The following is a 257,277-nucleotide window of genomic DNA, read 5'->3' as shown; positions in this document are numbered from 1 at the left end:
TCCTTTCTCAGACTCGGTGATCTAAATTACAGTTTTCAGTTCCGTGGCACATTGGCTTCTAGCAAAGGATGACTAACACGTAGTGGCAGGTACCCGAAAGAGCTGCTGTGAACGTAGCGCACTGAGCCCTGCAAGACAGGAGCTGGTGGTCGTCATGGGGCTCGTTGCGTGTCTGCCCGTGATGCATGTCAGGATCTGAAGAAAGATGAGCTCTGGAAATTAAAAGGTGCCAAGGAATTCAAAATTGTGACATATCGATTTCTTTGTACAGACACCATATTATCTGTAAAGCTGCAACACGGCACTATAGCTCAATGTTTTTTCGCTTTAATGATTGCTTAGCAGCCCAGTTATAAATACCATTTTCCTATTTACTGACATTTTACATTTATTGAGCATATATTTTACCTAGACTCGTAAAGCTAGTGCAGGATTTTTTTAATAAAGGTAAAGCTTGGGGCTGATGTGAAAAGGGTGGTGGTGCTTAAAGGTGTCCACTCCTTTTGCCCTACAGAAGGCATCATCTGACCACGTCCTGCAGCACATGTTGGAGGGGACAGCAGGGGTGGGAGCCCTCTTTTGCCCAGCCACTGGGTGAAGAAACCCTGGGAAGGCAAAATGCTCTGTGGGGACACTGCAATCAAATCACTCTTGGTCTTCTCCAGCTGTAGCAAGTAGGAATTATTTTTTTCCAACTATGGCATCTGCACTCACGGGTCAAGGCAGTGTAACGAAAAGGTGACAGAACTCCTACTTTGACTGTACCGATCTATTCTAGAATCATAAGGTTAAGACTGTATTATTTGGAAGTCTATGTTAGATTCCTGATTCCACATTTAGTCACCTCTCTGATATTTACACACACAGTGTTTTGGGGAATTAAGTAAGTTATTAAATATAGGCTTAGAAAACTAACCTCCCATCCACATTTTATTTCTAAACAGCCTACAGATACTGTTTTCTCCTAGGGAGGATAAAATGTAAGATGAATTAACGATGTACAAACAAGCTGGTTTTGCCAATTATAGGTACAAAAACTTGTAAGGACCACTGCTTTTAAAGGAAAGCTCAAATAACGCATTTTTCAGGCAAGTATCAACCTCATTAGATCTAGTTATTTAAAAGATCTTGAAAACAAGAGATATGAATGTCAACCTTTATGGGCACAACTGAGATACATGGCTGGGTTTCATATGATCAGATAACAGTCATTTAAACTGTTATCTGATCATATGTGGTTTAAATTTAAACATTTAAACCACATCCACATCTGAATCCTTCTCCCTGGCTCCACTTATATTTAAAGGAAAGACATTCACTTCTGGGGAGAAATTTACCTCATCCAAATGTGAACATATTCAAGCTCAGGTTTCTTACCATGAAAACAAACAAACAAACAAACAACAAAAAAACAACAACAACAACAAAAAAAAAAAAACAGAGAGAGAGAGAGAGAGAGAGAGAGAGAGAGAACTTTTTGGCTATTAGTCTTTAAGTGAGATAAAGGATAAAGCCCTCCTGCCTGACCTCCTGCCTGACAGTGAGAGCGATTTATGGGAATTAAAAGCATTCCTGTCCTCATCTGAAAATGCAGATTGTTTCTTTTATTCAAATGTTTTGTGCCATGAGACAGGTACAGACTTTTAAGCATTTCTTACATAGCTTGGTACATAACTTCTACTGAAGACGTGATTGAGTCAATTCCCATCTTGAAGTCCTTTTCCAGCCTCAGTGATTCTCTGATTTAGCATGGACTAGGCTCATCAATTCTGGGTTTTAATAGCACTTGCATATTTAATTACTTGGGAAAAATTATTCACAGAGACTTGGTACAGTACATGAACTTCATGGATATATTTCTACAAGTTAATTTTCCAAACCAAGCACTGTGCATCCCTGCAAAACCCAAACCCAGAGATCCATTCTTCATCCCATTTCAACTTCTAATTTAAGGCCATTTAATCTACACAGTTTGGCCTGATACAGTTTGAAATAGTGTTATTCATAACGAAGGGTCTACTGCTGCACTTCAGGGCCACTGCTGCACTAATGTCCCAGAAAGGAGTTACGGCTCCCCGTGTTTTCTCAGTAACTGTGGGTCAGATTTGGTCAGGCTATGGAGTTTGGGCTTTCAATTTACATGATATTTCATGTAAGACTAAAGGATGCAACATGAGAGCACAAAGTATTGAGTTTTATTAGAAGCAGGATTTCAGGCATTGCCATCTGTTTGCTAATAGCAGCATGCTCCCTGTTTTTATATTATTTACTCTCATAAATATTCTTATTGACATGAGTTATCCTGTCAGTAAGTGCATGTGGTGCATTTGCTTGGCCTACTTCAGTTTCCTCTGAAATTAGCACAGAAATTTGCCTTTATCTTCCCTTCCCTCTTCCTGTAGAAAATGGCCACCGTCACCCTCTGGGCTACAGCAGGGCGGGAGTTTATCACCACTTGCCACGGAAATCAAAGGGGATTTGGCTGCTAAATTTCATGGAGAGCAGAATTAGTTGGCAGGGAGCACTCAGGAAAATCCTCCCCCCACCAGAGGAACTCATCCCTTGCCTGGGAAGGGCTCTGGTCCTCTGAATCTGGGAGGTGTTGGGGTGCATGCGGAGCTCTACCAGGCTGGCTGGTGGCAGTGCTTGTGTTAAGGTCACACAATACGCACTTGCTGTGCTGCTGGGGTTACAGAGAGCCCATTCTCCTCTAAGTTATTTTTTTCCCTGGTTATCAGAGGCTTGGAAAGAATACTGGGCTTAAATTTTCTTTTACACGAGAAAGAAAATATTTAATGAGCGGCTACGTGCTGTAATGTGCCAGAAAGCTGAGAGCAAAGCAGTGAAATCCTCTATTCTGTCAAGCCGAGCATGCTCCTTCAAGAAAATAAGCTGCCAGCGGTTTCATTGTGCTGAGCCACAAATGTGCAAGGTGATTACAGCTGATAAAGCCCCCGAACGGAGCTTGCGGAGCCAGGCACGCAGCGCGCAGAAACCTCGGTGGTGTGAGCAGCAGGCCCGCGGCCTGGCCGCACGCGAGGCCTCTGGAAGGGCTCCGCAGCCAAACAAATTGGAGCTGAACTCCTTAAAACAAAGGTTGGCAGCACTGTAACAACAACCCTTACGCTGCAAGAAAAAAAAAAAAAAAAAAGAGAGACTTCTGGAAACTGGCAGTCGAATTGAAGCCCTGCATGAAAGCTGTGCCTAAAACCTTCCTGTCAATTTGCTTCAAGAACTTCGCTATGCTGCATTTGAGTCATTGTATTCAGCTAAAGAAGCAGAAGTGTTTAAAGAATTTCCACCATGGAAAACATTCAAAGCTGTTTTAATTTATTAAGTTCCTCTTTACTAAGCAACTTTTCTATGGAAGGGGAGCTGTTAATTAGTGTAGATGGTTCTGTCTCAGAAAACAGGGAGCTTGGCTCCGAGAAGAGTTCACGCTTCTTCAGCCACTCCAGCCACGCTTCTTCACCTTTTCTCAAAAAATATCTACTGGGGAGCCATGATAGTTTGAAATAATAGTTATCGTAGGATTTCTTCAACACGTGCTATTTTTAGTTTGGACAAAATAGACAATCTTTGATAAGCTGTCTGATACTTTTTAGTGTGCTTTTTATGTGAATACACCTTTATTTTTATACCTGAGCTGGAATCAGTAATTAGCCCATGATATAGCAATAGATTATAGTGCCACAGAATTAGAGATGCAAATGGTTTGGTCATGAGTTGGCTTCACTGCATGCCCTAAACTAAATTGGATTAGGGGTGATTGCCTTTCCCTGCCCAGGATTAAAACGATAGCTGGTTTTGAGATCAGAAAAATACTCCCAGGACAAAATCTCAAGAAACTGAAGGATGCCTAGGATTTAATTATTCATCTTGTGATATTTAGTGTTTTTCCCACTGCTCAGTCACTGGAGTCACGAGATCCTGAGAAGCTGAGCTTTTTCTTTCAAAACTAAATTCTCAGCCCTTAAAATTGAAAAAAAAAAAAAAAAAAAAAAAAAAAAAAAAAGGAAAGAAAGAAAAGAAAGAAAGGAAAGAACCTCTGGAGTGTTAAAGAAATCCAAGAGAAAAAAGATCAAATGTTTTGGAAGAATTGCTGTGTTCCTATGCAGTTTTTGAAAATTTGTGCTTGACAATATCAGTCATTTCTTCTGTCTTCAGCAGTGGCAAGCAGCTAATATTCTCAAGAGATTTGGGTAGTTCATGGGGATAGTTTTTAACCCATTTTTTGCCATCTGATCCTTAGACCCAAACCCATCAGGATGAGGCAGAGCAGAGGATAAAGCAGAGCAGAGGATAAGGCACATTCTCCTCTGCAGCAAGCCACACACGGGCCAGGTGGGAGCTCTCTGACACGTCTGGAGCTGGTGCCTCCTGACAGTGGCTGATATTTACAGTGCTGACAACCCGGTGGCAACTACCCTCAGTCAACAGCAGTATTAATTCTGTATTCAGGGAGCAGATTTTTAAGCCAGGCTGTTATGAAAGCGAGCAGATCAGTGTTAACACACACTGTCCTGACAGCTGGGTCTTTGCCTCCAGAATGACAGCTGGACAACAGCTGTCACACATTTAAGGCCATAACAGCAGCCACCGTGACTTAGGGTAGCCTAATGCCTTTGTCCGACCATGTCCAAGAGGAGAAATACAAGGAACAGGGGATACAGAGAGCAGGCTTTCTCTTTGTGCAACTCCTCAGCTTGCAGCAGTCAGAGCACTGTGGAATCTCTGAGTTACTGGTGATCTCCAGGCTGTCGTGTTAAAAAAACTACGGGATTTGTCTTCCATGAATTTGTCTAAACTCCTTTTGCCACGTGGAATTGAATCCCACACTTTGGTTGGGCATTGTGTGAAAAAACAAACAAACAAACAAACAACAACAAAAAAAACAACAGTCTGCTACTTTGTTTGGATTAAATCTGTGGTAGTTTCACCACATGATCTTCACAGTGTGAAAACGGTGACTAACATTTTCTCATTTATCATCCTCATACCAGCCATTGATTTAAATATCTTTGTCTTAATGCTTCTAAGCTGATGAGCTATTTTCTATTCTATTCCTTTGCATCTGGAAGCAATCCTCAAAAAGGCTGAAAAAAAAAAAGTAGGAACACAATTTACAAAGATATCAAAGGTTTCCAATATCTGTCTTTAGGACATTCTTTCATTGTCTTTGGTAATTAATTTGCCAATACTACAGGCCACATTTCTAACAAGGTCTTTTTGCACAAATTCAGGATACGATACCAAGGTGCTGACTATCTTTCACCTGTGGCTGAATGAAAACACTGAAAAATAGCCAAAGAAAATGTCAGGATAAATAGATCAGAACGCCAAAAACACTGTTGTAGGAAAAAAATGTAAGAAATATCACTTCAAGGTTTTGTGGAAGAATCTAATTTGAAGGAACTATTTATAGGTGCTGCATATTATGTTAATTTAGCATCTCCTGACATACAAAGGCTTCCTTTGAGAGCCTTTGTAGAAAAAGAAGGAAGACAAGGAAGACTGCAAGAAAGAGAAAGCCTTACAAACAGAGTTATGATAAAAGCTGCTGCCACTGTAACAGATCATCAGAAAGAGAATGAAATGGTGAGATGCCATTCATCACTTTGAGAAATGCTGATGAACAGCTTGTGGTTAGGTGGGACTACCTACAATATTTATGAAGAGGGCTATGTTATCAGAAGAATGCAATTTTTCCTCTTTGTGGGCTGTTTACAAACCCGTCCTGATTTCCACCAGTCTATTTGTTATTTGCAAGAATTCATTCATATACCTCACTCAAAACAGGAAGAAAAAACTCATTTCGATTTGAGAATGAATTTCATTTCACTGAAATGTTTTTTGCATAAATGGGATGAGAAATTTTCAGCTTGTGGATTGTATGCAAAAAGGTCATTTTAAGTGGGTTATATTCATTGTACTGAGGTCATTGATCACGCTGTTTTTTCTATTGTACGGCTGTATGCATGAAAAACAGGCTCTTTGAAGTGGAAAAACAGACCAGAGCTGATGAACTATTGACAATGAATATCAATAATGGATAGCAAACAGAAAGGATCTGAGCATCACAGAATTTCGGGTTGCGTTTTGTTTCTGAAGGTTTGAAGGGGATAGTGGCACACCGACCATCTTCACAGATGTTTTACTTGTAAAACTCCATTTTTTTCATGGAGACAAAAAGAAAATCTTTACAATTTAACTTCTACAAGCAGCAAATATGATATGGATAGAAAATAAATGTCATCTCAGAAATTACATGTTCATAAACACTGCTTTATGGTCAAGCTTTTTTTTCACTGCTGCTACAGGTGACAACAAAACACTAGAAATAATTACCTTGATATTATGATGACTTCTTATCTGTAGCAAGATGTTTTCCCTCTCATCCATACTGTCAACATTACCCTGACATTCAAAAAATCCCTCATATCACTCTCAGTGATGTGGTTTAGTGGAGGACTTGTTAGTGTTAGGCCAGAGGTTGGACTCGGTGATCTTGGAGGTCTCTTCCAACCTAGATGATTCTGTGATTCTGAAAACTGAAGTCATTCTGGAAGTGTTAGGGGAGAACCTCCTGCCTTGGATGTCCGACACTGCAGCGCTGGCCAGGGCGCTGCTGCTTCGGCTGCTGTTGGTGGGGCAGGGAAAGAGGCAGGAGGGGACAGGTCTGAAGTCCATCCAGCACGTGTTGTCTTAACATCATCCCGGATTTATTAGTTGAGTGAACTCACACCGTCAGCTCACATCTTGGGCCAGGAAGTCTCCTACGTTTAGACCAGACGTAGGGATGTATATGAAGCAGTCTCACCATCCCTTTTCATTCTTTTTTCCTAGTCATAATCTGCACTTGGGAAGGAGATGCATAAAATTTGGGTCTGTGTCATTTTTCAGATCCGGGATAGAAAGTAGTCATTAATCAGTAGCTATCAATTCAATAATATGCACTGAAACATCCATCACCATCACACTTCTCCTTTGAGCTGACAGCAGATATCAAGAATACAGAGCCAAAATTAATTGTTCTGGACATAGGCTTAATTCAGCAGATTTTCTTGTCTTATCACCCCATCCCTCATGGCTAGGGCCACAGAGCATCCAGATCGCCTGAATCCAGTTATTTCCATAACTCCCAAGAGCTGAAGCAATCTTCAACTCCCTAAATTGTTATAAGGTGTCCAACCAGTGCCACCTGCAGTTGGACAGCAGGAGAAGGAGACACCAAAAGCACCCCAGCTCCTGTGATAAAACATCCCTGTATGCACAGGTGCTGCTCCTCGGGCTTGTTCCATGCATTCAGGTTCATAAGGGGCTCTGCCAGGTTCTTCCTATGACAGCCTCTCCCTCTTACACTAATACGGGAGGAAAGATGGATTATCTGTTTCAGTAAGTTTGGGAGTGTTTGCCCCCATCAATCTCCATCGCGTGCCTTAGAAGCTGGCTCTTAATGCCTTATAAAACCTATGTCTAGGTATGATGGCAGCTTTCACATTATACCTACTTTTTCCTCATTAAGACTTTAATTCTCATCCCAGATTTATCTACTTAGTAATCGAATACTATCTAAATGATATCAGAACAATTTGAAATGTATGTAAGAAGGATGCAGGCTTTAATCCTGAGAGCCCAAGGAAGTGGCTCAGTTGCCTGCTTGAGTATTTTGCAGCTGGAGGTCACAACTCTTAATACATTCCCTCCCATTATAACAACTTCTCAAGGTTTAAAAAGTTGCCCAGACCCGCGTTACTTGCTGAAGCATAATCCAGATTTAGAGAAACACTTTCTTCCTGCAGTAGGACCTACTTTAATATTTATTCTAGCATTGTTCAGGGTGGAGGGTGGTGCTATTTAAACTAGGCTAATTCTGCTAGGGTAATGAATTCATTTATATTCTTCTGCGCAAGTGTCTTTACCAGACTTTGGCACTGAGCAACTCTGAATTTTCAGTGATGCAACCAGATAGAATTGAATTGGAAAAAGCTGACATTTCTAAACATATCCAAGTAGGAAATGATTCAGCGGTTCCAAGGAAAGGAGCCAACTGTGAAAGACCATTTGCAATATGATATATCTGGAACTCTAAGCCAACCTTTTGTTTTATGAGCTTCTAATCTTTCTATTTTAATGTGCTTTCCTTTTCCATCAGAAGATTTTGATCACATGCCTGTCTCTTTCGCATCTGGGGGGATGAACTTGCATTGTGACTTTCTAGGGAACGCAGCACAAGGGAAGCTGGAGGTCCCTGCCCTCTACTTGCATGCCCCCTCCAAGATCCCTGTCAGCCCAGGCCAAGCTAGCACTGCACAGCAGGGCACACCTTGAACGAAACAGGTCACCAGCAGAGCTGCCGTCATTTGAATGATAAGATTTGACCTTGGAATCAAACTATCAATTTGAATTTGATGCAGAAGTGGCCGTTGAAGTATGCGAGTCACGTGGGCTTGTTTTATAACAGCCTATTTTACAGCATGTGGAGGTATTGTATGCCCTAGGAGAACAATCAAAAGCTTGTTTTACCTAATAAGGAAACTGCTGAGGCAAATGAAAACCTTACTGTTTTCCAATACATTTCACTCTGATTAATTTTGCAGTTTTATGAAACACGCTGTGGTTATCTTTGAGACATGTTCAGTGTACCAGTGCTTGGACTTTAAACAGCAAACTACTGATGTCTCTGGGCAGATGAGCACAGGCACTCAAAAGCCCAGGGCTCTCATTCATGCTGAACGACACCATCCACTTACATCTCCCTCTTGGCCTCCTTGCTTGCTTCTGGCTACAGAAATACCCACTTCTTCTGGAACTAAATGATTACTTTCATCTGATAATTTTGACACTTTCATTTAAGAACTTCTGTATCTGCCCTGCAGAAGCTCAAGTTTCAGAAAAGAAAAAATGAGGTCCAATTTCATTTTTCTAATTTCTTCCTTATGCAGTTTTCAGGCTTCTCCAAATCAGACAGTTTGTAATGCAGAAGCCAAGGACGTGTTTGCCATGCTGGTACAAGGAACAGCTGAGGTGTCTGCTCTTCAGGTGGTTTTGCATCGTGACTCTGTCCATGAAGAGCATTCTGTAAACTACCAATTTTAATATTAAATACTTCCTAGTCTTCTCTCTGAGATCTGCAGATCACTCTTGGCTTCCTTATTAGCATTAAATAATTCCAGTCTTCAGTCTGACATCTAAAAATTCCTATTGGCTTTTTCTTCTTGAATTTGCTGCTGAGTTGCCAAAACTAATGTGTCATTCTACTTTTGTAACATGGCAGTAATTTAGAGTAGCACCAAGATATTAATTAATGGCCCATGACTGAAGTATAGATTTCAATTGTATAGAAGCACTTTGGCTTTTGTGCTGTGCTTTACCTGTCAATATTCAAGTCTCCCTCCTTGGATTGCAGCTTGCCTTGCCAGCAGCCATGGCATCAGTCCTAGCTGTTTGCACAAAAAGGTAGGAAGAGTGACATTTACGCTTAGTAAGAGGCACGTTTCCATTTGCTGTAGTGCAACAATCTGTAAGCTTATAGACCCTGTTCTCCTTGAACACCCTTTTCCTAATTACAGTATTAGGGATACTCAGTCAGTACTAAAAAAATTATGAAGGACATTCACATTTTATCTTATTTCTGATTTATCTAAAAAGTTATCTTCATTTTTCAGGAACTTTGCCATGCTACAGAAGCAATTTTCTATAGTGTTATCATATCACATCTTACCGAGCTGGAATTTGTTAGTAGCTGGGTGAGAAAATCACTAATAATGGTGACAGGAGATAATGCTGAAAATTGAGCTGGGAATATTTTTCCACCTAGTTCCTGAGAACAATTAGGACACACATTAATGAGGAATTTAAATGAGAAATAAAGCAAGGGTCCTCTTGGACAACACAGATAAGTAAATATCCCAGAGGTGTTATTAGAAAATAATGGAGTTAGTCTCAATTCCATCATAGACTGTGATCAGGCGACGTCTCTTTCCTTTGCCTGATTATTTATAGTGTTGCTGTGCTCGGTTAGGCACACGTAAGTGCTAGGCACCACTTTCCAGAGAAAGTAATTCATTCTCATAATACACAGCCAAGTCATGCTTATGTTAACCCGGCAGGAACAGAGTAAAGGCACCGCTGGTGCCACTCACCTTTCCTTACTCAACTGCCTGGATCTCTGCAACACCCCTGAGAGCTGGGGTGCGCTACAGAATGGAGCTCTTGGCACACAGCCGTGTTGGAGCCTGACCCAACAACACGCAAGGTCCCTTCCATTTCTGCTTCCCAGGGCATGGTTAGCCTCTTTATGAGCCCACAAACCCTCTCTCTAATGCATATGCGTGTCAGGCAGATCAGGTAGCCAAGGGCATGGACACTTTTCAGAGCAGCAACAAAGGGCATTGAACCCTCACACCGCTCCCCCCACTCGGTGCTGGTGGGAAGGCCCTTGCATCACTCTGACAGCCCTGCCAGCAGCCAGGGCAGGATTCCAGGCATAGGTTTAAACATTCCTGGGATGAAAGGTGCCGTATAAGTGTCAGTCATCGTGTTGCCTGTTGGCAAAGAGTTAGGTGACTCATTTTATCACCGAGGCTATTCCTAGAAAAAGAAAATGTAAGTGCCTTAGAAAGGGAGAAGGGCTCCAAGCACAAGAAATCGTATAGTCTTTATAAGGGTGTCTTAGGTATCTCAATTAAGTACTGATGAAATCCTGAGTGATTAATGATCAGAGGAAATAGCAACTGGTTTATGTTACTCGTTGTGCCGTATCACCCAAGGACCCAGCAGGGGGATCAAAGATCTGCTGTGCAAGTGCCCACAGATGCGTGCGCAGGCAATCAAAGGAAGTTTTCCAGACAGAACTGTGGGTCTGCAGTATTTTACAAGTTGTTGAGCTACATGAGAAAATCTTTGGCATCCTAAATAGATAACTCTAGAACAAACACGGCTTTTTTTTTTTTTTTTTTTTTTTTCATGCGTACTCATTTACCTATTACCAAACTTTCCTGCAGAGAAGATTTGCACGCAGATGGCATGTATCCTTTATATCATTAGAGAAGTTGAAAAAGGCTGCACATATACCAGCGATTTATACAGCTGCTAGGAAGAAAACTAACTCTGTTCCAGCAGAAAGCAGGACATCAGAGCATATGTTTTTGAAGCAAGTCACCCTATCAACCCTGTTTTTGTTTGCTTTGTGGTACGGTCTCAGGGTGCTCAAGCTGGATTGCTTTCGGATTAAATTAAACATGAAGACATGCTTCAAGACTGTACCTAATGTGCTCCATTCGGTACAGTCCAGCACATTAGGTACAGTCCTGGAGCATGTCCTCGTGTTTAATTTAATCTGAACCTCCTCCTCCTCCCCTCCCCGCCCTGAATAGCGTGGACATTGGATCCCCAGTGCCAACTGTTTCACTCTACGGACCTACTCCTGTTGCCTGGCACTACTTGCCAGTGTGGGTGTCCATTCAGACCCGCCAGCCAGACTCACGCTGATTTATGCGTCTGATGATCTGCTCAGCAGTATGGGCTCTCTGCTGCTTCCGATTCTGTTGGAGCACGTCAGCTGACACATCTCCAGGCCTGCGGGCTGTACGCTTCCAAATCTGAACCCCCAGACTATATGTCAGGCTGTTCATGCATTCCTCCTCATACAGACTCACACAACATCCAGCTCCTTTCTTCTTGATTCCCCACAACATTTTCTTATCACTTGTTTACACCTGTGGATGTCCTCAGCCCTATTTCTTCCCGAGATATAATCTGAAATCATTCAGTGTAGCAAAGCAAAGATAAGTTAAAATCTATTTAGTAAGCAGGCTTGAGGGAGAGCGTTATTGCACCAGAAGGCATTCGGGATATTGCCAAACAATTATTTCACCTATTTCAGTTACCCGTGTGCTGCAGATGTGCTCCTATCTTCTTCTCTGCTTTTCTATTTCTTCCCAGAATGAACAAATTCTGGAGAGACTGCTTCCTGAGATTCGGGGCCTGGCTAAATGCCTGTATTCAAAAATTGCTCCGTTTTAGACAGAAAAAAAAAAGCCATCAAGGTAATATATGGACTTGAAAACTCAGCTATAAGCACCTGTTCATCTCTTCATAGACGAAGTTCAGTTGAGTGCATTTTGCTTCTAAAATTGTCCTGACGCTACTGGGAATGTTGGCTCACAGCAAAGGAAACGAGCGAATGAAGCAGCTCTGCCAGCCACCGCTGTGAACATTGGACGTGTCGGGAGCGGGGGGAAGACTTACTATTCTCCTTGTGGTTACCGACAGATTTGACTGTCATACTTTATTTTCCATGACATTATGTTCAGACGAGAGGGATATATCCGAAAGGGTTTTCGTATCTAACCTGGGGCTGCACAGAGCTGGGCTGCCCGTGATAGGGCAGCTTAGTTAAGGGTTTTTACGTTTTTCATGAGCGAGGACAAGGTTTTGAGAAGGGAGTTTTGTTGTCAGAGGTCAGAGCTCCACACTACTGCCTATGTCTTTGCTGCTGCTGTTGCCTCCCCAAAATAATATACAGTAAAAGAGATGCTAAAAACACAGTATGAAGACAAAGATAAGTACTTGACTAAACAGGAAATGTTTTTAAACATATGTTGATGGAGTCTGAACACAAATCCTTGATTCACAGTCTTTGACAGTGAGTACTTTGACCCAAACTCCTTCCGAGATTGCCAGTGGCAGAAAACAAGGCAAGAACCCATCCTTGATTCAGGGAGCTATTTGTTAGGCACTCTGCAGGGCACCTACCAAATTCTTTCTCTTGACAAACTCCAGTTTTAAAAACCAGGCAACCAAGTAGGAAAACGCAATTGTGTGAAGCTGTTTATCCAAGGGAAGAGTGGGCTATTTACCTGAGTGTGATGATCAAAATTCAGGTCTGTTGGCAAACCCCATAAATTCAGACCACCAAAAGTTGTTGGTGCCTGCCTTTCACTGAACTCTTGACGTGACGAAACCAAATTTTGTTCCCCATACCCAAAACCTAAAGATTTTTTTTTTCCATGACAAAATTTGCTTCCAAAGTGAGAAGCTAGAGACTCACCACTGCATGCTGGTGCAGCTTCACCAATGCCAAGGGAAGATCTAGCCCTCTGCTGCTCTAGGGTGGAGATAGAGACACGAGAAGGGACACATTTGAAAGATGTGACTTCTCAGGAAGGCTGGTAAACAGAAACTGTTTGTTCAAGTTTTATTATAGAACAGCATAGACACATGAAAGATGCAACAGATCTTTGCTTTGTGCATTGATCTATCAGATGAGAAAGGGTTCAGACACGGCCAGGTGGAAGAGTACATTTATATTTTCTTTCAAAGTACACTCTTGCTTTTGTTGTCCTAATTCACTATTCTAAGAGCCACCCAGGACCCAGAGCCTTTTCAAGTCACTTATCTACTGTTATTTGCTGATAATCCCAGCTCCCCCAGTCTATTCACCCTCTGGTACCTCCTCCTGCTGCTATTGTCAGCTATTGGGAAAAGAAAAAAAAATAATAATAATAAAAAAGCAAACCACCCCTCCTAGCCATGTTGTCCTCCATATTATTTCACTCCAGAGGCTGGTACTCACATCATTAAATTGCTTTGTTTCTTGCTGTCAGTTATGCCTACAGAGCTTCTGGTAGGTCTCCTTCCCTCCTGCTCATCACGACGCACCTTTCCATATAGCTGTGATTCTTAACTAGGAAAATAATCGTTCGTCTCTTTCATCTCTGTTGTCTCAGGGCTTTCAATAAGCACCTTCCCAGTAGTTATTTATTGCTGCCAACAACACACCAGTCACTCATCAGGTTCATTCTGCAAAGGTAGAAGAGCACATTTGGGGAGCGGCTACTAGGGGAGCAGTGCCATGTTTCTTGGGCTGATGGGAGCCCTGGGGCTCTTGCATGCACGTATCTATTCCCCCACTGGAATTAGGAAGCATCAATTGCCAGAAGCACAGATCCTCTTCACAATCAGCTTATAACTCAACTTTACTGCTTTTTTTTCCTGCTTCCAACTAACATCTTTACAAACAGCTGAATATCACTTTCTGAGAAAGTCTTTATACTTTATAATTATTGTATTACTTATGTCAACAGCTGAAACAATGACCAACACTTTTTCTTGTACGGAGAGCTGTATTATGATTCTTCAGTGTCCAGAATGTTTCTTAACTACATTTCTGACTTACTAGATCAAGGGAAACATTTGTCCTAGAGTGCACTTGATTATAGATTGGTGTCACACGAATTAGGACAATGGGCCATGAAAGAGACTGAAACGTGCCAACTTGGAGCCATATTGTTAGTTAGGTGATGTGCAGGCAGGCTGAGAGGGGGCTACTTGGATTCTTTTCCCTCCCTCATGTGCTATTTCTTCACGGTGTCTTAATTTTTACCTTTTGTTGTAATAATGACTCACTGCACTCAGAAGCCGTAACTCACAATTCTCCAAAAGCTCCCAGACCAAGGAATACTCCTTGATGCAAGGCATGGGAGCATAAACAAAATTCGATTCAAAATTAGAATGTTTTAGGAAAAGAAAGGAGTAGCGAATAAAATGTTTCATGAAGACAGTTAAAAACTGCAAGAAAGGTGAAATTCTCCAGGAATGTTTCAAACAAGTGGAAGAAACTCAAGGGACCATTACAGTCCCTTGAAAGATGGCCCTTAGGGGTGGGTATTTTAAAAAATATTGTCAGGGGAGAGGCACTAGGTTTTCATCTGTTCAGGTTTACCCAGGTAAGTGTTCAAGTGTTGACGTCTGAGCCAACGATCAGTCAGCAGTAAGATACTGAATGAGTACAACACATCTAGGAGAAAAAAAGAGTTCTTATCAAAGATATCAGCTGCAACAGGAACCAAACTGAGGGAAAAAAAACTTCCGGGCCAAGTATGGCAGATCTGGTACTTGTCTTCACTCAAAATATATTTTATACTGTTATTATAATCGCTAGGTCAGAACAAATTGTAAAAGGGGGTCAGATATCAATATCGGGGGAAAAAATAATCAACAGTCCTGATGTAACCTGAGAAAAAGCTGGGATTATTCAGTGTTAGCAAAACAGATCCAGATCGAATTGCAAGAGTTAGAAGGAAGAGCAGATGGTATTACAGCATGGAGGGATAAACCCAAAGTCACTGAGACAAAGAAAAAATAAGGAATTTTAGGATTTTTGCAGGCCAGCATCCGAACATTGAGAAGAATAGTTACATTTATAGGGAAATACATTTTGTAAGAGCTTTTAGATCAGGTACCTATAACAACCTGTAAAGAAACAGTGAATCATTCAGTCTACATAGTGAAAAAGAGTGTTTTGAAAGGGAATCATTCCATCAGAATATTACCCAGAGTACTCGGGCCCCTATTAAGTAGAAGTTTGTATCAACTTGACGTTGCCTTTTGAGCTAACCTGGGATCTCAAAGAGAAAACCTGGTACTGCTGGTTGCTCTGTGGGCTGCTGTGGTGGGCGTTCAAGGGCTTCATGCACAAGGGCAATAACGTCTCAAAACCTCCTTTCTATGCAATGGACTACTGCATCTGTTGTAAAGGGGAAAAGAGGTCAAATACCCATTCTCATTAAAAAGTAAAAGAGTCTGATAAGACAGAAAGCAAACACACAGATAAAAAGAACAATGGACAAAACAGCGGTCTAGAAATGGCAAACGAAGTATAATCCAGAGCAAGCAGACAAAAGGGCAGAAATAAGATAACAAAAGGTACTGTTACCATTAACAACATAAAGAAGAGTCTCGTGTTTTATTCACAGCACTCAATATAGCGTGAAATGAACTTATTTGTGCTAAATAAATACATACTGCATCTGGATTATTATTTGCACTGCTTAGAAGTAGCACTGTGACAATGCAAGACACCAAATTGCATCTTATCTACTGGCCTCCACATATGGTGATGGTAAGTAGTACGCTCACACGTGATTTTGATAATTTCAGGTGCTTTTAAGAAGCGTGTAAGGCACAGTCCAAAGCCTTGCTGGAAAGCAGTGTTGAAACTGCCAGGAGGCTTGGGGAGAGGAGTGAGACCAGCACTGCCAGGGGCACTGGGACTGCTGTCTGCTGTTTGACACAGACACCACCTCAGCATGGAACAACTGCTGTTAAAAGCAGTTAAAAGCACTAAAATTTCTTTAAAACACAATAAAAAAATAATAAAACAGATCAAAAAGAAAATGTATAATCAAAAAGCTCATGTGACCCAAAGCCCTTGTGGTCAAGGGAAGATTAACACAGGTAAAACAGAGATGTGGCTCAGGTATGTGCTCCAGCCCCGAGTTCTCCTTGATCAATCCTCACAACACACTGCAGCACATACAATTAAAACTTAGATTTTCTTCAGTTTAAGACACAAACTGAAAAGCAACACGAGGGGCTGCTTTCCAGAATGAATCTCCCTGTTCCAAACACCACTTGATGACTGCTTTTGGATGCTCCAGGCCTTGAGCAGAAAGCTTTGTGCAGGCTACGAATTGTGCTTAGGGCAGAAAACTGTTTCCTCAACAGAAAAGGCTTTTCCATTTCCTACAGGCATTGCACATTTCACAGCCTTTCCACCGCTGACCTTTTAAGAGCTCCTGTGATAAACTGCTTGGAGGAATAGCCTCGCTACACCTTTTTCTCTCATTAAGTTGTTTAAGCAGACTAAGGAAGTATAGCATTTGGACAATAGCAGGCAGCAGAGGTGACCTCTTTCCTGCTACCTAAACAGAGCCGGAGACAGAGTGCAGTTTTCTTTAGACTTGTAAGTGTTTCGGGGGGATGCTAAGAGGATTTCACAGCAGGAGACTGGGGACTGCAGAAAAGGATGCTGCAGGTGAAGGCAAGACAATTGTTTGCTCTAGTTTTGGAACACGGCGCCCTTCTTACCCTCTCAAATCCTCCTGGTCCTCCTTTGACTTTTAGAAGTTCACAGCATTTACATTATGATTACCAGTCACCCTCAGCCTGGACTCCTATGGATTGTAACCCACCCATTTCACCACAGCCCCAGGTATTCCCTACAGATCCTGCCTCAGCGGCCCCAGTTCCTGCTCTCACGTCCCTGAAATCCTGGCTTTCTTTAGCATCCCCTAAGTACCAGCCAGAGAGGCCGGTGGGGCAGTGCCTGTTGGTGCTGGCAGGGCAGCCAAGGGTGCACCCCTCAGCGAGTCAAACACAGCAGGTAACTGCTCGGCTGCTGCCACTGCCTTTCTTTTATGGTAAAACTCAGTTGGTCCTTCCTTATCTATCCAAAAAACAATTTAAATATATTCATATATATGTCTTTTAGATGTTACCACCTCTTTTTAATGTGGATGAAATTTGCAACTGTGTGGAAAAGCCATTGGAGAGGGGGCAGGATCAGGCACAAACAGAAAGTAGTCCCGTATGCACCATCCCTCGGGAAGCTGCTAAGAGACGCAGCACTTTGAACCTTCTGGTAGGCAAAAACTTCAAAAATATGAGATCGATTTCTGACTTTGAGAGATCATCTACAATGCTTTCCTCCATTGGTTCCACACGGGGTTCAGAAGTCGTAGAGAGTGACCTGTTTTGGAGAGTTTCTCAAGGTAAAGGAGTTAGGCAGCAGTGACACGACCTGCCTGCTCCTGGTGGGGCAGCCTACGGGCCGTGTGGTGCAGGAGGCCTCTGCCAGTGTACCTGTGGCAATGCTGTTCGCAGAGCAGCTACAGCACAGTGGCTGGAGTGTGATTCACCTCAACTCAGCGTTTAACCCAATGTCTGCCATAGGTTAAATGAATGAGCCCTCTGAGCGCCCGCTTTTCTCTCCTGATTTGAAAGGAGCCTTGGGTACCCGCTGCAGCTGCAAACATCTGCACCATGGACACCCAGCTACGTGGAAGGAATCTCACCTAGGCAGTAACTTCCCTTTCACTGTACTTCCACATAAAACGTTCTCAGACTGAAAAATGCAAGTACACATAAAGCAACACGACAAGTCATTTTTACAGGATAATCTTGCTATAAAATGCACGGGTCTCGAGTAAATCTTTCCTCGTGGTGACAATGTTGTCTGCATTAGCCTGACAGGATGCTATCATTCAGCTTGCGATTGCTGAAGCTCCAGTGGACTAAGAGAACTGCACTTCATTAAAATCCACTTCTCGGTACAACCACTGCCAACACCATGAGCTGTCTCTGCAATTAAGAAAATGTAAAATGATCTCCCGCAGAGAAGAGTACAGTAGCAATGAAGGGTACAGAGACAAGTCCAACCCTAAGCCAGCAAATAATTTTCTTTTTACAGCTTCCCAGAAAGGACTTGGCAGGGGACAACGAAGCACAATCTATTGGTGAAGGCAATCAACCTACTTCCCTGCCATACTGAAATGCATTTCACTAAACTGTACTCCGAAAAAATAGATTCTATATTTATATATGTGTGAGTATGCCTGCATATATGAATATGGCTACACATGAAAGGATGTATTTCCTTCCAGAAAGGAGTATTCTGTAACTAGATTGAAAGCTTAGAGCAGTCACTGTTACCCAGAGTGACCACTTCTGTCTCTGTACCTTGTAGAAGGAGCATTGCTATCCAGCCACTGACACCGCTTACCCTGGCAAACTCTGCAGCTCCGCTCCGTGATGTTTTTCTGCTGGATTCTCATTATCACACTTTCTGATCTGCCTGAGGCAGCTATTAAACCCCTTGTCAAGTCACAGCTTACATCTTGACTGTGAATCATATCTTCTTTTAGCTCAAATTAACTCTGCGTTTCAATATTCTGAAATAGATACTGTGCAATTAAAGCATTTTAAAGCATTAATTGATACTTATGGCAATAGCTCATTTTGTTGTTTTGTGTCTGAAAACCTGTTTGTCTGCAGATACTATATTATTATCATTGGTTTTAGTGCACCCTTTAGTTTTACGTCCAATAAAGAGCATCAATTCTTTGTGGAGACAGTGCAATGTGGAGATAGTGTCAGAAGGGACTCACACAGAAAAAAATTGTCTTTGCCTTAAACCAAGTAAGGCCTAATACAACGAAGTGAGGGAACTGCTGAACTTCTTTCAGTTTTCAAAAAAGAAAAACGATCTAGAGAAATGTGATTTGGAAATCCTAATTCAATATAGAGCAGGAAAATACATATGCTCTGCTTTATCCTCATATGGGGGCACGTAGCAGTTGATGTAAACCAGCAACTTTCACGGCACTAAGCCAGTTCCCACTGAATTACCAGCTGGTCCACTTTCAGTGTCAGAAAAAAACTAGGAAGCATGGAAACCTTCTCAGTTTACCTCAAATATATAAGATCAGCATTTAGACTTTGGAACTAGTTGTTTTTTACTGCATGCTGCTGTCAAATCCCACGTTCCTACCATCTAAACTTTTTGTTCATCCTTTCCTTTCTCAACCAATTTCTTGTCTGTCACAACATTAAACCTCAAAATACAGCTCCTTCAGCTCATTACACTTCCCAAAGGACACAGTGGTGAAAAATGAGATGGGTGAACTGTTAGAACAGGGATTATTTTAACCTCATCTATGCTGCCAGACTGAAAGCGATGAACCAGTGCAAGACTCTTGACTCATGGCCGTGGCTGGGTTTCCTCCGAGGGTTTCCCACAGCAGAGGGGAGCTGGAGGCTTGCTGAGCCTGAAGCCAAACCCTCCTGTCTCCTCCCTCCTGCAGATCAGCAGAGGTGGATCTCAAATTGCGGGATTGGTAGCAAAACTCTGACACCCAAAGGCTTCATGGAAGCGGCTGTTAGGTGTTTCAGACTGAAAATTTGAGAATTTTCACACTATGGAGCTGAGGTATATCAGGGTTCACCTCCTAATACACGGAATGAACCAAATGCTCCTTTGGACTCAGGCAGCACAAATGCAGGCATGATTGCCTTCAGGAGGAGTGGGCTGGTTCCTGGATCCAGCTCCTGCCACTGTTCTCTGAATTCCAAGTCAAAAGCACCAGCAGAGAAAACAGACGGACTCTCATTCTTCACTGCCATCATACGTCAGAAGATGTTTCCACTCCGTTGCTAATTTTGGGATGAAACAAATTAATCTGCGCTAAAAGACGGCGTGGTCTAAGTGTCAGAGGAGGGCAAAATTAATACAGTTGGAATCTCATAAAAAGAGACCGTATTTTTGAGACCTCAAGTCTGGGATTAATTAATCCTTTCCCCTTTCTCCTCCTCCAGCAATATTATATTACCTCTTTCCACCCCCTCTCTCCCCTCAGGGCAGAAGACCCAGGAAATCTTTCATCTGGTTTTAATGACCGCGTGCTAAGCAACCCGGAGCTGTACCTTTCTGTCCCTCGCTCCCTGTGGCCACTTCCCACTTCCCCGACTTGGCAGGCTTTGCTCCGTGTTGCTCCTTCCACAGCTTCTTGCAGCTGGCCTCGCTAAAGCCTCCCCCTGGCAGCCAGCAGCCTCTCCACCTACTGACCCCGTTCTGCCGGGGCTGCGGTCCCGTCCAGCAGCTCTCCACGTGGGAGCCTTCCTGCTGGCCTGCTCACAGCTGGGGAGGTAGCACCGCTTTTCCTTCACCCTCGTCCGCTCTGCTCTCTGTCTGTTCCTCCATCCTCAGTCGCAGGACCTGGAGGCCAAGCTGGTCAGGATTTTCCCATATACAGAATGCGTTTTGGACAGCAAATTTTACATTTTCACAAAAACGGAGGGTTCAGAAAAAGTTTTAATCTAGAACTGGTTCAGAACAAAACCACACCTTCCCAGCTTTATTTTTCTCAAACTCTCGTTCTGAAGGAAATGGTGGTGTTTCCACTGTTTCCATAAATTCAGGAAGGAAAAACATCAGCATTTCCCATGGACTACACATTCTAACTTCAAACTAAATGTCCTTAAAAAAAGCTTTTTAAAGGAGCCAAGTCCTCAAGCTTGTGTAAGTCGTTGTAATGCCACTGAAGGCGAGGAAGCAGTGGATCTGCTCCTATTATCTGTAGCTCCAAACCCACTGTGAACTGCAAGCTCACCCAGCTATGAAATTTTAAAAATTGATCTCTTAAAGGTTTTTCTAAACTGTCCCATCCTCCCCATGTACCAGCTCAAAACGTATTACTTGCAGATGAAACCCCCTGGTAAAGACTGCACCACGGCACACCTGCTGTTTGGAGCTCAGTGTACTCGCGCAGTAATTATTTCTCACTTTCCCGTGGAAGAGGAGTTGCAAAGGGAAACAACACTGGTTAGCCTGAGTAGAGCTCTGAGGGCATTTACTATCATCATGAGACCAATAATTCTCTTCCTGTGGTTTCTGAGAGAGAAATGCTGAAATAATAGCTTGGTTGGAGCTGACTTTAAAGCATGCCTAATTATCTCATTCAATGTGCACCTGTTACAAGTCTTAGAGTTTCTGGTAAATAATAAAGTAATTTAACCCCTCCTGCAATTTGAGGTTTCCTGCTTTTGTTGTGGATGCTACAACTCTGAAACTAAGCATTCCTTGGTCAAAATGAATAAAGAAATAAACGTTCAACATTATCAAAACAAGGGTAATACCCTACCTCAACCAGAGGAAATGCTCAGAAACGCTACTCTGAACACTTGAGTACAACAGTCACAGCGACACAGAGAAATATGAAATACACTGAGGAAAGATTATCACTGGATAGATGCAATGTACCTGCAGAGTATAAATGAATAACAATAAGGTTAAAGCCACCTTAAAGGTAGAAATCTTAGTATTAGTAGAAGGCACCCCGAAGGTTTAAGCATCACCTCCAAAGCGAAGAAGAAGCAGTCATCTTAAGGCAGGAAGATCACCCCAACAAGCCCTGGAAAAGAGACTTTGCAACTGGCTTCTCAGCAAGCACTTAGCAAATAAGTAAATAAATCCTGAGCAGATTCTTCTCAAACTGAGTCAGGAAACTTTAAGGCCACTGTTAGAGACCAACCTTTTTGCTAGTCCTCAGAACTGTCAGGTTGACATTTCTCCCAGGAATGTCACAGAAGACCATAGTGAGGAAGGATAGCTTCCATATTTTAAGCATGCTTTCTGCCTGCATACCCAGTATTTCTCCTTCCTACATAGTTCATGTAGTGATATTACATAGCACAGAAAAAGAAAAAGAAAAAAAAAAAAAAAAAGAAGAAGATACAGGCTATGCTGAAGAAGATGTCACAAGAAAGATAGGAGACAGAACTATTTACACATAGCACCCGAAACCCTGAGTAGCTTTACTTCTGCTGCTTGAAATGTTCATGCTCTCAAGATGGAATCAGGTCAGTCTAAGGAGCTACTTCTTCCAAGAAGTCCCTGGCACCTCGGAAGTAAACTTTGTTAAAACACTAGAGGAAGGTGTTAATTTTTTTAACATGTAAAAAGCAGCACCTGCAAACACGTAATGTGCCCAGAGATGAAACACAGAACAGATATACAGTGAAGCACGTCTCATGTATCTTCTCAATACCATGTGCTAAACAGCAAGCTTGTTCCAGTCACAAGCACAGCAGCCATCTAGGAGTGACTCTGACTCAGAAACACGCTGTCTCTTCTTCAGTTCCCTAAACATACACCCTACATACCGTCCTCAGCACACGGCTAAAGCTGGCCACTCTTCGCCTCACGCAGAATTTAATGTTAGCTCCACTGTTCTCTGCTGGCTTTGTCCTCTGCAGGCTGGAAGCAGGACACTCTGCCCCCTGCTGCTTCTGGTCACCCAAGCTCCTTGCTGAGGAGCAAGATGCACTGCCAGATATCGCAGCACGAAAATGAAATGCGCCACAGTCTTGCTCTAAGGTGAGAAGGAAACTTTACAAACAATATGAAGGCGATTGAGCTATCTCCAACTTAGAGCTGTTTAACAGCTGAAGGATTGGAGCTGGGGGAGTGAAACAACAGAACTGACAAGAAATTGTTGCCTTTTACAAGAGATCTTGTGATTGTTCAATTTCTGTCAGCAGCCTGCACAGATCCGAAGGATGCAAGACAAAAAGAGAAGCATGTTTAAATATAGCACGCATTGAGAAAGAAACCCTGAAGTATAATTCACACTTCAGACAGGAGGTGAAATCACTGTTATCTTTCCCATAAATATTTGCAGCTAAGTGTTAAAACTAATGTTCAAGAAAGTGGACAATAAAACCGCCATAAACTCAAGGAACTCAAACCACATGCCAACCACACAAGTGTAGTGACTTCATAGTCTGTAGATAATATCGTGATAATATCTAAGTAACTGTACAGGTGGAAAAAGCAGACAAACAAAAACCTCAAAACTCTTCACACAAAACAGACATTATTCAGAAGGTAATCACACTCATTAAAGAATTAGTCTTGAATATTTTATCTTCAACCTGCCATCATTGGGAGAATGAAGATCCCTCTACAGAACCTAGCAGCTGCATCCATTGAGCCATACCATAATGCAGCATTCTTCCAGCTGTGCACTGTGGACCACTGCTGACTCATAACAAAGCAGGGCACTAAGAGAACCAAAAATCTTCTAAATCATACATTCATTCCTCCTCCCACACAAACACACGCAAGAAGTGGGAAAATAAAAAATAATCATTCAAAACTTCATTTTCATGGCAAAAGAAAAATATCCTGTCAACACTGTCTAATGTGGCTTTTACAATGAGCAAACCTTTCCATTTAAAAGGGTTGAGAAATGAAGAAACCATTCCCATTTTTTTTTTCTGAGCTGAGTTGCACACTGTAGTAACACATTTCTCTCAGTCACTAATTATGTCTATTAATTTTTTCAAAAAAAAACCCTTTCAATACTATGTATGAACGTAGTGAAAATTATAACATTAGACAAAGCAAACACTGCCTAGGGATTAAACAGAGCTGTACAGGCAGACCCAAGATCCGAGCCACTCTTTCTGTCTTGAAAAAAGTTGGTTTGTGTCTCTGCTTTCTTGCTGTTAGCCCTAAGATATTATCAACTTTTTGAAGATTCAATACCATCATATTTAGTAACTGGGCATCTTTCTTCAGATTCCCAAATCTACAAATATCCTTGATATTATAGTAGTAAGGACAGAGAACAAATAAATAAGTTAATTAATCCACATCTGATTAAATGATTATTTTTGCTTAGAGTTGATAGACTGAGAATGTCCCAAGGTGTTCACAGCTCATGGTTAGGTGAAGGTTCTGTATAGGAAGTTTCTGCATAGTTTCTGTATAGGAATTCTAGAGGATTTTTTTTCAGGATCATTTTGTTCTGAGAGACAGGCCATTTCACTAGGTTACTTGCTACGATGAAGAGATTGGACAGTAAAATCAACTGAGGTCATCACAGATGATCACTATAAAAGACTGCTTCTGAAAAAAAAAAAACAACTGGATGTTTACTTTCAGCAATATCACCTCTTTGAATGCAAACGGGAGCCATGTTCCAGTTCCGGCTTCCACTTGGCTGTGAGATCCACCAGTTGAAATTCAGTCTCTGTTTTCTCACAGAGTGAATTCAGTCTTAATGGTCTTCCCAGAACTAATTTAGACTATATTGTAATTTACTGCCTTTAGTACTCAATTTTCCTTCTTTCCCTCATGATATGAAGGTCTCATTCCATTATACAATGCAATTTCAGACAAGATAGATTAAGAGACAAATACATTTGACTACACACCCCGGACTACAGACCACTTCAGAGGGCTTGGAGTGTGAAGTAGTATACCCATGTGAATCTTTTTTTGCTCGTCATTTGCAATTTGTTCTAGTGAACCTGGAACAGCCACTTAAGGGCAGGCAAAGTGCCATTTTATGAGAGTGGTATGAACAGAGACCGCCAAGAGACTACATACGAAAATCAAAGTTACTCAGTGACAGCAGCATTCCAGGCCAGGAATGTCAAAGCAGCTGTGAGGGCTGATCTACCCTGCCTATTTTTAATGAGATGTGTCATTGGGCCTAGATTAATTTCAGAAATAAAAGATACTTCTGCAGATAAGTGAAGAGAGATTGTATGACTCTGCTGAATTCAGATTTGTATAATGCAACGGCAGTGTACTGCTGAGATTTTCTGGTCTTTTGGTGCATTCCTCAAGGAGCAGTGATGGGTGCAGCTACTGCAAAGCTGTGAGGCAGGTAAGCCACCATGCAACAGCCCAGGCTTTCTATGAGATAGTGCTAACAAGGAGGCCACAGTTTACTTTTTTCCTGCTAAATCCAGATTTACACAGAATATATGAATGGTTATGTCCCATCAGACTCCTGTTGAGATCAGTGGACATTCTTCAATTAACTTCTATAGAAATCACGCTGGTTTAACCTTGGTAGTGGGCCAGGACAAATAAATCCTCTCTTATAAATTTAGATCAGAAGTCCACCTCTGCAACTTTCAGATTAGGAGATCTTAGTCTGCATTATAATACCTCTGACTAACAGGATTTAGCCTCTATATGCAGTTAAGCTCCTTGGGGTTACAACCACTTGATTCCTAATTCAAAAGAAGTAGGTGTGAATGCTCACATACTGCTTTATCTTACTGTCATGGCAACAAAATCCTCATAGCTGCAATGTCGTTGTTAGTTATACAGCAAAGGACAGCCAGAGGATGTTCGCTGCCTGCACCCCTGAAAGGTTAATACCACTAAAAGCCCTGTTCCAAAACATTGAAATATCCACTATTGTAATACCTATTTCAGGATCACTGTAATGTAATTGTCTTCATATTGTCATGAATCTGTCGTGTTGACAGATGCTATACGTCTTTTTTTTTATGCCCTGTATTGTTCTGTCTTGTTAAAGAGAAGTTAAACCAATATTACTATTCCCACTTACCTCTTTTTATGTGGAATATAAAAAGGAAGTCTGACTACTAGCAAATACGTTAAAGTTGGAACCTCAAGATTTGTGAAATAATTCCAGATTAAAAATATATATATATACACACAGTACTTATAAACAGATACCAGTCTGGTGTAATACTCTGAACAGTATGAGCAGTACTGAATGATAATGTCTGTATGAACTGACTTCTACATGCTACCACAGAAAAATAATAATAAAAAAATCAAATCAAATCAAACAGAACACAGTTTAAAACATAGCTTTTAATTGATGATGAATTTCTACAGTGCTACAGCAATTTAGCAATCTCTAAAACAAATATCTGAATCTCTAGCTCATCAAATCTTATGATCTTTACAAATAAATAAGTTATTAAAAGTATCATAGCGAGCGTTTTCCTGTCTGTGTAAACTGCTAATGATAATAACGCATTCCAGGAAAAGTAACAATAATGAACAGCTGCAGTGCATTTACATTTTTAAGAATCTTTAAGTACAATCTATACATGATATGCTTACATAAATATTTCCGTACTTACACTTTTACAAAGCCATCTGAAAGGACATAAAATACAGTCAAGACTGAACAGAGAAGCAAGAGAACTGCAAACAAAAAGACAACATGTTCCAGTTGATACAACATGACATGGAAAGTAGTACACATTTACATTTTAGAACTCTAAAACCATTAGCAGTTGCAGGCCTGATCTTGATAACCAGCTCCTGTAAGAGAGCTAGAGTTACCCAACATTCAGGTTCTCCATAGTTTGTCTTGGTGCAGGCTTAAGTTCACTTTTTCAACTTATTCCTACTGTGGCCTAAGAATTCACTGGATAGGTCCCCTGATCTGCTAATAAGGATGAACAACTTTGTTAACATCTGTAAAGCTTCCTGTCCTACTAAAGGCACTCAAGACCCCTTGAAAGGCATCAGTGGTTTACAATGTCAGACACTGAAACAAAAGTACCATACCCTGTTAAGGTGTGCCACCACGAAAGCAAGATTAAGGGACTACCCTTGGCAAATGTGAACCTGCCCTTTTAACGGCCTTGCAAAACTTAGCAAAACTTCACATTATTGAACTCACTTGAGCAAGGGAGCACAGACAGAAGAGCGTTGCAGAAACAAAAGGTGTCTGTTTCTTAAACAGTCATTAAAACAAACATATATTAAAACATTTCAATGGGCTACGGTTAATCATCTATAAAAGTCTGTGATAAGCATGAATTTAAATTGTAAACTGATCATAAACAATACAGTCTCTCTGAGCACATTTTAAAATATACATTGTGAAATAAAATTTAGTTTTCAGAAAAAGCTTTCCATCTTTTTGTTCAAAAATACATTTAACCAATGTTTTGTAAAGAACTGCATGCCTGCCTGGAAATTTTGATTTATGAAGCCCTTCTGCCTAGTGCAGAATATTTACTTGTATTATTTTTCCTTTTTTTTTTTTTTTTTTAATAAAACAGATTAAGCAAAAGCTCAGTTCACAGAAATTGTTAACATAGCGGTTATTCTAAATTATAGTTTATTGCAATGTTACTAATTTATTTGCCTTCTAATCACATAAATATACAAATAAGGTAAACCATTATGAAGAGAGCAAGTACCACAGTCAGAGCAGTAGCTAGACCTAGATTTAAACTGCACATATTTCTGGATAAATAAAGGTCACAGGAAAGGTCTCCATTCAATTCCTCGTTAACGAGTCATTGCAATCTGCCCATTAACGCGGACTTGGCCGGGTGTTGTGTTCAATGGGAATTAGGAGAAGCAGCACACCGCATGATTTCTCCAGGGCTGTTCATTTTGAGCTGTACTATTGACAGCAGCTGACAGGGCATACCAGTATTTCAAGAAATACACGCTTATAGATCAAGATACAGATACAGAGAGCTGAGTGAAGCACAAAGCCTCTTTCTGTAACACACCCTTTGTGCACAGAGATCCTCTCAGCTGATCTCATTAGTTCCTTATGCAGAGGGTATGAGAGCATGTTCAGCTGCCTCTCTTCTCAAATCCCAAGCAAAGAGAAGTGAGGGAAATGATGCATAACAGCTACTGTTCACAATGGCCTCCGCGATCCTCCTGGCAGCTAATGTGGAGGATGCAATTTCTCAGCACTATATTCCATTGTACTGGCCTCACCCCGATGTCAGGATTTGGCCTCCAGACATTGTGGGCAGAGCTGTGAAAGGAGGTGATTCACCCAACCTGTCCTCGAACAGCCTTTCCCAGCGTGTCTGTTGGGGGGAACCTCAACAAATCCAACTGCTTTCAACTGGAGTTTACAAAAAGGACCTCGTGTTTACATTACTAGCAATAGTAAGAAATGTCACTTCGTGATTAGAAATCTCATTCCAAATGCCTGTTCCTATGTATTAGCATAAAAAAAAAATCAAACAAACAAACAAAAAACCTTCATAAGGTCATACTTTGTATTAATCCATGTCAGAAAGCAAATACAGCACAAGTAAGAAAACATATTCATACAAACAATTTGTTAAAGACTACATCAAAGCATTACAGACACTGATGCCTGACTACATTCTAATCTCTCATAAACTGGAGGATTTCAATGCAAACCAGGAATATTGCAGAGAGGAATACAAAAAAGAGAGGTGTCAAAAATAAGTTGGAAAGAGAGCACCATAAGAAAATCATACTTAACTTTTTATGTCCATTTAACAAATTAATTAAATGTTTCACGGTGTTATACTGAAGTTTAGTTAAGCTACAAAGGATAAAGTCCTGGCCCATTTTACCCAAAATTTTCACTACTCTAGAGAAGATATTAAAACAAAAGGTATACATTGAGGCTTCAGTGAAAGACTTTAAACAAAAAAGAAGAGGAAGAAAAGAAGAGGAAGAGAATAAACTTACTTTTACAATTGTATCAATATCTTGTATGATGTTTTATGAAAAACAAGATTTTAACAAGCTGTGCTGTATTTTTTTATGTCACATTTACAAAAGGATATAAAAATAGCTCCTGGATTGTCATATGATAAGAGCCTTAAGCCACAATGAAAACAAATGTAATACAGTATTAGAGCTCGGGTATTTCTTTTATTACAAGAATAGTATCTGTGGGATACACTCCAATAAAGGATTTCAAAATCACATACTGCAAGTATTCAATGCATTTTCAATAAATTGATAGCTATGATCTTTGGTGAGCTGCCCTGACAGTAAAAAAAAAGAAAAAAAGAAAGAAAGAAAAAAAGACACAGAACTTAATCTAATCTTATTTACTCATGTTTCATCATACTCTTCTGCTTACTGAGAAATATTTCTAAAAACTGCCATGATGCTTGCTCCTCATGCATCAAAATGCAAGCAAAGTTTATAAAAGTGTATTCTAAGAACTTTGGACAAATACAACTGCTAGTCTGAACGTGTAACACAAGTATTTTGTGAATCAGAATTGTAAATGTGGTTTATATTTTAAACTTTAAATACTTTTAGCTGCATATAAAACAGAAAAGTAATAAGTTAACTTATAGCACCTTGCATACATTTGTTCTAAAAAATACAAAGATTATACCTTTTAAAATTTCAAGGAATACAGCTATTCTATCTCAAGTCCACTATGCACCTACCATTTAAAAGGAATCTCATTTACATGTAATAAAGACAATGTAAATATCAAAACCGTAAGGCACAAAATGGAATTTAAAAGTTAGGGGTACAGTAAATCCTTGCTTTTTCATCAAAGTACCTGATACACCCGAAAAAGATGCATCTACAATTTCCAAAAGAAGTTGTACTATCATCAAATCATTGAAGCTAAAAGTGGAAACTGCCTATTTGAGTATGAAGTTCAAACTCCTTCCAAAGAAAGATTGTTTTCCAGTACTGTATTACATCCAACTTAAAACCTTTCAAGAAATTATATGCATTGATAAGCTTTACTGTATCATTCTGGATGGTTGGACTAGATGATCCTGTAGGTCCTTTCCCACCTTGTGTTTCTATTGTTCTATGATTCTGATCTCACTGGTAGGATCTTTCTCCTGACATTCACTAGATATATAACCAGTTCTAGTTACACCTTCATGTTAATAAAGCCTCTTCCTCTACATGTATTTGTCACATAACCAAAATTTGTACATACTTAATGACTCAACCTATCCAACTTCCTTCTTACTTTAACTATTTTTTAATGTTTTCTGACCTTTCTGAAGAACGACTCAACTCTGCGCTCCTGAGGTACCCAAAATATAAGACAGTACTCTAGAAATTACCTCAGTGATCACAGGGAGTATTCTGATTTCCAGCTGCCTGATGCAGCTCTTCCGCATATATTCTCTTATTTTTATATTAGTGATTCTGGAAGCAACTTTGTTGCCTATATTATCAAGACTTCCTGCTACATTATTACTTTTCAATCTTCTCTCCCTCTCACTAACTATCAAAGTATCCTCAAATGCATTACCTTGTCTTTGGATCTCTGTGCCCAACTCTTGCCCATATTTAATCCATCTATTGGACTTCTTTCCCTCAGGTATCATATAGTGCAGTACCAGCTGTAACTTTTATTAATACACTGTAGATCCCCCTTGCATATTATTGAAGATGTTAATTAGAATTACATAATCACATTACAAACAATTAATGGGGAGGGAGCAATTAAAATTGCACAATGGGATGATTCAAAGCACAATCTATATTTTAAGACATTATTTCAAGTATATTTTATCCCTCTTACCTAATTATGGGAATAAAAATATCTCACTGTAGCTACAGTTTCTAAATGCAACACCATAATTTTTCTGCATACATAATTAAATGTAGAATAAGAAACATGCTGACGATTAGTCTTCCTCCACAAGAGTCCTGTTCCAGCCACTGACCAGAGAAAGGTAAGAACATCAAGACTACTCCTCAGCACAAACTTCTAACCAGTTAATATTATATCTATTAATCAACATTTCTTTTAAATTAAATGCAAAAATATAGAGAAATCTAAACTCGCACTGACAATCAAGAATTCTGCTCCTTTCAAAAATCCTTCTAGAATTCTACAGTGTGATCCTGTAATTCAAAGAATGTTCAACAACACACCAACAGTACTTATAACTGTAAAGGTATAATTTAACATACAACTTAAATAACATTTAACCCACCTACTCTATGAAAAACATCATTACCTAGTTCATGCTCTGTTTTCCAGAAGACTCATTTTCAACACAACTCATCAACTCTCCTTCTGTTCTTCGGCATGACTACAGATCATCAAGGCCTTTCACAATAGAAAGCACATTAGCCAACCACTCAGTTTGTTAAAGCTATTTGTCAGCCTATTGAAAATATGAAAACGTTTGAAGAAATGAACAATTAAAAATCAAAGTGAAACCAAAGATGAAAAGGTAATTCTGATGATATATTATCTGTATAAATAATACAGTCCATGTTACTTTATACACATTTATTCTTGTTCCATGTTTTAAAACTTGGACTCAGAAAAATCACAGGAAGTTTTGTTTTTTTACCCTTGTTTTTCCGTTAAAAGCACCATAATTACACGGCTCAATTCAATCGTCCTTTTCTACAATCACTTCTCCATGAAGCACCTTTCTTCTCTGCCGCAGCATGTGGAAGTAGAGTTGTGGAAATACTTGATCAAAGCATAGAAGAAAGCAAATTAGATTAAAAAAAAAATCAACAGATCACATTACGGAAAAGTACACTTTTGCAGAATGATGAACTGAGGAAAAATTATGGCACACAGTGCCACAGCTGGTTAAGGCAAATAACAGTGAGTCATGAACTTCGCAGCGAGTTACAAAACAATAATTACTCAAAAGTCAGACAAAGCCCTCTGAATGTATACTCTGCTTTTATGGATCTTCCCTTCAACAGTTTATTTGTACGGAAAAGACTTAACCACTTAACAGGACTTAGCAGTACCTAAGTCTTTAAACCTATGCTAAGGTAAGCATGTATGAATTGAGACCTTGAGGATCCAAATTTACCCTACTTGTCCAAGTCTGAAATGAAGAGCTCTCTCTTTCTTTTGGTCCTATTATATTATGGTTCTGATGCATTTGATCATTATTTTTAATGTAAAGAAAATTGGATTTATTCCTGAAACATAAAGTTATGCAAACAATTCTTAAACTGTTAGTAAGTTGTGATAACTTCAAACATCAGTTTACTCATATAAATCTCTCTCATTGGTCTCCATGATTTCTTACAACAAGAAAATTCAAAGTGTGTATACATACAAAGTCCACACTTTAAGTCAGTTTCTTGAAGGAATACATTTTATGGGTGTACATCACAGCTCCTTTCAACTTCAGTTTTCCTGCTTCTCAGTTCCTCTCCCTCGTCTCTTGCTTTTTTTCTAACCTCACTGTCCAGAGTATCTAACATAAACTACTTGCCCAGTTTGCTCTAGCTCCATTTCAGTTGTCAATGTGCTGTATCTAAATCAGATTGCTTTCCCCTTGGCTGCACTGTTTAGACTACAGTGGAAATAACAATGGAAGTTCAAGACAGATAGTCTCTTTAGTCTTAGTTCTGGTTAGCCAACTGATCTGTGGCTCCTGGTATCCAGAAGCACAAGGAAAATCTGGTTAAACCCAGGACTGAAGTACACTCAGAGAGGTTTTGGAGGCAGGGGGTGGATTTCTGTGAAGCTGAAATTTTGCTTCAAGTTTTCCTAAGCATGCTTGCTCAAATGGTTTCAGGTAAGAGGATACTAACAGCAATTAAAAAAAATAAAAAATAAAAAAAGAGAGAAGGCATATCTTTGGATATTGCAGGAGAATTTTAAAGTCATTGCTTCAAAGCAGCAGAGGCACTAGAAATTTACAGAGCTACAACTACAGACAGACATTTCTGTATGTAAATATTTTTACTTATTGCTGGTCTTCTTAGCATTTTCACAGAAATTAAGATAGCTTATGTTCTGATGCAAATAACAGAACAGAACATTTCAGTTTAAATAATTAAAGCACAGCAAAGCTTGAAACAACAGAAATCAGATGTTAAGAGTGGAAAGTGTCAGGAAATGTAACTACAAACACTGTTGCCAGCATTGCTGATAATTGGTTATTATATTGCTAATGTTACTGAAGTTAAATAATACTTACATGGTATATAGGAGAACATGACAATAATAAGGAAGTAATAGTAGTCGAAGGAGACATTGTATTTGTTGGGAAGTCTCAATGAAAACATTCCTGTTTTCTTCACATAGGGTAAAGCAGCATATATAGTCAGCAGTTCACCAGCAACTCCAGCAGGATACAAAATTATAAAAAAGTTGTATCTGCATTAAAAAATAAATTAAAAAATGTGAGAAATGCCCGATTAACTTAAAATTTCCTTTTGCTATTATTAGTGGCACAGCAATATATTGGAGTAGTTCCTGCACCAAAGTCAAGGACCACCTCCTCAGTTGGCACAGAATATCAATTTCAATTACTTTAGATTGGGTCATTTTTGTTTACAGAGAATGAATTCCTCAATCACGTTATTTAAAAACAGAGAAATATTGGAATGCATGTATGCCTTTCTAATACTAAAGAGTCAAAAATTATTCTGTAAATTTGTAGTCTCCAGTAATGTCTTTTTAATTAATTTATTTATTACTGATCTTACTTCTGTTGTCACTGATAGGACTAAAACCAGAACTGGGTCCCAAATTCAGATGATCCTGCACATCCCTGTCACAGTGCATGCACGCTAGGTCAATTCTATGTACTATAATTTCTTTGAAGACAATGAAAAAGTTGAGAAATATCAGAAACTTGTTTTACCCACTGCCACAAGGGAAATCTAAGTAATACTACGTTTACAACTAATACAAATTAAAAATTAAAGAAAACAACTCCAGAAAATCATCAGATCCATTTAAAAATAGGCAGAACACATTCAAATAAAGGGCAAAGACACTGAGTTTAAAGAAATTATGGTTTGAGTGCCACAGGCTACAGACATGTAGACAAAATGAAAAATGTAATCAATGGGGTTTGTGCAGTCCTTATGCACAGTGCATCATGTAGCTGCAGTCTCTCCTAAGGAACAGCTCTCTTGAGCTGACGCAGGGGAAGAGCAATGAGAGCTGTCACACAGGGTCTGAGAGAAGTGTACAGCGTGCATTCCATGACCAAAAGAGATGAGATCCAAAATGGTAGCAACTGAACATGAAACCCTCTCAGGAGCCAATGGGCTTAGAGGACTCATAGGTCAGAGAACAGATTACGTGAGGTATAAGAAGGAACTGATGCCATGACCTATACACAGATTGTCTCTATGCAGCGTAAAAGAAATAACGTAAAAACTCTGAGCTAAAATTTAGATCACACCTATACCATTAACTATGGACAGGCAGATATCTTAAAGACCAGAAAGGTCCAGCTCCTTAGGAATCCTGGATTTATGCTCAGTTGTGCTATTTGATTCTTTAAAAATCTTGATAGGATATTTTGAACTCCTGGAAAGATAACATATTTTTGAATGTTTTGTTTATATCATATTTCACCATACATCTCTGCTGTGAGAATGGCAGCTTGCCTATTATGAAGAAACAAAAATTCTATCATTCAACATACACTGATTTGATGGCAAAAAGCCTGTCAGTGTACTACTTTCTTAATGCATTTCTCTTTCTGAAGACTACATAAAAATCATTACGAAAACTGGACCTGATTATTTGCAAGTTTAGTGCTTAAACATGACCAAACCTACAACCTCAGGTATTAGCAAAAAAATAACGTTTAATAATGGACATAATTATCAGACACCTCAAAGAAGTGCATTAGAAGCATCAGAACTGCATTATCTACAGCACACAAATAAAGCAGAATAAACAAACACACAAACTTGTTTCAATAGTCACCTGTGCTGAATGTAGGTATTTCCTTTCTAACAGGGGAAGTCTGTCTGTCTTGGCATATATTTGTCAAACGATAACTAGAGAGAATGTTACTCTTCCAGTTAAATCTCCTGATAAACACGCAGTCTCTGTAATATATCTGATATAGTGACAGACCTTAAAGTGTGTTTCAAAATCAAAGCAGTTTTGATACAGAACACACTTTTTATGTTGGCTAAACTATGCCAATATTTAGCTTCACTACATTAATGTAACTACAAAAGCTCTGATAAAGCAGAACTTCTCACAAAGCAGTACTACACATACAGAAAAAGACAACAGCTCTAATAATTTCAAAGACCTTAAATCTACAAACACTAGTACGGGTGCTTAATTTTAGGCACTGTATTCAAAAGCATTTTAAGGAATCATACTGTAAGTTAAAAGATGACTCCAAAGATAAGGAAAAAATATTAAAGTGAATTAAAACACAGTTCAAGCCATGAGACACAGAAAGCATGGAACAAATCACACCCCAAAATCTCAGCTAAAATATTTTTCATATTTTAAACCACGTAATGATAATCACAAGTAGAGAAAGCAACCAACTTGCACTCTGCTGGCACATAACCAAAGCTCTCCCGTGTGTTAGCTCTGCATGCATGAAACTAACATGCACAGAACCATGAGAAACTGAAATGCAAGACATCTCCACCTGGCCCATTTAATGAAGTATGGCAAATGGTTGAGCAGGTTGAATGTGTAGAAGGAATATCGAGTAATCTCTGTCACAGTCCATACAACCAGAAAAAGAATAACGCTCTCCTCATTCTGGATCTGCAGAAGTATAAAGAACCAACACTTTCTTCATCCTTAAGCTTCTTTTCTGTGCAAACTGCAACAGTCTTCTGTTTAAGATATATGGAACAGAACTAACATCTTGTAAAGAAAAAAAATTTCTTTGAAACCATGCTGAAACCATTACTATCATATATATATTTACTAACATAGAAACATTTTGCAAACTCAGCAATCTTTATCCATTATGCAAATACAAACCCATAAAACTATATTTGAGCTTATTCCTCCTCTTTATCTGCACTTTCACTATGCTGTTTCCCTCTTTATTTGTGGTTGATTTGCTTGTTTATTTTTTTGCTCCTCAAAACAGAAAAAAGAAAACACTAAATACACTCCTTTCATAACCAGCTTTTACCTATTCCATATTTCAGTACTCCCTCTATCTAGACTTTCCTTTACTTTTTATATTGCTTCTTCCCCACCATACAATGCATGTCTCCATGAAACTTTAGATGAGATGAATTGTTCAGTAGCGTATACTGACTGGAACTTAGCTGCAGATCAAATCTGGGTGCAAGATGGTTAAGGAGTTGGAACATGGATGAACACTAAATTAAGAGTAGTTGGCAGATCAGGAGGTTTGTGTAAACTTACTCGACTGTCGTGTCTAAGATTTAAGTTCTGAGTCATTAAACTGCCTCATCAGTAGGTAGCACATCTATCTGCTATTTCAAAACATCAGTTCTTTTTCTCCTTAAGTGAACGAATAAACAGAAGACCCCAAATACAAAGAAGGCATGTGGGGATCTATTGCAAACACTACCTTCTGAAGAAGAATTACACGCAAGTAATTTTCTGTTCTTTAAAAGGGAGGGAATTTTGTAATACAATTCCATGCCTGAAGGCTGAAAAGCTCCAGGGATGTCTGTGAAATAAAATAAAGCAACATAAATTTTGTTAAAATGACAAAAAAAAAGGGAAGTGACTTTTTTTAATAGAATGCAACATGATGACAAAGCTTAATACATCACAAAGATGCTGAAAATGCACAACTCTGTCAAAAGTCAAGAAGAATTTTAATTGATCATCTTCTCATAAAATCGCGCCCTCAGTGTGTCAAAGAAGGTGCAATTTTAGTGAAAGGATCTCACAAACAAAATAAGATATAAAAATCCCACCAAACTCAGAAAGAAACAGCAACAATGGCAGTGCTAAGACATCCAAACAGATAAGCAAAGGAAAAGACAGAATTAGGCTGTTCTTAGCCTCATGCGATTAGAGACAAACATCGATAACCCAAACTTGGATTCCTGTCACAGTGCTAAAGCCAAGCAGAAGTGCTCTAAGTAAGTATGCAGAGAATTCCTATTTGTTGCCTTGCAAATCTCCAGTCAAGTACAGAGATCTGGGTCTGGCTGTTATCACTAACATGCCTCTCACCACCTACGTGACCCTGAACATTCATGCCTGCTAAGCAGTAACAGCGTGAAATACAATCAGACATACATTTAGATGTATTTTGCTTGGACACAGCTGTACTGAAGATAGAGGAAACAAGAGAAATGACTGGTTATGCTAAAGATTTAATCCACTGCAGATAATAATAATAATAAAAAAAAAAAGGCAAAAAGTGCTAAGTTCCAGCATTCATGTAAATATTCAATATTTAAAAAACGTGTGACTCTTTGAGACTTTTTCACATAAGGGAAAAAGAAAACACTGAATACACTTAACTTGCAAAAAAAAAACAACTATGAAAGGCTTATTTCATGTTTAAAAAAAGGCACAGTAAAGGAAAAGATGAAGAGTTGAGAAAAAGTTCTCTGTGAACTGAAATTAAAGGATTTGTCAACTGAGGCAGGAGCTATGATATCCCATCGGCAGAAGGGCATATGCCATCTGCTGGTGAGACAGTTTAATGGCTCAGCTTTTTAAAGAAATTCAGGAGCACAGGCTCAAAATCTATCACTGAATTCTTACGTACCCTTTACAGAAAGCAGAATAAATATCCTATCTACTAGCTGTAAGCAGTCTGCTTGTTTCATTCTGCTAAAAAATCACTAGACTTACAATAACCACCTACAGCCAGGCAAAGAAGTTATTATCATTTATTCAGGAACCTAAGTGTTCCTGTGACATGCTGGAAAACTTGATATACTTTTAATGAAAACAATGCAGTATGCATGCCATCAAATGCTGATATTCCTATAACAATAACATTTTGAGAAGGTTCCTAAAAGGAATTGCAAAATCACAACCATTTAAACCAGGTAAGTTCAATTTAAGACACATTTTCATTTAGATTCATTCAGTAAATGCTAACTTAAGTTCTTCAAAAGGAATAGGTAGCATTATGGTACATATGCAGGTAAATGAAAGCACTAGTTGTTGATTTCACTTAGGCAGACCATAGCTGACATGATGCTGAAGACAGTGCTGATTCACACCTGAGACCCAGACCCAGCCACTTGGGCAGAAGTACATAAATTCAGTCCTGTAACCCCTATTTCAGAAACTGCACTTGAGTATGTCAGTCTTCTCTGTACGAATCTTACTAATTTTTAAATTTGTCTTCCTGATGAAATGAGAACTGTATTAATAATTCCTTCTTATTAACAATTGAAACACAATTTGCTCACGCACATACCTGTTTTATACTATGTGCAATGAACCACACCATGAAGATTCTTGAGCTCACTTGGACCCCCGTCACAAGCACAGATGTGCGAACTATTCCTTGAAAAGAGAAACATGTTATCTCTGCTCCACTACTCATATTTTAATTAGTTACAGCAGAAACTAAAGAAAGAACTCACCAACTGCACAGTGGACTACCTGTAAATAAAAATAAGTTAAAGGTTACTAATTTACAGCATGTTACTATCTGCCATAGTAACTAACATGGGCTTTTTGATATTAATATAAACCTAGGTTTATTTCTGCTGTTTTTTTCTGCAACTAATATTTCAGCATCTTTAAAATAAGTACATGTTGGAGCTCTAGCAACCAGTGATGGGCTCATTATCTGATCTGTGTAAACACTAAATGAAAGAGATTTATTTTCCTAATTGGATATATTGAACATTTAAATACTTACAAAGTACTTCTTTTTTGAACTGGTAAACTTCCCTTCCATTATCTTACCCAAAGAATAATTTCACAGGACAATGTGGAAGGAGTCATACAGTGTATGCTAAATTAATAGAAATTTTAAAATGTTCTGTATTTACTATGGACTAATATCACCATTATCATTTTGCCAATGTTAGCTATGAATCTTCAGATTTATTTTCTGGTCAGTAATGGTTAGCAAATGGAGTGTTTTTCATTGTTTTGATAGATCCAAGTGGAATTACCTGTTGTGAAAGGTTAATAGCAAAAAAGCCAATAGAGAGCTGGCTACATAATTTTAAACAGCTGCTTGAACCACAGATGTTAGGGGCAGACCGAGAGAAAGAGTAAAAATGCAGACAGACACTCTTTGCTGAGCTTGGGAAAGAACCGTAACTGCTCAGTATACCCAACAGTTTTATTTCATGGGTGTACCATAAATTGAGACCATGAGCGCATGCTTGGCAAAGTCATATTATTTCAAGAATGCTTTGCACAACTTGCACAGACCTTGTTGTAAGGATTTATATGGGGTGTGTGAATCCAGTCTGGAAATAACTAGAAGCACAGCAGTTCCCAGAGAATATTTGATTTACGGCAATATTAAGAGTTAACTTTTAAAAAATATGCTCATTTGTTTCAACTAATCTCTTTTCCCCCACACAAAAAAAAATAATCATCAAATAAGGAAGGTAAAACAACTTTCAGCACTAACATAACATTTTGATATTAAATTCAGGCTAATAATGTGGTTTGCCTATGATACGCAGCATCCAGTAAAGCAAACTATGTTTGAAATTTACCTCAAGCAAAGCAAATGTCTGGAAAAATTTAAGCGTCTTTTGCACGCTTCTGAATAAGCCTCTGTGTGTTCCTTTCTGTATATAAAATCGCACCATGGCAATACCCAACACCAGCCACCTACAAAAGAAAGAGAATGGATACATTTCAAATAAGAATTCTAAAAATATCCATCCGCTGTAAATAATTTAGTAGAATATTTTCCTCACAGAATATCTTTGCTTCTTTACTTGTCGGTGCTCTTAGGAGATTGTTAAAAAAGTCTTTAGACAGAAATATTATGTAGTGCTACATCAGCACTACACTCTTTTATCTCTTTACCTGGAAAGGGATAGAGAATGACTTGTTTACCTTCAGAGGACTGATCTGAATTACCTAAATTAAGAGCCCATCAGACCAGAAGTCACTCTATATTTTTACTGTTAAATCCTCATGTGTCTTTACTGTGAATTACCATTATTGGAAAACATCTGATGAACTCAGCACTGATGCTACCATTTTGGTCTCAGGTTGGAACCGATGCACATCATTTTTACATTTTTTACGGCACCTTAACTTGTTATTTTCAGAAATGACTAGGGATCAGAGCTTCTGTTCTACAATTCAGAAGTGCTGAGAAGTCATCTTGGAAATCAAAGTCTGATGTGCTGTCAGGTTGGTGCTCTAAGTTCCTGGCTTCCAGAGGCAAGAACATTTAACTTGCAGATTTGATGGCTAATTTTTTAAAAATTTAATGAAATTGAGTGATGCTCTTAACTGATCATCCTTTCAATGTAAATGAAAGAAAATAATGATATCTTTGAACCAAACTGAAATTTGTGATCTCAAATGGAAACTGAGATGAAAACAAAGCAAACACCAAAAAAACCCACTTCATAACCATGGTGGATTGAACCCCACCATCCCAGCCAAGATCAAGTACAATAACCGAAGAAGGTATGAGCAATTGCTTCCACATAATTAATCCATGTTTATGAAATTAAATTTTTCAAAATAATATACCACATGTTCCATTGTTAATGCATTCCTGCACTCTTACAAACATCACACTAGCAAGATTCCTCGAAACTTCAGGCTTAAAACCACAAGGGCTACGTACAAAATTTCTTTAGTATAAATTCATAGGCACAGCCAGAGCTGCAAGCGGCTATTTTGAGAGTTAAAAATGAAAATATACGAATTGCAATAACATTAGTTTAACTTCTTGTCTGACTATATTTGAGAACAATCATTCAATCCTTTCATCCTGCACAAAGCCGTCACAAGCGCATTGTGCAGCAACACGAACTCTGGCTGAGGCAGGCCCAAAACAAAAAGTGGTGAGGTCTGAGAAATATTCAGAGGCATACCAGGAGAGTATAGAAATATTCAGGGAAATAAATGAAATGTTACAAGGCTAAGTGGCGGGTCCTGCACTTGGGGCACAACCCCACACAACGCTACAGGCAGGCAGCAGAGTGGCTGGAAAGCTGCTCAGCAGAAAGGGATCTGGGGGTGTTGGTCAATGCTTGCCTGAACATGAGCCAGCAGAGTGCTCAGGTGGCCAAGAAGGCCAGCAGCATCCTGGCTTGTACCAGGAATAGCGTGGCCAGCAGGAGCAGGGAGGTGATCGTCCCCCTGTATTCGGCTCTGGTGAGGCCGCATCTCGAGTGTTGTGTTCAGCTTTGGGCCCCACACTACAAGGACATTGAGGTGCTCGAGCATGTCCAGAGAAGGGCTATGAAGCTGGTGAAGGGCCTGGAGAAGAAGTCTCATGAGGAGCCACTGAGGGAGCTGGGGTTGTTTAGCTTGGAGAAAACGAGGCTCAGGGGAGACCTTACTGTGCACTGCGGTTACCTTAAAGGAGGTTGTAGTGGGGTGGGGATCAAGTTCTTCTCCTAAGCACCAAGTGATAAGAGGAGGGAAAGTGGCCTCAAGCTGCACCAGGGGAAGTTTAGGTTGGATATCAGGAGACATTTCATTACTGAAAAGGTTGTGCCCGGGGAAGTGGTAGAGTCACCATCCCTGGAGGTCTTCAGGAAACGCGTAGATGTAGAACTTGGTACCATGGTTTAGTGGGACTTGTCAGCACAAGGTTTAAGGTTGGACTATATGACCTTAGAGATCTTTTGCCAACCTGAATGATTCTATGATTCTCTATTTATATAAACATGTGGGTAAATATTTAACTCTTCCCCAGCTTTTACACTGTCCCCTACACATAATGTACTGACTAAAACTGGAAACAAGACACCAGGAAAGATGGATATTTGATCGGACATGTTATCCTGTAACAGCATGAGATTTGCATGGATCATAACAGCTCTGTACTCCCCATGCATGACATGCACTTCAGTATCAGTCCCTCAACAACTCTCACGTGTAGCATCTACCATGACACAGTCGTTTCGCTTTGTCCATGCCAACAACAGTTCATGACGGCATTTCGAGCTCTACATGAAGTTAGTCAGGCTTCCCCACACTGTTGGAATTATTCCCCTCCATCCTTTTACCTTAAGCCCATGAATCTGATCTGCCAGAGCTCCAAAATCTGCCCCCCTTCCCAAATATTATTTAGATTTTATAACAGATGTTAAACATGAATGCGTTAATTTGAGGTTGTCTCCTACGACAGTGGAAATGAGGAATTGCTGGAATCTCACTAGTAGTCCTTCACAGCAAGGCTGCCCCGTTTTACAGCGACGTGTTGGACAAGAGGAAGGTGACAGCGCGTGTGCATCCAGCTGGCAGCACGAATGGTGACAGCCACAGCTTTGTGCTAACCCTAGCCTGAGAAGTCACGTTACATTTAATCTCACAAGGCATTTTCTGCATCTCATTCTTAACAAAAGCATTGCAGAGAGAAGTAGTCTTGGACTCCATTCAGAACCAAAGACTGTAAATATGTTTTTTCTTAAGTAAATTATTGTTTGGACGTTTGAAATTTCTGCCGATCACTTTATTTAGCTTTCAGTGGCTTCGACTCTCGAAGTAGTGAACACTGAAAATCAGCAGGAAATGGAAAACAATTTGTGTAATAAAGGTAGGATTTCCAGCTGGGACTTTTGGTAAGATTGGGTACTGACCTGCCATTTTAGTCACAGAATGTGTGCCTTAAATCTTTATTAGAACAAAAGATAAAATGCAATTTGGTATTGGGCTGGTTGTTCACATGCGCTTATGTATCAGAGAGGTTGTTAAAATTCTAGAAATGTTTTGCCCTATTGCACCATCTGGACAAACACACTGTTCTTCGTGTTCACCTGTCCTCTGTAGCACCCCTGTGAAATATTTCTCTACTTCAAACCTTTATTTTTCTCTTAAATTGTATCTGTTTGAAAAGATGACAATAATTTGTTCCTATCTCTTCTTTCTCTGTTTCCACATAAAATACGCAGTTCAGCAAGTCTGAATCCCTCTGGATGACAACCAAAGATGGGGAGGAGGAAGTGGGAGAGCCTGAATCAGCACCTAGGGTCAGAACTAAAATGGTTCAATAATTTTCTACACAGACTAAGATGACAGGCAATGGCATTGACAGATGAAAGTCAATGGCAAGAGTCAGCGCTCACTGCCAAATTCACACCTGGAGGAGGAGGCAGGGAACTCCATGAGGTGAAATTAACCTGCAAGCTACAAAAATCGCCAGTAAAGGCACTTCCCAAAGGCTTGTGATATACGAATAGTGTGCGCATGGATGCTAGTGGGAAGAAAACCATTTAAATCCCATTCCTGCCCTTCTGTGTGGCCACCCTGACAGAACTAAAGCATCACCAGTCCTCTGCAGTATTGCAATGAGTGGGAATTCGCCCTTCGGGACCCGAGGTGAAGCCGTTTGAACGATTCATTCTCCCCCACAGCTCGCCCCGCCGGCGGCTGAGGGGACAGTGGGCGCCCACACGGCCTCGTCCCCAGAGCCCGGGGGGGCTCCAGAGCAGCTCGGGGCCCCGGCCGGGCCCTCACCCGCGGGCAGAGCGGGCTGCGAAGGCAGCGGGCAGCCCGGCATTCCTGGCCCGGCTATACTTAACCTCGCCGCGCCCGCTCGCGGGTAGCGCTGCACCGTATTAGGCAATGCCGGGCACGCCGGGGCTGCAGCCCCGCTGCCGGCAGCCCCCCGTCGCCCCCCTGCTCTCCCCCTGCCCCACGGCGGCTCCCGCCCCGGCTCCGGTCCCGGTCCCGGTCCCGATTCCCCCCTCCCGGTCCCCGCCGCGCCGCCGACCCCGCTCCCCGCTGCCGGCCCGCGCTCACCCCGCGGTCATGGCGACGTTGTAGAAGATGAGCCAGGCCGTGGCCAGGGCGCCCAGGCTCCTCTTTTTGCCGTTCTCCTTCTCCTCCACCGAGCCGTTGCCACCTCCGTCCTCCTCGCTGGACGCCATGGTTCCCCCCCCCGCGGCAGGGCAGCGAGCGAAGCCGCCCGCCCGCGGGGAGGAGGGGCTCCCGCCGCGGCGGGGCTGAGGCCGCGCTGACAGCTGGAGCTCGCCCTGTCCCTCAGCCCATCTGGCCGCTGCCCCGGGGGCCGCCACCCGCTCCCATGGCGCTGCCCACTCCTCCCTCCGCCACTCCGGGCTTCCCCGGGCACGGCGGCGGGCAGGGGGCGGGCGGGAGGAAGGGGCCGCGGCCGCCCCTCGCCTCCCCTCACCGCCCCTCAGCGCCCCCCGACACCGGGAAGCTGGCGCCGTGTCCCCGGCTCCAAACGCCACTGACAGATAATATCGGTCTTAAAAAATGTATATATAAACCAAACACGTCCACAAATCAAAGCACAAAGAGGTTTGAGGTTGGTTGGTGAGAGGTAGAGTTGTTGGACCAAGTCCATGGGGCCCCAGCTCAGAGGTCCCCCTAAGGGAGAGGATCCCTTCCAGTGTGGTGTGTCTCGGTGTCACCCTACATACACGAGGCAGAGTGAGGCAGGCCCCCTGACAAGGGGGAAAAGTCCTTCCTATGGCCTGAAGAGAGAGAGACCAGCTGACGGACTGAAGGATGAGATATGAACATAAAAGTTGTCCTAAACTGTAAGCCTGCAGCCAGTGCACATGAAAACAGAGCCTGGACAGAGCTTTTGTTAGCTACAGACCCAAAGCAGCATCACTGTGTTGGTGTGACATGGTCCTACAGAGGTGCAGGCATTGCCATTTGGGACAAATCCCTTGAACACAGCCATACAGACAGCAGAACTCCAAAAGCAAGTCAGGACCTATCTTTGAAATCCTACTTTGTCAGTCCCAAAAGATTTCAGGAATCCGAGTCTACCTTCTTTAGCATGCGGTAAGTCATCTCACTGTTTAAACACTTAGGTGGTCTCAGTTCGTGGGCCTTTGGTTAAAGGATTAGTAGATATGCCACACAGAAACTTTCTCTCGCACTTCTTACCAAAGCACACAAACAGATATTCAGCTTTCAGCTTCATACCACTGGCAACAGCGAATATGTAACATATGCAGTAATGCAAAACTTTGGCAAATGGCACCAGGTATGTGCTACTAAAACTATAGGAAAAACTATAGTACCAGTGTTTATATATATATATACATACACACACACACACATATATATATGCACACATACACAAGCACTTTTCATGTACAAGTAGTCATAAATATAACACCATTTGGGAATCCTGTAGTTTAAAAAAAATAAAATAAAAAAAAAAATAGAGGAATTTGCACACAGGATTAAATGACCTAATTCAAAAACTTTTGACAATTTATCTGAAGCATAAAGAACTGCATAGTAGGCAAATACATGGTTTATCTGAGCCTAAATTTCATCTTAATGTAATGCTTATAAGTTGATTTAAAATCCAAAGCTTTCAAAAACTTTTTCTGTATTTCTATATTCCCATCTTATTGGCTTTGAGAATGTGGAGTTGAAATGGGTATCACAAATTAACCATGTATGTGAAAAGTTCTCTCATTTGAATTTGCCTACTTGTGACTTCACTAATGTCTTTCTGATCTTAAATTTTGATACAAGTCATTGCCTGACCCAAATTCTTAATATTGTAATTTTTAAAATACCACTAGCACTATAGCTTGCCATTTCTCTTTCAAGATTTTTCCACAGCAGATTTGAGAGAACAAGTCATATGTGCTTTCTGAAATAGGGAATTTCAGTTTTTAAATCCTTCCTTTGATGCTTTCCATACTTGTGCACAGAAGCTTTTGAAATTTGATAAGCAACGATATATAAATATTTTCATTAAAATTCTGTATTATTTTCCTTCTTGTTATTTGTTTGCTCAAAATCATTGATTTTGGATACACAATTTATTTTTACTATAACTAGTTCTGTCTTTAATTGATTTAGTTAATTAAGAACTTATTAGCAAGGATAAGTATCTCACTGTTTTTGCTCTAGTAATATATTTTTTATTTGTGAAAGTACAATTTCTTTTGCTACCACATTACCCATTCACCCAAATGATGAGAAATTTCTGAAGATCTGTATAATCCTTTCTGGATTTGAATTAACTAAACATTTTGTGTCATTTACAAGTTTTGCCATTCAATGTTTTGCCCATGTTTCCCAATCACTTATTATAAATATATTAAGCATGACTTATTGCAGAGTGTTCATAAACACCCCACTGATTTCTTTTTCCCATGACAAAGAACTCTTGCTCTTTGTTTTTCTCTCCCATGTTTTGATCCATGGAGCTATTTGTTCTTTAGCCTCTAACTATTTCATACGTTTGGTCGTTCTGTGAAAATTTTTTCAGTAGCCTTTTTCAAATGTGTTTGCTATGTTAATGTGTATATATATATATATATATATTAACCATTCTTGTGATGACGTGTTCCAGGAATTAAAATAAATTAGTTAAAATATAATTTCCTTTTCATAAGCTTTCTATTGTTCTCTTTTTAATTATATTTTCTGTCAGTGTTCCAATATATATTTTGGGTTTACTAGTTTGCAGTTTCTGAATCACTACAAGATACTTTGTTAAAATGTCAGCTATTTTCAAAGCATTAAGTACAATCTCTGTGTTTAATTAGAAATACAGTGCTTTCAAAATTGTTTCATCATCAATTTCTTTCAGAGTGCAATGTTTCATCATCAATTTCTTTCAGAGTGCAATGTCTTCCTCTAATATTTAAACTTTGTCTATCACCTTTTGGCTCCAAAAATCTCTAAATGATTCTTAACACAAATTTTGTCTACACACAGAAACTTAATCAATGGAACTGAATCAATTAATATATTAATTGCATTATTTAAACCAGCAGCGTTTTTAAACTCCTATAATGACTGACACACCCATCTATCTCAACTAGGCTCTTTTTCAAGTATGGTCTGAAATCAAATTTCTGAAAAAATTTTAAGATAGTTGGTCTTATGTATGGTAGGTGAGCACACCATTACATTTGATATTCATTCATAACTTTCACAGGCTGTTCTCCTTTACTTGCTCTAGTTTCCAACCATAAACAGCTACACTGTTATTACAAAAATTAACATTTTCCCCAGCTTACTTCATTATTGATATTATCAATGTACATTTCTTTTATACCTTCCCTTTTTCACAAATAGATTCTCAACACCTTATAAAATTGAATGGCTTTCATTTCCAAATTATTTTCAGGAACATAAGGTAACGCTTTTATGAGAACTATTTTCTCCTGTCGTGTTCTACAACATTTTTTGTTGTTGTTGTTACAAAATTTACCTATCCAATATGGGAATATTCCTATAAAGTGAAAAGTAGCAGTACTCTGAAAATAATGTAATGACTTATCAGCTCCACTATCACAGGGGAAGGTCACCTACCATGAAATGCTGCAGAAATTACTTAGAATGAGCCCCGATCTCATCATGAGATCACCTTTTACACTTCAGAGTAGCTGAATGCCAGATGATAACTATATCCCAAGGAAGGAGAAATTGTTAAAAAGAGAACAGCTTAAATTCTGTTTGTCCCCCTGCCCTCTCTTCTCTTAACGTTCCTAATATACCTTGCTAGAACAAGCTGTTGAGACAACAGACTTATGTATAGGACTTGCATATTGCTTTTGGCTTTCTGGGATTTTCTGAGTTATCAGTGAGGTGTTCAAGGGTGAGTAAACAGAATTTAGTTATGTTTAGATTTAGTTATGTTTAGATTGAACAACACAGTGTTTATGCACTTTTAGTGTGTTGAGTTCATCCAGGCACATAGGATAGAAAATGCTTTCAAAATACATAGTGTAGAATGGATTGCATGTCGTCTGGAAAGAACTAGAAGATATCTCTGTTTGGTACGTCTGAAACAGCTGGGGGGTTGTGCTGTTATCACAAGATAAATGACTCATATTAAGCCTCTGACTATATAGTTTAGCAGTCAGAGAAGAAAAATGTGTCATGAACACAGGCTGAAACTATATATGAAAATATAAAAATTTTGGTGTGAACATTTAGAAATCTGTACATGAAAACTGTTGATTCTATATATCTGAAAATAGACCGGTTTGAGATGACATTGTGTATTGTCCTATTTAATCCTCTTCAGAAACAAAAGTATAATTCAAACTGCAGTGTTGAAGGATGCACACATGTTAGGAGATGAATATCCCCCTTATGTGAGATTGGTTTAGCACTCAGTGTGCTTTTTGTTATAACAGACTAATTGGACTCTGTAAAATAATTATTTTCCTTATGGGATATTTCGGACTGTACTGCTGTTTAAGTAGCCTGACATTTTGTTGCACTGCTAGGCTTGGATAGATTGATGGATAGACCTGTCCCACAGCCTGTAGCCTGTGCAATTGGCTTCTCTGCACAGCATGCAGACTGGCTGTATCAAGAAGCTAACTCTGCTATAATGTTCTAATTATACAGAAGCACATACAAAATGCTTAAAGCTTAAAGTTATTACCATTAAATTCAATGGTACTGTTCATGTGAGTTAGAGTACATGTTTAAAATCAACTGTTAGTTTAAGTTCCCTTCCCTGTAGCATGTAATAGTTTTCTAAAATAAAGAAGCTTTGCTACCTTGTCAACATGTGTCATGCAGCCTTACAAAATGCACACTTAAGTAATATTAAAAAACCTTTTGATTTTCAGTATATTTCTACAGTAACTTGCTTACGTGAGTACTACAATCTCTATAGAGGAGACTGCTTCCATTACTAGTTGTGTAGCACACACAGTCTTTGCTTGACATTTAGTTTTATTTCAAGGACTTGAGTTCAAAAGGGCTCTTTATCAAAGGAATAGTGTTCCAATCTAAATTCCATTAGGGTTGGTGGAAATATCTCTATCTTCTTTGTTAGAAGAGTGGTAGAGAACATAAAGATTAATTTTAACCTCATCATTGGTGGAAATCTGGTCCAAGTTATCAGCAAGGAAAAGATATTGGGTGTAGTCAGTTTGGCCACACTGAGAACAGGTGCTGGTGCCAAAAAAAGCATTAGGACAAGCGGTTCCCTGTGGCTGTGTCAGGAACCTGGCACAGAGTGATGCTCCTGCCAGCACCCCAGGAAGCCCAGGCACCCAGAAGTTCCAGCAGCTCACCGATTATCTGCTTCTTACAGCTATATCACAAAGCATCACTGTAAGATTACTAAAGCAAATAGTATAAGCACATCTGTATGTTTATCTTTGGTGAACTTGTTATCCAAAATCATTTAACAAAACTGCAATGTAAACATATTAAGTATTACTTAATGTGAGCTGCAAGTACTGCTTTGAGTGAGGAAAAAAATAGGAAGACAAATTCTAGTTTCTGGCACAAATACTTGCAAATATTAACTAGAAATTTGCACAGTGATTTCTAACATGGTCAGGGCAAATGGGATTGTTCTATTAAGTTTATTATTTGATTACTTGCCTAGTCCTAATGTTTGAAGAAACTCCAGGTATATGCATTTCCGTTTGCATACTTCAAAATCTTGAGGCCAAAAAGGACAATTAAACAATTGTGGCCTGACTTGTTGTCTAACACAGGACACCAGACTTACAGTTTTGATATGTTTCATGAATACTCTTTATATAAGGCAATGTGTAAGAATACCATAAGCAAGCCATGCAATTTGGGAACTTGCAAAATATTAGGGTGCACAATAAACTTATGGATGGGAACTGAATCATTGCAGTCCAGTGTTTGGAATGCCTACATGTGGCTTGTGACCAGGATAAATTTTGTCTTAGTCATATCATTGCATTGTTATGCATTACAGCATCTTGTGTGCCATCCAAAACATCTTGTACTTGCCCTGTCAAAAACAAAAGCTGTGATTAAATGGACTCCTGGCACTTTCTCCATCCTGAACTTTCCTCTCCTCCTTTGATTTTCTTTTCTGCCCAGCTTCCAGTTCAGAAAGCAATGTACGCAATAGACTGCAGTGAAAATGCAGTTAAAACCAAGGTCAGTGAGACTGATCCCAGAGACAACCACTGGTCTTCATATCTGTCTCCTTGTTAACAGTGTACTGAACTGACATTTTCCTGGAGTTATACACCTTATCTTGACAGTGCAGCAGCGAGCAAAGTAATATGTGCTAAAATAAATGGGGATGCCAAGTAAAATTCTCCTCCAGTGAACAGGAACTGCAGTGAACCTTCCCTCCAATGGACACAATGTTTTTGTTTTCCTCTAAAAAATACACTTCTTGTGCAACTGTGTATCAACTGAGGGACTGCTAAAAGTATCAGAAATTTCCTAGCAGGTAAGTTACTGTTTCCAAGTATCCTTTACAAGCAAAAGACTATAGGGAAATGATTCACTGCGTATTGTCAGAATCTGGCACTGAGCTTGGTACAGAAAAAAACCTTATCGACGTTTTAAGAATAAGCAATATTTTATATAACCAACCAACCAACAACAACAGGAAACAAAACACACAGCTACTTAGACATCAACATTCTACATGGTTTAACATGTAACAATAAAGAGGTATGTCTGCACTTGTACCTGTGTGTAGTTTCTTCATCAGGATTAGATGAATATGGAGTGGTCAAGCAGTAAAACATGATTGGATTTGGTAAGTTTCTTAGTGGGCAGGTGTTCATCTTCAAAAAATAGTCTGTTAGCGCATGCTGTCAGTTTTGTTATAGAATGCGAAGAAACTGGACTACACTGGCTGCTTCAGATTTTACAATGTTGTCAGTGACAACAAGTAGCAGGTTTTAACACTTTACTTTTCTTAAATTACAAAATTAATGTGTTTACAGTGGTCTTTTATAGAATCACTCTCTGTGTTAGCTAGTAGATAAATAACTACCGTGCATTTCCTAAGTACATTCTATAGTAAGTTCAGAAAATATTTAAGTGGCATTACTTTGCAGCTTTTTTTTAATTTTAAATAGAAAATGTAACTCTAGTGAACGTCCTACATATCATAACATTTTTCTATAGCAACATCTTTGCATATACTCATCAGTTCTTACGCAGTGTTTTCTAATACTGCTGGTACTCTCACTGTTTAGATATAGATAGTGGTATGACTTGAATATATATCAGGGCAAGTTATTTGATAGTGACTCATAACTAAATTTAGAAGTATTTTACATCTTTAAAACTCAGGAAGTGAGTTGCAGTGGCAATTAACTGAATGCAAACCTTGATCACACAGCAGTACATGAACAACCGTGCGATATATAAAAGTTGAAATGTGCCCAAACAGCAGATGCCTGTACCAATGTCTGGAGATTGTTCTATTTGGACAAAAGTAGCATATATTTAAAAAGAAAAAAAAAAAAAAAAAAGAACTTGCTATAAGGCTGTCAGAAGACATGTTCTGCATCAGAGAAGTGTTGGGCAGATAGGCTCCTCTATGAAATTAATAGTCAGACCTTTGCAGAAGGCATCTTTGGAAGGAGGTCTGAAATAGAAATAGATGAATAATCCCCTGGACGTGCCTGTTTTTCTTGATCCAGTTTGGTGAAGCTGGTGTACAGTCCCCAGCAACTCCTTCCCAGCTCTTCCCTTGCACGGGATCTAATTACAAGGTGAGGAAGATGAGTGACATGATCCAACAGGGAACTTTTCTGCAGTGAGGTAGTTTTCAGTTGGATCAGCTGATTGTGCAGCCACAAATGAATTGGATCAAATTCCAAATCTAAAGCAAGAAATGTGATGGCAGCACATAGCTGTGGGCATGGGGAGTGCGGTGTTGCTGCAGTCTGTATCAGTTGTAGTTACCCTGAAATTAGATGCAATTTGACACTGTACCCTTGGACAAGATTCCTTACTTTTAGATAGCTAGCTTGGGCAGCACGAGTCCCATTTCAAACACAGTAAGAAATAATTCACACATTTTGAACTACATAAAATAAGGGAAGCTTAACACACCCTTTTAATAGCATGTTCCTTACAGTACTCACACATAAAGTGGTAAAGCTGGTTTCCATAACCATCTCTGTCTGAGAGGGCAAAACCCACGCTTCATGGGAGAGTGCTCTAACCATCGTCCAGTGTTGTGCAATAGGAGTGCTAGAGCCATGGGATGGGGAGAAGAGGGAGATTCAGTGTAGCATTGAGCATTCAGAGGAGTCTTGTACTTTACACTGTGTCCAACAGAAAAAAATAATAATTACAGAAACAAAATACTAGCCATGGTTATAAAGCCTTAAGATGCTCCCTGAGTATGGGCTACCTTTTTCATAATGTTGAATGGGATGTTGCCTGGGAAGTAACGCTGGGCTGGAATCCATTCAGGCTGAAGAGGGTCTAAAAGCCAAATTCCCCACATCTTGTGTTTGCTCTTACTAAAGAAAAGAAAAAAAAGGTATAAAGGCTCTGCCTATTTTAAAAGGATTCTTACAATTCATTTTGAAACCCATCAGAAGGAAGGGATGAAAAAGGAGGGGATAAAGCAGGCTCCGAGAACATCTGCCATATGTCTTTTGTGAACATAGTGGGGGATGATGAATAGCGAGGAGGTAAAGCGTCCTCTGGGAATACCTAGCAGATGTCATTAAATTGAGGCAGAATCTAAAAAGAGAATACTAGATTCCTTAAAAGGAGTCTGTCCTGAGCAGTAGATCAATGCTGACCTGCATCAGGCTTTGTGGATAGCGAAAGGAACTGAACTTGAGGTCCTGGAAAAATGAAAACAAGTAGCGCCTGATGAATGTAAAACCCTATGGGAAAATGCTTGGTGTGGATTTTTCATCTAATGTGGCAAAAGCCTGCCTAATGCATGCAATTACATTCATTATTGAGCATAGTTAGGGCTATTGATTTCGTCTAGTGTTTCTGCACTGTGAACATTAGCCGTACCTTTGCCATTTTTTGTCACGTGCCAATATTAGAATCATCGAATGGTTTGGGTTGGAAGGGAAATTAAAGATCACCCAGCCCCAACCCCCTGCCATGTGCAGGGACACCTCCCACCAGACCAGGTTGCCCAAAGCCCCATCCAGCCTGGCCTTGAACACCTCCAGGGATAGGGCATCCACAGCTTCTCTGGGCAGCCTGTGCCAGGGCCTCACCACCCCCTGAGTGAAGAATTTCCTCATAACATCGAGTCTAAATCTAACCCCTTTTAGTTTAAGATTATTCCTCCTTTTCCTATCATTATCTACCCGAGTAAAGAGTCCTCCTCCATCCTTTTTATAAGACCCCATTAAGCACTGGAAGGCCGCTATAAGGTCTCCCAGAGCCTTCTTTTCTCCAACACCCCCACCTCCCTCAGCCTGTCTTTAGGGAGAGCTGCTCCAGCCCACCTCAGCGCCCCCCACATCCCCTCCATCACTTTCTGATGCCTCCAGCTCGGCCATCAGCCCTTTTCTTTTTCGACCTCAGCCTGCTCCCCAGTCACCCCCGAGCCCTTAAACCACCGCCAGCCCGGGACAACGAGCTCCCTGCGAGCCCCTTGGGGCCACCCCTTGGCGTGTGACGGGGCCCCGGGGCCGGGCCGGGCTCAGCGGGGCGGGGCGGGGGGAGCCCGGGGCCGGGCGGTGGCGGTGGCGGCGGGGCCGGCCCCGCTTTCCCGGCGTGCTGAGCGGGGAGGGAGCGGGGCCGGGCCTGCGGGGAGGAGGCGGCGGCGGCCGGGGCGACCCCGGGCGGGACGAGGAGGAGGAGGAGGAGGAGGAGGAGGAGGAGGAGGAGGAAGGAGCCGCGGGCCCGTGGCTCGGTCGCCGCGCCCCGCCATGCCGCTCTTCGCCACCAACCCCTTCGACCAGGATGTGGGTGAGTGGCGGCCCCGGGAGCCCCCTCCCCGCCGGGGCTCTCCCCTCCTGCTTCCTCTCCGCCTCCCCGGCCCTCCCGCTGCGGCCTGGCCCCGGTGGCTGCGGGCTCTGCCCGGCCTCGGGAGGCTCCTGGGGGGGGGTGCGGGGCCGAGGCTGGAGCTCGCCCTGCCCCGGGTTGGGCTCCGCTGCCTGAACGCGAAGCCCCCTCTGGGTGGGTGCAGCCTGGGCTGTGGGCAGGTCTCAGCCCCACCTGGCTGGTTTCAGGGCCAGGCTGCACGGTTTGGGGGGGGTGGTGGTGGTGGTGGTGGGGTGAAATCCCGCTGCCTGCTCGTGTGGCCCAACCCGAGGCAAAACAACACACGTAGGCAGCCCGAAAATTGGCACGGCTGGTTGTGTAAGAAGGCTCCGCTCGTACCTGCTGGTGCCATCGGTGTAATTCCGAGTGATACAGCAGGATACGGGCTGACTTCTTCTCCTATTTGGACCAGCACCCAGCTCCCCTGTTACCTCCCCACAGCAGAGTGACACGGCCGATGTTTCTGGGAACACCTCTCTTCATTAACCTTACGTTTGCTGCCCCTCTCAGCTACAAATGCACCGTTTGTTTCTGACGGTTTACCCAACTGCAGAAGCCAGGGCTCTGATTCGGTTACTCCAGGCCTTCAAAAAAAAAAAACACAACTCAAAACTGCTTGGAAAGTAGGTATTTTTCTCTGGGGGAAGGGTTAGCGCATAAACAAGCGAGTGTTACCCAGACTCGGTGTGTGTGTTATCAGGATTCGTTAATCTGTTGCATCTTAATGAGGCGTAGCTCCGTTTCTTCCCATGTTGAATAATTAAGTGTGCCACGGTCTTTTCTGGTGAAGGCTGCCCTTTAATTTGTAATTTTCTTGATGGTAAAGCCAACAATTCTATGTTCTGAAGAGCAGTAAATATCTTTTCCTCATTGTTTCGCTGTCCTGTAGCATAATTTGGCAGCTGAAAACAAAGAAGACATTGCACTGCTTGCCGATTTTCTGTGGACTGTTAGAGGACTGAAACATCGGTGATATCTGTGAGAATTATTTGAACTAATAAGATTAAAAACTGATAGCCGAGGTTCTGGAAAGTGCTCATTTTCTTAATTCTTAAGGCAGCTGTCTACCAGTGGTGAAGATCAGGCTGCTTGAGGGAGTTTATAGAGAGCTGAGGCTGACAGATACGTTTGTCAGCACTGTAGGTTTAACAATGTGGAGTAGTAGTGCCCAACTGGTACTTCAGTGGGCTATTCGCTATTTTTGAGGACAGGGGATGCCGCCAACACCTTACCTGCTCTGACAGCCTAGTACAGACTCCAGTAGATATTTTTCAAAAGCTTTATTCTGTGTATCGTATGAACACTAGTAAATAACTGCTTACTTCCAAATTGTTCTTGGAAAAGCAGGTAGAAGGCTATGGGCTGCTTTTCCCCAGGCAATAAATCCAGCTTCTTTGTGTGGGCCCCCTTTCATAGTGCCCTGAGGGAGAGCAAAGAAGCAGCAGACAGTGGAGTTGGTGGCAGAGCTACTTGCTGCCTTTATCCATCGCTTAACTGGATTTGTGCCATGGAGGCAGCAATGGTGAAGTCTCCAGGAAAGTGTCCCCAGGCCCTTCTTCCCCGAGGCCTCTTGGGAATGCGCTATTATCTGGATGAACTTCTTGGCAGGCTTCGTAAGATAACGTCAGCTGGAGAGTAAGCTCTCGTGTTCTCGGGAAACTTCCCAAAGTTGTCAAGCAGTAGTGTTACTTTACAGTTCTTTTCTCAGAAGGAAAGTTGAGTGCTCTGCTTTTGCTCCTGCTCAGCAAGAACATTTTATTTTGAAAGTAAGATTCCCGAAGTAGGGAAGCAGTCAAAAGCTAGTCTTAGTTTCATATGAAGCTGGGCATCGGTGTAGTTGATAGTGTTGCTGGGGTAGCTGTGAATTCTTGCCTCCTGGACAGCTAATTAGTGCTGTGTAATGGTTGGAAATGACTTCGGAATCATTTTGGATGATGGATTGCAGTGAACGCATCTGGGACTAACTTGTTTGCCATTATTTTGAGGAGCATAAGCGTCTCTAAGCTCAGGAGGAGAAATTTCTCAGTTTTTCTCTCTGGTCATCAGCATCTGCCTAATCCTGTTAGCATGCTCATGCTGTGCAGCTTGGTCATCTGGAATAGTGTACCACTTGGAGTCAGCTTTGTACACAGATTTTGAGGGGTGCACTTCTTTAGTCAAAACAATGTTAAGACTACTGTTAAACATTTTAAAATATTAGTTTAAGCTGCCTCTAGATTTCAGGAGATAGGTCATTGTCATCCTCAAGGAGTCCCAATACTTCTGTTTTCTCAATCCTCTTTTTACCATATTTAGGAATATTTCAACATGAAGGGATGCTAATCAATGGTGACGTAAGTTGGTGTGGGTTTTCACAATCAGCTGTGGAAAACTTTGACAGTGTGTCCATGTAAGGAACATAATGCTGAAATACGAAATAAGAAAATCCTTCAAGATACTGAACTGTTGAGGATATAGTCAAGAGTTAAGATATAGTTAATTCTCCAAATGAGGGTTTCAAATTGATGATGTACTTGTAGTTTAACATGAAGTCCATTTCTGCCATGTTTCATAACCTCAGTCATAACATCTTTTGCAGAGAATTGTTCCTGAGAAGTGTGGGTTTATCTGTAAGTTTGCAGGCAAGGTAATGATGTAACGTGCTTGATGAACCAAAAGACTGTCTGCTAGTCTGTCATGCCAGGCTCATTGGTAAGGTAGCAGTGGTTAGGCTGGGTTTGATGAAGAACTCACTGCTGAAGCAGTTCTCAAGTGTTATTTAGATGCTGTCTTGAGAATACAGTCGGTAACGCTGGACTTAATGCTGTGCATATTTAACTCTAACTTGGCATTAAGCATTGTAAACTTAATCTATGTTGTAAGCAGAGAATTGGAAGAGTTTTTTACTCTGTGGCATAAACTTACTATTTCAATATATTTCTGAAATTTTATAGGCTATAATAAATACAAATTCTGGTATGAGTTGTTAAAAATCACCCAATTTAAAGGGGAGATGTTTACTTTTAATTTTGAGAGGAATTAAAATAAAAACTTTTTGAAGTTGATTCGTCATTCAGCAATGTCCAGAATGCCAAATGATGCAACTCTTCTAAATGATTTTTCTCCCCTACCCACAGCAAGGAATGGAGGCATGTCCTGCATTTGCTTTGCATGTCGTTCTTGTTCGCCTTGTAGCTGGTGTACTGGTTTGAGGCATCACAGGAGTGGGAACAAAGGAAGGATTCAGGCTTAATATTTACACCAATAGAAAATTAAACAGGTAGTTTAGTAATGTACTGTCAAACTGATGTCATTGTTTTTCCTACATTTTCATCAACTATGGTATTTATTGACCATTTTACTATTACAACTCTTAGAAATGTAATAATATGCATGGATTGCGTATGACTGTACTCAGTCATATGTAGGTACAGTAAGTAAGTTAAATTACCACTGCATACAGTTTGACACATTAGGGTGTAAGAAATGCTTTGACCTCAAGTCGCATTGTGCAATTTCTCATAATAAAATACTGTTGTTCTTTAATCTGGATAGTCTTTAGATTTATCCCATTTCGTAGTCTTCAAAACCACCCAACTGTGCCTTTCTGTAAGCTGGGCTTTTCTGTTTGCCAAAAGGAGGGCAAATTGTTGCCGAGGAGACTCTTGACCCTGAAGAATTCTGGAGAATGCAGAGTGAGGCAACTTACCTCCGGCTGCAAGGAAGGATGACTTTCCAAGGAGTGGTTCAGATTGTCAGGAGACTGGCACTTGTTCTGCTCAAGTTGGCCTACTGCTTTTCTCAGCATTGTTTTAGGGAGAAGGATATTAACTGTGAGCTGAGCAGAAAACGTGTGGGAAAGGAGGTGTAGCCAGCCCCTCTCCAGTTATTTATAAATGTTTCTAAAGAACAAGGATTTCTCACTTTGGTGTACATTCTCAATGAAAAATGGCAATGCTGACAGGCTCCAGATGAGTGAAATAAATATTTCTTCTGTAGAATAGCCAAAATTTTTTTTTTTTAGTGTCACACTCTTTGCAAATGAATCACCAGACTCTGAGTTGAGCTAGGCAAATTTGAAGCCAACAACTCACATTCCCTAGGCAAAGGAGTTGTTGTAGCTGTACTTTACTGGCAATTCTTTTTATTTCCTCCCAGGGAAGAGCTGTCACTTTAAGTGTTTCCCTTCATTTCAGCTGTGGCAACATACATTATAACATCAACATGCAAATAATCAAAGTAGTATGTAAAATATGTTCCTCTAGCTGATAAAAATAACACTATATATTTGCTGTGGATAGTAATGTCTTGTGCTGATCTTTCTGAAATGCCGCTTCTACTATGGCTTGATTTGTGGGGCTCTGCAAATAGATCCTGGCACCATTTGTTTGTGTTACTTCCCTGTGATGCACCCTGGTTGTGGAGTCGTCGCCATCGTTACCATCTCTCTCTGATGTGCTCACCTTCCTGCTCTGTTGTGGTAGTTCTGGGTGAAAGGTTGTTTAAATTCTGTGGATTTGTTATGGTTTGCATAAAATCTCTATTTTTGCCCAGCTTGTCTTACTTTGTTTTCAGCGTTCTTACCAGATCTTTAATCCTTCTGTCTTCGTTCTGTGCAGCTCGCTGAGCTGAGTGGTGTTTGTGTTGATGAGGCTGCCTCAGACATGGTGAGATTATACAATCATAAAATCATTCAGGTTGGAAAAGACCTCCAGGATTGTCAAGTCCAGCCTAGCACTGCCAAGACTGCCACTAAACCATGTCCCTAAGCACCACACCTACACATCTTCTGAATAATTCCAGGGATGGTGACTCAACAACCTCACGGGGCAGCCTGCTCCAATGCCTCATCAACTTCTCAGTGGAGAAATGTTTCCTCATATCCAGCCTAAACCTCACATGGCACAACATGGCATTTCCTTTTGATAGTTGTCTGGGAGGAGAGACTGACCCCTGCTCTGTTACAACCTCATTTGCGGCAGGTGTAGAGAGCCGTAAGATCTCCCCTGAGCCTCCTTTTTTCCAGGCTAAATAACCCCAGTTCCCTCAACCACTCCTCACAGAACTTGTGTTCCAGACCCCTCACCAGCTTTGTAGCCCTTCTCTGGACACATTTGAGCACCTCCATGTCCTCCTTGTAGCGAGGGGCCCAAAGCTGAAAACAGCACTCGAGGTGCAGCCTCACCAGAGCAGAGCACAGGGGGACGATCACCTCCCTGCTCCTGCTGGCTGCACTATTCCTGGTACAAGCCAGGATGCTGGACACACTGCTGGCTCATATTCAGCTGGCTGTTGACCAGTACCTTCAGGTCCTTTTCTGTCAAAAGCCTTGCTGTAGTGTAGGTAGGGAACATCCACAGCCTTTCCCTCATCTACTAAGCGTGCCACCTTGTCATAGAAGGACAGGTTCCTCGTCCAGTTTGTCAAGCAGGACCTGCCTTTCATAAACCCGTGCTGACTGGGCCTGATCACCTGGTTGTCCCGCAAGTGCTGCGTGATGGCACTCAGGATAATCTGCTCCACAAGCTTCCCCAGCACTGAGGTCAGCCTGACAGGCCCGTAGTTCCCTGGGTCCTCCTTCCAGCCCTTCTTGTATATGGCTGTCACATTTGCTAGCTACCAGTTGACTGGGACCTCCCTGATAGCCTGGACTGCTGATAAATTGCAGATGAAATATTCATCAGCAGCTGGGAGAACTCTCACAATCACTAGCCTGTGTTCTCGTTTACGAGCAAAAGTCCCAGCTGGGCACCATCCCTCAATGGCTAACTTACCATCTGGGTCAGGAAGTTGTCTTCCACACACTGTACAAACCTCCTGGACTGTTTCCTCTCCACTGGGTTGTATTTCCAGCAGGCGTCTGGTAAGTTGAAGAACACAAGAACAAGGGCTAGTGATTGCAAGGCTTCTCCCAGCTGCTTCTAGAATGTTTTGTCTGCCTCTTCAGCCAGGTTGGGTGGTCTCTAACAGACTCCCACATGGACATCTGCCTCGTTGGTCTCCTCCCTGATTCCTATACATGAACACTCAACCTTCTTGTTGCCATTACTAAGCTCTAGTCAATCCAAAGAGGCCACCTCCCACCTCTCCTTCCTAGCCTGTCCCTTCTGAGGAGTTTGTAGCCTCCCAGTGCCGTGCTCCAGCTGTGCGAGCTATCCCACCGTGTGCTGGTGATGGAGCTGTCGTAGTTTTCCTGCTGCACAACAGCTTCCAGCTCCTCCAGCTTCTTGTCCATGCTGTGTGTGTTGGTGTAGGTGCACGTCAGCAATCCTGTCACCTTTCTGGGGGGTTCTTTCCAGGTGTGTTGTGGGGAAGTACAACTAATGCTTACCTTAGTCTTTTTCTGTGTTTTCCTAGGCTTCTCTTTCTTTAGTTGTATTGTATATTAGAGACTGAATTTGGGGCAAGATGGAATTGGTCTTACTTGGAGTGATAGGTTGTATGAGGACAGATGAAACGCAAAGGGAGAAGACTACTGATTTCACGCCCAGTGTCTTTCCAACTGGCTGAAAATTGTGATGGTACTTTTGTATGTGCTTCTTTTGTTTTATTAGAAGCTATGTAGAAAGGCATTCTTATACTATGCAGAATTTTGGTTATTGTCCAAAGAAGCCATAGGTCTAAGTATCCCTTTCCTCTGAAACAGCAACTTTTGCCACTTTTTAGAGATGAAAGTTGAGAGCTTGCAATGGAGACAAATAAAGAAAGCAACGCTGTAAAATTTAGAAACTAACAATTAAAATCTGAGGCAACAAAGGATGGTGCAGTGTTGCAGAGGTTGAAGTTGGTACATTAATTTGTAGGCCTTGCTTATGCTAGAAAAAAAAAAAAAAAAAAGCACAAAACCTTGAGCATTTCCGTCATTAGTGAGACAACTTTGTGGGAGAGAGCTGTGCTGGAAAACTAGAGACAAAGCCTGGTAAGGCATGCCTCTGTGTCTTGTAGTTCTGTTTTCCTTTGCATTTGAAATAGCATGAATAAGTCTTAAAGAGCACTGATTCCATGCAGGAGCCAGTGCTGCCTTTAAAAGTTGTTTAGTAAAGCCTGAAATGTTCCCTGATCTCGTGTTGGTACTCAGCAAGCCAAATAAGATTTTGTAGCAGTGATGAGGTGCACTCAGGGAGTTGGAGGTAAACATTAATATTGCTGTAACAGAATTATTTTTGATCAGAGATGGAGGATGAAGAACATTTCAAAGTTTAACTTGAGGTTATCTTCTGTCTCCTGTGTTAAGCTACCTTAAGACTTGAAATCTGTGTTTTCACCTCCATTTTAGTCCATTTTGGTGCTGAGATAGTGACGTGCCAGCTGTACCTGAAGACGGGTGGGGTGCCAGCTGTTAGTCAGAGTAAGGAAATGCTGAATGAACGAACGTGAAGGATTTTTTGGCTGCAAATGCCTGCCTCGTGTTGGAGGAAAGAGTGTTCGTGGATTTAAAGTGATGATAATGTAAGTAATTTAACTTAAGTAGCCCTGAGTTGTAATTTTGCCTACAAAACACTGATGCAACATAGCAATTTCGTCAAAGCGTCTCTGTTGCTCCGGCTGCCAGCGTGGTGAAAGGTGATAGCTGCTCGCTAATGCTCTGACAGAGGCATTGGCCTTTTTTGTGGGCAGTCCCTGTCAGCTACTGTACTGCTAATGCTCATGCTGTGCCAGTAACTTCTGACTGCCCTCCTTGGAGTCAGAATTTAACTGAACCTTTAGAGGCAGAAAACTTTGCTCATGTCCTACGATTGATTTTTATCCAAGGGAAGTAAGAGGTGCTTATTACTAGAGAAGACAGAGAGCACACAGAAACCGGGTTTCAGACTGAAATAAGGTAAGAAACTACTCAGTGTTTGGTGATGGAGGAAATGTCTGTCTAATACCAGGAGGTGGGGAGGACTTACAAGCAAATGGCAGTTTTTAGACAGGACTAAGTTCAACTTTCAAGAAGAAATGTAGCTGTGGTAGAACACTTGTAATTGTATTCATGGGTAAAGCTGCAAAATATTCCATTTGAGAATTAAAATGAAGGTTGTAATTGGTGAGGTGGATGTGGATTAGGGATTTCATCTTATCTCTAGTTTTAGTCACGCTATTTAAATTGGCATAAAACACGGTTTGGTGGTATTTGACCATCTAAGGAACCTGAAGGTGCACAAATCCCTGGGACCTGACGAGATACATCTGTAGGTCCTAAAGGAACTGGTGGATGTAGCTGTTAAGCCACTGCCCATCATATTGGAGAAGTCGTGGCAGTCTGGTGAAGTTCCCACTGACTGGAAGAGGGGAAGCGTAATCCCCATTTTCAAAAAGGGGAAAAAAGGGGGACCTGGGGAACTCCACACCAGTCAGTCTCACCTCTGTGCCCAGCAAGATCATGGAACAGATCCTCCTAGAAGCTTTGCTAAGGCACATGGAAAACAAGGAGGGGACTGGTGACAGCCAACACGGCTTCACTAAGGGCAGACCATGCCTGACAGATCTGGTGGCCTTCTGTGATGGGGTTACAGCACTGGTGGATAGGGGAAGGGAGACTGACATCATCTACCTGGACTTGTGCAAAGCATTTGACACTGTCCCACGTGATATCCTTGTCTCTAAGTTGGAGAGATGTGGACTTGATGGGTGGACCGCTTGGTGGGCAAGGAATTGGCTGGGTGGTTGCATTCAAACAATTACGGTCAGTGGCTCGATGCCCAGGTGGAGGTCAGTAATGAGTGGTGTTCATCAGGGGTTGGTACTGGGACCAGCGCTGTACAGCATCTTTGTCAGTGTGGTGGACAGTGGGATTGAGTGCACCCTCAGCACGTTTGCCAGTGACACCAAGCTGTGTGGTGGGGTTGACACGCAGGAGGGAAGGGATGGCATCCAGAGGGAGCTGGGCAGGCCTGAGAGGTGGGCCTGTGCGAACCTCATGGGGTTCAACAAGGCCAAGTGCAAGGCTCTGCACCTGGGCTGGGGCAATCCCCAGCTCAAATACAGGCTGGGTGGAGAATGGATTGAGAGCAGCCCTGAGGAGAAGGACCTGGCGGTGTTGGTTGATGAGAAGCTCAACGTGAGCTGGCAGTGTGCGCTCGCAGCCCAGAAAGCCAACTGTGTCCTGGGCTGCATCAGAAGCAGTGTGGCCAGGGAGAGGGAGGGGATTCTGCCCCTCTGCTCTGCTCTTGTGAGACCCCACCTGGAGCCCTGCATTCAGCTCTCATGTCCCAGCACAAGAAAGGCATGGAGCTGTTGGAGTGAGTCCAGAAGAAGCCATGAGGATTATCAAGAGGCTGGAGCACCTCTCCGGTGAAGACAGGCTGAGGGAGCTGGGGGTGTTCAGCCTGTGGAATAGAAGGCTCCAGGGAGACCTTACAGCATCCATTTCTTTACATCTTAGTTTGCCACGCTGATTCTCTCTGATGTTGTGAAGAAAGATGAATTACATTAATCTTCATAACAGACAGTACTTCTGGCAACAAGGAAAGAGCCCCAAATTTCAGTTCCATGGGATTTCTCAGCCCTCTGACTGTTGAAGGATGCCCTGGCTGAAGGACAGCATGGGGCAGGGGTGAACTGTGGGTGTGCGAGGCTGCACGTGAGCTCTAAGCCTGGCTGCACGTTAGGGCTCTGCAGGGCGCTGTGTAGACACACTTTGAATGGAGCTGGTCCAGCTCCAGCAAAACTGGCAACGAACTTCAACAGGGGAATCCTGGAACTAAACTGCCTCCGTGCGGTTTGTCTAGCTTGGCTCCGGACTGTGCTGACCAGCTGTCTGCAGTCTGTTTTTCTCCTCGGCTTTATTTAGTATCTCATTTACTTGTATGTTATAAGGTATCCTCAAAACCAGAATTGAAATTCTCAGGTAATGGAACAATGCTCATTGATATAAACGGGGTGCAGCCTCATTGCTCTGTGGTCATGTTTTGGCATTCTTATTTTACTTGATGACTGGGCTCCGCCATTCTGTCTCCTTTATGAATAAGATTTAAAACCCAAGAATTTCTCTGTTAGTTGTGCTAGCCCTAAGTGTGATTTAGAACATCAGCAGACCAAAAAAAAATGAAGTTGTCTGTTGATCTGCTGGTGTTTCTTAGTGCCATATGTTAGCATGTTGTCTGCTCAGGGTTTTTCTTATTTTTGTTATTTTATTTTTCTTTCTACCTACCCTCTTTATTTCTTAACTTTTTAGCAGGGACTGTTCTTGTCCTGTTCAGAAGGTTTGGAAGAAGGAGTCCCAGTGGCTTCTGTCAAATCAGCTTTAGTTTAGCAGTCTGTAGCTGAAAAGCGAAAGTGGAATATATCACCAAAGCAGAGACGAGAATGGGGAGATAAAAGTTTAGTGACTGTTAAGGAATTGCTGAAGCCTCCTTATTGAGGAGAAAGGAGAAAATACGTATGAAGCAAATGCAAGACACAGCAACTTAGTGTCTGACAATGGGGTAAATGCTGTTATGTCTGACTCTGCTAACAATGAATTAATACTTGGAGTATTCCTGTCGTATTAAACTTAACATTTCCAAATGCTCACTTCCCTCTCCCACCCCCCAAGTAAATCTGTTGATAGCTGATACCCTTTTGTATATATATTCTGGGTATATATTTATTGTGTGGACAAAATATGTATATTAATTTGCTTATTCATATAACTTTAGGGCTGCAAGTGAGCATTTGAAAAGTAAACAGAATTAGGTATGACAGTTTTAATGTATGAATTTATTAAATATATTAATGCATTTAGCAGTATACAGAGATAATGTTGCAACATCTTTATTGCCAATTTTGTTAAATTGTTATATTTTTAAATATAATAAGAATTGTATTTTGATTTACTTATGCTTTATTTATCAGAGAAAGCAACCAGTGAGATGAACACTGCGGAGGACTGGGGCCTCATTTTAGACATTTGTGATAAAGTTGGACAGTCGCGCACAGGGTAAGTGAGTTCAGAAATTATCTCATAGACTTTAATTTTGTTGTATCAGTCTTTCTTATATTCAGATGAGAGGAATGAAAACTTAGTTATCTTGTAAAGACTTTTGAAACATCTCGGTTTAACTTAATTTAAATCTACTCTGGTAAGTAAGTACTACAAGGAAGAGGAAAACATAGAGATTTTCTGCCCAAATAATTACAGTTCTTCCTTTGGAGATACTAACTGATCTGTTAAAATTAGGAATTACATACAGCAGTTTTTCATTGGTGTAACAGAATAACCAAGCTGATATGTTTTAGCAGTGTCAGTGTAAATCCAGGAGACATCATTAGGGGTTTTCTTGTAGAACCATAATCTGGCTTGGAAGTGACCTCCAGAGGTCATCTAGTCCACCCCCCTGCTTGAAGCAAGTCTAATTAGATCAGGTTGCTCTGGACCGTGCCGAGCCTTGAATGCTTCCAGGGACAGAGTTTCCACAACCTATATGGGCAACCCATTTCAGTATTTAACTATCCTCATAGTAAGCAAGTGAATAAATAAACCTGCCATCTGATTGCAATTTTCCTTGTTCCTACTTGTTTGCTGCATCGTGCCCTGTGACCACAGCTCTGAGAAGACTCAGGCTTCATCTTCTCTGTGTTCTCTGTTTAAGGAGTTGAAGAAAGCAATAAGGTCCCCTTTTAGCCTGCCCTTCTCAAAACTAAGCCCAGATCTCCATGTCTCCTTGTACGTGACTCTCCTCTAACTGTCTTGGCAGCACTCCACTGGACTTGCTGTGGCGTGTCAATATCCTCCTTGTGCTGGAGAACCCCAAACCAGGCAAACTCCAGCTGCAGTCTCACAAGTGCTGAACGAGGGGATGGATTGCTTCCCTGGCCTGCTGGCTGTGATGTTATACTGTGGCCCAGGATGTGGCTGGTCATCTTTTCAGTCAGGCTGCTCTGCTGACTGCTGTCACCCACTAGGACCTGCCAATCCTTTCCTGTGGAGCTGCGTTCTTGGTGGCAGGCTAGTGCTGCCTACCCCAAATGTAACACCTTGCTTTTCTCTTGCTGAATTTAATGAGGTCTGCCCATTTCTCCAGACAGTTTCTCCTTACTAGACAGTAAGGAGACTCTTACTAGACAGTAAGATCCCTGTAGTTAGCCCGCAGCTCTCCAGTGTATTGACTGCTTCTTCCAACTGGTCAGCAAAGTTGCTGAGAGTGCGCTGCCTCCCATTATCTAGGTAATTAGAGCAGTACATTTAGCAGTACTGGTCCCAAGAGCTGGAATTTGCACTACTAGTGATAGCTCTTTGATCTCAGCAGTCCAGCCAGCTTTCCGCCCACCTTATCACCCTTCCATCCAACCAATATTTCACCAATTGAGTGATAAGGAGACTGAGGCAGAGTAGAAGCTTTGCTAGAACCAAAATAGAAAGCATCTGCCGCCCCCTTGTCACAGAAATGAGGCCGTGTTTTTGTTTTGAGAGGCTGTTTTATGACAGCAGGGCTTTATTAACTGTTCATTTTGAAAATGTGCTATTGAATGAAACCCACCTTGATACAGGCCATTAATGCTTCCATTATTAATTATTTAATGAACTTTCTCATGGACTTTATGTATGGCCTCATTTCTTGGACACGAAAAGCTAAAATGTGAGTTGAGATAGCAAATAAAAATACAACACTGAATAAAAACGTGATAGATACACTGAAATATTGTCTTTACGCTGTATTCAGATTTTGGACATGTATTAAATACATCCCCCCCAAGCATTCTCTGAAATAATTCACATAAGGAATGGCATCAGAAAGAGAGTGGTGCCGTTGCTGCTGTTTAGAGAAAGGCTTCTTTCAGGAGGACTCGGACTGCCTTGTAAGACTGTGGGAAACAGTACAGGATGTCAGACAGCAAATTCCCACCTGGGATTTTTGTTCCGAAGGACAGGTTCGAAAATAAGCTTATTCCTTGGGATTAGAGATGGTCTCTAGAGGAGTGTTTATAAATAGCATGGTGTATTGAGACTGCTGTGCTGTTGTGTATCACTCCAGCTAGGATAACAAACAGCTGGTAAGTTATTAATAATGCTGTTAGTCCCTATATGTAAAACTGTATTTCTGCTGTGCGTGTTGCTGCTGCGCCTGTAACAATAATATTATTATTGAAGGTTTCAGTACTCTAGTTCATCACTGAAAGCTTTTGCATAGGCGAGATTTAGCCTCACAGTGACTTACCCTGAGCAGTGCTCAAATGTATTTGGCTGCAAGAGACAGCTGCTTGGGAGTACAGACAGATCTTCTGGCAACATACAGCTAGATGTCTCCACGACAGCTGGAATTTCTGCAGTGATTTTAAAAACAGAACGAAACAACAGTAGTTTTATACTGGCTGTGACTTTAACCTTTGTAATACTTACCCTGCTTGTAATAAGCTGCCAGCTGACTCATTGCTTAACATCAGATTCTGTTAAAACTTGCTGATAGTGTGTTTTCTTTGTTTTGATGGATTATGTCATGCTACAGCAAGGTAAAGCAAGGCAGAATTCCCCATTAAGTTTAAGGCAGATATGCTATACTGTTTGTAACTCTTCTGCAATTTAAGTTCCTATGGCAGGGATACTGGTCATCAGAACTGGCATCTGTTTTAATTTCTTCACCAGTTCTGGTCTGATGCAAACTGTCTGGTCTTGGCAGAAGTTTAGATTATGTAGCCTCTATTTTATGGATTTTCTTTTGTACTAGTCTTTAAATTGCATGCCCTGCAACACTGTAGATAGAAATCACCTTATACCAAAAGCCAAAATAGACTAGAAGGATTGTATTATTTATTAAGTGGCATTTTTTGTTGCATAGTGTTATCTGGCACGTTGTCCCAGACAATGCTAACAATTTGTTTTCATCCAAGGTAGTTGCTGGATACCTGTTGTGCTGCAAAGAAGTTTCATTTTCTCCTAAGATAAATTAGTTACAGTCCAGTAACAGAATGGCTAACTGCATGCATACAATTGTGCTACTGTTACTTTTTATATTGCCATACCTTGGGTACAGCAAATCACAAATAGCAACCACTTTTATCTTTCTTCCCTTAATTCAACCAAAAAAAAAATAAATACTGCTTTAGCAAGTTAGAACCCCTCCACAGCTCCCTCTTTTTAATTGGAATTAACTTGATACTTTCTGCATGTTTTGTGTATCAGATTCTTACAGTGATCTAGAATTTGTCTCACTTGGAGTCAATCAAAACAGCTTTTTAAATCTCTGATATATATATATATATGTATATATTTATTTTTTTTAGTAAGTTGTCCAGTTCTGCAGTTGCATATTGCATTTTTGTGTTACGTTTTTTAGGAACATTGGTAGTATCCAAAATGGTTCAGTGAGCAAGCTGCCTTTTCAACATGAAAAGATGATTAAAACACAGTGTTTTTGGAAAATTGTTTATTTTAGAACCGTTGATTGTGTTTGACTTGCATTTTAAATCAACTCACTACAGGAAAGTTATACATTCTGCATATTGTTGGCTTGCAATCAAAGTGCTTACACAACTTAATCTATAGTTTATCAGCTCCTAGTAAAATAATGTTATGACACTGGAATTACTCATTAAACAGAAAGAAAAGGAAACTTAAAAAATGTAATATGTTTTAGTTTGAGGTGCACCCGTCTTGCTTGCTCTCTGTTAATTCCTCAGTGAGTTTTAGTTCATTGCTAACTAGTTCTTGAGTCCAAATCTGTTTGCATTTGGCCTTGAGAAGTTTGTACCTTTTGTTTTGACTTAATGAGACATATCAGTACTTATGTTTGAAACTATAACTACTGCAGTTTTTCTCTAGGAATGGTAGTTAATAACAATGAGGCAATGGAAAAAATAGGAAGTTGGTGACTGGGTGAAGATAGCAATGGTTAAGAAAATAGAAACATTTTGCAGTGCCGTCTGTTCATGGAGAGGGATTTGGGTATTGAAAACCTGTCATTCAGAAATGGCTTCTCTGTGTTGCTACTTGTTTAACTTTGTCCTGAGTCCTTATGGCTTAATCACTGCCTCTGTGAGTCTGTGTTCTGGTTAGCTCGTTATCCTTTTGTTGTTTCCATGCCTGTTTGTACAAGAGAAAACAGTAAAATTGCATGCTTGATAGTCTTCTAAACCAGTTCTTATCTTTTTTCCTACCCCCTCAAGTTACCCAATGTAAGTAGCATTTTACGTAGTCATCCCTAGTCATCCAGTGTATGTGTCATACAGAAACCAGGAAGCTCTTGGACTAGCTTGTTTCTCATGGAGCAAGGAGGAAAATGGAGACATGTGGTGTGGTGGTTCTACCTTGCTGAGTAGCTGAGCTCCACCACAACTGATCTCACTCCTCAAAGGGAATGGGGGAGAAAATTTGATGGAAAGGGTTCAGGGATTGAGATAAGGACAGCGAGATCACTCAACAGTTATCATCGTGGGCAGAACAGACTCAGCATTAAAGAAATTTATTGCCTATTACTAACAAGCTAGAGCAGCGAAAAACTAAATACAAACTAAAAACATCTTCGCCCCAACCACCCTCTTCCACCTCCTTCCCCTGAGCAGCGCAGGGGAACAGGGAATGTGGTCAGTCCAAAAATCTTTGCTGATGTATTTGTAAGTTTTTATGAATTAATGAGAAAGGTGTTTTTTTTTTTTATATATATTTTGAAGTTGTATTTGACATATATGAAAGATCATTTGATTTTGAAGATTTCCTGTTACTTTATTAGTTTTCAGAAGGAGTTACCGTAACAAAATCGTTGTAGACTAATGGTCCTGGTCCTGGACTACTAAGCTCCTGAACATGTAGCCTACTTTTATAAATACCGGCTTAGCAATTAATGTCCATTGTTCATGATTTTTGTTGCTTGCAGTTCTAACACATTGTTTATCCTACTCATAAATGAATGCAGTTATTTATATATTAATGCATACATTAAAAACGCAGTTATTTCTGAAAGTTTTATCCTGTATCTTAGGTAAAATGAACATAGCAGAAGTCTCAGATAATTAATAGGTAATGGACAGTACTTGTCTTACAGCCTTCATTTGCAGTAATAATTGGTTGTATGAAGGTACATACTGAGTAATATGTAGTCTTTCAATGTGACAGCATTTTCTATAATTAGTACTACTGAACATGAGAGAGACACTTCTGTAAAATGTAGACACTGCCAAATATAGTATAGCCAAGCAGTGGTGTAACTTATACCTGAGTTTCATATTAGTTCTTGGATATCAGTTCAATAGAACTGATTTTGCTTCCAAGAAAAAAAAAAAAACAAAAAACACAAAGTTGCTGTAAATGCTCAGAAAAACATAAAATCTCTTACTTTTAAATATACCCTTATCTTTTTCTATTTCCCTACTGTTGCCTATTTCAAGGCTATCTTTTTAGGGCTATTCAATAGGTAATACTTGTATGCTCATGGTAATTGTACCCTACACTTGCTCAGCCTTCTACCATCTCCAGAGACAAAATAACTGAGACACACACGGATTTAAATACACTAAACTGTCTGAAAATCCCATTCAAATTGTTAAATTTCCTTTTCCCTTTATGTCTATTTAGGATGACAAAGGTAAAACGTGAATTCTATATTTATCTGCTTTAAAACTTCTGTGCAGTTTGTCTAACACTTTCCCCCCCCCCCCTGCTTGTTTATTTGCTATGTATTTTCTTTATAAATGTTATCCTGTAGATTAAAGCGGACTCTGAGGAGCATAGTGGTGGTAATTAAAAACAATGCAGGAAGGGCGTGTTGGTAATCAGTATGTAAGCAAATATTCTTAGATATGTGTGTGGAATATGGAGGAGGAGTAGATCTTAAGGGAACGTATGTGGAGGTAATTATCACCCTAATTCATTAAATAAATATTAATTACATAAGGTGATTGTATATCTACTAAAAGGGATAGAATATTCAGACTAATTTTTAAGTATGGACTGGGATGAATTGAAAGTGAAGCTAAGCTTACCGAGCACTTTTCTTGAAGGTGATTGATGAGCATGACACAAGTTAAATGTAGGAAACTGCTCTCTGCTTAACTTCAGTTACTAATAAAAATTATATTGTGACATTAAAACATTGAATATCCGAGGAGGCTTCTACAGCACTTAAGTCTTAATTTCAGCTTTTTTGCTTATGAAGTTTTACGTGTTAGTGACTAACGCTGACAGTTATGATATTGTATATGTATTTCCAGAGAAGATTTTAAATTGATTTAGGCTTAGCTTATTTACAAGACTCACATAAGTAGAGATTGTAACCTAACTTTAAAAAGTCAGATTTTTTTCATTGTGATTTGAATGGACATGTGGGAACTAGAGAGATGTTAAATGAGGGAGAAAAGGAAGGGATTTACAGTACAAAAACTTGGTTATGTTCATGTAAAAGTGACAACTTCTGCCCTGCTCCTTCTTAAGCGAAATGCAAGCATTCCTTTCTTGAGCTGTATTATCATCAATGGGGTATGAGTTCTGAATCCTTGCAGCAAGTGTTCAGTGTCCTTGGGCACTTTGTAGAGCTCACTTGGAGAAGGGGGAAGTAACACGGAGTTCTGATATCTGAAGGAGTTCAATGTGTTTGTTGTGTGAGAAGGTTGGAGTGGGAAAAGAGAGTAACCCATACAGGGAAAGACACTCTGGGGAGCAGGTAGGAGAGAAGCACAAGAAATCATGTGATGGTTGAAGTGATGACTGTAAATTCACTTGCATGTCTTAGATGCTGAAAGATTTTGTTTTGATACCAGATTATTTAAGAGATCTCTGTTAAAAAGAAATTAAAGCAACAATATGAATTTGATGTAGCAAAAAAGTATTTTCATTAAAATCCTGTTATGGAGTTTTGAAATACATTGCAATCATATACAAATATTTTATATAATGATTTCTCTGATAAGAGTTTTTCTTAGAGTGAAAAAGAAGTATTTAATGAAGGTGTACAGACTACAGAGAGCTACAGTACTCTAATTGTCAGGAATTTTATGCATTTCTGCAGTACTTACAGTAATTCTCTCCAACTAAAAAAAGGATATGTAGCTTATTGAGAGGTTTTGATAACTAAGACTAGCAATCATACAGATAAAAATGGCTAGAACAGCTAATGGTGTTGATTTATTTTTTTTTTAATTGAATGTTGCACTTTAAAGCTACTAAATAATTTACGGTTTGTATTCAGGAGAGCTTGCGCTCTGTTGGTGTTGTCATATGTGCAGTAGGAAATGTTCATTGCAGTACATTATTTTAAAGCTGTCTTGTGTTTCTTTAGGCCTAAGGATTGTCTCCGTTCTATTATGAAGAGAGTGAACCATAAAGATCCCCATGTTGCTATGCAGGCGTTAACAGTAGGTTACTTTTTAATGTAGTCTTTTTCCTTCCTAGAAAGCTATATTGCAAAAACTCTTCTCTGACTTTTCTCTCTGATCCTTCTTTCTTTAGCTTCTAGGAGCATGTGTATCAAATTGTGGTAAAATCTTTCATTTAGAAGTCTGTTCAAGAGATTTTGCCAGTGAAGTCAGCAATGTATTGAATAAGGTAATGTATTGCATTGATTTATATGTTTCGTATAAAAGCTAAATCAGAGAGTTGGGGTAACCTGAAATTGGAGTGGAATCTACTTCTGCAAGATTGGAAATTTTGGGAGGGGATACAAAGGAGAAGGGGGAGATTTGGGCAGAAGGATACAAGATGACTGTGAAGACTGTGAGAAAAAGCTTCCGGAATATCACTTCACAATACTGAGACTTACGTATTCTGTTCACGTGGGTAGTGGGACTACTTTATAAGTATACAAATGGACATAACACAGGACCTTCTATAACCTTATTTTACTCTGTTTTGGGGCTAGTCCTTATTGTTTAAGTGATATTCGTGAAGGCCATCAAACACAGTACTGAAAAGGGTGCTTAAAGGGTGTCCCTTTTCTAATAAGAACATCACTTAGTAATGTATGTGACTTTAAAGTGTCTATACAGTTTATGTTGACAACAATATGAAATTACATGAAATTTAAGAATTAAGAATAGATTCCTACATTATTTAACTAGCTTGTTTTTCTGCAGGGTCATCCAAAAGTTTGTGAAAAGCTGAAAGCCCTTATGGTGGAATGGACTGATGAATTCAAGAATGACCCGCAGCTTAGTTTAATATCTGCTATGATAAAAAATCTTAAAGAGCAAGGAGTTACCTTCCCAGCTATTGGTTCACAGGTACAATACGTTTTGTGGTGGTTCTTAAAAGGAATGAAAAATTCTTTTTATCCTCAGTTCTGTATTTTAAAATTTGTAGTCTTGAATTCTATAATGCATTTAGCAAACAAAACAAAATCTTTCTTTTCTAAATAAAACATTCATATGTGAGTTGAACTGCCCTGTTTTCCTTTTATTTTTATATTGCAGATGAATACAAATCAAAACGGTGAACTTACTGCATTGTCACAGTTTTTCAATTAATTTACTTTTACATTTTTAATTTTTTTGGTTAGGCTGCTGAACAGGCAAAAGCAAGTCCAGCACTAGTTACCAAAGATCCTGGTGCAGTAGCTAACAAAAAGGAAGAGGAGGATTTAGCTAAAGGTGAGTACGTTTACTTGCTGACCCAAATAATTTGTTGGTAAGTATCTAGTGAGGCAGGAACTTTGCTTCCTTCCTCACTGTGTGCAGTGTATTTATGGATTGTAGATATGATTTCTATTCCTTCCTTTCTGGAGGGTTAGAGATCAAAACTTATTCTATGTATAAAACAAAATTGAATAATGCCAGATTTTCTTAACCCTTGCCAGACCAAAACAACGTAAAAATCTGTAAAACCTCATGTTAAGAATGTTTTCCATAATGTAAATGTTTGATACAAGTTCTGCACTTGAATTTTCCCTCTCTCAGGGGCCAATGAAGCATATTCACTTGCAATTTAAACATTTGATTGAAGCAGACCATGAGGATTATAGTATAAGTGGTATGCAAAGTTGGATTCAGTAGGTTGGGTGTGCTACTTTAAACTTTGTATTTCTTTGAATAATGCTTCCTTAATGTACTTAACATGACTTTAAGCCTTTGACTGCTGTAAGCAGACTGTTAAATGTCTCAGTGCAGTCCCAGTAAACAAAGCTAGGATGTGTTTTATTTATTTATTTATTTACTGTTGTACCAAGGTATATTTAAAGATAATTTAATGATCCTATACCGTGTGCAAAGAGTTATTCTTAGACTAGACTGATCCGTATGGCTTACAGAGTGTTCAGATTTCAGCAACATAAAGGCATCAATTAGACCTTGTATGTAGTATGGCTTTTGGCTTAAAGTTAATGACTCTTCATTATATGAATGAAGACCTTGTGCTAGTAGATGGTGGATATTTGCAGTTTCTCATCTTTGATAGAAAAATTCTTCATTTAGCTATTGTCTAATATAACTTTGACCTATTTAAATCACCATTAGCCCATCTGTAAATGTTACTTGTGGCTTCTTCAGTAGTTGATCCACCAAGGTCTGGTTTTCAAGGGTTTTCTGTCTCAAGGTTCAGATTCTGCATGGGTTCTTTAACGTTTGTCCGATTCTTTTGTGTCTCAGTCTGTCCCATTTTATACATGGTCATCTATTTACAAATTTGGAGGAGTTTATTATGACTGAAACCTTTCTGCTTAGTGAAGTTTAGTTGACAATGATAAAGCAATTTATAAAATTATTCCAGGAGAGATAGGGAGAGAAAAAAGGATAGACAAATAGACAAGCAAAAGGCTTTCTATAAATTATGATTTAAGGACAGATATTTTTTACAGTTAGGGTGATTGAGCACTGGTATAGGTTGCAGAGAGGTGGTAGTCTCCTTTCTTGAAAATATTCAAAAGCCATCTGGACGTGGTCCTGGACAGCTGGCCCTAAATGACCCTGCTTGAATGGGGATTTGGAACAAATGACCTCCAACCTTAATTTTCAACCTTAATCTGTGTGATTGTCTGATTTAGGCTAAAGCCTACTGATCTAAAAGACAAATAGTGTGCAGCTAAACAGCTGTATCTTTTTAGCATTTTAAGCAGTCTGGAAGAGTTGAACCTCGTGTATGCTAGTTAGAATGTAGATCTGCATATCTGTTTAAGACGCTAACAGTAATAGTAATAATAATAAATGGATCACTTCACTGAGTTATCCTGATTGTGCTTAAGTACTACTCATTCCTCCTGTCCATGTTGAAAGTCTCAGTAACTAGGAGTGGAATTATGCTCCGTAGTTGTAAAATGTCTTTTCATCTTTTTACTATTATTTATAAATGAAAGTCAGAAGTTGGTTATGATGCAAAAAAATGGAATGATACTACAAGTTTTCATAGAGATGAATTTTCAAATCATTCAACGCATTTATAAAGCAAATGTTCATCTGGATAACTTTTTCAGATTAAGAACTTTTCATAACCTATCTGAATAACTTTCTTTTTTGTAGCTATTGAATTGTCACTAAAAGAACAAAGGCAACAGCAAACAACACTTTCCAGCTTGTATCCAAGCACCTCAAGTCTTTTAACAAATCACAAACATGAGGGCCGAAAGGTTCGTGCAATCTATGATTTTGAGGCTGCTGAAGACAACGAATTAACCTTTAAAGCTGGAGAACTTATAACTATCCTCGATGACAGGTACCTTGTACAGAATGCTTTCTAGAAGTGGTTTAGACTCTAATAATCGATCAGGAATAATGGTGTCTGGTATGTAGAAGCATATTGGAATACCATTGCAATTAAATACATTTATACGTTAAATATTTTATCTCTGATTTTTGACACAGAAATGTAATGGTATAAAGATTAATGTATAAAGATTTCTGCATATATGCAAATTGTGTTTATGTACAAGTAATAAAAATGCCTTGTACAGTGCAATTCTTGGAAAAAATCCATGTCAGTATGGGGTTTTAAATATGTATTTATCTTTTAGTGATCCAAACTGGTGGAAGGGTGAAACTCAACAGGGTATAGGATTGTTTCCATCTAATTTTGTAACAGCTGATCTTTCTGCTGAGCCAGAAATGAGTAAGTAACTTTATGTTTACTTATAAGTTATAAGTTAAGATTTGCCTTGGCTCAAGGGATGCTTCTGTAGTCAGGTATTATCTCTGTGATCCCTGAATGGGAAAGGTTCAATTGCAATTTAATGTAAAGCTTGAAGTAAAACTGAGCCCTTACTGTGCTTTCACAGTCATGTCTCTGTGTGGCAGACCAAGGTTACCTAAGCTGGCATCTCTTGAAAAATAGGATGCTACCTGCTGCTGGCTTTGTCATTAGCTTCCTTGAGACTCATTTAACAATTTCATAGACAGATAGATAAATTTTGTAGGCAACAGCAGCTTTTTTTCCAAACTGTCTTTTTACTTGGTTGCAAAAGTACATATTTAATCAAGGAAAAACTGAAGGTAGGAGACAGAAACAGATTTCCATTGCTCGAATGGTGTAAGAAATCTAAATTATATCAGTATATATGTGGAAGGAATTTTTTGCTGCATATTGATTTATCTCTCTGTATCAACTTATTATCAGTCTAACATACTCTAAGCATGTAATAAAATAATATTAGGCAAAGTTTTAAGACGCTAAATCTAATTTCTGTAAACTGGATGGGTTTGAAAGATGAATTTCTTGTGTTCTCAATATCTGTGTGTCAAGGGTGTGAGCAGATCAGCAGAATTAGACCCTGTTGGGGTTGTATGTTCTGTATTAAGGCTAATTGGTAAGAGTAGTATATGGCAGCTTTTTTGGTGGGTCCTCTGCAACAGAGGAGTGAGATGCTTTTGCAGACAATATTTGATGGAGAAGGAATAGCAAAACTTGACAATTTTCCATTCTGTATTTTACTTTGGGGAAAAGAAGACTCCAGTTTGTCATGGATGATTTTACCATTTTTATTGTAAGGTTTACTCACTAGCCCTGTTTCTTCCAATCACTCTTAGTCTGCTTTCCTGATGATTTATTATTAGGCAGTGTTATGTAGAGGGAGACTATAATAAAGACATTTAGTTGTTAAAACGTGTGTTTCTATTGACCTTGTGTGAACAGATGTCTTTTTCTAGTGCAATTTATTGATTTATTTCTGAAAATTTCTTGTCTGTGGAGATGCTTTTGTCCTTCAATGGACAAAATAATGTCAACAAAATAATTTTAAAAATTTTCACAGTAGATTTTTCAGATCCAAAGATCTTAGGTAACATGCTAGCTGTGAAACGTTGTCATTGCTTTGTTTATTTCTATTTTATAAAATAAAGATCTGCCTTTACCTTACAGTGAAAACCGAGAAGAAAACAGTGCAGTTCAGTGATGAAGTTCAAGTAGAGACAATAGAACCTGAGCCCGAACCAGTTTATATTGATGAAGTAAGTGTGATACAGCCACTGATTTTTCACCTAGTGGTATGCTTAAACATGCGATGTTCAACCCTTTCAAACTTTACCTCCAAAGTAATCAGTTTGAAATATCAAGAGAGCGTAACCAAAAGAGAAATGGGAAGGAAAAGTTGAACTTTTTTTTTTTTTTTAAATGAGCATCTACAGTGCTCTAATTTGTTCATTTGCCTTGAAGTTCTCAGGAATTTCTGAAACTGAATTTGGAGGCTGCATTCAATTTAGGGCCCTACTCCATGACTGTTTACCTCCCATCTAGATGCTTGGTGTGGAGTCATGTTTGTTCTAAAGCTGTGCTTTGAAGACCTCAAGACCCCTCAGATGTACCAATTATAAATACTCCCTTAGATTTATCTCTAGTATAACCAGTGCTGTCTTCTCCCGCACTTCCTTCTGTGAAAACTGTGAGCTTTTTGTTGCTCTAAAACGTATCCATTAAGATTCACACAATCTCACCTTGGTGATACTGCAGGGTTCCCAGGAGCTCTCAGCCAAAGCTGTTTTCCCCTGTCCTTTTCTTTTTCCAAGGGTGCTATTGTCATAAGATTTTTTTTTTCCTGTCTCTCTCATGAGCTTCTATATGTTTCTCAACTAGGGTTATTTCATTGTTTTGTGAAATGAAAAAAATGAGTTACTGCCTTCCTAAAATCCTGTATATCTCCTGCCTCATCTGTCCCTTTCTCAGGTAGTCTTCCTCCAGAGAGGTTTTTTTTAGTTTGTAATCTGCAGAAGTGACTTATCTCAGGCCTGTGTTGAGGTGCCTTTCAGCTTTGTCTTCTGTGATGAGTTCATGTTAGTTTGCATGTAAACATTTTGTTTTGTTGTTAAACTTCCCATGGAATATTTTTTTAGGAAGTAGTTCATTTGGCTTCTTTCCACACTTTCCTGGGGTTGAGGAGGAAAAATCATGTCTTATACTGCCTATGTAACTCTGCCCTGTTAAGACTGTTTGATGCCACTCAGCTAAAAAGTGATTCTTAATCATTTACATGTAATGTTTAGTTAAGCAGTATAATTTACAGCAAGGCATAATTTCTGAAGAGCTTATGAATGTTCATTTTTTTCCCTTGGTATTTTTTTAAATAGGTTACATTTAACCTTGTTAATCGAGGATGTGAGATTCTGAAGTAAACCATACAACCCCTCCGAACATCATCTTAAAAAACTCTTTTCTATGTATTAGTTATGACTTTGCTAGTGTGCTGATAGGCATCATGTGTGTACAAAATGTGGGTTGGTTCTTCAGTGAATTTAGTTTTAAGTACCTATTTCTTTACTCAGGGTATTCTGTCAAAACATTTGCACTAATCCCACTAGGTGGTAGTATTGCATATGTAATAAGCAGAATGGAAAAATGGAAACTGCTCAGGAAATACTGTTTAGAATGACTTTTAAATTAAAGGGATATACTGCATATTCCACTTGCTGCTACTAATCAATTTTTTATCATTTGGCTTTTCCTTGTTGAAATATCTTCATTTATTAAAGCTAGTTTAGATGATTTCCCAGTTCCAGGAGACCCAAATGGATGTTGTAAATAGCTGTTTTAAGTTACTGTTCTGAAACTGCTGATTCTTCCCCCACTTCTTCCACACTAATTACACAATTTTTGTTCTAGGACAAAATGGACCAACTTCTGCAGATGTTACAAAGTGCAGATCCATCCGATGACCAACCTGACCTCCCAGAATTGCTTCATCTTGAGGGTAAGAAAATCTCAGTTTTGTTGTTGTTGTTTTGCTTTCCAGTAATTACTTATGTCAAAATGAATTGAAACTACTTCAGCTTGTTTCACGTGCTGCAAATATGCCTGAGGAAAGTGCTTAAGCCTTAACTGTCTTTTCACTTCTTGTTTCCCCTATCTAAGAGACCAAAATGCAGTATTTTAATTTGAAGAAATTGTCCTCTTCTCTCAATTACCTTATATTACATTTTCATTTACTTTTCAAGACCCAGAAATACTTAATTCAATTTTCTCCATTTTTTTTTTCCTTCATGGAGTAGCACAGCATAAGTTGAAAAAGCAATGTGAAGAGAATTCCATGAGAAGAATAAAAATATTTCTGTGACTTAGGATGGGCCTGTGGGTGTTCCACTTGCTTTTCACTTGCATGCATTTTCCTATTAGGATTTTAGAGTTAGGGAATACCTTCCAGAGAACTACAAAGACTTGTCCTTTAGACTCAAAGTTATTCAGAATACCTCTTCAAAGAGGCATTATAGGCCATTCTATCTGGGTCAATAGATGCAGCGAAGGTTTTAGAAGGGAACCTTGGAGAAGGAAGTAAAGAAACTACGTGTTATGGAACAGAATATTGGCTTTAATTTACAATCCAGATAGAATCAGACTTTAAGAAAATGGGGGATTCTGAATCTATGTAGAAGTTGAGCAAGAAAAGATGCTTGAGCCTGTAAACTGTTGGATATCTCCAGTCTTTTCAGAGAATCACAGAATTGTAGGGGTTGGAAAGAACCTCAAGAGATCATTGGGTCCAACCCCCCTGCCAAAGCAGGTCCCCTAGAGCAGGTTACCTTAAATTGGTAAATAATTCATTGCTTGGAGAAGTAGGCACATTTTGCATTCTGAAGTAGGGTTAAGCTGTAGTATACCATTTTAGCTTTCCTTCCTCTTTATTTTACATGTGACAAAATCAGACTTTCTGTTAGTTAATTGTTGTTTGCTTTGCAGTTACATGAGCCCTATGTCCTTATGCTGGAAGTTGGGGTGAGGAGGTGCACTTTTATTTTAATGTTCTTCCATTCTACTTCTGCTAGGTTTTTCTTTGTGTTGGCTTTTGCATGTAATATCTTAGTGGTTTGAAAAAGCCTTACCTGACAGGATCACCCTCACACAGTTAGGATTCCAGTGAAATCACAATGTGCTGTTAGTTGTTAGTGTCTTTGTTGTGCAGATAATTTGAATAATTTCAGTCTATTTCCCCGTTCATTGTTTTAATAGGCAATTTTTTTTGTAGTAATGTTGATGGAGCACACAATCAAGGTTCCAGTGGCAAATTTTCTTCCTTGAAGAAAGATCACCTTTCAGATTACCTGAACTTTTTTTAATGCAAAATAGTTTCATCATTCTATTTACCTTTTTTATGTGCCACAACTGTCTACAGCTGATACTGCTTTACACTCCCTGGATGTTAATTTACACTCCCTGGATGTTAAATGTGTTGTTTTGTTCTATTTAAACTGGGATTCTTTCTCTGTGCTATTATTGAAAACTTCAACTGGATCTCATTATTAAATTGTTCATGAAACTGCATCTCTTACTGTAATTCTTTAGCATATAGTTTATAGGACTAATCATAACTTTTCTTTTTAAACATTTTTCTTTATTTTTGCATCTACACGTTTCTATCCGATAATTCATTTTAAAGCTATTTTCTGACTTGCTATATAGAAATATTTATTACTCTGATAATATTTTAATGTTCTTTTCTAGCAATGTGCCACCAGATGGGACCCCTCATAGATGAAAAGTTGGAAGATATAGACAGGTAAAACATAGGTGTTTTGACTCAATTAAGACACGTTTTTAGAAATAATAGAGTTGCTACTTAAATATATGCAGCCATTTCTGTCAATACTGGTAAAGAAGACAGGTGTATTTATTAGTATCTTCTCATCTGGGAGGAGGTCTTGAAGGATTATTTTTTTTCAAGGTCGTATAGTATTTTATAGTATTCTACCATTTGACATTATGGCACTTAACGGGCATCGCTTGACAGGCAGTAGGAGAATTTTGATTATCACCCCTTGTGAAAGTTCCTCTCTTTTGTCTGTTCTGTACGGAAGTTATCTAGACTGTAGAATAAGCTATATAATGTATTTTCTAGGAAGCACTCAGAACTCTCAGAGCTCAATGTTAAAGCAATGGAGGCTCTTTCTTTGTATAACAAGTTGATGAATGAGGACCCAATGTATTCCATGTATGCAAAGCTACAAAACCAACAGTATTACATGCCGTCATCTGGCGTTTCTGGCTCTCAGGTACGTATGTAAGCTTTAAGAGCCACTGACGTTATCAAGTACATACTAGATTAGAGGTGATTTGCTCAAATTTGGCTGAAATGTTTTATTTATTTATTTATTATTATTATTTTTTTTACAATGTACTTCTGTACAGTACTGAAATAAAGTATTGATTTTGTAAGAAAGTGCAAGTTCTATAGTGTGGGGCATGTTGATGGCAAGTAGTTATGTATTTCGTGTTTCTGCCCTGCTGCTGCTGACTCCTCCACCCTAGAAGTTGGAAACCTCTATTTAGGAAAATTCATTGCCTTAACACTTGGTTAAAAATCATCTTGCTCCCTCAGAAATATTCTAAAATGAACTAGCAAATCTTTCTTAGCACAGTATGAAAACAGAATATTGTGTTTTCAGCTGCAGGCTTTAGAGATTTTCTATTTGCTAGTTTTAACAATTCTAGTTCTTTTCTGCTCAGTTTATTTTGGTCAAGGAAAAAGTCTGTCCTGTTTTGAGTCACACATAAACAGCTGGAAAGTAGAAACTCACTAGGCCTTTGCATAGTGGGTCAAAGAAAGTACAGAATCAAAGGAGTAAAATTCCTGTTTAAGAATTGTAATTCTTAAATTACAATTACACCTAAAAGTTACACTCCACCCTAAAGTGAGCATTGTTTTTTATTTTGCTTTTAATTCCATAGTCTAATGTATATTTGCTTTATTTCTTCTTTGTAAGAATATGTAATATTTCAGGTTGTTATTTCAATAGTTTACTTTGTTTTTTAGTAAGTAAAACAAACAAACAAACAAATTTCAGCTTATTAATGCTCATGCAGTATTATAAAATCATTGGAGCAGATTTAGTTTTTAGCTTCCTACAAATGTGCCCCTGCTTTCAGTGTCTTCTTAAAAAAATGTATATTTTCCCAGTGTCATTAAGGAAAACATTGTGTACCATGCATATTATACAAGCAATCATGTCACAACTCTTTTAAAGCAATCTCAATATTTTATTAACGGGTATGTTTCTGGGGATTCTCAAAAGGAAAAACTGGATTTTTGGGGTTGAACATGAACCACTATAAAGTCCTGAAAAGTTAGAAGGTCTCCTGCCTTTTCTGGCCTCTAAAATTATTTTGCGATATTGATCTACACTTTTTAAATGTTATAAGAGATTCATGGATCTTAAGATAGAAGGGCTGTATGATGTTAATTTATATGAACTCAATTATGCATGAGACCTGATAATTTCTTCTCTTAATTTTTGTTAAGCCAGATAATTCAGACTGAACAAAAGCATAGGTTTTAGAAATTTAGTCTTCATTTGGAATCTAGTCGAAACATCTACTGGCAAGCTTTCCCTCCAGCTAATTGTAAAACTTCATTTTCAATTGAAACTTTTCTTAAAACCTCTTTTTTCATTCTGCCCCCCTCAAACAATTTCACAATGGCAGTCTCAGGTGTTACGTACAAGAAATTATAGGTTAGCTAAAGGTAGGAAAATGATGTGTGATTCGCCATCCATTTTAACTTTCACTAAGTAGAGCTGTTTTCTGGGCATCAAAAACCTCTGCTTTAGACTGCTATTTATTATACAACATAAGCAGTATTTTCATTCAGAAGAGGAATGAAACTAACTAGCATGAATGATAGTAATTGAAATAAAATGAGGAATACAAGTTGTCCAGTGAACTGTCTGACCTTTTTGGTACTAGAGCCTGAGGTTATAAATGCAAATAGTGTCCTTACAAATCCAGTATTTTTTTGTACTGCAGCACCCAATAGAAGACAATCAGTCACTTTTTATTTAAAATACCTGTAATAAAAGTTTTGAGAGACTGTCTTTAAGTTCTTCACCAAAATTAACTACCAAAATTTTATTTTCTTTTATTCTTAATATTCTTTTATTTAACTTCCTAGGTTTATCCGGGGCAACCTCAAGGTAATGCATATTTGGTGGCAGGCAGTGCACAGATGGGCCATATTCAAGGCTATAATCTTCCTCCTGAACAGCTCTCCTCCCTCAGCCAAGGCACAGTTACTCCATCTGCCAGCTCGGTACTGCCTGGCCAGCCTGCACAAACGTCTTACACAAAGTAATTTTAAGTTACTTTCCTATTTAAACCTAAATCAATTTAAACATAAAGGACTACATATTTGAAGGAGAAAATTTGTCTTCTAGAAGTATAGTTTTAATGACAACTGAAATATATTTAAGTGCAATTACTTCCAGTGGTGCTTTTTTATTGGTGTTGTGTATTTGGTAAAAATTCCTGACAAATTTCAAACATTTATTTGTGTGTGCATATATATACACATACATGCATATGTACATACATGTGTATATGTAAAATTAGAGAAAATGCTGTATTCATAATTTTCATCATTAAACGTCTATTGAAATTTATTTTAAAAAAGTTAACTGCTGCTCTGTCTAGCTTTGCGTAATTTTTGAGATAGTGTATATTATGTCACACTTGTTTCAAATATTTCAAATTATTCCAAATTTAGGGTGGTCAGACATGCCAAATAAACAGATAAACCAAGTTTCTGCACACTTCACCAAACTTGTTTTGCCGTATGAAACACTTGTTTTTGTTTTTTTTTCGTGACCAGAACAGAAAATGGATGGGGTTCTGTATTGCACATTAGACTGAATCTGTTTTATTTTAGTTTTAAAACTATTAGAAATGTGTTAGGTGTGTTTAAATCTGAGGAGTATGTTTAAATTTTAATTGGAATATTCACTGGCTACAGCTTTATGTATGCAAGGTGTCTGGAGCCAGGAGGTAGCTTTTCCTGTGTGTGTATATAGAACAGTTAAAGGAACAATAAAAGTTGTCTTGCTGTTCTGTTGGTAATTTTTTTTTTTAATTTAAATATTTTATTTTATTTTTCAGTGCAATGGTTGGCTCTGTTGCTGGAAACACTTACTCTAACCAAGCTTCAGTGTACAGTCCACCACCTGCTACTGTTGATGTTGCTGCTTATCAGAATGCTGGAACTAATATGTCCCAGGTGCCAAACTATAACTTAGCTTCTACGTCTCTGCCACAGACAACAGGCAGTCAACAAGCACCTCCACAACAGCCACAGCCTCCGCCACCTCAACAGCCACAGCATACTTATTCACAGAAGGCTCTGCTATAGGATCCAGGACTTCGGATTCCTCATCTCCTTTAACCTCTGCTAAAGGCAGTTGACAATGCTTTGAGTTTCTTCCTTTAATCTCTTAAACTTTGTTTATCCCCAGCTTAATAAGAATCTATCTTGGTGAACAAGTTCAATTTGCACTGACTTTTTAGGATTTTTTTTTAATTTTGCAGAGGAACAGATATATTTAGGACATATAATTCCTTTTAAAATGCCTAAAAATTGGTACAAGATTATTTATGTCTGGTAGAATTGGCTAGTCTGTGAAAGCTCAACACTTGCAAACTGTTGTGGCATACGTGTTATGTACATATAGTGTGTGATTGCAGTAGTGGTCATTTCGTATAGCTATGGTGATCATGTGAATATATTTAACACAATGTTAAAAATAATTTACATTACTATTTTATTTTAATCATGAACTGACAACCATGTTTCATAGTTTTATCTAGTTTTATGACAGATGTGATGTCTTTTTCCAACGCAGGGAAAATGGTAATTCTACGTATCATACTTACACTCACGAGCTAAGGTCTATATATGAATTTCCAAACTTACTGGGTCTAGGTTTCATTACTTCTTGAACTGAACACAAATGTGTCATGACCATTAGATGGCTTTATCTACCAAAGTTAACTAGTAAGTGATCTGGGAGGATAACAGCAAATTATGATTCTGCTTCACATATAACTAAAACTACTATTCAGAGGCTGCTAAACATATCTTGGGACCACACAACAGATCAGGATTTTGCATTTTATCATGAGAAGCACATAATTTATTTTTTCCAAGTTTTTTTTTTTTTTTTTTTTAACGATGAGAACAAGAACTGTATTCTGTATGTGTTGGTAGAGAGTACACCAAAGACAGAGAAATTGAGTTGGAGGAGAAATGATGGAGCTGTAAACTGGAACACACAACATGAATAACACTACTTTATTCAAGTCTTCTTAATTAGAGAATTAATGGAGAATGATGGACTTTTAAATCTCTTTGCTGAACAAACTATCAGGGCTTTATCTCTTGTGGCCTTGCTTAGCAATTTGTTCTGTTTACTGTTCTAACACAAACACTTCTGCCTTAAACATCTGTTAATTTTTCAATTTCCAGTTGTTCTACCACTTGAGTTTATTTAGTAGTATAAGTAGTTTTACGAGGCCTCGTGATTTCATTGACTTTCAGATTACTTTGAATTTTCTTTTGCAGCAACATGCATTAGCCTATTTTAACCCTTGCATTTCTCAGAAACTGAGCCAGGTGGCTCTTCAAGGCATAATATTTTCTTTCTACAGCCAAGGTTCTGCAAAAGGAATACGGTTATGGGAGGCAGAATTCTGATATGCCTGATCAGAGTTTCTTGTACAAAGACTGGTGTTACTTTGCATTTGTATTCAATCTACTAATGCATCCTGATTTCCTCTACCTTTTCTGGTGACTAATTCCGGTTAGAGCAAAAGAACTTGTGGCTTCAACATCAAAGCTGTTTGCTCAGTCTTGTTAGTGTGTATGCCAGAAATTGTTCGCTTTTGTGTACTGTATTTTAGTGTGATGCTTCTGGAATTAAATGTTGCCCTTGTAATTATACTGTAAGTTAACCTCAGTTACCTGCTTTGTCTGCCTACAAGCAGTTACCTAACAAGCCTTTGTTTCACTATTTTAATCAACAGTGGTGTGTTCTGCCTGATGATGTTTTCATTTGCATAACTTTGTAGCCAGGGTGGTTACAAAACAGGCCCATACCTGATGTTTCCCAGTTGGTGATGTTCTAGCCAGGACAACTGGTTGTTTTTATTATTGGTATTTTCTTTTTTTTTTTTTTTCTCCTTTTTCCGGAATTGTTAAGCACCCTCACAAACTGTCAGTACATCAGTACTTGGTGTTACCACAAGAGTCTGTGGAATTTGAAAGAAAATGCTACCAAAAGAAAAATAATTCCAATCCATTCTGTCATAGATGATTTTTAATAGATCAAAGTGATCAGAGGTGGTTTTCTGTAGAAAGCACATACAGTATCATTTAGCTAGTGTCTTCTATATGCTTTAGGTATTCCAAAAGCAGAGAAACAGTCTATAGAAGTGTATAATTTCTACACAAAAATGAAAATAAGTGCTCCATACTTCTTACATCCTGATGCAAGAAGGAGCTTGAAGCATCAAAATAGTCCAGCTGAGTTTGACGACTTGTATTAGTTTTTCACATGTTGTATAATATACAGCAAAAATTCTTTATATTGCTAATTTGTCATTGTTTTAAAAAATTTTCAAGTCTTTTTACCTTAATACAGAAATGCTTGTTCCCGTTTTTTTCTTTTAACACTGAAACACATGTATCTTCATTTTTTCTGCCTTCCAACTTACTGATTTGGGGCATTTATCCATTTCTTAAAGAAATTAAAACCCACTTTTATTTGTGTTCATCATGACCAAAAAACACTTGAAAATGCAATGCCATCTAAATTCATCATAATAATATATATATACATATATTTTTTTCTTAATGCCTTTATTAGAGTCACTGCTCTAAAATATCTTCTGGAACAAATCTGTGAATTTTAGGTGACTTAAAATAAGTTTTCATTGTCCACAATTGGTGTAGTAGATCACTAGATTTTTGGAGTCAGTCTTAGCATTTCTATTGCATCCTGTATTTTTCTCATTTCAGATGCAATCTTCAGATTAAATTGAATTTGGAGCTGTATTACTTCACGTAGATTTTTTTCCATTTAGCAGGAAGATAGTTTTGCCTACTCAGTTGTGTCCTTCACTCCGGTATCACATCTAGTGATGTCTCCTCCTGCTTTGCTAGCTGCTGTTGTTACACTTCACTCATCCTCTCTTATCCTCTCTAACTGATAATTCATCAATTTCAGTTCACCTTTCTGATGATACAGTATCATCTACATGGAGGTGTAGCACCTTGCTGGTGCTTTTCTGCTGTGATTTGTTCTGAATTTCCTTATTTATGCATTGTTTTGACCAAGTTCTTGTCTGTTCTGTCTCACTATGGTATTGAACACTGAGTATTGTGAGGGAGGGAAAGCACATGTACAGCTACTGCATGGAAAAGCTTCTTAGCAAAGAAGTTAAGTGTCAAGAAGTTAATCTAAAAGTTAAGAATCCCAGGAAAAGACAGGTCATTCGTGTTCCAACAGAACTAATTTTTTAATGTCTTGTTTCTTCACATGTAAACTGTCAATGAAAGGCTGAAATATTTTCATGATATTTTGTATAACCCTTTGTTGTTTAACCCTTTCATTAAGGAATACAAAAACATCAACTTCAGGAGGGATACCTTCGTAGCTTGGATTTCATGAACAGGAACAAACTCTGGAAAGTGCCTTCTGCACATTTCACATCTATAAACGAAGTTTGTTTACCGATGTGTATCATCTCAGTTTTTGTGGACATAACAAAGATGTAAAGATATACTGTAAAGTGTCCCAGGAAAAATACTGAGGCTGTGTGTTTAAAATTTGGTATGCTGCACTGATGTCATGGCAGTATGTTCAAGAGTGTGCAGTTGCAGTTACCACATATTTATCCACCTGTGCTTAATAACTGCTACCCATGTAGATGTGTATTTAATGTCACCAGATAGTCTGTATACAGCAGTAAAACAGTAAAAGGAACAGAACAGAAGAATTACTGCATGCTTCTCAGCAGGCGTGGAGCAGCATATTGATGGCCATCATGGTACCCTGACTGTTCGTACGTTTTGAGGGGGGAACTAAAATGGATTTGAATAACCAGAACTTCCTGTAATTCTGTCAGATTGCAAATGGTTAGATGCAACAAAGGAGATAAATCTGCTTTTAATAGCATGTACATATTTTGCCAATCAAATCTAGGCTGCTATTGTAGTTCTCTCTGATTTCATCTAGATGGCAGGAACATCAGATTTACACTGGAGAACTGCTTAATACCTCATTTTCCTTTTTTTTTTTTTTTTTTTTTTTTTTCTTTTCAGTATTTTCTAATATCACTTACCTATATTTTTTTCAATCTAATTTCAAAGATTTCTGTGCTGTCTTCATTTTTAAAGGTCATACTGTATTCCTCATCTGCTGGGTTTCACAGACAGAACGGAAGAGAATGTCTCTAATTACAGTGGCTACAATGGCACTTTGAGTTACGTAACTGCAGTTTCCTTTGGAGAAAGTGCATCTCTTTTGAAGAACAAGGGAGCGTGATTTTTCCATTTAAAAATCAGGAGGAGTTTAAAAAAAATCAACGTAAAATCTCCACTGCTAACAGCAGGCAGAATCATTTTTTACTCTGTTACTCAATTTTAGTAAAGCTGACCATCTTCACACTACAGATCCTCCTTTTTCAGTTTCAGCTGTGATGAAGAATATTTACGTTAACACTATCCAACAGCATAGTAAAACCTTGGAAGGCCTTGAAATTTGAAATTTTTGCTTCAATAAAAACACTATATATTTTTTTTTTCAGCCTTGTTTCCTAAATTAAGACATCTGTAATTAAAAACATTCCATTTGCTACTATGTATAATTGCAGATATCATTCAGTTTTCATGCCACCACCTTAGCAAAAAGGTGGTAAGAGTTTTTGTTCTTCTCCCTTGCATGTGCTTCTGGAAACCCAAATGATTTCTTTCTTAGTCACGAAAAAGAAAAGAAGCCTGCTGCAGTCTCTTCTGGTTGTAATGAAGTGTACACAGTAGCAAAGTGCATTTTTGGATTTGTTTGGTTTGATGCTCCCTTTGATGTTGGCATATGTATATATTTAGATATACTGCACTGTTGTACAAGAATTGTTTTAGTAAATAACACTATTTGTAAAAACTGTTAATTGTTTTTGGTATGAATGCAAAATATTAAAGTTGGAGTATTTAGTTCATTATGTTGCAAAGTCAATTTATACATTTCATAGAAGAATAATCAGAAAAGGACTTTGCTGGAAGGACTTGGGGATGCAATGGGCAAGGTCTGTTAGAAAAACACTAAATCAAATTTTCTGATTTCTTGGAGGGGTGGCTGGTTTTTTGCTGTTGTGTTTTTGCCACTGCCGTTGTTGATTGATCGAATTTTTACTCTTTGAATTTTTTCATCTGTGATTAACTTCCTTCAGTTAAAATCTAAGTAACACATTAAATGTATTTCAAGTATGCTGCATACCCTCTTTTTATATATATATATATATATATCTTTATATATATATATATATTTTTATATATATATATATAAACCAGCATGAATAAAGATATATATATATATATTTATATATATATTTATATATATATAAATATATATATATAATATATATAGCATATATATAAATATATATAATATATATAATATATATAGCATATATATATAAATATAAATATATAATATATATTTATATTATATATATAAATATATATAATATAATTATATATATATAATATATATTATATATATAATATATATTATATATATAATATATATTATATATATATTTATATAAATATATATATATATAAAAATATATTTTCAAGTGTTAGTAGTGAACAGAAGGAAACAACAGTATCTGTATAGTCCGATGCTTACGGATCAATAAGCAGATACTAGGGGCAGTTAGTGTCTACCCAGTTACTTGACAGTTAATGCCATTTCTGATGATGGTAACTCAAAGTAGCCTAAGATTGTGTTGCTAGGTCTACGTGAAGTGTTGAAGATCAGCCTAGAGCCTGGTTCATGAATATATTACTGCTTAAGGCCACAGCTGAAACTTGATGGTCTTGACAGCCGTATGCTGTGTTCCTAACACAATGTTAAAATTCATAGGTTTCTTGCTTGATCCAATATAAGTACTGAAGACCGCCACAGGGCTTAGGAAACAGTGAGCAATGGGTTAGCAGTTTTGCCTGTGCTTAGGGTCTGTTCCTAAATAAAAAAAAGAGATGAGCTAAACATCTTGGGATAACTGATTATGTGCGGTGTGGCTTAACGCGACAACTCTTGTGTTTCAAGAGAAAATATCAGTTTGGCTGACAGGAATAAGTCTTGCAGTTTGTATAGAAATGAAACATGTAATGTCTCTGATTTGGAAAAAGGAGTGGCTTGTCCACTTAATTTTACGCTGTATATTCTGTAACTGTTTCCTAAGCGTGATTTACTAATAAGCAAATTATTTGCCCTAGCTGCTACTGAAATAACACCGAAATCTATTTCTAGCCGGTGGTGATGGCTCACCCCTGTTGACTCATCCATCCTCGGGTATTTGTGGATCTTGCAGGCAAGTTGCTTTTGCAACCTGAGTGTCAGACTGTCCCAATTTTCTCTGCTTCACAAAGCATCGTGCACGTTACATCACTGGTTCTGATGTCTTTTAGGGCTGTGAAAATTTCCCCAAATCAGTTTTGCATTAGTTCCCTGGTAACATACTCTTGTAGCTGATGGTGAAGCATTGTGCCAGAGGCCATTTAGGCCAACCCTGCAATAAGCATGGTGGCCTCAGGAATACAGGTAATATGATGTTGTGGTGCCTTACACAAACACAAAAGGAAGCATCAGCTCATCACGGGACATGGGGTTTCAGATAAACTGTGGGTATTGTCTAACAGGTTCTCTCCTTAGCTCTGTGTTTGTTCGGAGGTTTGTTCTTTTTCTTCATGGCACTATGAGGAGGAAAAAAATAAGAAGTGAAGAATTTAAGTGTCCACAAGCTCACTTTGTAATGAATTTCTTGCACCTTCTTCTGAATCATCATTGGTTATCCGCTTGTGAGGATAATGGCACTCGAGTAGGGTTCAGCATTAGTAATTCTTAAAATTCCTCCTGCTCACTTAATTGTAAAGTAGATTATTTCCTTTTAGTCACTTATCTTAGTAAGCTTCTTCTCGACCAAAACAGCCGTGCTTTCTACTCCTGAGTACTTTTTATCTCCCTGATAATCAAGGCTTCCTGTAAATGCTGGCTGTTGCTCCTGAGGTCTGGGAGTCCTGCTGATCACTTCAGAGGGCAGCTGTTTGCCCTGGTTGCTCAAAGCACTCCTAATTTTGCCTGTTCCAAGAACCAGACTCCCTTGAATTTGTCTGTGAAGCTAAAATTCACACCAGATTTGTTGCTTGGTTTATTTTTTCAGTACAGTTAGTAGGTAGCAGGCAATTGCCTCTCTGTAAACAGCACAGAGCTGAACCGCGTGCAGTGGGACCCTGTAGTTCAACAGCAGAAATGCACAGAATTCAAATCCTATCTTCTGTATGTATATATATAAATGGGAGAGCTGTAGATGTGCGTGCACATATAGTTTAAAAGCATGTTTGTGTGTCTGTATATACATGTATATATTCCAGCAGCTCCGTATGTATGCGTGTTAAGTTATCCCCTTGTTTCACATGTTTTCTCATACTTTTTCCTTATGGTGAGCATGTCCATGAATATTAAAGCCTGGTAATACATAAATTTAATTCATTTTATATGTACACACACATATATATTGATATATTTGGACAGTTCCACTCTGCAGATTCTCCTTCCATAATACTTTAAGTGTCCTGTGTAGCTTTTAAATTGTGTTTTGAATGCAGTCCCGCTCTTCAGCCTAGGAAGTACTGTCTCTTTCCCTTCCCACTGGTTCAGTCACACAGCTCCAGTAATTGGGTTTCATATGTTTTGAGTTCCTCTAATGTTGCTTTAGCCTACAGAGTATTTTTCACATAGCACCTTGCCGTTGGCTTCAGATCATCATTTTTGGATTGGCAATGATTGTTTTTCTGATTGGCAATTGATTATGCTTATACAATCCCATGGATAATTCCAACTTCCATTTCCCCTAGGCCACACGCTTTGCAGTTCTTGCAGCCTTGTTCATCTGTGCTAGAGGCATTGGATGTGCTTTGAACTTTAGCTTGTCACAGAGGACTTCTGCACATGGCAGATGGGAGGCAGGGAGTGTAGGAGAAAATTGATAGCTAATAGTGTAAGAGCAGGCTATCCCTACCCTGCACTTATCAAACTGTGTCTCTAGATTTTTGAAGTGTTAATTTATATCTTCCAAAGTGAAAGTATGTCCTTCGAGACCATAGGTTGTTTCTGTAACTTACAGAAAAAAAAATAAAAAAAGGGTTTCAACATAAAAATTCTCTGTCCATAGTGGAGTTATTCCAAAACACCATGCTACCCTCATCTTTGAAACTAAACTGCAAGAAAAACTTCCTGTTATGAAACAGTTCTAAAGATAATAAGCAAACTCTCATAATCAGCTCTCCATTTCTTTCTCGTATCACTCAGGAGGAGGCTACTCTAGTTATTTTAATTATACCATTAGGTACAGCAAATAGACTTAAGTGTTTAAAAGCAAATGCTGTTCTTTGGAAGTCATTGTGTCAAGTGTTGTACAGCAATAACCTCAGTCTGCCTAAGTAGCCTACCCTAGTGAGGAGTGGCATCTGTAGTAGACCTTGTAAGAGTTTCCACTTCAGTGTAAATCAGTATGTTTCTCTATTTTTATATTATGTAATTTTCTTTATTTTTATCATGCTGCATGTCTTATTCTGTGTCCCTCCTCATCTTTTCCTATTATTATTATTATTATTTTTTAATAGAATTTACATCAAGGCAACTCCTAACTAAAAAATAATTGTATTCATAAAATATAGTCAGTCATGGGTCCGAATGCAGCACATTTGGAAACACGTTGGGAATACCCATCCTGGCCTTCAAAATAAGCTTCTTTCACCAACCCTTTTTTTCTGAGTATTTAGTGGAAAAATTAGTCTTTTCTTTCTACCATTTATTTGGGCTGATTTTCAAATAAATCAATAACTATTGCACACAAATAACATGGTGATCTTGATCTTTTTCTCCTAGTTATTAATCTTGCATCCTAGTATTTTCTGTGGTTGCATTTTCTTCTCATTTTCACCCCAAAAATCTCAGTGTCACCAGTCTAAATTCCCAGTAACCCAGCCAGGCCGCAGCCAGGGCTTTGGCACACAGCTCTTCTGATGTGGAAGCAGTGGTTCACCGCTGAAGATTTGCTACAAAATCCTCTAGTGGTCTTTCAGGAATCATGTTGCATTCATTGCAGTTTCTGGTCACTTGATTTATTTCTGGTCATTTTCTTTACTACCTCAATTTTGAAAATGCTTCAGAACAGTGGTGGGTACTTCGTAATCCCCCCCTCCTCCAATTCAAAGAGAATTGTCTTGCTTAAACAGCTTTATCATGTGCTCAATCTGAATGTGTCTCGACAGTGCAAATGTCCCTATTAGCTACTAGGATTTTACATAATGATGTCATTAGCCTACTGCTGTTTCACTTATATGATGCCGGTGTTGACTACGTTGAGGTTATGACCTTGGAACTCCTCCTTTTATTATTTATTTATTTATTTATTTACTATTATCATTATTTTCTGTAAGACATTTGGGTCAGATTTAACCAAAACCAACCACGACCAAAACAACCCGAAGCACCCAGGACCTCTCTCATCACAGCCATTTTTGGCCGTTCATCATTTTCTGATAACGAGTGGGACCAGCCCTCCACGCCCTGCTCTTAGGGTAAGTCGTTTTGGAGCAGCTGTAAGCACAGGTGTCTTTTCCCTGGCTGGGCTCCAAAATCTCCAGATTCAAATACTCACCGTGCCCTGGGCTACTGGTCTGGGCCGGGGTAACACTTTAACCAAGTGCTTTGAAGGAGAGCTGCAGACCTCAGCACTGCACGCTTTTCCTCACCGATGTGCAGGGCTGTCCCAGGGGCTGGCCCCCTGCCCAGTCCATTTTCTGCATCCCAACAAAGCTGTTATTGCCACAGCACAGCTCCGCATACAGGCAGCAGCCCTATGAAAAATGGTGTTGACCTCTCACACGTGTAATTTTGTTTGACGGTTGTGCTGTTGTATTACAGAATATGATCTCCTGGTTCATCACCTCCAGCCTGGTTTTTATCAGGCTGTACATTCCACAGCAGTCAATTCTGTGGGCTTAAGCAACTTTCTTATCAACATATTCAGGGAAAAAAATAAAAATAAAATCTCTTTCTTGGTTCCCTCCTAAGCTTCAGGATCCTACAGGACAGCAATGTCTACATATTTGTGCAATTTTAAGTCCACCTTGTGCACTGAGTTTGCCAAAATATCGAGATTTCTTTGGTTTATGTATTTCCATCAGAGGCAGAAACTTTTAAATTGTCCCTTGGAGGAAAAAAAAAGAGAGAGAGAGAGAAAAATGGACTTAATCACTGTGGTACAATAGTTCTGGGTTCATTTATTATAGAATAAGAATCAGTCCTATGTAAACTTAGGATCAGCATTGCAAGTGTGAAGTCTCAGTAGTCTGTGCTTCATTTGAGAAAGCTGCTGAGGGACATTATTAGCCTGTGACAGGCGGGTGCTCCTTTCAGGTAGTGACAAAACTGTCTCTTCTAGCACATCTTTCTCATGGACAGCAGCCTCTGCTCTGCTGATCCTTTGATCTTTCATTGGTTGTGACTCTGTAATGCCAAACTGTAAAGGGTGTTGTGCCATGAAATGAATCTTAACTGCAGATCTAGCTTGTCATAATTTCATAATTACCAAGAAACATTTATTTTGTCTGAACTTCTCAGCTAAATCAAACTTGTTATCCATAGCTCACTATGGCTACTTGGTCTTCTTTGGGGGGCTGGAGGGTAGGAACTGGTATTTGTTGACAATGTCTCACAGAACCAGAGAGCTACATGCACAGCAGAAGGGGCAGCTTTTGAAGATCTCGGTGTTAAAAACGGGCAATATAATAGTCAATATTCTTGGGTATCGTACTTTGGAATAGGAATGACAAGCAACAAGCCTCAAAGAAAGGGATTTAATCTCTTTTCTCAGCAGTTCCCTGCCAGGTTTGTCAAGCACTGGCTTCGCTGAAGTCAGGTCTGATGTGGGGTAGCGTCTCAAGGTCTTAAGAATGGTGGAGGGAATGGAGGGAAAATGCAAATCATGACTTGAGGTGGATGATTCAATCAGGATAGACAAAAAAGGAAGATTGTGGAAATAAATGAATCTTTATTAGTAAAGCTTTGTTTCTGGAAGGACACACATGCTCTGTATATAGGGGATTAATCCATACAAACTTGTAATTGTCTGCAAACCAGGCAGTATTTTAGGGCTGCATAAAAAGCCCTTCCCCACCCAGACCCCCCCCCCTTTTTTTTTTTTTTTTTTTTTCTTTTTTCCCAGATCTGTTATGAAAGCTATACGGTAAGACAGGGCTTTCAGTGAAAACAGAACCAGGATGTGTTCTGTAGCATCAAGGGACTTATGGGAGCTACCTGCCCTGGGTGCTGTAGTGAAGTGCCTCACCTAGGAGAGGTTTGTTTAAAACAAACAAAAATGGAGGATAAATAGGCAAATCTTTTTGGCTGGTGTTCTGACTCCCATGGCATGTGATTTTTTGAGTGTTTCAGTGTTCATCTTCAATTGCTTACGTTTTTCCAGCTTGTAGGAAAAAAAAGCGGTTTATATGATTTATGAAGCACTTTAGCTTTCTTCCCCCTATACCTGTGCTTGCTGTTTGGCACTTTGCTATGAAGGCTTAAAGGAAGCAAGGAATGTATATGCAGAGCGTGGTTTGCTATATCCTGCTTTACTGCCTTGTGACATTTGCTGATTTGGTTTCCTGTAAAAACTTGGATACATCAGCTCACTTCTGGTCACAGATAACAGGCAGGAAGAGCTGCCAGGGCTCTGAAAAAGAATAGTCCATATAAATCCTCCATGCAGGACTGAGCTGAAGTGTTTTTATTTTAGGAAGAAAAAGCAAACGGCATGTTTTGATACCACGGGAGGAAGCTGTTCTCAGAAAATACAGATACCTCAAGTCGCTCGTGACTTCAAACCTGTCGCTTTAGAGAACAACTCGATGAGATGACAATGTCAGAAGGGGAGAGAGTGGAGTTGTCGTGGTGCAGCCTTCCTGGCTGCTTGGCATGCTGCCGCGCTCAGTCTGCCCGAGCAGTTACACACTGTGCTGGGTAAAACAACAAATGGTATGCTTGCTGTTGTACGTTCAAAAACAGACTGTGAGCAGTCATTGCATGGAGCAAAGCTCTGCAGATATCTAGTTTCTGGGAGGGATAGGGGAGGTAATAGGATTTGTGTTTAAGTGCAGATAACACAGCCAACAAGTCAATGAAAAATTAGGGTGTTTTAACTACAGACATTGCTTGAAATGACAGAGAATTGCTTTGAAATTTTAAGTTTTTGAAACCTAGAGATTTGAATGTGAAATGGTAGAGATTGAAAATTATGGAACACACATTGGTCTTTCCAAAAGAAATGTGCCCCAAAAGGGAAAAACCTTACCCTATCATAAAACTATTCTTAATCCATCATAACAATTGATTCCTTTTGATTTTTTTTTTCAAAAAACTGCCACTGGTTTCACATTGTCAAAGCCATTTTGATGCCTGCCTCCTGTTGAAATGAGTCATCAAAATAATCCAGCCACAACTGTGCATGATCTCTTGCTTCCAGCCAAGGTACCAGGAAATGCAAACAAATAACCCCAAACCCTTCCTGTTTTGGACTACTATCCCTTTCCACTGGGCACCTTTTACATTTTTCTGGATGTTCTTTCTCGTGTGTGTTTTTGTGTTTAAAGTTTGACTTACAAAAGAAATGCCTTGTCCATCTTGACCAACAAATTTGGAATCCAAGTCACCCACAACCAATCCATGTCTGTATGAACACAGGAGATGAAGGCTTTCCTGGTAACAGGACCATTGCTCTTTGACCACATAGGAGGTACAGGATTATTTCCTAGGACAGAAAGAGAGAGTATAAAAGGTTCCTCAGCCCTACGGTGCTGTCAGCATCCACGTGTGAGGGCCGAGCCCCACTGCTGGTGTAAAAAAACAAGGATGAAGTCACAGATGACACTCCTCCTGTGCTCTGCAGATTGTCTTGTGGAGCAGGATTTTATCAGCTGGTGCTCAGACCAATGCTGCTTTGGTCTTTTATGTGGTTTTCAGACCAATGTTTGAGTTTGGCTGCCCGATGTTCTGAGGGAAACTTTTGAGAGAGTACTTCATCATTCACTCTGCAAACAAGCGTTATCTTTGGGAACATTACAGGCTCATCTATGCATGGTCATCTTACAAACATTGGTCCACCTACTCTGTACGTTACATTGGCATGCCTTAAACTAGTGAAATGTACACAAAGAACCTGCAGAAAACCATTAGTTTAGTCTAAATTCCAGGAGCTGTGGATTCTGGTCCTGTTTTCACATCACAGGAGTGCTGTTTTCCTGGATTTGAAACCTATTGGCACGGCTCCCAGGAATCTGGACTACTTCCCTCTAGATTTTACAAAGTCAATATTCATAAATATTCTCAAGGAAATGCCTGGTGAGTCTGTTACGCGCTGGTACAAGACATTTCACTTAAATCTCAGCATTTAATGCTTATTTTAACAGTTGTTTTAATGGGAAGCCAGTTGGACAAGTGACAATGAAACTGGCTGTTTTCTCTAAGTCCGTAGCAGGTACAGCTTGGCTTTGGGGCAGTGTGAGATTTTCTGACTCCTCATATCACTCCCTGGTAGAAGAGAAAAAGGTGATTCAGCCTCTCTGCTTGCTCACCAGGGCACTTCTGCTGAAATTGCTCTCCAGTGAAGAGCTGAAGTGATGACACACATTAGGATGCTTCTGGCCCGAGTCAACAGTTTCATCCCTGGTGCACAACAGCGTTCAGACAGCAGGTCCTTTGGGGTTGTGTAGTGCTGTTCTTGTGTTTAATGTGTTGCTACATTTCTTACTAACTTTGGGGCTCTTGCCAAACTTCTAAAAACTCAAGGCGAGGCTGCTGAATTTCCAAGAACGTAGACTCGCCCTTCCCTTTTTATCAAATGTTGTAAGAGGAGAACAGTTTTGACTTTGTTTTCTCTTTATCTTTTTCCCACTAAGATCTAGCAAAGCACATGCTGCATCAAGAGAGGGCGGTAAGGTCTTTATCTCTTGGAGCAACACTGCCCTGAAGTTCAGCTGTGGCTGAGCAGATGGAGAAAAAGTGAGAAGGCTCATTACCGCAACTCCAGCAGCCCAGCCCCCGAGGTCAGGTAAGAATTTATCCCCAAAGTGTCTTTTATAGCACTGTTTCACTATGTCTTCTCACAATAGCACTCAGCATCATCCCAATCCCTCCACCAGAGCTACTCCTACAGGTCAGGTAGCACCAGTCTCCCTCCCTCTATTCTTGTCTCAGAAGTGATTCCTCTTCAGACCACAATCTATGAAATTGTTGCATGGCTTTCATTTGATTTGAAATATGGAGGGTAGGATAGCTGTGAGAATATCTCAGCCACTTTTTGGCTCATAAATTTCAGTATATTTACTTCTCAAATCTCTTTACTCATCTCTGTATTTGCTCCTCCAGTAAGTCTTGGTGGGTAGTCACAATATCATTTTAAGGTAATCAGGCAAAGGAAGGAATAAAGAGAAAAGTAGTCACCAAGTTAGGTACTTCAGGCTGGCTTTGTGGAGAACTGTGTGTTCATCAAGGCTGGTGATGTTCCTGGGCGATTCTGCAGCAATGGGACACATGCTGTGCATGTGATGGGAAGTCTCCTGTGGGACGCATCCACCACTGTACGCATGCCCAGACCCAATGCACCCTGCTGTGGTCTAGTGAGTCAGACCATCTTGTGAATCCACCGTGCCATGCATTTTTTAAATAATAGTGAGCTGAGCCTGGATTCTAAACAGTTTTGGACTAATCAAAACTACATTCATTATTAATTTTGAATGTCAGATAAAAATATCATTCTCAAACTTGGTTATTCTCAGCAGAGAAAAAAAGGTATTGCTGAAATTAGAATGAAATTTGACTATTTTCTGCAACATAAATTTTCACTTTTTCCCTACTATATAGAAAACACAATAATATGTAGTCGGAGACTGGTTTACACAATACTTTAAAATATTTCATTTTTCTTGAGTTCATTTTCTGATGAAAAAAGATTCTTATATTCTGCAAAAAATGTTAAAAAAAAAAAAAACACAAAAAAACCACACACACAAAAAACCAAACCAAACCAAACCAAACCAAAAAAGAAAAAAAAAAAAAAAAAAAAAAAAAAGAAAAAAGGGCACAAGGCTTCTTTGAATGAGAAAGGAGACCTGAATTAACTGCAATTCTCAGTGCCTTTACTGAAATACTCGTTACTGGCATAGACTTTTATTTATTAAAAAATAAGTTGCAAAGTTTTTCAACTACTACCCAACAGAATAGTTGCTAAAAGCATTGGCAGAATTCAAAGACTTCTCAGATATCATCTTAATACTCACAGGATCAAACCAGTGATTAATGAGTGTGGTCTATGGTTTCGTCCCAGGATAGATTATCTGAAGTAAAGCTAAAGCAAACAAAGAAACAAAGAACCCCCCCTTCTTTCCTGCAAATAAAGCCAGCCCAGGTGCTCTACTGGACAGTTACCTAATGATCCTATAATCTGCTCAGAGAAGTTTCTTCTTAAATACAATTGACTGCTAATTTCTTTCTTTCCTAGAGGAGGGTAGTTCTTGTCAGACCTCTGAGAGCTCTTGTCTATGGTTATATTTTGAGTTAGTACTGACAGTGGATATGAAGACTGTTGTCTTTGAATTAAACTGGATTTTCTCATGTTTGTACCATGATGTGGCAAACAGAAGTGACGGATAAACCAGCTTTGTACTGTTTGTTCTTTCAGCTTTCTCTGTCATGCCTCAGCATTTGTCTTTCATTTCTAAAAAGCTTATTTCCTGGTGAGAAAAACCTCCTCATCCTTTATTAAGGTCTTTGTTCCATCTGTGAACTGCCATTTTTCTGCTGCATTTCTTTTCATCCATGGCAAATAACTAGAAGTGAGTGTAGTATGGAAAGGTAGTAACTACTATCAATACATTATGGCATTGCATTAATTTCAAGCTGTGTTCTGCTCGACTCCCAAATTTTGTTGAGCTACTCTTCAATTGCATATGGATATTATTATGCAGGAAGAAATCTCACAGAGACCACCGGTGTACTTTTAAAGTTACAAGGGGATTAAAGATGTGTATCCAAAAGGCTTTTGGCACTTAGATTAATGAGAAATGGCAGTTTATGACTTTATAATTATTTCCTGTGCAGATGACATTGACGTGTCTCCCACTGCTCTGGTTGTATACAGCCCATTGTCATGCAGGGCTCTGTAATTAAAAAATAAAATAAAAAATCCACAGCTATCACTTAGGATTGCTCTGTTATTAAAGAATGGGAGAGAAAACTGAGTATAATGTGATCGGCAAAGAATGCCTTTTTCCATCCTGTCTGGAGAGGATTTGCAGCTTGTATTTCATGTTTGAGATGAATTCTTTTCTGAGAGTGAACTAAGGTGCTTTATCTCCCAGATCAGCAGTGAGATATTTTTTTCCTATAAAACAGATAGCTGAAATAGCTGTAGGCAGACAGAGAAATGAAGTTAATACCATTTGCTTTATACTGGAAAACTGAATATATACCTTTTTTAAAATATATATATAATAAGTAACAGTTAAAAAAGTCAATGTAATTCTTATGAAGATAAAGAAACATGTAAGGCTTCACAAATAATCACAGAATCATGGAATGGTTTGGGTTAGAAGTGACCTTAAAGATCACCCAGTTCCAACCTCCTGCTATGAGCAGGGACACCTCCCAGCAGACCAGGTCGCTAAAAATAAAAGCTTAAGGTGCTGCCTTTCCTGAGGAGAAACAAAATGGTTATCCAGAATTAGTATTTATTCAGTTTTTCTACTTAGCACAGCACTGTACGTATTCCATTCAGGAATGCAGGCCCAGGTAAGGCTGGATATCTGAGGTGTTCACAGAGGGCTACGAAATCCAAGCTGTGCTATTACAGCCTCTCTTTCTCTCCACTGACAGCAAAAGAAATTCAGGTCTGCTGCTGTCTTGGGACTTGTTGGTATGATGAACACATTTGGGTATTTAGAAGAAATTTCTTTCTGTCATGTGAAGTAATAACAGAATAACAAAACTACTTTCTTGGCAGTGCTTTATTTATTTATTTTCCTTACCAGTGGTCAAAATTGTTTGTTGTGATGATGATATTGCAAAACCAATGCTGAACAGGACCCTGCTTATGCATTGGTTTGGTCATTGTTCCTATCAGCTGTCTCATTTCTATGTACTTGCAGAAGTGAACAGGATGAGCTTAAGTCTTGCAAAGTAAAATATGAGACAAACAAAGTGCTCTATGATTATATCAGGAAACTTTTAAGAACCTTCTTTTTACTATCGCCTGTATCGCCTGACTCAGCCTTAGCTACATATAAAATCAGGTGACTGTTGGTGAGCATCCATAGGTTTGTGTTTTGGTTCTTTCAGTTCATACATGGTAGTTCTATAATTTTTCCTTGAAGTGATAGTTATATTCAGTTTGTCTGTCAAGCAAAGCTCTGAGAAACGTCAAAATTTCTGCCCATTTTCTGTGATTTTCTTCTTAGTTTTTAATTCTTGACATCTGAAAGATTCTGGTTTAAATACAGCTAAGTTCTATGACCTCTTTATACTATTTATATTTGGTTTAGTTAAAGTATAGAATAGTAAAGTTCTTAAAATGATCTTTGTAAATAATGTTTTAGAATGTCTTTATAACAATATTTTACAACAATACAATCTTCCAGAAAGCTAACTTTCTGATTTCTTTAAATATTGTGAGAATGTAGTTTAAATACTCTAAAATGACCAGTGAACTGCTGCAAAGATTATAGTATTCCCGTGTGTTGACAGAGTAAGAGCATGAGGTCTATATTAAGAGAGAAAGCATTTACAACTTTCTCACAAGTAAATTGTGATGTCAAGCATTCGAGAAAAGACACTGGAGAGAAATAAGCTAGAGAGAAGTCATCTGCCTCTTCTTCCCCTGCAGAACTTACAAACATCAGGGTCTTAATGCTGAAAGGCATCTCAATGCATGTGAGAGAAATCTTTCAACACAAAAATCTTTGGTATGTTTGGATTCTGTTTCAAGTAGATGGTTTTTTCTTGGTGGGTGGATAGAAAGTGGCACAGTTTATAGCAGTGTTCCTCCTTGTTCTCCTTGTTTATAAGTAGGCTGTCTTTACTTTCTGGTCTTTTTTTTTTTTTTTTTTTTGAAATGTATGTACCTTATGAAGTTTCTGGTTTTGATAAAAATCATATACACGCTGAAGCGGTGGCTTGCCTAAGAAGAAAGACTTACTTTCAAAGTAAGTCTGTCTTGGCTGTGTTTACCTATCTCCTAGTACATTAATTTTAAAATGTGAACACCTTATAACTAAGGACCTCTTATCTGAATTACATGATATGAATCTGATTTACAATATATTACACAAACTGGATACAATATTACAGTATATTACACAATCTGAATTACACAATACAGTCCCTCCACACAATCCAATGTCTAGCTGTATTTCTGAAACAGGACATAATAAAATACCCTGGAAAACTGAATAAGAACTGATAAGAACACGACATGATCTATATAGACACACTGGGTACTTTACAGCCATGGGTCTTCTTTCCTTTGCCTCTTGAGACTCCTCTATGATGACGGAAATCAAAAAACCTTCTCAAATTTCTTTACTTGACTTAAACATTTGAAAACTTTTGGTTGCGTTTTCTGTGTCTTTTAACTATGCAGGCAACACTTATCTGTATAAGGAAACAGAAATGCAAGGGCATGGAAGTTCCTCTTTATTTTCCTAAGGTAGGTCAGGCATAAACCAAACCTGACATGTTAGAAATCATGAGAGTATAAATAAATTCCCAATATCCATGTGTGTTTATAAAGCAATTAAAATGTATGCAAGGAATAATGACATTCTTACTTTACAGTAGAGACGGTATGCTGGATTATTTTATTTGCTTTATATTTAAAGCACAGATAAAAGTTTGCATTAGTTGAACTTCAAGTGAATATTGCACATTACATTAATGGTATCTTCAAGGGATCATTGCTATGTAAAGGCTCTCTGGTGACAAGTATTAGAGTCTTGATTTTTCTTCTTCAAAAAACATTTTTTCTGTTTTGTTTTTAGAAATTACAAATGAAAAAATCAATTTCTGAATAACATTTCAAAGCAATCTGATTTGAAAAATGAAACATTAATTTTGCCAATTCCTATTTTTTTTCAGTGCCCAATAAGTTATTCATATAGCTCCTTAATATAGTGTAAGTATTGTCATACTAATGATGATGAGCTTTTTGTTCTTAATTACATGTTTACTGTACACGACAATGCAAATGTTAGAAATGTATAGAAAACTACTGAAAGCCATCTTTTAGACACAGACTCACACATGAAATGTCAAAAAAACATCTTGGATATAAATGTGAAAGAATGGCCAATAATCCAGTTGTTTTGCTTCAAAACAAACAAAATGGGGGTATTATGTTTCAGCTCTGGATATGATTTCATTTATACAGAACTTTCCATTTTCCTGTTGACTATCAAAAGTCAAGAGCCACCGCAACTTCAGGTTTTCAGGGTATTTTGCCAGGAACAGTCACCAGTTGCAAGTACTATATGTGCCAGAACAGGAGAGGGTCTGACCTGTTTTAGAGGAATTTAGGCCTTTGTGTTCCAAATGTAAATGGCAGCTGGCTTGCTACCCACAGAGAAAGATGAAAACATATGTCTATCTAGGGCGCGTTTTAAATAGTATCCTGTCATTAGTTATTTAGCAGATTGGAGTTCTGGTAACTATTTGCTTAAAATCACTATAGCCTAAGACTTTGCTGAATCTTTTTGTCCAAAATAGAGAAATTCTTCCCCTTGCACTACAATCAGAATACACTTTTTATGTACTTGTACACTAATTCACAAAGAGTAAGCTAGACCTAGACTTAATTGTTGAGCAGTGTGCTGCAGATGAGACACGGAGGCTGAATAAACTCATCCAGACCTGGATGAGTTCTAGGCAGGGCATGTGTCTATATATACATACATGCACCATAATCAAAACAAGTTTGAAGTGACAGTACCTCCAGTGTGTGCAAGGGACAATGAGGAAAAGGCATTTTTTAAGAATTAGGAAAGGAACCAATTCAGTGATGCAAAGATCCCAAGAAAGGCTGGAATTCTAGTCTTAGTAGTAGCTCTTAGTAGCTCTTCTCACTTTGGTTGGAAGGGACCTCTGGAAGCCATCTGGTATGACCCCCTCACTGAAGCAGGCCTACCTTGACATTTAGATCAAGTTGCTAAGCTTGTACAGTTCAGTCTTGGGAATCTCCAAGAATTGTCCAATACTGTTTATTCTGTTACCTCCAAATATAGGTCATTCCTGGTGTGGCCACTGACTGCTTCCGTATTTATATGATGCATGTAGGCACTTAGGTTATATGCAGCCCACTTTGTTATTTGAATTTAAAGACTTTTGTGGAAGTTGTACTTACATGGAAACTGAACTTCACATAATGTGTCCTTTCTTTTATTATTCTTAGCCAAAAGAATACCAAGGATTCCCAAACTAAATGTGGATGATGGTCTGCTGTTGGGACATCTGCATTATTCTCCATGGTCTGACTTGTTCCTTCTAGCAGTAGATGTTTTCCTAGGCTTCCCATATTTGCTAAGTGCTATTAAAATAAACATGAATAAATATTAAGGTGATTTAGGAAACTGTTTTTCCCTCCACATCTAAAAGCACTTTTCAATTCCTGAAGGTTTTGGAGGTGGAAGTGGTAGAACATGAAGAAACTCTTCATTTCTGAGTTGTGCTATGATTATTTGAGTTGGCTGTATCGCCTCAGTGGGAGCACTTGGATCTTTTATTTGTTCAGCATAAAGGTTATTGCAAGTAGTTAGTGAATAACAAGTGCCAGATACTGCAGCAAGAGAATTCGTATCAGTTGGGGAAGGAGTTTCCCAGATGAGAATTCATCAATGTAACGATACATAACTCTGCTAATTATGGTTGAAATACTTCCTAGCTCCTGTTTACATGGGACCACAGATGTCAATACAAATTATGAAAAGTTTCCTCTTCACTTCCCATATGTTGTCCATTGTAGGGCACAACAGAGCTCAGGTGCCTGGCTGGCATCCCTGCTTGTGTTACCGGGAGTTTTGTCATGGAATTCAAATGAGCTTGGATTTCATCTCCATTGTTTCTTCTCCTGTAAAAGCACTGTAAAAGTATCAGTTCTCTCTGCCCCGTTTCCTTCCATACTAATTTCACATGGCTGTTTGCTCTATTTTTCCACCCAGAACTTCCAGCAAAGAGGCTTTAAAAAACTTTCTATACTGACCGGAGATTTCTGAATGCATGATGGTACAAGAACAACTGCACAACATGCACAACACACATGGCACAATTCATCAGGCATGTGTATGTGTATGCTCGGTAAATCTAATGTGTTACAAAAGCCTCTATATGTAAGACAGCACTAAGGCTTATGTTTTCCATCAATTTGGGACACTTCAGACCAAGTATTGGTAACAGCCTCTAAGCAACAATGTGCTGCTCCCCACAAAAAAAAAAAAAAAAAAAAAAAAAAAAAAGCATTTGGTGAGGTCCACTCAGGAAAAAGCTGTAAAAACCTCAAGACAAATTGTGCTCTAAAGGCACCTTTTCAGAAAGATTACTTAAATTCCACAAAGATGCTTCAGCTTGTGAAAACCCAGCTAGCAAGTTTCTATCTTTCCCCCCCTCACACTCTGATTGTGTGAGCAAGATTTACATCATGTTAAAAGTAGATACAGCCATCAAAGTCAGAAGAAGAACAAAAACCTATTGAAATTTATCAGAGCTCAGAAAAAGCTGGAGAAATATTTAATGAAGTGCTTCAGTCCTTCTCTTTTCTTCCTCCAGTATCCACGACTCCCAGTGATTTTACTCATGCAGGCAACAAATCTGGTTCTGATCCTTGGCATTTAACATTGAAACGTGGGTATTAGTGCAGACAAGAAAAATAATAACAGTTATCAGGGCTTGTTTCCAAATGATGCTGTGAAAGCCAGCATTTACAGATGTAAACCTAATTGCTCATAGCAGCTGGTGGGCAAAAACCAAGTAAACACATGCGTGGCACATTTTCATGGAAAGCCGGCGTGCTCGTCTGTAGCTTGGGCACTGATGGCTGGTGTGAGCTTGCAGCTCCGTGCATCCCCACTGGGCACCTGCCACCTGAGTGAGGGGAGGACAGTAAAATCCTGATTTCCAAAAAGCAGGGCTCTCCTCCTCCTGCAGTTTGGGAGAAGCCGGGGCGAGGTGGGGTTGCTGGAGGTGCGGACTCCCCTCAGGAGGCAGGAGGAGCGGTGTCCTGCTCGCTCACGATGGACGCTCCTCTTCCCCGTCCTCCCCGGGGGGCTGATTTTCTTAGAAAAGCGAGCAAAAACCAACGTGCAGCAATGACAGGCTCACGCAGGGGATAAAAAAGAAGGAAAAAAAAAAAAAGGAAAAAAAAAAAACCGACAACAACAACAAAAAAAAACAACCCAGCCCGCCCCTCAGCTATCACCACTTTATCACCTGCATGTGCCTGGAAGGAGGCTCTTCCCTCCGCCGAGGAAAATCAGCTTAGGAAAGCAAAGTTTGAACAGCGAATTCCTGTTATTTCAAAGCACCCCATGTGACAGGATATTTCCTTATCATCTCGAGCCCAGAGCTTTCCCCTGATCCACCAGCCCTGCACAAGTGCGGAGGACCTGCCCGGCGGGGAGTCTTCTCCTCACAGCGGAGGGGCGCGACGGGAGAAGCCGCGGCGATGGCTCCCTCCCCGCTCCTGCTCCTTCTCCTCCTCGGACTTCTGCCCGGGGCTTTTCCGCTGCTGGGTAAGTGCCCGCAGGGGCTGTGCACGATCCGTCGGGAATTAAGAGGGGTCTCGGCAGGCTGTGTGCGGGGATAACCCCCGCGCAGGTGGGGGGCAGCCCCGCGGGACGGGGAGAAGCCCGCCGGCATTTTGCCCCCCTCCGTGCTGCCCCCGGGGAGCCTCGGGGTGTCGGGGAGGGCCGGAGGGAAGGTGGTGCGCCACCCGTCCGTCCCTCCATCAGCCGCCCCCTCCCCGTCCTCACCCTGAGGTGATCTGTGGGTGAAGCTGCCCCATGAGGCGGCCTTTTGGGTTTCAGTTTTTTTTTGGGTTGCAGTGGGCACCAAGCAGGGCAGCTTCTGGGTGTTAGAGTACCCCAGATATTGTCATAGAGTTGTTTGGGTGAAACGTGGAGCTTGCACCTCAGAATTTCTCTGATTTCCAGTGCACTGCTATATTCCAGCAAAAGTTTTGCCTCAGCCCCTCCTGAAAGCCTCCTTGGCATCCTTTGCAGTCCAGTTTGAGGTCTCCTGAAGCACAGATTTCTAACACCAGCTTGTAACCTTTTTTTTTTTTTTTTGCTCCGTGTAGTTAGCAGCAATCAGTGTAGGCTATCCAGTAAGCAAGAGCCTCCGTGGAGAAGAAGACAGTCATCCTACCTGCTGGCTGCCTCATTTCTTGCCCCTCTCTTGCCTCTGGCCTTTGGTGTGCTGTTGGGGTGCTCTCAGTAGGTGTTTGACACTGGTAGCCCTTCGCTGACTTCATGAGTCACTTCTTAATTTACACTCATGTAATCTGCGATAGTTTGAGAAAGCTGCAAAATCTGAAGCTGTGCTGGCATAGTGGAACTTTTAAAATGTAATCTCTACTGTGGAAGAGGTACTTGGTCAGTAACGTTTTACAGTACCTGCCTTCTGGGGCCAGAAATAGGCAAATCAGCAGTGAGATGGGTAAAGAAAACGAAACCTTGTGGGAAAAAGGATCTATTAGGATATGCTTGGGACAGTTGAGGTAATATACTAGATGTTTCTGGATAGGTTATTGTTGTGGTTTAACATTGACAGGCAGCTAAATACCGCACAGCCACTCTCTCGCTCCCCCTCCTCAGCAGGAGGATGATGGGTGTGGAGAGAAAATAAAATGGAGGAAAACTTGTGGGTTTCAGATAGTTTAATGAAAGAAAAGAAAATGGAATCATGGAATAAAAAGGAGAAAAAAGTAGTCTCAGCTACCCTTTAGCAAATGATATCCAGGTAACTGCTAGAATGTCCTCCCTTGTTCTTCCTTCCCAGAAGCTTTTAGTGTCAAGCACAACATCTTATGACATAGATTATCCCCAGCTGTGCCCCCTCCAGCCTCTTGGCCACCCCTAGCCAAGTGGCCTTTGGGGGGCTAAGGCCAGAGACGCAACCTTGATGCCATGCAACCACTGCTCAGCAACAGCCAGAACATTGGTACGGTATCAATACCGTTCTAACTGCAAAGCACAGCACTGTATGAGCTGCTGTGGGGAATGTTAACTCCATCCCAGCCAGACTCAGTACAATTCTAAGGGTGGGATGAGTTGGTACTTATGCCTGGAAGGTTTCTATGAACCTTTTTCCAGGAGTAATTTTTGTTATATGTTACATTATATGTTACCCTCTTAGAAACTGCCATAATTCGTTGCACCAGTACTTGGGATGATGCTCAGGTGAAACTTCTTGTGTACCACCTCCAGCTCATTCCAGAAGAATGGCCCCCTGTTATGGGAGCTATGACAAATGTTGCTACAGAACAGTGAAGAAACACAGTTAACAGTTACATGAATAGTTCTGCACAGCCCATTTTACAGATACAACTCAATATGTTGACAAGAAGTGATATCAAGTGGTTACAGAGAAGAGCTGGCAGGGTTTCACAGATACCTGACTTGTTTGATATTCTTGTAGACTCTAATATATCATGCAAGAAAGTATTGTGTGGGAATCTGCTTTGGTGTGCAAACAGGCAGAACAGACACTGCAGTAGAGCCATAACCTGGAGCAGCACAGGACCATGATACAAGTCAGCTGTATGGTCATAGATGTATCAGGAGCAACTACAAGGAAAAGGAAATTTTCCAACTACAGTCTCAACCACAGTTCTTCTGCCTTAACCGCTGCCTTCTTCTACCTCTTGTTCTTCCATCCTGCTTTGGTGCCAACTTCTTTTTAATGCCTACTTGGCCATGTTGGCCCTTTATCTGTTTAATACTCATAAGTATTATTTGTATTAATAATATTTAATTATTGTATTAATAATTGTAATAAGTATTTATCTGTATAATACTCATAAGTATTATTTGCTGTCAGATCCCTGTGTGCACTGGGGCCCTTGTAAAAGCTGCTGTGTTGCATTTAAATACCTCTTACACTTTGTAAAGATACAGTCAGAAAAGCAGAGGACCAAAGATTTTATTTCCCCCCTACAGACCAGACCTCTTTATTCAGCTTTCTGACTTTGTCTCTGAAGCCAAAACTCCCCACTCTTTTGGGCCTGGGTACAGCAGTCCAGGCTTTTGACTTTGGGGTACATTTTTCACATGCCTAGTGTCCTCTAACACCACAAGTTGCATAAAACTTATAATGTTACATTAAGCCACAAATAAAATTTTAGCAGCTTAAAAGATCAAGCAGTGTTTTCCACACTTGTGAAAAAGTGCGACATTTTCTTTTAACCGGAAGCTTTAAATAAGATTTCAGGAAAAGGAGAGCTGCAAGCATTGCATGTATCATTGGGCTAAATCCTAGTACAAATGCAGAATTAAAATAAAGTTATCACTAGAAGTGATAATTATATATTTCCTTGTATTGTCTATGAGTAAAGCTGATTGGCAAAAGGCAACAATTTTTGTCTCCGGTGCTCATCAGTTTTATACTGCTTCCCAGTGAGTTGGAAGCCAAAGGACAGGAGAAGGAAACTGAACCATGGGTGAAATAAGTCTAGGTCAGCTCTTTCTCTGAGATAGGGGTTATTTGTTCCCAGATTGTTCTCCTGTAGTAAATTATGATCATTTCCACATTGGAGCCTCAGCAGAGACAGGAAAATGTTTTGTGGTTAACCTGTTTCCCGTTAAATATTTTTTTTTCATTGTACAATTTGTTTAATTTGGTAATCTAGCATTAAAATAAATAATATTTCAATTAGCCTTAATCCTCGGAGTAACATAAATTAGTCTTTTTCCTAGCTTGTAGCCCAGCTAAAATACAGTTTTAAGACCTTGTGCAGTCTGTTACATTTTGAGTTAGAATATCAGTGAACTGTTAACTTACCATCCTAAAATGTATCTCAAGGGGATCAGAGGAAGGAGGAGAAATTCTCAGTCACTGGAAAAAAGTAAGAAAGGACAAAGTAATCACCGATTACTGCAGTTGAGTGAAAAATGAATATGCTGTTCTAGCCCTACAAGTAGCTTGTTTACAAAGGGTAAAAAATAAAAATCCTTCCACTCAGTTAAGACTTCAAGGATTTCAGCAGAGCTTATGAGAGCAAGAATCTACATCAAGGGGAAATGGAGCCTGAAGAACTTCTGCTGTAGGCATCTTCTCGCGCTTGGGAGCCAGGATCAAGGAGCTGAGTGCTCAGCGCCAGGATCCCAGGATCTGCAGTGCACGGTGTGCATGCTCCCTCCTCCCATTAACTCCCATGGCTGCAGCTTGGAATGAAATCATGAGTGGGCTTTTTTCCTTAGAAGGAAAAGAAAAACTTTTTTTTTTTTTTTTTTTTTTTTTTGAAAAAACAAACAAACAAACATGTTTTAAAGCTGCAGGAGACACTAGATCTGTCTCTACTGCCTTGCTCTTTTGGGTATAGGTGCTTTCACTGATGAAAGATAGTTGAAATGTCCCAAAATCTGAACTGTTGAACATCATCTAAACAGATGATGAGATTCAAGAGCAGCATCCAGACTCATATTTCATTTAGATAGTAGGTAAGATTGCTTCAAATAATTCCGTTGCTTTTTGCCTTACAGATACTAGCATCTTTTTAATATATAACGAAGACCACAAGCGCTGTGTACTGGCTCAAAGTTCTAATTCAGTGACTACCGCTCCTTGCGTTCAAGAAAATGAGTCACAAAAATTCAGGTGGGTCTCAGATCACCAGCTTATGAGCATAGCGTTCAAATTGTGCTTGGGAGTGCCTTCGAAGAAAGACTGGGTTCCGATCACTCTGTATCCTTGTGACAAGGCTAGCGAACTCCAGCGATGGGAATGCAGAAATGAGACTCTCTTTGCAATCCAAGGGGAAGATTTGTTTTTCAACTATGGAAACAGACAGGAAAGGAATGTTATGCTGTACAAGGGATCTGGTTTTTGGAGTAGGTGGAAAGTCTACGGAACCACAGACGATCTGTGTTCTCGAGGCTATGAAGGTAAAGTTCTATACATTCATTTCTGTATTCTAAGCTCATTTCTATGTGTATCTAATTAAACTATTTAGAAGTGTAGGAGAATTATCTTAGTCTTGTTGGTGATCAGTGAATGTGTCTTCTGGTGAAATCAGCAACACTTGAGTGTGCTTTATGTTTTCTGAGGGGTTCGTTTTGCTTTTCTTTTGTCAAAGTTATGATAGATAATTAACCATAGAAGGCAGTGTTTCATTTTGAGGAAGAGGAAAGCCCATGGTTGTTCAGAACATGTATAGCCATTACACAACAGTTAGTGATAGCTTTGACTATTTATGTCTACAGAAAAACATAGTATCAGTGTATAGTCTGTTGGTTATGTTCCCCCCTCCCTCCTGGAGAACAAATATAAATTAGATTGTGAGGATTTAATTAACTCATGATATCTTCAGGTCTGGTATATTTGAAGGTGCATTTCTAGGTGTTTGAATTGCCTCTCAGGGTTGGTGCTGAAGTGTTAGACAAAGAAATAGGACACTTTAAATAGTTAAATATGAAAATGTACATACATGTATGCTTATGATAGTACCTGGGAATACATCTGGCTTCCCTTTGGTAAACAGAAAGGGGCAGAGGAAGGGAAGGATGCATTTTCTAGGGTTAGCACAAATGCTGATTACAGTATTAGTCCTTGACCCAGATCCAGAAAAAAATGAACCCTAGCGAAGCAAATTATCTGAAAGGAGGCAGGGAGGAGATGGAGTTATGGCCCATCTCTCCTTTGCCTTTGTTTCCTAGCAGCTCTGTGGGACAGTGACCTTGGTATGTCAGCTCCATAGCCGTCCCTATCAAGTGGTGTTCCTCCGTACATCCTCTCACCGAGGTACATACGTTGTGTGAGCACACAGAAAGCTGCTTTAGTTACTTTGATAAGTTTCATCAACTTGTCTGTCTGATGAAACAAAATTGGCATTTTGATGGAAATTTTATTTGGGCATAGTATGAAGGAGTCACTCTCTGGTATATATCCTGCAAGTTTATATCTGTGTGACGTTATATCTAAAACAGACAGTAATTGAGTGAGTTATCAACACAAGAACAAACAGTTGGTTGGGCATAAAAAGAAAATTGGTTAACTTTGTGGATTTTATATTTTTGATTGTTATGCATGTAAAATTTAGCATGAGAAAGCACCTGTGTTGGCTCAGTCAGTTCTGGTCAGTAGTCTTTTCTGGCCAGTGGTCTCCTTAAGTGACAAAAATTTGTCTGATTGTGCAAATGGGTATCAGCTTGGACCTAGAGAGTAAAATCTAGCAACATCCCATTTCAAGTACGGATTGGATACTAAGCTAGCAAGCTCTGCTTGCTATAATATGGTCATAAAGTTGAACTGATACATATACCATGCTTATTACGTCTTTATTTTAAAATTCTTGTGTCTCCTTAGATACCTACACAGTGAAAGGAAATGCCAATGGAGCACCTTGTGTATTCCCTTTTAAGTTTGGTGGCAAATGGTACGCTGACTGCACAGATGCTGGCCGATCAGACGGCTGGTTCTGGTGTGGAACCACTTCTGACTTTGATGTTGACAAGATGTATGGATTTTGCCCACTGAAATGTGAGTTTTGTATATTGAAGATTCTGCTGTGCTCTGTTACTCAGCTGCCTGAGAATACTGCTGTCCTTGTGTGCTTTACTGTACAAAACACAATCTGAAACTTTGTGTTTTTCTTCTGTCTTCATGCAGCTTGCTATTTTTGAGGAACAACTTAAATACGAAAAAATGGGGCTCAGCATACAAAAATTGTCTGCCTTTATCCTGGCGAAAGCATGTTAATCATACACTGGAATCTGTAATTGCAGCATTTGCTCAAATAGCAAGTTAATTAGATATAAAGGTATGACATTAGTACATGCAAAAGGTGGCATAGAAGTTTGTGCTGCAGAACTGGAAGCTAGAATTTAACAACTGAAAAATGGGACTTCTTCATAGAAATTAATTGCCTTGTGAACATAAGACAACTTACATGAACTTTTACTAAATCCTAGTACGTGCTACATTACTTACTCTTCTGCATTACTTTTCTGTAATTAAAAGCCGTAGGAAAGGTCTATATTCTAAATTCCCTGGTTTGAGTATAGCTAGATTTTAACTGTCGTATTATGAAAATACAGAACTTTATGTAGAAATGTTACCATTCCTTTAAGTAAATTGGAGTGATATGCTTGTATATATTTGAATTATTTTCAATTTGAGTAAAGTTTCTCTGAACTTCCGTAAAATAGATACTGAGAAATTTGTCTGCAAGCTTTTTTCTTTTTTGGTCATGCTGGGAAAGGTGGCACTTTTCCTTCCCTTCTTCTTTATGATTGTGTTTGGCTGTAAAGCTCCAACTGACCACAGTGAGAACAAAAGAGAAAAACATATCTTTCCTTTGATGTGAAGAAAACAGAGTGGGTTGATCTTAACTGGTCTGATGATGAAGTATCAGTGTCCTCATATGATTTTCATGAATGTTGCATTCATTATTTCAGAAAAATGAAAATTGCATGCTATTTTTTCCCTAGGCCAATATACTTTTCAAGATATAAAAACATGTTGGAAATATCAACCCCATAAACAGAGCACATGCAAATCAGCTTAAGTATGCTACCTGTCTAGCATTCTTTGAGCAAGGCAAATAGGAGGTATTAAATTTTTGTTTAGTTCTCTGGCATAATTCAAGGAAATCCATTCAGATGACTGTGATTGTTTTTGGAAAAAGCTGCTTTATGCTGATTGCCTGCATGTTTCCTTCCTAATTCTTCAGTACTGGCTATAAAATATTCATGTTTAGATCATATATTTTAATGAGAGACGGGCTGGGGTAGAAAAATTTTAGCCAGCTGTGTGACTGAGAACTGCACTGCATGAGAGTGGTAAGTTGTTAAACTTCAAGAGTGCTTTTTAGACAGAAAACATTGAAGTCTTCTGTATGTTAAAGTTTATTTAATAAGATTTAAGCATTGTTCTTTTTCTAAGCTATCTGGGGGGAGCAAAGGTGCTGATATGAAGACCTTTACAGCTCTTCATAATAGGGCCTGGACACACAGTGAAATTACAATTGAACCAGTCACTTTTTATTGTGAGTAAAACCCAAATGTTTTCCAGTATGAGGAGGGCTAAGATTATGCTTATTAGTAATTATTATACCCAAAAGAAATGTGGAAATTTTACCAGGAGAGGTAACATAATAGTGAGTATGAGCCCTTTAGTGGGAGCTTTATAAAGATGCTGATACACTGACAGATGAAACTTAAATCCCACAGGAAGAAACTGAGAAGTGTTTCCACCACTTCAGACAATTTTTAATACCCTAGGAAATACTGATTCTTTACAGGTTACACTGTGTATTTTTGAGCTGTTTGTTACATTGCAATGTAAAACTAGGCACTGAGGAAGAGAACAGGTTGTACAAGGTAAGATCACCAGGAGATCAAGTCATGACGTATGCCCATAGCTGTATTGAAGTGGGCAAAAGTCCATTGAGGCTCCTCTCTTGAGAGCTGGAAGAGCTAGAGCTTCTGTAAAGAATTTAGAAAGCCTAGAAGTAAACGAAGAATGCAGGGAGTAAGGAAATATTTAAATAGTCTTAGTCTTGCATATTAATCATTGGGAAAATCTACATCCTTGCATTCATTCAAAAATATTGATTTAATTTTTTATTTTTATTTTTATTTTTATTTTTATTTTTTTTTAACGTCAGGCTTTTCCCCCATGCTGGCATTTCAAGGTGTTTTGAAGGATTTTTCAGTGTGGTTTTATTTCTAGTTCAAAATACCTTGTGAAATGACCAAATAAGTTGCATAGGGTGATTTACCATGTTTCTTCTGATTTACCTGAAAGTCATAATCTGAGTTTGGATCTCACAAATTTATCTAGGAAAAAGAAAGAGAAACACTTCAGGAAAAAACATCTAAGAGAAGATAACTATGTGAAGGAATTTTAGTGTACTTTAGATTTTCTTTATTACTATTGTCAGCATTTAGTTATATCATAAATTACATTATAAACTCATATAAAGTCTTTATTATGGGATTTGTTCCTGACAATCTGGTCAGAGAGGAAGAGATTGCAGTTATATTATGGACTGTCTAGCAAGATTTATATTCAGTTTTCTTTTGCCATGATTCTGATCATGTGGTTTCCAAGAATATTGGACTGAGACTCCAGCATGTTTGGGATGGCTAACTAGGCAGACAAGAACACTTGTGTTGTTACTCCTAGTCAAAGGCAAGATTTCAGCTTGCAATTTTGGAACTTAAACTTCTCAAGACCATTACTGATTTCCCATTTCTATTGTTTGCAGATTCAGTAGAAATACTGTATGTGATAAATCTATTAGCATTTTATATATATATTATATGTATATATGTATAATATATAAAATATATATATTTTAATTGTAATAAATATTTGCACCAATAGGGCAATTTTTCTTTCCTATAGGTTTTAGCTTGTTTGTCAAGGGCTATGAGTGAAATTCAGTGCAGTTTTGGTCTGCTTCACTTTGTTTTAAAGACTAAAGATAGTAGTCCTAGTGGAAACACCTAGCTCTTGCTAATTTCAATGTATACAAAAATGTGTGTTGAGTTCATCGGTGTAGGGATAAAGTTGAGCTCTTATAAATTCTTTTTTCAACTTATGCAATTGTATTCTAATAAGAATTAAGCTTAGATGCTAAAATATATCATTCTAGAAATGTGATTCCTCTTTTGGTTTCTATGGGGATACTAAACTTTAAACAATAGCATGTAGGTTTCCTAAAAACTGCTCTGTGAAGGTATTTGTCCTCATAAAACTAGAAAGTAGAAATATCTCTCTCTCTTTTTTTTTTTTTTTTTTTTTTTTTTAATGTTCAGAAATGAACTTTATTTTGATGAAAGACCAAAGTTCTATAGAGCAGCACCAAATGCAAGTCATCTATAAATTAAGAGAACAAGGGAGGGAGGATGAATGCCTGAGACTTGTTTTTCTTTTCTTCTGTAGTAATGGTCTAGAAAAACCCTTTTGTCAGAGACAAATTTCTTTACTTAATTATAGACTTTTAATATTACAGTCTCTATTTTATCCCAGGCATGTGCTTGTGCTCAGGAATTAAAGCTTTTGTAGAACTCAGTGTAGCGAAGCAATTTTGGCTTCTGGTAGTCACGATGTACTTTGGATAGAAGTTAGTTTGTGGGTAATGACAGTTGGATGAAAGTTCCCATATTTAGTGTCTGTATTACAGTATACTATGTATTTATTTTGTTGTGTAAGGGTAATTTGAAAAGAAGCACTTCATATTGTATATCAGATTTAATACAGGAAAAAGTGGAACTGGTTACTGACCTGCTGACATTTAACATGTACCATCCTTTGTCTTGAGTTTTGTTTATTGTACTGTTTTCCTCTTATTTACACTCTTACGTTTTCTGAGATCTCTGAATTCGGAAAAGGAAAAGACCCCTTTCTCTTAAATTTTCACAGCTTGCAACTTAAGGAGCTGATAGAGGCTGCAGGAATTTCAGTCCCTTTCCCATTGTCAGCAGACCTTCAGTGACCTCTACTATTTTCGGCTTTTGTCTTGCAACTTATGGAGTGATATTTTAGTTCAGTGTAGGGACCTACAGTAGATCCTGTTTCTAGCAGAGCAAGATCATGCTGTTGTATCTTGTGTTGTGGAGATTCACCTGACATGATCTAGGAAAGGCTGTAGCAGTTTGAGGAGTGTGGTTACTTCTAATGTCGGGCCCTGATAGGTGACATTTTCACTGGTTTGACATTGCCAAGATGTGCCAACTGCAGATTTTCAACAAGATTTAGTCAAGTCATGGGACAGAGAAGAATACATGGAAGTATATCACATACATGCATAAGACAAGTGAGGAATTGCAGAAAAGTGTGAGATTGATGCTGATAATTTAAATTTTGTGTCTGATGTTTGGGTCTAATTATCTCTATCTCAGTTAGAAAATCCACAGCCACTTTATATAGCACCCAACATTTGTAAAATAAACAGGGATTTCTTAGCTCAGAACAGTGGGCAGCTTCATGTACACCTTAGAGTCCGTCAGGTTTTAGCATTTTTCTCCATAGTTAAAAATCTGTTCTTTTGGAATGACTTTAACCATTGATCTTCTGTTTTAAACAGCAGCTTTGTTATACCAGAGAAAATAGTGGGATTGTTTCATAATGTGTTTATTGTCTGACACTATTGTCATGGTTTAGCTCAGGCCTGATATATTAGAGAACATTGGGACTCCTTTTAAACCAGTTCTGTACTGCAGTGCAGGTTTGTGTATTTTTTCTGGGCAATTCATTCCATATTTTATCTGGCTTAGTCTTCGTGATCAGTTTCAGCATTTCTTTTTCTCCTTGCAGTTAATAATATCGATTCATTGTGGAATACCGATCCTCTAACGAATGTCCAGTATCAGACAAATTTTGATGCAGCGCTGACATGGCACCAGGCAAGAAAAAGCTGTCAACAACAGAAGGCAGAGTTATTAAGCATCACAGAGTTGCATGAACAAACATACCTGACAGGTAAAGTAATATCATTCAGCAGTTTTTTAAAAAAGTGAATTATTTTAACAGTGGCACTTATATAGCATGTTCCATCTCGAAAGTCAGTATTTTGTTCAGTTCTTTTAATTAGTAGATTTAAATTGTTGTCTTGAATAATTCACCTGGAAAATTGGAAAGTTAATTATTATTTTATCCTGAATCAACATTGCCAGAAACTTACAGAAACATGAAAAATAACAACAAATATGTAATGCAAGCAATAAAGAAAGAATTTTGGAATGCATGAAAATTCAAAGTAGTTTTCAAAGCAAAAAGGCAGATACCAAGAGTGCATCTTTTTTAAGCTACACTTGCTGTGTGTACTAGTAAGCATTTTGGCCTATTTAATTAAAGCTCTCATATCATCACTATGTGCTGAAATATGAAAAGAATGTAAAAAAAGCTATATACAAAGGACTTATAAATAGCTTGTTTTAATTTCAGTCTCTTACATTATTTCCCCAAGTCATTCTCAAACTTCTCTCCTGAGAAAATTCACTCCTGAATTCCAGCTTGAATGCATTTACATTCTATAAAGAGGCAGTCTTGTCTTCACTACCTTCTGAGCCTGTGCACACACGTGAAGCAGTCCACTATATTACATTTATTAAACAGATTAGAAAAGACTTTGAATATGTCAAATCAATTGGGAGATAAACTTTGCTATGATGTAACATACATGTTGTGCTTTGTAAATTCAGAGGATGACTGGCTACTCAGTAAAAGCATTTTTAACGTAAGCCTTTTCTGTGTAAGCTTCTGTTTTCAGTTTAAGTATTTCGTCAAAACCTGAGTCTTATTTACTACGATAAATTTATTGTAAATTTATTGTTAAAATTAATGCTCAAGTGAGCATTGGAATTTAGGAGTAAATTACTAGGAGGCATGTTTGAACTGCAGACTATTATATATTGCTGCCAAATGTATGTGGAAATCCATTTTTCATTCTGCAACTATTCTGGCAGGACCAGGATTTCCTGTCGTGCTCATTTTTTACTTCTCTTAACCTCCACTTGTTTGTACAGAAGTAGTACTGGAATACATTACCGTGTTGTTGCCAGATCAGGCTCTGGTATGACATTGCAGTCCTTTCCAGTGTTTAACTACCCCTGCTTTTAACCTGGCCATGCTTCAAGTCCAGCTCATAACCACAGTGTCAAAGACAACTAAAATACATGGAGCAAAATTGCTTACTGGCATGATGCCACCAGTAACAGCAGAAATTAATAATATATGTTGTGCAATGATTTTCTGTAAGCTATGCAGAAATAAATTAATTCAAAAATAATCAGCAGTCATCCAGCTAGGCATCCAAGACTTATACATAAAGCAGAGAGAGACAATTGATTAATAATTACTATAAATAATACCAGAGAATTCAGTAGGACCATACATGAGCATAATAAGTGGTTTTCAGATGTGGAGCAGAAGGTTGGAACAGCATTTGGAAACCTGACTTACAGTTGGCTAAAGAAGTGAAATCAGATGAGTCTGCAAATGCACAATGTGTGCTGTTAAAAAGATGATTTTTGGAATGATCATGTTTAAATATAGTGTGATAAAATATGAACAGTACAATTACAATATTAGTTTACAATATTTTGTATATTTGAAACTGTTGGAAAATACACAGCAGGAAACAATTCATATTTGTTTTTTGGAAAACTGATTTTAGGAGGTTTTTGTTTGTTTGTTTGTTTGTTTTTTGTTTGTTTTTTTTTTTTTTTGGATCTTTTATGTAACTTCCAATCTTATATTTTATAATTATGCACCTTTCTTCATATTTATGACAATCAGCTTACAAAGAGCACATATGTCATTTTGTTTTCCATTCCAACACAATTCCCCACACCTAGAATTGTGAAAACTGTAAAGCTGAAATTAATCTTTTTGTATGGCCATGTAAGACTACATGTTGTGCAAGTTTAGCATAGCCACCTCAAAAGTATATTGTTAAAAGTTTAAAAAACTTGTACCATGAAAAAGGAGAACCAAAGAAGTTTAGCTTTGAAGTTCTAAACAAGTGTTTCTTTTGCCATGCACTGCTAGTGTCTGTCTTTGTCTCTGTTACCCAGGTTTGACCAGCAGGCTGAGTTCGGCTCTCTGGTTTGGTCTTAACAGTTTGAATTTCAACGGTGGATGGCAGTGGGTTGGTGGTGCTCCTTTTCGATATTTAAATTGGGTTCCAGGTAAGATTAAATGTGTTGCTAATAGGTTTAAAATAATAATAATATTAAAAAAAAAAAAAGGTTTTTGTGTAACAGATTTCTTCTCTTGTGATCTGTTGTCCTGCTGCTATTCATCTTGTTTTGATATTGAAAGATTCTGACTGTGGCTATAAATGTTGTTAATGACAGCCCTCATGCTATGGATAGATGATGGGTTTAATTTATTATTTAGGATGAAAAATGTAGCCTCCAAATTCAGAGGAAAGTTTTAAGTCATCTGTATATCTTACTTTGCTTCATCTCTATGTAAATACAGAGTAAATCTGATGCTCTAGGTCTTTTCATTTGTGTGCTTAAACTGGTCAGTTTTTTGTTTCCTTTCTTTTCCAGTTTGTTTTGGTTATTTGCTTAATGATTCAATTTTTAATTTCATCTTGGATTAACCGACCCATGGTAGCATGTATAGAAGTGAACATATTAGGCTAGCCTGCTTTGAAGCAAAAACGGCTGCTCCACACCTGGAGACAGCACTGTATTGAGCTCTGGTGCTGGTGTTAAGAAGCTAGCCTCCTATGCCTCAGCAGAGAAGAGGTGATTTTCCGGTTTACTATTTGGAGTGTCTGTGTTAAGGTGACTTTCAGTAAGACCCCTGTTTCCTTGCCCTGTGTATTCAGGAAGTCTTTGGAAGCTAATATAAAGTTGAGGTTTGAAGTTACACAGTGGGAATGTTCTTCATCTTCACTGAGCATGCCCCATGTATTTAATCTGCAGTAATGGTGTAAATGTACACTCCATCTTATCACCCAGTAGCTTCCTTGTGTAGGTAAGCCCAAACTACATTTTAGGTAGAGAAAACCTCTTTGTAAGCTTTGACATGAATTGAACCACTGTATAAATAGCTCTCCAACAGAGAGAGCACATGAGGAAAACAGATGGGCTGACCTGCAAGTTGCTGTGAGGGTATTTATAGGTCTGTCTTCTAAGAGCACAGGTGAGAATCTGCATGTAACGAAGAGCAGAGGAAACCTGACTGTGAGATAGAGCCAAATCAGCAAGGGAAGCTGTTCATGGCTGTTAAAACTGCTGTCAACTCTCACCTATCCTGTAAAGAATTATATGAGTTTTGGCGTAACCAAAATGGGCTCCATTTGTCTTTAACCCTTTAAGTTTCTTAATTTCATTCAAAGGTAATACTCTTATGTCCATTTAACAAATTTTACGTTTGTAATGTATCCTTTACATTTTGCTTTGGTTAGCTTATGTTTGTCTCATCTCCATTTTTCTGGATGTTCAAGAGTTGACTGTTCTCTCACTAGTACATTCTAAAAGAATTTGTGGAAGCTTCACATTCTTCTGTCTCACTAGCCCTTAAGAGATAACAGGAAAAAACAACAACAAAAACAAACAATGCAATAAAGGAACTAAGTTACAAACATTTAAACTAAAGTTATGCTGGTTAGGCATTTGGGAAAGATAACTGCCAACAGCTGAGCTTTTTTCATGCATTAAACTAATTAAATTTTTTGTTCTTGAGATAAAAATATTTTTCCTCCCATGGAAAGGACTGTAATTTAAGGTAATGAAATCATAATGACCCAAGACAAATTTCAGTGAATCTTGCACACTAAAAATTATTGTTTTGCTGTGTTTATTGTTGAGCCATTCTGACACTTCCTTGTTATGCAGTGTAATGACTTGTTGAGATATGAAAGAAAATCCATGTTTAGTTTAATCATAGACCAGATCTTGCAAAGTTCATCTAGTTTGTTGCAGAAATGTGCTGTATGCTACAATTTCTGATTGCCTTCTAGATGTTAGATGTTAGTGCTAATTCTAATCTTCAACTGAAGAGAGCCAAATAACTTGCTGTTGTTGTGTTGTTTAGACAAGTGGACAAGAAGTTCACACTAGCAGCATAACAACTTACTATTTTTATGTCTTTTATACTAAATGCAGAATTTCACTAGCTTACTGAACAGGTTTTCACCTAAATTATATACTCCAGAGCTGAGAAAGGGAAAAAAACAAATGAAATATGTGCACTGTAATACCTTACATTGAGACTTTGAGCGTTTGAAGAGGTTGTTAAAATTGTGAACTGGATAAATATCTCAGCTTGTGGTTGCTATGAGAAGAATATCTGCTAAGAGAAATGAGCTACACCATTTAGGCAAAGGGACTGTTGAGAATTGCAATTGCCAATATATTAACATATCTTGTAATTAATTAAAACATGGAACAAATTAGAATATGTGAGCAATTGGAAGTGTAACCACGAGGTGCTTATACTTGGTTATTGTTGTGAAATATATATTTTTTAATTTCTATCTTTTTTGTTGTTGTTTTTGTTTGTTTGTTTGTTTGTTTTTTATTGAAGGGCATCCTTCTCCAGAACCTGGAAAAATCTGTGCAGCATTAAATCCTGGCAAAGGTGCTAAGTGGGAGAATCGGGAATGCAATCAGAAACTTGGCTACATTTGTAAGCGAGGAAATGCTACTTTAGAATCTTTCATTGTTCCTACAGGTGGGTTTGGTAATAATCCCCTAACAAATAATTAATGACCAGTGTTTTTTTTTTTTAATCTATAATACTAATAGGTATTTGTTATTACAGATGGTAAAACTGACCAAAGGTCATGTCTATGCAGAAAGTGGCTTGGCTGAGATTCCCTGCAAAAGTGAACAGTGTGTACTTCCCCTTTATTTTGGCCTCTCTTATTCCTGTGTAGGCATCTTTTTTTTCAGTAAGATGCAGAAGTGGTTGAGTTCTCTTTCCAAAAACAAAAAGAACCATTAGAATTTGTAGTGTCATGGTTTAACCCGGACAGCAGCTAAACACCACACAGCCATTCGCTCACCCTCCCCCCTCCCTCTCTGGGACGGGGGAGAGAAATGGAAAGTGAAGCCTGTGAGTTGAGATAAAGACAGTTTAATAAGACAGGAATATAATAATAATAATAATAATAATAATAATAATAGTAATAGTAATAGTAATAGTAATAATAGTAATAATACAATGATGATAATAGTACTACTACTAATAATGTGTACAAACAAGTGATGCACAATGCAATCGCTCACCACCCGCTGACCGATGCCCAGCCTAATCCCGAGCAGTCCGGCCCCAATCCCCTGGCTAACCACCCCTATATATTGTTTAGCATGATGTCAGATGGTATGGAATACCCCTTTGGCTAGTTTGGGTCACCTGTCCTGGGTCTGTCCCCTCCCAGCTCTTACTGCACCCCCAGCCTGCCTGTTGGCAGGACAGAGCAAGAAGCTGAGATGTCCTTGGCTTGGTATAAGCACTGCTCTGTAACAATTAAAACATCGGGGTGTTATCAGCACTCTTCTCATCCTAAGCCAAAACATAGCATTTTACCAGCTACTAGGAAGAAAATTAACTCTGTTCTAACTGAAACCAGGACAGTAGATAGAATAAAAAGGTAAATTATTATTTATTTTTTTTAAAGCTTGATTATCTAAAGCCTCATGTTCTCATTGAAACAAATCTATTTCTTCTTGACATTTGTTCTACTTATGAAACAGAATAATTTTCACAGTGCAAGTTGGTAGTGGAATTTTTAAAAACTCTTTTGATATTTATAAACACATTTAAAATATTTAAAATATACATACATATAAAATTATATATATATATATATAAACTATTTCACCTGATTATAAAATTATTCAAATTATATATATAAAGAAATTTTTTCAGAAGAAATGTAATTCTGGAATTTGCTTAAAGTACACTGGAGAAACAAACCAGTGAGACGTTCTCATAGCTTTATTTAGACCCGATTCCCTATTTCTATAATTTATCTTGTAGCTTCTTCCTTTGTTTCTTCACTCTTTCCTTCTTTTATCCCTTACTTCCAGGTTTATTTATTTTTCTAGAACATACAGGTGTCTCCTAAATCCATTGACATTATTTTGCATAGGTTTTAGAAGCAGACAAACTACTACCATATTTCCACTCCATTTATTAATATACATTATTGGCAAACCAGATGTCAGTTGCTGAATTTCCAAAATATTCAGCTTGAAAACATTTTAAAATGTTTTCTCCTGCCATAGCCAATATATAACCAGCCCAGTCAAAACCATTTAGAACAGCCTCCTGGCAAACTTGTTTTGCTTTATTGCAAAAAGAAAAGAACACAAGAATGAGCTAGTGTATCGTTAAATAAATATTGAAATTACTTAATATTAATTAAATAATACTTCAGTATTGAAATCAAGCATATTTATTGCCTGAGTTTGGAAAGACTTTAGTGCATATTTTAATGCTTTCCTGAATTAAATCACAAACTTTTGTTAGTATTTGTATACATCTGATGACCAGATAGCTTAATTAATTTGGGCTGTCTTAGTTTGTTTAATTAGCTACTGCTCAGCTTTTCAGATTCATACATCCGTCTTTAAACACTGATGCATATAAATAAACTACTGATTCAGTTCTGGCTGCTATTTTATTTTGTTTTAAATTCAGTCTAAATTAAGTGTTAATTCAGGGCTAATGGCCATTTCCATTTTATGCATTAGGCTTTAACACATCCCTTCTCTCCCCCACCCCAAGTGCATCAATACTTTGGAGGAAGAACACCATTGAGACAAAAGTTATTCAGTTATTCAGAAAATTACTGAGTAAACATGGTGAGGTGACAGATTAAACAGAGATTGGTGGTGGTTCACATCAGAAACTATATTCCCAAATGTCCCGTGGGAGGAAGTCATAAAAAGAATGTGTGCAATCATGCAAGGTGTTAAGTGCCCTCAACTCCTAATGATGTAAAGGAAAACTCATGGCACATGATGTTTTCCTGACTAGGGTTCCTGAGTCAAAATATAAATTAATCACAAATTCATGCATGCACTTAGCAGTGTAAGCATAAAATGTAAAGGCAATCCATTGATATTTTAACGCTACAATTAAGCCCAACAAATCAGTGTAAATACTGTGGAATAAAAGAACACTTTAAAAATTCAATATAATTATGCTTGTATTCATAAGAAAGTAGAGAAAAATATTTCTAGAATCTTTATTTTTGTAACACTTTTTGCACTAAGTCAATGGCTGTTTTTTTTTTTGTTTGTTTTGTTTTTTGTTTTTGTTCCCCCCCCCCCCCCCCCCCCCCCCCCAGAAAAAGTTTTTTTCCAGCAGGGGGCCACATCATTATATATATAAAGTCATGTAGAATTGTAGGGCTTCAAAACATTTGCCCTGTAGTACGGCAAAGTGGATCACTAAAAACCTATTAATTTCATTTGCATAACTTTCCTATTTTTTAACTTCATTTTCTAAAGAAAGGCTGGTCAAGTGTCTACCTCCACCAAGCGACTGACAAAATAGATTTTATCCCAATCGGGCAATGTGCAATGATCTTAAAGTATTAAGTTCCCAAATATTTCATAAAATCAAATATCCATGAGAGAATTAAATGTTCTTAGTGTTACTGTTGTGACTGCTCTTTGAGCTCTCTCTTCTGCAGAGAATGGATGTGTGAGAGAGAAATTTTAATGCCTTAATTAAAACTTCAGCTAGTGCTTTCACCCTTTAAACACACAAGTCAATCACTGGGAGATCTTCAGCCTTCAGGAAGCCAAGATTATAGGTTACAAAATTATTTGCTCTCTTTTTGAGGGAAAAAAAACAACCTCTGTTTCATTTCTGTATGTTATTCTACAGTATACCACAGTATTCATCAGCTTGTCATCTGGGACAACATTTTTTATATATTAGCATGATTCCCTTTGTTACATCTTAGTTGTTTTAATTTGCCTTGTGTCTTTTGCTTAAGTCAGTTGAAGTTCAAGGTTTAGTACCTGTTTCCTTTAAGACGAAAAATATACCATATGGCCTTGTATTATTGTGCGTTGTCTTTAAAAGAAGAGGGAAGCACAGAGTTCATTGCTGACTAATGGAAATGAAGAAATGAAGGCTTTCTCTTACTGAGAAATGCCCAGCTATGTCGTGAAATAAAACCAAAAGAAACCCAATAAGACCACCAAAGTAACTGGACCGTCATCTACTATTCCTGTTTTTCTGTCTGCAACAAATTCCCTGGTGTTTTTGGATTTACAACCAAAAGAGTCTCCTAGCCTGTCATGGCTGCTTTAGTGTTTACAGTAATAGTCCTGCAGCCTCCTTCAGTCTGGCAGAGAGACCCTTACAGATTTACTGGGGAATAAAGACCTTTGTGATTCTCTTTTGTAGCCCTGTCTGAACTGCTTATATCTGTTCTATTCTGTTTACTGCAGAAGGGTGCACAGAGTGTGTTGAAGGAGCATATAAACCTAGATTTTTTTTTTCAGAGCTGCTCTCTGACTGTTATAGCAAAGCACTGTAAAATGCATATGCTCAGAGTTGGCAGCAGACATAAGACAAATCAGGCAGCTGTTTAAAGCATTGGACAAACCTCTCCAACAGTATTTGTCACCTCTGTCTCATTTCTCTGAAAAACACCATGTGCAATCAGTTTGTCTTTCCACAGTTTCCCTAGTCTCTATTCCAGTTCTTCATTTCTGTGGCAGGAGTGACAGGGCACTGATCATGCACTGAGCCCTGGGGTGACAAAGTTCAATTTTACTTGAACTTCTGATAAGGTGCTGGCAGTCAACTAGTTTATAGCTGTGCTAGAAATTGGGTTCTGACAATGAGTACCTACTAATTGTCAACATATTCCATCTGCAACAGGGTACATACTTGCAAACTGGGCATGACTGATCGTGACTTGGATGCCTACTTAAATATTTCCATGGAATATACTCCCCTGTCCTACAGAAACTCAATGCTTCTCCTTCCCCAACACATATAAGTTTATTTTGCCAACAGAATTTCTGCAAACCTGCTGTCCTTGTTCTACTCTATATATTGGTGTTTGCTAAACCCGTTTGCAGATTATAAAAATGCTTCAAGAGTCATAATTTGTTTCTGTAACAGTGGTATTCTGTTTATTATTCATTTGGATGGCACTTCTCCTCAGGCTGAATTGTTTGCTGAACAGCAGTGTGGTTGTTGGCAGTATTCTGCTTTGTTCTGCTGAACTCCTAAAAGCAATTTTTTAAGCATAGATCATTTACTTTGACACTGTAATTTTCTCAATGGAGCTTTTAAAAAAGACTCCTAAAGTGGTGTTCTTATCTGGGTTTGTGCACAATCCTGTAGAATCAATTTGTTTTTTTGTTTTTTCTTCGCTAATCTAGAAAATGTGGCTAGATTAAGCATAAAATGCTTAAAGTCTGCTGACAAAAGGAAAAAAAAAAAAGAAAAGCCACATACACACAGACACAAAAACAACCAACCAACACAACACCACCAACAAAAGCTTCATATATACGTTTTGTAATCCCAGGTTCTTATCAGGTACCTATGCAACATGGAGACATGGAGAATGAAGAGTTGTGCTGATGTGAGTGCAGGAAAGTGATAGAGCACAGCTCTGTAAACTTTACATTTTGGTATACATGTATACTTATAAAAGTGAAAAGTGTGTTTTTGTGGTCAGTTTAAATCTGTCTTTTCACAAGTTTCAAGCACTTGTTTTCAACTGTAGTGTTCTTAAAAAAAATCTGGAAGTTTTAACTTTTGATCATACTTGTATATTATGATTCCTTTATATATATTTCAACTCTGCTGTTCTTTGTGAAGAAAATATATAATTTATTTGTTTGTTAAATTTTTCCTTATGTAATTTTCAGTCTTTAGTTAAGAATAGAATCCTGAAATTCTTCACGGTTATTTTTCTTTTCAGAGACTAATGTGCCTATTAGATGTCCTGATCAATGGATATCATATGCTGGTCACTGTTACAGAATTCACAGGGACCCCAAAATATGGAAAGATGCCTTAACATCATGCAGAAAGGAGGATGGGGATCTGGCAAGCATCCATAATGTTGAAGAGTACAGCTTTATTATTTCTCAGCTTGGGTACCGTGAGTATTTTTTTGCAATGACATAATGAATTTTATACTAAGGAAATAAAGAGTTTTAAATAAGTCTTACCTACTGAGAAAATCTGTTTAAAAAACCAGTCTTGATCACAGGTACAAAAGGAGAATTTTAAACTTCAAAAATATTTGGAAGGAAAATACCAATATGAGAATTAAAACTACACAGACTATGCTGTCATGGAAAAGCTGTGCTCAGTGTTAAGACTTGCATCAAGCACAAGCTCCTATTTCTCTGGGTCTGCTTCTGCCTTCTTTTATACAGGTTAAGCAATTTATAACCTTCTCAGAAGTTGGAAGAATTTTTACTATTAGTCTGCAAAGATAGGTGAGGCGAAACAACGTTTTTTTGGTCAGAATTTGGGAAGACGTGGATCCTATTACCAGCACTGCCATGTTCCTATATTTCATGTCATGTCACTTATATTTCTTTTGAAAAAGGAAGCTGTCTGTCCCACTATGTGGATTCAGATGTGCCTCATCTGAAATGTGGTACTTAGGTGCTCACATACTCAAGTTGTTGCAAAGCTAGTTAAGCTACAGATGCTGTGTGTTCCTTGAGTGAAAAACAACCATTCTGATGCTGAGGCAATTTTGTAGTTGCTATTGCTTTACTAGGACCTGATTTTGCATTTAGTATCAGACATGACTTTTTGATGGGGGAAACGTTCACAGCTGTGTCTGTTTCATTGCAGTAACTGATCCTGTGTGTGCTTTTAATGCCAGGTAAGTTAGTTTATCCTCACTAAAAGTGCAGTAAGCTGCTTTGGGCAGCATAACAGCAGTCTTGGAGCAGCAATCATAAAACAGCTGGCATGCTTTAGTTTTGTATCCTGTCCAACTCCATAGCAACTTGTGCTTGTCCTCACATTCATAGTATCATAGAATATCCTGAGTTGGAAGAGACTTACAAAGATCATCGAGTCTAACTCCTGCTCCAAATAGGACCACCCAATAAAAATCAAACCATGTGTCTGAAAGTGTTGTACAAATGCTTCTTGAACTCTGTTAAGCTCAGTGCTGTGACCACTTCCCTGGGGAGCCTGTTCCAATGAAGTGGTCAGAAGAAGGTCCTGTTCTTTCTCAGTGAAGAATATTTTCATAACACCCAGCCTGACCCTCCCCTGTCACAGCTCCATGCCATCTCTGTCACTTGAGAACAGAGCTCAGTGCCTGCTTTTCCACTCCCTTCGTGAGGAAGCTGCAGGCTGCCATAAGGCCTCCCCTTGGTCTCCATTCCTCTGGGCTGAACAATCCATTCAATTTCAGCAGCTCCTCATATGTTTTGCCCTCTACACCTTTCACCATCTTTGTAGCCCTCCTTTAGACACCCTGTGATAGTATTATGTTCTCCTTATGTTGTGGTGCCCAAAACTGCACACATTATTTGAGGTGAGACCACACCGGTACAGACCAGAGTGGCACAATCCCTTCCTTCAACTGACTAACCTTGCTGTGCCTGATACACCCTGGGGTACCCTTGGCCCTCCTGGCTGCCAGGCGGCACACCACTGACATATGTTAAGCGTGTTATTGGCCAAAACTCCCAGATCCATTTCTGCAGGGCTGCTCTCCAGCCTCTTGTCTCCCAGTCTGTATATACAGTCAGGGTTGCATCTTCCGAGGTGCAGAATCCAGCAGAATCTTGTTAAACTTCATGTAGCTGGTGATTGCCCAGGCCTTTAATTTGTCAAGAGCTCTCTGCAAGGCCTCTCCACTCTTGTAACAATCAACAGCTCCTTCCAATTCAGTGTCATCTGCAGATTTACTTAGTCTATCTTCAAGTCCTGCATACAAACCATTTAAGAAAACATTGAAGAGAATTGGCCCTGAAATGGAGCCCTGGGGAATCCCACTAGTGATTAGCTGCCAGCCTGATGTAGTCCCATTACCTATAACTCTTTGAGCCTAATCTGTCAGCCAGTTGTTCACTCATCATATTATGTATTTGTCTAGCTGTATGCTAGACCTTTTGTCCAGAAGGATACCATGAGAAACAGTATTGAAAGCTTTACTGAAATCCAAAAACATTGCATCAGCTGGCTTCCCTTGGTCAACTGCATGGGTGACCTTGTCATAAAAGGAAGTTTGTTGAGCAGGACCTTCTCCTCATGAGTCTGTGTTGTCTGTGACCTATGACTGCGTTGTCCTTCAGGTATTTTTCAATAAATCCCTGAATAATTTTCTCCGTAATTTTACCAGGTAATGAAGTCAGACCGATAGGCTTGTAATTACCAGGGTCTTCTTTCTTGCTCTTCTTGAAAATTGGAACAACATTTGCCAGCTAGTCAACAGGGACCTCTCCAGATTCCCAAAACTGCTGAAAAATAATTGAGAAAGGTTTTGTGATGACATCAGCCAGCTCTCTGAGGCCCCTGGGATGAATTACATTGGGTCCCAACCACTTTTTTGCATGGAACTTTTATTCTTTCTAATGAGGCAATTAGGAAAGGTGGGACTTCTTGATGAGGCATTAGACATTTGAAAGAAGTTAGGCTCTAAAGGAAATTAGATATATTTTCACCATATGCCTTGGAAGTTGATCATTTCACAGATAGATTAATGCCTTTTCCAAAGGCTTTTCCAAGACTGACTGCACTGCACTGGTTTTGTAAAAATGAATGTTTCTGAAAGGCATATAGTCCTGAAGGAAACCAGGCCTCTCACATATGGCACACTCACTGCAACAGACTATTTTGAAAGTTCAGAGGGGGAAAACTGGAACTACTGAAGAAGCCTTTTAAGGCAGTTGTAACAACATCAGATTGCCATTGCTCACCACTGAGATGAGAACACTCTGTATTTCAGTGCATAGAAAATCCTGTCTGCATCAAATTCTGCTACGAAAGTGCTGTGCAAATAGAAAAAAGTCCATCTTTGCACCAAGCAATTCACAGTCCCATGATGAAACCAAGCAGTAAGGGGTACAATGAGATAAGTATTGATGCCAAACTTCTTCAGTTTTTCTTGGCATCACCTCCAAAGGAGAACTTTAGAGAGGAACATGAAGAATAAAAGAGAAGTGCATTGTATATGTTTACACAGAAGTGCAACATCTGATATTGCACAAACGTGGCCCAATGCATATCTGAGAGAGGGGGAAATAACTCAGTTATACTGTTGTTGTGGAAAAATAGTCTTGGTATTTAGTCACCTGGTTTTAAAGAAGATCGCAAGACTCTGACAGCATTTCTTCTTCAGAGGAGAAAAAGTTAGGTAGGAAGAGGCTTCAATAATTTGTGGTGATTTCTGATTTACATGGCTTATTTAGCTGACTTAGATGTTAACATTTTGTTATGGATTGCTGTTTTTTGTTGCTATTACCATGGTATGAGTCCACCACAGTAGGAGCTCTTGCCACCCAGCTCTGTTGTGCTGGGTGCCAAATAAACACAGTTAGATTTTTTTTTAAACAAATAAACAAAAAAAAAATTAGAGAGCATGGAAGACAGCAACTAAAGAGGGAACAAGACATTAATGAACATGATGGGCAGTGAAATAAGAAGAAGGACTGTGGTGGTTTTACCGTGCTGGGCAGCTAAACCCCACAACCGCTCTCTCACTCCCCCTCCTTTAGATGAGGAGGGGGAGAAGTAAAGCAAAGAACAACTCACGGGTTGAGATAAGGATAATTTAATTAAAGGGAAATAATTATAATAATTAAATAAAGACTACCATGAACTAAACAATTTAACTAAGGGGAAATAAAAGGGAAAGGGGAAAAAAGGGAGGAAAACAAACAAACAAAATAAATGAAAGCTATATGGAAGTGCAGAGGAAAGAAATTACTCTCTACTTCCCACAAATGAGCGATGATTGACCACGTCCTTGAAGCAAGGCCTCAATGCACGCAGCCGGTGTTCGAGAGGAGGACCGACGTCTTCTCAGTTTTGGTATCAGAGGAGAGTTTAAAGGATGGTACTGAAATGTGTTGTTGGTGGACTTCTGAACATGAAGTGCAGTCTGGAAGAAGGGGTAAAGGTGACTGTTGAAGATGGAGCTGGTGTCCTGTGAGTCTGAGCCCTTGGTACTGGGGGAGAGATGGAAAGGACAGTATGGATGAACTACGAGGGCTGATCATATTCAGGTATAATAAAGACAGGAAGGAAAATGGAGGGAAACAGAAAAGAGGTGACTCCATAAAATTGACAAACTGGGAGGGTGATTTTTGCAGGAACTTGATTTGTCAAAATCGGAAGCCTCTGTGTTCCTGTATCTAGCAGATGGGAGAAATGTCACAGGAGAGTTTTAAGTTGTGGGGGTGTCTATTAAACCTCCACCCAAAAAGTATTATCAGAAAAGGATTGCCTTAAGGGAGATGACTTTTAACAGTGCTTTACAGACTTCTGTTGCTAGTGACAGCAGTAACAGAATAGAAACAGCTCCAACTTCCATTCAGAGACCACTCGAGCAGCAGATATCTTTATGGGGGGACTCACAATCCCATTTTTAATTTTCATGGGTGATTCCATTGTCAACTTGACTGTGGTCAGTCTGGACAGAAGATGATAGAGGAAGACTTCTTCTTCAGAAAGAAATGTGGGAACAAACTGTGAACAGGAGAGTGTTGTACAAATTTTGCACAGAATGAATGCTAGCCAAGGGAAGAACTCTGTGTAGCTGGTCAGTGTGATCTGATTCATAGTGCTGTGGAGCAAAGGAGACATCTATACTGCCTTTAGTCTAGGCTTGATGACAGATTATATGAATTCTATAGCAGGCCTCAACAACAGGGACATACCAGAAGGAAAGCAGGCCTTTTACTACAGTCATATTCAGATATCCATCAGTCTATAATTTTTTCTCTCCACAAAGGTACATTTCCTTCAAAGTACAGTTCTATCATGCTGCTAATAATGGAATTAAATCTCTTTTATGCTTCTCATAATAAATGCACTTAACAAAGTCATAAAATCAGTACTACAAAGGAATTCCCTTTGATGATGATTGAGTTCACATTCTAAATGCCAATTTTTTTTTCCATATTCAAATAGATTTTTTTTTTTTTTCAAAAGAAAATTAGATAATGAACTTTATAGTAGCAATATGGTAGAGTACAGAATTTTAAGCACCAACAAATAAAACTCTAAGATACATCTGCTGTAAAATAAGATAACTGATTATTCCTGCACTTCCAACTAAAAACCATCAGTTTACCCCATTGTGAACTAAAAAAAGTCCAACAACTAGATGAATTTCATTTTGGTCTGAAATGAAACAAAATCAGGAATGCATAATGGAAAGACTTGCAAGTGCTCTGACTGTCAACTCTAAAAGACAGCACTGGGTGTGTAAGCATTAGAAAAGATGGCACTTCTACTTTCTTTGCTGTACTAAAGGTAAGAGGAAAACAGAAGGTAGAATTTTCTTTACATATTGTCAAATCTTGTTGTTTATGTTATACAAGGGTTTTGAGCTGGAAATGAGAACAAACCAAATTGTGCTACAACATAATTCAACACAGAGAGTAAGTGTGCTGTTTTGTACAAGGCTAAACAAATTTTATTGCATTTCCACTAGAGTGAGTGGTCCTTCCTGATGACTAGAGCAGGTATGTGAGGAATGGTGTGCTGTCTTTATGAAACAGGGAGACTTAATATCCTGTGACTACCTTTTACCCTTCTAAGAATAAATTCTTTGCTGTTCCTTGAAGACAAAATTTCCCATCATATAAAAGGATTGTTATCAATCTTGTTAATCTTGTTTTAGAGCCAGATGATGAGCTGTGGATTGGGCTGAATGACTTCAAGGTTCAGATGTATTTTGAATGGAGTGATGGGACACCTGTGACGTACACCAGGTGGCTTCGTGGAGAGCCCACGCATGCAAACAACAGGCAAGAGGACTGTGTTGTTATGAAGGGAAAGGTAAAGTCATGTTTAGCTATTGACCTAATTATCTTATTTAATCTATCTTTTGGGACTTTTTCTATGCAAGAATACAAGAGTGGGGGGTGTTGCTGTTTGAAGCAGCCCATTTTAGACTCTTTTAGGTGTTACTTTTTAGATGAAAGTTCCCTGTTCAAGGTTGTTAAAAGTTTTCCATTGTTGCTTCTTTCAGAAGCAAGTGGTGGCTTTATTTCAAGGTAAATGACCTGCAAGGTCCTGAGATTTCAGTATTTGCATGTGAGTTTTGGAAGAAACTTGTAATTACATCGTGAAGCACGTGAACATATAAATTCTTCTCTTCAGGAATCTACAAAGATGTTTTAGATGCATTTGATTTTTTTTCTTTTTTTTTATGCTTTAACTGCATATGTTGTATATAGCTACTTTAAGAAAATGCATTAGCAATCACTATTTGATGCTAAAGAAAAATGCTATCTTTAGAAGAGAAGCCTTTGTTTTCTTTTTCTATGCAAAGTAATAAAACCTGGGTCTGGGATCTAGATGGATTACATATTGTGCTTGTGTCTGCACTGCATGTGAAAAGCTGTGAGGAAAGTGTTTAGCAATGACATTAGAGGAGGCCTTTCCTCAGTGACTATGTGCCTACAGTTACAAGGCTGTATTTAAAAAGGCTTCCTTTAGGAATATAGCAATGATCAGTATCTAGGTGTACTGTAGGAACTGAAATAATCATCTGGTATAAAAGTCAATCAGTGCGATGTTGCAAAACAATATTTTTCCTCTTAGCAATAATTAAAAATATTGAACTTAGCACCTCCTTGAGGGTTTACTTATTTTACCAGCAGAAAAAAAGAGAATTTACCCATATCAAAGGCATCTTCTTATTTAGCAAAATTAACACTTGAGGGCTGTACTTTTGGTGAGTGCACTTCAAAAAGAGAATAGCTACACTTTTTTTCCCAACTGGCCTGAAAACTATACAGAGCTTACCTCTGTGTCGGCAAGCCCATGCTCAGTAGCAAAATTAAAGAAAAAAAACTATAGTTCTTGCTTGTAGTTCCCATATTTCTCAAAATATCAAGTCTTAGAATATTCTATCATACCTAAGGAACAAATACACAAATATAGCTTGTTTTGTATTTGTATATTTTTGTATTTTTCATTGACACTGGGGGAAAAAGTCTTTTTATTTTTCAACTCTTCAGTATACTTCCTGGGAAGTACACTAATGACATAAATATATTTAATGGCAAATATCCAAAAAATCTGGAAAGACTTCAGTGTTTATTACCTCAAAATGAGAAGCTGTTTGAGAGAGTGTTGTGGTTTATCCTGGCAAGCAGCAAATTACCCCACAGCCATTTGCTCACTCCCCTCTCACATAATGGGATGGGGAAGAGAATTGGAGGAAAGAGGTAAAACTCATGGGTTTAGAGAAAGGAAGTTTAATAAGAAAGAGAAAGGTGGGAGAGAACAAAAATAAAAGAATACACAAAGCAAGTGATGCACAATGCAATTGCGTACCACCAGCTGACTGATGCAACCCCAGCCTCCTTGCAAAGAAGGGCGGTATGAGAAGCTGAAAAGTCCTTGATTTAGTATAAGCACTATTCAACAACTACTAAAATATTAGCGTGTTATCAAGATTATTTTCCTACTAACTCCAAAACATGGCACCCTACCAGCATTATGAAGAAAACTAACCTTCTCCCATTTGAAACCAGGAGAGATACTCTAGATGGAAGAAAATTGGAAGGAAAGTGAATCCAAAGGTGTGAGCATAGCAACATGGACTAGTGGACTCAAAAAACGAGACTTAATTAATTTAGGGAAATTAGGATTTTTTTTTTTTTTTTCACAAGAGGTTTAGTGCCATCAAGAGCAACAGCGGTGTGCATACATGTAGCTGATTCAGGTGTCTGCATCGTTCTGGTGCACAGACACACCGGTTCAGAAGGTGAGACTGAGTGCAGAGGGAGCCAGCCCTGTGACACTTCTGGCTGTGAGGGGCATGGAGGAGTTAGCAGGTGGAGCACTTGCAGAAGGTGAAGAAGAGACTACATCACCGTTCCAGGAAGGAATGAAGAAGAGAACTGGAATAAGAACCTTGGGAGAGCAAAACCACAGTAATTAATATCCATGAAAGAGGAAGGCCTGCATAGGCTACAACATACAAATCTCCCCAAATTGAGAAGAGCTATATGTGTTTATTGGGGTTGTTCTCTCTGGGCCAAAGTCGAGATTTACAGTTGCATTGCTGCATTAAGAATTCAGCAGGGAGAAGGAACTTAACATGCAGTTAGATGTGTCTGGAAGGTTAGGATTTGTTAGGTATTTTCGTGAAAAGTTTTGCAGTGGTTAGAAGCTGGGGTGAAGTTATAATCTTTCTAAAATTCTTCTCTGTTGCAGTAGTCGTCACGCTCTGGTGCCAAGGGTGTAAATGCGTATTTCTTCCACGACAACCAGGCCATGGTTTACATAGTAGCTGACTAAACAGATTCTTAAGGGCACAAGGATTTTTGTACTTCACTTCCTGTGTTTCCTGGGCAGTGGTTATGACAGTGTTAGACAAGTATGTAGATGCTTTGTCCAACTTACAGAATTATAGGGTCATATGACGTTCCATTCTTTCAGTATAGTTTCCATTGAATGCCATTGTTTCTTCTGAGAATCTGTAATATGGGGAGTAACAATCTTAATACTAACTTTACAAGGAATTTTTTGCATCTTCTAAGGAGTTTTTGCAATGAAGTCTTCTGTTTTCTGTTGTAACTGCATTTCTGCAATGACACAATAACATCTGTTATGTAACTGCATTTCTGCAATGACACAATAACATCTTCCTTCCAGTACCTAGAGGGTGCCTACTGGAAAGCAGGAGAGGGACTCTTTGTCAGGGAGTGTAGTGACAGGACAAAGGGTAATGGTTTTCAACTAAAAGAGGGTAGTTTTAGATTAGATATAAGGAAACATTTCTTCACTCAGAGGGTGGTGAGGCCCTGGCACAGGTTGCTCAGAGAAGCTGTGGATGCCCCATCCCTGGAGGTGTTCAAGGCCAGGCTGGATGGGGCTTTGGGCAACCTGGTCTGGTGGGAGGTGTCCCTGCCCATGGTAGGGGGTTGGAACTGGGTGATCTTTTCCAACCCAAACCATTCTATGATTCTGTGATCTCCTTTTCCTCCTACATGGTTATTAAATTAGTAGTCTTTGTAAAGATAGTGTATTGTCACCTCAAAGCATTCACCTTTCAGCAGTGTTAATAATGAAGGAAAGTGTAAGTCAGTGGCGAATCAGCCTCAGTAGAAGAATGGAGGTTGGAATGAATGGCTACTACTGAATTTACATGTAGGTTTTACTTCCTTTAAAGGTAGCAAAAAGTTGATAAATACTTAAAAGCATAGAGCACATAATTTGAAAACTGAATCCAACTTGACTGTATTGTTGTGTTCTAATGTTCAGGATGGATTTTGGGCAGACCATTCTTGTGAAAAGAAAATTGGCTACATATGTAAAAGGAAACCCATGTCAGAAGCTCCAACAGAAGAGGAAACTATTGACACGGGCTGCCAGAGAGTAAGTAAAGGAAAAGTTGTCAGAGCCGAGCAGGCTGCTAGGGATGACTAAGAGGAGAAAATAGCACGTGGATGGCTCTGCAAGGACAGAAAGACAAGAAAATGAGTTCTATTTTGTCACCTTAGAACAGTTGGCTTTCTCATTTCTATGACAGATGGGTGAGGTGATACATATTAATAAGTCTAGGCTCTGACTGTCATTTAACTCTTGATGTTCCCTCTAGATTTCCAGTGCTTCAAGCAAAATTCAAACGTGTTGTTCATGCAGTAGACTATTTTTCAGTGATTGTCATTCAGGCCTTCATAAGAAATTTGCTTGCACCAGCAGTTGCTCTTTAGCTCTACCTAAAATTTTCTTCAATATTATTCACAAAAGTAAGGGTGTGCTTGTCTTCATGCTGTTCTGGCAGTGCTCCTTACTTTGAAGAATTTGTTACCAGTGCCTAAGCAAAATAGATCCACTATGCTCTCTCTGAACTGCTCGTGGATCTACCGCTGATTTGGAAACGTTCTGTTGACACAAGTGGTTCCAAAAAACTGACCGTAACATGTTATGTCCTTTTCCCCAAAGTCTGTTCTACACAGCCACAGAGAATTCTTTGATATGAATTCCCTGTATTTGTGCAAGAGGCCCTGGGAGAAGATAAAGTGATCCTAATGCTTATGTGTGCTGTCCTTGTCTAGAGAACTAAGTGCATACTGGTAGAAAAAGAAGTCTCCTTGTTGAAAAATTTAAGACCATCTGGGAAAATTTGTGTGAATTGTAGCTGGGTCACGGCAAACTATTCTTCCATAAGCATATTCCTGAGCTAATGACATTTGAATGACAAAACGTTAGAAAAGAGTGTTAAAGGTAGTTAATAATAACCAAATGTGTTTGAGGTGCCATTCTCTTTCTGAAAAGCCAAGCTGAAATTTACTTCTCATGAGCATTTTCATGATTGCATGCTCATGTGCCAGACAGTCCAATAGTGAACACTGAAGGCCTACAACAAAGCCTCTCATGCTTTTATAGAAGTGAAAAGCACTGATTTATTAATTCATTATATACCAAAAAATATTTTATTAATCAGAACTTTAAAAACTGGTTTTGGCTATTTCCAGCCTGCCTTATCCAGTTCAATTGTTCCTTTGTCCAATGGTTAGCTGACAGTGTCATACATCACTTTTCCCCCATATTTTTTACATTTTTCATTTATTTTTGATAAGCAGTTTAGAAAAGTTATAACATATGTGATCACTTCATGTTTATTTTCACAGGGCTGGAAAAGACATGGCTTTTATTGTTACTTCATTGGAAATACATTTGTGTCATTTTCTCAAGCAAATCAAACCTGTGAAAGGCATAAGGCTTTTTTAGCAAGTGTTGAAGACAGGTATGTGAAAACGGCTTGCACGAGGGTCCCCCTGAGGATTTAACATCTAACATTATCAGAATATCAAAATAAAGATTTTGATTGGATGAAAATCTTGCTTGAGAGGACAGCTATCTGAAGATAGAGAATTTCTAAAGGTTTTTGCATATGCATTCAAATCTAGGAACTCAGTTTATAGTAAAAATAGGCAATGGCTGTAAAATCATTGCTACAGATGGTTAGAATTATTATAATATAATAGAATTATATTTTCTTTCTTTAATTGCAGTGGTTTGAGCATGGATTTACTTAAGTGTAGTACACAGAATGATTCTGAATTCTCAAAAGTTAGTTTAAATGAGCAAGAGAACATCAGTTTCACCTATCTGCTCTTCTCAGAACTGAGCTACTTTTTCAAAGTTAAAATGAGAATCCAAATGAGGATAGAAGGGCTTGGTGCCTGAAAATCCATCACAATTCCATCAGGGTTCAGAGTGTGCTAAATTTCTGAGCAGCTGATACACATTATCAGATATGGCATATTGTGAAAATGAGGTGGGGTTAAGAAACGAAGCTCACTGCACCTGCAGTTGACTCAGTGCTTTGCACTTTGTCTTACTTGCTTCATTGTAATTTAAATAGGCGTGTTCTAGCCTGAAAAATCTGTTGTGGATTGTAACTCTCTAAATGTAGGTAGCACTGCAGCTGTGTTTAAATTGTTTAACGATAATGTTGTAATTGTTTAATGATAATGTGGCTATACGTTGTTATGGGAAAGCCTTTTTAAAATTTGCTCTGAATTTGCAAAAACTGATTGTTTAAACACTGTAATAAACTATGGTAGATTTTGCCTCTTCATAGGTTTGTTTCCAACATAACTTTTCAGGTATGATCACTGCATCTAATTTAGGTTTTTTCTTAGTTTAGTAGTTTAGTATCTTACTACTCTGGCCTTCAGTTTGTTGTATTTCCCTAGTAGTGCTGAGACTTCTTGTCTGGTTTTGGTTTTGTCTGTAGCAAGAATTCATTAAATTCAATGGTACCAGAAACTCACAGTAATATAGTAATATTCAAGTAAAGTCCTGTAAAGTTTCTTCCTTCCCATATCCTCTCCAATTTGAAGTCAGTCCACCCTTAAATCACTTTCTTTATTGAGTATCAGAAGAGAAGACAGAATATTCTGTTATTCAAACTTACAAAATAAATATTATGACTGTTTTATTTAGTTTGTTCAGGTAAATCCATCTAAAACATTCATTCAAGAAGGTACGAAGGTAATTCTGAGAAAATAAGAAACTATTAACATATTTTAAAAAATATTTTAATGGTATTAATTTAACAGTTGTGTTCTTTTGAACAGATATGAACAAGCCTATCTGACTAGCCTGGTTGGGCTGAGGACAGAAAGATACTTTTGGATTGGACTTTCGGATGTTGAAGAAAAGGGAACTTTCAAGTGGACTAATGGCGAAGCTGTCTTATTTACACACTGGAATTCTGAAATGCCTGGTAGCTATGACTCTATGCTATTTAATGAGTGCAGTGCTCAGAAAACATAGCTTGCCACTTGTTTTTTTTTTTTTTTAAAATTTCAATCCATAGCCCCTGCTTGATGGTATAATGAGCGATTGCTTTCAAATATACCTGGCTGCTCTGTCAAGCATGCAATGCTGTTGCTAACTTTCTGCATGGTGCTCAAGTGAGTTTTTAATGTGAGCTCAGAAAAAACTTTAAAGTGAGGACAAGTTCAGGTTTACTTTCATTCTGCATGTCCTACTCTAGAAGATTAATCTCTGCAGACACACTGTGCCTTGCTTGCAAGCCCTGCCTGTGCAGCATATCTCTTAGTATACTTGCTCACTGCATACATAAAGTGTCTGGTCTTAGAGAAAATGGCATTGTGGGAAAGGAAAAGAGGAAGGTTTGTGTTTAGTCTTTTTAGTTAATATCTTTTCTAGATGAGTATGATTTTCCTTATTTACTATGCTGTGTTGATGAAAACCTTGCTATTTTTTCCTGTTCTAATGAAAAAATGGGAATCAATTGGGGATGTCCTCAATGTATATAAATATCTAAGGGGTGGGGGACAGAGGGATGTAGCCAACCTCTTCTCAGTGGTTTGTGGGGATAGGACAAGGGGCAATGGCTGCAAGTTAGAGCACAGGAAGTTGTGCACTGACATGCGAAAGAACTTCTTCACGGTGAGGGTGACGGAGCATTGGAACAGGCTGCCCAGGGAGGTTGTGGAGTCTCCTTCTCTGGAGATATTCAAGGCTTGTCTGGACGCCTACCTGGGTAGCCTGCTCTGAGGAACCTGCTTTGGCAGGGGGGTTGGACCCAATGATCTTTTGAGGTCCATTCCAACCCCTACAGTTCTGTGATTCTGTGATTCTGTGAATGGGAAGCCTTTTTGTCTCTGACATGGTTACATCAGAAAGAGGACGGTGTCTAGCATTCAAGATTCTGGTGTGTTGTATTTGGCTTTCAGGAGATCCTCTGATCCTCAGTAATTGAAGTGCCTTAAATGCTGATTTAAATGTGTCAGGTGGAGTGCTAAGGATACATGGACTGTGAAGCCAACAGTAGGTCTGCACATAGCCAGCTTATTTTTGAAAATCATTGTCAAATGAGACAAATCTGAGAAAATAACTCTAAATATATCTTCAGTTTTAGAGGAGAATTAGTAGTATTGGGGAGAATTAGTAGAATTGCAGGTTATAATGTTGCTTGGAGGCTGATGTGATTTGATGTGAGATATGATTCCATATCTCACATATGGGTGAACAACAGATTTTTATTTTATTTACTTTTTTTTTTATTATTATTTTTGTTGTTTTCATGAATTTAAAGCATTTTTATCTCTGTACAGACAAAGACTTAATTTCCATCATCACAGAATATGAAGTTTTCTAAGTTTGCAATGACCCCTGAAATGCTACTTTTATGCATTCCTGTTTATAAACAGGAAGAAAGCCAGGCTGTGTTGCCATGAGAACTGGAATTGCAGGTGGATTATGGGATGTAATAAAATGTGAAGAAAAGGCAAAATTCTTATGTAAAGTGTGGGCAGAGGGAGTGACACCACCACCTGTTCCTACAACTACTCCTGTTCCCAGGTGTCCAGAAGGCTGGGACTCAAACAATCGTATCAACTTCTGTTTCAAAGTAAGTATGTTGCTTAGTTCTGAGTTAAGGTAGTTTCTATTTGCTGTGCTTATATGCAATAAAAAATGTTTTACAGAAGACTTGCTGTTTCATAAGCATATTTATGGATTGTATGTGGAGGTCTTGTTCCCTTTTATTAAAATGCTTATGGCTTTGTTTACTCCTCTGAAGTCTGATCTTGAGGTCTGATCTTCTGAGCTTAATTTCCCATCCCTTGTCTGTTAAGATTGAAAGTACCTTTCTCTGTGTGTTGTCTTGGAGCAGATACTGCTGTCAGCAATGCAGTCTGCTAACTTGCCTCAAAGACACTCATGTGAAACCTGTTTTTCACACAGATGAATGCTCATTAACCTTATATTCCAAGTTTCTGTAATCCCCACAGAACAAGTTAATTGTAAATGAATTACTTTTGTGTTGCTGGTGTTTCTTTTTCTTGTGATCTGTATGGCCTACTATATCTGATTGCAAAACATGCTCTCTTTAGCCTTTTTCAAAAGGAGAGCAAAAGAAAACATGGCTTGAATCTCAACAGTTTTGTCGAAGTATAGGAGGAGATCTGGCCTCCATTAATGGTAAAGAAGAACAGTACGTGATATGGCGTTCTATTGCGTGAGTATCTGTTGCATGGTCATCCATCCGCTTCAATTACCCTTTTGATCTTTCTGAAATATTTCATTTTAGGTCTGCATTTTTACTTTAGTACATGTATAAGGTAGTCTTGATTTATTATCAGCACCTGCATCAAACACACAGCAAAAAAGCAGAGCTGATGAAATAGCCGTTGTAGTATGACTAGTGGCAGTCACCCCAGAAGCTAATGCTATTGTGAGATACCTCGCTGAGACAACATTTATGATCAGATATGAAAATATTTCCTGTGGATTTGTGAATATTATAAAATTACCTCAGATGCCTGTTGGTTTAGCATAAGCAAATGTACAAATAGGGAAACGGTCATGATATAAATCTGGTCAATGTTTTGTTTCATTATTTTCTGAACAAATCAGGAAGCACAGGTAACTTCAGATTCATTTTTTTTTTTCCATAGACAGAATGTAAATAAAGTTTATAGGTCCCTGAATTGTAAATAATAATAATAATAATAAAATAAAAAATAGGTGAAAGATTTCTGAATGTGTTCAAGAACTGTTAAAAAGATAACACTTGTGATATGACCTGAAGAGGCTGGGCTCAATGAGCACATACATGTGCTGACAAGTGTGTCTAGAAAGCATGACTGAAACATGACAGCCTTGTAAAATATTGCAACCATACTAGAATCACAGCTATGTACTTCTGGAAAGGAAGAAGTCTCAGATGCTGCATTACCATATATTGACTCAATAAATTCTGATAAATCAGTAAAGTGTGTCTGCTTACAAGAATTCGTTTAAGATGATTTTTATTTTATTTTATTTTATTTTTTTTTAATGCAGTTCAACTGCAGCAAGTATTTTTCAGCTTGGATACTGTAAATGCCTTTAAAGAGAAAATGAGAAACAGTAGACATTGGACTATTAGAGAAAAGTAATAAACAACCTTATCAGATTTTCAGCAGTTGGATTGGTTTGACACTTTCTGAATAAAGTCTTGGCCAGTGTTTCAATTTATCTGAGTTAATGTACAGTGCTAAGAGCTAGAAATAGTTGTATTTTCATTGTTGTCTTCCCTCGTTATTGTTTCCAAGAGTTTTAAGGATTTTTACAGAAGTTTATCAGCTGTTGTGGATGATAGATTTTAAAAATATTGTAATGCTCTTATTAGCTTTGTTTTTATGTTTAAACTTCTTATAATTTGGATATTTATTATTTTTCTTTTTGTTTAGGAACAATGGTTATTACCACCAGCATTTCTGGATGGGTTTATATTATTTGAATCCTGATGATGGCTTTGTTTGGAGCGATGGATCTCCAGTGAGTGGTTTAATTATTCACAGGTGTTATTTTGCATTCCCCATGTTTCTCAACTGTGTGTGTTGTAGACGTCTGTGTGTAATTTTATGTTTAATCATAATCCTCTCTTGTGTCATGATCTCTTTAGGAAAGCTTATGAATAACAATTTCATGGCTTGATTTTTTTGTCTAAAAGTACTGACTTTCTTTTTATAAGAAAATGTGCATTAAATTATTGAGAAAGTTAAATTCATGTAGATGGAAAAAAGTGTATATACATATATATAATTAAGTATATTGAGTAAATATAGTTTATTATCAATATATGTATACTTCAGTAAAATAGTTCATCATTAGTATTTCTCTTCTTTGCTAATTAGCTCTTGATCTGAAATGACCTTCATTCCATGGAGCTGAAGGCAATTTCTTATGCCAGTGTAGAAAACTGTAGAAACAAAAGTGATTCTAGAGATGTGATTGCATCTCATTCAAGGTTGGTCAAAATGTATTGATGGAATTTTACCATAGAGAAAAATGAAATTGGTATTCATGCAGGAAAATTAGAATATCAGTATTTTTATGAGTAAAATTCCAACATTTTTGTTGTGTCTCAGCAATGTCCTACTATTTTACTTGTATAGGATATGTAATTAATTTAATAGCAAAATGTAGCATCATCATTGTTGTTAGATGAATTTTACAGAATTTATATCCTGAAAAAAGATTTCAATATTCTTCCAAGTGTGAAAAGAAACAAGTTATCTAAGCTGTGGTCCAGTTGAAATCTGAAAACAAATTTGAAATGTCAGCATTTGCAGGGGAAGTTCTGGTTTCCTTCTGTCTCATAGACTGACAGTAGGAACAGATTTTAGGTGTCTGTTTGATGCCATATCTTTCCCCTCTCTCTTGCTGTACAACAGAATCCTCACAAAACCTTTTCTTTTATAGGTGAGGTATGAAAACTGGGGCTTTGGAGAACCCAATAATTATCAAGGAATTGAACTTTGTGCAGAGATCAGTGGCGATTCCAGCATGCTTTGGAATGACAGGCACTGTGATTATCTATATGGATGGATTTGCCAGATAAGAAAAGGTATTATTGCTTCCTTATGCATATTATTATAATAAGAAAAGATTCTTGGTTGATATTTTTTTTTCCATAACTTTGAGAAACAAAAGCTTTCAAAACGTGTTTCTCAGAATGGTTCCCTGTGGAAGGTGAAATATGAAAGTGGCACAAGGATTTACCTGTCTTCAATGCATCTGAAGATAGAGTCCCTGTGGCACCCTGCTGGGAATTCTCACAGATCTTTCTCTGTGATTTCAGAAAGAACAATGTGATTCCTCAAAAATAGGAAATGTTACTTTGAATATTAATGCTTACATCTCAATTCATACTTACTCCAACAAATGGTATTTTGGATTCTTTTTTTCATGAGTTGAGCTTCAAGTTAGAAAAAAATGGTTCCCAAATCAGTTCACATACTTGAATTTTCATGTGTGAAAACTCCCTCCTTTACTTGGCTTACATACTTGGCTTTGGTCAGATAATTGAATCTATAATTGCAAGATGCAGCCTGATTTGGGGATATTTTATTTTACTTTGGCTGGGTTTTATATTCCTTTGTTGGTTTCTTGCAAAGTCTTCTTGAAATCAAATTTTGGATTCTTTTAATTTTCTGAAAACAAGACAAAATTTGTAATTTAGGGAAATTCTGAGTTCCACAAACAGCACATCTAACTACCTTTGAGTATTTTGGAAAATGCTTAGTTAAGCTTTTTGCCACATTCATGTACTGTGAGGGCAGGGTGCAAAATAAATATGCCTCACTGGGCTATGGACAACAAACTAACAGATCTGCTTTATGTTGGTAAAAGGATTTCTTGGACAGGGAATATTTTATTAAGTGCCAATATCTGTAAGACTCTTTTTACTACAAAGTAAATTGGTAAACCTATAAAGTGAGAGATGTCCTGTTTTAGAAATTGTTTTCCTTAGATGCTGATGACCTCCATGATGCTATCTCTACCATGCCATAACCAAAACAATTAGGGGAATTCTTTAGCATGACATCTTCTTGCTAGAAAGAACCAGTTAATTTCTTGGGAGCATATCTTTTTCCAGTAGGATTTTTTCTATGGAATTTTTTAAGAAGCTCTTTCTTCTCAGAGAAATGGCACCATGGAAGAAGATAACCCAGCTTCATTCCTGCTATCTCTGGTTTAATCCAGAATCCTTGTATACAAGACCTGGGGAAAGGAGGGAGGGGAAGATACAGGGCAGTCTTGATAGCGTTAATGCTTTGGGACAGAAGGTTTTCAGCATCCATCAAATACCAAATATAATTACTCAAATCAGGCAAATTTCAAGGTAGTTCATAATAGCTTGTGCTTTAGGAGTATCTTATATTTAGAGCCTCAAGGAATAAGAATATGTATTTAAAAATACATGCCCAAATAAATGGCCAAAAAAAGATGTGGGCAACTTAGTTCCCTCTAGATTTTGTTAAAACCATAGCTAACACTAAAATTCGATGTCAAGAGAAAATCTTGCCTGTCAGTCATGGTAAACACTTTCTCTTACAGCAGTACTAATAAATATTTTTTTTCTTACAGGAGCAAGTGTAAAGCCTGAACCAACAGAATCTCCTGCACCCAGTAAGTGTTATTGCTTTTACTCTTTGTGTGTGTGTTGTTTAAATGCATTTTTAAAATTCTATTAATGAGAATATCTTGTACCTCAGGAGCAATATAGTTAGCTTAGTATTTATTTTACAGAGTACACAACTACTGAGGATGGATGGATTATACATGAAGACAAACATTATTATTTCAGCACAGAGAGTGTTCCTATGGAAAAAGGTCGTGAATTTTGCAAAAAGAACTTTGGAGACCTTGCCGTCATTGAGAGTGAAAGTGAAAGAAAGTTCCTCTGGCGATATGTAAGAAAAATCACTAATATTATGAAATAAATTATCCAGAACAAGTGATTGTGGTCAGAAAACCTTTTCAACCTGTTGTACTTCCTACAAGTTTTATGAAAGTGAAGTCAGTTAAATTCCAATAACATTAAGCCAGATGAAAATGAAGGACAAATCCAAGTCTTTTTTTAGATTGTTTTCTATCTGAGACAGGGTCTAGGTTGGTCTAGGATTTTTTATAGAAACAACCACAGTAAGCATTAAAGAAATCCTTATCCACATTTAAATTATACAACGTGGCAGTTACAACATGTTATCAGAGTATTATAGAATCATAGGTTTTCCTGTGTTTGAAGGGAACCAAGAAGATCATATCTGTTATATCTGGCTGTGACTGCTTATGTGTTAAGGTAAATCTTAATGTTTAATTTTAATTAATCTGTGGCTTCATTTTAGCAAGAAGTATTATAATCTTGAGCTACAGTTCTGTAACGCAGGTGAGTTAACTGAAAGTAAAGGTCAGCAGAAAAACTCAAAGTATTAAGTAGCAAATCAAAACCAGCTATTAATTTACATGCAATTCTCAGAAGACTGGCTTTTGAGCTTGTCAGTGTATCTGAGATGTAGTTACCTAGCAGCCTCTTTTTGGTCCTCAGGTTTCCCCCTTTGCCTCTTCCTATGGAATATAATTATGAGGGAAGAATCTGAGTCACAGATTATGGGCAAAGAGTTTTTAAATGATGTTTCCTAGGTGACTGGGTGTTAGTTGTTGGTTTGCTATCTTGAGACCAACTTGTTTAAATCATCAATATCCTTAAAAGTCAGATTTGAACTATTTAAATCTTTTCTTGAACTGGCTGAAAAGTGCCAGTGAGATGACACAAGAGCCTATATTAATTGATTGTAGGAGGGTTCATGTCTTGCAAGGTATTTGTCAGATGACATATGCCACAGAGGTTGTGTAAGATTTGATGATTTCACTGACTTTCAAGTAAGAAATGATGGCCAAAAACAAAACTTTTTGGCCAATGTTGACAGTTGTCTGAGGACTGTCAGCTGTGAGCTGCTTTAACTTTAGCACTGTAGCTAGAGAATATAGCAACTCATAACCCCTGTTAATAAATAGTTTATTACTCATTATTAACATAACGGATTTCTGTGATAAAAAGAGGAAGTGTATACAATTTTAATCGTTATATTCTAGATCTTGAAAAACGGCAAAGAGGATGCATATTTCATTGGTTTACAACTGAGTGTTGATCAAAAGACAAGGTAGGTCAATGAGAACCATCAAGCTTGCATTGTGCTTTGAAATCAAGAAAGAAGAAATCTACTGAGCAGAGAAAAAAAGATGAAATGCTTGTATGAAATTGTGGCCTATCAAAGTGAATGAGAATGTTCTTGTGTTTTACTCTGAATTCCCTAGGATTGGTATTTCATGCTTGATGGGTTTGCTTATGAAGGTTGTAAAAATGTATTAAATATCACAGTGCATCATTATATTTAATTGGTTTTATTTTGAATCCCACTTCTGTTGTTAGGTATACTCACCCTACTAATAATATTATTTTATATTTTTTATAGAATGAAAAAAGCTTGTTTTGAATTTTGCCCTGATCTGTTGACTGCCTTGCCCATACTCCAGTAAAATATAGCTAATATAAGGAATTAAAAAAAATAATAAAATTCTGTGTTGATACTAGTGAATTTTTTTCTTTAAGGAACGATCAAATCCTTTTATAGTCACCATAAGATGAGTGCTTAAGTGATGTAGCTGGTGTGTGTGCCTAAAGTTATAAAGGGTTCTCTGGGCATCTCTCTCAGTTGCAGTCCAACAGGAATGTATCTTTACATTAATATTTGATTGCCTGGCTATAATTTTTTTCTTGACAGTTTAATCTACATTGATGTACAACTTTTTCAGTATTTCTATTTTACCTTGTGGGGAGGGAAAATTGTCACAGGAATTGCCTTGTAGGTGGTTTGTCATGACCTCACAATTTTTCCTCTGCATGGGGGAATGATCAAACATTTGGCTAGTGTTATGACTAATATCTCTGATCTCTGTAATAGGCAAAATGAATGTATGACTTGGAGAGAAATGGTGAGCACCTGGGCTCCCTCATGCTGAAATAGTGTCTGGCTTTCATATTGGCCTAAATGGTGATTCTGGTTATTCCATCGGCTGCAAATTGTCAGTGTGTTGTATAAATCCAGAGTAAGCACAGCTTCAACGCATATGCTATGTCTTTATACAGAGAGTAAGTTTAGTGCAATTAGCAGGGAGGCAAATTGGTCAAACAGTGCACCTTAAAGTGTGAGCAGCTTTATTAAACATTGCAGAATAACTTTTTCTAACATAGAAGCAAACCTACTTATATGTTAAAGTGTTTTGTTGAATTGTTTTTCTTAAGCTGGATGGATGGCACCCCAGTGAATTATTTGGCATGGGCACCACATGAACCTAACTTTGCAAATAATGATGAAAACTGTGTAGTCATGTATAAGAATTTAGGTGAGTTCTGTGTCATTGTTCCTCAATTTCATTGTTTGTGTGTTTGTGTCATAACTTTTTTCTTCTGAGAGGTGAGAGGTACCCATTCTTTTTTTTTTTTTTTTTTTTTTTTCTTGTTCTTTCATGTAATACTGTAGTGGAAGACCATACTATTATACTATCATAAGACTTGTGTTCCTGTGTTTACCTGAAATCTAACATGAGGAAGCTCTAATAGAGGTCTGTGGTTATTATACAGCAGTTTTATATTTTTTATTAAAATTGGCCTAATATGCCACTACAAAATTGATATCTCTAGTACCTATTTCTACACTGCTTTCAACACCATAATTATAGTGTGTATGAAGTGGTGTATTTATCCTAGGTGCTGTTACAGAATGAAAATAAACTGTGAGACTTTGAGGATTTCATCTTGTCTCTCAACTTTTTTTAGAATGAATGAAATTGCTTTTGATTTAAACAATGCTGACTGTGGTGTCATACAGTTCTCCATTTATCTTACATTCAGGATTTTGGAATGATATAAACTGTGGTTATCCAAATCCCTACATATGTGAAAGGCACAACAGCTCCATAAACTCAACAGTTCCTCCAACAACATTTTCAACTCCAAGAGGATGTCGTCCAACTTGGCTTTCCTTTCAAAACAAGGTACCATAACAAATAAAGAGCATGTTGGATGTTTGGCAGAACAATAACTAGAAAGCAAAGGAATGATTTAATACTACTGTTTCTTATTAGAATAAAATATTGTTTGTTCCAGAGAGCTGGTTGTTGCCTACGCATTTTGCTTAATTTGCCCATCCACTACTTTGCTTTTTAACACTTCATTAGAAGTGGTATATAAGCATATTTAACTGTAATTTATGAAAATCATTCTCTAGCCGTCTCTTCAAACATTTTGATATGGTTTTCCTAAAGAAATTGGAGAGTTCTTGAAATATTGACACTTTGATCTTCTATTTTAACCAAGTCATAATGTTCTTTCAGTACTGAATGTATTTTGTCTTTCTTGACTTTAACACTGTGATATGTTTTGTAGAGTTAAATTAAAAAGGAACAACAAGAAACAGGCAGACTAATATCAGTCATGCAGAATTTACCAATATTAGTTGACCGTCTATAAAAAGTCAGTTTTGCTTGTTTTTATTTAGCAATTTCAGATCAAATCTATTATATGTCTTGTTTAGCAAAACATTTTCTTGAAATATTATTTTTTTATGTAGAAAATGGACCAGCACAAAAAGCTTGCTTTAAGTTGAATGTGTTTTTTTTCTAGATAAATCTGTTATTTTACTGCCTTTTCTCCATCCATCTTTGCTTGAAGCAGTGATTTTCAATCTGTAAGAGGTGTTGGAGTAAAGATAATATATGGAGAATTTGTTCATGTTTTAGTGTTACAAAATATTTGGATCTACAGAAGATGAACGTGTCACTTGGCATGCTGCACGAACAGCTTGTATGAATTTAGGAGGAAACCTGGCCACTATTTCTAATGAACAAGTGCAAGGTACTTTAATTAGTTCTGTAGCAACTAGATGAAATGGCATTTAATCTTTACAGGATGCCTGTTGTATTTGTATAAATATGGGCAGCAGTTGAATGATGTCTGCACATCTGATTTGGGTTCCAAAATATAAAATATTTAGAAATTTACAGTGAAATCTACACATGAATCTACAGAATTCTGATGTTGGCTTAGATATGCATGTATATTATCTTGGCAGCCAAAGTAATGCTTTGTCTGCCAGCTGGACCCAGCATGATCCTTTCCAAGTGATGTAGTTTCACTAGGTGGCATTAACTCGCTGCATGTCTTTCCATATTACCTCAAGAAGAAAACCTTTGGGATTAGAATTTACTGTGTCTGGGCAGTTTGGGGCAGAGGTTTGACTGCTCATACACCTACCCACAACTCACAGCACAGATGTTCTTCTTTTCACTATAGAAGCTGATTTGAGTGATCGGAAGAGCCACATCGGTGACTGGGGGAGATGAGCAGAGGGAAACTACCCCACGTTTCAGTAAACATGGCAAACATTCAAATTAAAAATTGGGAAAGATTTTGATAGATGGTAATAACACCTTCTTTTTAGCAATACTGTTTTTTACTTTTATACTGCAGTGACGAGAAACCGATGCTGCACACCACAAACTGTGAACTTAAAAGAGCATACTGAAAAATCAACTACTGTAAAATAAATCATTGTTGTAGTCTCAGCAATTAACAAGATTAAATTTAGATTACTAACATGACTTTAGCACTACTGACATTTTCCACATGTGAAGACATGAAGAATCAGATTTTCACTTTTCAAACATATTTAAATCCTTATTTGACATAACCTGCAGAAAAGCTTTCTCAGGTGGTTCATGCACAGGGATTGAATTCTAGATAAAAGAGAAATGACCAATAAAGCTGTTAGCACAATACTATTGTTATTACTGGCAAGATATAAAGGCTTCAATTCCTGTTACAATTTCTGGCAGACTGACAATATTAACATTTGGCAAAGAAATCTATAGGTCTTATTCCTGAAAAGGTAAGTAAGTTGCATTCATTTTAAAAGACTAAGGCCAGGTGAATGGTTGATAGAGCAGACAGTAATGTAAAGACGAGTGAGCTCTTAATGTTGACTAGCAATTGGCAAAAGCCGTGATATATTTATTTAGCACAGTGTTTGATATGCTGTGGTTTAGTGGGTTGATAAATGCCAGCTGACCTGGCCTGCTCTGTTTTTGAGCTAGCCACACTAAGATGCACAAGCACCTTCATGGACTGTGCAAAGCTGTGGTAATCGATTCACTTGTGATAAACAGTTCTGTTGAAACTCATTTTAAAGCATCTCTCTTGTGCATTCTGCTCCCTGTTATGGCAGTGTCAGCTGTTGCCCAGGTATTCCATTGTAAGGGGAAACACATTTGCTGTTACAGCTGCAGATGCACAAGTTTTTGGTGCTCAGTTGTGTTGTCTATATGATGCCACAGTGGCATAACCACACTGGTCAAATTATCAGAAATGTGTGGAATCTACATGGCTTTATATTTCTGTATCAGTTGTAGGACTGGGATTTAAAAAAGCATTGAGACATTTTAAAAAGCATTCCCGTCATGCTTTGGGGATTCATCCCTGTACCAGGTTAGACAAATAGCTGAAGTGTCTAGCACAAAGCAACAGCTTTATATGTGATTCCCTGTTTATTAAACTAAAAAGTCAATTCCTTTTCATCTTACGTGTTTGTGTCGTCAACAATAAATTGTTCTGTATTTCAGAAAAATACTTAATCTCTCAGCCTTACACCTGAGTTCGTTTACCATTCATTAAAAGTATTTTTTTTTCTTTCTCTCTCTCTCTTTTTTAAAACTTTAGCTTTCCTCACCTTTCATATGAAAGATTTTGCTACTGACACATGGATTGGATTAAATGATATAAATCATGAACTGAGGTTCCTCTGGACAGATGGAACAGGAGTTTACTTTACAAACTGGGCTAAAGGCTTTCCATCAGGACATATGGGTTTCTACTCATATGATGGCCAGGTAAATAGCAATCACAAAACAACTGCTGAAATTTGTTTTTAGATTTATTTGCTGGGATTTGAGATTTTACTGCTCGACTTATTGGTTTCTTGATTGCTATGTTTACTTACATATCTAAAGACTTTAATAACAGCACTGTCCTCACTGTTGTTTTTCTTTGTTAATTTTTTTCCTCCCAGAAACCTGGTATTTTTAAATTGTTATTTAAAGTGTTTTACATGGTGCCACATATCTCATTGATAAAATAGTTAACTACAATCCTTCTTATACATGTCACGCACAAATCCAAATAGAGTGAAGGGCTCTGAACTGTATTAGCTCTTGATGGGATCTGTAGAGTGCTCATACAAAGATTACTTTCAGATTTCAATTCTCTGTGTCCATGAAGGCTGCATAACACCTCTGTTTGTCCTGCCTTTTCTAATTAATACACTTTTGAAACAAGATGGTGGGATTCCTGCCTTGTGGCATTGCCCCCAAAATGCACTGAATGAGCGCATTCTCCTAGTCCCTTGACCATAGTTGTGCCTGAACTTTGAAGGTTTCTCAGTTGACATGCAGATTGCAAGAATCATTTACAGGAAAACCTTCCCTACTGTACATTCAAGCAAAATTTGTCATTCACATTTGCAGGAAGGATATGTTTCTGTAAAAAGCTAGCCATTCAGGCTTTAAGGAGGGGGGAAAAAAAAAAAAGAGCAAAACACTTCTGCTATTTGTCATGCAAACTGACCTGATAGGTCGTAGAGTCCTTCTCTTTAATCTTACATATTTATAACTTACAGCTGTGCTATGGAACTACAGCATGTTACAACACTAGCTATACATTTCTCTTGAATGGAACTCTTACCATAGAAGTCTTAGTTTTATGTACAAAGTCCTTTTCCTTTTTTTGGAAGCATCACCTCTGAGCTTATTATCCCTAATGGAGGAGGAAAATTTGGGACAATAAAAATAGAAAAGCAACTTTAAAATGTTACTTTTGGAAGGAGCAATATATTTTTATTTTTTATTTTTTGGTGAAAACTAGCAGGGTTTCTATGAAGTAATCTGTGAAAACTTGTAAAGCCCCTATTTTATAAATTTTAAATTTATTTTTACCTGACCTCAACAAAATAAGAAGTTGTCACAGTTAATACAAAGTTCTATGGAACTGTTCAGTTGGAAAGATTTAAGCCTTAATGTATTTTACTTGCAAGTCAAGTTTTTCTCTGTGCATCTCCTCCTGGGCAGCAAAAATCACTAAGAAAATAGAATAAAATAAGCATGAATGTTCCATTGCACAAAACCATTTGTAAACAAAAAACCTTCTGCATTAGTCACTCTTCATTCAAAATGTGCTAGCATAAATTCTAGCCGTCGAGTCCATGTAAGAGAAGCTGAAATGTACAGCACACTCTAAGGGTGGTATGCACAGATAAGTGGCTGACTTTGAGTACGAGCAGTTGTAATTTTGCTGTTTGTGTGCTATTACAACTTATAACAATAGGTTTAAATAAAGGACTGATATATCAGAAATCATTGCTTTTTTTTTCCTTTTTTTTTTTTTTTTTTTTTTTCCCTGGGGCAAAGGTAAACACTCTTTTCTTCAAAAATTCAATTCATTTCTCCTTGTTTGTGGCTTTCCTTCTCTCCATGTTGTATGCCCGGAGATGGGAGGATGCCAGAATTTCTTTGGTTTGCCTATTCACCCCAGTGTTGTGCAAGATAGAGCAACAGTAACAAATTTGAGAAGTACAAGAGGAACAGAAACTCCATGCCATTAAAAACATATACTATTCAATATTACAAGGATTGGAGAGTAAAACTACAGTATTATTTTTGTCTGAAGATGTAAAAGGGGGACAAAAGTTTCTTATTTGCATTTTCTAGTTATTTGTAACTGATTTTGTATCTTTTTGTCCCAAGGCTGATTGTGTTGTCATGAGAAACAATCCTGTTAAGGAAGCAGGGAAGTGGGCTGATGAGAGCTGTGATAACAACAGAGGATATATATGCCAAATTAATGCAGGTACTTACTTGTTTTTTCTTTTAAAATATAATCAAAGCTCATGAGTTTTCAGGCTTTTGCTTGGTTGTTAAGTGCTGTGTTTCAACATCATTTCACTCAATAAAAATACATCCACAAATTGTTTTTCAGGCAGGAACATAAGGGTCACATTTGTCAGACCAAAGGTCCAGTCTCAGCAGACTCTTCCCAGTAACTGCCATATTATTAACTTCCTGAGCTGGAATCTGTAGCTTCCTCTTTGTGTTTAGTATGACCCTTAAAATGACATATGTTGCATGATTTTGTCTGCCATTTTCTGAACATGTTGGCTTTCAGAAGCCATTCTTTTTCTGGAAAAGAATGAATTGTACACAATAGCATGAACAATCTGGAGTGTGAATGCTGCTCATCCATGTTGAATTTGATTTACTCTAATTTACCTCTAGAAATTAAATTAAAACCAGTGAAAACCTGGATTTAAATATCAGATTGATTTGTAAGGGCTGGTCTGTTATGGAGTTTTCCTTTTCTCTGGCAAAAAATGAAAAATCTGTCCAAAACAGCCAGTCTCCGCAAAACACTTTTATTGAAGAAAAAAATATTAAAGAAATCATGGCCTATGCTAATCCATTTCAGTAATACTGTGTTATACAGAATGCTCCTTTAGTCCATGTCACAGGTTGCTTTAATTAGCTCCTTTCCTTTCAACAGTTCTGTATTTGATTTTTATTACTGATGCTGGCTTAAAGAATAGCACATCCAACCCATGCTGGTCAGGGAATATGAAATCAAGAAAAGAGGCAGGTTGCTTTATCCTATTTGCAACTGCAGCCAAATCATAATCACCTTTAGAACAAATATCTCTCCTTTATTTTGCAGATGCTGAACTTCTCCTTTCTACAAATACAGATCCATCAAGCATTTTCCGTTATGGTAACAGTAGTTATTTGTTCATCCATACCAAAATGAAATGGGAGGATGCACGAAATAACTGCAGACGTGATCAGTTTGATCTTTCCAGTATCTTAGACCCCTACAGTCATTCGTTCCTGTGGCTAAAGATATTAAAGTATGGGGTGCCCATGTGGATTGGACTTAACAGTAATGTGGTAAGAACATCAAACTGGCTGAACGTGATGCTGCTCCTCTTATGGGCAACTTAGAAAATGCAAAATCTTATTATCTTGTTTTACTTTAGCTTGTTAGTTAGTCTTGGTCCTAAATATTTTTATGTATTGTCAGATTTACAGGTTGAGGTCTCCTCTTCCATTACTCCGATATATATAGAGTAGACATATTTTTCACGCTTGTTTTATGACATTAAACCCTGTGAACTTCCAAACAATACATTTTAGGCTGGAATTTGGAAATATTTCTTTATAGTGCAACGTTTGCTTTTTGAGATAAAATCCACAAATTTTAAGATGTACAGTGAGAATCACTTATTCTAAATAACAACATTTATTTTTCAGAAATAGTTAATTGTTTTAATTCATTTTATTTTACTTGTCTGCCCTGTCCTAGTTCTTTGATACACTAATACTTTCTGGATATTAAAATGCAGCACCTTTTCTGCTTGGCACAGGTTCTAGTCATGCATTCCCTCCATTTGGCTGCACACATGTAAGAAATACAAATTAGTGAACATAATACACTCCTTTTTAAATAAATAAAACATTCCCCAAACCTAATCAACTGAATGATTCCATTAAGTTCACAAGCTTAGGTGGGAGATAATTCAGTTTTTAAATGTCCTTTAAATTAAAAATTTTACATTTCTTGCAAAGTGGGGAAAACAAAAATTACTAATCAGAATTTCACTCCTAAAAATATTTATACGAAATGATTGCAACCAAATTAACAGTTTTGTTAAGTTCAAAATTAATTCAATGTCACTTCCTCTGCATTTCATTTTACTGAAAAGCATTTGTTGCTCTGCAGTATTTCTCAATGAGCAGCTGCTTGTCACAACATAAATTTAAAAGTCTAAGCAATTTGTATTTGTTATCGATTTCTAAATGAAAACTTCTGGCACAAGCATCTACATAGACATTTGACTAACAAAGAAATGGTTAATGCTTAGGGTTTAATCATTCCTGTTGTTTTTTTTTTTTTTTTTTTTTTTTTAGACTAATGGACGTTATGAATGGATTGATAACTGGAGAATGAAGTATACTAAATGGGCTGAAGGGGAGCCAAAGCAGAAAATAGGCTGTGTCTATCTAGACATTTCTGGAGCCTGGAAGACAGGATTCTGCAATGAAAGTTACTTCTCTGTTTGCAAAAAGAATGATGGTAAGAACTTGAATTGAACCATCGTAATTACAATGATGAACTGTTTAGAGTTCATTGTGCTGGGTGGTGCTAATATATATTTAGATGCCGTGTTTCATTTCAAGAACTAAATAGATGAAGTGATTAAAATTTAATTGGTTTGAATGGGGCTGCTTTAAAATGAAGGCCAACACTTACTAACAAAGCTAGATTTCCTGTTAATAGCCATCATTTTACATTATTAGTTATATAGTTCAATTTTATTCCAATATTGTGTAAACATGTAAAAACAGCAGTCTTCAAAAATCCAAATGTAATGAATGTGGTCACAATGGTATGGTGTTGAGGGAGGAACGGCTGAATGACCAAGACATAAACTTACAACAGTGTTTACTCATAGCAGCTTTCCAGGTTTTCCCTTTATAACTGAATAACAAATTATAGGTAGTACTGAAATTTTCAAGGACACTCCTTCAGGCCTCCTCTTCCGTTTTTGATCTGAAACTCACATTGCTCTCATATGATAATGCATTCTGCATTCCATGATGGTAGGTCCCAACCTGTATAATTAGTCATTTGATCATATGGCTCCTAATTCAGCAAAAAGTCAGCTGTGATTGTGGGTAAAGAGTAGAGCTCAACTTAAGAATGTGTCAAAAGATAATAGAAATATTACCTCCCCTCTCTCTCTTCTCCCCCCTACTCCTTTTTTCCTGCCTTTCTTTCTTCCTTACTTCCATCTGTCATTTTGACAGTTCAAGCTCCCACTGAGCCCCCTCAACTTCCAGGAAAGTGCCCTGAATCAGAAGGACACCAGTCATGGATCCCTTTTCGAGGTCATTGCTACTACATTGAATCTTCATCTACAAGAAACTGGGCCCAGGCATCTTTAGAATGTCTTCGTTTGGGTAAGTATCTTCAATCAAAATCACATCTTTCCGACATGCTTTTCCTCCTGTGGAAAGCTGAACATGGGGTGTGCATTTTGTGACTTTGAGGGTGGTCCAAGTGTTAGCCCACAGCATAGTTCAATGCAATTATTGCCTTAATTTTGAGGAAATGGAGCTACTGTCTACCTCTGGCACACACCGTCTTTCATGTACATGTATATGGCACCGGGCATTATAAGAAATGCATGGCCTGCAGTGAAGATCACTAAAATGGAAACTAGGTCCTTTTACCCTGCTAGGAGGTAGTCAAGCTCATGTGTAGCAATCACTAAAACTTGTTTTAACGACATTTTTTACATTTGCATTTCCAATCTGATTTGTCCCTTGATTATTGCAGTTTTATGCCACTGGAATGAAAAAGTTACAGCTGTCTAGGCTGGATAATGTATTAGTCAGCTAGGGCTGTTTCATTCTTGCAACTTCCTTCCCTGGAAAAGTGATGTAAGGTTCATTATGCCAGACTTCATATGTCAATAGTATTGATGTCTGTAGCACTGGTGGCTAAGTGACTTAGGTGTTTAGCCTCCTAGTAAAGTATGCAGAGACCTCGTTACTTCAGTCAGTGGAACTAACTACATATTATTCTTCACCTGAAGTATATTTTGACATTTGGTCAGATGAATTGTATACAAAACTCCACTGAATGGGTTGTGTATGTCTCTGCTGGCAATAAACCTACCAGTGAAATGCCTGTCAAAGTACAGACACTGGAGTTGGATAAGAAGAATCTCACTCTTTCTGCTGGTAGTCAAGTTCTTTCTTGGGTTCTCAGGAATTAGTACATTACTAGTTTTAGTTTGAGAAACTTTAGTATTTCTGAGGGAAGGCTAAGTTTTGGTATGGGTTCTTTAAATCTTATTATGTTCTCCACATCAAGATTTGCATAACATTTGGATGAAGATGTAGCCCTCCTTTGGACAATCTCTAACAGTTTTATGTCACTCTTATATTGTGGTGCCCAAAACTGCATGTAGTGCCTGAGGTGAGGCCACGCCAGGGCAGAGCAGAGCACGACAATCCCCTCCCTGCCCCAGCTAGCTACTCTGTGCTCAATGCACCTCAGGGTACCCTGGCCCTTTTGGCTGCCAGAAAACACTGCTGGCTCATGTTCAACTTGCCATCAACATGTCTTGGTGAGTTTCGTGCCTGGACACTTGGACTGATGCTGTCCTGCGACAGTGCTAGGAAGGACCAGAACAGGATGTCCTTTTCCTGAGTCCATAATTTGGGTTCTTCCCTTTCCATTGTGCCTCTTTGCCCCTCTGGGCTTGTGGGGAATGACCTTTGATGGGCTGATGGCTCCTTTGATGAGCCTGGAGTAGCCAAAGAAGCGTACTAATTGGGGTCCCTCCTCCTTGTCTCTCTGTACTCCTTTGTGGATGTGCAGAGGATCTTTTTACAACAAACATAACAGTAAACAAACATCTGAATCATTCAGCAAAAGAGGAACCACTAAAAAACCATGAAGACTGTAGTGAAAAAAAGAGGAACATTCCATGTTCTCCTGTATTCTGCTGTCCCTACTTGCACTCTGGGTTTTGTTTGCAGTTGGGCATTTTCTAGTTATATCTCGTGCATAGTAGAATTCTGAACCATAGTAGAATTTATCACTAGATCAGCTGTGATCCAAATTACTTCTACATTTTCACTCTCTGTAACTGTGCCTTCTTTACCTGAAGAAAAACACCTTTGAAAATTCAACAGCCCAATCAAAACAGTGGATTGTCAAACACAGCTGTTGCTATATACCTATTGACTGGATTTCAGTCTCACACAAGATAAGTGAAGATGCTCTTTACCCAGTATGCCACTCCATACAAAGTTGTGTAGCTCATTCTCTCTGCTGGCACACTGCAGGCTCCATGCTGTGACCTCTTGTCTGCTAGAGCATCAGACAGAATGAATCATTATAGCAGAATGCATAGTGTTGCATGTGGATGACTAACAAGGTATTACACTATCTGGACAACAGATGATCAAAATGATCTTTCTTTTTTTTTGATGGGTATAATAAGAATGTAGGAAAATAAACATGACCTGTTTGAAGAGTTACACTAATGATTTATGCTTCAGAAAGCCAGTAAGTGTGCTTGCTATATGTGATCTATACATAGGCACAGAAAATATGTAATCATCAATATGTAAAGTTATATTGCACGCAGACTAAAGGTATAGCTACTGTTTACTAAAAAGTTGTAATTTTGTTTAGAGACTTATATTTATAGTAAAACATCAGTAGAAGTTTATACTGGATAACATATTCGCCTGTTGTGTTGTTCCTTAAGTTGTTAGCTGCGTTGCTGTTTCCCGGTGAATGAGAAAACAGTGAACAGTGCTAGTGCAATGTTATGAAAATGGTAAGAAATACCTAAGTGACAGTACAAGCTTGGAATTTGGCACAGATAATCAGTAGTAAAAATAAGACTGACATCTCACAGGATAACAATAATGCATTCCAGTATGAAACTTACATCTCTAAGAGATTTTTCTCTTTGGGTGTTGCAGGTTCTTCTTTGGTATCAGTTGAAGACTCAGCTGAAGCCAGCTTTCTGACATACACCATTGAACCACTTGAAGGGAAAACATCAACTTTTTGGACAGGAATGTACAGAAATGTGGATGGTAATTTCTTTTCTTTTGACGTCTTTTTGTTTGGTGAATAATTGTTGCAAGCTGTTTGATGTGGATGTTTAAAATTTCATGTTACACTTCTTTAATAAATATCATGGGAAATTGGAAAATGTTGTCGGGTCATGAAACGAAACCAGTCAATTGCAACCAAGTAGTAACCAATAATGTATAACAGAAAGACCATGCTCAGAAAGCTCGTCTTGAAGCAAGAAAAGTACTTCACAACAAAGTAAAGTTCACAGGCACGTATAGCAGAGCATAAAGAGGACCATGTTGGAAGTTAAACTAAAGTCAAATGGTTCTCAAATGGAGAGACTCTAGGCTGATGCGTTTGTCACTCCAGTTTTAGAGAGAGAATAATGTTTCTAACATTACCTCCTATCTTTGGAATCACCATCCTGAATGACTAATCTCCCGTCTTTAGTTATGGCTGGCCCTCAGAACTTTGCTTTGAAGCTGGAATTGTTTTTGTCTTCAGAATTTTGTAGCGTAACTTTTTCTATTTTCTGCCTAACTGTCAGAAAATGAAGGAAAGAGACAGCAGACAGTAAGCTACTTTAATGAAATTACTCCTTATAAAAATAAATTTGCTTCTTACTGTTTATTTATTGATAAAAATAATACTCAGTTATATAGTTACTTCTGTCTAATTGATAGACCTAAAGGCTACTTCAGTTTTGTGCTACTCAGGCTAAGACTCCAGTTTAACAATGGCTGAGACAGGACTGCAGAATGGTTCACAGAATCACAGAATTGTAGGGGTTTGGAAGGGACCTCAAGAGATCATCGGGTCCAACCCCCAGTTCATAGTACTGCCTGTTTGCTTGTCTGAGTTTTGGAATTTTTTTTCCTACCATTGCCTGCTCAAATACTTCAATACACCACTTAAGGGGAAGAAAAATATTCAATTATATTACCTGAATCTTAGCCAGGAAACCGGAAAGTTGTCACCAGAGGATAAAAGAATTTGAATAATAATTTATAAGTTATAACACATCAAGAAAAGCTGAGATTTACTCATGTGGTTGATTGATACATAAAATAGTTTTGGAAAGTAGTTCTAGAGTAGGTGTAAAACAATGCAGTTCCTACAGCAATCATAAACATGAGAGCAGCTACAGCAGGTATATGCCATTGTATAGCTACATGGTATATAGTGACTGCATCTAAATTTAATGATTGTATCAAAATATCATACAGTGGAAAAAAGGCAGGTATTTAAAACTAAAACGAGTAAAAAATGAAGACTTATAAGAATAAAACAACTTTCATGCTGAAGCTAACCATTTGCTTATCTGAGTACAACTTAAAAGTCACGTGGGGCACATTTGTTTTAAATAAATAATGTTATTAAAAGATAGTAAAGGAAAAAAAAAGGAACAGGAAGGATGAAACAGAAAGTCCCAGCATACTTGAACAACAATGATCACAAGATTTTTAAAGCAGATCTTCAGAAATGAAAATTGTGTGTGCAAAGTCAGTGGGAAGAAGCAAAAACTGAAAACCAAATGGGAAAAATTAGACTTAAAAGGACTTTAGTGGGAGCTTTGAAAAGAGTTATATAAAATCTCCCTACATATTACTGAAATAAAGCACATTTTGGTGAAGATAAATTATGTGTTTATTTCAGGCGTTTCTATAAACTGAATAAAAAAATGTTGCTACACCAGTGCAATAAATTATGGGAACTTCATAACTTTGTAACTTTATTAGCCAGATTGGTCTGCAATTTCACCAAAATTGATGCTTTATCACTGGCATAATAAATCAAGGGCAACTATGATGTGTCAGGCCAAAAACCTAAATAGTCTAGTGGCCTGTCTCCAAGAGTGGCCACAAGATTTCTTAGGAAGGCAACAAATGCAGAACAGGTGGCAAAGATGGAAATAAATACTATCTTGTTTCTTTCCATATTCAATGTTTCCCATTTAGGAGAATGGCTGTGGCTAGACAACACTGCAGTGAATTTTGTCAACTGGAATGTAGGAGAACCTTCCCCTCAACAAAATGAGCACTGTGTCGAAATGTATGCTAACTCTGGGTACTGGAATAATAACTATTGCTCTTCCTACAAAGGCTATATTTGTAAAAAGCCAAAAAGTAAGTGCTACATTTATAATTTTGTTTGATGTTTTGAGTATTTTTGTGTGCTAGTAGATGGCTTTTACAAACAGTGAACTTCAGCTGGGTGTTTTGTGTTTTTACAAATGCCAAAGGAAGTACATTTGCATACCAACAGAAAGAAAGACTAACTCTTGCCAGAAAGAATTGCAGACTAGTGTTCAGATTCCTCAGAATTGTTTTGAAAAGCCTGTTTTCCATTATTAACTCTTTCTAGTGTAGACATTTTACAAGATTGCCTGTCCTGTATTGATAATTGTTCAGTAATCACATTGTTAATACTGTGCTTTGCACAAATTAGTGCCATCTCTTTGAAAATATATTCCTCGGGGAATCCCTTCTCAACACAAGGAATACCCTTAGCTTATTTCCCTTTGGCAGGCTCATGTGTGTACTATTTGTGAGTATGAAGCAGTGCTTCTGTAAATTGACTATTCATGAATTGTAAATGAACAATTTTGGACCTTTTGTCTCTATATTGTCCTGTTTTGAGATGATGAATACGTGAAAAGCAAAACAAATAGCATAGCTTGAATGTACTAAACTGGAAGTGTCCTGAAATAGTAAAATGTGCACATTTGGCAGTAAGGGCATCTAGTGCATACATTTTCATAGAAGTCATGCTAATAATTTCTTACAGTATGTTGCAATATCAAAAATCTACAGTTAGCACCTATATACCCACTTCTTCTACAAGACTGGATATGAGAGAAGGTTCTGCTATCCTTTCTATAAATTTGCTGTCGTGCCCATTTTTACTGACTTACTCAGATACTCGTAATGATGACTGTATCTTGCACAGAAAATACCGCAGAACTGTCAGATATAGCCAGCCATTCAGATTTTACTTATCTATCTTTTTACATTGTGATTGAAAAAAAGAAAAAGCAATTTATTTTCATTCTTTAATTGAAATAGTCTTAGCAGTAGATAAAAAGTATTACAATCAATGGCCACCATTCCTTTTTGACCATTCAGCTCTCCTCTTTGTTCTGGCATTGTTATTCACCTGTTTCAATGCTGAGTCGGTTCAAGGACCTTAAACAGATGGAAGACAGTTACTTTTTTTAGGACTCGCTTTGGCCAGTCTAGAGCTGGAATGCTATGGAGTCAGCAAAGTGCCAGTGTCAGTGCAGGGACTGTCAGCTGCTCGCTCAGGGGTGGGACTCAATTGAGTCTTACAGTGCTGTAGAAATGCAGCTCAGGTTGGCAGAATTTTGCTATGATAGTGCTCCATTTGCAGTGTTGAAAGGATATATTGAATAGCTAAATGGAGTGTTAGAAGCATCATTTTATTTAGTTGCACTTTCTGTGCCTTGCTATGCTTGCTGTTTTCTGAAGAGGCTGCAAATGCAAACCTGTGATTGAAGTTTTCTTGTAAAATAGATGCTATTTGCTGTTCCGCTTACTGAGGTAATTTTTATCATAGCAATTTGAAATTCTGTAGCTGGTCTATTATATAAATAATTTAACTTTGTTTTGTAAGTATGTAGGTACTTCAAAGAACTGTTCAACAGTTCAACAGGTGCTAGTTGACCATGCTACAAAATAGTGACTAGGAATATCATGTTCATTGCACCTCATTCTCACTTCTTAGAAATAACAGATTTGTACCAGTAAATACAATGCTTGTTTAACATGTAGGTGAGTTTAAAATGCAGTCATTTCATAGCAAAACCCAACCATGATGTGCATAATACACATGATCAGTGGAACACAACACTTGGTCAGCTAATAATTCTTGGCTGAAAAAAAATATCTAGGTTATTATATTCCACTTTTTCTCAGTCAAATGAAGCAATGCAGCTAGAGGATTATTTTCCAAATGTAAATTATTTCCTTCTCTTTCTTGCCAAGACTGTCTTTTACACTGTGATTTCAGACAGAAGGTAGCATTATTATCCCAGAATCACAGAATGGTTGAGATTGGAAGGCATCTCTGGAGGCAAAGATCTGGAAGCATCCAAATAATTGTGTCGAGTTTTACTTTAAAGATGTAGAGCAATGTAGGTTTGTCTCTAAATGTAAAACTAGCTGTGCTGACAGTCCAGCAGTGTTTTGGAAAATCTTTGGAAGCAAAGGTTGTTAGATTATTAATTAAATCAGACAACATAAGCGAGGAGATTGGCAAAACAATTTAACTTCCTGGGTTCACCTTCATCAGAATGAAACTTTATGCATTGATTCAACATTTTACGTGCACATAACAAAATGTGGATTTAATCTTTTATAATCACCTACTTTTCCCAGCAAGCCAGATTTCATGGTCCAAATATTTAATTTTAAATGGGCTACAGACATTTTGGTTTGGATGTGATGAGTGCTAAGACATTTTGGAGTTCAGAAATGGATTCAGTTATCTGTTTAGGCTGGTCATCAAGGTCTCTTAGCAAACCAAATATATCACGTTTGCTACATTTATATAGAATGACAAGTACAGCAAGAATTTATAATTGTATTCAGGATCATGTCTGAGCATCTCTGCCCCGATCATGTTTGAACATCTCTGCCCTGAAGAACTTCCTTGTGGTTTTTCAGTGATGTAGGGATTTGTCTCCATGGTGGCTCGTCTCTTGGATTTGTTGCTTCTAGTAGTTGATATAAACACATACATAAGAGACAATAGCACAATAATCATCATGCTGTGACTTTTGATAGGTATATGTGTGCTCCAAACCAAGGTGTATGGAGCATTTAGAGATCTGTATTACCATATATTTCTCGGAATATGATTTTTCACTACGTTTCAAATAATGTAATTAACATAAGTAACAGAAAATACAATAATAACATCATTCTTTTTCAATGTTTTGAAACACCAGCAATTGAAATACCGCCATCAGCTGAAATGCCACCAGCTGAAATGCCTACAAAGGGTAAGAATATTTTCTTTCAGGTAGACAAAATCTTTTCCAGTGTAATATCATAAACAAAATAAATCTTATTCTGTGAATCTTATTCATGTATCTGAGTACCAGATCTGTTTCCTATGAGCATGTTAATACTTAATGGAATACAATGTACTCAGGCATTGTTAGCCTTTAAAAAATCAAATAATTTTATTCTATTATCTCATTCTCTTATTATTTTGAAGCAAATTAAACACTTTGTCTTCAAACATAGTGGAAAAAAATTGCTTCCAGCGCTCAAATAGGAAGTGTAGAATAACCTCTTTATTTCTTTTTATTTGTTTTCAGCAATGACAAAGGATGAGAGGGCTCCTACTCTAAGCCATGGAAAAACAGGAGTTGTGGTTATTGTTGTCATCCTCGTCCTAGTTGGAAGCAGCCTTGTGGGCTATCTCTTCTACAAAAGAAGAAAGAATCGTTTGTCAACAAATGACAGCTTTGAGAACAATTTGTATTTTAATAGTGATGCAGTTCCTGGAACTAGTGACACGAAAGATCTTGTGACCAACATAGAACGGAATGAACATGCAACACTGTAATGTAATAAAATGAAATGTAATGTAATATGTAATGTAAAATGTAATGTAATAAAATAAAATGTGCCTTGTTTTAATAAAAATATGCAATTACAATTAAGCCAAAGCTATTTTTTCATGTGCAAATACTATATCAGCCACTTTCACTGTGTGCATAACATAGAGCAGTGTCTTTATACTGTAACCATTTTACGTTGTGTAAGATTTCAGACCTCATGATCTGAAGACCCATGCTGCATTAGAGATAATGCAAACTAATTATTAAATGGAACGATGAAATGGTTGCAATAAAGAAAGTGAAATTTAGGTAGATCCACTTGAGAAAGCTTCCAATGTTTGAAGTTTCTGCACCAGATTCATTTCAAACCTACATTTCATGTCATAAGGGACAGATTTACAAGCTGTTCAGCAAACACCTCACTAACTCAGCCAGCTTTCAAGTACTCCTGGAGGCTTAACTGCAGCGGTAGTTGCTAGGTGACAAGTCTGTGTTTAGGCACATCTTCTTTGAACCAACAGATGAAAAAATCCTCTCATGACATAATTTCAGTTCCCAAAATTTCACACAACATAGAGAACCAAGATTTTAGTTCTTTAGGCTAATTTATTCTAAGATTTGATCAGGTAAAATCTGTGGGCAGGCCTTTGAAATGGAAAAGTGTGGTTGGTGTTAATTGCCAGAGTTCTGGCTGGCCACAAGTGGATGTGTCTGGGAGAGGTGGTAAAGGTCATGGCAAAAGTTGCTTCTCATAAGGGCAGTTATTAAGGAGGGGAGGAACATTAGCTATGCATGTTCTGAAGGCTTATTGGAGTGCTGGGCCGTGGTGATCACATGTTGGTGCTGCTCTCCTATACCCTCTGAATAAACGGCATAGGTTTGTGAGGTGTGTGCTGGAAGTCAGGAACAATTTAGCTTTACCAATGTATCAATTAATGCTGATTTGTTTCCTTTCTGGATCAGTTACCATTTATGGAAATCTTAGATTCCTAAGTGTGGAGTTTATATTCCTAATTTTTGCAAATCTTGTAAAACGCAAATCATACATGATTCCTCACTCGCATAAAAAGATGTGCAAGATTTAATTTTGTGGTTTCATATTTTGTTCCATGAAATAAACAGTAAAATTTGATTAAAAAAAAAAAATAAAACAGTTTTGCATTGTATAGTCTTGACAATGTAAGACTGTAACAAGATAAAATGGAGATGATCTGACCCTGGAGACATTCCGTCCTAAGCTGTTATCTTCCTGAATTTGTCTGTGGATTATGTGCTCAAACAATGCCAGCTGAGTGATCTAGAAAAAAATCTGGAGTTATATATGTATGCAGGTAAGATGGGGAAATTTGTTCTGGAGTGCCTTTTCTCCTGCTCTGCTCCCTTTCTCCAGGTATTTCCTTTTTCAATGCACAGCTGTTGGAGCATGTCTTTTCAAGGATTAGTACTTCTAATGGTCCTTCATCCCACCTGTTGGGGTTCATGAACCAGAATTTTCATAACTGATTAATGATGTTGAAGGTGATGCCATTTCAACTACATGGTTGAAACAGAAAGCTATGTCAAATGGGCAGTGAAATGCCAAGAGGCCCCGCTTGCAACCCCTGCCTCATTGCACTGGCAGTTGTGCAAAAACCAGGCAGGTGCAGTCGCTTCCCTAATGAAGTTCGGCCCTGTTCTGAGGCCCTGCACAATCTTAAGGTGGTATCTGTGCACTGAATGGTTCTTCCAGATAATAATTTGTCACATGTACATGTGACAATGATAGCTGCTTCTGTAAAGTGCTGTGTCTGGTCTGCTCTAAGACTTGAAAGATTTTCAGAAGATGAAATTTAAGCCACATGGTTTACTGTCCATCCAATTGCAATAAAATGGAATTGAAGCACATCTCCCATTAAAAAGAGAAAAAAAAAAAAGAAAAAGATAATTATGGTTCCATTTAGTAAGCTTAAGATGAGCACTGATGCTCTAAACACAAACTTTAATGGCAATTTTTGGATGGAAAGCAGAGAAACTAACATGCTTGGACACTTAATATCTAAGTATATAATTAACATAAAATTAAACGGAATGCTAGGAACTTGTAATCACACACACACAAAAAAAGCACCTTTTTTTCTCTCTTTTTTTCTTTTTTCTCTTTTTCTTTTTCTTCCCCACATACAACCTTTCCTGATAGCAACTCGTTTCTTAGGCTGTCTGAATAAAGAGCCCGTTTTTTTTGTACTATCATTATTCTTTTGGTCATACTTGTGACAAAACTGATCACACATCTTCAAGAAAGATTGAGAGTTCTCCAACTGCTGCTCTCTTTCCACACCCTCATGTTATTTCCAGCATCCCTGGACTGAGCTGGAATGCAATGGATTTACCAAACAGCATTAGGTGATCTGGCACTACGTCCACTTTTCCTGCAGCTATGCTATAATGCTTCTACCAAGTGATGGCTACATAGAGAAGTTTCCAAGATTGGGCTGCAGTAATTATCCATGTTGCTCTGTTGGTCTGAATAAAATCACTATGTCTTCCTGGTAGTGATTCATATTCATACAGATGCAATACAATTTGTATTAACTTATTCTAAACCTCCACCAATTCTTGCAGCCATTCTCTACGGCCAGCTGCTACTACTTCTGGGCTCGGTCAGTTGTCTTAGAAGCACCCTGTTGCTCTTCTGAGTTCTTATTTTTTCTCCTGAGTAGATGCCGCTACTTGGATTTTGCTTTCCTGAAGTACTCTTGCTATAAAAATAATAACAGTAACAAATTTATTGATAAGATGAAAGATAAGGACTGAATAGAAAAGCAAAAGAAACTTTTTAATAGATCCTTAAGAATTCAGATCCATAATCCCTAATTCTGCCAAGTTTTCCTATATTTCATCTTGGAGGTTTAAATAAATGAAAATAAAAATAAAGTTGACGCTGTACCATGAAACTTTGTGATTATGTTATATATGGGGTTTCTGTGTTGATAATCACAAAATTTCTTTCTAATTTTTATAGCAATTTTTTAACTTCTGTAGGGAAGCATCTGGTGGGACTTGGATGGGATCGCCCATTCATTTCTGCAGGCAGATGAAGAAAGACTTGGTGGTAATAGTTGACAGCATGTAAACGTTTGCCTTTTTGCCCATTGCTACATTTCTTGATACACTTGCACTTTATTTCTGTTTCCCCTTTTCTGCAGAAGGGTTCAGACAACAGAGAAAAGTTGGGGAATCTGCATGCTGTGAGTGTAACTTCCTGCCTGGGAGCAGAGATTGCCAAAGGAACAATGCTGACTTAACACAAACCCCAAAGCCAAACCCCTCTTCGACACTTCTAAGAATTCAGACTGCTTTGCCAAGTGGAAGGTGCTGGACTGCGTATCTGCCATCTTCTGTTTTTTTTTTTTTTTTTTTTTTTTTTAAATTTCTGGGCTGTGACAAGGTCTTCTCAGACAAACATGGTGGAGAAGCTGACCTTTGTATATTTTACTCTCTTTCAGCTTCTCTCAGCAGATCCTTGATAACAGTCCTTTACCAAACACCAGTCCTTCTTTGGAACAGAAGTGGATTATTTTCCCCTGTTACAATTGCATTTGGTGCCTCCTGTTAGCTTTGGAGATGCTGGGACATTGTTCATAGCAGAACCACAGGATGTTACATTTCTCCTGCCTAAGTAATAAATGACATTTTTCCATTGCACATCTGAAGCTCCCAAAAAGGAAGCAAAGAAAGTTGGAAAGCTGATGTAGCAGGGTCAAGCATTCCCATGCTGGGGAGTACTAGAACACTATGTCAATGTAGTCATCTTGGCATATGCGTCATAATTTACAGAACAATTGTCCATCTGTTTCTTTGTTGAGGCAGTCCTCTCTCTTTCCTCTTTCCTCAGCTCTCGTTGTCCTTCCCAGGCTCCCATATTTTCCTTGTTTTCAATCACTGATCTGCTGGTCCCACTCTTTTCTCTTAGCATTGTGATTCTTAATCTACTCTAATTCTTTGTGTACCTTTTTAGACCAAGTATGTCATCCATCTGGATCTGAATCGGAACAATAGAAGTAGGATCCCAGTTCGCCATGTAGGTACGCAGAGTTTCTATTGCCTACAATAGCAGCAATTTTCAGGGAAAGTCTTATTTTGGCTTCCATATTTCATGGAAGACCTCAGGGTGCTGTTAATAGAATATTAGAGAAATTATCCCAAAGCAGCCCCTCCTGAAAATAAGGAGACTGAGATTTTCCAAAGGCCATATTCGAGGATACATAAAGCATTGCAAACCTACTCCAGAAATCAATGCCTTTTCTCTTCCATCTCCTCTACGTATTTCTAATTCTTTTACTTGCCACAAAGGAGAAAGGTTTTTTTTCAAAGTAAACATCAAAATTTGTCAGTGTCTGAACAGTGTGTACTGCAGTGGGTGCAAGCTGTCATAGACTAGATGGGTGAAAAATATGGCAGCATTCCTAATCAGTTTAGTTTTCCTCTCTAGCAATAATTGAAAACCCACAATTTTCCGGTGGCAGATTTTTTCCCCCCTGTAGTTGTGTGGTTTCTTTTCAGAATTTCATCAATTGTTGCTGTCAGTTTGGGGACGTTGCTTCTGCTTATGTCAAGAATGGAGCAAAGGAAGGGACAGGTGCTTCCTGTGGTACACAGAGTCTTCTGCAGATTTTCTTTATGGAACTCCAGAAACAGGAAATTCTGGTTCTTTTTAATTCCAAGCTCATAGTTACTTGATTTGCATAGTTTTTTCAGCCAATTTTTCACAGTATTGCATTGCACTATTTTTTTAAATCATGTATTGATCCGTACAAGTCTTTTTCTCTTTTACTTTTTTTGTTTTCTTCTTCTTTTTAAAAAATATTTCCAGTAGAGAGACATTCATGTCACCTACTTCTCCAAAACAATGTTCCTGAATTGCAAGGTACCTTGCAAAACTCTTCACTGAAATGTGACTTCTTAGAACTAATACATCCATGGAAAACAAAACTCTTTATTACAGTAGAGAAATTAGCTTAGAAAACAAAGTTTCATTACCTCAGTCAAAGGAATCATTACTTCAAAGTTACGTACATGACACGATCCAGTTCCTTATTTGCAGATCCGAACTTCCCTGTATCCGTCAAGTCGGAAAAGCTGAAAAGGATTTGTTAATCTGGGTCAGTGCAGAAGGGTTTTCTTACAAGGCACAAGCGTGGGCTTCAGCATCACTTTGAGGTGAAGGGGAGAAAGGAATGAAACACCTGGCAATGGCTGTCTGCCTGCTCCTGGCTTTTCTCTTTTCCTTTAGTACAGCTCTTCAAGTGCCCGGTAAGTCTTTGTCTTCTGTGGAGTGTGAGGGTTCACAATTGTGCTTTCTCGTGCTTTCCTGACATCTTTCTTCATGGAGAGATAGTGCAGCTTAGATCTGTTTGCAGCATGTGATTTGGAACAGTTTCATTCAGCTCCTAAATCCACAGTTACCTGTATAGGCACTTTGTTTCCCTAATCTAGTTTTCAAGGAGGTGTTTGAGTGAAAGAAATATGCCTACAGGTGCGGGCATAGCCTAAGGAGTGCTGAGTCTTCGAAATCAGCCAGCTGAATGGGGACATAGCTGACCTGAAATTACTCCATTGGAGGGCAAATCAGCTCAGAGATACAAGACATTGTCCTCTCAGCAGGCACAGGACCACTGGCTGATGTGTGCATTGACTTTCTTAGCTCACATAACTATGGCATGAGTTGTTTATTGGAATCCCATTTCCAAGCTGATATCTTTAGGAAGGACCTAGAAAGCTGCTAGTAGATTTCAGGAGCTCCTACTGCTGAGAGGCAAAACACAATCCCGTATGTGCCATGCTTTCTCCTGTGAAGCTCCCAGCTGAAGGGCTGCTGGGAGCCCGGTGCTCTTGCATAACCAGCAGCACCGATCTAACCCACTATGGGAGAATTTCCTCTGTGCAAGTTTTTGGACAAAACCAAGCTGGCCCTAACCCATCCCCTGCTAACCTGCTGAAGCTCCACTGCAGCAGGACAGCTGTGTGGTTGTTCTGGCCTTCAGCCCTTCAGAGGAATATCACCAAGGCTGTTTGATGGCTCTCTGGCAGCCCTGGGATGCTGGGGTTCTGAAGCCCCATTTAACTATCTCACTCCTGGCAGGAAAGCTTGGGTGCCAGTAAAGCTCAGTGGCACAGCAGAGCAAGTTGGATGATGTTGCTGTCACTTACAGGGGAGCTGAGAGTTACAAGACCAGCAGCAAAAATATTCAAGGTTTGGTGCAGGCTGAAATCTTGCCCTGTTGTTGCAGTTGGTCTTTGGAAACAAAGCTGTGCTGTGCTGCACTTCACATTTCTATTTACATTGCAGCTATTAATGGCATCTAGTACGCGTGGCTTAGCTGTGCTCAGGACTGAAGTGATGATGCTGCAAGTTGTGGTTTCCCTCCTGAGAAATGCACAAGCTGAACTCTGTGAAGAAATGACTTTTTGCTCTGTTGTCGAAAATTTCCAAGATAAATAGCTAAAAGTGAAAATCACTGCTTTTGTTTGATGAGCTGCAAACCATGATGTCATTCTTGGCCAAATATAAAAATGGTTGAATCTTGAGTAAAACCTCTTTAATAGTTCTAAAGCAAGAAGCCCTTTTACTTGCAAAATTAAAACCTATCTAACGTGCTGTGTGGTGATGAAAGTTTGAAACTTAAAAAGTTTTTTAATGGAAAATAAATGATGACATTTTTGATTAACATTTGGAGAACAATGTGCTTTAAGAAAGGATGTGAAGATGAAAAAAAATTATTCTGAGTGCTATATTTCCAGCTTCTGCATTGTATGTATCTTCAGAACATTCTGATGAATGTCCTTGATACTGCTGATCAAACTCCCTGGATTTCTTTCTCTATTGACTCTGAATATTCAATTTTTTGTTGTAGCAAGCTGTCAAATAGCAAGTAACTGACCTTTCTCCTACTGCATCTCTCCTCAAATATTTGCATTCTGATTTTGCTTTATAGATAGTGGAAAATTTCTAATCTATAATGAAGACAGCAAGCTCTGTGCCCAAGCTCAGAACACTAGCTCGGTCATAACAGCTCCTTGTGATGAGCACAACGAGTTCCAGCAGTTCAGGTGGATATCTGCCATACATCTGCTCAGCATGGGGATGAAGCTGTGCCTGGGAGCACTTGCCAAGGAAGACGAGGTTGCCGTCACATTGGAAACCTGCAACAGGACGAACGAGCTTCAGCAGTGGGGATGTCGAAATGAAACCCTTGCAATTAAAGGCAATGATTTATTTCTCAACTATGGAAAAGGGAGGGGAAAGAAAATCAGGCTGTCCAAAGGAACAGGCAAAGGGAGCAGGTGGAAAATCCATGGAACCACACACAGCGTGTGCTCCCAGCACTATGAGGGTGAGTAGTGAAAATTAATCTCTATTTCTAGGTAACTTAGCTGCCCCTATTTACAAAAAACATTCCACCCCCTGTCATGCAGCCATCCTTATGGTACAGTGACACCAGTAAGAGAAATGACTACAGAGAGTAACAATGCAATGCAAATAAGATTGTATACTTTTCTGCTCACCTCAGAAAGTGTGTTTTTGTCAAATGAAAGAATGAAATGGCAAAGGCCTATGATGATATCAACAGGGAGAATGAGAATTCTTTTTGTACAGCATCACTGGAGGGAATCTGTGATTTTCAAAATCAATCTGATCCTTTTGTGGAAGAAATGGTGAATTCTGTTATATTTAAATGTTTATTGTTGTTCTGATTTGGTTTGACCATGTGTTGTCATTTATATCAGCAAGCTAGCCTGAGTAGAGATAGGACTGTCACTTTCCAGCAGTCACTTCTGAACTTAAAATATACCTTCCTCTGATTTAGAACAATAAAAAACATACTAATAACTTTCCAAGCCTCTTCAAACATACAGGGAAAAAAAAAGAAAAGATCCTAAACATCATCTGAGGACAGAAATATATGTGCGATGAGCTGAGTCATGAGCACTACTGAAACAGCAGTCCAGATAGAAATGAAATGTTTGACAGAAATTTGTCTGAGGGCCAAATCAAGGCTGTTTGAGAGTTAATTTTGAACATCTCACCTCAACCTTACCTAATTGGCATAACAGCCTTGTAAAACGTTGTAGTAATGAAGTATTGACCTTCTTTTTCTACATCAGCTCTTGTACAACTTGGCAGTGTCCATGGAGTGCTGCACACACTGGTCAACACCAGATACAAACCGAGTGCTTTTGATCTGTTTCTCTCCACAGATATGTATACACTGGGAGGAAATACTTTTGGTGCTCCTTGTGTGTTCCCTTTCAAGCTCAATGGTAAATGGTATGCAGAGTGCATCACTCGGAGTGATGATGCAGACTCTCTCTGGTGTGCAACTTCTTCGGATTTTGATAAAGACCAACGCTTTGGATATTGCCCATTAAAAGGTAATTTATTCAGAAAGATTTCAAGAAAAGCATTCAGTAAAATTTTCATCCTCTCTCATGGTCAAAATCTGCTCAGGATGTGGCAGTGGTATTGGACAGCAAGCTCAGTTCTGGCTAGCCTAGTTGAGCGGTGCGATATGACCTGGAGTGCCTGCTCTGCACTCTCATTGCTTCTCCAGCTGAGGAGTGGGCTTACCCTGCCTCCCAACACTGGTAGATGTGGAGAGTACTGTAAGGGTGGGGACTGGGACTGGTGGAAAAAGGAAGAGAAACCAGAGGACTGGATGAGAAGAAAGTCAGGGCAAATGAAAGGCAGAAAGAAGTGCAAGGGATGAGGCATGTGGGATATGGGGTAAGAGGGCTCCCAAGGTAAGAAATGGATGTGGAGACCAAGATTTTCTGTATGCGGAATAGGGAATAGATCAGTGAGTGGGTTGATGTGGACTGAACTGTGAAAGACGTAGGTGAGATATAAATGGAGAGGGACAGGATGAATGTAGAAAAATTAGAATTGTAAGGAGAAATAATTCATTATGTTATTAATGTATTATTAATATTGAATGGATAAAACACGTACAAGCTGGAAAACCTACCTACCAAAAGTTACACTGTTTTAGTCGGTAATATATATATTATATATATATTTCTGTATTAACAAGTGCGATTGTCTTGTCAAATTGCTTTTTCATATTTATAGACACCATCCACAAAGACTTTTGGAAAACAAATCCTTTGACAGGAACCTACTATCAGATAAACTCAAACTCACTTCTGACATGGCACCAAGCAAAGCAAAGCTGCCGGCAGCAGAATGCAGAATTATTAAGTGTTACGGACCTTCATGAAGAAATGTTTTTATTAGGTAAAGGAAAAAAAAACGTGTTGCACGTTGATGCATGTGTTTAAAATGAGCTTTAACATGGATACATATATTCACCCTGTGAAAACAGGTCCAAGTGACAATTTTTATTTGATAACTTATCAGAGGCCTTTAATAACTTCATTTATTTTGTACATGTAGGGCTCACTAATGATCTGGGTTTCAATGCCAAGCTCTGGACTGGTCTTGTCAACACACTTAATGGTGGCTGGGAATGGATTGGGGGTAGTCCTTTCAGATATCTAAACTGGGCTCCAGGTGAGTGTACTTATTTGAAATGATGAAAGGCATTGGGCCAAAATTCTCTTCTCTTCCCTGAATTCCTGTTATCTAATTCCTTTGGTTTCACAGAATTTTCACAGGTTACAAAAGATTATGATAAAAGTAGGGTATTACAGTAATAGGGGTCACATCTGAGATGGATTAATGTATCATCATAATTCTGAATTATCCAGAAAAAGCAGACAGCTCATCCGAAAAAAAAAAAAAAGTATTATCAACAAGTGTTTGCACCTCATTCAATATTTGATTTTCCACCTACAGCTTTCTCTTTGCAAGTATTATTCAAACAAAACAAAAAACTCATGAATATTGATATAAAGAAAAAAAATAAGATAAACATCATATAAAATGCACTTTAATTGTCTTTCTCATGTATCAATTATGACATTTATGTGATAAACTTTGGTATCTTAACATTTCCACTATATTTCTTAGGATCTAATTCATGTTCATGTTGCCACATTGTGTACTTTCAGAGTAGCAGTTGTGGCTACTGGGAAATCTAAAGGGCAAGCACTCACACGGAATTAAATATGCATTTCATGTCCAGTGTTTAACAGCACAGGATGATGAGTTTTAGCAATACTACTACCCCATGAGGAATTGTGCTTAGCTGAGTTTTTATAAAGTGCTTTTCTGTACTCTGCAGTATTTCAAACATGTTGAATTTCTGCTTAAACAGTGCATGTGATAAGAGGGGTAAGTCTCTTTAGTGCTGTCTCATTGTTGTCCCCTCACCTCTCTTGGGAATTATCACTCTGAAGAATAATACACCAGCGGCTTTGTTGCTGTGACATACTTGCCCATTCCCTCCTGTGGTGAGACAAACATTTTCAACATTAACAGAGGGATTATCTGTATATTTTGACTCTTTCCTAAAGGAAATCCATCTGTGGAACATATAAAAATGTGTGGGACATTCCAAGGCAGGAATGGCAAATGGGAAAACCAGGACTGTGATCGGAAACTGGGATATATTTGCCAGAAGAGAAACTCCTCCACTGTGGATTCCTCCACTATTGTCCCAGGTATGATGGAGGACAAAGAATTCTATTTTTAATTGAGTGAGAAATACCAGGAAGGTGCCATGTATGAAATGACATGGTCCTCCCTGACGTGGGAGGACTTTCATTTTCCAATTCATTTTAAAGATGATGTTTAAATGTTGTTCAACCAAAGATACTTTTGAAAAGATCCCAGGTTACCAAAAAAGGTAGGGTCACACATTCAGTCATGTGATCCAGATGTCAAAATACTGCTGAATATTCTGTACTTTGCAAAACACACTAATGACAAGTCTTGCAAAAAGGTGTGAGCCAAAGTTCAGGCTCCCTCTTCTCTCTCTGAGCATTCCTGCTCTGTTCCAAAAAGAAAAAGTCAGATCTTGGGACTGGAACTTTTTCCCAATTGAGTTCCCTTTTTACCTGAGGTAAGGTAGTCTTATCTATGGGAAAAGAACGGTTAACAGTTACTTCACCTAGGAATTCCCAGCAAGCTACTAGCTCTATCATAATTCCCCTGACAATACATATAATAGTATACAAGCTATTCACTGGCCTGGGGGATGAATGGCACATCATCCTGTATACTATGACTGCATCCAGACAGCTTACTGACATGTGCTCACCTCCAGAACATGCCAGGATGTTGTCTAGGGGAACGCAAGCTTGCAAAGGGCAAAAATGTTTTTGGGGACTGTGATTAAAATTGAACAACATGGCTGATTACTTGCCAATGCTGAGCACACACCCTGCCCTCTTCAATATGTGATATAGGTGTAGACTATGTGAACCTTCAAGGAAGTGAAAGGTACTTGATGACACTAAATTCATACCAAGACATAGCTTCTGAAGAAAGTGCACTGTATTTGTGTTTGGCTGGCATTTCTAACACGTCTGGTATAACAAGAGCATGTCTGGGTCTTCTTGTATATGGTTTGGGCTATTCAGGAGCTCAAAGTGGTTGCCAAGGACTTGGTGTTTGCAGAGAAAATCAGAAAATCTCCACAATTCACCAAGACCTCTGTCTGGGTAGAAAAAGAGGCCCCATGTTGTAAAACATGGCTGTACCCAGCACATCATGGATTTAACATAGAGTTGTACCCTGCAAGTTTCCGTGCCAAATTAATTAGTATTAATGTCATTTTGTAAAAAGAGCTTTTGGGTAGCTCCCAACACAATATTGTACTGATGGAAAAATCTGTTTTGCATTCTTTGTGATCCTCCCAGCTTTGTTTGTCTTCTTTACCAGTATGTACTCCAATATCTCAGATGTCAGTTCAGGTAATTTTCTTTTTGATGGACAGAAAACACTGAGCAGGGCTGCACACTAATTGTTTGAAATATTCTTTTTAGGTGATGTTAAACCTGTTAAGTGCCCCAGAGAATGGGTGGCCTATAGAGGCCATTGCTACAGAATTTACAGAACACCCAAAATATGGAAACAAGCCCAGTCATCTTGTAGAAAAGAAGACGGAGACCTGACGAGTATTCATAATATTGAGGAGTACAGTTTTATAGTGTCTCAGCTTGGGTACAGTGAGTATTTCTACTTTTTTTTTTTTTTTTTTTTTTTTTTTTAATCTGGAGTTATACTGTTTCCACTACTCATTTTATTCATGAAAAATCATTTTATTCATGATTTTATTTATTTTTATAAACTCCTTGTTCAGTCAACTGTAGATGTGAGACAGGATTGCTCCATTTTAAGACAAACCAATGCCAACAATTAACTTTATGTTTCCAGAGCCAGATGATGAGCTGTGGATTGGTCTAAATGACTTCAGGTTTCAAATGTATTTTGAATGGAGTGATGGGACACCTGTGATGTACACCAGGTGGCATCACAACCAGCCAACCCATACAAGGAATAAGGCAGTCTGCATTGTTATGAATAGAGAGGTACTACTTCTTCTTTCCTTCTTTTCCTTCTCTCCTTCATGCTTTCTTTAGTCTTTTGTGTCCCCCAAAAGGGAAAAGTCTGTGACAAAAAAAAAAAAAAAAAAAAAAAAACAAAAGGACAAAGGTTTTAAATGTTTTTAGGAATTTAGTTTGATTCAGAATGTCTTAGTGAGGAGGAAGACAGAAGACTGGAGACCAGATTTAGAAAGACAGCATGGTGAAGCACAGGAAGTGACACACTGTGCTGACTTGGGCTGCTTTCTAATAGTAGCAACAAATCTCTCATCCGAAATTGGTTGAAGTAACTCAACTTCTGCATTCAGCATGGATGATCATAACTGTATAGTGTTGCTGTTGGAACAGGGACTTTCTTATGCTTTCCCCTAAAGCATCAAGACATATAGTTTTCAGCTAATCTGGAAGCTCATATTACTGGAAGCACAAAAAAATTGGTTCAAAAAATTGCAGCCTGTTTTATCCTCACTTTAAAATGACATATCATAACATTATGGAGAAAGACAAATAATATATTTTTAATATTTTATTTTTAATTTCTCTTGCACTTCTTGCTAGTGTAGTCTGGGTAGATGAACATCCTGTTTTTATAATCCTACAGTGGTGAGAATAGGGTGGAATAGAGTATTTCCTTACTTTTCTCATTAGCCGCTGAACCTTTATTATTTATTAGCCGCATGCAGTCCTAATTCTCATACCTCTGAGGAAATGTGGCCCTCTGTTTGTTGTGTTCCCTGTTTGAGAGGTTTGGACAAATTTTAAAGGTGTGGAAATGCTGAACCAACCTTAGCCATATGAAGAGAGAAGTGGTAATGATAATGGTAAATATTCCTGTTGGATCCAGATTTTCACTAGATTTCACTTCTCTTTGTTGTTTCTTCTTACTATGCTCAGGATGGAGCTTGGGCTGACAGTGCTTGTGAAACAAAACTCGGTTACATCTGTAAAAGAAAACCTTTGGCAGAAGAATCAGGGGAAGCTGAGGTTGTTTACCCGGGCTGCCAGAAAGTAAGTGTAAAATAAAAGCAGTGAAGGGTAATTGTGTCTCACTTTCTCTTCCATGATGGTAAATATCATAGACATCAATTATTTTGACTGTTCTTTGTGGAACCCTAGAAAACTGTTAATTCATATTATTGGTACTTCTCAGATTAATGGGGATGCTTTTATTTATTTATTTAAATAAAATTTAGAAACATTGCTCTTTTTTTTTTTTTTTTTTTTTCCTTGATTATACATGCACTTCAGTCAGCTCTCTTGCTGTGCAGAGCTGGTCCCTTCACCCATGCCAGCATGTCATTATATTTTCAGGCTCTATCTCATGGGTTGTACACAGCCATCTCAGTTCAATCAACCCATCCTGTCAGAAGGGAGGAATATCAGAGCCAACTATATTGCAGGTTGTTTGCAGCATGGCTTTTTACAATAGCTGCTCTTACACAACATGACAGCAGAGCAGGCTTTACAGGAGAAGCTGCACGGTGACTGTGAGCATGCTTTCCAGCTCCAAGCTGTAACAACCATGGCCCATTACTCACAAAGACCCCTTTCAAGGGGCAATGAACAAAGCTGTATTTGATTAGCCTCTTCTTTTTGTCTCATGGCTTCTGAGGCTGATTTTGGCTTGGGCTCTGGTTTTAATGTGGCTTTTAGAAGTGCACTGTGGTGGGCAATCTGACATCCCCCCTTGCATCTCTGCTGTTTGCACTGACAGGGCTGGATGAAGCATGGCTTTTACTGCTACTCCATTGGGCAGTTACCAGCAACATTTTCAGAAGCAAAACAAATCTGTGAAGAAAATAAAGCTTACCTGGCTACTGTGACTGACAGGTATGGAAATGTAATTCTTGTCCTTTCAAATGTGCAACCAAGCCAAAAAGTCATCTCTTCCCATTTTGCAGTTATTAACAGTGTCCAGTATTTTACCACCCCTTCAGTGGAAAATATAAAGTGGAACTGAGTAAATATTACAAAATAAAACAGGGGATGGTATGTCATAAATATCAGTGTTCAAGCCACAGCTGCTACTCCCCTACACTCTTGTGGAACCCAAGAATAAAAAATTTGAGTCAACTCCTAGCAACTCAAAGTTGCCAGACTGTTTTAAAACTCATTGAATTAAAACTAAACAGATAAACGTGGAATTATTTACTTCTTGAGGATATGAACTTTTCAGACTTTTCTTTGTAACAGAAAGATCTGAAAAATTACCCTTTTTAGAATAAAAGTTTTTTTCCTAGATTAAAAAAATTAAAGATCTAAGCCTTATGTTGAAGCTCAGTAAAACATTGTATTACTTATTTGTAAAGAATGAATAACACAAACGCATTAACCCAAGTATCATTCGGTTTATGCTGTTAAATGTACACTACAAAGGGAGAGTAGAATCACTTTAAATTCTAAACAGATTTACATTACCAAATTGTAAAATAATTTATGTAATAGTAAGACCTATAAAATTAAGACCATTATGCTGGCTTCAACCTATGCTTATTTTTCCAACATATTAACAATTCTTCTTAACTTTACCACATTTGCTACAATGAACTGTTTGAAGAAATGGGAAATTGCATTCATACATTACTTTAGTGCTTATTCTTCACAGATATGAACAGGCTTTTTTGACTTCTGTAATTGGATTTAATCCAGCAAAACATTTCTGGATTGGCCTCTCAGACATGGAAGAAGAGGGGACATTCAAGTGGGCTAGTGGGGACATGGTCATCTTCACCCACTGGAACGTAGGGATGCCAGGTAGGCACTGCAGGGCAGCAGCACCTCCATGACCAAGGATGCAGAATTTCTGCTATGTCTGGCCAGAAAGTTGGGGTTTAGAAGCTATAGGGTGGTTTTGAAGCTCTGCTGCCATAAATGTGCAGAAACAACCAGGCAACTTCTGTTTGTGCTCAAGTGGTTGAGTTGGGTATCATGGTAGCCCATTCAAGAGGTCACCTGAGATTGTAGGTGTCTGCTGATATCATTCACTCTTTGTTGTCTGGTGGTTTAGATATTTTTGTGAGTCATAGTAAATCATAGTATAATATAGAAGAAATCGGATTATAAATTAATTCAAGTGCACGTAGACTACTGACATCCAAATGCAGTGGGAACAGGTACCTTTTAAGTAGATAGCATATGCTTTGAAAAGATGCAGCTATTTATCAATAAGATTTAAAAAAAATTGTCTTTCATGAAGGAAAGGAGCCAGGCTGCGTGGCCATGAGAACAGGAACTTCAGCTGGATTATGGGATATTCTCAACTGTGAAGAAAAAAATATGTTTCTGTGCAAGCAGCTGGTGGAGGGAGTGACCCCTCCACCTCCTGCAACGAATCCCCCACTCCCGTCCTGCCTGGAAGGATGGCATTCTGTTCCTCAGAGCAGCTTTTGCTTCAAAGTAGGTGTTTAACGTCTGAAGGAAAGCACTTGTCATGTCAATGAAGAATGTGTTTTGTCTGTGCATGGAAGGGGGATTTTACCCTGCTTACCTGATCAGTAGTCTGCTGTAACACATTTCCAGCCATGCCTGTGTGGTGAGGCTGTGTTGTGCTGGAACTGGTGTATATGCAGGTGGAATTGAAGTTTGGACCACAGGGACTCTGAGATGATGGGAAAAGCAAAGTTGTGACAACCAAATTTGTTAGATGACCTCACAGTTATGGTGGCACAACTGAACTAAAGGGCAAGCGATAAAACTTGAGGCTGGGAGACCAGAAGAAAGACAGAATGCTGTTTCCAAATTTCTGTTAATATCTGAGACAGTGTTTAACTGCCCACTTTTCACAGATTTTTCAGAGAGGAAGGGAGAAGATGGAAACATGGTTTGGAGCAAGAGATTTTTGCAGAGCCATTGGAGGAGATTTGGCATGCATTCACAGTGAAGAAGAACAAAATCTAATAGCTGGCATGTAAGTATCTGCAAAATCAACTGCTTAGGAAAGAAAGCATTTTAAAAAAGTGATCTTTCTATAAGACATAAAGAATTTCTGGTGATCATTTTCTACTTTGGAAAGACAATATATGTATCTTTTCAAATTGGCAGAACTAAAGAGGTAGAGAGAGGTGAGAAAAGGGTTTCTTGGCAGGCCTCTGTGTAGATGCATCTCTGTGTGGAAGTAGCCTGAATATATAAAATATGAAATATTTTATATTTTATATGAAATATAAAAATGAAAGAAGCATCAGCAAAATTGGTTTAAACTGAGTTTAGTTCAAAAAGAGAAACCTGATCTTTTTAGCTCATTTGTAATCGACAAGTAGATTAAATAGTCTTGATTAAAAGAACACTTTGTTCTGTGAAAGGTGCAATTCTTTCTTTAGTTATGGGAAAAACAATGGAGACTAAGGGAAGCCAGACCTATTGATGTATTTATATAAATGTTTAACTCAAGCATATGACTACAGGCAGGTTTGGATGCCTAAGTTTCTTTGGGGGACTGAGACCTTCAAAAATATTTTCACTTAACTCAGAATTTATGGTATTGTGTTATCTACGCTCCTCCTCATGCAACTCTTCATGTCCCTGTTTCCTGTCATGTGCAATACCAGGGTGTACATAAATGGAATGATTACTTTATATGAATGTCTTAAACGGTACTTCAAGTACCAAAACACTGATAATGTAATGGTATGTATTTTCCATCTCTGTTTTACACTGTGATTGTGGTATTTGTGCATAATCATTCAGGAAGAGGGATTATCTTCACTTGTCTTACTGGATGGGTTTAAGTGCTTTGGACTCTGATGGAGGATTTACATGGAGTGACGGCTCACCAGTGAGTAAATAATCTCTTCCAGCTTTTTTGCTCATACTCCATATATATCTTGGCAGACAGGTACAAACCACAAGTGAGTATAAATCCTAACTTCCCAGTCCCACTCCAGGAATTAGTTTTTATCTTTTGTTAGTTCACAATCCCACACAGCAGTATGTTTTTTATAGCAATGAAATAACATCACCAAAGATGGTGATACCTTCTTATAAGAATATTCTTTTTTACTTATAATAACACTTATATACATATACATACTTAGAATAATACTTATATACACATACAATACAAATCCAGCTGGAGGTCACTAGTGGCATTCCCCAGGGCTCAGTACTAGGGCCTGTCCTCTTTAATATCTTTATCGATCATCTGGATGAAGGGATCGAGTGCACCCTCAGTAAGTTTGCAGATGACACCACGTTAGGTGCATGTGTTGATTTGCTCAAAGGTAGGAAGGCTCTGCAGGAGGATCTGGATAGGCTGGACTGAAGGGCTGAGGCCAATTGTATGAAGTTCAATAAGGCCAAGTGCTGGGTCCTGCACCTGGGGCACAACAACCCCAAGCAGCACTACAGGCTGGGAGATGAGTGGTTGGAAAGCTGCCAGGCAGAGAAGGACCTGGGAGTATTGGTTGACAGTTGGCTGAATATGAGCCAGCAGTGTGCTCAGGTGGCCAAGAAGGCCAGCAGCACCCTGGCTTGCATAAGAAGCAGTGTGGCCAGCAGGGCTAGTGAAGTGATTGTTCCCCTGTACTCAGCTCTGGTGAGGCTGCACCTCGACTACTGTGTTCAGTTTTGGGCCCCTCACTACAAGAACGACATGGAGATGCTCAAGAGAGTCCAGAGGAGGGCAACGAAGCTGGTGAGGGGCCTGGAGAACAAGTCTTACACGGAGCAGCTGAGGGAGCTGGGTTTGTTCAGCCTGGAGAAAAGGAGGCTCAGGGGTGACCTTATTGCTCTCTACAGGTAAATTAAAGGAGGCTGTAGCGAGGTGGGGGTTGGTCTATTCTCCCATGTGCCTGGTGACAGGACGAGGGGGAATGGGCAAAACTGTTGTGCCAGGGGAGGTTTGGGTTGGATATTAGGAAGAACTTCTTTACTGAAAGGGTTGTTAGGCACTGGAATGGGCTGCCCAGGGAAGTGGTTGAGTCACCATCCCTGGAGGTCTTTAAAAGACGTTTAGATGTAGAGCTTAGTGATATTGTTTAGTGGAGGACTTGTTAGTGTTAGGTCAGAGGTTGGACTTGGTGATCTTGGAGGTCTCTTCCAACCTAGAGTATTCTGTGATTCTGTGATTATTGTCTATCTTGGTTTTAGCAGCTCTGGTTGTACTGATCTTTATATTCCCATTTGACATTCACTGTTAGAAATAACTGTATATATCTAGTCAAGCTAAGCTTTGTGGCCCTTGCTCTCTGACAGAGCAATGCAAGGCCCAAGTCTGTACCACAGAACTTATGGATTTCTCAGGCTGAAACATCAGAGCTGAATAATCAACCTGGGGATCAGAGGAAGATTCTTAGATGCTTCTTTCTAGACCTTAACAGGACAAGTTCATGTCTCCTGATAAAAACAAGGACAACAACTTGTCTTACTAGCATAGCTTGTAGATACACACAGCATGATCACCATTCTGTACAATGGTCAGGTCCTTCTTACAGGGTCTGGCACCAAAGCATAAGATGGATCATGAAATCAAATGATGTACATTCTTCTTTAACAAGATAATATAAGACAATTTTGTTTCAGAAGAAAGTACTAATGAAGCTGTATTTCCACTATAGGTAAATTTTGAAAAATGGGCAAATGGAGAACCAAACAATTATGATGGAAATGAAAAATGTGGAGTGTTTAATGGCTACAATGATATGAACTGGAACGATTTATTTTGTGAACATATGCAGGACTATGTTTGCCAAATAAAAAAAGGTAAGAAGACTTTTTTTTTTTTTTTTTTTTTCCCTTCAGAAGTGTTTAGAAAAGGTTAAGAACATCCTGTCCATGTCAAACCACAATGTCTGCATGCAGTAAAGCTAGTATACCATCAAGAACAATGAAACACAGTACATTTCAATTTAAATAAAAGCAGCTGAAAACAACAAATTCGTTCATAAGATACATGTGTAAGTTTACAATGTACATGCAGCATGTTGAGGAAGTGAAATCAGGTAGTCTAAATCATGCATAGTTTCTGTAAGCTTAACTTGTGTTGGCTCTAACACTGCTGAGTGTAACACTTTTTTTCCAGATATTTTTAGAAATTCTCTGAAAAAAAATAAACAGAGTAACCTCTAGGATTTTTTTTTATTGATAGGATTTTAAATCCTAACAATGTAATACATATATTTAATTGAGAGATGTAATATACTCAGATATCGATTTATATTGCAGGAGCATCATTGAAACCAGAGCCTACATACACATTCGGTAAGTCTTGTACTTCTACTAACAGAAAGAAGTTTTCATATGATGACGTTAATGTCTATTGTAGACACTCTGCTTAATGATTTATCTTGCAGATTATGAATATATTGTTAGTGAAGATGACTGGATAATATATAATCATAAGGAATACTACTTTAGCAAGGAAGCAATGGCTATGGAAAAAGCGAGGGACTACTGCAAGAAGAATGGTGGTGATCTTGCCATCATTGAGGGTGAAAGTGAAAGAACATTTCTTTGGAAATATGTAAGAAACTTGCTTTACTTCAAAAATGCACAGTTCTGTCCTGCACTGAAGCATCTTTTTCACCTGGCTTCTGAAATATTAGAAACTAGTCCCCATCATAAAAAATCAGTGCCACTTTTCATGGGTTTATCTACTTAGAAGCTTTACCATGATCATTATTTTGATAAAAAATTGCTACAGGTAGACAAATCCTCAGTTTCTTTGTAGGAGCACTCCCAGAGTGTAACTTTCAAAAATCCTATTATGTTTATCTGAAAGCTAGAGTTAGCTTGTTTGTTTTCCACCTCATTCTCTTCACAGAATTTCCCCCCTCCCCCCTCCCCCCCAAAAAAGCTTTTTCCCTCTTGTTGTCAAAATGGATTTCAGAATTTCAATAAAAAAATTTAAGCCAGACTAATTTCTAATAGGAAGTGAATAACCTGGTTAGGATAGTCTTTTGTAAATAGTTTTCATACTACTGAAAACCAATGATTCCTTCCTGTCCTCCACATGACTAAGTACTAAACTCCACCATTTACGTGTAACATTTTGGCAAATTCTCACTATATTTTCCTAAAACTCTTAAAAGTACTGCTTTATTTTATAACCCGCCTGAGGCTTTTTTCTTTTTTTAATCTTAACACAGTATTTTATTCCATTTCTTTTTCGTTCCATTCTGCTTTTATTTTTATTTAAATACTAGAAATTGGATGAAAGTTTTACATTTTGCAGTTCAAGCACATAATCCCAGTGAATCCATGCACACTGCATACTATGTAACCGTACAACTAAAACTAAAGTGTTTTTAAGTACTTGTTTATTTGAAATCTGTTATTTTTACATCTCATTGAAGCTTTTTATTCTTCTTATTCTTATTCTTATTCTTATTCTTATTCTTATTCTTATTCTTATTCTTATTCTTATTCTTATTCTTATTCTTATTCTTATTCTTATTCTTATTCTTATTCTTATTCATTTTGTGTTTGTGTATTTTAGATTTTTTATAAAGATTGGGGAAATAACTTCTATATTGGCTTAAGTGTGAGCCTTGATAAGACATTCCGGTAAGTGAAAATATTAAGTTTGTCAGATTTATATATCAAGTGTGAATATTTGGCATGGATGTCTGTGAGATTTTTTTTTTTTTTTTTTGGTGAGGGCATGTTCACTCAGTCAGTGCAGTCCCATTCCCTTTTCCTTGTTAGACAAGACATAAAATAGGTTGGAGGTCTCTAGGGATGTGCCAGATGGTACTTGAAGACATTACTGAATATTCAAATAATCAAAACCTTCCTCCCCCTTCACCTTCTGCCTTTTTCTAGTGTCTTTTCCTGGGATTTCAAGCTTGGTAAGATGAGTCTTAGCCTCTTCATTTCTCTTAATTTCAGCCTTTCTTCTAATCTCTTGGGATGTCTTTCTTGTCCACAAGCCACAAAGACTCATCTCTGTGGAGCTGAGACAGTCATATCCCATTCTTCTCTCCACTTTTCCTGTAGGCCTCCTTTAGGTACTGGAAGGCCACTATAAGGTCTCCACAGAGCTTTCTTTTCTCCAGGCTGAACAACCCCAACTCCCTCAGCCTGTCTTCATAGGAGAGGTGCTCCAAACCTCTGATCATATTCATGGCCTTCCTCTGGACGTATTCTGGTCCATGTCCCTCTTGTGCTGGGGGCCCCAGAGCTGAACGAAGCACGCCAGGTGGGGTCTCACAAGAGCAGAGCAGAGGGGCAGAATCCCCTCCCTTGCCCTGTTGGCTATGCTGCTTTTGATGCAACCCAGAATACAGTTTGCTTTCTGGGCTGCAAGTGCACATTGCTGGCTCATGTTGGCTCACATAATTTGTCTTTGTATTATTTCTCCCTGTTTATTATGTACCATTTATCCTGCTTGACTGAGGAATACTCAGGAATTCAAACTAGGAAAACACTGGATCAGGTGTTGTCTGAAGTCTTTCAGACTTGGCAGATTCCCCACTTGACTGTGCTGCCACCAGCACTCTGAAGCTTTTTCATTTTGTTTTCAAGTTTTTTTTTTTTTTTTTGAGAATAAATCTGTGAATCACCAAATAGGAATTGTGTATCACACAACTGAAAGCAATAGGTATATAATATTAAAGATCTCCTTTGTTTAATAAAATGGTTCCCAGTGTAAGGTTCAAGGATCTCTCTTACACTGCAAGATCTTATATTACATTATTATTTTTATTGTTATTATTAATATTATGGTATAATATTATATTATATTATATCTTATATTACTCTTTTTGGTCCCAGGAAATTACTAAACTAGGCTCATATTTCTGCTTCTGTATTCCAGGGAAGGTGAGGTCCAGTGTTACACTGGTGTGTTTTCTTTAAGCTATCAATGCTCAGAGGCCAAGAAGGCTGCAACCACCAGCTAATTAGTTGAGACCAGTTCCAGGTCAATAGAATAGGTAGCTGACATAAAGATTTTTTTAGTGATTCCAGGTGAAAGGTCTTGCTTTCCTTTTACCAGAGAACAACACATGTTGGTACACTAGGATACAAGAAACAAAATATCAAGCTCTAGTATGTCCTTTACAAAGAAATACTACTCTGTTCAACTAAGAACTATTATTCCCCTAAATTGCTTCTTTCAGATGGATGGATGGAACTCCTGTCAACTATGTTGCCTGGGCTCCAAATGAACCCAACTTTGCAAATAATGATGAAAACTGTGTGGTCATGTATACCCAAACAGGTGTGTGCTGTAACAACATTCAGTCTGCATGGTGTGATATAGGCTTGGGAGAGCTGAATGTTTAAGTCAGGGTCTTAGAGATTTGCATCAGATCTCAGAGAGGTGAATTAAACGTTTGAACTAAAATTCCTCTTTGGCAGTGTTATGGTTTGCAATCACTGAAATATTTCTGTTCTTAGCCAAAATATTAATATTCTCGGTTTTGCTGGAAACGTGAATATTTCTAAAGAAAATGTACATAAAAATTATTCTTTGTTTCTGGCAGAGAGAAATATAAATATGGTAGTCAGTTCTACTTCCTATGATGGATTTGTTTTAGGAAAGGATACTTTTTATCCCAGTCTCTGTTTTGTTTTGTTTTTCTTTAATTCTAATTTGTTTTCAGGTACATGGAATGATCTCAACTGTGGCAGTGTTGAATTATTCATCTGTGAAAGGCTTAACAGAACTGTTCGCCCAACTATTGCTCCCACCACACCACCACCAAAGGGTGGGTGTCCAGAAGACTGGCTTCTCTTTGATAACAAGGTGCAGTATGAAAAGTCAGTATACTGTACTTAAAACAGACAAACAAAAATACAAAACAAACATATTTGGTTCAGTTTTTAAGTTGTAGCAGGGTTTTTAGTTGTCATAAAATACGTTTTGATGTAAAAATATGTATAAATGACTCTAAAAATGTTTTCTGATATCGAGATTATCGAGATAGTCTTTATCAAGATAGTCTTTATTGGGCTAACAACAGTTCTGAAAGAGGTCATGAGCCATACAAGAACAAAGCTTCATCTTCATCTATTTTTTTATTTTTTTTTTGCTATGATTTAATGTTACCAAAGATGGTTGAGTTGAGTGGTTTTCCTTGTGTGGGAGAAGCAACTGCAAAGCTGTTGTATGTTCTTATTTACTTTGCTGTGTTTATCTGGCTGCCATTTATTGCCTGGACACTGTTTTGTTCCTTGCCTAACATGCACTGGCTCTTAAACCACTAAAGCACCTTCCTTTGAACATATTTTTTAGGTTCTTTGTGCAACTAAATATTTGTTAAAGTAGACCAGTTATAAGCTTCACCACAATTCATGACATGAGATCATTCTTGGTCTTCTCAAAAGACAAAATTTCAGGAAAAAAGAGTATATACATTTAAAACCCAGATATTTTTGTCACTAATACAAAGCTATAAACAACTAGTGTATGCTGTTAAGCATACACCTAGCAGTAAAGATAATCCTAGATTACATTGCCTCATCTGTCTCTCTGTCCTTCTCTCCTTCCCTCCTTTTCCCCCTCTCTTTCTTCTCTCTAAGCCAAAACAGGATTTAAGTTCAATGGAACTCCTTTGTGTGAGATAAACTGTCTCCTCTGATAAGCTGTCTCCTCTTTCCTTCTCTCTCTCAGTTCCGGGGAAAAGAGTCACAGACAGAGATTTTTCCCTTTTGCGATGCTCACTCAACCTAAATGTTTCTCTCCTTCTTACCTCCTGGAAGGGGAGCTTCCAGGCATTCCTCTCTGCTTGTTTAGATAGCACTCCATTGTCTTTTATCCCCATTTTCTCCCAAGATTCCTGATTAACTTTTCTATTGCAAACTTTAATTAACACATTAGGGTTGCTTGACACTTGATATTTAGCTTCAATAATGTCTCATCCCTATTACACATTGATTTTTGAGGTCTTAGGCATTCCCCTGAAATGCTGAGGAACCATCACTTTGGCTTAATTTCTACTGAAAATGTTAGACTGACATATTCCTTATTTTAAGGAGATGATAAAATATGGAGCTTTAAAGCAAGCTACAGAGGACTGTTAAACCACCTAATCTCCCCTTTTTTGGTATAAAATATCTAACTTATCTCACTTGTTACAAACAGAAATGTTTTCACTGGAAACTCTGAAACACCATCCAACTATAGCTTTGGCACACTTCTCTTTTTCAGTGTTTTAAAGTATTTGGCCTTGATGAAAATGATACACTGACGTGGCATGCTGCACGGAACAATTGTATTAATTTTGGAGGAAACCTGGCTACTATTTCAAAAAAGGAAACACAAGGTATAAAGCACAATTTTTTTGATACTGAATGAGACTTCATATAATCATTGAAAAATAGGTTAAAACAAATATTAAATTTTCTGAAATATATGCCACATTAATATCAAGTCATGTTCAATGAACAAATTGCATGTTGGAAAAAAAAGTTTGTGTAGATATTAGTGTCCGGATTAACTTTAAAAATCAGAACTTTGGGGACCTATAGGACCCACAAAGGAATTTATACTGTTCAAATATTAAGATTTTGTATTAGGGGCTTGTCATACAATAAAATGCCCCAGTACTGGAGTTCCCATGTTCCCCTGTTCCTTCTGCTCTTCTAGACCTCAGCCTGCTTGTCTTGCAGCTCAGCTTATTACATTTTTTATTTTTATTTTTATTTTTTACTGAGGCTTCAAACTTCAATACTGAATGTAAGGAATGAAAAGTAATGCATATAATGAAAGGAAATGTCATGCCACAGGTCTGCTGAGGGCTGCGTAGACCACTTCTTAGCTCGCTCCATCAGTGTTTGTGTTTTATCCTTTTTTTCTATAGCAGAGGAAGGACAGTCTTTGAAAGTCAGTCTAAGCAGGAGCTAAGGGAAACAGCATTTGGCCTTCCTACGTGCTGAGGTCTTAGTACATACATACTTAGTTCTTAAATAGTTTTATTTGCATTGTATCTCTTTTGAAACCGAGTCTTTGGATCTGGTTAACAAAGAAATTACTAAAGAAGAAAATAGACTGCAGTCTGTAGACTCATTTTCTGTGTGACAAGGTGTACTGTCCTGATGGTAATTTCTGTAATACTGTTAAAACAATTATCCCTGCTTCTTCAGATGATAAATAATGCAGGAGAGTGGGCACACAAATTCATCTAAAAATGTTGAAAACAACTCTATGAACCAAACCTTGTCCTTATTTTTATTTTCATCATAAAATTACCTCTTTATTTAAAAAGAGAGAGAGAAAAAATCATCATCCCTTTTCCAGGCACTGCTCTATTTAGGGAAAGGTAAATTCAGTTTCCCTCTTTGTGCAATTAATCTTTTTCCTTCAGCTTTCCTCATGTCCCTCTTAAAAAATGCTGCAACTGATGCCTGGGTTGGACTGAATGACATAAATCAGGAGCATGTATATTTATGGACAGACGGAAGCCCAGTTTACTACACAAATTGGGCAAAAGGTTCCCGAAGTTATTATAGCAAGGTAAACATTAATTTATGGTTATCACTTATTCTCGATAGCTTTGGTAGATTAATAGAATATATGTACCTACAATAATATTTTTTGTAAAGTTTCCTTTATAAAGTTTTTTAATGATCTTGTTGCTTCTGAAGGGAAAGCAGTAATGTGAAAGATCTACTTTCAGATATTTTCTTCAACTTCTTTGTTTTGTCATGATTTATAAATCCAGACAGATATTTGGAATTATTGTGCAAAACTCAGATAAACAAGCAATTATCCTTACTTTACCATGACTGATCAGGAGATTCAAATAAACCATAGTATAGCAATACCTGCATAATTAAGTGATACAGAGAATGTCATTTAGACTTCTCTAGGAAAATATGAACTGTACAGTTTACATTTCATAGTGCTGAGCTTAGTAAGATAAATGCATTGAATTCAACCCTCAAAAGGAGAATCTGGGTCTTCCTTTTGTATTTTCTTCCCCTCTATACCTTCTATTAAATTTTCTCAGTTTTACAGAAACTTTTCTGCACGCTTTGAAACTTTCAGCACTGCTATACCATTTTGTGTTTAATTGCAAGAGAAAACCAAGTGTTTTTCATTAATTTTAAAACGGCTAATGAAAAATACTGATTGATAGCACCACTTCTTTGCTCCTTTGCTAGCTTTACCAAGTTTCTCTCTTTTTCATGACAGAATTGTTTTGAGTCTTGCTGAAACAGGAAGCAGCTCTGTGAGGTCCAACCTCCACTGCCACCCAGGCTAGAGCTCAGTTTTAGGCTCTTCAGGACTTCCCCATCTCACACACACGTGCTTTTTGTAGAAGGCTATGCCCATTTCCCTTCACAAATTGTTCCCCATGCACTTTCCTTCACTTGCTGCTGGGCTATTTTCTCTGAGGGGGTCAGAGACAGCATGAGGTTATGCTGAGATGAGGGAGGGAGAGCTGCTGCTTCCTGCTGCAGAAAACTGGAGGAGGCAAAGGAGGAAGCAGAAGAACCAAACCTGGGGTGCAAAGGGTTGGGGAATTGTCCCTCACAAGAAATTGTTCCTGCTTGCTACCTATATGCTACTGAGCAACATCTTTGGTTTCTAGTGCTAGACTGGTGCAGAATGAGGGTTTTAGCTCTCTAGGCAAGCTATAGTCCCGATAAGAGTTTCTGTATAACCTCCAGGAAAATAACAGAGCTCAAATGTCCTGTGTGCCATATCTAGCATATGTGCATCTACCTGTATGCACACACACACACAGATCATGTGGACAGGTAGTCCCAGATGCTTCTCCCTACCTCGGAGCTGTGATTTGCAATCCCTCCATCATCCAAGCACAAACTGTTCTATGGATGAGTTGTAAATGACTGTTGTCGTTTTACTGCTTCTGACTATTTCTAATATGAGTTCATACAGATTATCTTAATTTTACTCAGGTGTGTGTGACAGGTGAGTCTGTATATCCTGTAGGAAAAGGAATGTTTCCTATTTTTCCACATCTTTTTCTTATTAATCTCATCTCACATGTAGGATGACTGTGTCTATATGATAAAGAACCCTATTGAACAGGCAGGGAAATGGAAAGATGAAGAATGTAAAGCAAGCAAAAGCTACATATGCCAGAAAAACACTGGTGAGTTTTCTTTCAATACTTTCTAGTACAGGTAATTTATTGTGGTTAATTTAAACTGGTGGTAAAATTAACTTCCCATGCTCAGTGCTATTTTAATTGAATTTAATTTAACAGTGTCACTTGCACTAGAAACCATTTATACAAAATGAACACACATTTTATTTTCTGGAGAAAAACTCTTGATCCTCTTGATCTTTCCTATTTTAAGTACCAGACCAATACATTAATAATAATAATAATAATAATAATAATAATAATAATAAACAACTCTATGGAATATCATGTATTTTACTATTTTTGGCAGTCAGGAGGGGGAGAAACAGAGAGAACAGTGAAGTACTTTGCCTTTATATGGACAAATTCTTTAAAACTGAATTCTCCTGTTATATTTAAAAGCACTGCAACAACTTTGTTTTGAAAATCTGCCCTGCTTGATTTTCAGTTTTCAAGTGCCTTTTTACAGTCTTGGGCAATTTCATCAGCAGCAGTATCCCTTTGCTCACAGCATGCCAGTTTTACCTTCTGCTACTTTCCTTACTCTTTTTCTTATCAGAAATACACCAAATACTAGTATATCACAGAAAAAGTGGGAGGATTGTTCCCTTTAATGCCTTACACAGTCACTTTGGGAAGGTCTAGAGTTTATTGGGCACGTTCCTAGAAGCGATACCGATATTTATGTTAAAAAGTAATTCTAAAAAGAATTAGAAAAGTTTGTTACAGAATGTGAGAACATGGCTTCATCACTGCAGTGTTAGTTGGGAAACATCTTAATTTGTTATTGCAGCTTCCTTCAATTACTTGACTACCATGGTAAAATAGATCCTCTTTCAGTGTGATACGTCTAGCCTAGATATAGCTATGGACTTTCTTCTTTTTATTTCTTATTTTAATTTTTTGTTTGTTTGTTGTAGATCCTAAACTACAAAATTCCCAACCTACGGTCCCAATGTTCGGCTTTAACAATTATGGTGATGACCGCTATGCAGTCATCAACTACAAAATGAGCTGGGAAGAGGCACAGAAAAACTGCAGAGACCAATATGCAGAACTTGCCAGCATTCTGGATCCTTATGCTGAATCCTACCTGTGGTTACAAATATTAAAGCAGGGAGAGCCTGTATGGATTGGTCTTAACAGCAACACAGTAAGTCCATCAAACGCTTGTGACAATCAAACCTGTACTCCAGATCAACATAGATCAGCCAGTTTCTTGCTCAGAGGTTTGCAGGATCCACTCTTGCAGGCTCTGGTGTGAATGCTCTTGATCAGATCTATGACTGCTTGGCAGGAATCAAAGTTTTGCTAAGGTATTTGACTTGGCTCCACTTCAGAGGTTTTAAACATCTAAACATTTGGCCAAATTGTAAGTCAGAACTTTCACAGCCCGCATTTCAAAGGCCACCAAGGATACAGCTGCAGTAGCTAGTGGCTTCAGTGGCTTTGAATTTTTGCTTCCTATGCCATGGATGGGCCATGCACTCACATGTGGCAGCACAGTTATTTCTCAGGACATTCTGTGGAGCTCACCATAGAAACAGCTTGGCTTAAAAGTAGTTGTTTCTTTGTGAGGTTATTTTAAGCTTTATTATTTCAATTTACAGACTAGCAGTACAAGAACATGAACTGTTGTCCAAGCAACAGGAGAGACGGCAAGCTGCAGCACAGAGGAAGGAGCAGGCCTCTGGCAGGGGGGATGCATTAGGTTGGTTTTCAGAGATGATGCCAGTGCCTGAGGGAAAGCTGCCAACAGCCAAGAGCGTGAAGGCCTGAAAGGGGAAGCGCTTACTAAAGGCATATAAAAAGGACATGAAAAAAAAAAAGATGCAGCTGGATATTTATGGAAACAGAGTTGTGAGGAAATAAAGAGTGGAGAGGTAGAGCTAGCTGGAGCTTGGTGAGACATGGGGCAGAAGGAGGGCACAGTTCCTGATGTGGGAGGAACCACGGTTGAACTTCATTGAGAGCAGGCACTGAGAACCCAGGATTAGATAGGAAGCTGGGATGACACTTGGCCAGGGAGTTCAAAGGAAAAAGGACAGGAAAGCAAGTGTTACAAAGAACGGAATAGGAGCCTACATCTAAAAGGTGGCAGGAAGAAGAGGTCAGACTGCACAGGACAGGGTGAGAGGAGCCATGGATATGACTGCTGTTAGTCATGTTTTGGAAATAATCATGAAATCCATTGAAAAAATAACATGTTGTAGAGAGAAAAGTACTTACAGTTAGTAGCTGGTCCTTGCAAGAGCTAAAAACCTATTACAAGTCCTGTTAGCACAAGTGGACAAGTGGCAGAGGTCTGTGGCATGTGTCACATGAAAAACAAAGTCAGTATTCTTGTTTGAGTGGAACTTCTGCTTTTTTTTTTTTTTTTTTTTTTTTTTTTTTTAATATAGAAGAGCTTGTGTTAGAGGAAAGCTAGGAATAGTTTATCTGCAATCTTTATTTGATCTCTGTGTGTATGTGGAGTCCATTGATACTTTTTTCTGTGACATATTTATATTTGTTACCACAAGGCTCTTTGTCCCTTTACTGCACAAGCCAGATGGTGTGAATTGAACAATGCAGGTTGAATAGTGAACAAATGTCAGGAAGATCACTGTATCTTACTGTAAGATCCACTGTAGAGAGTGGAAGCTTGGACCAGACTTTTATATAATCATGACAGAGGAATAATAAATTATGTGCAGGAAACTATGATTCTGACCTGTCCTATCTTTTACATACCTGCAAGCAATCTTAATATTCTTTTAACCTAATTCATGTATGTGACATAATCTTTATTGTCATTTGCTTTTAGACTCGTGGCCGTTACATGTGGTCAGATAGAAGGAGGAGCAGGTATCATAACTGGGCCAGTGGAGAGCCAAATAAAAACAGAGCCTGTGCCTATCTAGATCTGGACGGTTTTTGGAAGACAGCATCTTGCAATGAAACATTTTTATCTGTTTGTAAACAATCTGATGGTAGGTTATCAGTAGGAGAAATGTGATTAGGGAGGCTGGAATTTAAATTCTTCTCTTTATTTGAATTTAGGTTTTGCACATACACAATGATTGTGAGAGAAGTTTTATGCTTTGTTATAAACTATTGCTTTTGTTAAGGAAGAACACCTAGATCCAGTCTGTCTTGAACGATTTCCAAAGACCTTCACATTTCATTTCCCAGGCCAGTCAATACGTGCACATAATAAAGTCAACTGCAACATTTCATGCCACAAGTGGATATTTTCTGCATCCTTATTTGTCAGGGATTGCAGAATTGGTCAACCTTAACCCAACCGTAAATACATTAATATATTTTACATTTCAAATAATCTTCTGTAATATTGGGAGACAAGAAACTTCACTTTGCAGAACCAATAAGTGCAGATGGAAAGAGGACCAGGAGGTAGACAAATATGGAAACATCCAAAATGATGAATTTATATTTATGAAAAGTATAAAATCCTGGGAAATTTTGCTTGAAGTACTTTTACTGAAGTACCATAGGGGTTCAAATATTATACCTAATTATCAAATATGTTTTAAATTATGTATGGAATTTATGATCACTTTACCAGACTTCACTGTAAATGTTTTGCTCATTTAAGCTCTACTTTGCCTTTAATCATGTCATTCAATAGGTTGCTCTTTCTACTTTTACATAGTTTAAGATGTATGTACAGGGACAGATACAGACAGATTCTGTGACCTTGCTACAAAACAGCTGGATGCAAGCCACTGGCAGTGTAACCAGACCAATACAGTCCAGCTATGCCCAATACCATGCATGCTTCTGCTGCTGTGGAGTATTGCTCATTGTGCCTTCTCTTTTCATCATTCCTCACTCTTGCATTTCTTAGAAGGGTGCTGCTTGGTGGCTGTATTCGCAGGAGAACAAAAAATACTTAAAAAACATAGGAAATCTGAATGCTGCAAAGCACACCACAGCAATGAATGAATGGCACTTTGAGAACCCATCCCCATGTGGTGGTGGCTTTGAGATACTTTAGGCATACTGACTAATTCTTTTTTGTAAGTTTTGAAGTTTTAAATTGCCTAGCTGGAGACAATTGCAGTTAGATTCCAGTAAGCCTTCTTTAGCATGTCAGAGAACAGCCCCATCCAGAATACATTACTATTTTACCATGATTAGTCCTGTTATTTATTTATTTATTTATTTATTTTATTATTAGTTGAGCCTATGGAATATTCTTTTACTGGAATCACTGTCAAAATGACCAGACTGATATGTGGTGCAGCAGTATGTTACCCTTGTCTTCTACAGCCCTACTGAAATCTGTCTCTCCTTAACAGAGTTAATCCCTAGTGAACCACCACAGCTTCCTGGAAAGTGTCCTGAACCAAAGCGTGGTAGATCTTGGATTCCCTTCCGTGGCCATTGCTACTATGTCCACACCACTTCCGAAGAAAGCTGGCCTGATGCTTCCATGATGTGTATTCAGATGGGTAAGTGCCTTTTTTATTAGTCAATTTTAAAGGTTGTTTGTGCCCAGAATAATGTGACAGGTAGCAGTCTAAATTTCATTTTTGGCTTATTGTTCCATTTTTCCACTAGTTCTTGTAAAAATTCAAGCATCTCAGAGACCAATGTGGGTAGGTTTTAATCCTTTTTTGATTGCCCATTAGGGTAGGTGGCTTGAAAGTGTCCACTTGTCTTTTTCACTTATGCCTCCCTTTTCAATCCATCACCATGTTGATTTTCTTGTTTGCTTTATCTGACCTTTTTGATGTCTGTTCTGCATTTTGTCTTTTCTTCCTCATCTGAAGTTCCTACCCTTGTTTGTAGAGTGTTTGTATTCTTGGTCTCAATTTGTTGCAGTCCCTATCAGGTTGAAGACAGCTCATAAAAGGTAGAAATATATAAACATGTCCTGGACCTTGGGAGGGACTTTTATTTTTATTATTTTTTTTATTTTTAAATCCAGAACCAAGAGATAATGTGTAGATTTATGTGTGTATATCAATTCTAAGCTTAAGCAAATTTACTCTCAAGCCTCTCTACTATATGAAAAATCTGATCATGAATCATATCATGTTTTTTTTACTGAGGTAAATAATTTATAGTGGAAAATATTGCTGAAATTATATGTAATATTTAATTTATATCTTAGGTGCTTCTCTAGTTTCCATAGAAGATCCAGCTGAACTGAACTTCCTTTTACTGTACCTGTCTCCACTTGCAAGTGACTTCAGAAGGTTTTGGATAGGATTATTCAAAAATATTGATGGTAATTATTTCAAAATGCATAGTGAGATGAAAATAAATACTAACTAAACAGGAGAATTCTAAGTAACACTAACATTAAATACTAATATGTTAAATATTAAATGATTAAACAAAGAAATCAACTGTTAAGTGTTTAACAGCTTTTCAGCTAAAATACTTACAATATATGCCAGATAAAGGCCTATATTTTTTTTGTATCTTTATCGTAGTTGGAGTATAGTTCAGTCTGTAAAAGATTCTAGCTTAGCACTGCTTACTAACTAAATTGCTTACTAACTGCTTACTTACTAAAATTGCTTGACAGCCAGAGTTAGTCTTAAAAAAAAAAAAAAAGTCTAACAATTGAGAACTGAGGCAGCTTTTAACTGAAATTTATTTCTAAACAAAACAGAGAATAGCAGAATAGCAACTCACAAACTGCCTAGCAATATTTCTTAATCTATTCTTTTAAATCTTTTTCTTCATAAATTTTTGGTGGAACTTTTTGCTGTCATCCAAAAATATTTCAGCTATTTATTTGGAAATGCAGTTCAAAATTTCTCATTCAAAATGTTGGTAAAAACAAATTTAATGTTTTCTATATAATTATAATCCTAATCCTGTTTTTCACAGCAGGCTTTGAAGGTAGGGCTCCAGAACAAGTGGGCTGCTCTGGCCTTGGCTGTGGCTGCCCAAGTCTCTGTCCCTCCCCATCAACAATGGTGGGCACCTTGTAGCATGGTTGGCCAGGCTGAAAACTAACAGTACAGAAGAAGTGTTTTTTTTTCCTGACCTGGCCCACTACCTTTCCACATTGCTACATGCCAGTGAAAGCAGAGGCAAAGGAAAGTGCAGCTGCAGACAGTGGGATGGAGATGGTGGTACTCAGGTGGCAGTGAGCAGATAGGATATCCTGACATGAAAGCACACCCTGAGGGAGCAGAGATGGCAATTATTTCTACTTGATGGCCCTCAGCAGGAGAGGATCAAAAAGTTATTATTAAAGAGATCTGATTCAGACTGCAAAGGCAATTGATTATTCAGTGATCTTGGATCCACAAGTAAAGAAAATTTTCTGAGCAATCTGGATCCTTAAACTGCAGAGCATGGCTCATGTGGGCACTCTGCTTTTCTGAAAAAAACACAATAGGTGGGTTCTGGGCACAGACTTCAGCTGAAAGTCCTCAGGCAGCTTGGGCATTTCTTTCTTTCTTTGTTAACAGCCATGGCCCTGGAGGGTAATGGAGTTAACTTTGTCTGTGTACAGCATATGAGCATTACATTTTGTGCATTCCCATCTGAACACCTCTGACTGTTAAAAGAGTGAAAAGTGAGTCCTCTGTGATGATAGATTAATCAATAATAAATTTGGTATGCAATGTCATTGGGCCTGGTAGACTAGAACTGATTCCCTACTTCATTCACTTACAATTTAATACTCTTAATTTTAGGGGAATGGTTATGGGCAGACAGAAGTGTGGTAGAATATGTCAACTGGGAGAAAGGAGAGCCTACAGTAATTTTTGATGAACACTGTGTTGATATGGATGTCTCAAGTGGAACCTGGAGGAACTATTACTGCTCCGTTGACCAGAATTTTATTTGCAAAATCCCCAAAAGTAAGTTCTGATTTATGTTTACCGCGTTATTTTAGAAGTAGCAGTTAACATATAGCTGGTCAAACTAATCATACACTGGGTACTTTTTATGTGTTGATGTTGATGCATGTGCCTCTGTATTAAAGCCAAGAGTAACTTTTGTTAAGAACAGAAGAATAATGTTGGGGATTTTTTTTTTGTTTGTTCTCCACATGTTGTCAATGGAGTAATTCACAAGCTTTGTAAGACCCAGCCAGCCAGACCTGCATGGAATTGACTGAATCACAAGCAAGGGAGGGAGGAAAACAAAAGTATATCTTAAAAGTTTTCATATGTAAAAATGCTTTTCAAGTATAAAACATTGAATTCCTCTATGTGAAGGATGGGTGCCATGAAGGTGTGAAAACTTTGAACAGTAAAAGTGCTCAAAGCAATTAACAGTGAGACAAAAGTTTGGGGTTGTTATAACAAACATTTTAAATAAGAATACTTGATTAAATTATTGTGAATTCTCAGGGAAAATGCTTTCATATATTATTAATCTGTATTATGTAAAATCTAATAGGAACACAAAGTAATAACTATATACTGTGTACTTAGTCTTTGAATGGTTGTTTGTGAACATTGTATAATATATCCATATTTTAATTTTAAAGTTATTGAAGTTGAACCAACCCATGATTCATCCATCAATAAAGGTAGGTTGTTTTTTATAAGCATATTAAAAAGAAATTTCAATAAATTTATATGCATTCATTATTTACAAGTAAAATTGCCTCTAGATGAGTTTCATTGAAATACCCATCTAACTATCACTGATGATTTTATTTTAAACTTGTTGAAAAAAAGAATTTTTTCTTTCAAACTGGGTGGCTTATTGATATTTTTGTTATTTTCTGAATAAAGTGGGGTACAATATAATGCTACTTTTAAAAGAAATGTAGGACAGATTGAGCCCAATTTTGCTCTGCCCTTTGAGACTGGGTGTTGATTTTAAGTGTGGTTATGATTGTTCTGTACTTTTATAGTTCACCCAGCTGGTTTACACAGGAAAATGTTTGTTGTACACAATAGCAGTCTCTGTTCATTTGTGGTAACTGTTCTGTTTTGTTTTTCATAGCATCAAAAAGAGAAGCTGCTGCTTCATCCTCACATAGTTTAAGTGTGATGATTGTTATACTGATCTTCCTACTGCTAGCAGGAACTGGCCTTACAGTCTATTTTTTCTATAAGAAAAGACAAGAACAGAAAACAATTACAGCCAGTTTTGACAATACTATATACTGTGGTGATGCTGACCCTGGAACTCATGAATCAAGGTGTCTTGTGACCAATATTGAAGAAAATGAACAGGCAATGGTTTAATAATCAGGACAAACTTGGAAATGAATTACTGTTTCATACTAAGGACTGATTTGGAAATGAATTAAAGCACTGGAATGTCAGAATTCTTAAGTTAAAGTGATTTTCTTCTATGGAAACTCTAGTTCATTTTGCACAGGTTGCTTCTTGCCTTATGTACTAGCAGGAATAAACAATCTTGCAACACTCTGGATCTGCTCTCAGACAGTATTACCTGGCAGGACTGTAGGACATGCTTATGACCCTGGAGCTACGCTGTGTAAAGGAACACTCGGGCTGTTCCAGTCTCTGTATGGGTCCTGCATCACTTTGGGGCATGAGGAGACCCATACTCGTCACAGGCAATTGTGAGAATAAATGTCTTAACAGTCTCCAAAAAGTAATTCCAGATCTGTAGAAATCCTGAAAATGTCACTACTGATGTCCACTGATCACAGGCTGGCAGAATTGCATGGGTCGGATGGGATCTCCCAGCTCACTTCGCGCACATCCCTGCTTGAAGCAGGACCAGCTCCTCACCCCAGCTAGGGAGCCAGCTCCCATGCTTATCCACACTCTTGCTGAAGATGGCTTTCCACATTTGAATTTCCCTTGCCTTTTCACTTTTGCACAGCAAAAGACTGCACACCTCTGTGAAAATTTTGGCTGCATCTTTTCTCTATAGTTTATAGTTTATAAAAAAATATAGTTTAATATATTTATAGTTTAATACAAGACTCAGGTCTCCCCTTAACTTATTCTCCCTGCTCTTTCAGATTCTTACTGTTACCACATACCTATATATCAAGTCCCCTACTCCTCTCAGTGGCCCTCAGCTAGACCCTTAATTTTTCCACCACCCAGTTCCAGCACTTACTGCTTCATGGAGTCATACCCCTTCAGGTGCAGGATACACTTCAAATCATTGACAATATATTACCCTTTAGACCTGCTGGGCCAAGCAGTTTTTCACCCAACTTGCAGTCGACCCACTATATTAAGACAGAGGATTTTGAAAGTCCTGCTGAGATCAAGGTAAATGACATTCACTACTTACTTCCTTTTCTGGGGACTGCAGACAATAATTTTGTTATAGGAAGTAATTGGTTTGGCCAGGCATAATTTGCCCTTTATAACTGAGTTCTGGCTCTTTCCATTCCCCCTTTTTTGTCTGTTTTGTTCTTGGAAATCGCTTCCAAGAGAATTGTTCCATAATTTTCCCAAGGACTGAGGAGAGGCTGACTACACTGTAGCTTCCAAATCCTTCATCATTCCTGTTTTGAAGGTGTGACATCTGACTTTTCCAGTCACTGGTGCAGTCATCGTGACTTATCAGAGGTGACAGAGTGCAGATGCCCTGTGACCACAGCCAACTCTCTCGGTATCCTCAGATACATTCCCTCAGGTCCTGTGGACGTCTATAGGTACAGCTAACCTTATCCCTAACTCAATCCTTCTGCACCATGGGTTGTACTGTTCTTCCCTAATATCTGCTGCCAACTAGAGACCTGGGAAGTGTGAGAAATGGTTGATAGCATTGAATACTTCAGCCGTATGTCTTGCAGGTCTCCTGCCCCATTCAGCTATGGGCTTGCATGTTCCTTTTGCTGCTGAGGTACCCACAGAAATCCTTTGTGTTACCCTAGTTTGAAACCCAGTTGAGCTTTAGCTTTCCTCGTTCTGTTCCAGTGTGTCCAGGACATGTCCCTACTTGTGTTCTTGGAAGCTTGTTGCCTTTTTCACCTTCCATACACTTTGAGCTCTTTGAGTTTCAGCTCAATCAGAAACTCCCCATGGGGCTAGGCCTGCTTGCTGCCCTGCCTACTTTGTGTCTTGCATATTGGGAGAAACCATTCTTGAAGTTTAAGGAGGTTGTCCTTGAAGATGGAAAAGCTATCTTTGGATCCTTGGCCTTTCAATAACCTCATTCAGATTTGATTTTTCTTTGGGTCGGTGTTGTATAAATTCAGGTCAGAAAGCTCCAAAATGCAGATAGCATGCATTCTCATACTGGGATATTTAATTCTACAGCACATACCTGTAATATAGGAATGATACGATACTTCAGAGTATCTCATCACAAAAGTATTATTAAATCTTATTCTGTTGGTCTTTTGTAAAATTCCAGTCTTACCTGAATAAACACATTTTCCTCTTTATATAACTTATAAAGTTGAATTGAATGCATTGAATGATCAGCTATGATAAGAAGTATGAGTGTATTGTGAATAGAAATACGTTCTCATTTAAATAACAGAATAGGAATTTCAAAGGAAAGGGGGAGAACGGGCAGGGTACTTAATACACAGCTGACAAAACTGTGTAAAATTTGTTCTTGATATCTCCAATACCAGTGAAGATTTTGTACCTTTTTAGGCCATTTTTTTTTTCAAAGTCTAATGAAGCTTGTTATTAGAAAGGCTTTCATAATTTCTCACTGAATTTTGCCTGTCAAAGTCTGATTCAGTCCTGTAAATTTAATTCCAGACTTCCATCAGGACTGAGCTGATAGCACTGCATTTTATACGAGTGTATCCTCTGTGTTCAGAAAGCTTGAAAATAAACAGTTGGTTCCTATATGTAAAAATATTTTAAACATTTTCATTTTTTTTTGGTGCCAAACATAAACAATCAAATGACTCAAAGATCGTAGTCTCAAGAATATATTTAATTTGACATTTTAAAATATTGTAATCTTTTGACAATTTTTAATCATGTTTAAATTAAAATATTTTACTTGTATATGAAATACATGTAAATAAGTTTTTGTTCTACTTTGATTCATTAAATAGTCATTGAAAGGTTGGTTATAAGTAAAAGTTTGTGTCTTCTTAAATAGAACAATTTATCCTAAATGTGACATAACAGAAAGGAGAGATGATAATCTTAAGGTTCTGTACTCAAAATAACCACCTATTTTTCTTAGTCTACCATGTTCTTAAATTCTAGTAGTGATTTGTCTTTGCCATCGTCTCACTGTTTCTTTATTCCTGACATTTGAAAGTTTGCCTCAATAAAAGATAGTGTAGTTTAACATTGTTCATGTGCTGTACTGAATAGATAGACAGTTGTGAAATTAATTTGTGCCTTCAGGTGAGATTCCAGTGGGCAAGAGGCAGATTTTGCAGGTTTGAACTGCTCCATAAGCATAAACTTTCCCTGATGTCACCATAAATGGACACAGGAAAAGTTTGGGTTCATTTTCTCTCTTCTCTGCTGTGCGGTTATCTGACATATCCAGCCTTCCTCCTTCTCGGATGTTCTGTGGGGCACAACTTTTAATATGATATTTGATAAACAATGTCATTTAAAATGTTTTAAGAATATGCTTAAAAGTTCTGGTTCCTCTGAGAAAATATTTACTCCCATTTCAGGAGAATTCACACAACGTGAGTGTTATACTGTATTTTTTTATCCAGCCTTCTCACTCAAGCAGTTAGATGAAATTAATTTAACCTACTTTCAGAACTTGTTGACATAACTCTCCTTTGTAGTCAATGCTCAGGAACATACTTGTAGGGTTATCTGTTCCATGGTCCACCAGAAGTGGCTAATGATGGGACAGAGCTTCCAGAGGTGGGAGGAAGTAATGTTCAGTAATGGGAAGAAGAGGAGTACATGCAGTGAGAAACGTAGACTTGGGTTGATAAGAGGATGGATCTGACCAGCTGGGAGAGCCAAGCAAGGCTGGCCAGTCCCAGTGTCTTGGCATGGCAGGGATGTTGGAAATGCTGGAGTGCAGAGAGTTCAAAGGTTGTTTTGATACTGCAATGGAATTGGAAGACTCCTGGTTATGGAGAAGCAACGGGGGAATGAGCATGCTTTAAGCAGGAGCTACCCAAGATATATTTGTGTTTGTTCCCAATTTGCCTGAGTACTCTATGTTCTTTGGAAAGGCCACAGCTGGGGAAGGGAGGCTCCCTCCATACCTTGCACTGGCTCCTGATGTTTTCAGAGGGCAGAGCCATCCGGAATGATGAAGAGATGGCTTCTTCATTGAGAGCAGTGAGTGTGCACAGGTTGGGGGCAGCACTCTGTAGCATCGTAACAGAGTTGACACTGGGAGGGAGTCTTTAGTGCAAGTAGAAACCAGGGCTTTTGTGAGAGAAACAGAAAGTAGATTTGTGGGGAAGTCTCTGGAGTGATGTCAAGGAACAGATTTCTCCTAGAGAGGTATAGAGAAATTGTGTGGGCTTTTTTGCAACACATTTGGTGTCCTGGGACATGCTTGATCTGAGGAAAAGTTGCTGGTAATTTCACCTACAAGATCTGGCCAGTTTGGGTTCTACCTGCTGGGTGGGGAGAGAGCAAGATGAACGGGGAGGAGAAAAGGTGTATTTGGTGTATGAGTCCTGTGTTCAGTGGAGGGAATGAGAAGGATGAATCAGCCATGAGGAGGCAGGTAGGAAAGTCCATTGTAAATCCTCAAATAGACAATTTTTAATGTGCAATAAATGTGAGGTGATATACTATGATTTGCATGGAACAGGAAAAAAATCCACATAGAGACTTAACAACAGGCTAGAAATACCCTCAGTGAATTATGATACAAAATTTTGCTATATAAATAAGCCAGCAGAGGAAACAAAACAAAACAAAACAAAAAAAAAAAAAAACAACAGTATTGAAATAGAAAAGCATTTAGTATTTCTTCAGCATGCTTAATTATCTTTTCTTTCTTTGGAATCTTTTTGGATGTTCTGAAACTTCACATGTATCATAACAATTTCTGACAGCAGTCCTTTATGTTTTCCTTACAATTCCAGGATTTCCATTTCTATTCTAACAACACCTGCCTATTAAATGCCTGACAGGATGAACAGCTTTGGCCAGTGTAGCATAGCTTGCAGAGTGTCAAAATATTATAAGACTTTCTAATGGTCATAAGAGGGTAGAATTCTGGAGAATTTCTGGTAGAAATCCTCTGAAGAGGCCTATTGTTTTCTCCCTCACATTTAAAGACATTCCATAATCTTGCTGAATTCCCTGGCTCATGCCAACATAGCTTGACTCACTGTTTCTCAGTTGACAACTTTAAAAAGAAAGCATTTTTCATGAAAATATACTTCTCTTTTTGTAAGTATCCCCATGGCAGACTATGCTGGTTAAATCAGAGTTTATTTTGAGTTTTAAGAAATACAACCCTGAGTCACACCTTTTCATGAAGAAAAGTGGTACTTATACATATATATTATCCTTTACTGTTGGTTTCATTAGAGGAAACTTTCTCTGATCAGTCCTTCCTTGCACAATAGTCCTCAGTTTTGTATTTAATTTCAAAAGCCAGATACTATGTACTCTTTATGAAGTTCATTCTGCATTTTAGTTTATGGATGTTTCCTGCATCACTCTCTGCATCAGTGTTTGGGCTTCATCAGGAACTGTAAGTGCCAAGAAAATGAAGAAATGTGTCTCTTCTAAATATTAGTAAAAATAGTCCTTATAGAATTTTGTATTTAAAAATACCTGAAATGAAACAACTGCTTTAATGCCAATTTGAGCAATAAATGCAGTTACTGATAAAGAATGCCAGAACTTTGTAATCATACCTACAATAACCAGTCTATTTCATAAATTTGTTTGTACATAATATGAGCTAAAGATCTAGTATGGGAAAAACCCCATGCAGCTCAGTGAATGCTAAAAAATGATCAGAGATAGTAGTGGGGTAAAATAATTATTTAACTCATGCTTTAAAATATTCTTAAAATTTTTACCATGTTTCTGGGAAAGCTGTCTGTCCATTCAAGCTCACGGTCTGCTCTTGATTAGGCTCTTGACAGAAAGTGAGTGTCATTCTGCTACGTGAGTTTGCCAATGAGAGCAGGTATGGATGTATGCAGCCCCTTCAGGTGCAAGAGGTGTGAAGGCATGGTTCATGTGGCAGCCTTCTCAGTGATTAACACAGATTAACCTGGTCACAAGGCATTGGCTTACAGATGGGAACAAGGTGGCTCTGGGCCAGCTCAGATAACTGGATCTGCTGTGCAGACCATAAGTGGCTTCCTCAAGATGCTGATGCCCTAAAAAGCTGCAGCACCTTTTATTTGCCACTGAGGGGAGTGCTTATCAAGATTGCAGATGTGCAAGGATCTATTCCCAGTCTGCTGCACAACATTTTGCTCAGAGCAGCTTGGCAGTGAAGCCATACCCTGGATTGTTCAGGGCAGGGCTCATACAAGAGCCCTTTTGGGGCAACACTGTCAAATCTATAGTTTCTACCAATGGTTTAAAGCAAGCAACTTTTATGTAGCAAACGAGAGGTCTGGTTATAAAAGAATATTAATTTCAAAATACATATATCTTTACCTGTTAGGGATCACTGGTACTTTCTTACCTGCATTTTCTGGATTCTCTTCTATGGCCATGATTACTATTTCAACCAATATGGAAAGCTGAGCTGATGCTCCCATATTTTCAATGCCTATGAGTAATTAAAGGATTTTGGTTGATCCTGCAATCTAGATAAATTATCATCATAGATTGGGGTGGGGAGAAGAGAAAACACTTACACACTCTAGAAGTCATAAGTGTTTTATTCCTATTTTTTTAATAATAATTCAGTGGGAATATTTAGCATCTCAGCATTCTGTGGAAGCTTAATGTGCAACAACACAAAATCTCTCTTCAAAACTACATAACTACATATATAAGGCTATTGAAGAGCTGTTTTATTTTATGGTTTTCTAACTATGTAGGAGACCTTTCTGATTGATTTAAATATAATTATTACTTCAAAATGACATCTCTAGCATTTTTGTGATCTGAAATATAGTGAGTCATTGCAATAATTAAGTTTGCAGCTTTTTTTTTTTTTTTAAACTATATAATTTGTTGTAAGTGAAGATTTAAATATTCTAAGTAGTATCTGAAAGTTATGGTGAGTGAGCTGGCTTGAGAACTTACACCTAAAGATAGACGGATGTCCTAAATGATCTAAAAAGACACCAAAATATGCTTGTATTTATTGACATCTAATAAAATTAACTACAGAAATTCAAGAAAATATTGCTGAAGTCATAACTGAGATTGTTATATCTCTTGTCTGTCTAAAATCAAGACTCTTCAAACTTGATCTCATATAGACTTCAAATTAATTAATTATGGGTTGAACATACACAATACATTTTACCATACTATTTTTTGTAGAAAATATACCAGGAAATATTACTGATTTTAAAATCAGATTCCAGTCAAGGAGGCCTGATTTTCAACTGAGCATGTAGAAGTAGCATTAGTTTCAGAAGTCTAGAAGTTAGATTTTTCAGAACTTCAAAGATATCATTCTTTCCCATAGTCAAAGATGATCTTTGCACTTGTCTAAAGCATTCAGAAGAAGCATAATGTCATTGATACATCTTCATGAGATCAGTAGCAGTAAGTAGTTCTTCTTACTCTCAAGAAGTAACAAAGCCCTGGCAGACTTCAGTCATACACAGTAATCTAAATGAAATTGCTTCTGAGAGATTGATTAGAGAATATTTTTGTCATTAAAAAGAAAGAAAGAAAGAAAAAAAAAAAAGGAATATCATTCCATGACAAGTAAATAAAGCTTCTGATGGATGAAGGTACTTGTACTATGAACAGTCAAAAACAAAGTGCTTTTCTCCTGGAAGAAATTGTTCATTTTGCCTGAGCAGTTTTACAGTTTGCATGCTAACCAAAAAACTATCCCTATGATTATGTTACAGGATATTGAGTCTTATCTAAGCTTAATCCTGGGATAAAAATTGTGAAACCCACACGCTATGTGAAGCAGTTACCCACCTATTCTAGCCTGTACACAGTAGTAACATCACTCAGAGAGAGTCAAATTGTGAAGTTCATCTAGATAACTTCAAGAATAGCAATTATAATTCTGAATACACAGCATCTGTGAAAATCTTTTGTAGTGCTGGAAATGTCAAGCTCTTAGCTGATAACATTGCATTTCACTTCATAGTCATAAAAAATCGGTATATAAATCTTTCATACAAAAACACATTTTGTTCTTGTACTGTGATCTGTCATTTTCATGTCACACTAGCTCTGTTCTGTGTATCACTTCAGGTTTTTAAGCTCCAAAAAAATCTTATTTTAGAATTTAGGATAAACATACTCTCTTTTGTTCTGGACATGACTGAAAGAAAAATGTGAAAGGATTTTATTCCATATAATGCCATGGTAAGTGTTAGGCAGCATGATATAATTTAAAGGTTAAAGATCTTAGAGATGTATATATTCTACCAATATGAACCCTTTATCATATTCATAATAGAAACAGGGAACTGAAAAAGTCCTGCCCAAAGGCAGTGTCAGCTAAAACTAAGCAGCTGCTGACAGATATAAAATCATCTTATAAAATTTCTGACAATTATAGTGATTTCACATGTCCCCAGGCAACATATCCAAAGCTTATTTATTAATAATGTCTGTGTGCTTTTTAATGTCACCAGCTCCTTGGGACAGCTGGGCTAGAGTGGTCCAGATGTATGCCAGTAATAAACTTGTGGTTGCTGCAGACAAGGCTGGCAGTGGCTGCATCCAAACTGCCTTGTGGGAACGGTCACTTGAATGCTGTACACGCAAAACTGGGCCTAAAACACCCTCTGGGAGAACGCTTGCTGGTGTGGGTGAGGGACATATGCATCATCCACTCACAGGATAGGCAGCTCTGCAGTAATGCCTCTTCATGGGCACTCTTTAATTTCAGTTAATAACTTATTAAGTTCTCATTTTGTTATTATCTGAATAGTTAACATTTAAAATAGCACAAAATTTGTCCATAAACGTGCTGTCAGTACACCTTCCCATTCTACATAATCTTAATTACCTTTCTTTCCTTAGAGCTTGACTGTGATGCCTGTCTTTTCCTTTCTAGAAATTTAGGTTATGCCTGAATTCTTTGGTTCCTCTTTTTCCTCATGCTGTTTTTTGATATGCTGAAACCCTATCCTTTATAAGGTAGAGTTTACTGAGAATTGTACATGTTTCTGAGTACTCCAGCCAATTCTTAAAGTGCTAAGGCTAATCAAATAATAATAACAATAATAATAATAATTTATTTATTTTTATTTTTTATTTATTTTTATTTTTAAAAAAGCTATATAAAGCTATATACAGTTTTGAAAATAATGCATGGAGTTGTTCTGCAGCCCACATATCATGTTTCGTTTTGATCTTTAATCCATACTGTTTTATGCAATGTTGTGCACATCTTTTGCAGAGCTAATCAATGTTCATGGTATAAGAAATGATCTTGCAACTCCTTGCCCATCTTCAGGTGTTTATATGTTTATATAGTGAAGCAGCTGACAAAATGTTACTGAAGTGAAAAGTACTTTAAATAGTGCAAGCATTTGTTTTATGTGAAGAATTATGTTCATGAATGCAGTGACACTGTCTCATGCAAAATAACAAGAAAATGAATTCTTCACTGAAGCTTTCCAAAACAGACTTACGTTTGATAGACTGTGCTGCTGCCAACAAAAAGGGCAAGATTTCTAAAAATGTGGGCAGGAGCCCAAACTGATTTTGCATGCACATTGGCTTTGGAAATATGGAAATTCAGCTAAGTTCAAAGCACCCCATACATGCAGCGAATGTTTACAGATACAAATAGCATCTGCAAATGTATGTCTTGATGAAGTGCCTACTTAGATGTGTGTTTAGAGATAAGTGTTAATTGAAGACATTGGCTGCAGAGTATGTTGCCTTGGATAGTCCTTTAGTAGGGAACTGGCTGTGGTTCAAATCTAAAGTTTTGGCCAAGGCTTACCAGCTTTCTACAGATATTTCAGGTCAGCTGAGCAATTCTGTAATTCTAAGTGTCATGACATGAGGCCTTATATTCGAGGAGCTGAAAACATTTTTATAGATGTCAGTTAGACTTTGCAACACCATCATTTTATGCAGGTGTGGGAGTTACAGGATGTGTGGTTTGCCTGGAAGGGAGGAGGGCCTGATAAGTTGCATAAGTGCAGGTGTAGGAACAGAAAGACTACACTTTTCCTGTGTCCGGATAAGTTGAAAATCAGGGCAGCTTTGTGCAGTACAAAATTTTCTTAATCACTGTAGTGATTCTGGTTTGTTCATGGAAATCTGCTTGGAGACCACCAGCTCATTTCACAGTTGTTTGTCAAATGCATGTTTCTACATATAGCCAGTGGCTGCAGGTTACTGTCCATCTTGTTTGTAACGACTGAGATGTTTGAGGAAGACCAACAGTAAGTAAAAGAAGTTGAAGCTACACTTCTTCAAAGTTCCCAAAGTGCCCAGTTTATCTTATCTGAGGACACTCTCCATCTCTCATCTGTTGTCCGTGCAGCAAGGAGTAGATGAGAGAGAAAGAGAAAAGGCAAGAGGGAGGCTGGTCTAACTGTGTGCTCATGATCAGCACTTGTCCTGCAATTCTGAACCATAAATTGAAAATACGACCATAACCGCTGCAGCTCTTTTCAGGCTCATTAGTGAAGCTCAGATCCCTGGCTGCCTAAATATGGATTGCTTTAGGTATGGGTTAGGTGCCTTTCCCCAAAACAGACAATTCTGCATAGAGTGACCAAAGTTGTGTGCCCAGGGTAAGGTCAGGCTAAGTAAACTAATACATTAGACAGTCCTGAGAAGTAGGTAAACTGCACTGATAGCTGCGCCTTAGGCAAAACATCTTCTGTTCCCAGACGGTTGTGAATTCAAACCCCAAAAAGGCATCACAGAAGAATAAATTGCATTGCAGTGATATCGCAATGCTCAGAATATGCCTGGAAGAACTGTGATAGATTTAGATGCCCCTCATAACACAGAAATCTGGAAACCATTTCAGATTAAAGTCATTCCTTAGAGCAGCTCACAGAGTTCCTTTCACTCTTTATAGGAACTCTCCTGTGTGTAACTGCCCAGGAAATAAAAGTAGGAAAAAAAAGGAAAACAAAAACAAAACAAAACAAAACAACAACAACAACAAAAAAGAGCCCTACAGATCTTTTTATCATTTCATAGTTAAAAAAATCCTTTGGTAACAGCTCATGTGAATGTCTGCTGTCTTTGTCTTCTCTGCTGTTAATTATGGAATTTCCTTCCTCTTCCAGAAAATAGGTATGATACAATTGCAGATGGCAGGTGTGTGAAGAAAGGACTAATGACAGAGTCTTCTTTTCAGGCTGATGAAGAAAGAAGAAACTTGAATTACTACAACTCTCCCACCTCCATATGGACGGACAGATTGGTCAGGGCATGGATCAGTGTTGGGCAGCTAGCTGACATACGGACTTTTTTCAGCTGACATAAACCATTGTTATTTAATATTTAATATGAAGCTTTGGACCTCATCAATCTACAGTTAGTGGGGGAAGAAAACAGCCTTAAATACATCTTTCTGCTAACCTTTCTGCTTCAATGAGTTTCTCATATATTCAAGTCAAATCCCACACTTAGATATGGTAGAGAGCTAACATAAAAAGAAAAGATTTAAAAGGTGTAGAAAATAGAAGTATTATCCCATGGAAAATATTTTGAAACATTTCTTTCTGGAAAGCATTTTATTTTATTTTATTTTTTAATACGGAAGTAAAAAGTGATAAAGCATGGGAAGAAAACAATACCCATCACAAAGATAATATAAAGAACAGGGATTTTTCAAGTTATTTTTAGAACTATATACTGATATCCAGGAAATACGACTGGACAAGTTAATTTTTCTTACACGAGCTGTGTATTTAAACAATAGTCCAAAGATGTATGCTGATTATTTCTAATGGTTACTGAGGTTCAGTTAGTGAGAAGCTGCTAAAGGGCAGTACAAAAGGTTGATGAGTGTATCTATAAATCAGCAGTCATGGAGCATACGTTAGCCTTTTGTACCTCAGCCAAAATATTGAGGTTCAAATGCTCTTGGGTCATTGGGCTAGGCAGCTGTGATATGACCCTTGGGTGCAAGCCTCCCATGTGGGCCCTTCCATCCCTGAAACATGTTGCCTGCAGCCCCAGCGCTGGGACTGGTTTCCTCAGATATCTGTCAGTATGTAATGACTTTGGCTCTGCAGTTTACTCTCTCATTTTAGCATGCCACTCTAATTTTAGCACCCTAAAATTGTGGAAAATAAGAGAAGTTTCCATGCAGTCAGCTCCTTCTTCTCTCCATTGAGGGCTTGGGTAGGTCTCACCAACCCCTGTGAGCCCAAGGCCAATACTGCATGAGGGACTTAAAGATTTGGTCTTCACACCAGAGATTTTTGGGCCTCACCCCTACCTCCCATGCACTCTGTAGCTAGAGTAACCTTGTTATGAGCTGCTTTGGCACAGTAAGGGGGAAAAGAAAGGGCTATATTTCAGTTGGATTTGTGTTTTGAAATGGTTCTGTACAGAAGCTGGCAGATTCAGTCCTATTCCTGGGGTGAGGGTGGCCCTGCCCAGCTGGTCATGAGATGCGGTGAAGCCATTGTAGGCCATGGCAGAAGGACTCAGGCTGTCAGTGAAGCCCAGCCCCAAATCTTTTTTATTTTACTCACATTGCAAAGGATGGTTGAGTTTGTTTTTCACCACATTTGCTTGCTTTTTTAATTGATCCTGTGTCCCTTTAGTTATATGATTGGTCTGAGGAGCTGCAGAACCAACTTCTTCCCCCAAACTAGGGTAACATTAGTGCCCAATGGGCCTGGTAAAGCAGCTGAGAGGCCACCACAGTGGAGGGGGCACCCATGACAGCTTCTCAGTGGCAGTCACACATCTGTTGTCATGGTCTTTCCCTGTGTTCTGTGACTGCCTGAGACTTAGTGAACTGCATGTCGAAACCCTGGGACTTACCAGTGCCACAAACAGAAGGAGATGGAGCAGAAGAGATTAATGGTGTGATTTTTCATACATATCTGAAATGGGTGACAAATCCTTTTCCAAGTCTCTCACTAAATAATCTGTCCAAGTAATTAATTCTTAATTGAAAAGATTTTTTTTTTTTTCCCTAGTATCTCACCCTCCTCTGCTAAACTGATTCCATTGTTTATTTTCCTGTACTTCTTGTCCTTTCCTGAGTAGATATGTAGAGTAATATATTTTCCACATAGAGACATTTTACAACTTCACAGATCACTATTGTGTCCTTCTCCAGTCTTCTTTCCGTTGGTTTAGGTTCCTCCAGCATCTCCTTGGAGTTCATGTAATTATTCCACATCCTTCTGGGTTTATGGTATTCTTTTAAGAGGAAAAAAAAAAAAAAAGTTTTAAAAAGTTAAAAAGTCTTCTCTCTCTTTTAAGAGTTTCTTGTTACAAAAAGAAAACAGATGTGTAAAAGTCACAGACAGTAAATAGTATTCTTAGTTTGAATAACAAAAATAAGAGAGGAGCCTTGAAAACAGAAGACTGCTTATGGTTTTATGAATTAACAAAGTGGCCATATAGAGAATTGAGGTGTTAATTTGGAGTATGCTTAAGCAAGGTGTAGAGATGTTTTAGCCTTGGAAATCCCTACAAATTCTCTATGAAATCGGGCTGGGCTGATACCAAACACATGAAGTGAAACACTTCACAAGAAGTGAAGGTCTGATGAAGTGGCTACCTATGTTGAATGTGTAAATGTACATCTTGGTCAGTAGAATATGTCACTCAAAACATATCATCTTACAGAGTTCGAAAAGGAATATATAAATTAGATGGTTCTATCAGATGAAGAGAGCCTTTTTCTCTGAAACATATTTCCTTTACTCCTACTCAAGAAAAGATCACTCATATTTGTTACTTGTGCTTGCCAAATCTAAGTTAGAAGAATGATAAGGAGATTGTCAGAATTTTTACACCAGTGAAATGCTTTCTTGAGTTGACCTGTAGTGTTTTTTTTACATCTTGCTTGTTTTTGCTTTGGAAGTGTACAATGTATAACAGGTGTACAATGTTAGGCAACAGGTCCAACAACTTTCTGGTTACTCCTAAAGAAAAAGACTATTAGAGAAGTAGGTATTTAAGGAATATCTCCATATATCAGTGAAAAATCCATGCTATTTATCATTATCTTTCTGTTGAAGTCAGTGTAATCCAGAATTTCGCCTTCTTATAACAAATAAAATTTGTTGTTAAATCTGATTTAAGCATGTGTAACTCTCTGCTCCGGTATTCTAAGACTTTATACACGCATAATTTCTTGGAGATTACTGTTAATGGTTTAATATTACTACCAGAAATATTTCAGTCCTTCAGTCATAATGTAAGCCCAGAAGGTAAGTCTTATTTCATTTTAGTGTGCATCCTTTCCTTGCTTTAATTTCCATTCTTTCTTTCTCAATGTAGTTAACACTGTTGACCATTCTGTCACAATTAACTCATTTTGTGAAAATTAAAATAACAAAAACTTGGTGTATTTTTTACTTCTCTGTGTCATTGCAGTACTTCATGGAGCTATGCTTTCTTTGCATGCTGTTTTCCTTGTTCTAGTATATGTATAGAGCACATGAAATTTTCCTAATTTGTGATTAATTCTAGATGTGGAAACAATATGGTCATTTTTTATTATTAACTGCATTGTATTATTGCTAGTATAATACAGACCGGATCATATGGAGCAAATTATTCATCCCATTAAAAATATTCACAGCATTTTTTGTAGAAAATGTAAATCAATTGTATGACAATATGACAATTGTTTTTTCATTACCTCAGAAAAAACTTGCTGTCATTTCAAAATTTGTGTCTAATTTAATACTTCCTACTCTGGATAATAATAAAGTGCAGACTTTTTATGAGTTCCCATTCTAATTAGTGAAGATTCATTTAATAATTCTGTATTAGGGAAATGTTTTTTCATTTAAAGTTTCATTTTTCATTTGTATGTTGCTAAATTTGCTTTTAAAATGTCTATTTTCCATGTAGTACCCACACATGTAGTTTCTGGCAGTGCATAATGGACTTAAGATGTGAGGATGTCATAATTATGGTCTTCTGAGATGAAACACATGTAAATCCCAATTCTTTAGAAAAAAAGTAAATAACCAGACAATATCCCTCCTCAAACAATGTTAAAATTTGTTTCTCCCCAGGGAAAATTTTTGGTCTCCCTTTCATGATGAACTTCATGATGATGCTGCCTTTCTGCTCGATTTCTTCTTGCTTTCCATTTGCTTTCAACAGACATGTGCAAAAATCAAGAAAAAGAATGCATTAGCAATAGTATTTTCAGTCCAAGTGTTTGTTTTCCTTATTCAGTTTTTATTTTGACCTGTGTGGATTTTATTGTTTGAACTACTGATAAACAGCAGCTTTAAAGTGATAATTTTATCAGCCTGATATTTACAATGGATGCCAGACAGCACCTGTCTCCGCTTTCTGGAATTGGCCCAGAAAAATAATGGGTAACAAAGACTCATCACATCTCTATATCAAAATATTCAACTAAACATGGCACAGCATGACTAATTAATGCTGTAACACATGAGAGCAATCTGCTCACAATCAGTCCCTAATGGTCAGGACTGGACTACAAGCACAGGAGCGCATCAGCTGTTCTCAACCACTACATCTGAGTGTGTGGGAAGACTTATGCTGGGACTGGTCTTCCAGCAGAGCAGATCCTAAAGCCTCTTTGATGCCAAAGGATCTCAGAGCACTTTATGGGCTCAACAGAAAGGTCTTTTTATGTCACTGTAGCTGTCAGTGAACACCTGACATCAGTGTCTGGCAGATTATTGCCTGAAAAGCAAGCATCATTAGGTCCCTCCTTTTTTTCATTTAGGCACATCAGATATACTGAGGTACAGGGTGCTGTTGATATTGCACTGTTCTTTTTCTCTCAATATTTGAGTAAGTAAAAGTTTATTGAACTGATTGTGATTTCCAGGTGAACCTCTAGCAAGTCAACTTCTACTCTATTAGTGATCAATCTCACTAATAGAATTAGTGATCAGGATTAGTGTCTTGGATGTAGGTCTAGCAACTAACACTGCAGTCTCTCTGAATTTGAAGGAAAAGAGAATTGACAAATTCATGCTAAGGAGTATAACTCTGCTTTTAACCCAGCTTCTGATCTTTTAGATCAGGAATGGCCAACCTGCACCCGCACAAATGCATCTTGGTGGGATGGCGGGGCTACCCCTGTGGACAGCATTGAGATGAAGGCACCTGATGTTGCCTGATGACCTAAGTGCCAGGGAGCAATTAAACAATGCCATTTTCTGCCTGGCACTCCCCAAGGTCTGGTGACTTGCAATGTCAGGAGGTGTCAGGCACAGGTGTGACGATGCGATAATGATGAAGAACACTTCTGGCTTTACTTTTCCTCAGAGTCTGGTCCTAGGGATTTTGATGGCCTTGATCAGCCATCCCCTTCCAGGAACCAGCACAGTGCCTCATAATTCTCCATCCTGGGCATAGTGGGAAAGGTGTAAGAGCATTCAATCTGTTAACGAACCAGTGTTATACTGCCAGATGTGTCAGTCAGTGGATTGAGGAACTGCAGAGGGCAAAGTAAAGGGACCATTCCCCTTTTACTTTTTTTTTTTTTTTAATTTTGCAATTACAAAGAGAAAAAAGAGGACTGTCTCATGCTGTATCAACTCCTGAATAAAACAAGGCTGTTAAAACTCTTGACAGAATAAGTGACAATCTATCTTTTATATAACTAGGCCACATGCCATAAGGAAGTGCTGTCTATTTGAGAGATACCAGTTCAGGCTAAAGAAAGCTTTTAAAGAAATCTTTCCAGGCAAAATGTTTGGCAGCTGATTAAAGGACTTAAAAAAAAAAAAAAAAAAAAAAAAAAAAGTTCTAGAAATCTCAAATGTCTTTTCCAGGAAAAGGTATTGACTTAATTGTCATTGTTAATATATTTTGTCACTGTCTGAAAAAGAAAATTCAGTTAACTTTGTCCTTAACTTCCTAACTTCTGTACCTCCTGTGTCCTTGTACTTTCTTATTTCGCAATTCAATTTCTCCTTTTTATTTTAATCTTGCAGACCTTCCCAGAGACTAACTCTCTTTCTTGTATTGTCTTTTTGCTGACTAGCCAAGTATAAAAAAATCCTGTACTTAGGAAATGCAATCGTCATGGCAATGAAGAGGAGACAATGCCAAATATCCTTGCTATCACACTTTTGCTACAGGTAAAGAATAAGTATGTTGCTACACTTTGAATGATATTCTCATGCTGTAGTTTGATTTTTCTATTTAAAAGTTTTTCTAAATAGAACAAAACATTTACCTGGTAGAAATCCACTGTGGTAATGTCAGAACTTTATGCAGTTATAGGGATAGTCTATTGTGGATCAGACAGGAACACTGTGTTTTCCAGGTTTCCACCAATATGCTCATGAGTTTGGTTCTGTGATCTATATAAGATCTTACGCATCTGTAGATCTGCAATGCATCTGTATACATGGCATTTCATGAAATTGTGGATGGCTCTTGGGATCACTGTCCGACAAGATTTGTGTTTTCCTGTGCATTTTCATGGGAAAAATGGGGACTGTTTTAAAAATGAGACATTTTTCAGGTAGATTTGGGTCTTGGTCTCCTAATTGTATTTCTACAGAACTCAAGGTCAGTAAGGTAATGGGAATCTCATGTAGAAGGAAACAAATTTTAATAACATCCTGCACAGTGAATTTCGCTGAAATCCTGGTCCTTTAAAATTGAGTTCTGACTCATCTCACACATGAAAACATGAGACTGACATTTTCCTGATGGTGTTTTTTCACTGTGTGATTAAGGTGTTAAGGTGTTAGATAGCTGTTAGCTCCATGGGTGTTTCTTCAGGAGAGAGAGCTACAAAGTGTTGAGATATAATTTTCTGTCTATCACCTGCTTTCTCAAGGCAGCACAGTTTGCCATCAGTTAGAAGTCCAAAGGCAAAATTGTGCTGTGTGGTCATTTTTTTTTTTTTAAATATGGCATGTGACAGAATATTTCCCTATTTAGCACCCAAAGCTTTCTCTTCAACCAGCCAGCCTTTGAAACTGAGAAGGACTGATCACTGTCCTCTCTCCAGAAGGACTTTATTATCAGCAACACTCATTATACATCTTCTGGTGGAAGAAAGAAAAGAAAGTAGCATTTGCAATGTTCTCTGGCTTCTTGGTTGTTCTTTCTGTCATTCACAGTGCTTTGCAGCTGGCGGGTAAGTGCCTCCCGCTTGTCTCCTGTAAAACTGCGTGAAAGTGCTTCCGTGTTTCCTGACATTTCAGAGTTCTTTACAGTCCTGCAACAGTGCCTTTATGTACATTATTAGTTTGGGACATATAGATGGGGAGTTCTTCAGGGCAGGCAAAAAGCAAGGGCGGGATCTAGGAGTTTAAAAAAGAGAATAGACATGGAAACAGAGACTGAATTCTTAATGCCTTTATTCATGTATAGTGGTAGGTCATTCTGAGGTCATTTCAATGACCTCAGAAGATCAAACCTGGAGAAAATTATAAGATAATTTTAAATGTCTATTTTTTATTTTTTACATCTGTGTTCTTATTTTTTGAACTGTTTTGAGGTGTTTGAGTAATGTTTAGCAAAATCAGTCAGGAAAAACTTAAGGGGTGGTGAAGTGTGGGATTATTTGGAGGACATTAAGGTGTTCACAGCTGATGGCAATCCAGTATTTACTGGATTATTCCTCTTCACTCTTTTGAACAGACTTTCTGAATTCACTGATACTGATAAAATGAATGAAGTAAAATTTGTGTGAAATAAAGTTGGAATACCTTTGGGAAGTTATTGTAGAACTGTAACGATAAGAGTACTTCCATTCCTTTCGTTACACTTCTATTGTAGATGTTAAGCAGACAACTTTGGAGAACCAGATGTCTCCTGAGTAAAACTAGTTGTTATTGATTGCCTCAGAGTATCTATATTTCTTAATTATGCATAGTATCACTGCAGGGGCAGAATAGTTATTTTATCTGTGTTGTAAATTATCAATTAAATTGATTTAATATTTTTGCAAGCTTTTTTTTTTTTTTTTCTTTTTTTAAATTTTTTAAGAATATATGACCCCCAGTGATAAAAAGATGTATCACTGACCAAATTAAGTTATGAATCTCACAAACTTTGGAGGGAAATACAGTTGTATGTGTCACAAGGTACATCATAAAACAACAGAGCACACTCATAGATGTGCCTGTATTGATTCACTATTGCTACCAATAAACTCATTGTGGGACTGAAATTAGCTCAACTACTTCTACTTTACATCAATGTCAACACTGTGGACATGATCAGTGACACTACCCAGAGAGCTGAAGACCCAATTCCTGTTACAGGTGGACCTTCTAAATTCCACCAGCCTTTTCCATATTGCCAAGTGGTGGTCAGATGCCCCTGCTATCCAGTCCTTGCTACTTTCTTAGACTGTTTGGCTTGTCAGTGTCATTCCTAGTTTTATATTGCCTTGGCTCATAGTGGATACTGCAGGTCTTGTAGGTCAGTGAGGCCCATAAACCTTCTTTGAGGCCCAGAGTTGTTCACCCACATTTATTCAGTGAAAAGGAACAAAGATATGGCTTCAGGAGGGAAAGGATAAATGGCTCAGCAAAGATGGCTGTGACCCTTCTAGGACACCTGTAAGGTCTGGCAGCATTAGGAAAATTTGCAGAGGTCAGAAGGCCAAGCATCTGAGAACACATGGAAACAGGGCAATGGTGATAGCAGTGTGGTTGAGGAAATTCACATAACTAATATAAATAAATCCAAGAAGATGTGCTTAGCTCTGCTGTTGCTGCTGGCTGCCACTAATCCACAATATAGTGGCATATAATAAAGAAACACATATTCTATTGTCTACCTTATTGCTTTTTAACCAATAAAATTGATGTTGCAACACACTCCATTCAAAAGCATCTGATAAGAAAGAAATGCTTTCTAGTTTATGTGAATGGGAAATAGACTTATCATGTCACTTATCTTGACTATATATATTGTTTGCATTACTTTGTTTTACAGACACTGAAACATTTTTAATGTATAATAAAGACAGCAAACTCTGTCTTCAGGCTTCTGTTGCACAGTCAGTTAGAACTGCGACTTGCCACCAAGACAATGAAGCACAAAAATTCAGGTGGATTACTGATCATCAGCTCATGAGTGTGAGACTGAACCTATGCTTGGGTGTGCCACTGAAGGAAGATGAGTCTCTTATCACCCTATACCCATGTAACCAAACTAGTGAGCTCCAGTGGTGGGAATGCAGAAATGAAAGCCTCCTTGCAATTCAAGGAGAAGATTTGTTTTTCAGTCCTGGCAATGGAGAATATGATAATGTTATATTAAAGAAAGGCCTTAGTCCAAAGAATAACTGGAAGATGTATGGGACCATGGATATTTTATGTTCCCAGAGATATGAAGGTAAAGAAAATCTGTTCTTCAATCCATTGCACTAATTTCGTTGTGTGTTAGTGTTTTGGATCTTTGGTTCTGAATATTCTGATTCCTTCAGTAACCACCAGAGCTTTAGAAAACCAGTGCACTGGTGAGAGCTTTGAATTTAATTCCATATTTTTTGCATTATGTATAATATATATATATAAAACATGAATTCACATATTTTATGTATATAGTATACACAGTATAATATTACGGTATATATAATATACTCTATTAGTACTATTAGTATTTTAGTTATTTATATAAGTGCTGCCTTAATATAGTAACATAATTGAATAGTTAATTATGTGAATAATGTATTTCAATATACTATTATTGAAAATTATATAATCAACATATTAATAATACACCATAATGATATTCAATAATAAATATGTTACATAAATCAACAGTATTAAAATATTAATATTATATCATATCATTATTAAACACCACATAATTATATAAATATATATTATATTATATTATATTATATTATATTATATTATATTATATTATATGTACTTATGTACTTATGTACTTATGTACTTATGCACTTATGTACATATATACTTACTTACTCACTCACTCTTATTTGTAAGCATTCTCTAAATCACTATCACTCACCATACCCTGTCAGTATATTTTTGGGAGAATATAAATACTGAGAATTTTCTTATACAGCAACATGAAAATGAAATTATATCCTCGAGAGAAAAGCACAATATGGTTGAGCTGGGAAAAGGCTCACTGTGGGTGGAGGAAGCATGGCTTTTGTGACTCAGAAGATAAGGATGCTCATGGCATGATTATAATTACCAGTGCAATTAGCCTTTGTAATTGGCTGAAGTCTGATTGTTCTGAATGGCTTTCCCACATCCAAAACAAATGTTCTGAAACCACTAACCCATCTTGCAGAATATTCTCAGTATTCGTCCCCCTGCCTTGTATATGGGGCTGCTCCACTGTGTGTGAGGTGATTAAATGCTCACTAAAACAAAAACAGAGAAGAACCTGATGTTTACTTTTTTCCAGGAAGTAGAATATCCAAATATTAATTCCTGCTCTTGTGCATTTTATATAACTCTTGACATTGTTTAAAGTAGTACTACCTTAGGGTAGTGCTCTGGAGCTTTATTAATAGTTTCTGAAAGCATCTTGGTCAGAACAAAGAACTAGTTTTAGACTTAGCTGTTATTACCTCAAATAACACTGCTCTACAACATATATCAGCCGTTTAAGTTTGTAAAGGTTCAGGTGCAATTCTACCATTGGCATAGACTTCATATTTTTCAAACTTTTTTTTTTTTTTTAATTTTCCATATTGTCATTATCATTTTGTCTTCTCAGAGACTTTTACACTGCTAGGAAATGCTTTTGGAGCACCCTGTGTGTTCCCTTTCATGTACAAGAAGCAATGGTATGCTGAGTGCACTGATGCTGGCCGATCAGATGGCTGGCTCTGGTGCGCAACAACTGCAGACTATGATGCAGACCAGCGATATGGATTTTGCCCATTAAAAGGTAAGATATCTGTTCCCACACAAGCCCCCCCCCACCTCCCAGTGTGGCATTGTCAAACCAGCACTAGCAGAGCATCAATGTCTTTATACTGATGGGTAGTTTACATGAATAGATTTTAGTAATATTGCCACATCCTACAGCATTCTACACAAAGAAATAACATGTGTTGCATAAAGACGTGGAGAAAACTGTGACTGAATAATAAAATAACATGCAGTTCCCTCTAATTGTGGTGGTGTTGCTGAGCAGCAGGGTAATTTTGAGTTCCTCTCTGTTTCCCAGGCAGGATGCAATCTGTCAGCATTGTACAACCTGTATAATCCCTTTCTGAGGATCCCCACTGTGATGGATGTGGGCATAAAAATAAGAGCTGTAGGAAGCTTGGTGACGAAGTTAACAATTCAGTCTTTGTGATTTTCATATGGATATATATATATATATATATTTGCTTAAGTGGTACATGTCCATTTACTGATCTTATTAAGACCTCTTCACATTGTCTGGAAAGCTGTCTTTCCACTCCCCTGACAGCTGCCTCCCATCCCTGGCATTTCTCTACTACTACTTCAATTGCTTTCTGAAAATTGTCCTCCATTTCTGTGGTCACTTCTCTCTCCATCTCCCTTTATGGCTTGATGCTTGACAAATAAGCTTTGGACATCTGGCACTTCTCAGCTCTCCTCTATCTTTGTCCCCATTGCTTCTGATCAACGTTACTTCTATTATTAAAACACTCCTTTACCCTAGTCCATTCAAAATGTGCATTTGGTTTGATTCAGATCTATAATCAAATACATTTTCCAGGTCCCTGCAATGATACCTATTACAATGAGTCTAAATAGCATGTGACATAGGGTCAATGAGTAATTTTCAAATCCTTTGAAAGCCAATTCTTAGTTCTTCTTTTAATTTAACTTCATACTGGTTTTTGAGACTAATCAAGCATCTAACTCAATTTCATACTGCACTTTATTGAGCATGTATAGATCCTCAACAGATCAAAGAAGCAGAGATAATCAGGAGATGAGCACCACGCAGCTCAGTACTACTGCAGTGCCCCAGATCTGAAGCTGTGTGGCAAGCACATCCAGAAGCTTTTAGCAGGGGAAGATTTATCTAAAAGCAGTCTGATGTTAAATTCAGTTCTATAGCTAGGTCTCACAGATCTCAGTGGGAACTGCTGCCAAGAACGAGAAGGAGAACTTACGTATCTTTTTATAGATTTCAACTACAGTATCTGCCACAGCATGCCATGCAATATATTTCTCCATGCAATCACTTCCCTTGTAGTAACTCCTGAATTATGTATCTTCATGCAACAGGAGGGAACATTTGCCAGCACTACCTGTCAGATGACAGGCCTTAACTTCTTCCTTCCCTATCCTGCTTGTTACACTTCCAGTGCATTTGAAAGAATAGCACAGCCAACTTCCCATTCTTTAATGAGAATGTCATGCATAAAGAGAACCTTCAACTTGTTTTTCTGTGAGTGAATTACTATCACCCCATAATAACTATTTTCTCCACAGATAAAGAGACAACCTGGACTACAGATCTGTCAACAAATGTCCGCTACCAAGTAAACTTGGAATCTGCTCTCACTTGGCACCAAGCAAGGAAGAGCTGTCAGCAACAAAATGCGGAGTTATTGTGTATCACAGACGTTCATGAGCAAATATACATTAAAGGTAAGGAAATAAAGCAAACCCTGACATTCCGGATCCTTTCAGTCTATCATCACAGCTAAGGACTACCTGGTACAGTTTTGGCTAATGCCTATGGGCCTAAATATACAAAAGTAAATTAGCAAAATCTTTTAGAAATTGCAAATTCATCTCAAAATCACTGTCAGCTTTAAACAAAATTCATAGTATTCCAGCATCCTGCTAGTGTGGCAGTTTGACTTTCTATTTAGAAATATCTCATTTTAAGAGAAAAAAACTTCCTAAATGTAAATTAAAATTTCCTTTTTTTTTTTTTTTTTTTTTTTTTTTTCATAATACGTAAACTTAAAAAAAATTGAAAGTAAGAGAAATGACTTATATTTATGCAAAAAGAAAGATATGTTTTTTGTCAAATGCAGCTTGGCACCTGTTTATTTATTTATTTATTTATTTAATTTGACAAATTGAAAAATGTCAGTTGTTCATACATCCCGTATCATGTATGAATAGAAGAAATATACCACCTGTGTATTTCTGGAGGAATTGCATGGAAGAAAGTCTCAGTTGTTTTTCTAATGATGAATTTAAATTATAAGACTTTTGCTTGGGAGTTTACACTTACACTACACCAATATTTCCACTTGAATATCTCCAATCTTGTAAAGTGTTTGGGCTATTCTACAAAAACACTTTAATTCTGAATTTACTCTGTGGCAACTCATTTTGCAATAGGTGATTGAAAGAATAAGAGAATGTTGTTGTTTACATTTTACATTGATCAAAGCTTTGGAATATTTCAGTTTATCAGATATCTTAATATCTAAAGACATTTGTAAATAGATATTTAAGAATTGCAAATCCTCCTATAAATATTATTAATGAATAATAATGATTAATATTATTTGCTAATAAAAAGTGATTTATAAATCTTCCTTTGGTTATTTAGAATTAACAGAAAGTACAGATTCTATGCTATGGATTGGGCTCAATAGACTGGACTTGAAGAGTGGCTGGGAGTGGACTGGAGGCAGCCCTTTCCAGTATTTAAACTGGGCTCCAGGTAGGTGTGACTTTCCTTGATTTTGTATTTCTGAAGACAAAAGATACCTCAAATACTTCTTTAAATTTTATTCTCAGTTTACCTGAGCATGAGAAAAAAATAGAATGTTAACATTAAGCCACCAAAACAACATGGATTTTAACTTTTATTGTGTTAGATTTAGAAAAGGTTTTGTCTGTATTTTTCTATAGCTTTTTCTATACTAATAGAAATCAGAAACTTCTGTGTATTGCAAAAGTTGTTTAGGCCTGAGAATAATAATACAATCCCCATAAACACACATTCTCCCATTTCTGGTCTCTAGCAACAATATTAATTTACTATATTTTAGTATAGTTACAGTTAGTATACTAGTATAGTTATAATTTATTATACTACTAGCAATATTACCAGCAAGTAATATTAAAAGTCAGAAGAATGAGTTACCTGTTCACGTACACTTAAATGATGATATATTAGACATCATGGAGGCATTCCCAGTACCTCAGTTCTTGTTGAAGGTGGAAAAAGCTTGATCTTTGGGGCTGTCACTTCTAGCAGTAGTAATTACTTCTGTGCATTTTCGGGCTTAGAGTTCTACTTGGCTTTCAGAAAAGTTCACCTTTTTTTTTTTTTTTTGTACATTTCCCAAAGGAAGTCCCTCTCCAGAATCTGGAAAACTCTGTGTGGTTTTGAATCCTGAAACAAAAGCTAAATGGCAAAATTGGGAATGTGATCAGAAACTTGGCTACATTTGTAAAAAAAGAGACACTACTTTGGTACCCTCAGGTATGTTAATCTATGTTGATAATTAAAAATAAAAGCCATTATCTGAATTGCTTGGTATTCCTAATGGCAGAGACAAAATTAGAAATAAGATCTAATTTTAACCAGTACTGTTTTTGTTGTTGTTGTTTGTTTGTTTTGTTTTGTTTTGTTTTTTTTTTTCTAATTCATTTTTTAAAACCTTTACACCCTTTCTAGGCTGCTCTCCAGTCCACAATACACAGAATGAAAGAGTCAGGTCTCCTCTTTGAATACACACAGTACTAAGCATGAAAAAAGAGAACAAACCAAAAATTATTTTTGGAAGAGGGGAGTTAGTAAATATCTTTAAAGGAAGGAGAATGGACACATTGCAAAGATAAAAGATATTTTAAGTGAATAAGTATTTTGTTGTTGGTATTTCCCTTTGTATATATCTAGCTGCAAATTTGTCTCCATGATTTTCACTCTACCAACATACTTATCTTTTAGAAACTTGTAAGCAGTCTGTTAAGTGCAGATGATGACTTCTGATTTCCCTTAACTGCTAAATAGCTACTAAGTAATACAGAAGGTGTTAAAATTTATACATTAGTTTATTTTATTCACATTTGACTATATAATAACTCTAGAATTTGTGTTAATTAATATCTGTATTAAAAATCTTTAATTTTCCTAATTAAACATGCCATCATGGAATCATATTTGTGTTTAAGGTTTTCCATCCATAATTTCACTATAATAGGAATCTCCAAAGAAAATTCTTAGTTTAGAGCTTTTACAGAGAATGAGTGAAATAATTTTCAGCTTCATGTCTTTTGGATAGTATTTGAACTGCTCTAACACAGTGATGTTTATTTCTAGGTGATACTGGTTTTATTACTTGCCCAGATGGATGGGTACCATATGTAGACCACTGTTACAAAATCTTCAGGGAGACCAAAGGATGGCAAGAAGCTTTGACCTCCTGTCAAAAGGAAGGGAGTCACCTGGCCAGCATCCGAAGCCTTGAAGAGCACAGCTTTATAGTGTCTGGGCTTGGGTACAGTAAGTGTTTCCAGGTTTATATTTGCTTGCTTGTTTTTTTGCTTGTTTTGTTTTGTTTGTTTGTTTTGTTTGCATAAAAGAAGTATTAGCTGCCTCAAATGAGGTGTAGAAATTGTATTAACATGAAACATTGCAGCCAAAGACATGCAAGGACACACAAATCTGCTAGTGTTAGTGCAGAACTATCCTTTCTGCTTCAACACTGATGCCTTCCTCTATGCAGCAACTTGCAGACTTACTCAACAGTCCTGATGTGTTTTGCCTTGCACCGGTGCAGGGGGCCAGTCACCCAAGTAAGAAGCTTTCTCAGTGAAGTATTGTGAAATATAACTGTGAATCTGTTTTATATGGAAAAGCAACTTGTACTGCTTTCAGCACATTTGGGGAATTTACAGTGTGGCTCTAAAGCATTTGCTGTGCTTTGCTGGTCACCCAGCACCAAGATCAGCAAGATCAAGAGTTTCTGCAGAAGCAATGGAAGGAACCACCTACTGAAGAAAAGTGCTGGAATTTGCCAGAAGGAAAAGATCTGCAGAGCAAGCCAAGGGGGTTTCCAGGCAGACAGCTGTGAAATTGCTTGGGCTTCTTGAAGAAACCTACTTAGATGACTGGATCTAACATCATGATCTCACCATGGCCTATTTTAATAATACTGACAGAAATGTGTAGAGTCTGTAGACATGTTGCTACTTTTTGACCCTGTCAACTATTTTGCTTTTTCCTATGCATAGAGGTAGTGAAAGCCCTAATTAACTATTTGAAAAGTGCAAAATCAAGACAGAAAATTTTTGTTTTTCATCAAAAGTAACTTATCTGCTTAGTGTCCAACCATTCTCACAACCAGCTCCTACAGCGAGATATTTTTGCTTTTGGTTACTTTTTGGTTCTGGTATCATCCCTCAGTTTAATTACTACTGAGAAAATTGTGAATATTCTTCCAGAATTTTTTCTATCTTTTCTGAATGCTGCCTAAATTTACCATTCATTTTTCTCACTTTCCTTTAATTTAGAATGCCTAAAACCATTGGATCTTACACTGATTTAGGCCAGAAGGGACCCTGAATGTCATATGGTCTGGCCCCAGCTTGCATGGCTAGCTTCAAAGTTAGATCTGGCTGCTGATGTCCTTTCACTGCTGAGTTTTGGGTAGTATCAGAGATTTAATTTATTGCCTAAAGAAATTATCTAGGTCTTGGGGGATGGACTTAGGGAGGGTTCTCTGCTTTTCTTTCTTTCTTTCTTTTTTTTTTTTTTTTTTTTTGAAAGAAAATTAAAACATTTATATTCCAAGTTAGATCAAAACAATATTTTAAAATCTGACCAGTGCAATAGAACCTGAAAACTAACTATTCACACAGTTCCACCATTGTACATCAGCATCAGCACTCTTCTTCCAGTGCTATGAGTAAAAGAAGTGATTTATTTATTTATTTAGATTAAGTAAGGGATTTTTAGGTAATCCTGTGTAGACCCAGGAGTTGGACTTGATGATCTTTGTGGATCCCTTTCAACTCAGGATATTATATGATTCTGTTATTTCATTATATCTTATTTTTGCAACACACTGAACACACTGTATTTATTGTAGTATGTGTGAAAAAATTAACATTTAAAATGATCATGCAACAAACTAAATAATGTTATGTTTGATAAATTAAGGGAGTATGTGTTCTAGAGCTTGAAGTTGCTGAGAAAGGGATGCAGCACCGTAAGAGGTCCTTTCTAGTTCTGTTTCCATGTTTTAGAGCCGACAGACAAGCTCTGGATTGGGCTGAATGACCATAAGGTTCAAATGTATTTTGAATGGAGTGATGGTACACCAGTGACATACACAAAATGGCACCTGGGAGAGCCATCCAGCACCAACAACAGACCGGAAGATTGTGTACTGATCAAGGGCCAGGTAACATTATTCAGCATGGATCTGATTTTAACATTGAAACTAAATTCTTAGCAAAAGAATAATGTGCACTGCTATTTCATCAACCATTTAGGGCCAGGAAAAAGGATGTGAGGAGAAAAGATGAGACTAAAATATGACCATTCATTTAAATAAATAAATTAATAAATAAATAAAATGAAAACATTGCTGCATTGTTAAAAATTTTTTCTCTTCAAGTTCATCTCAAAGTCACCACTGAAACTGGGGCCATAAAGAAGGTCTTTGAATGTCATTTGGATATAGTCTCCTCTTCCTTTTCTTCTTGTGGCAATGGTGTAATGTGGGGATCCCTGCTGCTGCCTTTGTGTCTGCTTGTTTGCCTGTCCCTGTGTGGCACAACTGCCTGTGCCTGCTCCTGCAGACCAGGCTGAGGACCAGCTCCAGCTGAAAAGAGGCCAGGAAACCCAGCACCCATATTCCCATTCATCACTACTGGCCATAGCAGTACTACCATAGACCACTCTGCCATTTCACTGAGTGTGAGAAGATTTAGCTTTGTTATCAGCTTGGGGGACTGCATAAGAAAAACAATATGTTTCTGTTTCAGAGTCAAAGGAGAAAGAAAATTCTATTCAATTTCTTTAAGTTATTCATCTTAATCTCATTGCTATTTCTTTCTTTTTCCTGCCTCGTAGGATGGCTACTGGGCAGACTATGTCTGTGAGAAGAAAGCTGGTTACATTTGTAAAAGAAAACCTGCATCACAAATAGCTGGAGAAAAGGAAAGTACTGATGTAGGTTGCAAAAAAGTAAGTATAAAAGACTGAAACATTAATTTTTCAGATCAAATAAGGCCCTTGTCTGAGAATCATCCAGAAATATTTGAATTTGCATCATTTATATATAAAAACAATTTTTGTATTTATTATGGAATTTATCTCTCTCTCTTAATGTTACTATAAACTTTATTAAGCTACTTACATAAGCCATTTAGAAAGAATCTAATTTCACTGCAAAATTTTGCTAATTCATAATACTTATGATTATTTTGCTTCATTCACTTAAAAATTGTATAGCTCACTTAATACATGACACTACAATTATTTAAAACTCATAAGGAGATCCTATAATTATATTACAGGGCTGGAGACGATATGGGACCTACTGTTATTTTATTGGACATGCACCAGCAACATTTTCAGAAGCAAACAGCACTTGTGAAGGAGAAAAAGGTTACTTAGCCACAGTTGAAAGTAGGTATGATAATCACTTTTCTTTGTCTTTTGAATAGGTAAAGGTTGTATGTTCCTAAATTACTCGTGGAACTACTTCACAGTTCTCACACAAGGACAGACAGTAAATTACCCAAGTTACAGGTGAGATCTGTAGCTGAACAAAAAAATCCTTTTTTTTTTTTTTTTTTTTTCTGTTGTTGATTTATGTAGTGCCAGAATGCCCTTGTAAGGCCCTTCCTCTTAATCCAAAGCAAAGAAAAGGAGAATAGGATTCATCATCAGACCAGACAATTAGAATTTGGATAAAGGCTTTTGCTTCCACTTGTGTTACTGTGATCTCCCTTACAGGTATGAACAAGCCTATTTGACTAGCCTTGTTGGGCTGAGGCCTGAAAAATATTTCTGGCTCGGTCTCACTGACATAGAGGACCAAGGCACCTTCAAGTGGACCAATGGTGAAGATGTCTCCTTTGCACACTGGGATGTAGGAATGCCTGGTAGGTGTCGATGGTGGATGCACTCTGACCCCACGGTCCCTATTCAGGTTGGCATTGGCAACATCCACTGAATTTTATCATTTAGCCCTTCAGTATATTTCAAAGGAACTGGAAGTTCCCCAAATCCAACTTTTAATTTTAAAGGAATAATTTGAATAGCAGTTTTATATTTGGACATCTGATATACTTAAGTTTAACCTTTTGGCTCATCTTCACAAAGACAACCATTATCAGAATCTTGAAAATTGCCTGCTTTCTGATAAACAGGCTACAGGCAGTTCCTGAGACCATTCTGCAGTCATAAGAAAGAACCTGAAATGGAACAATTGTATTAAGATTTTAAAGTTAGAATTACAAAATCACAGTATCAAAAATGATCATACCATATATTTTTTACTTGTGATGCTAAGAAAACTGCATTCACATCACCATACTGAAACTGTCTTTCAGCTAATCTGACCTGACAGAAGAAAGCTCTTGAAAAGAGCTTTTCAGAAGAAAATTTGGTTAAAAGACGGGTAATGGAAAAGGCTAGAACTAATGTCTAATTTCTATAAGGAAAGAGTGCTCACCAACAGAGTTCTGTAATGATCTGTGCCAAAGCCCATGTTGTTCAATATATTTACAGATGATCTGGAAAAGGTGGTGAATAGTCAGATGACAAAGTTTTCTGATGATACTAAATAATATCTGATAGTGAAAATTTGACTGTGATAAAATGCAGGACAATCTCAGGCAAATGAGCATGATCAGAAAAATGGCAGGTAAACTTTGATGCATGTATAGTGATACATACATGTAGGAACAAAATGTCTTGAACTGGCATAAAATGATGGTCTTATAGCCGACCATTTCATTTCAGGGGTGAATTATTGCGCCATGGTAGACATGTCCATTAGAATTTCAGCTCTGTGCTCAACAGGAACGAAAAAAAAAATAAAAAATTAAATGTTAAGTAAACTTAGAAAAAGAAGAAAGAACACAAATATGCCATTGTATAAGCTCATTGTATGCATGTGACTACATCTTGTGTGGTGTGTGCACTTATGAAAAGCACTAGTAACTGAGGATATACCACCTGATATAAAGTGTGCTTAATGTAAGTAGGAATGAAGTCCTCACTTGCAAACAAATGTTTTACCTATTAAAAAAAAAATATTTTCTGCCATATAATTAATTATGAAGGACATTAAAAAAAGTAAAAAAAAAAAAAAAAAGCAGAATCTTCAAGTAAGAATTAAACAAGTTAAACTGTATAAGATAGCCAAAGTGTTTTTTTATTTCTCATAAAGGAAGTAAGCCAGGATGTGTTGCAATGAGAACTGGAACTACAGCTGGATTGTGGGATGTTCTTGACTGTGAGACAAAGCAAAAATACATCTGTAAACAGTGGGCATATGGTGCAACTGCCCCACCTATTCCAACTACTGCTCCAGCACACACATGTCCTGAAGGCTGGGTGTCAAACAAATATAGTAGTTCCTGTTTTAAAGTAAGTGCTTAAATAGTTAAAAGAAGAAAGACTTTGGAATGTTGGGTTTGGGGAGAAAAACAAAACAAAACAAAACAAAACAAAAACACAAAGGGTGGAAGGACAAAGGGACATCTTCATCTGGCAATATTTGCAGTGAAGGGCGCCTATAAGAAAGATGGAGTGACACTTTGTTAGGGAGTATAGTGAAGGGAGGATGGCTTTACATCCTCACAAGGGGGAATGGCTTTAAACTGAAGGAGGGTAGATTTAGATTAGATATTCAGAAGAAATTCTTCTCTATAAGGATGACGAGGCACTGGCACAGGTTGCCCAGAGGATGCCCCAACCCAGGAGGTGATCAAGACCAGGCTGAATGGGGCTTTGAGCAACTTGGTGTGGTGGGAGGTGTCCCTGCCCATGGCAGGGGGATTGGAACTGCATGATCGCTTCTAATGTAAATCATTTTATGATTCTATGAATATCTGAGATAAGAACAAGGCCGAAAAAAACAAAAACAAAAACAAAACAAAACAAAACAAACAAACAAAAAACTCCAGGAATCATCTGTAATCGTCTGTAAGGGGGAAGAAACTGAGGAAGGAAGATGATGTTTAAGGAACTGGGCACAAGGTGAGGAAGAAAGATGCAAGAAAGAAAATCAGGAAGTTTGTGCCCCAGGGGTAGAATAAACTGGAGTAGAAAATGGAAGAAGGGGAAGAAATATTGAGTCTCTAAAAAAAATATACATGTATATGGAAAAGATAAGAACAAAGATGAAACAACATAATATTTGCAACATTATTAAGACAGCAATGTTGAGAGTTTGCATTAAATAGTAGTAGCAGCAAAATTTGGCTGTAAGCTTGGCTCTTTATATCAGCTGTGGTCACTAGGTTGTGCAAAAATCCCATGTTTAGCCAAGGTATGTGAGAGCTCAGGGAATGAAATAAAGAAACAATAATGTCCGCCCACACACAGCAAAATGCCTAAGGCTTAACCTTGCTAAGAAAACCATGTTACCCCCAAAATAAAGGATAATACATCGCTTGAAAGATTAATCATCCAGTTTTTGTGAAGCTTATGAACATTTATTAGATAGCTGTAGCAAAGCTACAGATAACTTTTATTTGAAGCACACTCAATTGCAACTATCAGGCATATGAAAGGACTTTGATCAACAAATGAAGATAGAGTGTAAATATTGATTTGGAATCCTGCAGAACAGCAACATTCTAAGTAAGTGTGAGATGTTAGTATTTCTTATAACTTTATTTGAATTAATGAGGTCTTGTCTTTTAATTGTTGTTGGCTTTGTTATTATTATTATTTCCATTTCTTTCTTTCACTCAGTGGGAATGATATTTACTTGGTCTCCTTTATCCCCATATCATCATTTTTAACTTTGGTCAAACTCATGCTTATTCTCTTTTAAACTACCAAACTGTTAGATATCATACTGCAAATGCAAAGTGAGACATATATTCACTGAGTTCAAACTTTTGCCCATGTCTTCAAAATCCTCCGTTCTGCCTTGGCCACAACTAATCTCCTTTACCTTCCTTTGGAGGGTGGCCTGGGCCCTCCTACAAGCAAAACAAGTTAAAGTGAATTGTTTTCCCTTCTAGCAACTCCTCCCCTTTGCTTGTCACTCTAGTGCAACTAATTAAACCACTCTAATGCAAAACTTTTATGAACAGCATAATCCATGCTATTTCTCATGTGGGCTATGACTTGGCTTGTATATTTGAGAAAGAGTACATTTCTTCATTTTTTTATTTTATGTGTATTATACATAATGTGCATTACATCGCATGTTATGTATGTATATGTGTATATCTTTATTGTCCATTTTAAGTGTAGAATATGTTTTAAAGTAATTTCTCTCCAGAGCTTTTGCAGATCAGATATTAAAAAGAAATCCTGGCTTGAAGCTCGAGATTTTTGTAGACAAATGGGAGGGGATCTAGTGACCATTAACTCTGAGGAGGAGAAAGAAATGTTATCAAGAGCAAAAATGTGAGTATCTGCTGTGTGTTTATCCTACCAGGCCTAAAAAAATATTTAATATGAGCTATTATAAACACTCTTAAATTATTTCTGAAACAGACTCCTCAAAAGCCAAAAACACTGTAATAAGCTTGAAGTTTTATCTACACATTAGTATTAACAGTTTCATGAAAAAGGAATTGTTTATATCCAAGAGATTGAAAAATATGTATAATGGCTAATAGATATCATTCAAGAATACATAAAAATATGGGGGCTGGTATTTTTAGCAGGATAGAAAATATGACCAATGTATTTACTTTTGTCTCACTGTGACATAGTCAAAGCTGAGGCAATTTTCAAGAGGATCAGCCTCTTTGAATCAGTGAAGGCTTTTCCATTCCTAAGAAAACTGAACACAAAAACAATACTACCAATAATTTTGATAAATAAGCCATTGGCACTAAACAAGTGTACAGTGGCTTCTCATATGGCAAGTAGCAGGGCTAAAATGTGAGCTATTCTTACAGCACCATAGTTAGGGTATTGATGATTAGTTAGGGACTTTCTGATCTTTAACATCTTTACTAACCTAAATGATTCTATGATTCTATTATCTTTGTTCAAGAAACATCCATGGTCTAAAGTATGCAACAATTACTAATGTTTTTAAAGACCTTAGTTACATTTCTGAGTTGATACAACAGTCTTCGCATAGCTCATGATGTCAGAGCTAGCTCTTGGCAAGGGGCTCCGCTGGTTACATTTGTTGCACTAGTACAGTCAAACTGGGGATACTTGTTGAATGTAAGCTCTTGTACATTCCAGAAAAACTGTACAAAAGAGTAAAAGCAAGCAAAGCAAGTAAATAAGCATATAAATAATAGATATTTCCAGGAAGAATATAAACATCTGTATGATCTTCATGAAAGCTAATAGGATAATTATTACAAGTTCAGTGCACTTTGGAATCTGCTGTAGAAGTTTTCAAGATGTGTTCCTGGATGTTGATTGTTTTGGTGTTTACACACTGTTCTGTCTTGTAATTTGTGTTAGGGTTGGTCGCTGTTCATTTGAAACATTTTGGATTGGTATATTTTCCTTGAATCCAGATGAAGGATTTGCCTGGAGTGATGGCTCTCCAGTGAGTATTTTAATTTTTCATCAGATTTGTTTGCTTAAGAAGTCTTGGGGTTTGTACACGTGCTTTCTGGGTTTTTACTCCTCCTGTTGAAAGAGAACTCTAATCCTGCAAACATTTATATGGTTGTTAAACTTGATAACCATTGGTAAAATCACAGCAACACATCTGAATACATGGAAATGATGTGCATTTCACTATGATCTGCAGCTTTCTGCACAGCATTCCAACATATTTTCTTTTTCAAGAATATAATATGAACTCATAATGTCAGAACATTAGTCATATCAGACCTTGTATCCTGTCTTTGGGAGTGGCCAGAAACATCTTAAGAGCTAAGCATGCAGCAAACAGATTTCACAGTATTCTCCTGTATCGCCCAGAAAGTGATGCCTCAGGGTCTTTCAGAACCAGAGCTCAGAACTTTATTCTTAATTCTATATTTCCATTAATTTATCCAGTCATCTCTTGAGCCCATGTAAATATCCACAAATGTGTGAAATATTCCTGCAGAATTCCACTCATTGCCCTCCATGCACTCCTACTCCCTATTTCCTATTTTTGACCCAGGCAAGGAACTTTTCCTCTTATCTTGTAACACATTTACACATTTGTTTCCTTATTTTTTTTTTCCTAAAGAGATCTGGACAAAAACTTTTTGAAAATCCCAAGCAGGTTACAGCAAATGGATCACCCTTCCCATTTGGATCTCAGTTCCTTAAGGTAGCTCCACTAGGTTTGTAGGACAAGACTTCCCTGCTAAAAGCCACACTCCTGTCCTCATTACCCTCAGTAAAGGGAAGCCGTGAATGCTGAATTGAGGCACAGTATGGTCACAGCTACCACAAGGTTGTTGGACAATATCATTTTGAACCAGGTTACAGCTGATGAAGTGCAAACTACCTTGCTTGCATAGGATCAATGTGACTGTGTTGGGGCTGTGACTGTGTTCCAAACTAGATGGAGGACATTAGAAACTGTCCATTTGCATGTTTTTATTCTGCCTGTGTTCAGAGCTTGAGGTACAAACAAGGCAAAAAGCCCTCTATGTCAAGACAGCCTGATCTCCCAGTCAGTGACATTTCCCCACTGTAAAAATTCTTGCACCTATTGTTTTTCCTGTATTTATCCTAGTGAGAGATGGAGTCTTTCAAATACCCTTGTTTCTTTTTACCAATGGAGAGTACACCTGCTGAAACAGATGAAAATATATTTTCTTCTATAGGTTAGGTACACAGTCTTGAAGGATCATTCAAGAAATTCAGGATGGTACAAGTTCTGTGGTGTGCTGGGTGGTGGGCCATATTCTATGAAGTGGCTCCTTTCAGAATGTGAAGCACTACATAACTGGCTTTGTCAAATAAAAAAAGGTATTTTCATTCTTCTTTTTAATCAGGAAGCTTAAATAATTTTTAAAGTAGAAGTTTTCTAATGTAATTTGCTGGAGAAAGGTACAAAATTTTGAAAACTGTACTTCCAAACGCATGCCAAGATAATTATGTAGCATTATGTAGGCAAGGATTATTCAGTGATAGATGATCAGAGTAAATGAATTTATTCGTTGGTGTATATTAGGATGTATTAATAACCCATATATTTGTGAGGGTTACATAGATTGCAAACATTTTGTTTATTAAGAACTTTCTGTTTGTGTGCTTGTGGTGTAGGAAGTAAGGAGTTGTACAGTCCTTACAACACTTTTACTTTTATACTAACACAGGTAAAGCTAAGAAAAATAAATTAATATTTGTACACCAAATATATTTTTGCTTTAAGATATAACTAAATTTACCACAAATCAATTAAAAGGGTTGAGACAAGGTGATGAGAGATGGACGGAAGCAGAAGGCTTTGTCTTGCCTTCCTGCAGCGTTTCAGCCCTGATGCTGAGTCTCCTGGGGCTGCCTGAGACCCTGCCCCATTTTTCAAAGGGCGAATAGCTGAAGAGTCAGACATGCCATGTCACTTGCCATGCAGCCCAGCTGGCCATGGAGGACAATCAGGAGCTGCACAGTATTGGAGATTCCAGGTTTCCTGTCTGACATCCACCAAAACTTTGGAGTATTGAAATATTTGTCTGGGATATTACATTTGTCTGTGATGTTTTAGTTCTGCCAGATCACTTTTATTTATTTTTTTATTTTTTTTCCCCAGTTCCAGGAGAAAATTTTCTGCTGTTTTTTGTTGTCTGAATCCACTTAATGAAAGAAAAGTGTTCAGGATCACAGTTGTGTTGGTATGTTTGGCAGTTGTCACTGAGGCTAGCCATAGCTTTAACAATATCATTAGAGAAAATTGATGAAACAGGTCTGTAAGCAGTGCTCCAAGCTCTCTTTTACAATTATTCAGTAGACATCTCTTTCTAGAAAAGGAATGGTTCAAAACAGTGGTATTTCTTTTTCCAACCAGAAGCAGAAACAACTTGCAGTCAGTATACAAAGTCATATTTATTTTTGCTTATGAATATTTGGGACTGAGAGAATATTTGAAAGAGTCGAAGGAATCTAGTGGAAATGTTCTGCCTCTTGATGAGAAGATCTTTCTGGAAGTTTATGATATATCTACTGGGGTTTCACTAAAGGGCTACAAAACTGAAGTTTAAAGAATTTCAGATAAATCTACTTTATCTTACAGACTGGAAAACTGATTTTCCTTTATATTTCTCTTCACAGGTATGTGGTCCAAGCAAAGTTATGACTCTGCTGGAACAAAGCACAGTTTATGATACAAAATTATGAGTAGATGACCATGCATATTTCATAATGTGTAGCTGAAATGTGTGATTAAGCCTGCTTCTTTTCTAGTCAATGGCAAATGGGTACAGAATTCTGCCCTGGTCCTCACCTGGTTCGTTGCAGTCAGTCATAAAAATGTGCTATATGGACACATTATGCCTTCTGTTCTCTTGTTTTGCAGGAGTGATGCTAAAACCTGAACCAACTGACACATATGGTAGGTTTTTACATACATTTATTCGTTTTGTTAATTATTTTTTATCAAAATCATTACTCTAAAATTAACTTTTATGTCCTATTGATGAAGAATTTAAGAACCTTATTTATCTTCCAGAATATAAAACCACTGTGGATGGATGGGTCATATATGAAGATAAACTATACTACATCAGCAAAGAACAGGTCCCCATGGAAAAAGCCCAAGAGTTTTGCAGGATGAATTCTGCAAACCTGGCTGTTGTTAGTAGTAATAGTGAGAGGAGGTTCCTACAGAGAGCTCTGAAACAAAATGTAAGAATCAATATAAAGTAGAAATGCTTTTGACAGCCTGCTTGCAAAATTTGAATTGTGTCAGAAATAGAGCCATCAGCATTTTTATTAATGAATTCTACCTGAAATTGATGAATTCGCCCCCCCTCTCCTCTCCCTTCCCCCCAAATGTCCTTTGTTCCTGTGCGATTTGGTCTCTTGTTTGGCACCAGGCATGCTGAGGTGGTGAGGAAGAGCAGTGGAAAGAATGAGGTGTAAACTGTGCTGGTTTGGGAAGAAGTTGGTTTCAGAGAGGATTGAGGTTGGCACTAGACAGTGCTGCAGCCACAGAGGGAGGAGAAAAGACATGTACCAGTCTTTGCCTCAAACTCTGCTTCCCTCTCCTCATCCTAAGGGTCCTCAGAGCTGCAGGTCTCTGCTGCTCCAGCTGAAAAGCTGACGTCTGCCCCTGAGCATGTAAACACAACTATGTTTAGCTGTAAACACATGCCTATTGCTGATGACTTCTGTAATTAATAACATATGCATTTCTGCTTGTTTTATTTCAAAGACTTTTTTTAATTAAAAAAAAATAAATAGTTGCTTTCTGTTTTAGGATGGTTACTGGAGTGAGTCAAGAGATTACTTCATTGGTTTAAAAGTGAGTCTGGATAAAAAGTTTAGGTAAGTTCAGATCATCACAGCAGCTCTTAGCATGTAGAAACAAACAGTATTTTATGTAGCTGGAGGTACTAAATGTGTTGTTTTACAAGGACTGAAGGATGTATATAACAAGTACAAAGCAGGATCCTAGAATAGTCTAAGTCCTAGTAGCGTAGCTTTTCCCAAAAAGAAAAATGAAATCAACATTTTTTCTTGAGTTGATACTTAGTCAAGAAAAGCTTGACATCCATACTCTTATGCTTTGTCAAGCCTGTTTCAAAGATTGGCCCCATAAACTAGAGAGATGTCTTTCTGTGCTGGATTTTGTACCTACAAGCACACACACATACATGTATGCATGCACACACAAAATATGTTTGATTCCTCAGAGCTTCATTCTTCATCTACTTTTGATCTCTATACTGTAGCTCCAGAGAAACCCTCCAGAATTAGGAAGGACTACATAATGAATTCAAAAGCTGCTTCTGATTGAGGTTTTCAGGGCAGTCTCTGCATACTCCCACCTCAGGAGGAATACAGGTATTAGCAGAAGTTTTTACACTACAGTAAAATTAACAAGTATTTCCAAAAATCATCAACAAACAAATAAACTTAAAATTATAGTAAAAGTTACTAAAGAGCACAATACAGACAGTGCCTAACTTCTCATCTGCTAGTTAAGACACTTCTGGGAGGTGACAGACTGTGCTTTTAACTGACCTGAAGCAGGTTAGAGGAATTTTTAGTAGAACCTTTCTATATTTTTCCTCCACTACTGAGTGTCTGTAAACCATTAACCATGGAAAGAGTGAAAGAGAAGCACGAGGTTATGAGTGGCTGAGCCTGTGCCTGACTGTCTTCCTGATTTAGTACACAAATCAGGGGAGAAGGGCTACTGCTTGGGTCCAGTGAACATCTCATCTGTATAGATTTAAGGGCAATACCCTTCAATAGCAATTTATTAAGTAAAAAGCATGCAGGACTAAAGAAAAAAAAATAATTTTGATACTTCAGAAAGAGTAGTCTTAAAGGTGACAATGTATTTCTGGACACATGACTTAATTAACCTATTGAAATATTTCTCTTCAGAGTAAAATTTACAGAAGAATATTTTTGTCCTTAATTGCATCTATGGAAACATCAGGAATACTTAGACTGAGGAGCATAATATTATCTAGATGATAAAATGTGATCAATTAAGATAAATATATATATTTTTTAATATTCTCTCCATTACTTATTATGGCTAACTGAATAATGGTTTCTGATATTAAATGATGACTGATCACTCCTGCCTGTCAATGGAAAATATTCTTGGTGTTTTCTTCTGTTTTGCAACCAGCAATATTTTACACTTCAAATTTGGATAATCAAGTAAGGAGAAAAAAAATCTGTAACAGCCTTTCCAGTTTTAGCCAGTTCCCATTAATGCTCTTTGACATTGTCTTCACGTCGAGATGTTCATTAGAATTTTCGTCTAGTGACTGAAGTGTATTAACTAATAACTATTTTTGTATCTTTTCTTTAAGCTGGGTAGATGGGACTCCAGTAACCTATGTGGCCTGGGCTCCTAATGAACCGAACTTTGCAAATAATGAGGAAAATTGTGTGGTAATGTCATCAAAGCCAGGTAAGTAACAAGTCTAAACTATTAGATTTTACTTCTCTTTGTTTGGATTATAACTGATGGTGTCAAACTTCTGCCTTTAGCTGCGATACAGTCTTTTACGGCTGTTTTGGGGAATTTCTGAAGAGGGACAAGCTAACAATATATGGTAACAGGCATAAACTCCAGTCATGGAAGAGTCTATGTCTTTAGAAGGGGGAGACTTTAGAACCACGTGTAATTTAATGTGGGCATCTGTTAACCTTTATAAGATTGACATTACACATTATAGGGTCTTTTACTACTTCTCTAAGTAAAAATCTAATAGATGAGCAGAGCCTATCTTTACTCCTATGAACTTGAGAAAATATTTATGATTCAGCTATAGAAGAAAGGGAATTGAAAGTAAAACCAATGAGTAAAAAATATCAAATATTTTATAATACACTCAAACAGTATAATGTGCTCTCAGATTGATCCAGAATTTCCTATCTCATCCATTTTACATCTGTTTTCTTTCAAATTTGTTTTCTGGTGTATTACCACTGCTGCCTGCAATGTAATGATGTCATGGCTTGAACCAGTCGTCAACAGGTAAAGACACTGTGGAGAGCCCTGGAAGAGCAGCAGGGTCAGGCATTCAAATTAAGCACAAAGTGCTACAGCTGTGCTACTATGAGAACTTCAACTGGCTCAGTCAGATCTGCAGTGGTTACTTTGCTCTCAGATCAAGCTGAAACCTGAGATATAAAATGCAGCAGATTGTGTTCTGATAAAAGAATATTCATCAGATTTTTTTTTCCTCATCCTCTGTCTTCTGTAATTCTCCTACTCAGTTGTCTTGGTGTGGGTGGGGGAAGGGAGGGTGGAATGGAGCTAACTGATGATAGAGCATCTCTTCTGAGTCACTTGCCCTTTCTTTGCAGTCCTTTATGTTATTTATTTATTCATTTTTGCAATTGCTAGGCAGTAGCCCACAAACTAATAGTGTTGAGCAGCAAAAGTCATAGAATCATAAAATCATAGAATGGTTTGGGTTGGGAGAGACCTTAAAGATCACCCAGTTCCAACCCCCTGACATAGGCAAGGACACCTCCCACCAGACCAGGTTGCCCAAAGCCCCATCCGGCCTGGCCTTGAGCATTTCCAGTAATGGGGTGTCCACAGCTCCTCTAGGCAACCTATTCCTCACCACCCTCATTTTCTTCCTCATATCTAATCTAAATGCACCATCTTTTAGTTTAAAACCATTAGTCTTTGTCTTATAACCACACCCCATGACAAAGAGTCCCTCCCAAGCTTTCCTGTAGACTCCTTTTAGGTACTGGAAGGCTCCTATAAGGTCTCCCCAGAGCCTTGTCTTCTCCAGGCTGAACAACCTGTCTTCATAGGAGAGGTGCTCCAGCTCTTTGCTCATCCTTGTGGTCTATGAAGACCTTCTGTTTGTAAACAATAGCTGATTGCATAAATATAGCATGCATGACTTTTAATCACTTCGATGGTCTGAGAAACAGAGATTACCCTCTTTCTTACTCAAAACAGGGAATTATATATTATTGTTACAAATGTTATAACATCTTGACTTGTTTACTCAATCTAACTATTTTTAGGTTTGTGGAACGATGTAAACTGTGGTTCCTCCAATAAATTTGTATGTGAAAAACATAATAGCTCTATTAATTCAACGTTTGCTTCTCCATTGCCTCCTGGAGGATGTCCAGAAAGTTGGCTTCTCTTTAACAACAAGGTATGTCAACAAGCATCTTTAGCGAATTATGTATGACAGTGGGCCTGAAAAAAAGAACTGCAAAAATATGTTTTTATGGTTATGAAATAAATCTGCAGTGTAGTTACCCAGTCAGTACATGTTGGGTTGATAGCTGGACTTTTCTGGAAGTAACTAAACATTCAACTTTGCAGAGGGATACAGTAAAAATAGGTGTATGCTGAATAACTTTTAGAGAATATAGCCTGTGCAAGCTCAAAATACATTGTTACTGTTTAATAATACTTCTGTCCTGTGTTATGTATTTAAGTTAGGAACTGAAGCTTATAGTGGTTCATCTCAAAAAAAAAAAACACCAAACAACAAACACACACCACCAAAAAACTCTTCAAGTGAAGTGATTTAGAAAGAATGCACTTGAACAATCCTGTTGGCTTGTATAGGAGCTCCCAAAGCTCTGAGTTCAGAAACATGATGTCAAACTACAATTGTTTTGAAAGCGATTTCACATACAGTCCTAGTCTGGAAGTCCTCATTGCTGTAACATAAGAATTTGTACCAACTGGAGGTGAAACTCCATTTGCCAAGGGCTGTTTTATCTGCTGTACACACTCTGCACTGCACTTGCATCCTCAGAATGTTAGGTCAACATGTCAATGATATTTCACACAGTTTGGCAGGACGAGCAGTTATAATCACAGTCATTAGAAGCAGGACAAGGAGCAGTGGAGATCGTTTTCTGCAGCTGTGTTACCCAAAGCCACATTTTCTTGAATTTAAATGATCCTTCTGTTACTGTAAGAAGCAGGCAGAAGAAAATGTGAAGCAGATTTATAGACCTGATGTCATTATGATAAATTTAGATGATACTCAATTCCTGGGTTGCACCTTATGTGCAAAGAGGGGCCAAATACCTACTTCAAAAGATGTATGTATTTTGTGCAAAGATCTTGCACACCATTAATTTAGCACTCTTGAAATCTGTTATTTATTTTAGCCCTGATTTCTTCTGGAGAAATAGTGTCCTATAACTGGTTGATACTATTCATAAATAACAGTTTCCATGTTTGTTTGAGTAAATTGCTTGCTTTTTTTTTTTTTTTTTTTTTCCCCAGTGTTTCAAAATTTTTGCTTCCAATATAACAAGAAAACTTGTGTGGCATGATGCACGAGATATTTGTATTAATCTGGGAGGAAACCTGGCTACAGTACCAAATGAGCAAGTGCAAGGTACATATACAAGCTTTACTGAAACATGTTACCTCTCAAAGAAAAATGTTCATCTCCTACTAAGGAAAATACTATACTTTCCAAAATACATAAGCAAATTAACTGCTGAAAATGTCTTATTAGCCAGGTCAGTTTATACTTGGTTTTAATTCTGAAGTGTGAAACAGTAGATAAATTATTAGTTGTAAGAAATAATGTGTGTTTCTAGTTCTTTCAGTTGCTCAGTTTTCATGAAACTTCCGGTCTGTTTTGAGTGTGGTTGCACAAATCTCTCAATCTGACATCTGTATTCTCTGTCTGTCTCTCTTGCTCTCACTGGAAAACTGGCAATATGATTTTCTGAAATGCTACATGTACATATGTAGTAGGCAATAGAACATTTTCTAATTTACTCCAGTGTCTTTTTTTTTGGGGGGGGGGGCTATTTTTTCCAACCATAATGTTGTGTAAGTTCCTGCAGATGCTTTTCTAAAAGTTAGTTAAAAGTAGATGGGTTCTATATTGGGAAATATGCTTTTAACATGGCTCCAGTTTCAAATTTGTCCACATCTTTTCATGCTTTGGGTGAGTCATGATGAGCTTTCCTTAATGAGTTCTTTGCTTCCCTCTAGCTTTCCTCCACTATCATTTAAAGGATGCTACAACTAATGTTTGGATTGGGATGAATGATATCAACAGAGAGTCCACATTTCTTTGGACAGATGGGAGCACTGTTTCCTATACCAATTGGGTTAGCGGTGCACCAGAAAAGGCACAAACCTACTTCAACTATTATGACTTTGAGTGGTTGGCAGACAACACTGTAGAGGTACAGAAAATTTAAGTAACCTGTATATCTTAGACAGACAGATAATTTTTCTTAAGGGGAAGCTACAGCATCAATAACAAGATGCTGAAACAGGACCTTTTGCATCAGATTGGGGTAGCAAAGTACCTGATATCCCTTCCAAATATACCAAGAATATTTGGCAGAGATTCTGAAGAAGGACGTTGTGCTTTTCATCATTTTTATATTGTAAAATACCAATTCTGTAAAACAAGCCCAGGGAGGAATATTTTAAATCAGTTCCTGCACAAACCACATTACCACTGACATTAAAGTTGCAGCACCAAGCAGAGAAAAGTTACAATAAAACAAAATTAAGGTTATTGTTGAAACATTTATTTGTCTACCTATGTGTCCCATTTCTGGATAATATGATCCCACATAGTTTCATTAGTTTCTAATGGTAAAAAAGGACATTTTCAACAAAAGGGAAATCATTCTGCTGAAATTAAATCTCCTTCCCAAAGGAAGGACATGCATAGTTTCTGCAGAAATTGTAGGCAACTGGAAAGCTGGTCATGGAAAACTTTTGACAATTGCCATCAGTCAGAGTTTTGAGTTTTTATGATTAAAACTTGTTTAAGTCAGTATAGCAGAGAAACCTGGATATGCTCAGAAATGCTGAAAGATGGACAAGGCCAATCCTGAAACTAGGAGAGCCATCTGAAGAAACTCTTGAAGAAATTAAGAATAAGGAAGTAAAGGGAAATTTTGGTTGTTCCCCAAAATACCTGATAATGATATCTTGATAATGACTGCAAACAACTGATAGCGAGTTCATGCTTTCTGTTAAGATAAATCCAGACTATTGTTTTCAATAATAGTTCATATTTTATTTTTTTCATACATGGATTTTTTTTCTTTGAAGTAGTTGTACATAATTGTAAATCAGCATTGAGAAGACATATTGCAGGTACCCTAATAAATTCCGTAGTCATTAAAGGATTCTTAATAAAACTAGTGGGACTGTTTTTGTAGACAGTTCTTTCAAACTTTGACTGATATCAGTGAGAGCCTAGGTCAAATGGGCTGTTGAAAAATACCGGGTCAAGCCAATTTGAACTTAGGCAAAATGAACTATTTACAAAGGTGCTCAACGAGTTCCTCTCTTCTCACCTCTCTTCTCTGTCATCAGTCTTGCATTAGGAATATAGGAGCACCTCACCACATCCTGTTTGCCATTTCTAATGATTGCATACATTGTCCTCTCTTTCAGACTGATTGTGTTTTCATCATACATTCAGATGGGAAATGGCGAGATGATAGCTGTGAAAATGAGAGAGGTTATATATGCCAAATGAATTCACGTGAGTTCTGTTTAACCCAGTCTCCTAAACAGCATAAGTAGCTCAATTAGACAAGCATAATATGAAATGCATGGAAAACCGATATGATTTTTTTCTAGATTTGAGCCTCATTCTGAGTCTCTCAGATTTTCTGAGCACCACCAGTCTTAAGAGAAGTCTGTTTTTAAAGTACTTTTTATGCTGTAGATATTACTGGAGAGGATCCACTATCTCAGTTAGGATTATGTACCTAAATTACAAACAATACTAGAGAATAATATTTGAAAACAGATTTCTTACTGAAACAGAAGTCATTTTGGCATCCTCTTTAAGTACAATGTAAACCATGGAGTTGCATACTCCTGTCTATCTCTGAGTAGAGCATGTAATCTTCATCTATGAATGTCATATGGAGTCTATTAAAATGTACAGCCTCTTGGCCGTGTCTTAATTGTTGAAAAACATTTTACACCAAAGCAAATAATCAATGTTTATTCTCCTGCTATAGATTTGTAATCATGCAAATTGTGTCAGCCCAGCTATGCAATAGGAATAGAGGAGCCAAAGTATGGGTAAAAAAACAGTTTTACCTCACCTTTACCACATCATTAGTAAAAACTAGCTGCCTCATTTCAATTAGCTTCTGCAGCTTGTTCACTCTCAATGTAGTCTGTGAGAAACGCATCTCACTACACAGCAAGTAAGTTTTTTAAGAGCTTTAGAGAGGCATTTTTATCTCATATAATCCCACATGTGTTCTTTACACATCACTGATTCACATGGTAGAAATAGACCCTGCTTGGCTCAAATGTTCAGACAACATTCACCTTATGGACAGGCTAATGACTTAGGGTGAACAGAGTGGTGGTCAATTAACATCAAATATCAAAGTCTCAAGTTGTGATAATAGAGAACACCAGTAAATGCCTTTAAATACTAGCCCTAAAACCTCTGTACCAGTTACTCAGATATCCAGATTTAGTCAAAATATATAGAAGTGTAGGACGCCAAATATCTAATTTATGAGTCAGGCACCTAGCAAATATACTGCCTACTTCATGGGATTTTAATCTGCTTTTTACATTAACAAATTTGGTTTTAAATTTTTTTTGTTTGTTTTTCATTTACAAATTGCTCATGAGCTTAAATGAATATTTTGGCCTTTTGCTATTTTGCAACTTTTTTCTTTTCTTTTAATTTCTTGTATGCTAGATAGCCATGGTATGTTTTAAATTCATGCGTTCAGTTTTCTCTCCGTAGTTACCACACAGTTTGAAGTACCAGCAACAAATCCATCAACTGACTTTGTCCGTTATGGTGACAGTAGCTATTTAATCATCCCATCTGAAATGCAATGGGAAGAGGCTAGAAAAAACTGTCAAGATAAACATGCAGAGCTTGCCAGCATTTCAGACGCCTACATCCATTCCTTCCTGTGGATTCAGATGTTGAAATATGGAAAGCCGGTATGGATTGGTCTTAACAGCAACATGGTAAGTGCTGGACAGATGGGAAGTTCAGGTGCTTGGTGAGCTCTCCTGCTTCTTATAGTCCTGCTGTATGCCCAGTTTGTAAAAGTGTTGAAACAATCATCATGCTAATGGTTTCACTGTGTGTGTAATGATTTTATGTCTGATTTTGACTGTTTACTGTCAAATAATCTTTACTCATCAAATTGCTCACAGACTAAATTTAAACAAAACAGATTAGAGGGGGTGAGTTATTTTTAATTGCTTCTCTTGGGATGAGATTTGATACATGACTTAAGATGAACTTATCTGATTTTCTTGTTGTGTTTTAGAAGTTTGTGTTACTTCCAAAAAACCTTCCAAAAAGTAATGCACTGTTGAACACTATTCATATGTAGACTGCATGTAACTTATAACTACAGCATTCAGTGACATTGCTTAGTACAGTGAACAGTGTTTTAAAAAAACCGGGCAACAAAGGGCTTTAAAGGACTTCCCCCCCACACCTTTTTTTTCCTTGGAAAACTCCAATAAACATGGAATGTCATGTGTCAGAAATTTTTATGTGGAAAAAATGAACCAAACCAAAACACAATGTTACCAAAACTTACGAAAATTACCAAAACTTAACTGTTTTCAGACTGGGAGCTATTATAAATGGATTGATAACTGGAAAACCAAATTCACTAAGTGGGCAGCAGGGGAGCCAAAGGAGAAAAATGCTTGTGTCTATCTAGACCTTGATGGTACCTGGAGAACAGCATCCTGCAATGAAAGCTACTTCTCAGTTTGTAAGATATCAGATGGTAAGCAAATGAATGTACTCACAAATTGTATGATTTTGTAGAAGTGTGTTGTTTTCTCTCCTTGGGGTTTTAAGGTTGCATGATATAGACTGTTCCATATTTGAGATTCAAGGGAGCTTCCAAGTTAAATTTTCTAGCTGTAAGTTTGGTCATTGTATGCAGTTCAAGACCTGCAGACCAACAGAAGTGAACAGGAGTTGCACTGATTTGGTGAAAGTATGTTCCACTAATGGCACCTTCCTATAGTGACCACACACAGACAGCAGGCAGCTGTATGATGTGGGACTGCAGTAGTCATTAGACTATGAGAGCCTGCTGTGATGTGAAAATAAAAATTTGGGATGGGTGTCATCATTTCTCAGGGTTTCTTTTCCTCACAGTACTACAAGCCACTTAGGTATTGCAGGATGTGTTTTGCTTCCTTGTCCTGAGAAATGTGATTGGAGAAGTAAGATGTTTTGCACTGCTGACTGCCTAGCTTTCCCCAGTGTCTGGGCTGGGGGCCTGAAGGAATAGTCAGGAGCAGACGTCTAGGAAGTTAATGCTTAGTGGGAGAAATCCCACCCTACTTATGCACATGTCCCGCTTGGTGGGTTGCTCATAATACAATACAAATTTCAGCCCATATGTCATCTTTAGTTGTAGCTCCTACTGACCCTGCTCAGCTGCCTGGAGACTGCCCCGAATCAGCTGGTCTGCAAGCTTGGATCCCTTACCATGGCCACTGCTACTACATCGAAGCATCAGTTGTGACAAGCTGGGCCCTGGCTTCCCTTGAGTGCACTCGGTTCGGTGAGAGGCTTCTCTATCAAGTGACAAGATTTGTAGAAATTTATACAAAACACACAAAAATGTAAAAAGATTGTTTTAAAAAGATCATTTAAATACTTTATTTACCTAAATCTGCAGATTTAGATGGGGCACAGCAGCTCCCTGTCAGTCTCTGGCCTCTGGGGCTTCATCCTGAGTGAAGCGGTGGGGAACCATGGCCACCAAGCACTTGCAGGGCTCTGTCCTCCACAAGAATCATAAAATCATAGACTTTCCTGAGCTGGAAAGGACCCAGAAGGATTGTCGAGTCCAACTTTTGGAGATGAAATGAGTGAAGCCAGCACGCATAAAGCTTTTGAAAGTTTCCATTTTTACAGACTTAAAAGAGGAGGTCAGTTTAGTAGTTGCTCATATAGGTTATGGTTGTTTGCTTGTTAATGCCTTTCAGGTGCTACCTTGGTTTCAGTAGAAAACATGGATGAATCTGACTTTCTGATCCATATGATACAACCACTTGTAAACAAAGTAGGAGGCTTCTGGATAGGACTTTACAGAAATGTGGATGGTAATGTCTTATTTTCAATGTTTAATTTAAAAATGCTTTTCTAACATTAAAAAAATGAGGATAACTTTTACAAAAAAATGTAGCATCTAATTTTACTTTTTTAATGCTTAACGTCAATAAATAGAAAGATATAATTCATGACAATAGGATGGTCCTTATTTGGTACAAAAAGTTTATCCTACTACTTGAGCTGGCAGATAATTTACACTAATGAAATGAAGTGAACAATATGATGATGCTTCTGCCTCCCGGTGAACATCACTGAATGCTTTGGGAAGAAGTAACCTCCCTGAACGTCCATGAAGAAAAGAAACTTCCTGCCTCTCTGACACAATCTTCAAATTTTAGTTAGCAGATTTGTTGAGTTGTGCCTTACTCAGGATGTCTCTTCTGGGTTTTTGACCTCAGCCTCCCCATTTGGAAAAAAATGTATATATTGTGTTATAAATTCCAAGTCAATTTAGCTTCATAAGGTTTATTCATGTGGCAAGTCAATAAAAGGCAAGTAAACAGCGCTGGGTGCATGGGGAGTCTGGGCTCCTCCAACACGCACGCCCGTTACATCAGGCGGCTGTTTTTTATGCTCCTAGGCTAATACATATTCATTACTACTTCTAGAAAAGGCAGGTTTATTATAATTAGTTCCCAGAATCCGAACCCTCCCACTGGCGCATGTGTATCAGTCTCCGGTGGTCCCACTGGGGTTTGTTTGTGCTGAAGGCTTGTAGTCTTCCTCCCAGGCTTCGTACGTCAGTTGTCCTTCAGCTTCCCCTTTCTCCTTAATCTCTTGGCTATCAGAGACTTGGATATCAGAGATTTGCACAGCGTCCCATGCAATAGTTACAATAGTTAGCAGTTATTCTGAAACCCCTTTGTTCTCTTATCTCCGGATGTCAGAGACTCAAGCTTTACCCTTCAAACCCTCTATTGACACGAATTGGTGGACCATTCCTTACATATTGTAATTAATTAGGCTGAATTATCTGGATGACTTCCAGATCATGTTGCTCACTACCACCCTGGAAATGCTAGAAAAAGCTCAGACCCAGGATGTGAGTTAAAATCAACCCAATAGTCAAAAAGTGCAAAATGGTCACGATAATCATTGTGACTTGTTACTGTCTCCACAAAGAAAGGTGAGACCCTACTGGCATTGTAACTGTTTGAGTATACTTTCCTCTAAAAACAGTGTTGCTTGACATGGTGACTTGACGTGTCTTTGGAAAGGACCCGGCTTCTTCCTAAGTGAGAAAAATAAAAAAAAAAAGTGCAATAGCTATCAAAACTTGGATGATTCAAATGTTCTCTTATAAATTTGGTCACCATCTGTATAAATAGCTATACAAATTTCTCCCCACCCCTTTACCTCTCCTTCTCTCTAGAAATATGTTATGTGCATTGTGTTGATCTACAATCTGTTTCTAGTGGTGGCCAGAAGCTGGTCAACTGTCAATCTACATAGATCACAGAGTCATAGAATGGCTTGGGTTGGAAAGGACTTCAAGGATCACCCAGTTCCAACCCCCTGCCATAAGCACCCACTAGATCAGGTTGCTCAGGCCCTCATCTAACCTGGCCTTGAACACCTCCAAGGGTGGGGCATCCACAGCCTCTCTGGGCAACTTGTTCCTGTGCCTCATGACCCTCTGAGTGAAGAATAGATCCTGGATCCAACAATTTACAGCATGACCGTGGAAAAGCACCAAACAGAGCCTGTCTGTTCATAATTTCCTACAAGAAGGCAGTGCTGGAAAATTGCTCATCTAGTCAGTATCACTCTAATGCAGGGTGCTCCATATGCATATGTGACAGCTCTTCTTCAATATGTATGAACTGTTCAGGGCATAAAGTAAAGATTTATGGTGTTTCTGGAGATTTATTGATAGCCAGATGAAACTGAATGAAGAGATTACCCCATTTAGTTAAGTGATATTGCAGGTATGGATAACCTGACCAATAACAAAAAATATCCTGCAGCCAATTCTATCTGGAAGATAATTACATAGTAAATTTAAAGCAGATTTCTAGAAGAAGCATACAGAAGCATGCAGCATACAATCAAAAGACTTATTTTGCCATTAAGTAGTATTTTATTAAATGAATTAGCTGTGAAAATAATTAATGAATTATCTCTCCTACAATAATCCACTGCCTTTTTATAAGGTCTTTTTTCACAAATGTGAAAAAAATCAGAATGAATGGCACTCAAATTCTAGCAGAGTCTCATTTCTAATATTCCATGCTGTGGCACTATTTTTGTAATATGGACAACTTTAGCAATTTCCAGAACTCAAATGTTTAAAAAAGTTATTCAGTTGCAACTTTAATGAAGACTGTTGTACTCTGGAATTTCTCATTCTGTCTATAGCTATTTTGGGTGCCAATTAATGAAATACTATTATACCTATAATAATTTTCTACTGTTTTGGTGTAGCATTTCCTGAGCCACCTTACTTCAAGAATCTTCTAGCAAGAAAAATGATGTGGTCTTCTAATGAAAAAATGTATTCACTATTTTTTTCAAGTAATTTGCTGAGAAGTTATATATCTCATGGAAGTTTTTCAAAAATTTATTGCTCTATATGTTGCTCTTTAGACCAGTGGTTGTGGCTAGACAATTCTGCAGTGGACTTCGTTAACTGGGAGGAGAAAGAGACCAGTGTGGAGCACAATTGTGTGGAAATGACTGCACCATTTGGTTACTGGGCCAACACTGATTGCTCTTCTGAAAAGGGATTTATCTGCAAAAAAAACAAAGGTAAATCTTTGGGAATAGAGCAGATCTGTTTACTAGTAGCAATTGTACTCCTCTACAACAAGTCTGTAAATAATTTCTGATGGTTTGGTTTGGCATATCCCACTTTTTCAGATATTTGTATTTGCCTGTGTTTGCAGTAATGTCTGCTCTCACATGGGAATATTACTGCTGTATCAATCTAGAGTGTATACTTGCTGTATACACTCTAGATTGAGAATGAGACTTTTAGAAGACTTTTGAATACCTAACACAGACATTAGTATGGCATCTGTCAAACACTTGTCCAAACTTATAACTTTTCCAGGAACTAAGTATTGTCATAATTGTTATAATCTTGCAAGGAAGATTTTGTCTGAATATTCAAGCTTCTTTTTCAAGCTTGTTGTACAGTAATTACATTACTGCCCAACATCAAAAACCAGAGTAACATTGGACCTGATTCAACAACCTCAAAATGCCTCAGGAATACAAAAATAACAGCTGGTTGTGTTGCAATATCAAGCAAACTTTCCTGTTAAAAAGAAGATTTCAAGAAAGTCACTACAGAACCTGTCAAATCAGTATTTCTGGAAAATTTGGGCCAATAGTTGATATGCCAGACCAAAGTTTTGAAGGTGAAAAAAATAAAATAAAAAAAAAGCAAATTGCCTTTTCTTTCTTTCTTTCTTTTTTTTTTTTTTTTTTTTTCCCCTCTTGTATTCCCAAGTGGAGATACAAAAATACAATTGTCTTAAAGAAAGCACTATCATGCCCTTTTAATTTAGGTGCTAAAATCAATCTTACCTAAAAATGGTTGTTGCTGTCTTTAAAACTGTGTACTTTCTTTTGTAGTACCTGTGAGACCAGGTTTAATTTTACAAATTTTGCTTTTTGTTCTGTCCTAGGCCTGGCATGTAATACAGTGGGGAGTCTTGTGCCAGTCGATAGTGAATCATGCAGAATGCTTAATAAAAAAAAAAAAAAAATGAAAGAAAAGAGAGAGAGAGAGAGATTAAAAATACAACCATGAAGCAGTTATCCTCAATGCACTTTTAATTTTCATCTTTACTGCCTGTCCTTGGCAGTAAATGAGTTTACTGCCATTAAGATTTTACTAAGAATTTACGAATTATAATTCAGCTATTCCTTTCTGAGGTTTGAAATATATTTCTTGTTATAGTTATGTTGGGACTGTATACAAATAACCAAAAGAATTAATATCAGCAGTTAACGTCTTAGTTTCTGTGAAAAAATATAAAATAAATATTATCAGCAAATAAAAGCTAACCACATATTTTATCTAATTAAAACAGTTAGAAAGCACTAAAATCTTATCCATGGAATCATAAGATATTCTAATATACATGTATAGCTATTCCCTGCCTAAGTAGGGAGTTACTGTTCCTTTGTATCCATTTATTTTAAGTTCAACTCTGCTTTTTTGTTGTTGTTGTTTTCTTTTACATTTTGCTTTAATAACTTGTCCCTCAGTAGTGAACTTGTCCAAACTGTAATGCAAAGGAACCCTGAGGAGAAACACTTTCTTGATAATTTAGGAAGTCTTCTTTCAGCGTAATTTTTCTTGCTGACTAAGAACATCTGGTATGTTTTATTTTTCCTCTTTTCTAAATTTAGTATATTTTTACACCTCTTTCTTAAACAACAACAATAACAACAAAAGATTTTTTAGTTATTTTATTTCTCTCTGTTCCTCTCTTTCGTATAGCCACATTGGATGATTAAAGCCTTGGTTCACAGGGTATTTTCTAGGGAAGATATTTAAGAATCTCAGACTTCATTGTAACAGTGGCATCCTACCGAACATGAGGAGCTTCCTAGAATATACTATGTGAAATTAATCCCCAGTGTTGTACATCATGTTCTTAGTAAATTAAAACTAATATTAGAAGAAAAATATGAAATGATTTTTGAATGAACATAGAAAAAAAGTCAATATTTAAGTGTTATTAAATATTAAAACAAAATAAAGATTTTAATGAATTTACTAATGTTACATAGGAAGGTAAAACCTTAGCAACTTATTTTTTGCTTAAATTATGATGCCTTTTATAATAGACATATATGACATTAACACAATGGTGATACTTCAGGTTTTTTTTGTTGTTGTTGTTCCTGTACAATTTTAGTGAAACAGTCAAACTTATGAATTCTAATGAAGTGTTATATTGTTTCTCTCTGATATTCATTGAAGTTGAGCCAAGTGGAAGTCCTCTATATGAGAAAGGTAAGAGCTTTCATAAGAAAATTAGAGAAAACTTAAATAGGAAAACAAACAAACAAAAACCTTAAAATGAGTTTTTCTCAATCATCTCTTTTTAGAGAACAAGCTTTGCTGACAGTTACTGAGATTCATGGTTATAAATCTCTCAGGATAATCCCACATACACATGAGTTCTTGGGTGACTGGATTGCCACAGGGCTAACCCTGAGCTGACAAGCTCAGCAGTGATCCAACTAGTGACTAACATTGAGAACAGAGAGCTTTAACTTGGCTGTAAAAACCTATATAGGTGTATATGCAAATTGATTCCATAGGTATTATTGTAAATAATCGGACAGAAAAATATTGTAAAATTGACTTCCAAATAATTAGCACCCCTTAGCCATATATAAAGTGTGACCTAAAGCATGACCTAAATCATGACTGTTAAAATTGTGGCTCTCAAGATCTGCTCTTTATGGAACAAAGGTCTTGAGTTTTTCCCCCATTCCCTCATTAAGGCACTGGAAGATGCTGTAAAAATGATACTTCCGTGTATCACCGTAGTCCAGATCCACTGAGACCACATTAGTGTTAGCAAAAGTGATCAGGCTACTGATCAGTAACAACTCAGGGCTCAGACATACTCTGAACTGACTCCAAGTTCAGACAGGAGAGAAGAGCTCCTTGCTTTTCATGTTGTACATTTAATAATAATAATAGTAAATAATAACAATAACAATAACAATAATAATAATAATAATAATAATAGGGTGTCTCACAGTAATATGCATTCATTTCAGACAAGGAGAGGAATGAAGAGACTCATCCACCTGTTCATCTCTCTATTTGGCTTCTCCTTGTCTTGGCTATTCTCACTCTTCTTGGAGCTGGCATGGCAATCTACTTCTACAAGAAAAAAAAGGCAAAAACAACTATCAAGAGATACAGCCAATGAAACACTTCTAAAATTGTGGGTTTAGTCATTAAGGAATTGGTGAGAATGGGTTCTGTGGCACCTACTAATTTATAGGAGCAAGTTACATGCTGAAACTATATCTATCTGTTGAAACTCTTCAGTGAAGACACCTGTGATTTTAAATCAAGCCCTCTGTCTCTTTTTGTGATAGCAGATTTTTTTATCATGTATCATTACAAAATAAGAATTACAGATTTATGTTGTACTTTTGTAAAAGTCAAGATGTTACTCCTAAGCATCTTAGCAAAAACACCAGTGTGAATAAATTGTCAAAAAGAAACTAACATACTGAAAAAAAAAATAAAAGTGAACTGCTGAGAATAAAAAGTTCTATCAAATATGATTATTATTTAGAACCGTATTTCTATTACTTTTTGAATGTGCAAAGAACTCAAAAAATAAGAAGAGCCCAACTGTGTTGAAATCAAGAAATCCTTTTGTCTGATAAACTTTACTCCAGCTGTCCACTTGTTTTATTGTTCCTTACAGCTGTATCCTCTTTAGCATAAAAATGGGGCTTGGGGCTTCGTATACTTGTTTCAGATAACTTTGGCATATAAAACTTTGCCAATTTCATTTTCTCCAATGGGAAACATTCCATACCCCATACCTCTCTATCTTTCTCTTTCTCTCAAGCTCAGAAGTAGACTTCTTTTTTTTTTTTTTTTTAATTATTATTATTTTGTTTATTTTTGCTGTCTGCTGATACGATTGTTAACAGTAATACATTCAATAATGTGAATTAAAATATTTTGACTTTTCCAAAGGGTTTAACATTGCATTCCTCCTGACTGTTACTGTTGTAGAAAAAAAATACAATTTTTATTAGTATAATTTTCAAAGAGTCCTCTCAGCTTTACACGGTGCTGGTAGATCCTTAGTGACATACAGCACTGCTTCTCTGGATGTTGGTGTCTCCTCTCCCACGTTTACAATGCCCAGTTTCCCAGTACTTTCCTTTCCCATGGGCCGGGCCTGGCCTTGCCTTGCAGCCTCTCGTGCATATGTGATGGCTGTGCTCAATTTAGCTCAATAGAGCCAACATTCGTCTATGCTGATCGTGTTAGGTACTGATTGCCAAAGGCTGTCTCTCAGAAGTGTCACAATATTAAACAGAAAACAAAA

General features: G+C 38.1%; 5 protein-coding genes across 6 annotated transcripts; 4 read left to right on the top strand and 1 right to left on the bottom strand.

The window, feature by feature from the left end:
- Positions 1–25,972: 25,972 nt before the first annotated feature.
- HACD1 (3-hydroxyacyl-CoA dehydratase 1) lies at positions 25,973–43,784 on the bottom strand. 2 transcript variants are annotated; one of them, XM_084306852.1, is made up of 7 exons: positions 43,497–43,784; positions 39,272–39,389; positions 38,174–38,192; positions 38,005–38,093; positions 35,272–35,393; positions 32,830–33,008; positions 25,973–31,349 (listed from the first exon to the last, which is right to left on the bottom strand). In XM_084306852.1, exons 1-7 carry the CDS (start codon positions 43,622–43,624, stop codon positions 31,267–31,269), a joined length of 738 nt encoding a protein of 245 aa, XP_084162978.1. In that variant the 5' UTR covers positions 43,625–43,784; the 3' UTR covers positions 25,973–31,266. The 2 variants fall into 2 exon arrangements, with proteins under 2 accessions (XP_084162978.1, XP_084162979.1); XM_084306853.1 differs by having other exon boundaries at positions 38,005–38,087.
- Positions 43,785–53,275: 9,491 nt separating this feature from the next.
- Positions 53,276–88,686, top strand: STAM (signal transducing adaptor molecule). Its single transcript, XM_084282209.1, has 14 exons — positions 53,276–53,363; positions 64,236–64,320; positions 71,588–71,663; positions 71,758–71,853; positions 72,381–72,527; positions 72,803–72,893; positions 74,754–74,946; positions 75,245–75,339; positions 76,585–76,673; positions 78,319–78,406; positions 80,152–80,206; positions 80,546–80,699; positions 82,595–82,770; positions 83,575–88,686. Exons 1-14 carry the CDS (start codon positions 53,324–53,326, stop codon positions 83,822–83,824), a joined length of 1,635 nt encoding a protein of 544 aa, XP_084138335.1. The 5' UTR covers positions 53,276–53,323; the 3' UTR covers positions 83,825–88,686.
- A 17,832-nt stretch (positions 88,687–106,518) lies between these two features.
- On the top strand, positions 106,519–165,870 carry LOC311206610 (macrophage mannose receptor 1-like; the record flags this gene model as incomplete). The annotated part of the gene is made up of 30 exons (XM_084282062.1): positions 106,519–106,585; positions 110,555–110,956; positions 112,377–112,550; positions 117,336–117,500; positions 119,597–119,710; positions 122,067–122,213; positions 127,450–127,632; positions 133,357–133,514; positions 136,956–137,069; positions 138,329–138,444; positions 139,784–139,932; positions 141,389–141,588; positions 142,073–142,197; positions 143,414–143,501; positions 144,429–144,573; positions 146,097–146,138; positions 146,259–146,422; positions 147,606–147,673; positions 148,816–148,916; positions 149,425–149,567; positions 150,312–150,426; positions 152,287–152,456; positions 154,365–154,467; positions 155,326–155,555; positions 156,576–156,741; positions 157,476–157,628; positions 160,176–160,292; positions 162,234–162,401; positions 165,245–165,298; positions 165,620–165,870. 30 exons carry the CDS (start codon positions 106,519–106,521, stop codon positions 165,868–165,870), a joined length of 4,392 nt encoding a protein of 1,463 aa, XP_084138188.1.
- Positions 165,871–171,019: 5,149 nt separating this feature from the next.
- LOC311206606 (macrophage mannose receptor 1-like) lies at positions 171,020–204,123 on the top strand. Its single transcript, XM_084282058.1, has 30 exons — positions 171,020–171,157; positions 172,840–173,238; positions 174,104–174,277; positions 174,975–175,139; positions 175,299–175,415; positions 176,321–176,467; positions 177,794–177,976; positions 178,185–178,339; positions 179,249–179,362; positions 180,069–180,184; positions 180,960–181,108; positions 181,551–181,750; positions 182,140–182,261; positions 183,041–183,128; positions 184,909–185,053; positions 185,516–185,551; positions 185,644–185,813; positions 186,789–186,856; positions 188,413–188,513; positions 188,899–189,041; positions 190,446–190,560; positions 191,602–191,750; positions 193,257–193,359; positions 194,274–194,506; positions 196,160–196,325; positions 197,658–197,810; positions 198,476–198,592; positions 200,022–200,189; positions 200,825–200,866; positions 201,289–204,123. Exons 1-30 carry the CDS (start codon positions 171,082–171,084, stop codon positions 201,531–201,533), a joined length of 4,359 nt encoding a protein of 1,452 aa, XP_084138184.1. The 5' UTR covers positions 171,020–171,081; the 3' UTR covers positions 201,534–204,123.
- Positions 204,124–219,470: 15,347 nt separating this feature from the next.
- LOC311206609 (macrophage mannose receptor 1-like) lies at positions 219,471–256,435 on the top strand. The gene is given in 31 exon segments (XM_084282061.1): positions 219,471–219,579; positions 221,391–221,792; positions 223,161–223,334; positions 224,864–225,022; positions 225,945–226,062; positions 226,696–226,826; positions 227,667–227,849; positions 229,595–229,752; positions 230,427–230,540; positions 230,873–230,988; positions 231,315–231,467; positions 232,760–232,955; positions 234,826–234,953; positions 235,980–236,067; positions 237,290–237,434; positions 238,981–239,016; positions 239,134–239,309; positions 239,884–239,951; positions 241,460–241,560; positions 243,147–243,283; positions 244,378–244,492; positions 245,104–245,300; positions 246,535–246,625; positions 247,865–248,097; positions 248,714–248,879; positions 249,519–249,671; positions 250,099–250,215; positions 252,812–252,973; positions 255,165–255,197; positions 255,977–256,089; positions 256,091–256,435. Coding segments are annotated over 31 exon segments (4,287 nt in total). The 5' UTR covers positions 219,471–219,521; the 3' UTR covers positions 256,157–256,435.
- The last annotated feature ends 842 nt before the right edge of the window (positions 256,436–257,277 follow it).

Source organism: Netta rufina (genome assembly GCF_964035555.1).
Source record: "Netta rufina genome assembly, chromosome: 2".
In the NCBI taxonomy this organism is placed as follows: domain Eukaryota; kingdom Metazoa; phylum Chordata; class Aves; order Anseriformes; family Anatidae; genus Netta; species Netta rufina.
The sequence above is the reverse complement of the archived record's forward strand: the minus strand, read 5'-3'. Positions and strand labels throughout refer to the sequence as shown.

What these genes read in the sequence shown, in the direction of transcription:
- HACD1 (XM_084306852.1), bottom strand. Translation starts at nt 43,624, where the DNA reads ATGGCGTCCAGCGAGGAGGACGGAGGTGGCAACGGCTCGGTGGAGGAG. An exon ending in AACGTCGCCATGACCGCGGG is followed by an intron (nt 39,390 to 43,496) that starts GTGAGCGCGGGC and finishes TTTCTTTTGTAG; the next exon opens with GTGGCTGGTGTTGGGTATTG. An exon ending in TACTTCATTAAATGGGCCAG is followed by an intron (nt 33,009 to 35,271) that starts GTGGAGATGTCT and finishes TTTTTAATGCAG; the next exon opens with ATACAACTTTTTTATAATTT.
- STAM (XM_084282209.1), top strand. Translation starts at nt 53,324, where the DNA reads ATGCCGCTCTTCGCCACCAACCCCTTCGACCAGGATGTGG. An exon ending in CCCCTTCGACCAGGATGTGG is followed by an intron (nt 53,364 to 64,235) that starts GTGAGTGGCGGC and finishes TTTATTTATCAG; the next exon opens with AGAAAGCAACCAGTGAGATG. An exon ending in ATAACTATCCTCGATGACAG is followed by an intron (nt 74,947 to 75,244) that starts GTACCTTGTACA and finishes TTTATCTTTTAG; the next exon opens with TGATCCAAACTGGTGGAAGG.
- LOC311206606 (XM_084282058.1), top strand. Translation starts at nt 171,082, where the DNA reads ATGAAACACCTGGCAATGGCTGTCTGCCTGCTCCTGGCTTTTCTCTTT. An exon ending in TGGATATTGCCCATTAAAAG is followed by an intron (nt 174,278 to 174,974) that starts GTAATTTATTCA and finishes TCATATTTATAG; the next exon opens with ACACCATCCACAAAGACTTT. An exon ending in GCATTGTTATGAATAGAGAG is followed by an intron (nt 178,340 to 179,248) that starts GTACTACTTCTT and finishes TACTATGCTCAG; the next exon opens with GATGGAGCTTGGGCTGACAG.